The sequence below is a fragment of the Carcharodon carcharias genome, chromosome 4 (assembly GCF_017639515.1).
Source record: "Carcharodon carcharias isolate sCarCar2 chromosome 4, sCarCar2.pri, whole genome shotgun sequence".
NCBI classification, from domain to species: domain Eukaryota; kingdom Metazoa; phylum Chordata; class Chondrichthyes; order Lamniformes; family Lamnidae; genus Carcharodon; species Carcharodon carcharias.
The window spans coordinates 11,368,783-11,657,140 of NC_054470.1; the positions used below are offsets into that span (position 1 = coordinate 11,368,783).

The following is a 288,358-nucleotide window of genomic DNA, read 5'->3' on the forward strand; positions in this document are numbered from 1 at the left end:
TGCCGTTGTCCTTCTAGATGGTAGAAGTCATGGGTTTGGAAGGCGCTGTCAAAGGAGTCTTGGTCAGTGCATTTTGTATTTAGTACATACTATACTGCTGCCACTGTGCGTTGGTTGTAGAATGAGTAAATGTTTAAGTTAGTGAATTGGATGCTGAGCAAGCTGTTTTGTCCAGCAAGGTGTCGAGCCTCTTAAGTATTGTTGGAGCTGGATTCATCCAGGCAAGTGGAGATTATTCCATCACACTCCTGACTTTTGCCTGGTAGGTGGTGGACAGGCTTTTGGGAAATAGGAGGTGAGTTACTCACTGCAGAATTCCTAGCCTCTGACTTGCTCTTTTAGCCACAGTATTTATATGGCTGGTCCATTTCAGCTTCTGATCAATAGTAGCCCCCAGGATGTTGATAATTAGGTATTCAGCAATCGTAATGTCATTGAATGTCAAAGGGGGATGGTTAGATTCTGTCTTGTTGGAGATTGTCGTTGCCTGACACTTGTGTGGTGTAAATGCCACGTTATTTATGACATCACTGCTCTGGGGAAAAAACACCAAATTCCTGAAACATACCAAGCCTAACATCTTCAGTTAATTCCATCATAAGCTGTAGTGAGGCTGGTGACTGTGCATTGATGTACTCGTACAATACTCAAATCATAGTGTACAGTCTCTGTGATTGTAAGCCTTGAATTGTCACTTTTAAATAATTGACACCAACAGAATTCAACTAAATAGTGACAATCACTGTGTTAATGTTTAGTGTAGGCAGGGCCTAACATTTGCTCAGTACATATGGATGTTTCAAATTTGCAGACGTTACAGAAACAAAGTTTCCACTTCGCAGAGAGAAGGACTTCTCACATTTCCTATTGTGCCGTTGTAGAGTGAGCAACGATTCAAAATTCTCAAACGGGCAATTTTTTTAAAATGTGCTTTTTGATCTCAGGAGAGCTTCCTGGCTTGTAAATTTCATACATGTATATTCAGTTACCTGGATTCTCCATTTAATCCAAATATTCACAATCCTATCACAAATATCGCAGCTTCCCAGAAGTCACTGGTTGCAGAAAAATATAAATAGCTTTCCAGCGCTGTAGTATTTCATTCCATTGAACTTCACCCAGGAATTGCACAAAACCACTGAAAATATTAGTTTCCGTTACTTCCCTATGCACATGCAGAACCTTTGGCATAGTTAACAGAGACTCATGCATCAGAGCCTGAAGATTGTGGGCTTTGCCTGCTTTCTTAGGTAAAGGCAAAATATACCATGGCACTATTCAAGGAAGAGCAGAGGAGCTCTGCCTATGTCCGGCCAGGGCCAGCATTTACCCCTCAACCGACATTTAAAAAAAATATTTACATTCACGGGATGTGGGTGTCGCTGGCTAGGCCAGCATTTATTGCCCATCCCTAATTGCCCTTGAGAAAGTGGCCGTGAGTCACCTTCTTGAACTGATGCAGTCCATATGGTGTAAGTACACCCATACTCCCAATCCTATGATCTTTAGGAAGGGTGTTCCAGGATCTTGACCCAGCAACAGGGAAGGGACAGCAATATATTTCCCAGACAGTATGATGTTTGGCTTGGATGGGAACTTGCAGGTGTTCCCATGTATCTGCTGTCCTTATCTTTCTAGGTGGTAGAGGCCATGGAGAGTGCTGTTGGAGTTGCTACAGTACATCTTATAGATGGTACACACTACTGTCTCTGTCCACCAATTGAAAGTGTTAGTTGGGGTGTCAGTCAAGCAGGCTACTTTGTCCTGGATCCTGTTGAGCTTTTTGAGTTTTGTTGGAGCTGCACTCATCCAGGCTGCCAAGAAGATATAATATTTCTCATAATGTTATTGGAATTTATTAAAAAACAGCATAATAGTGGGATGTGTCTATGTGTCTATATGTGTCTGTGTGTGTGAGAGACATTTAATTGAATTAGAGGCAGCTAATCTGGGTGCTTTGATCTGAGAGGATAGGTTTGAAATGTTAATTAGATAAACATGGGGAAGTTTAGAAACATAGGTTTCAAGGGAACATTTGCATTTTGAAATAAACCAGACTAGATTGTTTTCAAAGGAGGGAGGAAATGTGTCACCTGGTGAAGTTTAGAAATGGTGCATTTATTTTTCCCAAAGATTACTGGTAAAGATTAGTGCTATGAGAGTGTTTTATTATCAGGGAGATAAAGTCCAAAGACATAGTGAAACAATGGGTACTTGCATTCAAAGAGAAAGATATGTATAAAGAAAGAGCAAAGGCTGTGTGAAAGGGAAGGCATTTTTAAGATCTTACGAACGTGTGAAAAAGCTTTCAGAATCTGTACCTCAAGCTGCTGTCTTCAAAGGACTGAAGTTAAGAAAACTTGCTTGGAAGTCGACTTGTTCAGGGTATCATGTTTCTTTGCCAAGGTCTTTTAAAATCTATGTGTCTTACTGTTGCCTTAATGAAAGTGTAACTGAGAGTTAGATTGATTAGGGGATTTAGAAATTATCATGGTAGTAATTTGTAGATCTATCTATGTATTTAAAGGCATTTCTTCTATTAATAAATGTTTAATCTAGTTTTGTAAAAGCCTATAAGACTAGGTGGTCTTATTACTACTGAATTCAGGACACACATCTTTCGCACAAATTGCAAAACAAGTTATGGCAGTTGTTCCAAGTTTCCCTCTGGGATTTGAACAACTCAGCATTTACCATCAGCTGTGCAATAACACAGACAAGTGGAAAGTATTCCATCATAGTCCTGACTTATGCCTTGTAGATAATGAATAGGCTTTGGGAAGTCAGAAGATGAGTTATACACTGCAGAATTCCAAGCCCCTGAACTGCTCTTGTAGCCACAGTATTGATATGGCTTGTCCAGTTCAGCTTCTCGTCAATGGCAATTTCCAGGATGTTGATAGTGATGGATTCAGTGATGGTAATGCCATTGAATGTCAAGGGGAGATGGCTAGATTATCTCTTGTTGGAGATGGCCATTGCCTGGAACATTTGTGGCATAAATGTAACTTCCCATTTGTCAACCAAAGATTGAATGTTGTCCAGGTCTTGCTGCATAGGGCCATAGACTGCTTCAGTGTCTGAGAAGTCACAAATGGTGCTGAACATAGTGCAATCATCAGCGAACTTCCACACAACCTGACCTTCTGATGGAGGGAAGGTCATTGATGAAGCAGTAGAAGATAGTTTGGACTAGGACACTACCCTGAGGAACTCCTACAGCGATGCCCTGGGACTAAGATGATTGACCCCACAACGACTATGACCATCTTCCTTTGTGCAAGATATGATTTCAACCAGTGGAGAAGTTCCCCTCTGATTCCCACTAAAATAGATTGGGGGCTTATTTTTATAGTTCCCAAATCTGGCAGTGCAATGGTTTGAGTAACCCACACCTTTTTAGATGTTCAGTTAAAAGTAGTTCTACATGTTCTAAGATGAATAATCCTATAGTCTTTTCTGCAGTACTCTCCTCCCCACCCTTGCTCCACCCCTACCTCAAAGGCAGCATGTTTGATCCATTCCTCATTGTTTTACTGACCTCCTTACATATTTGTCCTCAATAATAATAATAAATGCAACAGTAAAATTTACAGTACAGAAAGAAGCCACTCATCACATTGGGCTGTTCCTGCTGTATCAGAGATCTATACATTTCATCTCACTCCCCGGTCCTTTTCCCAGCCCCTTTTTAAATGGTATTTTCCCCCAGTATGTATCCGCCTCTCATTTCAGATCTATTCTCAATGTAACTTCTGTTTGTATTTCTGGCATGAATTTCAATGCCCTAGCAACCTTTTACATAAATAAAAATCCTAACATTGCCCTTCATTCATTTCACAATTATCTTAAATTTATATCTCCAGTTATTGACTCACCAACTAGAAAATATAATACTTTTCCGATTTATTTTAATGTAAACTCCCAAAATTTTTAAAATTCTCAAATCTTCTCATAAAAGAAGGCCCAATTTCTCTTTAGTCCACACTTATCCCAGTGAATCCCTGATGAAAGTTGGCTGGTACTCCATCTCTAAAGATTCTCTTTTGATAGCCAAGTGGAGCCTTGTCTCTTGAAATATATGGAAGGAGGTTAAAAAATTAGAGGCGGGTGACAGTTATATGCAGGTGCATTCTGGTTGTGACAGCATGCTATGTATAATTGAAACCCCTTGCTTTTAATGGCCACCCATTAGCGTTACCTGCTTTGGCTTCTTCCTTGGTCTGAAGAACCTTTTCCTCATGTAGCCCCCATAGGTGATGCAAGGAGAAGAAAGCATTTGTATTATTTGCAATGCTGCTGACAAGCTTGTTGGACACTAGTCTTACTTGGAGGAGTTTAATTTGTTCTAAAAATAACCGCTTTTCTCAGAGACACTTCTTCCAATTCCGGGAGCTCAAAGAAACATAGAAACATAGAAGTTAGGAGCAGGAGTAAGCCATTCAACCCTTTGAGCCTGCTCCACCATTCATTATGATTATGGCTGATCATCCAACTCAATAGCCTGCTCCCGCTTTCTCCCCATATCCTTTGATCCCTTTTGCCCCAAGAGCTATATCTAACTCCTTCTTGAAAACATACAATGTTTTGGTCTCAACTACTTTCTGTGGTAACAAATTCCACAGGCTCACCACTCTCTGGGTGAAGAAATTTCTCCTCATCTCAGTCCTAAATGGTCTACCCCGTATCCTCAGACTGTGACCCCTGGTTCTGGGCTCCCCCACCATCAGGAACATCCTTCCTGCATCTACCCTATTTTGTCCTGTTAGAATTGTAGGGGTTTCTATGAGATCTCCCCTCATTCTTCTGAGCTCTAGCGAATATAATCTTAATCGACTCAATCTCTCCTCATATATCAGTCCCGCCATCCCAGGAATCAGTTCGGTAAACCTTCGCTGCACTCCCTCTATAGCAAGAACATCCTTCCTCAGATAAGGAGACCAAAACTGCACACAATATTCCAGGTGTGGTCTCACCAAGGCCCTGTACAATTGCAGCAAGACATCCCTGTTCCTGTACTCGAATCCTCTGACTATGAAGGCCAACATCCCATTTGCCTTTACTGCCTGCTGCACCTGCATGCTTACCTTCAGTGACTGGTGTACAAGGACACCCAGGTCTCATTGCACATTCCCCTCTCTCAATTTATAGCTATTCAGATAATAATCTGCCTTCCTGTTTTTGCTACCAAAATGGAAAACCTCACATTTATCCACATTATACTGCATCTGCCATGCATTTGCCCACTCACTCAGCTTGTCCAAATCAAACTGAAGCATCCCTGCATCCTCCTCCCAGCTTTGTATCATCTGCAATTTTGGAGATATTACATTTAATTCCCTCATCTAAGTCATTAATATACATTGTGAATAACTGGGGTCCCAGCACCGATACCTGTGATACCCCACTAGTCATTGCCTGCCATTTGGAAAAAGACCCGTTTATTCCTACTCTTTGTTTCCTGTCTGCCAACCAGTTTTCTATCCATCTCAATACACTACCCCCAATCCCATACGCTTTAATTTTACACGCCAATCTCTTATGTGGGACTTTGTCGAAAGCCTTCTGAAAGTCCAAATAAAGCACATCCACTGGTTCCCTCTCATCAACTCTACTGGTTACATCCTCGAAAAATTCCAGTAAATTTGTCAAGCATGATTTCCCTTTCATAAATCCATGCTGACTCTGTCCGATTCTGCTACTGTTTTCCACGTACTCAGCTATTAAATCTTTTATAATGGACTCTAGAATTTTCCCCACTATCAACGTCAGGCTGACTGGTCTATAATTCCCTGTTTTCTCTCTGCCTCCCTTTTTAAATAATGGGGTTACATTAGCTACCCGCCAATCTCTTGGAACTGTTTCAGAATCTATAGAATCTTGGAAGATGACCACCAGTGCATCCACTATTTCTAGTGCCACTTCCTTACGTGATCTGTGATGTAGATTATCAGGCCCTGGGGATTTATTGACCTTCAGGCCCATCAATTTCCCCAACACCATTTTCCTACTAATACTGATTTCTTTCAGTTCCTCCCTCTCACTAACCCCTGTGTTCCCCAAATTTTATGGTATATTATTAGCGTCCTCCTTTGTGAAGATAGAACCAATGTATGTATTTAGTTGGTCAGCCACTTCTTTGTTTCCCATTATAAATTCCCCTGTTTCTGACTGTAAGGGACCTACATTTGTCTTCAACAATATTTTTCTCTTCACATACCTATAGAAACTTTTACAGTCAGTTTTTATATTCCCCATAAGTTCATTCTCGTACTCTATTTTCCCTTTCTTAATCAATCCCTTGGTCGTCCTTTGCTGAATTCTAAAGTGCTCCCAATCCTCAGGTCTGTTGCTTTTTCTGGCCAATTTGTATGCCTCTTCCTTGGATCTAATACTATCTCTAATTTCCCTTGTAAGCCATGGTTTGGCCACCCTTCCTGTTTTACTTTTGCGCCAGACAGCAATAAACAATTGTTGCTGTTTACCCATGCGCTCTTTAAATGTTTGCCATTGCCTATCCACCACCATCCCTTTAAGTAACGTTTCCCAATCCATCATAGCTAACTTGCGCCTCATACCATTGTAGTTTCCTTTATTAAGATTCAGGACCCAAGTCTCAGAATCAACTACGTCACTCTCCATCTTGATGAAAAATTCTATCATGTTATGGTCGCTCATCCCCAAGGGGCCTCACACAACTAGATTGCCAATTATTCCTTTCTCATTACACAATACCCAGTCTAGGATGGCCTGTTCTCTAGTTGGTTCCTCAATGTATTGGTCCAGAAAAACATCCTGTATTCACTCCAGGAATTCCTCCTTTATGGTATTGTTACTTATTTGATTTGCCCGATCTATATGCAGATTAAAGTCACCCATAATTACAGATGTTCCTTTATTACATGGGTCTCTAATTTCCTGTTTAATGCCATTCCCAACATCACCACTACAGGTTGGGAGTCTATATACAATCCCCACTAACGTTTTTTGCCCCTTAGTGTTTCTCAGCTCTACCCATACAGATTCCACATGGTCGGAGCTAATATCTTTCCTCACTATTGCGTTAATTTACTCTTTAACCAGCAATACAGTTCCACCGCATTTTCCTTTTTGTCTGTCCTCTATAAATACTGAATACCCCTGGATGTTCAGTTCCCATCCCTGGTCACCCTGCAGCCATGTCTCCGTAATCCCGACTATATCATACCTGTTTACATCTATTTGCGCGGTTAATTAATCCATTTTATTGTGAATGCTCCTTGCGTTAAGGCACAAAGCCTTAAGGCTTGTCTTTTTAACATTACTTGTCCCATTCCCACTATTTTTCACTGAGGCCCCGTTTGATTCTTGCCCCTGATTTCTCTGGCTATCACTTTTCTTATTCCGCTTTCTGTCTTTTGTTCTTGTCCTTGATTCCCCCTCCTCTGGCTCATTGCATAGGTTCCCATCCCCCTGCCATTTTAGTTTAAACCCTCCCCAACCACTCTCGCAAATGTTCCCCCTAGGACATCAGTCCCAGTCCTGCCCAGGTGTAACCCGTCCAGTTTGTACAGGCCCCCCTCCCCCAGATCCGGTCCCAATGCCCCAGGAATCTGAAACCCTCCCCTTCACGCCATCATACATTACTATTATCAGAAATTGCTGCTTCCCTTTAAGAGAGAAACTGTTTTTTAAGAGGCATTGTAGTTCCTATTCCATGTCCTCCTCTCCCTTGCAATTCTATGTTCCCTGCAGATGGGAAAGCTGCATGTAGAGATTTGTAAATTATGCAAATTACTTCACCATTTGAAATCTAGTGGGATCAGGTTGTCATTCGACTAAAGAGGGTACGCGTGCCCTGATACTGTTTCAGATTAAATTTTTCTTTAATAGTTGGGATCATCCAAAGGATTATGAAGCTTTTTGGTGCATATTAAAGGTTTTGTTTTGCTTAAGAACTTATAGCTTTAAAAGCAAAATGAGGCATATCAAGTATTTTATTTGTCTGACTGAAATAATGGTATTTGGAGTCTGCCATTATACGAGAGGATTCACTGTCACTCATATGTCTACCTTTCAGTTTACATACTGATTCACATCTGCATAATAAAAATGTAGCAAGATGAATTGAAATGTTAAATAATAGTGTAAAATCCCCAAAGATGGGTGATTAACGTTTATACCTTTAGAATGCATTCATGATTCTGATGGCGTGTGAGTGCACCTCGGTCCAGATCTTCCAAATTAATCTTATGGAAGTTTAAAATGAGCAGAATTAAAAATTAAAGCTGTCATGTTCAAATACAGGTTACATTCTGTTCAATAATGGTCATGTGCAATAGGAGCAATAAGCCCGACTCTATCTAACATTAATTAGTAGCAATATGAATGTCAGCAATAATTTCCAATTTCCATTAGTGGTGCAGATTCATTTGTACCCTCAATGGAAAGAGCACCAGAGAATTGTACCAAAGTTCACAGAAAATATGATACCACATTGGGATATAATTTGGTGCACTTGGCACATTTTCCCCTGATTCATGAAAGCCTTATGCTGCTATTGATGTATAGAAAAACATTTGGAAATACCATGGCAGTCGTATAAAAATATGAGTGCTGCAAATGAAATTGGATGGGTGACCATTTAGAAATTCCAACTCTAAGGTATGGAACATTAACACAAAACAAGTGATAAATCTATTACCACTCAAGAGGAAAGCAGCAATACAAGTAGTTGGTGCAGGTTAAAGAAAAATAAGCTTAACTGTAAGGTAATATTGTAACCTAAAATGGACAACTAATAGGAATTTAATCCTGGTGTCAGAATTCAGCAAGAGAAAATCTACAGATGCACTGGATTTTGTTGTGGTACTTTAGCTTCTAAATACCTCATGTCTCTTCTGGACTGGAGTTCAGCTTAACCACTGGTTTTATCAACGTATTTCCGATTACTGTGAGTTGTATAATGGGAATCTTGTTCCTTTAAATCATATACATTGTATAGGTCTTACAGCATGGAAACAGGCCTTTCAGCACAGAAGGTGCTACTGTTTATACTGCACGCAAGCCTCCTCCCCACATTACCTGATGTTGTCCTATCCAAAAATCCTTTATTCTTTGTTTATCTTGCGTACTTTTTCATATATCATTTTAGACAGCATCAAAATATTGGAGATTTAAAACGGACTTCAGTTGGTTCCCTTTGTCTTTGTAGGGAAAAGATAATAGCTGGAACTTTCCGCCTCTGTTGGGTGTCATAGCAGGTTTTGGGGGATGGGGTGGAGGTGGGGGGGGAGCGGGGGTGGTGTGTGGGTGCGGTGGGGGTTGCGGGGGAGGGCAGAAATCAGTTTCACGCCATTGTGAAGCCAGTTAGCTATTGTCTGCTCCACCCATCAGTGGCAGACCACCTTCCCCGCCATTCAACATCGGGAATCTAATTTCAAAGCATTTGCATCTCATCATCATGCCGGCTCGTCTGAATCATTCCCCCCACGTCAAATTTACCGCCTGTGTTGGTGGGAAAACACGCTGGCACAGAACACATCTGGACAAGTGTTTTGTGCAGAAGTCAGGACTTACCGTTAGGCCTTGCTCAATCGTGAACGTTCCGAGGAGCAGAAGATGCTGAGCCCTACAGCTACCAGACCCTGGAGGAACACATGCATCACATGCTCGGTGGACTCTGATGGACATGGCTGTGCCCCGAAGCAGCTCACAGAAGGTGGGAGGTCTCCATTGATGACTGGGCTCTGCTTAAGGACATCACAGTCTTGGCCGTGAGCTGCTTCAGATGATCAGTGAGGCGGGGGAAGAGGAAGGTCCAGCTATGAATGGGAGAGGAAAGTGTATCGGGAATTAGTGGGGCAGTGGTGGGCCGGAAAGGAAGGTCTAGGTTTGACTGGGAGAGGAAGATACACCGGAGGAGTGGGGGGATCAAAGGTGACTGCGGGGTGGGGTTGGGAGGGGGTGGAATGAAGGTGTCATCAGGGTGAGGTTGGGTGGAGGGAGTATGGGGGAAGGAGATTGTAACAGGACATAACGTCACAACTGGGAGGTAGGTGTAAGAGAGGAGGAAGGCGTGGGGAAGGAGTCCAGGGGGAGGAAGAAGTCTGAGAGGAGGAAAGAGTTCAGACAGGGGAAGGACTTTGAGGGAGGAAAGAGTTTGAGGGGGAGAAGGAGTCCAGGGGGAGGAAGTAGTCTGGAGGAGGGGGAAGGACTCTAGAGGTAGGAAGGAGTGGTGGAGGAGGGATTAAAGGTAGAGAAGGGAGTAAGGGTGGAGAAGGGAGCAAGGGTAGAGGGGGAATTTCCAGGTGAATGTGCAAGGGAGGAGCCTGTGGACTCAGTGACTGCCTCCTGGGGAACAAACTAAGGGTGGGCATGGTAGAAGAGAATGGTGATGATGAGAGGGGGCAGAGTGAGCCGGAAGGGTGGAAGGCTGAGGGTGCAACTGTAGCGGTAGAAGGGATAGCGCGAGTGGTTGCTAGGGGCTTGGTGGCAGACACGGACTTTGGAAGTGGGAAGGAGGTGGTTGGGGAGGTCAATTTGGATGGGGGTGGGATTCTCAGAAAGGTAAGAGAATATGCACGTTCACCTGAACATCCTGGAAAGAAAAGGGTTCTGGTTGGTAAGTGAGGGTGGGGAGGCAGAAGGGTTGATGCCAGGGGGTCACCAGTGATGGTGGAAAGAACATGGGTGACTGCGGGAGGGAAAAGGATGGAGGAGCCGGAAAGAAACTTAACGACTACCATGACTGTCGAAATCGAAAGTGAGGGGAGCCTCGCATTGGATGGGTACAGGTGCTGCATGGGAGTGTGATCAGTGGGTGGGCGGAGATGCAGGTCAGCTCAGATGGACAAATGAAAGAGAACCCCAGCAGGCAGCATTGAAAATGCTTGGGACAGTGAGATGAGTGTGATGAAGGAAGGCTCAGCGTGTGTGGAAGACTGCTTGCACGAGGCTCAGAAAGTCCCTGCCACACACACACTTCTCCCTCCAGATTCATTCGTAAACCAGTTGCATTCAGCTGAAGCGCTAGTTGGGCTGTGGGGGTGGATGCAGGAGGAGGACTCATGAAGCCTGTAAATGAAGCTGAAAGACACCATTACACATGTTCAGTGAAAGTGAATGTATTTTTAGATTATGAATTGACAAAATATGTTCACCCATGCAACCACTTATGGTTGCATTCTTAACTTTTCTAGGCCTAACATTTCTTCTAGGTGCTGCCCTGACAACCACAGGAGGGGTGGAGACAGCTTCTGCAGTGGTTGACCCTGTTGCCTCTGATGACTTAGGCATGTGTCCTCTGGAGAGCTGAGGCCTTGAGGGACCCGTCCTGCTTTGGCTGTCCTCCTGTGGGCCAGCTGCTCCCTCTGCGGTGACAGAGGATGAGGTTGAGGGGGGTCACAGGCAAAGTGGACTCGGAGGCAGAGGACAGCCCCTGAGATTCCTGAGTGGATGACCCAGAGGTGTCCAGCTGCAGATCCTCCTCCCTTCAGGGCCCCGGCCTGACTGCTTGACATCCAGGTGCCCTGTTTCCCTCTCGTGTTGCCGTTGTTGGAACATCACCCGTGGCTACCGTGATGGACTGCAGATCTGCACACATCTCTGTGTTCTGCTGGACCGGGGGCTCCAAGGTGTCTGCCATCCTTCCCATGGAGACTTCCACACGCATACATGTGGGCACTGCTTCATCAGAGAGCAGGCGGCACACTCCTCCAATTCATGTACCACTCTGTTGAGGGCTTCCAACAGCTCTGCGTGATGTTCACGTGCCTTCTTTTGACCCTCCACGATGAGTTGGAAGACCAAATCCAGAGGCTCGTCATCTGACTTGGACCTCACAGATACCTCTTCCCCAGCATTCCCCCAAGTGCTGGGGAGCTCGGCTGAACCTGCCTACTCCTGCTGCAGACACGTGTCCTTGCGGTGATCACCAGATTGTGAACCAACCCTGCTCTAAATCTAGGCCCCACCGAGGTGTGCGTCTCTGAGCTGGTGCAGGGTGTGGGTAAGCGCTGTGATGGGTCTTCCAGGCTGCTTATTTCCAGCTCTTCAATGGAGGAGGTGTCCTCTTGCTTGGAAATGAGGACCTGGATGGAGCTGAGGGACTGGCTGGCTGAGGGTGTCAGTCTCTTGGCCGAGCTCCCTGTGAACCAAAGTAGAGATAATTAGTGCATGGCAGCAGAGTCAAAAGCAGGAGAGAGATCACTCACAGTTTCATTGAGAGAGGGATGATATGTGCAGAATCCTCACTTGGGTGCTCTCCGCCAACCTCACCATCACTGCAGGCAAGGTCCACTTCCTCAACAGTCAGCGCGATGGCACGCTCCTCAAATTGACTGAAGGGTCTAATGTGGGCCATTCCACCCTGGGTCTGGGACCTCTTCCTGCTGTTTTGAACCAGCTTCTCCTGCATAAAACCAGATGGAGAGATTATGAGCAGGAGCATGAGAGAGTTTGCCACTGCATGGAATGTTTGGTTGGTGAGCAGAGCCTAGATGAGGATGCGAGCTCCAGAGGATATGAGTCTGATGGAGATGTGAGGGTGTATGTGAGAGTTAGTGGTGTTGTCCCTTGAGGTGTGAGATCCCTGTGGATGTGTGATGGGGTTATGAGTGTGTGTGAGAGGGATGAAGTGGTTGACTTACCCTGGTGGAACGGATGAGAGCATTCACTCTCTTCCTGCACTGGCTGGCTGCCCTCATCTGTGCTCCATTGGTGTTGACTATCACTGCCACCACCTCCCAGGCCAGAATGCTGACTCTGCAGCCTGAGTGGGAGTAGTGGACATTGTGGCAACCTTCCACTGCCTCGAGCAGGCACCCCAGAGAGGTGACATTAAATCCGGGAGTGAATGTCTTCTTTGCTTTTGGGACCATCTGTCACCTGGAGCAGTCCTGGTCTGAAGACATGAAGTAGGCATGCACTCTGGTCTGCTTTTTTTTGATAGTGCTCGGAGCAAGGAAGCGATGAGGTCACGGCGTGATGGGCAAATCTACGCCCGCCCGCCAGCGAGCCAGCATGTTCCTCGTGAATGCACAATTAATGAGGCGGGACGCGCCGGGAATGGGATGATATGGCACGAAAAGCCGCCATTGCGGCCGGCAGGTAAAACATCCTTTCTCCTGCCCACTATTGTACTTAGTGCAAATCTTGGATGATTCCCCGCAACATATCAATATTGTCCCAGAATTTCTATATTTGTTTATAAGGCGTTCTTGATCTATCCAGTTTCTGCAAAGTAAAATTATTCCATCAACTTCAAAACAAAGCTTATTTACTATTCGCTTGTGTCTCTGAAATTTTAAAGACGCAAAATAAGCAGAATTTTTTTAGATAGCCAAGTAAGAAATTTGGCCTTTTTTCTGATGGTGGATGGTGCATACCCTGACCAGGAGGCCTAATTATAATGATCTGGGTATAACATATGGCACTTGTTGTCCATCCAAAGGCAGCTGGCCTGCTTTTCACATCCGTTCATCCTCATTCCACAGGAGGATTGTTTTCAAATTTAAAAAATTAAAAATTTTTGGTGTGGCTTCCTGGACTACAGACACAGCAAAAGGAACCTGAGTGCAGCAAGTTCAAATCCTATTCTGCTCATCACTGACCGATTTAGAACAGAGGCCCTGAAACAGGTGCGCAGGTCAGAGGCCTAACGCCTCTTTCAGACAGGCCCTAAGTGGTCAGCCACACGTGCCAATGTTGGTAGCTGTATCCCTAATGCTGATAGGGTGCAAGGTGTCATTATCCAAAATTTGTCCCTGCTGTGCCTGTTTGAAGTACAAAAAGTAAACGCAACAATTTCGAGCTCGTACTCCTCAGGCTTTTCTCAGAACCAAGTTATCTGATATGTAATCCAGCTGTTAAAACAAAAGGCACCCTCCAAGAATGGCCATAAATATTCCATTCGCACTCGTACTTCAAAAAATACAATTAACAAATCTGGGTAGCTCAGTTACATTGTTCAGTTTTTCTTCACATGTTTGTATCTGTATTTTATAACCAAGATGGATTCTATTCATACCCATATTTTGTGTAATGATTAAGTTAAAGGTTGATGAAAAGGACAGAATTTTAACTGGACTGGCCACATAAATTCTATAGCTTCAAGAGCAGATTAGAGGCTACGAATTATGTGGCAAGCAACTTACCTCCTGACTCCCCAAAGCCTATCCATCATCCAGAAGGCACAAGTGGTCAATATTCTGTATCTCTCTATCTAGCAGCACTGTGAGAATGCCTACAGCACACAGACTGCAGCAGTTCAAGAAGGCAGATCACCACCACTTTCTCAGGAGCAATTGGCATGGGCAATACCCACAGGCCTTGCCAGCGATATGCACATTCCATGAATGAACAAAGAGTGTCAGAATTTATTATTGTTGCTGCACTGTTAAATATTGTAAGTACAGCATTGCATTGAAGATTAAGCTTTTGCTTTTGTGTCATTATAAAACTTGTAAATAAATTTAACCTCCAATTTCAGCCTGAATACATGGTCAGATAGTATAGCTATTTCCATCTGTCAGTGTAGAGAAGAGTGTATGGGACAGGCCATGCACCCTCCTGATGAGAGACCACAGCCTGAATTTCATGCTTCCCGCTGGTGGGTTTTTAGGCAGGGAGGGAACATGAAATTGAAGGAACAAGACTTCCTCTGTGTTCCTGCCCACTCTGGCCTCACAGTGATTTTATGCTGGGGTGGTCAAGGCCCTCGGGCAGGCTGCCCAACCTCGCCCCATCTGAGGCCCTTAAGTGGTCATTATTGACCACTTAAGGACCGTTTCCACCCAGGCTCAATTTTTAGGCTGGCAGGAGGATTTGCCTGGCATGGGAGAAGATCAGAAAATGAATGGGCTTAGGCCTCAGCCAGGTAGGGGGGGCCGCTCCTCCATCAAAAGTCCTTTCTGTCTTTGGGCACCACCCCAGCCTCCAGCTTAAGGACCGGTGGCTGCAGGACCTCCGTCCCCCACCTGGCCCTTCACCCGACACCCCAATCGCCCACTTTCCACCCCCAGGCCATTCCTACCCTCCTACCCTGGGACCCCGCAAATCTACCTTGCCATCCCGTCCTGGGACTTAGGCTCGGGCATCTTCCTAAAGTTCCTCTTCTGTCCACTCTTATCACTGCAGGGACTGGAGAGCTGCCAGGCAATCAGATTGGCTGGCAACTCTTTAAGGTGGGATTTCCTCCCAATTGAGGGGGTGGAAGACCCGCCTGCAACCATTTAGCACTCATTCGAGTGTGGAATGGCTGCAGGGCAGTCAGAACTTGAGGAGATGTGTTCTCCACTGACTCTTCAGATGGCAGGAAGGGATACCCCGCGCTCTGAAATATTCAGGCCGATAGTAAGAAAAGTTATTTGTTAATTCTGTTGTCTGCTATTTGCTACTTATCAGACGTAGAATTGCAATTTCCCAATTACAGGAGAAACAACCTACTTATGAAAACATCCTTTTAGTTGTGAGCGTGAATCAAGAGTTGGGATGGGGGACAAATTGTGGCAATGATTTTAAGCAGTCCAACAAATTGCTCAATATAATTAGCCTTGTTCACTTGACACTGCATGGTCTTAATAGGTTGAGTGTGAACAGGAGACCCATTGCAGACAGTCTGAATAAAGTCTGAAAAAGCACCAAATCCCCGCGAAGATGACATGAGAAATTAGCTCACACGAGTACCAAAAATTCTATTCCAGATCCGCTGTTAATTCTTGAATGTACTTCCAAGCTTTCATGTTTTTAAACAGCGGAGGTTTTATGTACCTAAATGCCAGACTATTGTCTTCAATTCTAATTGTGACATTGATAACCTGTTAACTTGTATGGAAAATGGTATGAGGTTTAAGTTATCTTAATATCTTGCGCTATCTCTTTCTCTCCCTCATGAGTTTTTTTTTTCGATCAAAGGAGTTAGTAATTGTTGTGATTTTTGATTTGCAGACCTGATATGTGGGAGATTGATTTTATCACTGCTTCATATCTCCTGGTACTAGTACTTGTTTCTGATTCTGATTCCCCAAGTTTTTATCCAATGTATTTACAAGTTATCCCAGTTTACCCCATGTATTCACATCATTACTAGTAGCCCATCTCCCCCCATCAAGTCTCTGAGTTCATAGGTTCAGGCAGTCTGGAGATCGTATAGCCTTCCATATCTTGTTCTCACTACTGTCAGAGGGGTAGGAGGCTCTAACACTGCAGGTAAACTTTATTGAATTGGAGGTTGTTCTGGCATCTGGGTGTCTTTTTTCATCCTACTTTTCTGTTCTTTGACATTGAATCACTCTTTGTCAATTCACTAATTGTAGTGATAGATGGTGCTTGGTTTATCCTGCTCTTTATGGGGCAGACAAACTCTGGGCTTGTCTCTATAGTGTTTTTTTTTTTCTCTTCTTCCTTCATGTGGCTTTCCGTGACACACACTGGGATGGAAGATGGCACTTCCTGTTGCCAGGGTGGGACTTGGCAGTAGGCTTACCTTTGTTTTTGGCTGTGTGGTGTGCTGTTGTTAATGGATGGCTGCTATTTGGTTCCAGCATCATCTGTGGCACTGTTACAGCTGTGGATTGCAGCATCTGCTCTATGGTCTCAGGGTTTATCTCCCCAACTGGTGTCAGAGCCAAAAGTTAAGGCTCTTCTCATTGCTGATTCTTCTTTGTTACTGTTGTCTACTCGAAGTGTTGTGGTAACCATCTGTGTGGTTGGTTGTTCTGATCAATGAGGGACTTCTGGCACCTGTAATGAAAGTACACAAACTTGCTCTGCAAAGAGAGAAGGCATTTCGGAACTGCAGTACCAGTCAAGAGAACTTTTCCTATTGGAGCTCTTGGGAACTTGCAGTTCTGTATAATTTACGACAGTGGTTGTCTTGACATCTTCTGCCATTTTGAGGATATTCAGTGCCATACAGGCATCTTTACTCAAGTGAGAAAAGGCTGGTTAAGAATGCCGTACGTCAGCTCGAAGGCTTGTTTGATGCCATACCTTAATGGTTCCAGATCATGCCTATGACCAGAAGTCAGATTACTCCAGACCCATAAAGTGGTATGTCCGTTGTTAGTAGCCAGAGGTCTCCCAGCCACAGTTCTTTGTCCAACCGGACCGTAATGCTAGTTCATGTGTCCAATTTAGAGTTTGTGAGATGGCTGCAGTCCAGATGCCTGTATTCTAGAATGAAAATCTAGGATCTTTGACCTCGACTGAGAAGTATGGTTGTGTTCCCTCTTGGTGTTTTGTCTCGACCTCATGAATTCTTTTAGGATCTTTGGGGTCTTCTATGTGTTTTGGCTTTGCACAGCTCCCTGAAGTGTCCAATTCAGTAACATTGAAAGCATTGGGCTGAAATTGCCAGACATTGATCATGTCTGTGGGGATGCTTTGTTCCACAGCGCTGGCATGGTCACTTTACTGCTTGGTTAGGGTATTGCTTCTCTTGACCTGTAGTGTCTCTGTTTTTGTGCTCTCTCACTAACTAGACAATAGGGTTCTCTTCGTACCATGGTTTGCTTTTTCCCCTTAATATGGATCTGTGCTGCAAACAGATTTCAGATTGCCTCACAATCTGGATGGCTTTCTTAAGGGATAGATCTCCCTTCACTTGAAGCATGTCTGAGAATGCATCATCTGCCACTCCTACAACTATTCTATCCCGGATTAGCTCAGATTTCTGGTCACCGTAATTATTCTATACAGGTCATTAATGAAGGAATCAACAGGTTCTCTTGGCTATGTTCATTAAATTTCATTCTTTCAAGGATTATGTTACTTCTGAGGTTAAAACAAGTAACAAATGATTTAAAAACTTAATCGGGTTTTGCAGATGATTATTCGATTCCTTGTTTAGGGATTAGTCGGCCATTGTGCCTACTGAATATAGCAGTGTGTTAACTTGTTCAGCTTCTATCTTTTTATCCAGTTCTGAAGCAATCATGGGTAGAATCTTCAGGTCAGTGAGCGGGGTGGGGCCTGCTCACTGAGGTGTAAAATGATGTGCAGTGATATCGGGCATGTGTCCCGACGTCACCGCGCGTCATTTAGGTTTCCAGTTCAGCGGGCGCTCAGCCGAGTTGGCTGCGCACCTGCCGAACTGTCAAAGGCCTATTAAGGCCATTTAAAAAGCCAATAAAACAATTAGCTGAGCTGCCCGTCCAACCTTAAGGTTGGCGGGCAGGTGAAGAGAGCAGGCGGCCTGCGCATTTTTCATGGAATCTCACCCACAGGCGGGATGAGGTTTCATGAACATTTTTAAAATGTTTGAAATGTTTTTAATAAAATTAATGGGCATGTCCCAGCTCATGTGACAGTTTCATGAGGGAACATGTCCTTAAATTTTTTTTTTTGCCTTTATTCAATGTTTTGTAATTGAAAGTGAAAGTAATCTCCCTGAGGCACCTCTGCACCTCAGGGAGAATGCTGTGCTCTTTCACACACTCTCTAACCCAGGCAACCACCCCCTCCCCTGCTCCGCCCGCACAGGGAGCACTCAGTCGGCGTGTGTCATGCTGGACGGGCCTTAATTAGCCCGCCAATTAAAGGCTGCCCACGTAAAATGGCGTCACCCAGCCGATCGGGGGGCGCCAATTGGCTGTATGCCCACCCGAGCCAGCCCCAGCACAACGCCCTGACGGGTAGAAATGTATCTAAGGAATCTCTCGATCCAGAGTCCCCAATTTTGTGATTGAGCTGTGCCTTGGGTAAGTCCAAATTGATCTAGAAGAGTGGACTTCTGATCCAAGGTTAACATTTTCAAATTGCAGGCTCCACTTTAAGAGGTTTATGAAAATCCAAGATGGCACCGCCATATATACTTCTGCACAAAGGGTTTTCACACACTTGCTGGTTTTGGTGGGCTCCTGCAATAATGTCGAACACGATCTCAGCATTTAAATTTTTTTCAACAATGGTTGCCATGTGTCAACTGGTTAAAGTCTTTGCCTGCTTTAGTGGTTTGTTCTCAGGTCATGGAAATATTAAATCCTGGTTTTTGCCTGGGTTTTAAAGCTGCCTACTCAGTTCATTTTCAATTATTTCTTTTTCTTTGTTTGGAGTGAGCTCGATCACCACGTGTTCAGGAATGAGGTTCCTCAAAATGCGATTTAAATGGCCATTTCTGGCCACTACAGTTTTCAACTCTTTTTCAGAACTTGTGTTGTCCAGGAATTTTACATTTTTAGCTCACCCCTGCTAGGTCTGCCGACTCTACACCAACTGGTTTTTGAAGCGGGACTTCCATGGGATTCAGTGGAGTCTCCTGCTGCAGTGAAGAATTTAATTTCTGCCTACAGCTTCCAAGCCTTTCTTTGAAGCTTTGCTAGCACATTTCCTTCTGTGCCTTCATTTCTTGAGCTTTTCTTCAGAACGCTTCTTTGATTTTCCCTTCAATTTTCCAGGATTTTAATTTTCTTCTAAAGTCTGTGCAAGGTTTTGAGTTGTTCCATTTTCTGCCACCATGTTGTAAAGTGTTGGGTGTAGTTCGGTAGGGCCTATTAAGGTATTCATAGTCTTAGATAGTTCAACAGTAAGTATTTCTTAACCACTAGAAACTTTACACATGGCTACATTAAAGGTCCAAGTTAGGAGCTGTCTCCATGCTTCCTTCTACACACAGCTCCATCCAATACTCTACTGACCCCTAGGTGGGAGTTATTTGATCTCTTACATCACTGTGTGGGTGATACTGTACTCAGTCCCACATTACTCCATTATGTGCCAGACTTGTACTACAAAGCTTTGCCCTTTCTCCCACCTCCTCAGGCCTCTCATGCCTCCTGTGCCAAGCTCTGCCCTTCCACCCACCCTTTCATGCCCCCTAAGACAAACCCTGGCATTTCCATGCCCATTGATTCCCTGTGCACGTTTTAGAACCAATGACCACCACAATGTCTAGTGGGACATGCAAAAAAAGAGCTTTGAAAAGCTTTGAAAATGTAATCCATTGATAACTTTCCCCTATGAAGAAAGGGCTGGGGGTAATAAAAGTGGCAATCATCCAGGCCCTGTGAAGCTTCAAAAGCTACAAAACCTTGAAACCACTTAACTTGTGTCAACACACATTGTGAAATTGACTGCAGAGATCACCAAGGCTAAACTGTCAATCAAACAACGTTTCATCTGGGGAGCCAGTGATCTCATATTGTAATAGCTGTCTGGGCTCTCATTCAAACCTCATTATGTATGCTTGTCTGAGCACCCAGAAAGCTATTAACGTATGAGAAAATACAAGGGCGAAGCAGCTGAGGCGGGCTAGTGTGGCCATTGGCATAGCTGTGGTGTGAGCTGCTGTATGTTGAACTGTTAGAGTGCAGGGTCTTGCAGGGGAGAGGAGCAAACGGCTGCTGTCAGAGAGTGCTCGACAGCAGGTATTCAGCGGCAGCATACGAGTATAACTGTGGATCCTGCAATGGGTTGCGAGTTTACTAAGTGAGTGTTCTTAAATGGCCAACTTTCCCAGGGCAACAATGTTTCAGCCATCAATTACATGAACGCTGATAGCTCTTACCGGTTGAAGTTTAGGCTCCTGGAAGGATCGCATTTCAAGGTCGTCACCACACAGGCAGATGTTGGGCTTTCCTTGTGCTCAGAATGGAAAGCATCTGCATCAACGTCCCATGTCTTCTGGACCCACACACACATCCGCTCTCGGGATACATCAGTCCAGGCCATCCCAACTCTTAGAAACCAAAATTACGTGTCAATGGGCTGACTCTTAGCGGTCGGGAGTGTGACATCGGGAAATGGCCTGAATCACACTTCCTGACACGTAGGCTTGAATTTTTCCCGTACTGGGCGGACTCAGTGGGAGCGGGCGGGAACGATCACGGAGCTCACCGCTGACCGCTGCCCGTGATGGGCTCTGCACTGCCACCCAGTGTACTATGCAAGCGGTAGTGCTCAGCGCTACCTGTGCGGGTGGGAGGAGGAGGGCCAATCGGGGCCAGCGCTCTTGCGCGCACGTGTGTGAAAGAGCACTTCAATCTCCCTGAGGAACGGAGCTGCCACAGGGAGATTGAAGCGATTGTTAAAAAAAAAACCAATGAAAGCTTGAAGAAACATGTCTCCTCATGTGACTGTGTCAGGCTGGAAAAAATGATGAAAAAAGAGGGGAAGAAATACTTCAATCACCACCATCTCAATGAGTTGAATTACCACCTAACTGATTGCTAGCAAATTCACAAAGAGGAACATAGAAACTGGAGTAGGAAATTCAACCCCTCCAGCTATTCAGTGGGCTTATGGTTGGTTTATCTCTTAACTCCATTTAACTGCTTTGGTTCTATAACTGTTAATACCCTTGGCTAGCAAAAATTAATTCATCACAGATTTAAAGTTGTTAACTGAGTTAGCGCCTACTGTTTTTTTGTGAAAGAGAATGCTGTACTTCTGCCACCCTTTGCATGAAGAGGTATTTCCTAACTTCTCTCCTGAATGACCTGTCTCTCATTTAAAGGTCATGTCCCCTTGCGCTAGACTCAGAACCATGTGTGGAAAAGTTTCTATTTACTTTACCAATTCCTTTCAAAATCATAAAAACCTCAATTGAATTACCCATTAATCTTTTATATTCCATTGGCTTTTTGATTATTTTTGTACCTAACCACTCCATTGTAGTGGTTTGTGTACATGAATCACTAAATCACTTTGAACTTCCATTGTACCTATGTTATCACCATTAAAAACAATTCCTAGGATTTTTTTTTTGGCCCCAATGGATGACCTCACACTTACCTGTATTGAAATCCTTTTACCATAGGTTTTACCCACTCACTAATGATAACATTATTATGAGGTGCAAAATGCAAGTAAAGTTTTGGATTAAACTATTGGGTAGTTGACGGTTTCACAGCTTTCAAAGATAGAATCTTGGTTTTGTGCTAATGAGATAAATACGGTACAGTACACAACAATTGAATATATTGGAGGTCATTTTCTGACTTATGCCAGTAGGGAGCCTTACCTATGAAAAGTATATATCAGAACATCTGGCATGTGTAGTGCTTGATATTATGACCAATTGGTTAGAAAATCATACAGATTATATACTCAATATTTTCATGTGCACTCTTGCTAGGCATGGCTTTACATTGGTAGCACAAAAAAAAAGATTCCATTCTGTAAGGCAGGGAGCTATCCAATTAACCATCTTATCACTTCCATAATTTTTTTATGTTGGATGGGCAATAAATAAAATTGGACAATAGCCCACATCCCATGAGTGAGTTAAAAAAAATTCTCCTCTTGGTGAGCAATAATGAGCTTTCTGTGAGTTGTATCAAAGGTAAAGAGTAGCTATAGCTTATGACTAATTTTTAACTCTCTGATAACAATAATGACAATTTGCATTTATATAATGCTTCTAATGCGGCGATATGTCACAAGTGCTTCACTGAAGTGTTATCAAGCAAAATTTGGCTGGATTTCACAGCCCCCCTGCCAGCATTGAAGGTGGGGGGTGAGGGGGTGGATACTCATAAAATAAAACCTCTGGCCTTCCCACCACCTTTCCACACACCCCTGACCTATCTCCCATATTACTGTGAGTAGGCGGGGAAGAAGGCTTCAGGCAACCTGCCCGCCCTTAGGCCTATTGAAGCCCTCAAGTTGCCAAAAATGGGCCTTGTTCCCCCTTTTCCGCTAACTTATGTACAGAGGGGAGGTGGAGATGAGGCGGATAGCCCAGCACCTTTCACTGTGTGGGTTGTTGTTGGGCAGGAAGGGGTGGTTTCCTCCTTTGGGGGTTCCCTGTGCCTTTTGGAAATAACCAAGTTCAGACCACCCCCTCCACCTTAAACCCTCTCCCCTGGCCTCTGAAACCCAGACTCTCCCACCCCCTCAAACGCCTGTCTCGCTACGGTCTGCCAGCCACGCCGGTCCGAAATCCGGGCTTCATGACCCTCCTTCAGTCTGCTTGACCCTTGCTCTGCTGGAACTACAGAGCTGCTGATCAATCTGATTGGGCGAGACCAATCTAGTATGAGGTTTCCTTCCAAACAGGAGCAGAAGCATCACTCTGAATCAATTAAAGTTGCTTCCATTGTGATATCACAGTTGGGAAGCTGGGTTTTGGGTGGGTGTGCTCGGAGCACCATAAAAATCCAGCCCCAGTTCACAGAAGAAGATATTAGGACCGGTGACTAAAAGCTTGGTCAAAGAAATAGGTTTTGAGGAGTATATTAAAGGAGGAAAGAGAGGAAAGGTTTAGCACAGACATTATGCTTTCTATCCAGTGTGGTCATATCCGAAATGTTAATCCACTCCATCGTTCTTCAGATTCAAAAGGATCTGTTGTGTATTTCCAGCCTTTCTGTTTTTAGATGGTCCCATTACTATAAATATGCTCTATACCAGCATTCATACAAAACCAAAGGTTGGACTAAGGATCATTTTATGAAGCTGGAACTGTATTAGTGTGCATTTCTCCAAAGACTTGACAGCAAGTGCATTGAGAGGCCACTTGTGCAAACACAGAATATAATTTAAGTTCAGATTTTCATTCCGTTATTGTTGCTCCAGGTCAGAAGTTTTTCATTACCTAGAAACTGGGACACCATATCTACTGCATTATAAATAAACCCAGAGCACTCAGGCTAGAACAGTTCTTTTTAAAAAGAAAGGCTTGGAAAACAAAGTAGATTTTTTTTAAAAAAAAGGTTAATAGTAACTCTCAACACTTGTTGCAATTTTTCTGAAATAATATAGGGCAGAATCTTCCATTTGGTGTGAGGGGGCGGGCTCCACATGCTGAAATGTAAGATGATGCGTGGTGACGGTCATGTGTCCCAACATCACCGCGCCCCATTCCGATCTTCAGTTCGGGGGCGCACACCGGAGTCAGCTGCACGCCCGCCGAACTGTCAAAGGTCTGTTAAGGCCATTAATACTCTAATTAAGTCATTGTCAGGGTTGCCTGCCCAACCTTAAGGTTGGCGGACAGGCCAAGAGCCCAGGCGGCCTTCGCATTTCTCATGACACCTCATCCACGGACGGGATGAGATTTCATGAAGGGTTCATAAATTAAATAAAAACCTTTATTAACATTCATAAACATGCCCCAGCTCATGTGACACTGTTACGTGAGGGGACATGTCTGCATGATTTTATCATTTTTATTTTAAACATGTTTTGAACTGAACTTATCTCCCTGAGGGAGCTCCGTGCCTCAAGGAGATTTCCACACTCTCTCACATGCAATGCCCCAACTATCCCTCCTCCCCCCACCCACACAGGTAGTGCTGAGCACTTCTGGGTGTGCCAATTAAGGCCCGCCCACGTTAAATGGCGGCACGCAGCCAATCATGGGCGGCGATCGGCTCCGTGCCTGCTCCCGACTGGCCCGCTCGGCAGGGAGAAAATTCTCCCCATAGAAAAGATCATTTAAAATATTATCCATTTTTTTGTACTGTTGAGTTTAGTCTGACTTTTAAAACTAAGTAACAACCAGTGAGACACCAAATGAGACTGCACACAAAATTTAAAATAATATTGACAGGTACTGGGGACATGTGCAATGTCAACATATCTATAACTGTATCAACATTTTTTCTTGCTTCACCAATGCTTGAAACTAAAGAATGGAGACAACACAAAATGTGAATAGGTTACAGAAAATTAAAGTTTGAAAGGCCGGGCTATAGGATAATACTTTAGTTCAATTGCTAACAGTCACTTTTAAATGTTGCATTTACAGGTTTAATCTGCAACTGTCAGTTGATTTTTCAGTCAAACACTAGAAACATACCATCACATGTCATAAGTATCCTTATGTGAATCTGCCCATTCCGTATTATTCGGTTCATTTTCCCACCTTTACTACAACTGGGTAGAATATGCTATTTAGAATTTCTCAATGCCTTTCTACTCAATACCACCTCATTGAGAATTTTCTTGTCGGCTAGGTAGGTTTTTGTTTTCCTCTATTATACTTGATCGGGATATTGTGGTTTAGTAGTGGAGTTTCACTAATGTTGATATTATTGTTCCATTTTTCTACCTCCTGGTATTTTGCTATATCCGTGCCACAAAAAGGTAAATGTGGTCTTAGGTCTGGTCCAACTATTGCAACCAACTCACGCCCAAAGTAAGAGGCCTCAGGCCTGATGGAAATTGGTCTTTGGGCCTCATCAGTATACACGGCATGAGCTGCCAGTGTTGGCTATGCTTGCACTGAGTGAAGACATCAATGTTGGGCCCACTTGCATTGTCAGTAGCTGCTCTTATGCAATTCTGGGAAGGAATTTGGAGTTAGCTGTACAGTATTGCCAAGTTCTCATCTCATAAATCAGGAGACAAACCCTTAGGAATCAAGAGGTTTGGTAAAAAAATCTTAAGTTGCTGTTTTTTTCAAACATTAAACCAATATAGATTGACAGTTCATTTATAAACCTCAGTAGTGGGTATTCTATCACTTAGCAGATCATATGAAGTTGCACTTAGTTTACATATGGTTATCAAAGGAGACCTGAGTCAGGATTTTCCACTCCAAATTGCGGCAGGCATCATAGTGGGCGGGAGTAGAAAATATTGCGAGATTATAAACATCAGCTTCATGTCATCTGCTCCACCCATCAATGGTGGGCCACATTTCCCTCCACTGCCCATCAGGAAGCTCATTACAATACATTAGAGTCTCAATAAGAGACTGTTCAGTGGAATCACGCTGGATCATGAATTTATCAACTGATGGTGCTTAAGTGACATGCACCTGGCAATCTGCACTTCACTTGGGACTTCGAGATCTGTTTGCCTACCTTGCTTCAGGCAGCGTTCGCAGTCATCAGCACCAGGCTTTGCAGGCAGCATCACATCACTTTTAGGGGAGCTCATGGTTAGGTCTCTACCTACCAGGCCAGCCTTAAGATGGGGGTGGCTTGTCAATGGCTGCAGGGCTAGGGCTTGCTTGGGGAAGGGGAAGAAGTGGTCTCAGGCAAAGGAAGAAGCTGCAGGGAGAAAGCTGTATTGGGGAAGGAGGTTATCTCAGGGTGTGTGGGGGGGCATATGTTCATCTGTGCAAGTGGCCTCAAGATGGTGAGGGCTGAGGAGGCAGTCTTCATAGGGCTAGATGGAGATATGAACGTGCGTGTGAGAGAGTGAGTGGTGATGTTCCTTGAGCTGGCAGTGAGTGAGATGCCAGTAATTGTGTGATGGGCTTGCGTGTGTGAGTTTAGAGTGATGAGATGGTTGCCTTACCCTGGCGGCACTGATGAGATCATGCATTCTGCACTGAATGGCCAACCCCTTCTGTGCAGTGTTGGCACTGACCACCTCTGCCACTGCCTCCCAAGCCAGAGTGGTAGGATTGCTGGACCTCCTGCGGCTAGAGCAACTGTATGGGACATCACAGTGGGTCTCCAAAGGGCATTCTAGTGACAGCCACTGAACTTTTCTTCGCTTTCAGGACCTTGTCTTCACTGGAAAAGTCCTGAGCTACAAGCATTGAGAAACATGTGTGCAGCTGCAGTTTAGACATGAGACCCAGAGTGAGGAAACGGTGAGGTGATGGCATGATGGGTGGTTCAGAGGCTGTCTGCCAGCGATATAGCATGTTTCCTGTGGCTGCATAATTAATGGGGTGAGAAGAGGACCATAAGGCCCAAAGACCTGGCCCTTGCGGCTGGCAGGAAAAATGTCTTTCTTCATTCCCGCCGCTGCACTTAGTGCAATTCAGGGAAAATTCTGGCCCCAGATTTCGATGGCCAAATGTTATTGATCTCCATGCACCCCTTTCTCAGTTTAATTTTCTTCCAGCTTCCTTTCCAAGTTAAAGTTGATTAATATTCTCAGAAGGAAGAAAATGGGTGATGTGTAATAAATATAAAAGGAGAATGTTCCTTTCCGTAATTTAAAGTTTAAGTTGGCCACAAAAAGAAAATATTGTTTGGTCAACGATGCTTCTGGTGATTTGTTACAGTAAAAATTTTAAAACATGAAATCTTGTGTCATCCTTATCAACTATTAACTGGAAGTTCGAATTTCTTTTTTAAGAATTATCGATATCTACAGGAGATGACAGAGTAGGGAGCGGTTTTGTGTGGATCATGATATAAAAAAGACAACAAGATTTTGAGAGAGGCTTAATTCTATTAACAAATCATGCCACTTATAATTAAATTGCAAGACTGGTTACAGTTGCCGAGATGGCAGAGCAATGGTGTGGGGACTGGGCATGACTGTTGCGCATTCCTGCTCCTCCTGGCTCAGGGTGGATTTTCTTTATAAGAAATGAAAAAAAAATAAATGTACCGAAGGGTAGTGAGAATATCGGCTATTGAAAAGCCTGAGCCAAGCAGGCTGCACGGATTCAATGCAAATCAGTTTCTACCAAAAATATTTTTCACTTGGCACCCAATAGTTTCTGGTTTATGGTAAATAGACTTCAGATTCTCAGCAGAAGTGACGCAATTCTTAACTTTTACATATTCTAAAAGTTAGAAGAATTAACTAGATATGGGAAGAAGAGTTATGATACAGAACTGATTAACAATTGGGAGGGGGGGTAAATTGCCCTGTTGATAATTTTCATAAACAGGTCTACCCAAGTACAAAAAGTGATTTTTCATTTTGTCTTCACTCTAGCTTTCCTACAATTAAATCATCAATTACAGAGTTTTGAGCGCCACCCACATTGAATGCATTGCACACCTTATTGGCACTTTGTTACTGGCACTATTTTTGAAAGACTGTCTGTAAAACAGAGGGATAATTTGGGATACCAATGCAAGTGAAGCTGTTGCTTTTAAGTACAATTGTTGCAACCTGAAGTCAGTAATTGCAAGGTCAGAAGTGTTGCCTTGATACAAGATGTATTTTGGCTCTATTTTATTACATTATGTGTTTCCATAGCAGCATTTTCAACTTGCAACTCCCCAGTATTTGCAGCCAGTCACCCAAAAACTTTGAGTTGATCTCAGTTTATGTTTTATAAAAATTAAAATGCAAGGACCCAGATTGCCTGTATTCTTTTCTTGTTCTTTTCTCTAACTACTCATTGCTTTAGAAACACATTATTGTGTTTGGCAACAAAGGAAAAAGGTTACAAATGATCAGAAGACGAACAATGCTTCATGGAGAGTTATGTTTCTATTCAAGAGGACAGGGGAAACAGAAAAGCAAATTAATTTGGAAGCAACTTTGAGCTACTCAATGAAATAGATTGGATTAAGAGTGTCCCGGACAGGATGTATTTGTTCTCTTGTTGTCTGCAACCATTGGCCCAGAATCTTCCGTCCTCCAGGGCGTTATATCCAGGAGGTACCCAAATATGCGCTGAGGACTCTGCCGGCAATCCCCACACAAGAACTGCACAGCAATTTCCCAGCATGTTCCAACTTCCGATGGTCAATTACCCTGCAGTGCGAGCCATCCAATACTCTGAAACTTTGCACGGCTCTGACTCTGTTAGGAGAAGTTAGAAGAATTAAAACCACTTCTAACTCCTGGATGACTATAGTACTGACAACCTGCCCCCACTCCATTCTAACCTCAACACCAATCCTACCCCACTTCCTTCTCCATTCCCCTCCCTGATCCTACCCACTTACCTTCCACACTTATCTTCTCCCTGGCTTCTCAAAGTGTCTGGGAGCTTTAAACTTACCTGCTTAGTGGCTGCTAGTACTGTAAAAAGGGGCGTGACTTCACTTCCCCCTGATGTTGCTGGCATGCACTGAAGGCCTCAGGAACCCACTGCACTGCACAATATTCAGTAGGCTCTAGTCAGACGGTGAGGCAAGAAATGTGTAGCTCATCAGTAAGGTAAGTAAAAATGAGTGGAGTGGCAATCCAACTGTGATTACCACTCCTCGGAAGTTCTGGCCCAATATGTTTTGTATGGAAAGAGATGTATCTTTTCTTACCTTTGGAGTGTATATTCCAGTTAAATTAAGCAGCAAGCTTTCATGAGTTTAAAATAAAGAACGTTATTTATATTCACACACCTGAATTAACCCAACATCACATACTCGGCCTCACTTGCAAACATGCACACACGTACAAACACACAAAGATTGGATACAGTTAAAGATAGTGCGCATTTACAGATTACAGTTAATTCAATCTCTATGTTTTCCGGTCTCATGTAGCAGGCCTATAGCTTCCTGAGGGTTTCAATGATTTAACGTTGAAGTGAGAGTTTTTTTTTAAGGTGAAATGTTTCCAGCCAGTTGCAACATTTCTTGTAGTCAGATAGCTAGGAAGTTGGTTCTCAGATGAAGTTTGAAACTGGAACAGGTTAAGTACTTTCCTAGCTGGATTACTTGTAGCTCATTTCAGAATCTGGTTCTCAAACTGGCGGATGACTGAGGGTCCTTAAAAGACAAAGATGACACAGCCTTTCTCTCTGCAGTCCTCCCAGGTCTCGTCTGGGTCTTTGAATAATAAAGGATCTAAGAATCAGAAGTCAGTTTCGGTCACATGATTAAATGGCCATTGTCCACCCACAATGGCTTAAATCCAAAAGGCCATTGATGTACAAAAGGAGATAGATAGTGATCTTTCACACACTTAACTGGTGGATAATTGGTCTTGTTAGCTTTCATTTGTGCAAACTGCAAATGTGGAGACAGATTCTAAGAGCCTATTGACTCTGTGTTTTGAGTAAGCTTCGAACAATGGCAGGTGTGAATTCCACAGATAAAATTTGTCTTTGTATGTCCACTCCAAGGGGAGGCCCCCACTCATGGTGATTCAATTCAGAACTTCCCAGAAGCTTGATAATCTGGGTTGAAAAAACAAGCATCGCCTGACTCCTTAGCAGCCATCTTAAGAGTTTATTAGTGTCTATTTTAAACAAATACAAGACAGATCCTGAAGCTTCCATACAACCCCAATCATCTATAAAGTTATGAATATGACAACCTTTACCTGGTATAACAAGAGAGAGAGAGAAAACTGACAGAAAATAAAAAAAGAAAAATAGCATTTAAAATTTGACCTTCGCTATCTGAAGGAATGAAACTCCACAATTTTAATTATTCACTTGCTGGGTTAGAAAGGTTGATTGACAGCTGTTAACAATAATAATGCCGTTAAAAGGATACTTACACTATTAATTACCCAGACTTAACTTGCTGTTGGCTAGTTCAATAAGCAGTTCAAGTGAAAATGCAACAAATTTGTGAAACTTGTAGTGGGGTGGTTAAGTGTGAAATGCCATTTTAACAAAGCTAATAGCAGAGTGGTGAAACTCATTCAGGAACTTATTGTGATTCACAATTCACAAGGTACTTCTTCCTTGCTGCTTGCTGCTGGCCAATTTGCACATTATCTACAGATCGCTATCTTTTCAGCAAATTCTGACCGATTGTGATTATTCTGCAGTGGATATTTGATTGGAACTTGTCAAAAACACAGCAACCTGAAATTAATCAACACGTGTCCTGAGAGGATTGAATGAGAATCATAACAGGTACATAAAAAAGCAAGTTGATTGATGTTGTTTTCTGACTTTGTGCTCCTGGCAGGGAACGTCACTCACATGATGCATGGATTTGAAATTCAGGTGCACGTTGCATATGATTTCTGACCATTTAAATTAATGGTTGGAAAATCATGTGCCTCGCACATTTAAATTGCTGACTGTGTTACTGTGAACATGCAAGGGTCCTCAAGATTAAAAGTCAGAAAAATATCTCTGTGTAATTTTAAAATTACCTCTCACAAGTCCACCAGTCCCTCTGTGAAATCGAGCTTGTTAATCCAGTTTAGGTGAGCCATAAATTCCAAGCATTGGGAAGATCAAAACCATTGGGCAGAATTTTAACCATGGTGCGCTGTTCCCAGTGATGGAACAGGAAGTGGATGCCATTTCCACTCTCTTGCTTTTTGCTGGTTCTCAAGTGATTACAATTAAAATTTAAAGTGCCAGTGACATGCGTGGGGGACATATGTGATCACGTGCAGCGAGAGATGCTTTTCAGTCTGCTGTCAGCTAAAAATGCTTCAGCCACAGGCGGGCTATACAAACGCTTCTTGGACAAACCAAGAGGCTCTTCATCAAGGACACAATTTTCCTGCCCAACTTCATTGCCATTAATATAAGACTTATTGAGGGCACAAAGGTGGCATGGATGTTTTTCAAATTTTCACTTGTAAGTATTTCATATTACATTGATTTAACTTTATTTATGTGTGCACCAACATGATTTGTTGAGGGTAGCTTAGACAAAGAGCTAAATGAACTGGCAGGACTCTGGTTGACACACATTGATGGTTACAGGGTAGTTAAGGACATTTTATTGTGCAAGAAACAATGTTGTGTTTTCTGTTCGCTGTTTATTGAATGTTTATGTTAGTGTTCAGTGTTGTATTTACCAATCTGTGGGCCATGGTTGAACTTGCAGGCTCAGTTGGCCCTCCCTTCTGTAAAGGACATTGACTGAGATCACTTTCAGAGGGGGTAATTGAAATATTTGGGTTGACTCAAAGACCTACAAGGACTCTGCCAGTAAACAGCCTGAGATGGACCCACATTTGGACAGTACTGACACTGCCCTTTAGGTCCCTCATTTTCTTACCTCGACAGACTGTTCCCACCAACTGCACCCCCCACACCACTGCACCCAGGACACCAGGCCCTTCTCGTTTCAGTCCTTCATGCCCCCAGCCACACATCACATTTCCCGCTCTCGCAGATTCCATACAATCCCCCGCTATTGTCTTATTCCCCTGTTCCCCATTCTTGGCACAAACCTCTAACCCTCTCTGTATCTCAGGCTGAATCAGACCATTTGCAATCTGTGTGCCTCTTTTAGCCAGCCTTCACTCTTCCAACCTACATACACTTCAACTCATCCAAAGCTCTGCTGCCCATATCATATCCTTAAGTCCAATGTGCCCAGCAGTAGCAGCCTCAGATTTGGAGTTTAAATTAATTATACCTTTCTTATCTCTCAAATTTGTTCAAGGGTTGCATCTCCATTCTTCCTCCCCCAACAAAACTCTCTGTTTTTCTGAGTCTAGCCACTTGTACACCTCACCAAATTATACACACCTACCTCATCTGAGTGTGGTGTGTATACAGCACTGCTGTTCGTTTCTTTTCACTGCTAGTGAGCTCTACGTATAGCAGGAGGCCCCAGCAGCATAGTTTGATCATTTGAAACAGGCAGCCTACTTTTCTTAAGAACAGGCTAAAAGAGGGAATCCATACAAAAATATTACTGTAATGTAAATTCTTGCAAACTGAACACCAGGACAAACAAAAGGATTCAAAGTGATTACTGTGGCACTGGAGGCATTAATGCTGTAAGTGGGCAGGGATACAACGGTTGCACTGGTGGCCAGGAGATTCTCAAGTACCATTCTCAGTAGGAAGTTGAGAGCAGGTGACTAAGAAGGTCACCTCCCTGTGCCTGGATCTAGCAGTAGCGCCACAAGAAATCAAATTACCTCATGCAGGTGGTCGATGTCATTGAATATATCTTCACATGATATGTCCAACCCACCACAACCCAGCTTCTTATGTTGTTCAATTGATCAAACCCCCAACACTCACCCATTAGAACTTCTAGGCACTCAAGACTCACACCTAACACCCATATCCTTCATTTCATCCTTATGCACCCACCAATGCTGCTAGCTTCAATCACAGCTCTTACGCCTTCCACATAACTCCAACTATTCAGCTATGGCAGCCACACCACTCAACCACAGTGCAACATATTCACTGAAATTATGCTCTCACATTTGCAGGACAAGGTGGCACAAAATAGGAGGGAGCAGAGCAGAACTAGTAGGGGACAATGGCACTTCCATCTCCTGAGCCTTATGGAGGGGATGGTTCTCCACATCCTGATGCCATCTGCAACAGGGCTCATGTCATCTAATGTCACTTGGAACACTGGGCAAGATGCTATGTCCCTGCCTTATTCCTGTCTCAATTGCCAGCACTTGTTCATCTTGCTATATGGTATGATGAGCAATGCTGTTGGTGTGACAATGGGCCTCTTGCTTCCTGCCCATGAACTTTCCTTGAATCAATCTGCCTCTTCTGATTTATGCTCTCAGACACCAAAAAGCTGCTGCCTGCCCTTCCTCTGGAGCCCCAACAGTGGGGAAGAGAACAACAGCACAAGAGTGATGTGGAAACCTCATTGCTTTTTCTGACACTCACTGCCCTCGGCTTAGATGCTGGTTCTGTATTTAGCTTAAAAGCTGGTATAGAGATGGGATCAGCGTATACATTGGCTGCAACCAGGACAGGTTCACTTGCCTGCCCACTGGGGTTTAAGGTGGTAGCTGACCACTGCTGTAGAGAACTCAGATGAGGACCTTGATGAGATGGCATAAAGAAGAGTGCTGATGGACATGCACACTGAGATGCTAGATATATTGGGTGGTTTGCCAGACTGTCTCCTGTCACTGTCAAGAGTTGAAGAGTTTGACTTTAACTTGTCAGAGGGTGTGACTTTCACTCTCCAAAGTCTGTTCCATCTCTCTATTGTCCAGAAGATCCATAGGCATCACCACAGCTACTTTCAGACCTGTTGCAGCCTTTGCACGAACAGATCACCTGTTCTTCTGCACCCCCCAGCCCCTTACCACTGCGCCCCCACCTGTGAGGATGTAATATCATTCTGTGACAAATGCAGGAACTCACTGAAACACCTCCCCAAACACTCCAGAGTCCTTTCAGACACTTCTCAATAGAAAAGGTTCCAAGAGTGTAACTTGCACGCAATCAGGGAGCTTGGTCCTTTAAATAATGCTACTGCAACGCCCATCTTGCAGCTTCTTCCATGAGCGGACATCATAGATGTTGCCTACATGTTACATGAAAGTGTTGGACTGTTTGATGTCAGGATAGTGCCAAATCAGTGTTTTCTGGTGCATGTACAGGATGTACCTGCGCTGATCTATATTCTTGGAGAATGCCATGCAGGTAACAACCAGCAACACAATCTGGCCTGGGAAGCCCAGATAGGTCCACAGCTCGAGTGGTGCTTTGCAAGTGAATTCCTGAATCCTATGTGTTTATATTGTCGCGTTATTGAAATAGTGGCAATAATATTGGATAATAATTTTTGTGGCAAGCATATACAAGCTTTACTGAGTGATCATAACTGCACTGGGCATCATTGCACATATGTACTATTGCATATAAGTATGCAGCACAATTGCATTTTCTGTATTGAAAAATATCATTTGCCAGGATTTTAAGGGGTTGGGGAGATGGGGGGTTGTTGTGGTTGGTGAGGGTAGTAGTGAATGTTGCTGTGGGGGCAGGCCCATCCATGGGCCACAGGGAGACCAATCAGGAGGTTCCCTTGCTCTGAGCCAACAGAGAGACTGCCAGGGTATACTGATAGAGTTCCCATCTTGCGGATGCCCTACGCACCATTGTTAAATTGCCAGTGACAGGAAGAGGCCCTTAATTTGTCACTTAAGGGCCTCAAATGCTATCGATCAGGAGGGCCATCAACCACCTTTCCTACTGATGTTAAAATGCCTTTGGTGCCAGGAAGATGACGGGCACACAAACTGCCACACCTACCACCCCACGTGATTTTTTCACACACCCTTCTGGCTCCCAGCATGGTCCTTAAAGTCTCATGCAACCCCAACCGTTGTGTCTAAAACCATTGTTAGATTATTGTCAGAATATTTTCCATGCCTGCTGGCGTTGGGTGTGTTTGGCGGCGTGAGTGGACAATATGGTGGGAAGCCCAGAAATCGGCTTCACAATGTCATGAAACCAGTTTGCTATCATCCGCTCTGCCCGTCAATGGGAGACCGCACTTCCCACCATTGGATGTTGGAAACCTTGTTGTAATAAATCTTCACGTCATTATAAATCCAGCTCCCCAGAATCATCCCACCATGCTGGATCATCCAAACACACTGGTGTGATTGCTTGGCAACATGTTTCACAACTGGTACATTAGCGACCATGCACCTGGTGAGCTGCACTTCGCTCAAGACTTTGAGGTTTATTTGCCTACCTTGCTTCAGGCAGCACTCACAGTCGTCAGCTCCAGGCTTTGCTGGCAGCTCTTTTAAGGAGGCTGATGGGTGGGTCTCTACCTACCAGTCCAGCCGTAAGGCAGGGATGGCTCTTCAATGGCTGCAGGGCCCTAAGGCTAGGGAAAGGGGGAGAAGAGACCTCAGGCTAGGGAAGAGGCTGCAGGGTGAGGGCTGTACTGGAGAAGGGGGTATCCCAAGGTGTGTGTGGGGGGCACAAGTTGATCAGTGCAAGTGGCTTCAAGATCTTGAGAGCTGAGGAGGCAGCCTCCAAAGGAGATGAAGCCAGATGGAGATGTGAAAGTGTGTGTGAGAGAGTGAGTGGTGATGTCCCTTGGGCTTTCAGTGAGTGAGATGCCAGTGAATGTGTGATGGGCTTGTGAGTGTGTGAGTTTAAAGTGATGAGATGGTTTCCTTACCCTGGCAGCACAGATGAGATCATTCATGCTCTTTCTGCACTGGATGGCCAACCTCTTCTGTGCAGCATTGGCATTGACCACCACTGCCATCACCTACCAAGCTGTAATAATCATGTTGTTGCCCCTTCTGTGGCCAGAGCGGGTGCAGAGGACATCACAGTGAGTCTCCACGACATTCAGAAGGTGCTCGAAGGATGCGTCACTAAACTGGGGGGGGGAGATGCTGCAGTCTTCTTGCCTTTAGGGGCCATGTCTTCTTTGCAGCAGTCCTGGGCTGGAAGCACTGAGAGGTGTGCACGCGGCTGCAGTTTAAATGTGGCGCTCGGCCTGATGAAACAGCAAAGTGATGGTGTGGTGAGCTAATGAGAACCCACCCACCATCGAAACAGGAATGCATAATTAATGAGGCGGGATTGGGACGCCATTGTGGGCAATGGGTAAAATGTCCTTTTCCCTGCCCACTACTGCATTTAGTGCAGATCTGGGACAATTCTGTCCTAAATGTGAGGTGACATAAATCTCCCTTTAAATTGACATATAAGCCCTGAGTCTTTCTGATTCTATCAGACCTCTTTGTAACATGAGAACTCAATCTGTGTCAGAAAACGTAATTCTGTCACAGCAATGTGACTTTGTTACTCGGTGCGTTACCATTGTACATTTTACAGCTTTATTTAAAAGCTTATATGGCTCTCTTGGAGAAGTTATCAAGGGTACTCCTTCATGTGCAATTGATCTTCAGATTATGAAGCTTTAAAGTTTGATGGCTGTAAGCGCTCCATAAATGGTCTTAGTTTCTCTGGGGAAAGAAAATTAACCCGGGTGCTGTTCTTGATTGCATGATTGCCATCTGGTGTTACCTGTGGATGTCTGATGAGAATATGATTGAGCTCTTCTCAAGTTATGTGAGGAATGACCATTTAAGAGAAACACAAGTTTGGATGTCGTGCGTTGTGTTGTATCTCAGCATAGCTTGCCGCCTTAGGAGGGGAGGAGGAGAATAACGGAGGGAAGATCTCTTATAAATAGCATAAACATTAAGGTGAAGTGCTTCCAAGCTCCATCATTATGCTAGTGTGGGTGTTTTTACTTTAAATTGAGATTATTAGAGTTACCGTAAGCGGACATGACAATGAACTACAATATGGAAAAGCAGCACGCAAATGCAATTAACATTTTTGGCATTAATAAAATCTGTAAATTTGATTGATGTAAGAAATCATAAAAATTCTTGTCCCATACACAGAATTCAGCCAATGGGTCCAAACACCTTCCATTTGGTCCAACAAAGTAAATAATGCATTTTAAACATGAAGAAAATCCTTCAGACAGATCCTGTATGCATTTTGGTTCAATTATTTTGTAACTCTGCTTTCTCCTGTACAAATTATATCTATTGAATTTGGCATCTTTATCAGACTGTATAGTCAATGCCAACTCTAGCTATGCTCATAACTTCTGCAGATCCATTCTAGGAAATGCTAGGCCAAGCTTTATTAAAAGAAACATCAACTGCTATCTTTCTGTTCTTCCAGCAACAGCTTCTTCTGGACCCTTGCCAAAAATGTCTCCCATAACTTGGATGAATCCTACCTCTCTTCTGTCCTTACACCACTTTTTTTTAAACCTGAAAGAGGAGCTGACCATTTTGCCTCACTTTTTTCTACCCATTCAAAGCTTGGTAAAGAATGTGTTTTATCTTGCTATAATATTATGATGGCCATCAAGTTTTATAACTGAACTCCAATGTAATCTGCTGTCAAGAAAACAAGAGATTATAATATTTTTATTCTGGTAATAATCCTGGCATATTTTCTTATGTACTAGAAGTCAGGCTGCAATTGGCTTAAGGGCTAGAGTGATGGCCAGAGTCTAAAGTCAACAGTAAGAAGTGGTTTTGATATGTTAATGAACCAAGAGGAACTTCAATCAGAGTTTACATAAATCAATAATAGGAATCATTTGAATTGAGCTGTTTTAGTTCAAAGGGTGATAGATGAAGGTTGTATAAAGGTACAAGGAAATGAGGCAAAAATAGGGTAAAAGCAAAAAACTGCGGATGCTGGAAATCCAAAACAAAAACAAAAATAAAAATACCTGAAAAAACTCAGCAGGTCTGACAACATCTGCGGAGAGGAACACAGTTAACGTTTCAAGTCCGTATGACTCTTTAACAGAACTAAGAAAAAATAGAAGAGAGGTGAAATATAAGCTGGTTTAAACGGGCGGGGGGGTGGGACAAGTAGAGCTGGATAGAGGGCCAGTGATAGGTGGAGATAGCCAAATGATGTCATAGACAAAAGGACAAAGAGGTGTTGACGGTGGTGATATTAGCTAAGAAATGTGCTAATAGGTGACATTAAGGGTAGAAAGCAGGACGAGCAAGGTACAGATAGCCCTAGTGGGGGTGGGGTGGGGGGAAGGGGTCGAAATAGGCTAAAATGTTGAGATAAAACAATGGATGGAAATACTTTTAAAAATAAATGCAAAGGCCACTTGGGCTCTTCGCCTGCCTGCCAACCTTAAGGTTGGATGGGCAGCTCTGTTAATTCCTTTAATTGATACTTAAATGCCTTATTAGGCCATTGACAGGTCAGTGAGAGCGCAGCTGACACCGGTGTGCACACGCCGAGCTGAGGCTGATAAATGGCAAGTAGCATTCATGCTACGCAAGTGCCAGGTACTGTCTCCAACAAAACTGTGCCTAACCCTCTTCCCTTGACATTCAATGATTTTATCATTATTAAATCCCTCAACATCAGCAAAGTCACCATTGACCAGAAACTGAGCTGGACCAGCCACATAAATACAGTGGCTACAAGAGCAGGTCAGAAACTGGGTATTCTGCAGTGAGTAACCCATCTCCTGATTTCCCAATACCTTCCTACCATCTACAAAGCACAATTCAAGAGAATGATGGAATACTTTCTGCTTGGCTGGATGAATGCAGCACTGCAACAATACTCAAGAATCTCAACTCCAGCCAGGACAAAGCAGCTCACTTCATTGGCATTTTATTCACCACCTTAAACATTCACTCCCTCAATTACTTTTATCCTGTGGCTGCAGTGTATCACCTACAAGTTGCATTGCAGCAATTTGCCAAGGCTTCTTCAACGGCATCTTCTAAACCTATGATCTCCACTGCCTAGGATAAAAGCAGCAGGTGTATGGGAACACCACCAGCTCCAAGTTCCCCTCCAAGTTACACACCATGGGCAGGATTTTTAGGCCGGTGGGCAGACGCAATCGGAAGAGTCTGGGATTTGCCGGGGAACGGACTGCCTACTGCAATTGGCCCCCCGACCGTGAATTCATGCTGGCTGGTCAACTAATGGCCAGCCAGTGTGAAGTGCACGCTGTAAGATGCTGGGGTGGGAGGCGGGTGGTGGGGGGGTGTGGGGCGAGAGCGCTGCACTCAGCAGAGAGCTGCCTGAGGGAGCTGAAGACCTGAACAACCTAAAATGAAGGTCACAGAAACCAGACAAAAGTGTGCAGGCTTCGAAATCTGAATTTTTACGCCCGACACAAAAGAAAGAAAAGTAGTGGGTGATGACATTGGGCGAGCGCCGCGAGGCCATCGTGCACTCGCGCGATATTTCAGTCACCGAGCTCCTGCGAGAGGCGGCAGCGTGCCCGCTGACAATTAAGAAGCCTATTAAGGCCCTTAGTCAATTAATTGAATTGAATGTTTCGCTGCCCGTCCAACGTTACAGTTGGAGGGCGGGCAAAAAGGCCAAGCGGCTTTCGGATTTTTGGCGAAACCTCATCCACGGGCGGGACGAGGTTTCAACCACTGATTAGAAAAACCATAAAAAATGTTTAAGACTCATTTTTAACATGTCCCTGCTCATGTGACAGAGTCACATGATGGGACATGTTTTCCTTAATTTTAAAATCTTTACTTGCAAAGTTAAAAATCTTCAGCTCCCAGGGGGAGGTCTGTGCCTTTGGGGAGCTTTCTGTGAGCGCACCCACTAACCCTCCCTCCCCGCTCCCTGGCCCACCCACTAAGCCCACCTGACGTGGGAAAAAACCTTCCCCCTGAAAATGTAGGTATTGAAAATGCTGTCCACAGAAACTTATTTCCATTTTCATTTATCACGGAACCCGCATCCCTCCCCTGGATGAGGTTCCCTGAAAGAGGCAAAGGCCACCTGGCACATTCGCCTGCCTGCCAACTGTAACACTGGACGGCCAATGGAAAATCCCTGTTGATTGCACCATTAATGGGCTTAATTGCCCTCTGAATTGACAGTGGGCGGGCTTCCAAGTTTAGTACGCGCCCACCGACTGAAATGGCACACGCGCATGATGACATCAGGACGCTCGCTCGACATCATCACGCGCCACTTGATGCTCGAGTGGGTCAGGCACACATCCACCCACTCAGCGGAAAATTCTACCCCATGTTGACTTGGAAATTTATAATTGTTCTCTCATTAGTAGTAGGTCACAATGCTGGAACCTGAACAGCACTGTGGGTATACCTTCACTGAACTGCACCAATTCATGAAGACGGCTCACCACCACCTTCTCATCCAGTTACTATAGGTGACAAATTCTGGCCTGGCCAGTGACACTCACATCCCATGAATCAATAAAAATGTAGCTCCCGTTGCTTAGTAGAAAAGAAGTTTTCTTTGAACACTTATCAATTCTTTCTCTAGCAATTCACAAACAATACAGGTGTATGAGTATGCGATTTGATTCAGATGAGTGGGACTAAAAGTAAATGCATTGAGGGAACAAAATATAAATTATTGTTAGAACTAAAATGCTTGTATGAAGTAATTGTGCACTCAGGTATTTTAAAAAAATACTTAAGTTATAACATATGTAGAGTTTAACAAGTATCCCATTTAAATATTTCTGTTTTTTTTCTAAATAGTAACACAGGTGGAGAAATTAGATTTGCAAAATTGCCAGTGCGACAGTTATTTTTGGCAGCCTGAGCTGTCTGGATGCCAGTGAATATGGCTCATTTAAGTAACTGCAGGGGGATTACGTGCACCAAACTGCAGTAGCCAGTTGAAAGAGAGTGGGAAATTGGTCAGCTCTTAGGCTGAACTGGCCAGTAGCTTAAGCCCGAAAAGATCCTGGGAACAGCCTCCTGCTGCTCCTGGGCCCACAATACTAAAACATGAACATGCTGAGTGATCTCCAGTGGCCTCTTTCAGGATTTCTGGTTAGGCTGGTCAGTATTTGGTACAATGAGGTGGATAATGCACAGAACAAGGTTTACCCATTCGGTATGAATTTTTCATTCAGGGCCCAATTCTAACATGGAGCCCTGATTTTAATATTTAATTATTGACCCCAGGTTGGTTCAGGCCTGGGCAATGAAAATCTGCCTGAGACAATATGATGTCTGACGCAGCTTCGGCACGACTTGGACATCACAATACAAAATTTGGTATTGAACACTGATTTTTTTTTTTATACCCTGAAACATATGGTTGTGAGTTGGCTCTCTCCCTCATGGGGCAGAATTTTCCCGTTGGCAATTTGGGGGTGGGACCCTCTCGCCGACAGGGGAATTGAGGGGGGATGACGATGTCATCTTGGTCCCTTTAAATATTGAGGAAGGTGGGCGGACAGCGAAATCAGCTGTCCGCTCGCCGACCTGTCAATGGCCAAATGAGGCCATTGACAGGATAATTAAGGTAGTTAAATGCTCTGCCCGTCCAACCTTAAGGCTGACAGGCAGGCCAGGAGCCCCAGCGGGCTTCTGATAATACATGAAATCTCATCCACTGGCGGGATGAGGTTTCATGTCCGTTTTTAAAAACTTCAATAAAGTTTGTGTGCTTCTTATTAACGTGTCCCATCTCGTGTGACAATGTCACATGAGGGGGACATTTTAATCATTTAAATATTTTTCTATTTTTAAAGATTTTTATACTGTCAGTGATCTCCCTGAGACAGCACTTAGTCTCAGGGAGACGTGCGCATTCGTGAAAGAGCGCACTTTGACAGATGGGGAATCCCTCCAACACCCGCACGTGATGGGCAGGCTGCTGGGCGCCACTCGAAATGGCGGCTGGCCCCGTTTCGGCGGCAGAGTTCGGCTGCCCGCCCACCACCGAGCTGGTGGGGCCCGCCCGCCCACCAAGGTAAAAATTCTGGCCGTAGTTGTGGACAGGTGATAACCCTCTGTCTAACTCACCCACCTATCCACACTAATGCCTTGGTATGTTTTTAATGACCTTAATTCCAATTTGTTCAACATTTCTAATTCCTTAACGAAACCCTTTAGGATTTCTTGTTCCACCACCCACACCAGTATTCTGTTCCACACACTCATGATGCCTTGAGAACAGAATTCCTCTTGCATTTTCTATTTTGTTGCTCTTAATTTGGCAATGTTTACCTACATCCGCCAGAAAAAAAATCTTATTGAATCCAACTTTTTAAACATTTTATAAAAGCTTCTATCATTTCCCGTTCAATCTTCAATTTTCAAAAGAAATAAGACCTGATGTCGGAAACCCAACACCTGAATGAATTCAGGACACTGATCCCATGCCCAAGCTATGTCACCACTGTGATGCAATTTTAAAATTTAAATACTCTAATTGGCCAGAAGGCACTTCATTAGGCACTTTAAACACCTCCAGGAGGCGAGAGTTTCCTGCCTGATGCCAATAGCAAAGGCCAATTGCAGCCATGTTAGGGGCTGCTGTTGCCTTGCCAATTAGAGCAGACCGCTGCTTGGAATTCCAAGAGGTCGATAGTGGCCAGGGACAACAAAGTTTGGTGCAGCGCTCAGGCCAACACAAGTTAGCCCTTCAGATTTGATCTCAAAACAACTGCAGAGAAAACTATTTGTGCCCTGTGGCAAACCCGACAGCTGTGCACTAACACTAACAAGGCTATCACTTGGTAGTACAGAACTTGAATATTGCTGAAAAGGGAGACATGTTGCCAAAGCTTTTTGTCTTGCGCTCATCAGGACAAACCTAAGAATGCCAAATTTCAAACGATCACAATGATTTATACTACAGAAGAAAAGGGTGCTGATTGCTTGTCAAGTTGACTCTGATTGGCTGAGCGAATGCCATGGAGAAAGTAACAGGGAAGTATAGGTTCCCCAAGCTCCCAGGTAACACAAAAAAAGGTGCAAGGTTTGAACATATTCCTTTTGTTTGCAGAGAACGGGTCCCTGCTTATCAATGTAAGTCACTTGCAGCAAGTGTAAATGAGCCACATTACAAGCTCGACTGATTACCTTAAATTGGTTATTACTATGGCTGTTAGCACACTCAGGATCATTCAGTAAGTGCTGCCCAATCACGGAATCAGAAGTAATAGTGGACGTTTTGTTTTGGCTTTTGCAAGTGTGGTTGTTTGGGTACAGTCTGTACTCTACCTATTTGATTTGCTTGATTCAATCAGCCATCATTGAGATGTAGCTTTGTAGCTGGCATTGCACCAGAAATTCATACACCATATTGCTCAATCGTATGTATGGAACATCTTTTTGGACTGATGGCAGCATTCTGTTAGTGGAAACATAAGTAGCCACTGCATAGTAGCAACATGAAAAAGCCTGCATAATCTGTTCAAATTTTTTGAGATACTTCGTCTTTCCAGGGTAATTTGAGGGAGACTAGGCACTTTTCAGGCCTAAAGGTTTTCTTCCATTGATGGTCATATATGATGTAGTTTACTCTGTTAATAGCTTTTGCATTAAGAATCATGTCTTGGTTTCCAGTGCTTGAAAATATTGAGCTCAAAGATTTAATGAGAAATATGAAGGTGCTTCAAGCACTTTGTTCTTGTTTAAGTGTTTTATAAACTTTGCTTCCATGCTCACAAGTTTCATACCTATTGAGCACAGCTCAATATCTTTTTTTTTTGTATCCCAGCTAACCACACACATATGATCAGAATGCTTTCCAGGCCCTTATGAATGCTCAGTGTTCAAGTAGTGTCTCTACGCGAGAGGTAATATTCTGATCTTAAACTCCTGGCTGGGAATTGCACTAATTGAGAGTACATAATTAATTTTTCTTTTTAATTCGTATATGGAGTGTGGGCGTCACTGGTTATGTCAGCATTTATTGCCCATCCCTAAGTTCCATTGAGTGGTGGTGAGCTGCCTACTTGAATGCATCTAAGTGGCTTGTTAGACCATTTCCGAGGGCAGTTGAGAGTCAACTGCGTGTTGTGGGTCTGCAGTCATGTATTGGCCAGACCAGGTAAGGACAGCAGCTTTCCTTTCTGAAAGGACATCAGATGAGTTTGTACAACAACCCAATAGTTGCATGATTAACATGACTGATACTTGCTTCCAGATTTTATGTAATTAATTGAATGTAACATTTTCAGTTGCTATGCGGGTGTTGAACTTTAGAAGGAGATGAACCACATACATGAGTATCTCCAAGAGGCATTCTAGGTGGATAAAGTTTCTTGCAGGAAACATATTTACCCTGTGAATAAATTCAGTAATGTGTCCTGTACCTCAGGCAGAGCAGACAAAGTTATGGACAAGTTCAGAAAGAATTATATATAGAAAAAACAAAGTGGGTCAGAAAAGTAAAGAACACGAATGAAAGGCAGGCACACCACAGCAACACTAAGACTAAATGCATAGTCAAGTATTCTTGACCTAGGCTGAGGTGCAGGGAGTCTTTCTCAGGAAATTGCAAGCCTGCTGTTGATGATTTTCCAACCGTTTGAATGAAGAATGGAGAAATCAGACATTCCACAAATATAAAATTAGTTTTTTAGGTTCAGTGAGGCTGGTCGGCAGTAATATTGAGCTTATTCTAAGTAAAAAACCTTAGACGGATTTAATGTGAGCTGGGGGGTGGGAGGGCTGTATGATCAGGTGGGAAGTTGGAGACCCATCGCCTTCCTGACTCCCCTTGATTAAGTCCAAGATGGAAAGAGCTAAGCATGGCTTTCCCCGCTGGAAGCTAACTGAGGCACTTAAATAAACACTTAAAGGTCTCTTCCCCCTGCTGGTATTCAACCTTTGGTGTTAGGAGAGGTGTCCTTCCGACTTGGGCAGCCCATGTCCGATGGAAATATCCACTTGTGGCGAGGGCAGCGTACCTGTGAACACCCGTGCCTACCCTTAATACGAGCCCCCCCCTCCTCTCTCTCGCCAGGGCTTCACCAACTGACCTAGTAAGGGAGCCTCACCTGACATCATTCCAGGCTCCAGCGAAAATCCTGCAGCCTGGGCCTTCTGCAGCACTGGCAGTGGCCACTGCTCCAATTGGTGCTGCCAATACTGGACTGCCACTGGCCTCTGGTTGGCCTGTAGCTTTTTAAAAATTTGTTCACGGGGTGTGGGCATCACTGACTAGGCCACTTACTGCCCATCCATAGTTGCACTTGAGAAGGTGGTGGTGAGTTGCCTTCTTTAACCAGTGCAGTCCGTGTGGTGTAGGTACACCACAGTGCTGTTAGGGAGGGAGTTCCAGGATTTTGACACAGCGACAGTGAATTAATGACGATATACTTCCAAATCAGGATGTTAAGTGGCTTGGAGGGGAAATTTCACATGTTGGTGTTCCCATGTGTCTGCTGACTTTGTTCTTCCTGATATTAATGGTTGTGGGTTTGGAAGGCGCTGTCTAAAGAGGCTTGCTGAGTTCCTGCAGTGCATCTTGTAGATGGTACATACTTCTGCCACTGTGCATTGGTGGTGGAGGGAGTGAATGTTTATGGATGGGGTGATAATCAAGCAGGCTGCTTTGTCCTGGATGGTGTCTCATCCAGATAAGTGGAGAGTATTCCATCACCATCCTGACTTGTGCCATGTAGATGGTGGACAGGCTTTGGGGAGTCAAGAGGTGAGTTACTCACTGTAGGATTCCTAGCCTCAGACCTGCTCCTGTAGTCACAGTATTTATATGGCTAGCTCAGTTTCTGGTCTATAGTAACCCCCAAGATGTTGAAAGTGGGAGATTCAGCGATGGTAAAGCCATTGGATGTCAAGGGGAGATGTTTGGACTCTCTCTTGTTGGAGATGGTCATTGCCTGACACTTGTATGGCATGAATATTACTTGTCACTTGTCAGCCCAAGCCTGGATATTGGCCAGGTCTTATTTCATTTGGACATGGACAGCTTCAGTACCTGAGGAGTCGCGAATGGTGCTGAACATTGTGCAATCATCAGCGAACATCCCCACTTCTGACCTTATGATGGAATGAAGGTCATTGATGAAGCAGACTAGGACACTACCCTGTGGAACTTCTGCAGTGATGTCCTGGAGCTGTGATGATTGACCAACCACAACCACAACCATCTTCCTTTGTGCTAGGTATGACTCCAACCAGTGGATAGTTTTCCCCCTGATTTCCATTGACCCCACTTTTGCTAGGGCTCCTCAATGCCATATTCAGCCAGATGCTGCCTTGATGTCAAGGGCAGTCACTCTCACCTCACCTCTGGAATTTAGTTCATTTGTCCATGTTTGAACCAAGGCCACAATGAGGTCAGGAGTCTGGCCCTGGGAGAACCCAAACTAAGGGTCATTGAGCAGGTGATTGCTAAGCAAGTGCTGCTTAATAGCACTGTTAATGACCTCTTCCATTACTGATGATCAAGGTTAGACGGAATTGGCAGGGTGGGGGGAGGAGCGGGGGAATGGTGGTAATTGGCTGGGTTGGATTTGTCCTGCTTTTTGTGTACAGGACAATTTTCCACATGGCCGGGTAGATGCCAGTGTTGTAGCTGTACTGGAACAGTTTGGCTAGGGGGTGAGGCAAGTTCTGGAGCACAAGTATATACTATTGCCAGAATATTGTCAGGGCCCATAGCCTTTGCAGTCTCAAGTGATAGGCCATGAGGTTACAAATTTGGTTGAGTATAATTCTGCTGCTGCTGCTGGCCCACAGTGCCTCACGTTGCCCAGTCTTATGGGTGAAATTTTACGGCATTGGGATTTTACGTTCTTGCCAAAGTCAATGAGTTTTAGAATGTCTTGCTGCTTTTTACAGCCCCATCCCCACCAAAACAGGGCCATAAAAGTCTGCCCTAAGTTGCTAGATCTGTTTGAAATCTATTCCATTTAACACGGTAGTAGTACCACACATGATGGAGGGTATCCTTATTGTGAAGACAGGACCTTCTCTCCATAAGAACCGTGTGGTGGTCACTTCCACCGATACATCTGTGGACAGATGCATCTGTGGCAGGCAGGTTAGTGAGGTTGAAGTCAAGTATGCTTTTCCCTCTTGTTGGTTCCCTCACCACCTGCCGTATACACAGCCTAGCAGCTATGTCCTTTGGAACATCGCCAGCTCGATCAGTAGTTATGCTGCCGGGCCATTGACATTAAGTCCCCTACCCAGAGTACATTCTGCACCCGTGCCACCCTCAGTGGTGTTCTACATGGAGGGGTGGGGAGTGGTATATGATAATCTGCAGGAGGTTTTCTTGCCCATGTTTGATCTGATGCCATGAGACTTCATGGGGACCAGCATCGATGCTGAGTACTCCCAGAACAACACCCTCCTGACTGTATACCACTGTGCTGCCACCTCTGCTGGTTCTGTTGTGCCGGTGATACAGGACATATCCAGGAATGGTGATTGTGGTGTCTGGGACATTGTCCATAAGATATGATTCTGTCAGGCTATTGCTTGACTAGTCTGTGAGACAGCTCTCCCAACTTTGGCACTAGCCCCCAGATGTTGGTAAGGAGGACTTTGCAGGGTCGACAGGGCTGAGTTTGTCATTGTCATTTCTGGTGCCTCGGTTGATTCCAGTTCCATTCCTTTTAGGCTTTTGTTATGATATGGCAGGTGGTATTTGCCACACTGACCAAATCCCAAAGGGAAACTTGGCCACGCTATCACAATGATTTTTTAATTTGTATTTATTACTAGAAGGTTTGTGCACTGAAGTCAGAAGTAATGAGTGCACTACCACCTTACGAGATTTTAAAGATTAAATTAGAACATTTGTTAACAAAAGAAAATAAAACTTAAACACACAAAACTACAGTTGCGCAGTTACATTTAGTTTTCCAACAGTTCTCACAAGATTTCTCCTTAACTAGACCCCCCTTTACACCCCCCTTTCAGGCAACTGTCCAAATAGATTCTTATCTATAAAACATCCAGCAATATTGCCACAAGCACCCACTGTTACTATAAGGGAGGTGTTTCACAGCTTCTCTCTCCCTCTTACTTGACAATGGAACTCCAAAGGCTTCTAACATAACCTTTGTTACTGGAACAGCAAACTTCTGTGGTGTGGCTCGAGGCTTTTTCTATAAGACTGTTTCACACAGTGCACCTTTCAAGATTTCACATGGCCATGCCTCATACAGCTTTCCATCTTTCTTTAAATACATTTTCTCCCTTTTGATGTGTAAATCCCACTGTTTCACCCTTACTTTGGAAGTTACTTCTCCCAGAATATTAAAATCTTTCATGTTGGTATTATGGCCAGCACTTTCGGGAAAAATAAACTTAATAACCTGGCCTTCTTCACCTTGCCAATTGTAAACAACTTATCATGTCCCTTTGCCAATCAAACACCCTCTCAACTTATCTAAAAATGCAAATTCCATTCACACAGTATCTGCTGGGACTTAACCCGAGTTTACCCATCTCCATTTCAAATGCCTGTGTTACACCTAATGGTCTCTTGATGATTCAAAACTTGCAGCCTGACTGTCTGCTGTTTAATTAAACTAGACACACGCACAAACATATATACACATAGTCCCAATAAACCTACTTTAGTGTCCCACAGTAATATTAGGGAAAAAAAAATATTTCCTTTACACTTTTTAGACAACTAAGTGGCTGGCTAGGCCTTTTCAGAGTCAACCACATTGCTGTGGATCTAGGTAAGGACAGCAGATTTCCTTCCCTAAAGGGCACTAGTGAACCAGATGGGTTTTTAATGACAATTGATTCATGGTCATCGTTGGACTTTTAATTCCAGATATTTACTGAATTAAAATTTCACCACCTGCCATGGTGGAATTCAAACCCAGGTCCCCAGAGCATTATCCTGGGTCTTTGGGGTATTAGTCTAGTGACAACACCACTACACTCCTCCTCCCCCTAATTGAACTGCATTCTCCACGGCAACACCTCCAACAATCAGAATCCACTTGCCAACCAATCAGCACTCTCCTTTCATGCAGAATAAATTGTTGTTCTCCTGTTACTGTTGGTAATTTTTTTGCGAGCTATCCTGATGAGCGCAAGGCAAAAATGTTCAATAGCATGTCTCTTTTTTCAGCAATACTCATACCTGATCAGTGTTAAATCAGGTTGAGGGGACTTGCAATGGCCACAGTCGGGTTTCCACTGGCTCTCAAGCTGGTCTATGGACCCACCATGATGAGCATTAAATTCCACCCCCGCTACGTCTCATTACAATGTTTAGCTTTGTCAAAGGTTTTTATAGGGACACAGGTATACTAAAACTGCAAGTTTTCATCAGTCCAGTGATTTCTACTTGACTATAGTCTCGAGGAAATTCCAACAGCACACGCTATGGGGAAGGGCAGAATCACTGACAACAGTTTCTGTGCATATGATGAATCTAGAAGTTGCTTTCAATTTTAGAGGGGTAACGATGACAAACACTAACAGTTTTGCTGTCATTACACCACAAAATCTGAGCCAATGTGTTGTACATTCAGGCTGAGAAATGAACAGGCCATTCAATATGCTATTATTGACTCCAAGAAATAATTGTATTTCACGGAAAGTTACAGCACAGGCAGTTGTGGGATTGGAAAGTCATGAGAAAGGTTGTTTTAACCACCACCATTTCATGAAATTTATCTTCTTTTAATTATTACAATTGTTTGCACAGTTATTTGAGGAAACAGATGCAGGATTGTGTGCATTTATTATAGCTTTATGAATGATGGTACAATTACTTCACTCCTGGATTGACAAGCTATCGTGCTTATTGGATCCTCACTGTTTTTTCCCATCCTGTGCAGGTAGTTGACCAAATAGACCATCTTACCTGTGACCTACAGCTGGAGGAAGAAATGACTGACAGCTCCAAGACTGACACTATAAATAGCACCTCAAGTAGTACAACAGCCTCGAGCCTGGATAAGATCAAAGTGCACTCAGTTAGATCAATTTGCAAGACAACAGTGACTTCATCAGCTATCCTAACCGTGCTAAAGAAAGCCAATCCCCCACCTCCACCTCCACGATTAACCCCCCTGCGATGTGAGGAGCCCCGCAGACTATCTTACTGTGTTAACCCTCTGACGACCAATGGGGCCTTGCTCCGCAATGGTGCATTCTTGTGTAAGACAGATAAAATGCCAAACGGAGATGTGTGTTGTCTCCCTGGTAGCAATCCAGAAAAAATGCGCAAACAGCCACTGGTGCCCAGAGTTGCTAAAGATAAATGTCCAGAGGTTACACGGGAAAGAGTTCGATTTAATGAGGAAGTTCAGTACCATGGCTACTGTCCGGATTGTGATGTTCAATATGACATGAGAAACAGGAGCGTGCATTTACATGGTGAACTGAGCAATGCAAAAGGAAAGCCACCGCACCAGTGCCCTCCCCTTGAAAATGGAGGATCAGGCAGTAACTTTAGTAATAATTTCCCAACCATAAAGGCTAAAATCGCACCTCCACAGACTGCTCCAAAACCTCAAAAAACTATTCTGAGGAAGACAACAACCACAACAGTTTGATGCAAGGATCATGTAAACTATTTTGTATCCTAACGAATTGAGCACTTTCTACTCAAGCAATAAAGAGCCAAAACACATTATACCCAGAGTTCTCCAGTGAAGTGACACAGAAGAAATCATGGTAAGTGCATCCATTTCTACTTTCAAATGTTTCCATTGTTTGTGCCAGTAGCTTTGCAGTTGAATCATGTACTCTACATAGTGCACTATACTGGTTGTTTGATAACTATAAACATCAACGTATTGAAAAGCAGCATAACGTCGCTCTCTGTTGGCTCTTACAGATCATTAAAAAAAATCATGTAACAATACTCATCTGAAACATAATCATCTCCTTTGCGATAGCTGTATTTATTCTCATTGCAGTACTTAGTTAACATTATTTACCAACAACGTCAATTTACCTGTATTAATAATTAAGTCAAGCTAACTTTGCTTCAATAATAATAGTGTAATCATTACAGAGCAAGGTGCTACAAAAAACAATCAAGATGCCACTTTGGTATATAAGTCACTTCCTATTTTTATAGCTGTTCGGTTAAAAACCCTAAGCTACACTTTTTTTAAGTTACACCCATATAATTTAAAGATATAAAAACATAATTATATTCCACCATGCTCTGTCAGAATAAAATGCATTTACTAAAAATACAATGCTGCAGTACTGAGATGATGGAGCCTATGAGATTTAATGAACCTAATGGAAGGACTTGTATTAAATTCTTACAGTGTAATACTTCCGTAAAAATTTTCATTTGCCACTGTACATAACTCACACAGTGCTAATAATGGAAGCAGGATGTAAATCGTGTTTTGAAACCATTTTCCATGAGGCAGATATAGAAAGAGAATAAGTAGCCTTATTAAATTTCTGCAATGAGCACAAAATACTCAGTGTTCCATCTTTTACCAATTATACTGTTCTGGTTGTCCGGCAGATTTTCACTGAAAGCATATTGTTGTTTGTTGGTTAATAACTTATATAACTGCTCTTTGTGCTTGTTTTTTATATTTGGCATATATAAATATATATATTTTAGTTTTGAAACAAATGTACAGAAAATTAGAATCAACCCATCCCATGCACTTTAGGGAACAGTTCATCATAAAGCCATCATGATTAAAAAGCCTTACACAAAACCTCATCCCGTAAGTTAAATATTTGCACACATCATTATGTTAAACATATGGAATCAGTGTAACTCTTTAACAAGTGCAAGGCCAGATTAAGTGTTGAACAAGTTGTTCTGCAAATAGCAGTAACTTCCATTTTTGTTTACACTGCTGGTACTTTTTTTTGTTGTTGCTTTTAACTTCACAAATGTGCACTTTTCTTTACAAATAATGGAATTTTGGTTGGGCCATTTATTGCTGGGACTGGCTGAACCACGAAAAGCATTATAAATTCCTGCTCTGCTCTGCTAAAATTGTTCGCTATTGCAGGAATGCAAAGATAATCCCCAGGCTTCTCTTCTCCACTACAAACCATCTTGTGAAAACCTTCTTCTCTACCTCCTTCAACCTCACCCCAACAATAAGTGCAAGGAGCTCAGACGCTTCTTTGTCAATAATCTTGTAACCATCTCATCAGCTACATGTGTTCCTTCTCTTCTTCTAATTCAACAAGTCAACCTTCCTCTAAGTTTTCCCCTGCCCCTCGCTCTAGTCCTGAACTTGCATCTTTCTATGGTTTCTCCCCCATCTTCCCTCATGCTCACTGCAAGCTCATCTTGTCCACAAGACCCATCCCCTGCTGCTTTGAAACTATTCCTGCCAAATTGCTGACCACCTAACTTCTCTGCCTAGTCCTCATGAAAGCTGATAATGTTAATGTTTTCCTTTCAGGGACTGTCTCCCTCCCTTACAAATTTGTCATTATTACCACATCCTCAAAAAACCTATCCTTGGCACCTCTGCCTTTGCAAGCTAGCACCCCATGTCCAATCCCCCTTTCCTCTCCAATGGCCTTCAATATGTTGTCATCTCCCAAATCTGTGCCCAAGTTTCCCCTAACTCCTATGTTTGAACCTGATGCCACAGTACTGAAATGGCCTTTACTAAAGCCACAAATGACATCCTATATAAATGTGACCATGGTAAACTATCTAACCCTCCTCATTCTTCTTGACCTGTCTGCAGCCTTTGGCGTGGTTGACCATACCATCCTCCACCAATTGTCTCTCCATCTTCATCCAGTTTGCCTCATCTGGTTCCATTCTTATCTATCCAACCATAAGCTTAGAATTACCTGTAATTGGTTCTTTTCCTCTTCCCTTACTATAATCTGTGGTGTCCCCCAAGGATTTATCCTTATACTCTTTCTATTTATCATTGACATGCTGCCTCTAGGCAACATCGTCTGAATACTCAATGTCAAGTTCTACATGTCAAGCTGTTCACTACAGCAGGTGGTCAGGGAACCAACAAGAGGGAAAAACATACTTGACCTTGTCTTCACCAACCTGCCTGCCACAGATGCATCTGTCCATGACAGTATCAGTAGAAGTGACCACCACACAATCATTGTGGAGACGAAGTCCTGCCATCACTTTGAGGATACCCTCCATCGTGTTGTGTGGCCACCGTGCTAAATGGGATAGGTTTCGAACAGATCTAGCAGCTCCAGACTGGGCATCCATGAGGTGCTGTGGGCCATCAGCAGCAGCAGAATTGTACTCGAACACAATCTGTAACCTCATGGCCGGGCATATCCCCCACTCTACCATTACCATCAGGCCAGGGGATCAACCCTGGTTCAATGAAGAGTGCAGAAGGACATGTCAGGAGCAGCACCTAGCATTCCTAATAATGAGGTGTCAACCTGGTGAAGCCATAAAACAGCACTACTTGAGTGCCAAACAGCATAAGCAACAAGCAATAGACAGAGCTAAGTGATCCCACAACCAACAGATCAGATCTAAGCTCTGAGAGTCCTGCCACATTCAGTCATGAATGGTGATGGACCATTAAACAACTCACTGGAGGAGGTGGCTCCACAAATATCCACATCCTCAAAGATGGAGGAGCCCAGCACAGCAGTGCAAAAGATAAGGCTGAAGCATTTGCTACAATCTTCAGCCAGAAGTGGCGAGTGGATGATCCATCTTGGCCTCCTCAGGAGGTCCCAGCATCATAGGTGCCAGTCTTCAGCCAATTCAATTCACTCCACATGATATTAAGAAATGGCTGAAGACACTGGATAATGCAAAAACTATGGGTCCTGACAATATTCTGGCAATAGTACTGAAGACTTGTGCTTCAGAACTTGTTGTGCCCCTAGCCAAGCTGTTCCAGTACAGCTGTAACACTGGCATCTACCCAGCTATGTGGAAAATTGTCCAGTTATGTCCTGTACACGAAAAACAGGACATATCCAGCCCGGCCAATTACTGCCCCATCAGTCTACGCTCCATCATCAATAAAGTAATAGAAGTGGTCATCAACAGTGCTCTCGAGTGGCACTTGCTTAGCAACAGCCTTCTCACTGATGCCCAGTTTGGGTTCCACCAGGGCCACTCAGCTCCTGATCTCGTTACAGCTTTGAGTCAAACATGGACAAAAGAACTGAACTCCCGAGGTGAGGTGAGAGTGACTGCCCTTGACAGCAAGGCAACATTTGACCAAGTGTGGCATCAAGGAGCCCTAGCAAAACTGGAGTCAATGGGAATCAGGGGGAAAACTCTCCGCTGGTTGGAGTCATACCTAGCACAAAGGAAGATGGTTGTGGTTGTTGGAGGTCAGTCATCTCAGCTCCAGGATATCACTGCAGTAGTTCCTCAGTGTAGTGTCCTAGGCCCAAACATCTTCAGCTGCTTCATCAATGATCTTCCTTCCATCATAAAGTTAGAAATGGGGATGTTCACTGATGAATGCACAATGTTCAGTACCATTCGCGACTCCTCAGATACTGAAGCAGTCCATGTCCAAATGCAGCAAGACCTGGACAACATCTAGGCTTGGGCTGACAAGTGGCAAATAATAGGTCAGGTGTCAGGCAATGGCCATCTCCAATAAGACAGAATCCGCCCATCACCCTTTGTTGTTCAATGGAATTAGCGCCATTGAATCCGCAATTATCAAAATCCCAGGGATTACCATTGATCAGAAACTGAACTGGACCAGCCATATAAATACTATGGCTACAAGAGCAGGTCAGAGGCTAGGAATTGTGCAGTGAGTAACTCGCCTCCTGACTCTCCGAAGTCTGTCCACCATCTGTACGGCACAAGTCAGGAGTGTGTTGGAATACTCCCCACTTGCGTAGATGAGTGCAGCTTCTGCAACACTGAAGAAGCTGGACACTGTCCAGGACAAAGCAGTCCGGTTGATTGGCACCATATCCACAAACATTCACTCCCTCCACCACTGACTCACAGTAGCAGCAGTGTGTACCATCTACAAGATGCACTGCAGGAATTCACCAAGGCTCCTTAGACAGCATCTTCCAAACCTGTGACTACTACCATCTAGAAGGACAAGGGCAGCAGATAGATGGGAACACCACCACCTGGAAGTTCCCTTCCAAGTCACTCACCATCCTGACTTGGAAATATATCTCTGTTCCTTCACTGTTGCTGGGTCAAAATCCTCGCTTCCTAACAGCACTGTGGGTATACCTACACCACATGGACTACAGCGGTTCAAGAAGGCAGCTCACCACCACCTACTCAGGGCAACTAGGGATGGGCAATAAATGTTAGCCCAGCCAGCGAAGCCCACATCCCCGAATGATTTTTAAAAAATGTACAGACATCACCCAGCTCTATCTTAACACCATCTACCACCATCCAGTGCCTCTGATTTATTGCACTGCTTGCCCATCACCTAGTCATGGATGGGAAAAATTGTCTCCTACTAAATATTGGAAAAAATAAATCCATTGCCTGGTGCCTCTACAAACTTTATTCCCAGCTATCGAGTCCATCCCTCTCCCTGGTCACTGTCTGAAGCTGAATCAGACTGCTTGTATCCTTGGTATGCTATTTGATCCTAAGATGAGCTTTTGACTACTTAACTGCTCCATCATTTCTAGCTCTGTAATCTTTCCCATGTCCACCTCTGTTTCACTTTGTTGCTGAAACCCTCACCCAGGCCATTTTTACCTCTTAACTTGCCTATTCCAATATTCCGCTGGCCAGCCTTCAATTTTCTGCCCTTAAAAAACTTGAACCCATCCAAAACCCGTTGCTGGTATCCAACCCACACCAAGCCCCTTTTACCCATCGCTCCTCTTCTTGCTGACCAACATTGACTCCTGGTCCAGTAAAGCCTCAATTTAAAATTCTCATCCTTGTTTTCAAATGCCTTCACAACCTCATCCCTCCCTATCTCTCTAACCTCCTCCAGCTCTACGACCCTTTGAGATTTCTACGCTCCTCTAATTCTTATCTCTTGCTCCTCCCCGATTTTATTTGCTCTATCATTGGTGGTTTTTCCTTCAGCTGCAGGAACCTAAACTCTGGAATTTCCTCCCCAATCTCCTCTGCTTCTCCGCCTGCCTCTTCTCCTTTGACATATATCCAGAAACCTATTTCTTTAACCCTAATTGTCTTGGATAAATACAGCATTCAGAACTGCTCCTTCTGTGGCTTGCATTTTGTTTGACAACACCCCTATGAAGCAATTTGGAAAGCTTTACTATGTTAAAGATTCTATATAAATGCAAGTTCTTTTTATTTCTACTTCTAATGCTTAGCATGCTTCTCTAGGTTGATACCTCCCTTAAGCTATGCCTGATTCATCTTCTTGGCATGTCCTTTTATATTTAAAATTTAACCAGTTTTGGTCTCCCTGCCTGAAGGTGATTCAGGAATACGGATGTGCTGGGCCATAAACTTACAGATTGTGATCCTAAACAGTCCTGCTGCTGCTCATGGCTCATATTGCCTCTTGGATGCCCAGGTTTTGGGTGCTGTATTTATCCTTAGCTTATCCCAAACATCACAGCTAAAGTGCAACACTACACAATAGAGGATGTCCTCATTGTTAGGATAAGACTTTAGCTTCATAGATTGCCAACCCAATCAGAGCCATCATGGATCTGTGCTGGGCAGGTTGGTGAGTATGAGGTTGAGTAGGTTGTCTCCTCGTGTCGAATCCCTCAACACATTACGCAGTCCAATATGACAGCTTCTTCCAGAGCAGAGCCAGCTTGGTCAGTGGATGTACAAGCTAGCCACTATTGGTGGTAGAAACTAATGTTCTTCACCCATGGCACTTTGTGGAAGTTGTTTGCATCTGATGGGAATGATAGACCACTTTAAATGATCACATAAAATGGCATTGAAATCATACATAGGTCAGACTGGATAAAGATTACAAACTCCCTGAAAAATATTGGTGAATCCAGTTTCATGTGACTATTGTAACCTCCTTGGTTATTGTTCTGGAAGTGAATCATAAATTACCAGATCAAGTAAATACAGTTCCACAACATGTCATTCATGAATTACAGCCTTGGTTTAAACATGGACAAAAGAGCTGAACTCCAGAGGTGAGGTGAGAGTGACGGCCCTTGACATCGAGGCAGCTTTTGACTGAGTGTGGCATCAAGGAGCCCTAGCAAAACTGGAGTCAATGGGAACCGGGGTTGGGGGGGGTAGGGGGGGGTGGGGAACACTCTGCTGGTTGGAGTCATACCTAACAAAAAGGAAGATGGTTGTGGGTATAGGAGGTCGATCATCTCAGTTCCAGTTCATCACAGATACAAGAGCAGGAGTTCCTCAGGGTAGTGTCCTAGGCCCAACAACCTTCAGCTGCTTCATCAATTACCTTCCTTCCATCATAAGGTCAAATTGGGGATGCTCGCTGATGATTGCACAATGTTCTGCACCATTCGCAATGACCATTTCCAACAAGAGAGAATCTAATAATTGCCCCTTGATATTCAATAGCATTACCATCACTGAATCGCCCATTATAAACATCCTGGGGGTTTAATTGACCAGAAATTGAACTGGACTAGCCATATAAATACAATCACTACAAGAGCAGGTCAGAGGCTAGGAATCCTGCGGTGAGTAACTCACCTTCTGACCCTCAAAGCCTGTCCACCATCTGCAAGGCACAAATCGGGAGTGTGATGGAATACTCTCCACTTGCCTGGATGAGTGCAGCTCCAACAACACTCAAGAAGCTCAACACCAACCAGGACAAAGCACCCACTTGATTGGCACCCCACCCGCAAACATTCACTCCCTCCACCACCAACACACATTGGCAGTGGTGTGTACCATCTACAAGATGCACTGGAAGAACTCACCAAGCCTCCTTAGACAGCACCTTTCAAACCCACACCCACTATCATCTAGAAGGACAAGGGCAGCAGATAGATGGGAAGACCACCACCTGGAAGTTCCCCTCCAAGCCACTCATCATCCTGACTTGGATATTTATCGCTGTTCCTTCACTATCGCTGGGTCAATATCCTGGAACTCCTTCCTAACAGCAATGTGGGTGTACCTATACCACATGGACTGCAGCAGTTTAAGAGGGCATCTCACCATCATCTTCTAGGGATGGGCAATTAAGGCTAGCCTAGCCAGTGACGCCTACATCCCATGAATGAATAAAAGAACTCATGATCTCTGGATTTTAAGCCCATTGGCATGCCAGCCATACTATGGTAAATGTAGTTTATTTGTCACTTCCAGAATGGATTTGAGTGCTTGTGATACTCTACTCATAATACTCACAAATGAGAAAATAGGGGACACAGGTCAAAACCCAGTGAATTGCCACCCATCACTATTTCCCAGGAAGGGCATTTCTTGTTTATCAGCTTCTGGCTTTTGTAGAAATTTTGAGTCCATCTGGGCAGTCTGTAATGCATTTCCTGAGTGTTAATGTACATCAACAGCATCACCTGAAGAATGTAATTCAATAAAAATTGAAAATTGATCTAACCTCTTGATTGCACTGGATTGCATTGACCATCAGCAGTGAATCTCACCCATCTCTTAAATAGTCCTCATCCATTAATCCAGAAACCTCTTCAAAGAATTTCAATAGGGTTGTTGTACATATAGAGTTGTTATGCAGAAGTGTAGCTAAACAACGTGCTGCCTTTGAAGATATAGTTCAGCAGTAGTCCAGGCGCATGATGGGTAGAGGCAGCACAACAAAATCCAGAGCTCCTTGGATGATGAAAGAGAGAGACAGCAAGATGAAGCAAAAAAAATGGACATGTGGTAGATGTCAGATGGATAATGCAATTCTGACTCAGGTGCGATGTAGAAGGTCCAGAGAGGAATTGTGAAAGCAAATAAGAGAAGTAAAGAGACAATATGAGAAGAGGCTGGCAGCTAACATAAAGGGAATCCAAAAATCTTCTACAGGCATATTAACAGTAAAAAAGGAGGAGTTGGGCTGATAATAGATCTAAAAGGGAGGTTGAGGGCCTGGCTGAAGTGCTAAATGCGTACTTTGTATCTGCCTTTACCAAAGAAAAAGATGCTATCCACATCATGGTGGAAGAGGAGGTATTTGAGACACTTGATGGGTTTAAAATTGATAAGGAAGAGGTATTAGGTAGACTGGCTGTACTTAAATTTGATGCAAGGAGAGACACATGTATGAAAATTGTGGAGACACTGGCCAAAATTTTCCAATCCTCCTTAGATACAGGGGTGGTGACAGAACACTGAGGAATTGCAAATGTTACACGCTTATTCAAAAAAGAGTGTAAAGATAAGCCCAGCAACCACAGGCCAATCAGTTTAACCTTTATGGTGAGGAAGCTTTCAGAAAGACTGATTCAGAAAAAAAATGAATAGTCACTTGGGCAAATGGGGGCTAACTAATGAAAGCCAGCATGGATTTGTCAAGGGAAAATTGTGTTTAACTAACTTCCTTGAGCTTTCTGATGAGACAACAGAGGGTAGACGAGTGTAGTGTGGTTGATTTCACATATATGGGCATCGAAAAGACATTTGAGAAAGTGAGACACAGCAGACTTGTGAGCAAAGTTAAAGCTCTTGGAACAAAAGGGGCAGTAGCAACATGGATACAAAATTAACTGAGTGACAGGAAACAGAGAGTGATTGTGAATGGTTCTTTTTTGGACTGCAGGAAGGTTTATAGTGGGGTATCCATCGGGTCTGTGTTAGGATCCCTGCTCTCTTGATATATATTAATGACCCAGGCCATGGCATGCAGGGCAAAATTTAAAAATTTGCGGATGACGCAAAATTTGGAAGTATTATGAACTGTGAGGAGGATAGTTTTAAAATTCAAAACAACATAGACAGGCTGGTGGAATGGGTGGACAAGTGACAGATGAAATTTAATGCAAAGAGGGTGAAGTGATTCATTTTGGTAGGGATAGGTAACATAAGATAAAGATTACAATGCTAAAGTGGGCACAGGAGCAGAGGAACCTGGAGTATATGCACACAAAATGTTGAGACAGTGGTTAAAAAAGCATAGGAGATTGTTGGCTTTATAAATGAGAGCATAGAGTACAAAAGCAAAGGAAGTCATGATTGCCCTGTATGAAAGACTGATTCAGCTTCAACTAGAGCTCTTGGTGCCACACTTTAGAAAGGATATGAAGGTGCAGAAAAGATTCATGAGAATGACTCCAGGGATGAGGAACTTTAATTACATAAATAGACTGGAGAGGTTGGGGCTGTTCTCATTGGAGAAGAGAAGGCTGAGAGAAGAGCAATACTTCTTCAAGGTAGGCATTCCTTGAAGAGAAGTGGCAGTCAATTAAACACTAAGATAAAAGCAAAGAACTGCGGATGCTGGAAATCCAAAACAAAACCAAAAATACCTAGAAAAACTCAGCAGGTCTGGCAGCATCTGCGGAGAGGAACAAAGTTAACATTTCGAGTCCGAATGACTCTTCAACAGAACTAAGTAAAACTAGAAGAGAGGTGAAATATAAGCTGGTGTAAGGGGAGGCGTGGTGGGACAAGTAGAGCTGGTTAGAGGGCCAGTGCCCTTTAAACCAGCTTATATTTCACCTCTCTTCTATTTTTACTTAGTTCTGTTGAAGGGTCATTCTGACTCGAAACGTTAACTGTGTTCCTCTCCGCAGATGCTACCAGATCTGCTGAGTATTTCCTGGTATTTTTGTTTTTGTTTTGGATTTCCAGCATCCAGTTTTTTGCTTTTATCTTTTTTGCTTTTATATAGGTAGAGGGAAGCCATGAGCGGTCTGGACAAAGTAGATAGGGAGAAACAGTTCCCATGGGTGGAAGGATCGAGAACCAGAGAACCAATTTAAGGTGACCGGCAAGAGAAGCAACTGCAAAATGAGAAAATCTTTTTCACCCAGACAGCGGTTAGGATCTGGAATGTACTGCCTCACAGTGTAATGGAGGCAGATTTAATCATTGCTTTCAAAAGAGAATTGGGTGATTAACTGGAGTGGAAAAATTTGCAGGGCTGCGGAGAAAAGACAGGGGAGTGGCACGAGACAAATTGTTCTTGCAGAGAGCGGCACAGACACGACAGTGCTATAACAATTCTGTGAGGTTGTAAAATCATGTTGGCTGCTCTTTCATATCTGTGCATTCAGATGATCATTGTTAGAACCTTGCATAATACCTTTGAATCATTTTCACCCAATAAAGCTATCTATTGCATTGAATGATAGCATCGGAACAGGTTCGGCCAAAATAGTCTGTGTTGCTGTTTATGTTCCACACAATTCTCCTCCCGTTCAATTAGCCTCATCTCAGACTTTCAGTAAACATCCCTTTCTACTCTAATCTCTCATGTACTCATGTAGTTTTCCTTTTGGAAGCATCTAAGCTATTTGCCTCAGCCACTTCCTATGGCAGTGCATTCCACATTCTAACAATTCTCTGAGTAAAGCCAATTCTTCTTATTTCCCTGTTGGATTGATTAGTAAATATCTCATGTTTATAGTCCCTGATTTTGGATTCTCACACAATTGGGAACATTCTTTCCACAATCAACCCTGCCCAACCAATTCATAATTTTACAGACCTCCATTAGGTCACCTCTATTTCGCTTCTTTGCTAAAGAACAAAGCCCCAATATGTTCGTCGTTAGCATTTTTAATTGCTTTGCTGACCTGTGATGTTGCTTTTAATGATTTGTCCGCCTGTATCCCCAGATCCTTTTACTCTTCTACCTCACTCGGTTTCTTGTTTTCTAACCTGTACTTGATATTTCCTTTTCCCTGACAAAAGTGCATCACCTCATATTTATCAATGTTCAAGTTCATTTGCCACTTAACTGCCCAGTTTTTGAATGTTTTCTTGTATTTTGTTGCATATTTATCAGTGTTATTATACCCCGCAGTTTGGCAGCATCTGCAAATTTTGATGTTGATTTCCTTGCTCCTAAGTGCAAGCCATTAATGTAAATTATAAACAGTAGTGGTGGCAGCATATATTCTTGTGGAACACTGCTTTCTACCCTCCCCCAATTGGAATAACTGCACTTTAGACAATTTACTACTCATTCAGCTATTTGTCCACTGAGTGCACATGCCTTAACCATTGCCATAAGCCTACATGTGGTACCTAATTTTCAAAAGACATCTAAATCTATGAGACACACTTGTCTACTACTTCCTTATACATCTTCAAAGAATTCTATTGGGTTAATTCAGCATGCCTTAGTCTTTCAAAATTTATGATGAAAATGATTACATCGCTGTAGAGCCACTGGAGGCCAGGACTGTAATTTTTTTGTCCCTGTTGTCGTCGGGCACCATGGTAGGTGTGATCAGACAATATGGCGAGAAAGCCAAAAATCAGTTTGTGATCGTCCGCTCCACCCATCAATGGTCAAACCTTTCCCGCCATCCAACGTCAGGAATATAATTTCAAAGTTTTACATCTCATCATCTTGCCTACTTGCCACAATCATCCCCCTACGTCAAATTTACCGCCCACGTCAATGGGAAAACAGGCCAGCTCAGAGCACGTCCAGGCACGTGTGACATGCAGAATCATTAGGGTCTTGCTCACATCGGGGACATCCCAGGAGCAGAAGGTCACAGAATCACACAGTGAAGAAGTGGCCCTTCGGCCCATCAAGTCTACACCGACACGTGAGAAACACCTGACCTACCTACCTAATCCCATTTACCAGCACTTGCCCTTAGCCTTGAATATTCTGACGTGCCAAGTGCTCATCCAGGTACTTTTTAAAGGATGTGAGGCAACCCGCCTCCACCACCCTCCCAGGCAGCACATTCCAGACCGTCACCACCCTCTGGGAAAGGTTTTTCCTCACGTCCCCCCTAAACCTCCTGCCCCTCATCTTGAACTTATGCTCCCTCATGACTGACCCTTCAACTAAGAGGAACAGCTGCTCCCTATCCACCCTGTCCGTGCCCCTCATAATCTTGTACACCTCGATCAGGTCACCCCTCAGTCTTCTCTGCTCCAATGAAAACAACCCAAGTCTATCCAACCTCTCTTCATAACTTAAATGTTTCATCACAGACAACATCCTGGTGAATCTCCTCTGCACTCCCTCCAGTGCAATCACATCCTTCCTATATTGCAGCCACCAGAACTGTACACAGTACTCCAGCTGTGGCCTCACCAAGATTATATACAACTCCAACATGACCCCCCTACTTTTGTAATCTATGCCTCAATTGATAAAGGCGAGGGTCTCATATGCCTTTTTCACCACCCCACTAATATGCCCCTCTGCCTGGGGCCCTATAACTACCGGGCCCTGGAGGAACAGGTGCATTGCATGCTGGGTGTATTCTTATTGATATGACACTACTGGCCATGGGCTGTTACAAGTGATCGTCAAGGGGGTGAGAGGAAAGTCCAGCTGTGAGTGGGAGAGGAAGGTGTACTGGAGCAGGAAGTGGTGATGGGAGACGAAGGTCTAGGTTTGACTGGGAGAGGAAGGTGTAGCTGGTGGGGCAGGGGGGTTTGGTAGAGTGAGGTTGGGAAGGGGGGAATGAAGGTATCAGGAGGGTGATGTTGGGGGGGATGGAGTACAGAGGAGGAGGGAGTAAAGAGGGAATGTGGCAACTGGGGAGCTAAGTATAAGGGGGAGGAAGGTGTAAGGGAAGGAGTTCGAAGGTGGAAAGAATTTGTGGAGGGGGGATGTTCAGAGGGGTTAGGGATTTCGGAGATGGGAAGGAGTCCAAGAACAGGAGGGAGTATGGATGGAGGAGGGAGTAAGGGCAAGGGATGTCCAGGTGAACGTGCAAGGGAGGGGTCTGTGGAGTCAGTGAATGAACTGAGGATTGGCCTGCTAGGAGGGAATGGTGAGTTTGAGAGGGGGCAGAGTGATCTGAAAGCATGGGAGGCTGAGGGTGCGATGGTAATGGTAGAAGGAACGGCAAGGATGGTTGGTGGGGACTCGGAAACAGACATAGACCCTTGGGGTGGGAAGGAGGAGGTTGGGAGGTCAATGTGGATGGGTGTTGGATTTTAGGGAAGGTAGGGAATGTACACATTCACCTGGACATTCTGGAAAGAAAAGGGTTCTGGTTGGTAGGTGATGGTTGGAGGTGGAGAGTGATGCTGAGGGGTCAACAGTGATAGAGGAAAGGACATGGGTGACTGGTGGAGAGGAAAGGATGGGGGAGTTGAGAAGAAACCTTACTAAGACCATGTTTTTGAAATTGAAAGTGAGTGGAGCCTTTTTGGTGGGCACAGATACTGCATGGGAGTGTGATCAGTGGGTGGGCAGAGATACAGATCAGCTCAGATGGACAACTGAAAGAGAACCCCAGCAGGCAGCACTGGAAATGCCCGGGACATTGAGATGTGTGTGATGGGGAAGAGTCCTGTGTGCATGGAAGAATGCTTGCACTAGGCTCCGAAAGAGCCTGCAACCCACACATACTTCTCCTTCCAGAATCACTCGTGGTCCAGCTGCGTGCAGCTAGTGGTGGTGGGGGACACAGGGGGAGATGCAGGGGAGGACCCACGAGGCCTGGAAAGACACCATCACACATTACTCAGTAAAAGTGAATATATTTTCAGATTATAAAGTGACAAAATGTATTAACTCGTACAGCCACTTGTAAGCGGAAATTCTTAACTTTTCTAGGCCTACCACTTCTTCTAGGTGCTGCCTTGACATCCGCAGCAGGGGTGGAGACAACCTGTGCAATGGTTGGCCCTGTTGCCTCTGGTGACATTGGTTTGGGTGCAGCTTCCAGCAGCCTCCTGGAGAGTGCTAGCTCTGTGCAAGGGCAGCCTTTAAATACGGTGCCTGGATTACTGAAGGCCTAAATTGGCAGCAGGGTGGCTGAATCTGAGGCCACTCCACCAGCGACCCAGCGTGTTTCCTGGGAATGCATAATTAATGAGGCAGGACGTGCCGGGAATGGGACGATACAGCACGAAGAGCTCCAAGCGTAGCCGATGGTTAAAAAGTCCTTTTTCCTGCCCGCTACTGCACTCCATGCAAAGCTGGGACAATTCCACCCATGTTCCTGAAATTTATGCTCATGTGTATTTTTCAGAAATATTTTTGAGCTCTATTTGCCTTAAGGCAAATTTTATTCTAAAGCATTTCAATTCCAGTAATCTTATGTTTGAGGTGGTCCCAAAACCTATCTGCAAATCATGATACATCACTTGCCAATGGCCCAGGACCATTTATGCTTGCTCCAGGAACAGAGGGCAGAGCCATCAGCTTGCACAGGCTATCTCCACCCCTCCTGCGGATGTCAGGCAGAGCCATCTATAATCAGGATCAAGGATACCTGCAGCTAATTTACAACATAGGGATGGCATTGCCAGTGGTTGGGCATAGTCACCAGTGCTCTTAATATTCCCAGCTAATGCTATATCATCCAGCGTTACACTGCCCACACATAGGTTAGCGGGTGATTAATGAGTTGGTAACCATTGCCAACACTTTCAGCTCCTTTCCCACTGAACGCATGAAACTACTGTCCAATGTTGTCACACTGGTGCATTTCACAGGAACAGAAGTCATGAATGGTTAACATGTGCCCAACCTTAAGGCCATTGTTTTGGCAGAATAAATCAAATTCTGCTCTTACATAACTTTCTGGGATTTTCATTCATATCTTGGACATAGTGAGACAAAAGTGTTTAGCCCTTAAGCAACCACAGTGATTGCAATGTGAGATTACGCCTCACCCATATCTTCAGTTACAGTAAACACTGGGTTTTCCAATATGGCAGCGGTGGCCAACTATATGGACCACTTGATGATACTGCAACGATGATGCAGTGCCTGATGGCAGATGTTGCCACACAAGCAGAAGCAGAAGTCACACAATGTCTGAATTCTGCTGTGAGCTCAGAATGAAGTCACGCAATCTCAGTTTATTGTCATGCAGGTTCAGACTGCTGTCATCATGGTTGCAGATAATAGTGTTCAAAGGGGCTTGGAGGACCTCGCAGCAGCCCAGGAATCCCAATAATCTGTCCAGCAACAGGTTACATGATTACTGAGATGCCACCTGCTGCCCTCTCTCAGGATGACAACATTTGTCCTCCAAAGATTGCCACTCAGCTAGCGACCTTGCTGAATGGTCTGTTAGCCAATTAGGCCATGCTGCTGCTGCGCAGGCTGAGTTGGTGCAGTCTGAAACTGGTTCTTCAGGGACATCATCCAAGATCATCTGCAGACTCCCCACTGAAAGTCAGCAGCCTTCCACCAACCATGCGCCAGACGTTGGGGTACCACTCACTGCACAGGAACGCTCGGAAAGGAAAACAGGCACTAAGAGAATGCACAAGCTGGATAGTTGAACTTTGTACAGTATATTGGATAGTCTGGTTTATGAATTTGGATTGACACGTTTGTTTTGTTGTGGCTTTTATTTTAGCATTGTGGCCAAAAGGATGTGGTGATGGTCAGTGACAGAGTGAATAGAAGGGGAGGTATTTAATGGAGGCAACAGGAGTCCCATCTGCTGGCTGGGAAGCTGGTGAATGCCCCCATGTTGCCTCTTTTTGGGAAGGCAGTCGAATTAAGTGTGAATTAGGGCAGGTCTTCCCAGGGTTCAAGGACCCCAGGAGTGAAAGCTCCACCCGCCAAGAGCTATTGGCCAATCAGAGAGGCTGGCAGCTCTTCATTGCCTTGCAGTGCCACCAGGGATTCAATGGCTGCTGCCTGCATTACACCCATCTGAGGCTTAAGATCGCTGAAGGACCCAGGCCCCAGATGAGTGATGGCAGAGGGGAGTTGCAGGTGGGGGAGAGGACTCGGAAAGGGTGTCAGCAGCAAGGGCTGGAGGCCAGCTCTCTGCAGTCCCTCCTGCCCAATGTTGACTTCTTCGATCAGACACTGAGTGCCTTTGAATGAGGGACCACCCTTGAGAGCTCACAACCAAAGTGTTTGCTTTTCAGGCTTCCCACATGGTGAGTGGCTAAAAATCAGCAGTGGTGGGATGAGGCCCTTAGGTGGACTTTCCCACTATGGGCTTAATGGGGTCAGTGGTGGGAAGATGTCAGAGTTCCCACTCGCTACCCTCTCATCTAATTAAATGTCCTCTGCCACCAAACTCATCGCTTGGTAGGGCATTAAATTCCCCCCAAAGTGTGAGGATCTTGGTGAACGGGGAGTTGAAGCTGTGTTCATTAGTACCATGATCAGTGAGTCAACTGCAGACAGTCTGGCCAGAAAGGAGCTGTGTTGGTCACCTCCTCCATTGCTCCTCCTCCTCCTCCTCCTCACTGTATACTTGGGGAGCAAGAATTGTGCACTCATGACAGTGAGGTAATGCAGGATCCAGTAGACCAGGACGTACCGAGTATTGTTTGCCGAGGTTCCTGCAACCACCCCCCAACAATAAAGTCAATGGTGAACTCACTCCCACCCTGTTGAGTTGTCCCACAGTTAATTAACACTTGGAGCAGCAAGACTTCCACCCCTACCTTGGGAGAAAGCCCTGCCTCCAAGAGCTGCTGGCCAATTAAATGGTTGCCAGTTCTCTGGCCCCAGCAGCGCCACTGAGAGTGGTGGCCATGGCTGGTAATACATCCAGTCCTCAGCAAAGATCATCACTGGAGCTGGATGGAAAGGCGATTTGGGTTTTTTTGGTGGTGCCAGGATAGGGTCACTTGAAATATCACTTGCTCAATCCAACTCGAAAAGACCCTGATGCATAGAAATTCATGGCCATTGTCACCTTCACAGCCGCTGGCAGTGCTGCCCTTGCCCTACTCTGAGGCTGCAGTTCTGATTTCAGTGAACGCCTCCTAAGTGAAGCAGAGATGTCTCACACTCATTGTTCCTCGCTGAATCTGAAATGGGAACATTCCTTCCTGAAGACCCTGGGTGGAAGTGGCCTCCTTCTTCTGAGAGCCCTTCTCCCTACTGTTCCCCTTCTCCCTCTTTGAGCAGCTTGCCCTCCTCTGTGTTGTCTCTGCTTATTCTCCCTGCCATATTGAAGACCAAGGGGATAAAAGCTAGTGCACTCTGGTCCAGGAGCAGGTGGTCTGAGCATAGCCCACGAAGTCAGAACCTTCACCACGTGCCACGCCAATCCTGTCAACTTCAGCAATTTCAAATAGCAATACAAACACCAAAAGCTCCTACCAACTCAGCAACAACTGTTAGAAATCAATCAGAAACAAACCTGAAATTAGTTAATGATCCATTTATTAGAGCTCGTGATGTGTCTTTCCTGCTGCTGAGTGCATGTTCGCTGTTTGAGATTAAGTGGAGGGTTTAGTTGGAGTGCTTAGGTTGAAAATGGTGCTTCTGACATCGTTCCCCTTTTATAGTTATCACACATTGCACTCTCCATTGAATTACAGTCCTTACAGCAAGCAGTCCATAGTTGCTTCCACCTTCCAATGGACTCCTGGATCCCTATTTCACCGAGTAGTAATTTCGAGCGGCCATTTCCAGGCATTTCCCTCAGCTTTTGGAGGGTTTTTTAAAGCCACCGCTATCAGTAAAGCTGTTCCTAAGTTTTGACTCACACCAGCCATGCCAGAACAAATCTTTTAGAACCCGTAGAAGGCCACAGGATGTGTTTTTCAGCTTTTGTACCTGGCTGTGGTATCTCACAAAGTCTCTCAACTGACCACACAGAACCCTTGTTGTCTGCCTATGATATTCGTTGATTTATAGGAGAGCCTGTAACCTGATTTCAAAAAGGTTTCCTCTGCCCTCTTCCCCATTGCACCTTGAAACTCTTTAACCTTGAATCCAGGTAGAAATGTTAATTAGCGTATCCTTGATTCCAACTCCCTCTCATCTTAAAAGTAGATGGACCATTTGCAACACAGCTGTTTACAACCCGGTACTTTCAACACCTTTGTAGGACTTTGGGAGGCTTAGGCCTGAACTTTTGCCATGGCTGATGGGTAATGGGTTGACATGAGTTAGCACTAAGTTGGCAAAGGGGCTGTAAAGGACCATGGAGTGGGTAGAGGGGTATAGGATGGCACAGACAGTATGTGGTGCCATGGGCAGTGGGCAGAGGGGTATAAGGGTTAAAAGGGGGCCTGAGGGGTTGGGTAAATGGGCATAGGATGGCATGGAGGGTATGAGGGTCATTTGGGGTGGGTGAGTGGCATGAGTTGGGGTAGGTTTGCATGGAAGGGGCATGGGGAGTCTGTGAGGAGGGGCGTGGTGAGAGCTGGAGCTTCTATGTTTTAATCATTTTTGAAAATATATCTTCAACAAAGTGCCAGGGCAGGCCACCGTAGCAGGCCCTCTGCCCAGCACACCTCTGCACACGGCGGCCTCCACACTCATTCCTGGAGCTGTGGGCCCGACCTCTAATACATGCCACCCCTGCCCTCTCCTGGCCCAACCCACCCCCCACCCCTGCCAACCCCCATCCCACCCCAGAATGAAAATCCCAACTTCCGGGCCTCTTCATCCCAGGTTGGGTTATGGAGCTGGGAAATGTCCATTTCTGCCCTCCTGATTGGAGAGCGAAAATCCGGGCCTTAGGGCTCATGGTGAACTAAGAGAGTGCTTCCATTGCCTCTGAGCATAAATACCTTGTACCTGCTTTGCAGTAAAACAATCTAAGATTTACTTTGATCTCTAGCAATGAAACCACCCATGCTTATTGTCAGAAAGACTGCAGAACAGGTCACATGTTTAAATTTAAAGCAACAGTCCCAAAGTACAACTATGAGGTTTGTAAGATTATTACAACACCTAGAGAATGGTCCAAGTATGAACTTTACCATATCTTTTGTGTGGCCGCTGGGTGATCGTATTCAGCTCTTTAGCATGAGTTTTTGAGGGACGAGTAGAAAAGTGGGTTCTGGTGGAGAGCTTGACTCTACATGATGGTGTAAGGCAGGTGGTGGGGAGTCGGCAGTCTTTTTTACATCTCTCGTAAAGTCAATGGAAATAAATATTGTGAGAAATGTCTATTGCTGACTTGCTATTGCTGGTTTTGTGCATTCATACAAGATTTTACCACAGTGGACATATCCCAACATAAGTCGTATTGCTGTTCTGGTTGTTCCTTCTTTGCATAAATGTCCATTTGGTTTTGTGGTCACTTAGATGCATAATATAGACTCTTGGGGTCAGATATGAAGTTTAAATCAGTGGTCCTATTATTTGCATAGGTATCATATTGCAGAGACACATCAGTCTTGCTGTTCTGATTCAAGCAGCGAGGTAAAAGCACTGAGACCAGCCCTTTAAAATATCCACATCCATAAATTCTAAGACCTCAAAATGCTGCTTTAATAAGGTTGAAAATACAAATCTATTTTTATGCTGAAATTTTATTTTTGTCTGTCCGGGTTATTCGAAAAATCACCCAGCATGTCAACTGATGTTTACTGGGTGATGTGCCATCGAGTATGCAATGAATTGGCTTGACTCCGATCTGTGGTGTAAACCAATTTAATGTTCACCCAACAGCAAAGTAGATGCATGGGATAAAATAAGTCTTTGCTTTGTTAAGCTTATCCATCAACGCTACGGCAGGAATCTTCTGGCCCTGTTGGTGTCGGGTGTCATGGCGAGAGGAGGGGGACAAAATGGGGAGAAGGCCAAAAATTGGTTTCACGCTGTCCAATTTGTGATCGTCCGATTCACCCGTCAGTGGCGGGCTGCCTTTCCGACCACCGCACGTCAGGAACCTAATTTCAGTACTTTAGCATCCCATTATAAGCCCTGCTTGTCGGAATTGTCCCCCCACACTGGATAACCCAGGCACCACGCCGATGTGTTTCACACAACTGGACGTAAGCAACGTGCACTTGGCAACCTTCGCTCAGGGCACCAAGGTTTGTTCGCCTACCTTGCTTCGGGCAGCACTCACAATCATCAGCGCCAGGCCTTGTAGGCTTCACAGGCAGCACTGCATCATTGTTAGTGGGGCTCACGGGGAGGCCTCTACCTGCCAGACCAGCTGTAAGGCTCGGGCTTGCTTGAGGAAGGGAGAAAAGCGGCCTCAGGAAAGAGAAGAGGCTGTGAGGGCTGTACTGGGTGGGGGGGGGGGGGCCTTTATCCCAGGGTGTGTGCGGGGGCACAAGTTGATCAATGTAAGTGGCCTCAAGGTAGTGAGAGCTGAGGAGGCAGCCTCCAGAGCAGATGAGGCCAGATGGAGATGTGAGGTGGTGGGTGAGATAGTGAGTGGTGATGTCCCTTCAGCTGACAGTGAGTGAAATGCCAGTGAATGTGTGATGGGCTTGTGAGTGTGTGAGTTCAGAGTGATGAGATTGTTGCCTTACCCTTGTGGCACAGAATGAGATCATTCATCCGTTTTCTGCACCGGATGGCCGACCTCTTGTGTGCAGCATTGGCACTGACCCCCTCTGCCACTGCCTCCAAAGCCGGAGTGGTGAGACTGATGGGCCTCCTGTGGCCAGAGTGGGGGGTAGGGGACATCGAGGTGGGCCTCCACAGCATCCAGAACATGCCTCAGGGATGCATCACTGAATTGGGGGTTGTACCCTTCTTGCCTTTCAGGGCCACGTCTCCTGTGCAGCAGCGCTGGGCTGGAAGCACTGAGAGATATGCATGCAGCTGCACTTAAAATATGGCGCCCGACGTGGGAAAGTGGCGATGTGATGGCGTGGTGGGCAAATGAGAGCCCACCATCCACCATCGAAACAGTGTGCTTCCCGGGAATGCATGGTTAATGAGGTGGGTTCAGGATGACATGGCGTGAAAAGCCGCCATTGCAGCCGGTGGGTAAAATGTTCTTATCCCCTCCTACTACTGCACCTAGTGCAAATCTGGAATGATTCCGCCCCGTGTCTTCGTCCGAGCCGTCCTGGGCTGCAAGCAATGAGAAGAGTGCGTGTGGCTGTAGTTGAAACATGGTGCCCTGCATGAGGGAGCGGTGAGGTCACTGCGTGGTGGGCAAATCGGAGGCCAGCCACCGGCGAGACAGCACGTTTGCTGTGGCTGCACCGTTAATGAGGTGGGAATGGGGTGATATGGCGCGAAAGCCCGCCATTCCAGCCAACGGGTAAGACAACATTTTTCTCGCCCACTACCGCACTTTGTGCAAAGCTGGGATGACCCCGCCCCACATTTCCACTTCAGAAGACATTAGGCGCAATAATTGTGTCTGCGAAGCCACCTATTCTATGAATGGAACTGAGTTCATTAACGTTAATTTACTCTTATCAGTAGCATTACCTATGCTTTCTGTCTGTGTTTAATTACTTTCAATCTTTCTGTAATCAGGCTTTTAAACAAATTCCTTCCAGTCAGAGCTTTTATTTAGTAGGTTATTTCGGCCACCACAGTTATCACTATAAAGCATTCCAACTTTGCAGATTCTGAGCAATAGGTATTGCAGTTTACAAAATGGATGAGGTGAGAACACCCCTCCTTCCAATAGCCTGCGTTGTTAAATTGTTCTCAGTTGTGAGCAGGGCTGTTGTATTGGTTGTCAGAATATCTCCGAATTGCTAATATGTATCTGCAATGGCCGTTATTCTCTAGCAGTCACTTCATTTCGTCTCTTTGTAAACATGGCCAATTTGCAATTGTCTCAATTATCACATTCCTACGGGTCATGAATAGAAAACTCTATTTGCTTTTTTGTAAAAGCACTATCAGCATGGTAGAAGTGGTTGTAAATTCTTAACATGTACGGTTTAAAATGTGTGGGGTGTATAAGGGGAGAAATTGAACTAAAAGCTTACAGAAATTCTGAAAGAAAAAAAATATTTTGGCAAGAGAACAAGTACCAGCCATGAGCAACAACACAATCTGAAAGACACTCTTAGTAACAGATAAAACTACAACACAGGATACATCTTACGCTGGTGAAAGTGAAAAAGGCATAAAGGCCTTTATTAAGAGATATTATCAAGGAAAGACATTTTCACTAGAACTGAACGTCAACGAAAATGACGAAAGAAACTGGGGAGCCAGAGAAAGGAAAACAAGTATTTGAAGAAGAAATTCTACCGCAAAAAAATTATAAAGTGGAAAATAAAAGCAGAAGGAAAATCTTCTAAATGATGGGAGCTTAAAGTTAAGCAAAATATAATAGGAGCAGAACATTCCTCACGATACAAGAAGTGCAGTTTTTCAGAGGCTAGAGAAACATTGCTGTAGCCGCTCGGATACAAAGGAAGCAAATCAAAATTAAGAGAGAGAAATTTCAGAAAATGCCAAAGCAAAAAGTATTTTTACTGAGAAATGAAAAAACAAAATACAGAGCAGAAACGATTTACGTCAACGTGAGGCAGAATTCCACAAACTGAACTTGGGGCAGAATTTTGCCCTTGTCGGGTGGGCTCGGCGGGAGCAGGTGGGGCCGCTTGGGAAGCTGACCGCCGCCCGCGATCGGGGCCGGACAGTGATTTCATGCTGGCGGGACAATCAAGGCCCGCCCAGCGTGAAATGCAAGTGGCAGTGCTCAATGCTGCCTGCCTGGGGCGGTGGGGGGTGGGGGGTGGGGGGAGGGAGGAGGGCAAGCGGGATGAGCACGGACTTTGTGCGAATGAGTTGCCTCAGGGAGATGAAGGGTTTTCTGGGAAAAATAATGAAGATTTTAAAAGATGTTATAAGGCATGTCCTGTCATGTGACTCCGTCACATGAGTAGGGACATGTTATAAATGACATTTTAAAAAGTTTTATTTCATTTTTATTCGATGTTACAAACCTCATCCCGCCCGTGGATGAGGCTTCAAAAGAAAGCAAAGGCCACTGCCTGCCAACCGTAAGGTGGGACGGGCAGTGAATAATTTGTTTCGATTATCTTGTTAATGGCCTTAACTGGCCTTTTAATTGTCAGTTGGCGTGCTGCCGATTCCTGCGCTCACGCACGCCGACTGAAGTATCACACGACTGCGCGTTGAAGTCGGGAGGTTCGCCCGATCTCAACGTGTGTCACCTTATGCTTGAGTGGGTCGGGTGCGCACCCACCCACCCGCCAAGGCAAAAATTCTGTCCTTATTTGTATGCATAATTGGCATTTGTCAAAAAAAAAATCAGGACATGCAAATCTCCTCAATTATTTGCATTGCATCCAATTTGTGATGGCTGAAATGCCACTTGTCTGATTACTATACCTCCACCCCCCCACCCCCCCTCCCCTCCCCCACCCCCCCCCACCCCCCCCCCCCCCCCCCCCCCCCCCCCCCCCGCCCCCCACCCCCGACCATGCATGAGGCAAGGCAAAGCAACTTTCCTGCATTTATGTTAATTTAGACTGAAAATGCCTGGTGTGGCAGTAACTGACATCAGTGCTGGTGTTTTGTTGCAATTTGTTAAAAAAAAACTTCTCCTTATTGAGAGCTGCTCCTTCATGGCTTCATGGATTTTAAACTAAAGAGAGACATAAAGAAGAAAGAAATCCTCTAACACAACTTTTCCCCCTTTTTGTTCGCTGTTTTATCCAGGTTGCACATTCTCTACAAAGGTTCTTAGGAATTTTTAGTGCCTTGTTCATCCACAGTCATCGCCACAAATATCTACAAGGTGGGCAATAGATTAGGATGCATTTTCTAAGTATCTTATTGCCATTGTTATGTGGAAATTCGATTCTGGAATAGCCCATCAGCTTCCTTCTCCACTTAACAGAAGCCAGCTACCGGACAGATTTCCCTGTTTGAAATGTTTAGCTGCAAATCTAATGTGTAGTTTCAGCTGAAGTTGATGTTTGCCCAGGATACATCATGACTTCCAGAATACATGGAATAAACTACGAGATCACAAACCATCTGGCTATGATTTCCTTTCATTCGTCCAAACAGCTGAAATTTCAATATTTTGCGATGATTGAGCAAGGATGTTAATAGAATCCAGCTCTCCAATCAAACCTTTAGTTAAATGTTTATGCTTGCACAATTTTGTAGAAATGAATGGATTGACAGTTTTAGAAGTTTAATTCACATTATGGTGGATGGATTAATGGGAACGTTCAGATTCAGTTTTGGAGGATCCGAGCAGTGATGACCCAGTCGAATTGGAAATCTGAATATTCAGATCAGATAAACACTCTTTGGTTTTCCGTTAGGAATTCAGAGAAATACTCAGTACAAATTGTGATGGTGCTTAAAGATGTTTTGCAGACATTATATAGTACAGTTTCACCTGCACTAAGGAGCATGGGTAAGAATATCTGCTGTTATGATTTTAGGATTTTTTTGTTCCTTATGTCTGGTGAAATTATTGTAATAGAGTTCCTACATATTGCTAGTGCTTGGCTAATGAGTCTGTATGAATTGGCAGTGTTATGATCCCAGCTGAGGTTACAACTGAACAAGCCTGATTCCAGGGTGGAATCAAGCTTGATAGATCCTAACTTTTATTTGTTTGTTTACATACATGGAGAGGGGCTACTGAACAGAGCCACTGGAGTCAGCTAATGAACTTTTAACAAAAGCACAAAACATTTATTAAATAAGGAAATATGAATGATATTACAATACCCCTTCACCCACAACTATACCTTTACAGTTATATACAGACTTATAAGGATAATGCAAGTTACAAAAGCTATCTTATACTCTAATGTCCACAGTAAGTACACAGTCCATGTACCAATAGGCACCCTGTGGTCAGACAAACCACACTCTGAAACCAAGTGACAATGCCACCCCAGACAGAAGCTATGCATTTCTCCTCAACTCCCCCCAGATGTTTGTTACACTGTGAGCCAACCAGCCTCACTGAATTTCATCTTCCACACCAGGGTTTCCAATCTCCACTTTCCAAGAACTCACCTTGGAATCTTCTCTCAAACTGACGCTTTCTCTCAGACGCCTTCTGCAAGGGTTCACCTCCAGGGTCTCAAACTCTCCTTCTAATGTTCCTCTCCCCTGCATCACCACATGCATTCAAGATTTCTTCCATGCACACTCTCTCACTGACTCAACTGTCAGCAGTATACTATTACTTCACATGTCCATAACAAAGAGTTACAGCCCCTCAGTTGCCTCTTTGGACCTTCTGACTTCTCACAAACCTTTACATTGCTTTGACGCTGCTTCCCATAGCTTGGAGCTTTAAGCTTGAAGCTTGGAGCCTTTCTTTCTGCCCCTCACTCTTAACCTCACTTAACAGGACCTTTTCCAGGTTCCTGTCCTCCCTTTGACTAGAAGGTCTGCTTGGCACTTTCTCCTGTTTCACTCCTCTGGATTTGGGGTCTTTCTTCTTTAGCTTGAGACTTTCTATCTATCCCTTTTGCTCCAGTCTCTCTCTCTGGCAGCTACTTTCAACCAACTTTAGCTTGGGGCTGGCTATCTGCCGATTCTATGTTGCTTCTGCTTGGCAGCTGAATTCAAAACTGATCTCAAAAACTGCTGTTTCTAGTTTTTTCTGTGTCTATGTGGGAGGGACCTGCCTCTATGGACACCTGTTGCATGGTAACAGCCCAGTTTTCCTACTCTTGTGTTTGCTTAATTTCTCTTAGAGTAGTAAAGTGTCATTAGAATGCAGGCACCTTTTAAAATGAAACAAAAACTCAACTTTACCTTTTCTTAATGCACCGATACAGAAATATGAATCAAACCTAAACATTAAAGCTAAAACTCATTCCTAACACTTGTTAGAAATGCTAATCAGAATAAGGTCATACCCAGCTTGCAAGCTTCCAGTGATGCATTTTAATGGTCAGGATCCTGGGCATAATTTGCCCAAAATTCTGATTTGTTCTATTGGATATTTGGCAGTGGGCAGCACATTGGTTCCATCTTTCCAATGGCATTCACAGGTTTCTTGGCCACAGGTGAAATGTCAATGCAAATTGGTTGCTTATCAGGCGTAAACTCCACTCAAATTATACTAATTTAGCAGTGGAGTAGCCTGCATCCAATTTGTAAAGGTTCACTGCCTAATTGATGGGGCCTATTTTTTTCAAGTCACTTGTCTAAAACAGGCATTAGGTTCCTTGATTATGTAAATTCATAGACCCAGTAGAGGGAATTTTCACCTGCATTGCGCCGGGAGCAGGTGGTCAGAGAGGGAATCTGGATTTTCCCACATACTGTGGAGTTTTTACTCCAAGGCATGTGATTTTTGGCTCTGACAGGTTCCCTGCATGGATGACCGATAGGCTTCGCTTCCAGGGAAAGCTCCAGAGGAGGCCACAGGGATGATTCAAGCCCCGACCCCCAACGCTGTGGAGGAGCAAGCCCCGATCCTGGGGGGGCTCTGATTATTGGGAAGGGTTCCAAACCCAAAGAGGATCAAATTCCTGGCAACCTGGGTAAGGGGTCAGATCCCCAATTCTTGTGGGGTGGGGCAGGGGTGGGATTATTGGTGGCCGGTGTGATTGGGGATGGGTGATGGATCGTGGCACTGGGAGGAAGCACTCCTGCTCCTCCTGGCCTAGGAGGAGTGCTGTGGAAGCACTTACATTCTCCCTGAAACTGTTGTTGCCTTGATGCAGCTATCAGGTTTCCCAGGGTTCGGAAAAAGCAGTTGGTTATGGTTAAGTCTGCAAAGCAGGTCAATATGAATCATCTAGCCTCATTAACATATTTAAAATGCAAGCCCACCTCCTTGGAGCAGGTTGGCTGCCCACCCCTTCTCCTGCCTCAGTAAAAGTCAGAGGTTGGCATGTTGGATACAGAACTTCCTAACACATTTGACATTTTTGCCATTTTAAACCTCCACCTGCATCCGTTCCACCCGCTTACCCACGTTATACTTCCCACTTCATCAAATCCGATAGCACAGGAGGAGCTGATACTGCCTTTTGTGTCTGGACTAGCTATTTAGAGAGCTATTCAATTACTCCCACTTCCCTGCTCATTCACCTTAACCCTATATCTTTTTCCTTATCAAGTCATTATATAATTCCTTTTTTGAAAGTTACTTTTGAATCTGCTTCCACCACCCTTTTAGGCAGTATATTCCAGATGGTTCTCCTCATTTTCTCTCTGTTTCTTTCGTCAATTATCTTAAATGTCCTCTGATAGTGACCACCTTCCAGTGTAAACAGTTTCTCCTTAAGAACACTATCAAGATCATTCATTATTATGAACACCCCTATGAAATTGTTGCTTGGTAGTACAGAGCTTGAGCTTTGCTGAAAAAAAGAGACATGCTGTCAAAGCTTTTTGCCTTGCACTCATCAGGACAAAACTGCAAGAATACCAATTGTAAAGGAAAAATGTATATGGGTAGCTTACCTGTTTTAACTTACTTGTGAGTCAAGCTAAACATAGGGCAGAATTTTACATTCACGTAAAATGACGCGTGATGACATTGGGCATGCGTCCCGATGTCATCGCGAACTCATGTGCTATTTCGTTCGGCAGGCACACGCTGGGGTCGGCTGCTTGCCAGTGATAATTAAAAGGCCTATTAAGGCCATTAACAAGGTAAGTAACCTGAAATTTACATGGCCCGTCCAACTTATAGTTAGCGGGCAGGTGAAAAGGCCAAGCGGACTTCACGTTTTTTAGGAAACCTCATCCATGAGCGGGATGAGGTTTCCTAAAGCTATTACAAATTAAATAACAAATTTCCTTCCAAATTAGAAACATGTCCCATCTCATGTGACACAGTCACCTGAGGGGACATGTTTCATTTAATTTTTATCGTATTTAATAATTTTTTCCAAAAGCGCTTCAATCTCCCTGAGGCAACTCCGTGCCTCAGGGAGATTGAAGTGCTCTTTCATGCGCATACGTGAACTGCATGGCAGGCCCACTCTCCCTCCTACCCCCGCCTGCACAGGTAGCACTCGCTACTGCTTGCGATCCACACAGGGCAGGCCTTAATTAGCCCGCCATCGGGAAATTGTGGAATGGAGCTGATCGTGGCAGAAATTGGCTCCGCAACCACCCCCACCTAGCCCACCTGACAACTGGAAAATCCTGGCCATAGTTTGACTCACAGGTAAGTTAAGAAGAGGTAAGCCATCTCTATAAATTGTTCCCTTTACAACTGGTGTTCTTGTGAATCTGTCCTGATGAGTGCAAGACAAAAAGCTTCGACAACATTTCTCTATTTTTCAGACATACCTCTATTAAATCTATCCATGACCTTTTCTGTTCTTAGAACAATCCCAATTTCTCAAGTCTCTCCACATAAGCAAAGTCCCACATCCCTGGTATTATTCTAGTAAATTTCCTCTGCCGCCAGCCCAAAGACTTGGACATCCTTCCTAAAGTGTGTTGCCATAATACACAGCAGGAGCTGAACTGTGATACATAAAGATTTAGCATAACTTCCTTCCTTTTTGTATTATATGTCTCTAATTATAAAGCCAAGGATCCTGCATGTTTTTAACAGCCTTGTGCTGCCACCTTCAAAGACTTGTGTATGTATACATGCCAAACTTGCTGTTCCTGTACCCCCATTAAATTTGTGCCATATCTTCCTTCCAAAATACATCTTCTTCACTTACCTCTACGTTAAATTTCATTTGCTATGTGTCCGCCCATTTCAGCAATTTATATCTTCAGCTACTATCTTCCTCACTGCTTACTACATTTCCAAGATTTTTTTGATCATCTGCAAACGTTGAAATTATTTCCTGCATATCTAAGTCCAGGGTTTATCAAAAGGAGCAATATTCCTAATACCAACTACTCCATACATCCATCCAGACCAAAAAGCAACCATTCATTTCTAATGCCAGTTTTGTGTCCCTTAGTCTATCTTGTATCCACACTATCACTGCCCCTTAACATTGCAGGCTTCAATTTTGCTCATTAGCCTATTATGTGGTACCTTATCTATTGAAGGTCCATATGCCCGATATCATTCACGCCACCTTAACCAACCATTTACTTTACTTCATCAAATAGCACAATTAAGTTAGTCAAACATGATTTATATTTAACTATCTGTACAGGCTTTCATTTGTTAAGCCATGTTTTTCCAAGGGCGAGATTTTACCCCTCACGGGCAGGTGCACACCCGACCAGATCGGGTGTAAAATAACACGAGAAGATCTTGGGCATGTGTCCCGACATCATCCTTCAGGCACGCAATCTTCAGGTCAGCAGACGCGCATGGGAGTCGGAGCCGCTCCTGCCATCAATTAAGAGGCCACTTATGGCCCTTAAAAATCCAATTGAAGCCAATTTTACATTGCGTTCATCATACGGGCAAAACGGGCAGGTGGGCAGCCCACATTTTGCAAAACCTCATCCAAGGACAGGATAAAAATGTTCAGCTGCATTGCCAGTGTGACTAGTGAAGTGTTTAGGAGATAGTTTTCTGCTGGCTGCTTATTTGTACTTGACAGCATCATCTCCTTTCTGACCTTCAGTCTTAGCATTTCTAGGCTCATTTCAGGACTTATTGGTGTCTCCAAGGCCGCCGGAGGATTTTGACAGTGTGGACTCTTCCAGGTATCACACAGCCTTCTGTGACCCTGGTAATGCGTGTTGTGGTCTCCGCTGGAGGCATCTACTCTGAAGGGGAAGAGAGGGGCAGAAGGGAGAGGAGACCAGGTGTCCCAATGCAGCTTCCTGGGGAGGGACCTGTGGGAGGAGAGGCGCAGGCACAAGGGGTGTAGGGGCCTGCAGTTAGTCCAAGGCGGAAGGGGTTGCAGTCGACACCACTATCCTGCTGACAGGGTTCACAGGTGGTGATACAGCTACCTCAATATGTCCGAGGTGCAATGCCGAAGGAGGGTCCGTCTCTCCAGGGAGACTGTGACTTCCATCTGTCAGATAATTGGGCCTGAGATCACCTCCAACCGTATTGGTGGAAACCCCATGCCAGTGACACTGAAGGTCACGGTGACCCTCAACTTCTATGCCTCTGGCAATTTCCAGGGGTCAGTGGGGGATCTTTGTGGAGTCTCCCAATCAGCTGTCCACAGTGCTGTCAAACTGGTGACAGCTGCTCTATGCAGGTGGGTATTGACTTTCATTCACTTCCGCGTGGACAATGCCAGTCAGGCTGAGCGAGCCAGAGGGATTGTAGCTATTACTGGGTTCCCCTGCATCTAGGCTGCAATTGACCACACACACATGGCAATCAAGGCACCAGCGGGTCAACCGGGTGCCTTTGTCAACAGGAAGGGATTCCACTACACGAACATGCAGATAGTGTGTGACCATAGGATGCAAATTCTGTAAGTCTGTGCACAGTACCCTGGTAGCTCCTATGATGCTTATATCCTGAGACACTCCCAGGTGCTGAGACTCTTCAGTGCTCCAACCCAACTGGATGGATGCTGTTGGGTGACGAGGGCTATCAGCTTATGACGCCTCTCTGCCATCCAAGAACAGAGCAGAGCAGCATTGTAATAGGAGCCATGCGTCTACAAGGGTGGTGATAGAGAGGACCATGGGTCTTTTGAAGATGTGCTTCCAATGCCGGGACCGTTCAGGGGGAGCACTACAATACCCTCCAGAGCGGGTGTCACTGATAGTGGTTGCATGCTGCACTCTCCACAATCTGGCACTGGCAAAGGGGGGACCCAGTAGAGGAAGAGGAAGTTGAAGCAGCTGCACAGGCCACAGATGATGAATCCAGTAGTGACTCCGAAGAGGAGCACAGCGAGGAGAATGCTGAGGGCATAGAGCAAGACCTCCTTCAGGGAGGTAGGGATATCAGAGACGCCTTGATCCAACTCTCCTTCAGCTGGGCTACCAAAGATCTGCTACCATCTCATTCCAAGGCTGCTGCCTCCATCCCAGATGTCTGAAATGACCCTTTCATTTGAACTCAAAGAGCACTCAGTGCCTGTGCAATAAGGTTTAGAGTGACTCACATCCAGCGATACATACTGGATACCCTGCACCAAAAAAATAAAAAGGTGAAGCTCAGGCCATTAGGAGAAAAACAAAATTTATCTCACTTTGACAATGCAAAAAAATTAATATCACATTCTCTGGTCTTCATTCCCAGGCAGGAAAACATAAACAAAACATTACACAGCAGAAGATCACCCGTGAACTGTCCCTCTTATGCTCACGGTGCCTTAAACTTACGTTTGCAAATGCTACGACTTGGTGTCCTGCCCCCACCCCCACCCCCGCCCCCCTCGCTGGCAGTGACATTGGAGACAGCCTGCTGACTCTGCTGTCTTGTTGGCCTTGATGACCTTGGTGGTCGTCCACTGGCTTGTGGAGCCTTTGCTGGCCCCACCTGGGAGGGAGTGGCCAGTACCACAGCTGGCATCTCCCCAGTCATTGCAGCCTCATCAGATGCCATGGTCACTGGCAGAGGGGCGGAGGAGCTGCTGCTGCCATTGGGAGCGCCCTAAGAGGAGCCCGCAGAGATGGCCGGCAACTTGTGCACGAATGTGAGGCCTCATTGGACCTCCCTGCTCACCACTGATGGACAGGAACCTAGCTGGGATACTGGGTGTCTCATCCATCTCACACACTGGCACTGACCACCCAAGGTCATTGCCTGTATGAGGGCCTGCAGGTCTGAGCACAACCCCGAGAACCCCTCATTCTGTCCCTGCAGCTGCCTCTCTATGAGAGTTGCCACTCTCTCAATGCGCTCGGCCATGATAGTCAACGCAATGCTCATGCTCCACATGGACTCCTCCACAACAGAAAGCATGGCACGCATACCCTCATGGATCTCTGCCGGATCCTTCCAAACACCTCACTGTACATCCAGCACCTGCCGCCTAATGGATGACTCCAGAGAGTCATTATTTGTCTTCGACTGAGCATCGTCCTGGTCTCCAGCAGTCCTCCGACTGCAGGCGCACTGGGCACTCTCTGCCTCTGCCTGTTCCTCAAGTGAGTGTGAAATGCCCTCACTGCAGATTTTTTTCCGACATTCTAGCCGAGGATCTAACATCCACCAAGGTGCTGGTATCTGTGCTCGTACCTGGTTCAGAGTGCAGGTGTAACACAGGTGCATGTGAAGACTGGCGGCCCTCTGGCGTCTGGGCTGGCTCTTCGGGGTCCTGCAATTGAGGTCATGTTGGTGAACCTAAGGGAGAACAAGGACATGTCATTAGTTTAAGTCGTCACGCTATCACTGTGCATGCCAGGCACCCTGGTGAGATGATGGAGATCTGCATCATGGTGTCATCATCTTTCAATGATCCATGAGGAATCCAATTTTGAGGCTCCCATCAATGATGAGACTACACTAGAATGTTTGTACCATCCGAGACTCTCACCTCTTGTGCACTGCACTCTTACCTTTGTCTGACACCCCAGCCTCTCCGCGGTCGGTTGACCGAGGTACGTGGTGCCTCTCCTGCTCCAAGGGGTCCTGCTCGAATCTGGATAGGGTTAGGAGGTTTGGGGGGCCTCAACCTGTCCGTCACCTTCCAGTGTTGTTATGAAAGGACAGAGGAGCATTGATTAGTCCTCTCTCTACCTGCTGCGCCTTTGCAGCCTGGCCAACCCCAGCTGAGGAACACCTTGCAGGGCACATCTGAGTCGTGGCCCTCGAGCTGCAAGGCCCTCAGTCCAAGCAGCCAGGGCTCCTCCCCTTGGCCAGCTCCAGCATCACTGACAGTTGGCGCTCAGACACCAACAACCCTGAGCTCCACGGGGGGACAGCCAGTCCTTAACACTTCAGCGCACTGATCCATGCCAACACAGTGCTCATCCTTCCTGAGTGCAGCAGGTCAGTAAACCTTTTGCAGCACTGCACCCATGTGCGCCGCGCAATATCGTGGCCGCTGACCAGCGCTGCCACCTCCTCCCAAGCCAAGCTCTTGCTGTTAAGTGTGGTGGCCTCCTCCTTCCACCCTCCGGGGACAAGGGTGTCCATCCTGGCAGCCACCTCCTCCAGGAGGACCACGAGGCACTCATCCCAGAAACCTGGGAGTGCCCACCCGACCTGCCCTCCCACCGCCTTTGATGCCATAACGTCAGTGTGCACAACGCGGAGGATACGTTCTTCCCTGGCAGCCCTCAAGGAGCTGCCTGAGCCGTTTCTAAACCGGCGCCGAGCCGTCATTAGACCCGGCGGCCGTCAGGCTCCCCCCCCCCGCCCCCACCCCCACCCCCACCCCCACCCCCATCTTCCCGACCATCGCGAAGACACGTTTCATGCCGGGCGGGCCTTAATTGGCCAGCCAGCGTGAAATCGGGGCCGGGGACCAATCACGAGGGGCGGCCCGTTTCCCGACAGGTCACAGGCCAGTGGATTGCGCCCGCCGCCAAGAGAAAAATTCAGGCCCAAATGTCTGTTAATTTTGTCTCCGTTTATAGCCTCCCAAATTTTCTCTTAGGCTGATCGGCCAGCAGTTAGTGGGTAAATCCCTCTCCCTTTTATTGTACAGGGTTAACATTTGCATTGCACTAGTTCTCTGGTGCTGCTCACATATCTAGGGAGGATGGACAAATAAAAGATGGTGTTTTGCAAAAGTAGTAATGCATTTTGCTCCTCCAGCATATGTTTGTAATATTTTTAAAGCAGCCAACACCCAAATGATGTGTCTATTTGGTTATCCGTGAAAATTAAATGGCCTAATGGAGAGATTTTGAGCTTCAGAAACCACCCAAAGAATATGTACTTTTCTCAAGAAGATTAATCAAGCCTAATGTATTTTCGTTTGTAATGCAGTTATAATCCACAATTGCTTACTGTTTTGCTTTTACTCAGAATTGTGTTTAGGTGATAAACTATTTTTGGTTCACAGCTTTTCACTGAAGCAGATGCAATTACCATAATTATAATGTGCATAATTGTAGGTTATCTTGTTTGTGCATAGAATTAACTCTTTGAGGAGACTGCACAATGTCGCTTCACTGGATTTTCTCAGTAAACACTGAGGAATGGGGAGCGGGAGTGTGAAAATGGAAAGCCAACACATTGGGCTGTAACTTCCGAACTACCCAGTGTCGGACTTGGTGGGTGGGCATCCCAAATACATGCTGGGGAATCCCCTTCGGAAGTTCACAGGTAAGGATTTGCATGGCAATTGTCCAGAGGTGCAAACTTCCTCTGGGAAATTACCCTGCACTGGGAACCATCCAAAAAAGTGATTTAAATTTAAAATTTCGATGATTCTGGCTGTGTTACACAAAACGTTAGAAGAATTAAAACCTCTTCTAACTTTTGGGTAACTATTGTAAAGACTGAAACTAAGCAAGGCTACTCCCCCCATTCCATCCCACAGGACTCCACCCCCACATCCCCTCCCCCTCCCCCACATCCCCTTCCCCTCCCCCATGGGGACCCCCCCCCACACTCGACTACCCCCAAACCCACAGGAAATGCCCCCACCCACCACGAATCACCCCCGCCAGTATTTCCCATCACACCCTCCCCCAACTCCTCGTGGGATTCCACCTGACCCAACTGGAAACCTCTGTCCCAATCAGACAACACCCCCCCACCCCCACCCCATCCCTCAGAAGGCCAGACGCCACTCCTCCAGACACAACTAGACCCTTTGGCAGACCTGACCTGACCTCCCTCAACCACCTAACCTCCAATCCCAACCCATTCCTCTAACGCCCCACACCCCAGCCCCCACCACCACCCCCACCCCAGGCCCGACCTCCCACCTTCCCCAGCCAGACCCCCCCGAACCCCTACCCCCCGGAATTCTGACCTCCCTCACCCCACCTAAGCTCTGACCCCCCTCAACCCCGAGTCCCGACCACTCCCTCAACCCCAACCTCTGATCCCTCAACCCTGACTACTGACCCCCAACCCCGACCTCTGATCCTCCAATCCTGACCTCCAAATCCCCAAACCTCGACCTCCGACCTCCGCCAACCCCGACCTCTGACCCCCCCACCCTCCCTGATGTCCGATCCCCCCATCCCCATGAACTCCAACATCCCCCCCTCACCCCCTGTGCTCCAACCCATCACCCTCTCTCATCCACCCTAGCACCCCACCTCCTACACGACCAGCCTCCGACTCCCCCATGCCCGACCTCCAAACCCCCACACTCTTACCCCCTCGAACTCCAACCTCATGAGCTGTGACCCCGCCCACCTCGCCGATCCCCTCCCACGCCCCAAACCCTATCCACTTACCTTAGAGACTTACCCTCTCGCTGGCCTGTCAATTTCAATGGGACCTTTAAACTTATGGTTATGGTTTACGGCAGCTAGTGCCATAATAAAAGGTGGCGTGTCCTTCTTCAATCAAATGGAGCTGGACTGCGAAGCTGGGCTTCGGGGACAGCTGTGCTGCCTGGATTTCGCCCAGCTTGAGTCAGAAGGTCAAGTGAGACAGGCCCGGAAGAAAATCCACACCGGTAATTGGGCACGGAATGGCAATCCAACACTGATTGCCATTTTGAGGAAGTTATGACCGACCCCCTATCTTCAGTGATCTTTTTGTAAGATGACACCTATATAATAAGCATTCTTGCAATGTGTTCAATGAAGTTTTGAAATCTTGAAGCATCCTGTCTTCTAGCGTAAGCAGAGTGGTTTCTACACTGGTACTTTGGTATCTCTCCAAAATTTACTGCTTTTTCTTAAATAGTAGAATACTCAGCTCAGCATATCCGAGCTCTATTGTCAAAGATTTGGCTTTGGTTAAGAAGAGTTTAGCTGACTTATTTGTTCCTCTTCCACTAAACTACTGACTGCTTCTAAAGCTTTTCTTATTGGCAACAGATGACTCATCTACGTACATAAGAACTTAAGAAGTAGGAACAGGAGTTGGCCGTTTGGTCCCTCAAGCCTGCTCTGACATTCAATAAGGTTATGGGCTGATCTGATTGTGGTCTGAACTCCACATTCCTGTCTGCCTCGCAGAACCCTTGTCTCCTTTGTAGATCTAAAATCTGTCTAACTCAGCCTTGAATATATTCAGCCTCCACTGCCTTCTGCAACAGAGTATTCAAAAGATTAGCAACCCATGAGAGAAGGAGTTCCTCCTTATCTTATTCCATTTGCCTTCCGAATTACTTGCTGTACCTGCATGCTAACTTTTGTGATTCATGTACAAGTACACCTGGATACCTCTGTACCTCAGCATTCTGCAGTATGTCTCTCCATTTAATTAATATTCTGCTTTTTTATTTTTCCTAGCCAAGTACACAATCCCACATTATACTCCATCTGCCCAACTTTTGCCAACTTACTTAATCTAACTATACCCCTTCGCAGACTTTGTGCGTCCTCCTCACAACTTGCTTTCCTACTCACCTTTGCATAAAATTTGGCTACAAAGTACTCGTTTCATTCCAGTCATTAATACAGATCAAAAATAGTTGAGCACCTTGCATTGATACCTGTGGCACTCCACAAGTTACAGTTCGCCAATCTGAAAATAACCCATTTATCCTGACTCCCTGCTTCCTGTTAGTTAGCCAATTCTCTATCCACTTAATATATCAATCCAAACACCTCTTATTCTGTGCAGTAACCTGTTTATGTGGCACCTTTTCAAATGGTTTTTGAAAATCCAAATATACTGTATCTACTGGTTCCCTTGTATCCAGCCTGCGTGGAAGATAGGGACAGCACCCCCATACATTCCTGCTATTGGAGGTCTTCCCAATGGGCAGGCAGGGACCCGAGGTGGGTAGCCAATTAAGGTGATTACAGATGCAACTAGATCCCATTTTTCATGAGCATGGGGATTGTGCCTCCAGTGGAAAGGCCTCCCACTACACGTGGACGCTGCCATTTCATTGGAGGTGGCCTCCTTGTGGTAAGATGGGGGCCAACGGGGCCAGAGTCTTCATGATTCAAAGAAGTGGCTGCTGGCAGGAAAGGCCACACCCACTGCCCAAATGATGCACCCAGTAGATTTTGCCCTCCACTTCGAGGGGCCTAACTGTTTGCCCACTAACAATTCTAACAAAAGAAACATCTCTCCAAGGACACTTCCGTGTTGTGATGCCCTCGCAGTCTGCAACCTACCTCAGCCCATCACTCCGTGTGGAAGGCTTCAGAGTTGCCGGCCCTCCGGGTCGTTAGCATCAAGAGCCTTTCCTCTATCCTTAATAGGATGGCGGATGCCTGGGTGTCTAATTAGGAAACCACCTCCTGGAAGATTGCTCTGTCAGGTGTGTTGCCGCTAAGTGTAAGTGCAGGAACCCCATTTGTCCCAAAATTGGAGTCCCAAATCCTATGGGAAAATCCAGCCCCCTGCCTTCCAAATTGGATCAGGAGTCTATAACCTTCTCATGAGAGCTGGGTCTGAGTAACAAGTGAGCCTGAATTCTTCACCTTCCAGATCAAATCCTAAACATCACAACCCCTGTTTCTCTTGGCCCTACAAACATACTATCAAAGAATTTGGTATTTTCCTGGGAGGCCTCCAGTGGTTCTTTTAAGCACTGTAGTTTACGCTGTTTAGCAGCTGGTACAAATGTGTGGATTACCCATGTGCAGTACTCCGATTTGCATAATGGAGCAGCTTGCCAACGGGAACAGGTGGAGGTGCTGCTTGACCATTTAGAGGCCTTTGACATCAATAGGGTGGCACAGGTGCTGACAACCTACTCTTCAATTTTCAGCTATCAAACGAGATAAAGGTATGTGGCAGTTGCTAATCTCCCCATCCCATCTAAGTTTACAAATTCCTACATTGTCCCTCACCACCATCTGAAACCCCCCACCAGCTCCCGTCTTCGATGCTGCTAAGTAATTTCCCTTTCTTCATAACTTATATTATGATTTTTTTTCTAAATTTAAAACAGTATAGGCTAGAAAGTTGTGACTGCAATAGGACTAAAGATCAGGCGCTATGTATAACAGGTGGCTGATCTGATATTGCCCGGCTTACTCCACCACACAGGATAAATTTTTTAGCCCTGTATAACTGTAGGTATTTGTGAAATATATTACTAAAACTCAAATGGAAAAAACGCCTTACATAATTGCAGGAGCACACTGGTGTCATCAAAAATCTATTTATTCAAATTGCCTTTCTCAGGAGACTAGTGATTATGAGGCAAGGTACTTAAACAATGATTATTTTCATTGGATCTATTCATTCTGATCATTAACTATGAGGTTTTACTACGGCCCTAGTCTGAAAATTGTGCTTTTACTTTTGTTTGAAAGTGTTCAGATTTTGGAACTGGATAAATCTTTGGCTGGCAATGTGTTTGGAGATTACAAGGAGTCTTTTTATGATTCCATGCCCTCATTATCGAGCTTCACCCACAGGGGATGCATATAAGCCGCTCCCAAATTCATTACATGCACCTCAGGTAGCAGTCGAGGCTTCGTGGCAGAAGTGCAATATAAAATTAACCCTACGGACGGAGATGGTCAAATATTCAACACAATATGATGGCCTGAGCATTACCAGAATCAGTGACAAATTTTTTATCTATGGAGAATAGGGAGAGAAACAGTGACGGTATGAGCCTGCATTAATATCTTCTTAGAAAGCCCTTGGAGAATGGAATATTTCTACAGAGATTTTCCTCAAGGCATTAAACTGATATGTAGAAGGAGAAACTCAGATAAACCAAATGGTTGTTACTTGCTCCTTCTTTTGTTCTTCTAATTATTCATTCATTGATAATGAATAAAATAAATTGCATTTCAGAAATAGCCAAATTGGATCATTTTAAATGATCATAACTGATAATAGCAACTTTGTTAGAATAAAGTGCAAAATATTTCTGTTCAATATCTTCCTGCTTCAACTTCCAAAATGTTAAATTCAATCATCTGATTATCATCTAGCGGAACAATGCCTTACTGTGCTCCTCTATAAGGAAACTACTGCCAGCTGTTTCTGGTAATTTCTGGAGAGTTTGGAAAATTTCAGCAAAATTGCAAAGCACTCCGTAAAACAACAATTAAGTTTTATAAGACTTGTTTGGAGAAAACCCAATTGAAATAAAAATCACATTTCGCAGTGACAAAGTGACATTGCCAAGCAGCAATTGATTTTCTTTGGACTCTGAATACCAGAAAAATATGCGCCCAAATTTGAATGATTTTATACAAAATTATGTTTTCTGTGTTATAAAATATCCTATGGCAACAATACGTGACCATCCAAGATCCTATTTGTTATGTTCTTATCAGAATAAGGGGTCGATCATTTAGGACTGAGATGAGGAAACTTCACTAAGATTTGAACAGTCGTTTTATATTCTCTACCCCATAGAGCTGTAGAGGCTCAGTTGTTGAGTATATTCAAGAAATAGGTTCATAGATTTTTGGTACTAAGGATAATGGGGATACTGTGCGAAGGTGGAGTTGAGGGAGAAGATCAGCCATGATCTTACTGAATTGCAGAGCATGCTCGAAAGGCCAAGTGGTCTACTCCTGGTCTTATTTCTTACATTCTTATGGTAGGGTAGATTCGCATCTTCATTGCTTGGGCAATAATCTAGAGGAGGGATCACCTACTTTTTTTTATCAAACTTGGCCAATTTTCATTCCATTGGCTCCTGTCATCCATACATATCCAACTATTGCTCATGGTGTGTTCTCTCTGAATCATCCTTAGCCTTTCTCAGTATGAAACAATGGGCATAAGAAAGTGCCTAAGCAGTTTCCACCCAGAAATAGGTAGGCTATCCATTTCCCTGTTTACAGGCTCACAGAAAATTACATCAAATGGGTTTTGAGCATCAGTAGGGTTGGGGTCTTAGGTACCTCCTAAGTTTCCACTGCCAGCGTTCACTTTTTCAAATGAAAGACAGGCAGGTGCCAGTTGAAAATCACACACCTCTTTCCAAGTGTATCTTTTTGTACTCCACATCTAGCTAAAACAATAATGAGACCTAGAGATTACAATGGAGAACCTTTACCTACTACACCAGCTACTGGAAAGTATCATGTGCTGCTACGGGATTCTCCTCTCTTCAAAAAGCAAATTGAACGTTCAATCTATCATCTTGAGAATCCGATTCTAGGCTGACAGATGGTTGTATTTAAGTAAAACAGATAAATGAACAGCTTTCAGTACAAAACAATGAATCATGTATCTTATTAATCTCCTCAATGCATGAAGTAATTAAGACACTACATTCTTCCTCTCTACATGCAAAATTTAAAATAAAAAATCACATTTTACACAATTTAACGTGCAAACTCATGAACATTCCTTTGAGAAATACCCTATTTGGGATTTAAAACCCTCACGTGCCGCTTTCTAGCCATAAAGAATTCCAATTAAGAACTTACGATAGACAAAATATATGTAACAGTGGGCCAAATCTTCCAGTCTCTGGATCATTGGAGACTGGATGTAAGACCAAAGATGGGCTGTCGGGATTCTGTCGACTTCCTGACACATGGACCTTCGTGGGAATCACCTGGAAATGTTAAACTTCTGTTGGGTAATTACCCTGCTGCCTGGGATGCTGAACAAACAAATGTCTCTGACTCTGAGTTAGAGGTGGAGACTTTGGACTGTTCCGCAGTACTTATCTAGGTTGTTACCCAGGAAATGTTAGACAGATTAAAACATCTAGGTAACCACATGGGCAGAATTTTGCTGTCAGCAAGCAGGGGGCGGGGCCTGCTCGCCGACGCGTAAAATGATGCGGGATGATGTTGGGGGGGGGAACCCCCGACGTGACCCCTCCCCACTTAAATTTTCAGGAAGGCGGGGGCTCAGCAAAATCAGCTGTGGGCCCGCCGACCTGTCAATGGCCAATTGAGGACATTGACAGGATCATTAAAACAATTAAAGGACTTGCCCGTCCAACCTTAAGGTTGGAGGGTCGACCAGGAGCCCCGGCGGCTAATAGAGAAAACATGAAACCCCATCCAGCAGCGGGATGAGGTTTCAGGGAGGGTTTTAAAAATTGTAATAAAGTTGTTTTGTAAATTATGAACATGAGGGGATATGTAAGGAATTCTTCTTTTCGCTATTTTTAACAGTTTGAAAAGTCAAAGCAATCTCCACGAGGCTGCACTTAGCCTCAGGGAGATGAGTACGCTCTTTCGTGCGCATGCGTGAAAGAGCGCACTCTCGATTTTAGGGAATCCCCCCGCCTCCCCCCCCCCCTCCGCACTAGGAGCGCATATCGCTTCCCGGTGGACATCACGCTGGGCGGGCCTTAATTGGGCCATCCACGTAAAATGGCGGTGTGGCCCGCTTCGCTGGCGGCAAATGGCTCCACGCCCGCCGATGATTGGGTCGAGCCGACAGGCAGAAAATTCTGTCCCGTAAATGATGCCCACATCAGCCCCTGACCCCCTGACTAACCCCCCCATTCACGCAACTACCTTACCAGCCCAACCCAACTATCACCCGGCTACCCAGCTAACCCCCAAACCCAACTAACCCCTGACCCGACTGCCCCCTGGCCACTGAACTACCCAACTAACCCCTGATCCAACTGCCCCCTGAAAGCCAACTACACCCCCAACTCAAGCCGACTACCCAGCCCGACCTGACTCGATCTGACTACCCCTCCTGACCCAGCCCGACTACCCTCCCAACCAAACCCAACTTTCGCTGACCATCCGACTAGCACCCTGAACCTCCCCCCGATCTGACTCCCCCCAAACTGCCTGACCTGACTAACTCCCCGTCCACCCGACAACCCTCCTGACCTGACTAACCAACTAACCCACCCCCGCTCCCCCCACATCCTGGACTTGTGCCAACTAACCCTGGAAGTGACTCGACTAGCCCTGACCCGACTATCCAACTCATCCACCTACCACCTCACCCACCTATTCACCTACCCCTATCTATCTCACCTACCTACCCACTTACCCTCCCTCCCACTTACCCATCTACTCATCATCTCATCAACCCTACCCATATAGCCAACTACCCACTTCCCCACCTAGCCCATTCGCTCACTCAATCACCCACTCATCTATTATTTCATTCATTCACTAACATTAAGGCCGAACCTTTAAAATTATTTTACAATAGCTCATGCCATAAAAAGGTGGGGGTTGCGATGTCCTGTCTTCTCGCGACTCAACTCTGCCCCGACAGAGTTCCCTGAGGGACGCTGCATCACACAGTTCTTTAAAATGGGGTTGAAAGACCCTGGAGGAAATGCACAACACTGTCAAGTCAAGGAGTTTTCGAGTACATTGGCAATCAACTCATTACCACTGCTCGGAAGATCTGGGCCATAGAATTACAGAGAAATTACAAGATGAAAACAAGCCTTTCAGTCTGTGTTGCTAATTATTCTTCATAAAACAAAAGCTCTAATCCTAAAGCAAAATACTGCTGATGCCAGGAATCTGAAATGTAAACAGGAAATGCTGGAAACTCTCAGCAGTTCAGGCAGCATCTGTGGAGAGAGAAATAGAGCCAACATTGCTATTTAATGACCTCTCATCAGGTTTTTTAACAGGTTTTAAGCAAGTTCAGAGACACAGAAAGAGAGACAGGTGGAAAGAACAAAGGGGAGCATCTATGAAAGATGTAAGGCAGGAGTGAGTAAATAACAGAAGGGATGATGAATCAGGGCAAGAGTGAGTAGCAGTGGAACAAGGATAAAAAAAGAGTCCTAATCCTACATGCTCACCCAGTTTCCAAACCTGATTAACTTTGTTTTTAACAACCTAACAATTCTTAAAAGTTTGAATGGCATCTGCTTTCATCTGGTTATTTTTGGCACATCCGATCCTTCACCCAATTTGGACAACAGCTCCCAAACCTGTGATTTGTACCAAAACTAGAAGGACAAGAGCAGTGGGTGCCTGGGAACACCACCACCTCTCAGCCACACACCATTCTGATTTTATTGTTTGTTGGATCCCACAATCTGCTGCTCACAAGTGCATCACACAGGCGATGAATGCCATGTTTATTGTGGCTGGCACTGAATCACATTTTGCTGATGAGGCCAGTCTGAGGGCCCTCAGATTTGCTGCTCCGGCTGGATTCCCAGAGGTTCAGGGTGTCAGAGACCACACACGTGGCAACTAAAGCACCTTCAGATCACCCAGCTGTAATCATCAATAGAATGGCTTCCACTCCATCAATGTTCAGTTTGGTCGGCAAACTCCAAAAGATGATCATGTACGTTTGTGCAAGAAAGCTAAGGAGCTCCATTATTGCCTTCATCCTGCATCAGTCTAGTCTCCCACAGCTATCCACACCTTGAAGAGTAAATAAATAACTCATTGGAGACAGGGGCTGCCCTCTACAGATGTGGTTGATGATACTTATGAGGAGCTGAAACACTGATGTCCAATAAAGGTACAACAGAAGCCATAAGAATTGTAATTGAGCAACCCATCAGGATGCTGAAGATGCAATTCAGCTGTCTGGGTAGATCTGTATGATTCAGGTGTCTGGGTAGATCTGTATGATTCAGGCGTCTGGGTATCTCTGTACAATTCAGCTGTCTGGATAGATCTGTATGATTCAGGCGTCTGGGTATCTCTGTACAATTCAGCTGTCTGGGTAAATCTGTATGATTCAGCTGTCTGGATAGATCTGTACAATTCAGCTGTCTGGGTATCTCTGTACAATTCAGCTGTCTGGGTAGATCTGTATGATTCTGTATCTGGATAGGTCTGGGCAGTGTGCTTCAGTACACACCAGCAAGGGTTTCCAGAATGGTAGTCACCTGCCACACCTTGCACAGAACAGTGCAGCAGCTCCAGATGGAACGAGGTGATAAGCACTCAGTATCTTTGGAGGAAGAGGAGGAGAAGAAGGAGGAGCTTGTTGTGGTGGGGCTCTCAACTATCTGCCAGGATGGACTGATTCTTGCACACTTCAGTTAACTTGAAGTGGAGCAGCCATCAGGCACACCAATTCTAGAATCCACTCCTAACCAACACAGCACCCCACCTCACCCATCTCAACACCAAAAGAAAACACAAAGCAGCCTACAAGCATTAATTCATCCTTCTCACTGGCATCACGTGCATTGCATACCTGCACACCTTTAACCCGCATCTTAAAAGCTGTGATCTCAAGGCATGCCTCGGTTATTTGAGACTTTGGCCCAATTTTATAAAAGGCCCTCTAGCTCTCAACTCTCACCTTCTATCAACCCCCTGTACCAATGCCACCTCATACCTCCATGCCACCTCCATACCATCTCATACTCCCATGCCACCTCCATCACCCAGCATCCACTATGGCCAGACCACAGGAGCCATGTGGAGATGAGAAAAATAAACTGTTAACAATCTAAGAGAGCTCTCATTAATACAAAGCTGATACAGAAAAAAACTCATTCATGAAACCCATTCAAATATTTTAAATCCACTCAATTAGTCAATCTTATAAAAATAAACTTCAATTCATTAACCAAATCAAAGACAGCAAACACTTTTATAGCCTCTTAAAACTATCAAAGTGTAAACTCCATCTCTCTCCTAAGGTAAGTGGTTTTTTAAGCTTTTGAAACTCAACCAAGCATTCATAATGGGCTCAGCTCTAATAATAGCCTTTGGGAAATGCCACCAATGGAGTATATTGAAACTACAGGAACAGATGGTATTTTTTTCCCCTAAGCTATGGCAGATTGGCTGTCAGTCAATGCGCTCAACAGAGGATTCTTTTCACTCCAACAGCTGCAGTCTGTTTTTATTTTCATCTTTAAATAGCTGGGTACTTAAATAAGTTTAAACTGTGGCACTTAAACAAGCTTTATTCACCCTTGAAGATCATTTACGCTTCAAGCATAAATTTGTGACTCCCACACAGCAAATTAATGCAAATTAAGGCACTTTACAGCCTTCCGGACTGAATATTGAGTTCAACAACTTTAGATCTTGAACTCCCTCCTCCATTTTCTTTCTCCAAACATTTATACAGATTTTTCTTTTCCCACCTATTTCCATTATTTTTAAATGTATTCCATTCATCGCTTATTTCACCCCACCCCCACTAGAGCTACCTTGCTTGTCCGGCTCTCCACTCTTAATTAGCATGTTCGTTTAGATAATATCACCACATTCAACACCTCTTTGTTCTTTTGTCTGTGACATATTTTGGTTATCTCCTCCTATCACTGCTTGCTTGTCCCACAACCCCACCGCACCCCCCCCCCCCAAACCAGCTTATATTTCACCCCTCACCCCTTTCCTATTTCTACTTAGTTCTGTTGAAGGGTCATGAGGACACAAAACGTCAACTTTACTCTTCTCCGCCGATGCTGCCAGACCTGCTGAGTTTTTCCAGGTATTTATTTTTTTGTTTTGGATTTCCAGCATCTGCAGTTTTTTTTGTTTTTAATCTCTGTGTTTAATTGACTGCCACTTCTCTTCAAGAAATGCCTACCTTGAAGAAGTTCAGTGCTACTCTCCGTCAGGATTTTCGAATCTCTCTTTTGCCTTGTTCACCTTCATTGCTTTCCATTTCTCTCCTGGTGTTAGACAAGGTGTTTACTAAAACCCGCTTTCACAGCCATATCTCCTTTCTCAGTGACTGTCTCCATCTCCAACTTACTCCACGTGGATTTCAACTGAAATTCCATCCGTCATTTCGAACCCACCTAAGATTATAGGTATCTCCCGGACATAAAACGTTTCTCAGACTGCTGTTCCCGTCATATTCTGAGATCCACAATCAGTGCCATGCGACGCCATATGAACACACTTGACCTCTCCCTCCGGCAGCACCGCCATACCCTTTTTCAAAGCTGCGCGTGCCCCCAGTTTCATTTTATTCTTTGTCTCATCCTACGCCTCAACAAGAAACTTTTTCTCTTTCTCTCAAGTGCTAAGGAACGCAAGCTCCAACAACTCATCGACACCAACACCCATCTAGGACCCTCCACCCCTGCCTATCCCTCTGTCCTCACCCCATCTTCCAATCCCAACCCCAGCCGTGTATTCACTATACCCCCTGACCTTCCCCTCTCCGACGCTGAACATTCAGTGCTCAGCAAAGGACTTAGTTTCATACCCTTACGCCCTCATCTCAATGAATTTCGGGCTCAGCACGTTGCTGAACTCTTCTTCCGCCGCCTTCATCTCCGTGCTCACTTCTTTGGGCAGGAGCTCTCTCCCCGTTCAACGGATCCTTTTACCCACCTCCAATATTCTCCCTCCACCTGGACCCCTCCCTCTGGATTCTTACCTTCTCTTGATCTTTTCATTGAGAACTGTCAGCATGACATTAGTCGTCTCAATTTCTCTGCTCCTCTCACCCATTCTAACCTGTCTCTCTCTGAACTTACTGCATTCTGTTCTCTCAGGTCCAACCCTGTTATTGTCATCAAACCTGCTGACAAGGGTGGTACTGTTGTTGTCTGGCGCACTGACCTCTACCTTGCGGAGGCTGAGCGTCAACTCGCAGACACTTCCTCCTACCTCTCCCTGGACCATGACCCCACCACTGAACATCAAACCATTGTTTCCGGGACTGTCACTGACCTCATCTCCTCTGGAGATCTTCCTTCCACAGCTTCCAACCTGACAGTCGCCCAACTTCGGACGGCCCACTTCTACCTCCTACCCAAAATCCACAAACAGGACTGTCCCGGCAGACCGATCATGTCAGCCTGTTCCTGCCCCACGGAACTCATTTCTCGCTATCTTGACTCTCTTCTCTCTCCCCTTGTCCAGTCCCTTTCCACCTACATCCGTGATTCCTCTGACACCTTACGTCACATCAACAATTTCCAGTTCCCTGGCCCCAACCGCCCCCTCTTCACCAAGGATGTCCAATCCCGCTACACCTCCATCCCCCACCAGGATGGTCTGAGGGCCCTTAGCTTCTTCCTCGAACAGAGTCCCGAACAATTCCCATCCACCACTGCTCTCCTCCGTCTGGCTGAACTTGTTTTCATACTGAACAATTTCTCCTTTAACTCCTCTCACTTCCTCCAAATAAAAGGTGTGGCTATGGGTACTCACATGGGCCCCAGCTATGCGTGTCTCTTTATGGGGTATGTGGAACATTCCTTGTTCCAGTCCTACTCCGGCCGCCTTCCACAACTCTTTCTCCGGTACATCGATGATTACTTTGGTGTTGCTTCATGCTCTCGTCGGGACCTGGAAAAATTTATTAATTTTGCTTCCAATCTCCACCCCTCCATCATTTTCACATGGTCCATCTCTGACACTTCCCATTCCTTCCTTGACCTCTCTGTCTCAATCTCTAGTGATAGACTGTCCACCAATATTCATTACAAGCCTACTGACTCCCACAGCTACCTCGACTACAGCTCCTCACAACCCGCTTCCTGTAAGGACTCCATCCCATTCTCTCGGTTCCTTCACCTCCGTTGCATCTGTTCCGATGATGCTACCTTCAAAAATAGTTCCTCTGAAGGGTCCTCCTTCTTCCTTAACTGAGGTTTTCCACCCATGATAATTGACAGGGCCCTCAACTGTGTCCAGCCCATCTCCCGCGCATCCTCCCTCATGCCTTCTCCTCCCTCCCAGAAACATGATAGGGTCCCCCTTGTCCTCACTTATCACCCCACCAGCCTCTGCATTCAAAGGATCATCCTCTGCCATTTCCGCCAATTCCAGCATGATGCCACCACCAAACACATCTTCCCTTCATGCCCCCGGCGGCATTCCGTAGGTATTGTTCCCTCCGTGACACCCTGGTGCACTCCTCCATCACCCCCTGCTCCTCAGCCCCCTCCTATGGCACCACCCCATGCCCACGCAAAAGATGTAACACCTGCCCCTTCACTTCCTCTTTCCTCACCATCCAAGGGCCCAAACACTCCTTTCAAGTGAAGCAGCATTTCACTTGCATTTCTCCCAACTTAGTCTACTGCATTCGTTGCTCCCAATACGGTTTCCTCTACATTGGAGAGACCAAACGCAGACTGGGTGACCGCTTTGCAGAACACCTTCAGTCTGTCCGCAAGCATTACCCAGGCCTCCCTGTCGCTTGGCTTTTTAACACTCCACCCTGCTCTCTTGCCCACATATCTGTCCTTGGCTTGCTGCGTTGTTCCAGTGAAGCTCAACGCAAACTGGAGGAACAGCACTTCATCTTCCAACTAGGCACTTTACAGCCTTCCGGACTGAATATTGAGTTCAACAACTTTAGATCTTGAACTCCTTCCTCCATCCCTACCCCCTTCCCATTTGTTCCCCCTTCCTTTTGTTTATTCCTATAATTTATATAGATTTTTCTTTTCGCACCTATTTCCATTATTTTTAAATGTATTCCACTCATCGCTTATTTCACCCCACCCCCACTAGAGCTACCTTGCATGTCCTGCTCGCCACTCTTAATTAGCACATTCTTTTAGATAATATTACCAACTTCAACACCTCTTTGTTCTTTTGTCTGTGACCTATTTTGGTTATCTCCTCCTATCATTGCTTGCTTGTCCCAACAATCCTCCCCCACCCACAAACCAGCTTATGTTTCACCCCTTTCCTATTTCTACTTAGTTCTGTTGAATGGTCATGAGGACTCAAAACCTCAACTTTGCTCTTATCCGCTGATGCTGCCAGACCTGCTGAGTTTTTCCAGGTATTTACGTTTTTGTTCTGCAAATTAATGCCTTTGGAACAGCGAAAATGAAGTTTGTTTGAACTCAGCACTAATTTCAAATGGTCCTGCTGAGCCGGTTTCCCATCTTCCTGTTATTCACGGCACACTCTCTTCCCCTGTTGGCAAAAATGGAAGGAATCTGCCCGAAATTAGGGTGAAAGTTCTGCATTTGTTTCCCTCCTACCATTTTTAAAGACCTCCAGAGTTGGGCAGGCTCCATGAAAATCCGGTCCTATATTTTAAAAGCCAATGAGCTGATTTTGCCCAAACTTGGTACATGGTGTATTGTGCAAGGAAGACCTTAATAGCTTTTGACAAAGGTATGGATCCAAATCCTGGAATGATTTAAAGGATCCATTAACACTGGGGAATAGGGCAAATTGACTTTAAAAAATGTTGTGAGTTGTTTTAGAATGTTGTAGGTGGAATTTTTCCCAGCTTTCAAAATGTCAACAGAGTTTTCAAAGCAGGTTGTTGGATGTGAATTGGCCTGAAGCTTCCTCAGTGAAATGGAAGTTCTTAATAAAATATTTATTCTTTAAGCTTTGTAGTTACAGAGTATCAACCAGGCAGGGGAAAAGCCGCAAGGAAGAGTTGCATAATTGTTATGGTGTTGAGTTTACACACTATGGTGGAGCTATGTGCTCTCTTGAGTGCCCTCTTCACTTGTTTAAGTATGTAATTGTCTTTGTGAAGTGTTTGGATTGCTTGCATAATGCTCCAGCTGCTTAATATTTATTTGAAATTGGTACTGTTTGGAGAGTATCTTCTGTATGGGACTTTAAGGAATAAAAACCCCAAGAGAAAAATAGATTAATCATGACTAAGAGGAGATGTTAAAGATAATATTAGGTCAAAGGAAGAGGCTTATAATGTTGTCACAAAGAGTTGTAAGCTTGAGAATTGTGAGGATTTTACAATTCAGAAAAGGAGGGCCAATAAATTGATAAAGAAAGAGAAAATGGAATGAGAGTAAGTTAGCAAGAGACAGAAAAACAAATATGTAAAAAGGAAGATATTGGTGAAAGTAAACATGGGTCCCTTTAGAGGCAGAGACAGGAGAGATTATAATGACAAATAGTAAATGGAAGAGCCTTTAAACAAATACTTTGGTACATTGTCTTTATTAGAAGATACAGAAACATTGTAGAAGGAATGAAAAAACAGGGGTTAATGGAAATGAGGGAGTTAATCGTAGTAAAGGAAAAGTATTGGAGAAATTAATGGGATTAAAAGTCAACAAATCCCAAGGACCAGACTTTTAAAAGGAGTGGGTACAGAAATAGTGGGCGCATTGTTTTTGTTCTTCCACAACTTCCTAGATTCGAGAATGATCTCTATAGAAATCAGAGATAACAAATGTAACCCCACTGTTCAAGAAAGGCAGGAGAGAGAAAATAGGGAACTAACATAGGCCAGTTAGCCTGAAATCAGTAGTAGGGAAAATGCTAGCAGCTATTATTAGGGGCAGGATAACAGGATGCTTAAAAAATCATAATATGATTGGGCAGATCTGTTAGAGTTCTTTGAGAATGTAACAAGCAGGGAGGATAAGGGGGAAGTAGTGGATGCAGTATATTTGGATTTTGAGAAAGTATTCTATAAGGTGCCAAAGAAGAAATTTACATATAATTAGGTCTCATCAGACTGGAGGTAATATGTTAACATGTGTTAAGGATTGATTGATTGACAGAAACTGAAGTAGGAATTAACAGGTCCTTTTTGGGTTGGCAGGCTGTAACTAGTGGTGTAGGATCAATGGTTAGGCCGGAGCTATTTACACTTATATCAATGACTTTGACGAGGGGACAAAGTGTAATGTATCCAATTTTGCTGAAAGTACAAAGTTAGGTGGGAAAGTAAGCAGTGAGTACAATGCAAATATGCTGCAAAAGGATTTAGACAGGTTCAGTGAATGAATAATTACATGACCAATGAAATATAACATGATAAATACGAAGTTATCCTATTTGATAGAAAAATAGAAAAACAGAATATTTTCCAAATTTTCCATATGGTGAGCCTTTGAAACATTGGTACTCAAAAAACCTTGGGAGTAATAGTACATAAATTACAGAAAGTTAACATGCAGGAATGACAAATTAGGAAACCAAATGTTACATTAGCCTTTATTACGAAAGGGTTTAGAATATAAGAGTAAAGAGGCCTTACTATGATTTTATAGGGCCTTGGTAGATCCAAAGTAGAGTAGAAATAAACATTAGTATGAGATGGATAAAATCTGTGGAACTGTCAAATTGCAAAGTTATTTAAATCCCTGCCATTTATATTTTGAAAACAAAAAAGTCTCCCTGTATCTTTGAGCTGAATAAAATGGTGCTTTCAGTTTCAATAGCTGTTTGTTGACATCACCCCCAAGGGCTATCATTATAGCATTATGATTGCTTCCACAACCTTTCCTTGTCACAGTGGTGGGAAGATGTAAGTTCATAGTTTGATTGACAGCTGTAAGAGGTTATTAAGTGATTGGCTGTTTTTGGTGTGGGTTAATGAATACAAATGTTTGTTTTTATAAGGGATTAATACTTGAGGGGATTCAAATGGAGATTGTGTAGTTTTAATCTTCTTACCTAAGGAACAATATAATAAAAGAGCTGGAGCATAATGTAGGTTTGCTAGACATATTCCTTGAATGAGGGAACTTTCCTATGAGGAGAATTTTTTAATATATATATTTATTTATGGGTTGTGGGCAGCACTGGCTAGGTGCCCATCCCTGATTGTCCTTGAGGAAGTGGTGGTGTGCTTGAGTGGACATCCTATATAGAAGTATGAAAGGTGATCTCATTAAAATATATAAAATTCTTAAGGGCCATTACAAGTTAAACTCTGGGAGCATGTTCCCTTTGGCTCAGGATCCAAGAACTTAGAGATCTCAGCCTCAGTATAATGGGTAGACAATATGAGGGAAATGTCTTCATTCAAAGGATTGCAAATTTTTGGAATGCTCTGCTCAGAAAGCTGTGGATACTCAATCGTTAAGTATATTCAAGTCAGTAATTGATAGATTTTTGGATGCTAAGGCCCAGATTTTTACTCCCGAGGCAGATTTGGGAAGTTTACAGCTCGCTGCGCTGTCTCAGGAAAAAGTGCCCGAATTGTGGATTCTTCACTCTGGGGAGAGTTGTGTGCAGGCTAGAATCGGGTCCACCACCTCCGGACACAGTTTGGAGGCACATAGTGGGGGCTGCCAAGTGCCAACTTCATCCCAGTTGTTTTATTCAGCACTAGGCCCTCTAGGACTCACTCACATCTCCACACCACTCCACGTGCCCAATCAATGCCAATTCATGCTAATCCATTCCTCACCCTCCCTAATGGCCACTCATATCCTCCATGTCAACTCATACCCCTCCAACCATACCCAACGACCCCTTACACCCTCCATTCCAATCCTTGCCTATCCACCTGCTCTCAATGTCCTCTCATCCCCTCCGTGCCAACCCATGCTCATACATTCATCCCCATGGCTGCTTGTAGCCTTTATGCCAACATAGTGCCAACTAATGTTCTCAAGCTCTCCCACCCACTAACCTTTTCCTTGCCACCCTCCTTGCCAACTCAACAATTATCCACATGGGCAGATGTCAGGAGCCATGCTGAGATGAAACAATGTTCTACTTGTGTAGTACAGACTCCACTGCATAAAAGACTCTCTCATTGATAAAAGCCCATTCAATACATTTAAATTCCCTCAAGTAATACTTATAAATACAAGCATTTGTATTCATTACCCAACACCAATGACAGCCAATCACCTAATAACCTCTTACAGCTGTCAATCAAACTATGAACTTACATCGCCCCACCACTGTGACAAGGAGAGGTTGTGGAAGCAGTCATAATGCTCTAATGAGAGCCCTTGGGGTGGTGTCAACAAACAGCTATTGAAACTGAAAGCGCTATTTTTTTCAACTCAAAGATACAGGGAGGCTTTTTTGTTTTCAAAATATAAATGGCAAGGATTTAAATAACTTAGCAGTTTGACAGTTCCACAGATCTTATCCACCTTTTACAAACATTTATCTCTACTTTAAAAAATGCTGTTGCACACTCGTTTCAGCGAAAATGTGGTCTGTTTGAACTTAACACTGAGTTCAAATGGCCCTGCTAGGTTCTGATTTCCCCCATATGTGAGTCATGTCCCACCCCCGTTTCTCTACCAGCGAAAATAGGATGTGTCAGAAAGGGCGGGGGTGGGGTGGGGGGTGAGACTTCTGGATCCAGGGTCAAACCATCACTTTGGACAAAGCGCAAAATCTCCATGACTCAGTGAAAATCTAGGCCTAACTGAATCAAGGGATATTAGGATAATGCAAGAATGTATATTTGCAGTAGAAGATCAGGCATGATCTTATAAAATTTTGGAGCAGGCTCGAAAAGTCCTATGGCCGGGCTGCTGCGCATATTTCTTATGTCGTTATGTCACCAGCATCCTGGAGAAAGAAATGACGTACTTTGATTGATTGATTGAGAGAGCATAGGAGTACAGTTCAGTACAGTAATCAAAAATTATTCTTGCCTGCTGCATTTTCACAACTATTCCCTGAAAGAGGAACTTGTAAGCTGGAGAAACAGGAGGCAGCATTAGTAGCATGTAAAAAAATCAACTATGTGTCAGACGAGTTGTCAATACAAGGAACCAGTCATGCATTAAGACAAGTAAAGCAGGATCTGATAAAGGACACATTTAGTTAAGTGCCTGAAATGGTCTTTGTGCAAAGGTCATCTGCACACGCATCCAATATCCCAGCTGTACATTAAGGTCCAGCAATACCCTTCCTGCATGGAAATGTTTTGGTTATGGCTTAGTAAGCCAGAATTAATAAACCACAAAATAAGAATTCAACTCTCATCATTAAATTTGAGAATTTGAATTCAATTTTACAAAGCTGGGAATAAAAAGCTGGTATCAGTTAATGTGACAATTAAGTTTTTGGGTTGTCATAAAAATTATCCAGTTCACTGATGTCTTTTAAGGATTGGAACCTGTCATCCTTACTCAGTCTTGCCTCTGTGACTCCAGTCTGACACAAGTGTACCTCTGTTACTGGCTCCTGATTACCTTTTAACGTAACCTAGCATGCCACTCAGTTGTCCTGGGAATGAGCAATAAATTCTGGCCACGCCAACAATGGCGAGAATGAATAAAAGAAACTACCTGTGCTGGTACATCCCAACTAAAATCTCACAACACCCTGGAAAAACTGCTCAACCAATGTTCATTTAATGTAGCAGTATGTGGTGCAGCTGTGTTTACTATACTTATTTAGTTGTCCTTTAATTCTTGCGTCCGTCACCCCTATCCAATGTATATCCTGTCTGCTATCATGATAGTTAGGAATCCTTAGCTTCATTAAGCTGCCTAATGGCAACTCTACACGATAATTCAATGTGCACTTATCCAATAATCTGAATTAAGAAATGTTAATAAATTAAGGCAAAGTGGAAATCTTATAAACAAAAATTCTCTGATATTTTGAAAGGGTACTTTGTGCTCACACATTGATTTCATTTTTATGGCTATAGAAAACTGCATTGGTTCATCGGTAATAACAAAATCTTAACAAGCATAAATGTGTATTTGAAAGCAACATTTTACTTATATTTGGGGAGGATTAATCAGAGATACTAAATGCTGAAGGGTGATCTGTTAGAATATTCTGTCTCCTGTCCACTTTTGTACTCATGTTTACTTTTTCAATCTAATTGGGCAGGAATTTGACACAAAAGAGAATAGTTATCTGCTATAAAAATGTGTAAAACTGAATTGTAGCAGACATAATTCAAAACAGTAGATTATGATTAAATACACGCATTTATTATACATGGGCTTTGTCTGGTGAATTAGAAATAATACATTAAATATGAAACAAATGGATTTAAATGTTGAGTAGACTTCAACCAAGGCATTCAAAATATAAAAAATAAATGATATTTTATTGAGGCAAGATAAGTTTCAACAGTATTTATAAACCGATTTAAGTAGCAGAAGACAGCATACATTTTGCTCTACTGGCTGGCTTATAACTTTTACTATGGTGTGAGCTTTCTCAAGGTGTTTTTCACTATTACTTGTGCAGCTTTTAATTGTAAACATTCTGGTATTAATGTGGGGATATTGAGGCTGCTTTCTCAGTTCAGAACGATTTGTGATTTTCTGTCTGGAAGGCAATGTCAAACACTACATTAAAGAAAACTGTACTCAATTGATGAAAGTCAGATCTAGCCCAGATTGTCTTCTGTTCCATTGATAAATATTGACAATTTGCCTCTGCAGAAATGCAGGATTGTTGCACATTGTACATTTGCAATATAACATTTACAAACCTGCAGAGTTTTAATATAGAGTATATTTATGATCAATTAATCAAGCCTCCTTAATTAGAATCATATTAATTTTCAAAGAAAATTGATTCAATTTTTTTGAAAATGCATGTTTCCAAATGGATTCTGCAAGCTGCATGTCATAAATTGATTATTACATGGTTGGGAGTGGGTTAAAAGAAAAGTCGGAAATCTGGAACAAAAACAGAAAATACAGGAATAAATGCTAAATCTTACAGCATTTGAGAATAAAACAAACATTAAGTATTATTTTAAGTTATCAAACTTATTATTTTACTGTTTAGAAACCTAAATAACAATATAGTTTTTGATGTAATTTTAACCTGAGTTTATGCAGGAAATGACAGAGAAATTACAAAGAGAAACACTGTTTAATTAAAAGAAATATCTAGACCTAGTGTGCATGCACTTCTCCTTCTTTAACCTAGTTCCTTTTAAGCTCCAAGTAATGCTTTTTAACTATTATTTCCTAGGGCTTTTTGAGATGTTTCAGGTCACTTGACCCTTTGATTTGTAATGAACATCTGTCCTAAAATATGATTTGAGGGACAGTAGAACAAAATCAGAATCACAGTTGGAAGGAAGGAAATGTAATTCAATGTAAAATGTTCATATACATGGAACAAGAAGGCTGAGATGTGGTTATCTCATTGTCATAGTTATTTCCAACTTGCTTTCTGTACCACATATGTGGACTGACAAAGGGTTGGCAGAGGAACTACAATTGGCTTATAACATGGACCTGCTAATCATCTCCTGACTTCACCCGAAAGTAATCAAGATAATTTTGTAAGGTAAAGCTATACACACAAAAAAAATCCAAAATTAGTTCTGAATCACTGGGAGGAAAATATAGTTCCAGTTAAAGTAACAAAACTAACATTTTTTGTGGGTGTTTGTAATGAGTCACTTAGGGGAATAAACACAAACTACTGCCTGTTGATGATCTCACGCAGCCATATTGAGTGAATTATTCCATCAGTGGAGCAGACTTCTTCAAGTGATTTTTCCAAACAAGATCTACAAACAATGGCTCACAACTTCCGATCTCCAGATGGTTGTACCCCAGAGGTAGCCCCAAGGTGCACTGGGATCCCCTTCGGAGGTCCCGACACACTGACTTCACGGGAATTACCAAAGAAGCTTGGGGTTCCAAAGGGTAATTCTCCTGCATCTGGAATCTTCCCAAACTCTGGGTTAGAGTCTGAGGCTTTGGCTGGTTCCAACTCATTTAGCAGAATAGTTAACCGGGAATAATGAGAAAGATTAAAACTAGCTCTAGCTGCTGGGTGACTATTGTACTGAGCTCCCGACTCCCCACTGAACCCCACCCCCCTCCCTTCCCCCCGGCTACTTCCCCCAACCCAACTACCCATTCAACTGCCCGTCTATCCTCCCAGCCATCGGACAACCACCCCCGACCATCTGACAACCCCCTCAATCACCTGACCTCCGTCTACCGCGGCTCCCAATCCACCCTTCCCCCTTACCCAACCACCTGGCAACCTATCACCTCACACACTTACCTGCCAACTTACCCCCTCACCTACCCACAGACCATACTACCCCGTCACTCACCCACCTGCTACTCTATGCCCTCATCCATTTACCTTACACACTTAACCTTATCTCCATAGCTTTCCAAAGTTTCTTTGGGGCCTTTAATCTCTCTACTTACCGGAATGAGACTGCTAGTGCTGTAAAAAGGGGGGTTGGCTTGGCTTCCTCTGACAATCCTACACTACGAAAGAGAACTCCCGGAACAGGTACGCTCCACATTTCTGAAGCGGCACAGGTCGGAAGTCCAGGCCAGAAACGTAGAGCTCCTTCTTAGGGTTAAAAAAAATAGGAGCAGAGTGGCAGTCTAAGAGTGATTGTCATTCCTCATAAGATTCGGTCCAATGTAATTTTAAATGCATAGATGATTTTCCACCACTCTGTCTGTGACCTCATTTTGCGGAAATCGATTGACATTCTGGACCTGATTGAAACCTGGTTCACTGTTGGTCATTGCTTGATTTGTCATGTTATTATAATGATATAATACCTTGGGCAAATAAGCCCAAGGTATTATATCATTATAATAACATGACTGTACAAGAAACAAGGCACCAATTGTTCAAAAGAGATTGGGTAAATACATTGTGGGTTCATATATCTCTGGATTCGGCCTTCCAACTCATTGTGGAGAGTCAGCAGAAGATGGGGAACATCAAGCAGAACTTTTGGAAAATAACGAATGTAACTCTTTTATAGAAAAAGGGAGGGAGACAGAAAGCTGGAAACTACAGGCCAGTTAGCCGAACATCTGTCAGAGGGAAATTGTTTGAAGCTATTATTAAAGATGTATAGTAGGACACTTAGAGAAATTCAAGGCAAACAGGCAGAATCAACATGGTTTTGTTAAAGGGAAATTATGTTTAACCAAGTTATTGGAGTTCTTTGAAGGAGTCACATGTGCTGTGGATAAAAAGGGGATTGGTGGGTGTGCTGTACTTAGATTTCCAGAAGGCATTTGATAAGGTGCCACATCAAAGGTTATTGCGGAAAATAAATGCTCATGGTATAGGGGTACCATGTTAGCATGGATAGCAGATTGGCTGGCAAACAGGAAACAAAGAATTGGCATAAATGGGTCTTTTTCTGGTTGGCAGGATGTGACAAGTAGTGTGCCACAGACTTCAATACTGGGGTCTCAACTTTTTACAATTTGTATCAATGACTTGGATGAAGGGACAAAAGAAATGATTGCTAAATTTGCTGACCATACAGAATCGCAGAATCACACAGTGCAGAAGAGGACCTTCAGCCCATCGAGTCTGCACCGACATGTGAGAAACACCTGACCTGCCTACCTAATCCCATTTACCAACAATTGGCCCATAGCCTTGAATGTTATGATGTGCTAAGTGCTCATCCAGGTACTTTTTAAAGGATATGAGGCTACCCGCCTCCACCACCCTCCCAGACAGTGCATTCCAGACTGTCACCACCCTCTGGGTAAAAAAGTTTTTACTCACATCCCCCACTAAACCTCTTGCCCCTCACCGTGGACTTGTGTCCCTTCGTGACTGACACTTCAACTAAGGGGAACAGCTGCTCCCTATCCACCCTGTCCATGTCCCTCATAATCTTGTACATCTCAATCAGGTTGCCCCTCAATCTTATCTGCTCCAACAAAACCAACCCAAGTCTATCCAACCTCTCTCCATAACTTAACTGTTTCATCCCAGGCAACATCCTGGTGAATCTCCTCTGCACCCCCTCCAGTGCAATCACACCCTTCCTATAATGTGGCGACCAGAACTGCACACAGTACTCCAGCTGTGGCCTCACCAAGGTTTTATACAACTCCAACATGACTTCCCTACTTTTGTAGTCTATGCCTTGATTGGCAAGTGTCCCTTATGCCTTTTTCACCACCCCACTAACATGCCCCTCCGCCTTCAGAGATCTATGGACACACATGCCAAGGTCCCTTTGTTCCTCAGAACTTCCTAGTGTCATGTCGTTCATTGAATACTTCCTTGTCAAATTACTCCTTCCAAAGTATATCAACCTCACTGTTAACCACCCGGCTAATCTTTGTGTCATCCACAAACTTACTAACCCTACTCCCCACATAGTCATCTATGTCATTTATATAAATGATAAATAATAGGGGACCCAGCACCGATCCCTGTGGTATGCCATTGGACACTGGCTTCCAGTCACTAAAGCATCTTTCTGTCATCACCCTCTGTCGCCTACAACTAAGCCAATTTTGAACGCACCTTATCAAATTACCCTGTATCCCATGTGCATTTGCCTTCTTTATAAGTTTCCCATGTGGGACCTTGTCAAAGGCTTTGCTGAAATCCATATAAACTACATCAACTGCACTACCCTCATCTACACACCTGGTCACCTCCTCAAAACATTCAATCAAATTTGTTAGGCATGACCTCCCTCTGACAAAGCCATGTTGACAATCCCTGATCATACCTTCCCTCTCAAAGCGGAGATAGATTCTCTCCTTTAGAATTTTCTCCAATAGTTTCCCTACCACTGATGTGAAACTCACTGGTCTGTTGTTCCCTGGCTTATCTCTACAGCCTAGCGGAACCACGTTAGCTGTTATCCATGTCTCTGGCACCTCCCCTATGGCCAGAGAGGAATTAAAAATTTGGGTCAGAGCCCCTGTGATCTCCTCCCTTGCCTCCCTCAGCAGTCTGGGACACAAATCATCCAGACCTAGAGATTTGTCCACTTTTAAGCCTGCCAACACCTTCAATACCTTGTCACTCCCTTTATCAATTTGCTCAAGAACCTCACAGTCTCTCTCCCTGAGGTCAATGCCTTCATCCTCAATCTCTTGGATGAAGATGGATGTGAAGTATTTGTTCAACACTCTACCGATGTTCTCCGGCTGCACCCATAGATTGCCCCTTTGGTCCCAAATGGGTCCTACACTTTCCCTGGTTAACCTCTTCCCATTCATATGCTTATAGAATATCTTGGGACTTTCCCTACTCTAACCAGCCAGAGCTTTCTCATATCCCCTCTTTGCTCTCTTAATTGCTTTCTTAAGCTCCACCCTGCACTTTCTCTACTCCACTAATGCCTCCGCTGATTTGCTCCCCTTGTATCCGCCAAAGGCCTCTCTTTTCCTTCTCATCATATCCTGAATATCTCTGGGCATCCATGGTTCTCTGGGCTTGTTACTCCTTCCTATCACCCAAGAGGGAATATGTTGAGCCTGTACCTTCCCCATTTCCTTTTTGAACATCCCCCACTGCTCTTCTGTAGATTTCCCCACAAGTAGCTGTTCCCAGTCTACCTTGGCCAGATCCTGCCTTATTTTACTAAAATCCACTCTCCCCCAATCCCAAAACACTTTTTTGCAACTTGTTTATTTCTTTGTCCATAACAAGCTTAAATTGTACCATGTTGTGGTCACTATCACTAAAATGCTCCCCCACCACCACCTCAGCCACCTGTCTGGCTTCATTCCCCAGAATTAGATCCAGCAATGCACCGTCCCTTGTTGGACCCGCTACATATTGACCTAAAAAGTTCTTCTGCACACATTTCAAGAAATCAACTCCATCCAAGCCCTTAACACTATGTCTATCCCAATTAATGTTGGGAAAGTTGAAATCACTGAATATAATTAAAAAAACAAAAATACCTGGAAAAACTCAGCAGGTCTGACAGCATCTGCGGAGAGGAACACAGTTAATGTTTCGAGTGCGAATGACTCTTCACCAGAACTAAGGATAAATAGAAAAGAGGTGAAATATAAGCTGGTCTAAGGGGGGGTGGGACAGGTAGAGCTGGATAGAGGGCCAGTGATGGGTGGAGATTGCCAAAAGATGTCATAGACAAAGGGACAAAGAGGTGTTGACAGTGGTGATATTAGCTAAGGAATGTGCTAATGGTGACATTAAGGGTAGAAAGCAGGACAAGCAAGGTACAGAGAGCCCTAGTAGGGCTGGGTTGGGGGGAAGGGATCGAAATAGGCTAAACGGTAGAGATAAAACAATGGATGGAAATTCATTTAAAAATAATAGAAATAGGTGGGAAAAGAAAAATATATATAAATTATTGGAAAAAGGGGGATCGGAGAGGGGTTGGGGATGGAGAAGAGAGTTTATGATCTAAAGTTGTTGAATTCAATTTTCAGTCCGGAAGGCTGTAAAGTGCCTAGTTGGAAGATGAGGTGCTGTTCCTCTAGTTTGTGTTGAGCTTCACTGGAACAATGCAGCAGGCCAAGGATGGACATGTGGGCATGAGAGCAGGGTGGAGTGTTGAAATGGCAAGCGACAGGGAGGTCTGAGTCATGCTTGCGGACAGACCGAAGATGTTCCACAAAGCAGTCACCCAGCCTGCGTTTATAGAGGAAACCGCACTGGGAGCAGCGAATGCAGTAGACTAAATTGAGGGAAGTGCAAGTGAAATCCTGCTTCACTTGAAAGGAGTATTTGGGCCCTTGGACGGTGAGGAGAGGGGAAGTAAAAGGGCAGGTTTTGCACCTTCTGCGGTTGCATGGGAAGGTGCCGTGGGAGGGGGTTGAGATGTAGGGATGATGGAGGAACGGAGCAGGGTGTTCTGGAGGGAACGATCCCTGCGGTATGCCACTGGGGGGATGAAGGGAAGATGTGTTTGGTGGTGGTGGCATTATGCTGGAGTTGGCAGAAATGGCGGTTGATCGTTTGAATGCGGAGGCTGGTGGGGTGATAAGTGAGGACAAGGGTGACTGCTTTGTGGAACACCTTTGGTCTGTCCGCAAGCATGACTCAGACCTCCCTGTCGCTTGCCATTTCAACACTCCACCCTGCTCTCATGCCCACATGTCCATCCTTGGCTTGCTGCAATGTTCCAGTGAAGCTCAACACAAACTGGAGGAACAGCACCTCATCTTCCAACTAGGCACTTTACAGCCTTCCGGACTGAATATTGTTTTCAACAAAACAATAGATCTTCAACAAAACTTTAGATCATGAACTCTCTCCTCCATCCCCACCCATTTCCGCTCCTCCTTTTCCAATAATTTATGTAGATTTTTCTTTTCCCACCTATTTCCATTATTTTTAAATGTATTTCCATCCATTGTTTTATCTCTACCTTTTAGCCTATTTCGATCCCTTACCACCACCCCACCCCAACACAGGCTATCTGTACCTTGCTCGTCCTGCCTTCTACCCTTAATGTCACCTATTAAGCACATTTCTTAGCTAATATCACCACCGTCAACACCTTTTTATCCTTTTGTTTATGACATTTTCTGGCAATCTCCACCTATCACTGGCCCTCTATCCAGCTCTACCTGCCTCCCCTTCCCCCTTAAACCATCTTATATTTCTCCTCTTTTCTATTTATCCTTAGTTCTGTTGAAGAGTCATATGGACTCGAAACGTTAACTGTGTTCCTCTCCGCAGATGCTGTCACACCTGCTGAGTTTTTCCAGGTATTTTTGTTTTTGTTTTGGATTCCAGCATCCGCAGTTTTTTGCTTTTAACCTAATATGATTACCCTATTGTTCTTGTTTTTACACACCTCCACGAATTGTGCACATATTTGCTCCTCAATTTCCCGCTGAATATTTGGGGGTCTATAATAAATACCTAACAATGTGGCTGCCCCTTTTTTATTCCTAAACTCTACCCACAAAGCTTCATTCGATGCCCCCTCCAAGATATCATCTCTCCTCACTGCAGTAACTGACTCCTTAACTAATAATGTAATTCCACCCCCTATTTTACCCCCTCCCCTGTTCGCCTGAAGATTCTATATCCCTGAATGTTGAGCTGCCAATTCTGCCCCTCCCTCAATCATGTTTCTGTGATGGATACTATATCACAATTCCACATGTCAATCGTCACCCTTAACTCAGCCATTTTACCTGCAATACTCCTGGCATTAACGTAGAAGCCATCCAGCCTTGCCTCACTCCCTTGAAACCTAATGCAGCTGTTTTCCCTCTGACTTGATTGTTTTACTGTATTATGATTGTCCCTATTCTGCTAACATTCTGTGTCCCCTCCCCCTGCCGAATTAATTTAAACTCCTCCCGACAGCACTAGCAAACTCGCCCGCAAGGATGTTAGTCCCGCTCTGGTTCAGATGTAGACCGCCCCTCTTGTACAGGTCCCACCTTCCCCAGAAATGGTCCCAGTTATCCAAGAATCTAAAACCCTCCCTCCTGCACCAACTCTTAAGCCACGTATTCATCTGGGCTGTTCTCCTATTTCTGTGCTCACTAGCACTGGGAGTCATATTGAAGAATATGAGATATAATTTTGTAGACGTAGTGTACAACCGTGTTACAGCTAGATGCTGAAGAGGGGCACACTGGTGGGTTCAGTGAGTTATGTAAACTGCAGAGTCTCCACAATTACAGCAGTCAATCTGTGGTACATGCTCAATGTAAGGGTAACCTCTGTAACTATGTCAAATATGGCCCCTGAGCTCTATAGAACTTCATACCCATGGCAATAATTTACGCAATCAAAAGGGAAGATTGTTTACATTCAAAATAGATAGAAAACTGAAGTTATTTCAAGTGGTTTGCAAAATCCAAGTAGTTCAGAGATTACAACTCAAGAGGTCCTGCTTTTCAGACTACTGCCTAACTCCCTGAATTCTTGATGCAAGAGTCATCCCTCTTTCTACCTTTGTCATTGGTACCAATATGTACCATGACCTCTTCCTTATCACCCTCCCCCTTCAGGATGCCCTACAGCCGTTCAATGACAACCCAGACCCTGGCACCAGGGAGGCAACACACCATCCTAGAGGCACATTGACGGCCACAGTAGCTCCTATCTGTTCCCCTGACTATAGAATCCCCTATTACTATTGCTCTTACTCTCTTCTCCCCTCCTGTACAGACAGGCTGCTTGTGGTGACAGATGCTTGGCTCTGTTTGCACTCCCTGGAAGAACCAGTGCCCTTAGCAAACTCTAAAATGGAAAACTGATTTGCAAGTTGGACCCCAGGGGATTCCTGAACTACTTGCCTGTTTCTCTTGGACTGTCCGGTGGTTCCATTCCCTTCCTTCCTCAAGTCCCTTTGCGGTGTGACCATGTCTTTCCACGATGCTCTCAGACTCATGGATGTTCCACAGTGTCCCCAGCCACCATTCCAGCTCTGAAATCTGAGCTTCCAGGAGTTGCAGCTGGACACACTTCCTGCGCACATGCTGGTCCCAGGCACTAGAAATGTTGTCGGCTTCCCACATGGAGCACGAGGAGCACACCATGGCTTTGAGCTCTCCTCCCATGACTTATCCTTTTAAATTAAACCTTTTAAATCAATTACTCTAGGGCCCTTCTTTCCTGATCCTCGTTTCTACAGAATATACAAACTATAAACCACAAAAAAGGCCTTAAACTATAAGTGATAAAAGTAGTAAATGCGTACCTGACCTTACCCACTACTTACCAGTCATTTCTCTCCCTTGTAGCCACTACAACCGCAGCAGGGCAAGACCACTCTCTGAAGATTTAGGAAGTTGGATAGCAAAGAAAAAATGCAAAGAGCCCCTCTTCACCTATGCACCGAATTCCCACTGTGCACCAAATTGCCAATACCTACACTCACTCTGGCTGTGTCTCACTCAGGATGAGGTCTCTCCCCTGCTCATTGTACAAGCTCACTGATCAAGATGTACAAAGATAGGCAGGAAAGTATATTGTGAAGAAGACATAAGGAGGCTACAAAGGGACATAGATAGGTTAAGTGAGTGGGAAAAGATCTGGCAAATGGAGTATAATGTGGGAAAATGGTGAGAAATTTTATTTATATTCATTCATGGGATGTGGGCGTCACTGGCTGAGCCAGTATTTATTGCACATCCCTAATTGCCCTTCAGAGAGCATTTAAGAGTTAAATGCATTGCTGTGGGTCTGGAGTCACATGTAGGCCAGACCAGGTATGGACAGCAGATTTCCTTCTCTAAAGGACACTAGTGAACCAGATGGGCTTTTACAACAATCGACAATGGGATCATGGCATCATCATCTGCCCTTGGATGAGGTTTCCTCAAAAAGGCAAAGGCTTCCTGGCCGATTCGCCCACTCACCAACCATAACGTTAGATGGGCAATGAAAAATCACCATTGGTTACTATATTAATGGCCTTAATAGGCCTCTTAATTGTTAATTGACTCTCGCGTGCACCTGCCAACTGAAATATCGCGTGAGTGCGCGATCACATCAGGATGCTCACCCAATGTTATCACGCGCTATTTCATACTTGAGCAGGTTGGGCATGTGCCCGACAATGCCGAGCGAGAAAACCTGCCCTTTGTTTCAATTGTACAGGGCACTGGTGAGGCCACATCTGGAGTGTTGTGTACAGAACTAGACTCCTTATTTAAGGACAGATGTAAGTGTTTTAGAAGCATTACGAGAGAAGTTTACTAGACTAACATCAGGAATGGCCGGGTTGTTTTTAAGGAGAGGCTGGACAGGTTAGGTTTCATCCACTGGAGTTTAGAAGAGTAAGAGGTGACTTGCTTGAAACCTTTAAGACCCTGAAGGATCTTGACAGGGAGGGTGTGGAGAGGATGTTTCCTCCTGTGGGAGAATCTAGAACCAGGGGGTCACTGTTTAAAAATGAGGGGTTGCTCATTTAAAACAGAGATGAGGAAACAATTTTTCTATCAGAGGGTTGTGAGTCTTTGGAACTCCCATCCTCAAAAGATGGTGGAAGCGGAGTCTTTGAGTATTTTTAAGGCAGAGCTAGATAGATTCTTGATTGACAAGGGGGTGAAAGGTTATCAGGGGTGGGCAGGGATGTGGGATTGAGTTTACAATCAGATCAGCCATGATCTTATTGAATGACAGATCAGGGTCAAGGGGCCGAGTGGCCTATTCCTGCTCCTAACTCGTATGTTCGTATGTAACAGAGTAGCACACGAGTTGGAGGAGTGTGTCTGCCTGCTCTCTGATGGAGTGGCGCCCACATATGCATGATCGAGGTCTCCATGAAAACGATGGTGGATGCCATGGAGACCCTGGCCCAGCGGAACGCAGAGATGCATGCAGGCCTGAACTCCATCACCATAGCCATGGGAGAGTTCCTGCGAGAGTGAAACAGGGCACCTAAACATTCCTCCAGGTGCTCCTTACCCTCAACGAGTCAGGCCGGGGCCCTCTGGCACCTTAAGGGAGGAAGGGCGGCAGCTGGACACCCCTGGGTCATCCACTCAAGGATCTCTGAGGCTGTCCACTCCCCTTGAATCCCTTTTGCCTGTGACCCCCTCAACTTCATCCTCTGTCACTGCAGAGGGAACAGTTGGCCTACTGGAGGACAGCCAAAGCAAGCTGGGGCCCTCAAAGCCTCGGCTCTTCAGAGGACCCACACCGAAGTGATTAGAGGCAACAGGGCCAAGCATCGTACAGGCTGTCTTCACCCCTGCTGCGGATGTCAGGGCAGCACCTAAAAGAAGTGGTAGGCCTAGAAAAGTTACGAAATTCTGGTCACAAGTGATTGCATGAGTGAACACATTGTGCCACTTTATAACTTGAAAATATATCCACTTTCACTGAATAAGCTGTCATGTTTCCCTATAGCTTCACTGACAAGGTTCGCGAGTCCCCACACTGCATCCTCGCACCACCCTAACCTCGCCACTAGCAGTTCAGCTGCAATGTAGCCAGACCACGAGTGATTACGGAGGGAGGAGTGTGTGTGTGGCAAGGCCTCTTGGAGCCTTGTGCAACCCTCCCCCATGCACGAGGAGCCTTCATCCATCATACTCATCTCACTGTCCTGAGCATTTTCAGTGCTGCCTGTTGGGGTTCGCTTTCACTTGTCCATTTGAGCTGACCTGCATCTCCGTCCACCCACTGACCACAATCTCATGCAGTACCTGTGCCCGTCCAACACCTGGCTCCGCTCGCTTTTGATTTCGACAACCGTGGTTGTAGTGACGTTTTGGATCAGCTCGGCCATCCTTTCCCCTCCCCCAGTCATCCATGTCCTTTCCCCCATTACTGTTGACCTTTGGCATCATCTTCTACCTCCCTACCGTTACCTACCAACGAAATCCTTGTCGTTTCAGGATATCCAGGTAGACGTGCACATTCCCTACCTTCCTGAGACTCCCTCCCCCACCTCCTTCTTTCCACCCCCATGTCCCATGCCTACCTCCAGGTCCCTCCTAACCACCATCTACCTTCTACCACTCCCAATGCACTCTCGTCCTCCCACCCTACTGTTTCCCTCTGCCCCTCTCTCGCATTCACCATTCTCTCCTACCATGCCTACACTCAGTTTGCTCTCCAGGAGGTAGTCATTGCTCCTTTTCACTTTACCTGGACCTCCAACCCCCCTACTTAATCCTTCATCCACACTTAGTTGCTCATCCACACTAACTCCCACCTTCCCTCTCTGAACTCCCTCCTCCCCCCAAGCACCTTCCACTCCCTGAACTCCCTCCTCCCCCCAGATGCCTTCCCCTCTCTGAACTCCCTCCTTTCCATCTTTGGCCCCCCCTTACACCTACCTCCCCAGTTGCTGCATTTTCCCCCGTTACACTGTCTTTCCCCCGAACTCCCTACCCTACGCTGCAACCTCGCCACCCCAGACCCCTTTATTCCACCCCCCCCCCCCCACCCCCCAACCTCACTCCCCCTGACACCTTCGTCCCCACCCTCCCAACCTCACTCCCACCCCTGGTACACCTTCCTCTCCCACCCATGGCTGGACCTACCTCCTACCCTCCCCACCTTGCCGATCATCTGTAGGAATCCACGGTCAAGACCACAATGTTCCGAAGCTGACCCGAGACATCAACGGAGATCTCCCACCTTCTGAAAGCTGCTTCGCCGTGGAGGCATGTCCATAAAAATCCACCCAGCGCGCAATTCATGTGTTACAGTCGATGTAGGGCTCCAGCATTTTGTTCTCCTCAGATGTCCGCAATCTGAGCAAGGCCCTAAAGCTGACTCCTGACTTCTGTGCGTCTCACTTGTCAGATGTGTCCTGGACAGGCATGTTTTCCCACCAGCGGAATGGTCAATCGGGCATGTGGGCACAATTCCAGTTGGGCCTTACTTTGCATCCCATTAGTGGAATGCAAATTGGGTTCACACTGACCTCCAGCAGGACTCATGTTCAGCCACTATCAGGTGATCCCAATGTGCTTTCATGTCAGTTCAAAACCAATTTCTGCCCTTTGTGCTCCAGTTTCTCCCCACCGCCCCCCCCCCCCCGCCCCCGTCTGCCATGACACCCTCCACCAATGGGACCAGGTGATTCTGCCCTAAGACTGGGTCACATGACATGCTGACATCACTGAATAGCATTTTACAACAGCACTTCTCCAGGTTGCCCTTCCCAGTTGCATGTCCCACTATATACTCACCAAAAATATCATGTAAAGGTAGCCAGGCCCTCATCTCCAGATCCCACTTGGGGCAGTAGGTAATGCAATGGGTTAAACACTTGGGTTTAAATCCATCCCAGATGATTGGGGTTGAAAATTTCCCCTGTTATGGTCCAATGTAAATAGGATGTGAGCAGCAATTAGCATAACGCTGTATCCATTTTAACACTAGTTGTCCCTAAACTAGCAATATAACTCAAGTTGATGTGGGTGGAATTGAATTAGTACAGTTCTGGCTGAGGAGGGGGCAGGTTGCCCAAGTAGAATAAGGGAGCATAGGAACATAAATCACGTAGTCTCTTAAAGTTATCCAGCTATTCGAATGGGCCTTGGTTGATCTGTAGCTCAATTCTCTTTATCCGTGATCAATTCACATGGCATCCAAAGTAGTGGAGGGAGAAAGTCACATTTCCACTCCCCTTTTTCTGAAGAGTTGTTTTGGTCTCCCTTCTGAATGACCTGGCTGTAATTTTAAGATTGTCCCTTTTTGTCCTGGATTCCCCTCATGGCAGAAATACCTTCTCTTTATCTAATCTATTGAATCCGTTTATCATTTTTAAAAAAAAGCTCAATTAGATCACCTCTCAACCTCCAAAACTCCAGGGAATCTGAGTCAAATTTATGCAACTTGTCTTCGTAATTTAACCTTTTGAGCCCTAGTACGAATAATACATTTTTCTTGAGCTTTGCTGCCCAAAACTGAACCCAGTATTCTCAATGAGGTCTGACCAATGCTCTGCACTATTGAAGCAGCACCTCCTCACTTTTGAATTCCACCTCCCTTTTAATAAATCCATTAGCTTCTTCTATTTTTTTATACCTGTACACAAGCTCTTAATAATTTGTGGAAAACCCTTTCCTCCTCCACAGTTCCTAATCTTTCGCCATTAAGAAAATATTCTAAGGTGTCATTCTTGGATCCAAAGTGGATTTCCTCACATTTCCCCTCATAATCTTGTCAACTCGCTTATACTGTATGTAACTTTCTCCTTCCATCAACACAACTTATGGTGTCTCTTAAATTAAAGTCATTTGTAAACTTGAATACACAACTTTCTACCCTTCTATCTTGTATATGTTGAAAAACTGAGGCCCCAGTAGAGACTCCAGTATAGAAGGCCTCATGTCACATCCCACCAAGAGTATATTTCCTTTAACCTTACTCATGTGGCGAAAAGATTGGATTCATAGTTGTCATTTTTTGGAAGCTATGATTGCTCTTAGAGATCAACAATGGTACCTGTGGTCCACACACTGTTCTGGTGTGAGTCATGCCGGATGCCATACTTTGCTGGGCATTAGCATCCACGTCATCAGCAACTGCCAGAAGAATGCAGAATCGGCATATCATGACCTCAGTCAACATGTATTGGTAACCTGATACCTGTGCACTGTTTCGACTGATCCTCAGGTGAAATTCCCCAATTTGTTAACTTCTGGAACAGGACCCCGATTTTGTTATGCTCCTGGGTGAGGAGGAATGAGTTACCTTCCCTTCTTTATTCAACCCTCTTGGTTGGTTGCAACAAAATTAATTTAAAAGGGATTCCCCGGCCCCCCCTGGACACCCCCTGGGATACCCTTTCCCAGTCCAAATGTATTTATTTTTTAGAAAGAGCCAATTTAACCAGGCTTCCTTGAGTCAAAGAAAGAGTAAGTTTATTGGTTACTAAAACCCGAAAATAAAATAAAAACACAACAATCAAGGACAAAGATCAGAAATGAGAAGTTAAGAGTTCAAATAAAAGTTTGAAAAGAATACGAATCAGCCTTTGAGTTGTCCCTGAAACGTAGATGGCGGGTATGTTGCAGCCGTTAAGTTGGGTGATTCTGGAGGGGCTGACTTTGGCAGTTTCGCAGTTGCTTTGGAGTTTAGTTTGGTTCTGAAGAGTAGCTGAAGAGGCTGTCCTATTTCCTTTTTGATTGTGGCTTCAGGTAAGCCTTGCTTCCAGCAACAGAAAGAGAGAGAGAGACTTCACCTATAATTGCAGGGTGACTAGTTGGTCTTCTTGTGCTGTCACTCTCACAGCACACCAGCACACATTGCACTACCCTGCAGCTAGCTTTTTACCCCATTTCCCCTCTGTATTCCATGAGGAGAAATAGTCAACTTGCATCCATCTCAGAGCTATTTACACATTCTGAGACATAAATCAACAGGAGATGGATTTTTGGGTGACTGCTGAGACGTGCAAATCAGTTTTTTGCCTCCGCAACCACAGGAGATTAATGTTCTCATTTGTATCTTTCCTATCTCCCTTTCAAGTATCTCTGCTGGAAGAAAGCCACGAAACCTTTCCAGGTGCGTAACTCCATGTTCTCTCAGGACAGGTCTGTCAGTATAATCTACATAAGAATTTTCCAGAAAGTGGTGACTTTACATTATCAGCCATCTTTTGCTCAGTGTCCTTGATTGCATTTCTTTAAAACAACACAAGTCTTCCTCAAAATGCACTTGTAAATAATTTGTGGCAATAATCAGGCTTTCATGCCAGCTGGTATTTTGGAACTTAAAACTCCACGTAACGCCTTCTGTAATCATCATTTACCCGCAGGCTAGTTGCTGATTGATTTCTACTGCCTGTTACTATGATTTCACAAATGATTTGTGCTTTCTTCAGATTTTTATTGATGTTAAAGGCTACAGGGATAGGCCTGGCAGGTGCTGAAGGACTTTACCTGACTTCCAGGCTTCTGCATACATCAGTTGCTCCCAGACCTAAATGCACTAGGAAGCATTCCTCTTGGAATACAGAGTGACCTGAAGAATTAACAGAGGCACGCAGACCTGGACAACTGCTATAAGAGGGAAGGGGGGAACTGGGCTCTCTGTGCAGACCTGCACAGGGTGTTCAGGAAGCAATTCTTCTATCTGATCCTCAGTGAGGAACAGTATGTGAGATATTTGTACTTCGGTATAGACATCCTCACTGAAATCTGCTACCAACTGCAGTTTAAACACCAAGCTTACAACAGACCAAGGACTGCATTGTCAGTAGCTGTGAAAGCATGACCGTGAACTTATATGGAGGCTGGAGCTAGAGATTCTTGCAACATTTCACAATTTGCTATTAACCATTGTGTAAGCCAGGTCTCTAAGGCTTTCTATTCAAAGAGAGCTAACTACATTTCATTCTCTCTTGCCGGAGAGCAACAAGAGGAACGAGCACGCGGCTTTGCTAGGATTGCAGGGCTTCTCCATCGTGCAGGGTGCCACTGACTGCGGGCACCGCATGTCATCTCGGAGATGTAACCCAACCAAAAGGGATTTCGCTCACCTAAAGTCTAGCTGGCTTGTGACCACACAGTGTATCATGCATATCAATGCCCAGCATCCTGTCAGCGGTTAGGACGCCTTTATTCTGCCTCAGCTACTGTGCCATCTCCATTTGAGCTACCGTGGCAAAGCAAAGAATGGTTACTGGGTGATGAGGTTTATTTGATCTTTGGCTGGGAGCATCACCAGGCCGCATGTGTTGCCCATCCCAAATTGCCCGCGGGTAGCTGGGAGTAAGCTGCCTTTTTGAACAGCTGCAGTCCATCTGGTGCCGGTACTGCCCTGCACTGTGCTGTTAGGGAGACTATCCACTGATGGCATGGCTAATGACTCTGATCTGCAAGATACACTTGGGTAGTCATCCATAAAAATAAAAGCATTGCTGCCACAGTACTTGGCAGGGTGGGTGTTAAGATTCCTGATGGTCTGTTGTATGCTGCAAAACCTCACCATCATGAGGACACAGCCCTTGCCACTAGCTATACAGTGAGCAGCTGATGAGCAGAGGAAGAGGCAAACAGGCCACCTAGACAACCCTTCCTTCTTTGCTGGGCTGTTCAATGAACAATTCATCCAACTGGGTTACCAGTAAATGCAACTCCAATTCCTCATTCACCAACAGTACTGCACCCCAACTTCCCTCTGTCACTGATGATCACAGCATCTGCTTGACCACAATGCAAAAATACAAGCCAACACAGAATAAACATTCCAAATCAAATTTATAAATCAAACCGGGCTATATTGTATGCAAACATAAACTAATTACCCTTGTGTAACCTCTTAGTGCGTATTTTCTGTGCACTTTCACCTGTCCTAGTGCTCTTATGCAGTGCTACCCCAGTGATTGAAGTATGGCTGGTGGAAGGTGGCTGAATTTCAGTGGAGCAAACTTCTCAATACTTAACCCCTGCCTGGCTGCAGGCTGTCCATGCCCAGTCTCTCATTACGTGCAGAATCACCCTCTATCTATCCTTTGAATTATGCACAGTTTGGTATCTGAGCTGGTGGCTGCAAGTGTGAAATTGAGTGTGAATATTTCTTCATTAGTGTCTTGTTGCTCTTCCACCACTACCTGGCCAGGTAACACTCTTGGATATCTGAAAGGAGAAAGGCACAAGGATAAAGTGAAGTAAAAGCAAAGAGGTACACGCTTACACCATCTGCAGCTTGTAAATTGGTAGAGATTATGGAATCACAGCAAGTAGGATGTGAGAACGAGGGTTAGATATGAGAATACTATCAATCGCGATGGTTTCAACCACATAGCTGGCCATGTTCTCAGCAATGACCACTCTAATAATGGTAAGCATCATCTCCTCCATGGCTACATGGATATCCAGGCAGGTGCCCCCCAAATATTCCTCATCTCCATCTTAAATGGGAGACCCCTTACTTTGGAGGGTTCACACTAATTCTAGATTCCCCCAAGAGAGGCAGCACCTTCTTGGCACCTACTCTGTCAAACCCCCTCAGAATATTATATGCTTCAAAAGGATCATGGGGAGAATTTTTCCTACGGTGGACGAGCTGCCCGGGAGTGGCAGGGGGGGACGGGGAGCCGATCGCCACCCACAATTGGCTGCATGCCGCCATTTTACACAGGCAGGCCAATTAAGGCACGCCCAGCGTAACGCACAGCCAGTATCGCTCAGCGCTACTTGTAGTGGCAGGGGGAGGAGGGAGAATCAGGGCCTGCGCTCTTTCAAGCGCACAGAAATCTCCCTGTGACATGGAGCTGCCTGAGGGAGGTTGAATAGATTATAATTTTTTTTAATAAATAAAGTAAAAATTTATTTAAACATGTCCCCCCATGTGACAGTGTCACATGAGCTGAGACGTGTTTGCAAAGTTTGGAAAATGTATTTATTTATTTTATAAAAGCTTCAGGAAACCCCATCCCGCCCATGGATGAGGTTTCCTGAAAACACGAAGGCCCCTTGGGCTCTTTGCCTGCCCACCAACCTTAAAGTTGGATGGGCAGTGTTCTTAACTAGTTTAATTACTTTATTAATGGCCTTAGTAGGTCATTGACATTTCGGCGGGCACACCCCCGCATGCCAACCGGACGATTCAGCCCCATGTTTCATTTTTCTAAATTCCAACGGGTATAGGTCCAACCTGCTTAAACTTTCCTAATAAGAGGATATCCTTATCCCAGGATATCCCAGTTCTCTGAACTGCTTTGAATGCAAGTATGTCCCTCCTTAAGAAGGTGACCAAAACTATACACAATACTCTACCTGTGGTCACAGCAATGCCCTGTACAGTCGTAGCAAGACTTCCCTATTTATAAATTCCATCCCCCTGTAATAAAAGCCAACATTCCATTTGCCTTCTCAATTACATGCTGTGCCTGCATGCTGGCTCTTGTGATTCATGTACAAAGACCCCCAGCTGCCTCTGCACTGCAGCATTTTGTAGCTTCTCTTCATTTAAATAATATTCTGCTTTGCTATTCTTCCTCCCAAAGTGAACAACCTCATAATTTCCCACATCATGCTCCATCTGTCAATTTTTTTTCCTACTCTCTTAACTTTCCCATATCTCTTTGCAGGCTCTTTGTATCCTCCTCGCAACTTTCTTTCCTACCTATCTTTATATTATTAGCTGTTGACTACAATGCACTCGGTCCCTTCATCCAAGTCATCCAAGATCGAAAATGGTTCGGGCTCCAGCACAGTTCCCTGTGGCACTCCACTGGTTACATCCTGAAAATGAAACGTTTATCCAACTGTTTCCTATTGATTAGCCAGCCCTTTATCCATGCTAATATATCATTCCAAACGTCATGCACTCTTTTAAAAAATTATGCATTCATGGGATGTGGGTGTCACCGGCTAGGCCAGCATTTATTTCCCATCCCTGATTGCCCTTAAGAAGGTGATTGTGAGCTGCCTTCTTGAACTGCTGCAGTCTTCTCTTGTGCAGTAACATTTTATGTAGAAAATATCAGATGTCTTTTGGAAATCCAAAAACGCTACATATACTGGTTCTGTTTAATCCATCCTGCTTGGTACATCCTCAAAGAACTCTAATTAGTTTGTCATAGTTTCCCTTTTATGAAACCATTTTTACTCTGCATGATAGTATTATGAGTTTCTAAATGTCCAGCTCCTACCTCTTTAGTGATGGATTTTCCCAACGGCAGATGTTAGGCTAACTGGTCTATAGTTTCCTCCTTTCTGTCTCCCTTCTTTTGGGAAAAGAGGCATTACATTTGTGGTTTCCCAATCCGCTGGGATCTTTTCAGAAACCAGGGGAAATTTGAATGTATCCTCTATCTCTACAGCCACTTCTTCTAAAATCCTAAGATGTAGGCCATCCGGTCCAGGGGACTTGTCAGCCTTAAGTGCCAATAGTTTTCCAATTATTTTCTCTTTAGTGATGGTGATTGTTTTAAATCCCTTCCTTCATTTTGCCTCTTCATTTTCAACTATTCTTGGGGTGTTTTATGTGTCTTCTACTGTGGAAAAGGATAAAATACTTGTTCAAAACCCCTGTAATTTCCTCATTTCCCATTATTAGTTCCCCAGTCTCACCCTCTAATGGACTACTGCTCACTTTAGCTACCCTTTTCCTTTTTATATACTGGTTGAAGCTTTCACTGTTTGTTTTTATAACTGTTGCTCATTTTCTCTTTTACTCCAATTTCTCCCTCTTTATTAATTTGTTTAGTTCTCCTTTCCCAAACTTCTGGCCTACCACTAATCTGCATAGCATTATACAACTTGTCTTTCAATTAAATACCACCCTTAACTTCTTTAGTTCACCATGGATGGTGTATCCTCCTGGTAGAGTCTTTCTTCATCAATGGAATATACCCTTCTTGAGAGTTATGATATATCTCCTTCAATGTGTGCCACTAGCCATGACTTATCTATCATCTTACCTTTTAACCTATATCCCCAGTCCACTTTAGCCAACTCTGTCTCCATATCCTTGTAATTATCTTCATTTAATTTAAGACACTAGTTGTGGACCAACATTTCTCACTTTCAAACTGAGTGTGTAATTCAAAATGTCATGATCACTCTTGCCTAGAGGATTCTTTACTCTGAGGCCATTAATTAATCCTGTCTCATTATACATTACCAGGTTCAAAATATCCCACTCCCTGGTAAGTGCCAGAACAACTTGTCCTGAAAAACTATCCCAAATAAATTACTTACCTCATCCTCCAGGTTACCTTTGCCAATTTGATTTGTCCAGTCGATCTGAAGATTAAAGTCACCCTGATTATTGTAGTCCCTTTCTTGAAAGACCCCATTATTCCTTGATGTACACTCTGTCCTACTGTGTAGTTACTGTTAGGGGGCCTATAAACTATTTCCACCGGTGACTTATTTCCTTTGCTATCTCTTATTGCTACCCAAACTGATTCTACATCTTGATCTTCTGGACCAAGCTCATTTCTCACTATTATACTGATCTCATCCTTGATTAACAGAATTATCCTGCCTGTTTTTCCTTTCCTTTTCCCCTTTAGAAATGTCAAATATCCTTGAATATTCAGATCCCAGCCTTGGTCACCTTGCAACCACATCTCTGTAATAGCTATTGTATCATACTCATTTATTTCTATTTGTGCCATCAATTCATCTAACTTGTTATGAATGCTGCGAGCATTCAGGTAAAGAGCCTTTATTTCCGTCTTTTTACAATTTTTCCTACTCTGACCTTATTTGCTGTGGGACTCTTGTTTTTGTATGCTCTGTGCCTTCCTGTCACATTCTGATTATATTACTCATATCATTACCTTGCACTATTGTCTTGTCCTTTCTCTTAAACTTTCCAAATCTCCCCTCACGTGCACTCTCTCCTGCCCTCTCACTATTTAGTTTAAAGCCCTCTCTTCAGCCCTTGTACTCTGGTCCAAGTGCAGTCCAGGTGAAGTCTGTCCCAGCGGCACAGCACCCTTTTTCCCCAGGACTGGTTTCAATGCCCTATGAATCGAAACCCTCTCCTCCCACACCAAACTTTGCGCCATGCGTTCAATTATCTGATCGTATTTGCCCTATGGCAATTTGCTCATGGTTCAGGTAGTAATCCAGAGATTATTGTTTTAGTGGTTCTGCTTTTTAGTTTAGCCCCTAGCTGCTCATACTCTCTCAGCAGAATCTCTTTTTTAGCCTGACCAATGCCGCTGGTAGCCACATGAACCCCGGCAACTGGATCCTTCATCTCCCACTCCAGACTTCTCTCTAGCCCTGAGGAGATATCCTTAACCCTGGCACCGGGCAGGCAATTCAGCACCAGGACTCACACTCTTAGTTGTAGGGAACGATATATATCCCCCCCTAACTATACTGTCCCCTACTGCAACTACATTCATTTAAGCTCCCCCCAATTGAATGGCGCCCTGCACCACGATGCTGTGGTCAGTTTGCTCATTCTCCCTACAAACCCTGCTCTCACCCACACAGGTTGCAAGAATCTCAAACCCGCTAGACGATACCAAGGGCTGAAGCTCCTCCAGTGCCACCGTCTGGATCCCCATACCTGCCTCACTCCCATTCACACCCTCCTGTCTCCAACCACGGGCCAAATTCGAAGCACCTAGCCTCAGGAGTGCAAGTTCCTGGAACAAAGTGTCCACATAACGTTCCCTCTCCCTGATGCAGTGTCTGAGGCTCAGACTCCAGTTCAGCAACTCTCAGCTAAACTTCTTCAAGCTGCAGACACTCACTGCAGATGTGGCTGCTGTGGATCACAGAGGAGTCCGCCAGCTCCCACATGTTACACTGCTTCACATCATCTGTCCTGCCAGCTTTGCTGTGCTTTAGTTAACAAATTAGGTTTGGATATCACTCAATTATTATCTGTAGTTATATCAAATAGCTTGACTAATTAAGCTATAAATTTAATACCATACTTATCTCCCAGGTACCAGTTAAAATTACTGGCACTGTTTATAGAGAGAGAAAAACAAGTTAGCAAGCGTTCCAAAACGTTTAGCCAGATGAGTCAGATGTGATTCCCCCTCAAAAATCCATGTGGTCTCTCTTTGATCAGCTCACAGTTGTTCAAGTACTCATATTTATTCTTTTGTGGGATGTGGGTACGTGTTGCCCAACCCTAACTGCCCTTGAACTGAATGGCTTTCTAAACCATTTCAGAGGCCAGTGAAGAGTCAACCACATTGCTGTGGGTCTGGAGTCACGTGTTGGCCAGACCAGGTAAGGACAGCAGATTTCCTCCCCTAAGGGGCATTAATGAACCAAATGGGCTTTTTGGACATCATTACTGATATTAACTTTTAATTCCAGATTTAGTAATTGAATTTAAATTCCACCAGCTGCCTTGGTGGGACATGTCCCTAGAGCATTATCCTGGCCTCTTGGGAATATTAGTCCAGCAACATTACTATTATGCCACCATCTCTGCCTCATATACTCTATCCCTGTTGATACATACCAGTAACATTTCTACAATTGACATTCAATTGACAGGTCTATATTTTCCTGGTTTCTTCCATCTTCCTATCCTAAATAACCAAGGTCAGAATTGTCCCAGATTTGCACGAAGCACAGTTACAGGCAGGAAAAAGGATGTTTTACCCGCTGGCTGCAATGGTTGGTTTTCACACCGTAATCGTCTCATTGCCTCCTCGTTAATTATGCAGCCACAGAAAACACACCATTTTGCTGGCAGGCAGCCTCCAATTTGCCCACGGCGCAGTTACCTTTCACACAGGGTGCCATCTTTAAACTGCAGCTGTCTGCACACTTCTCAATGCCTGCAGCCATGAAGGTGCTGTTGAAGACACGGCCCCAAAAGCCAAGAGGAGTGCAGCCCCTGACTCAGTGATACATCCCTGGGATGCCTTCTGGACACCATTGAAGCCCTCTGTGGTGTCCTCTGCTTCCACTGGCCACAAGAGGCCCTATCAGCCTTACCACTCTGGCTTGGGAAGCAGTTCAGAAGTGATCAGTGCCAATGCTGCACACAAGAGATCGGCCATCTAATGCAGAAAATAGATGAATGTTTTCATCCATGCTGCCACTCTAAACTGATGCATTCACAAGGCCATCACACATTTGCTGGCATCTCACTCGCTGCTAGCTCAAGAGACATCACCACTCTCTCTATCACACTTGGCCTCACATCACCGTCTGGCCTCATCTCCTCTGGAGACTGCCTCCTCAGCCCTCACCATCTTGAGGTCACTTGCACTGATCAACATGTGCTCTTACATACACCCTGGGATACCCTTTCCCCTCTACAGCCCTCTCCCTGCAGCTTTTTCCCTTGCCTGAGGCTACTTCTACCCTTTCCCCAAGCAAGCCAGAGCCCTGCAGCCGTTGAAAAGCCACCACCGCCCTTTGCCTGGTCTGGTAGGTAGAGGGCTGCCTGCGAACCTCCATAAAACTGATGTGGTGCTGCCTGCGAAGCCTGGCACTAATAACTGCGGGTGCTGCCTGAAGATAGATGCGTTCCGAGTGAAGTACAGATCGCCAGGTGCACGTCACTTATGTACGGATGTGAAACATGCCAACATGCCTGGATGATCCCGGCGAGCAGGGCCTATAATTAGATGCAGATGTATTAAAGTTTTGTTCCCAACGTGCGGCGGTGGGAAATGTGGCCCATCATTAACGGGCGGAGCGGCCGATCGCAAACTGTTTTCACAATGGTGTGAACTGATTGTTGGCCTTCCCAACATATTGTCTGCTCACGCCTGCCAAGATGACCGATGCCAATGAGGGCAGGAAAATTCCGGACCAAGCTATATTTCTAAGTTTCTTATCTGACAGAACAATTCCTGATTCTACAGAGCTTTGGAAACTTGGAAAGTTTCCTTTGCATCTAACTATGCTTTGTCTCACTTTGATCTTGACACTAAATGCCGAAAATGGAATGTGTTCATTCATTACTTTGATGCACATGTAAAAAGACAATATGGGCTCCCAGTGGGGACCTATGCTTACAGGGAGCAGGGATCAGAGAATCAGAGCTACAATGTTGTAGCTGTATTTCCAAAGCAAGCTTTCATCCATGCTGTGATCACAGAATTGCACCCTAGTGTGATATAGTTATGAAACATATAAACTGAATCAAACACAGCTTTTTAAGAACTTCACTACTCTTGTGATATTCACTCCCTTTTCTCATTATTTAAATGTCATGTCACACCAATAACCAAAGAATATTGGCCTTGAAAATCTGTGGAAGGATGCACCTTGGCATAAGTGCCTAATGTATTTTCTCTCTTGGTCTCTGCTACTTACCCTGCTGAAGTTTGTGGAGTTGGGAACAAAGAGCCATGAGTAGCCAGCCTTTGGAGATTTGGATGCACATTTGGGTACCAAAGAAGTCAGGCTTTCTGAATGGGTAGAAGTCAGCTGCCCTCCAGAGTACCAGGTTACCTTATAGAAAGAAATCATTGGCAGCTTCAGCAAACCACAGTGTCAAGAACAAATAAAAAATAAAATTTAAAAATGGCCTCTCATCTTTAGGAATCCCTGGTCCTCATCCTTGTGTGGATCCCTATGTGGGTACCACATCTACCCCTGTTGTTAGGTACCAACTCTATCCCAAGTCCTGAGTGGCAGTTGAAGCATAACCCTCAACTAGACCATACAGTAAATAACAGTTTATTGCTGGATCCAGCACGTCCAGGACTTGACTTGAGTTTGCAGCTGCTCCGGCAAGCTCCTGCTGCTGTTGGAGTCAGTTGGAACAGCCATAGATTTATGACCCAATTCCCTGTATCGTATTTACATGTAATGTGAGGTAGACGATAATTAGGGGATTTTTAATGTGGTGATATTTTTATGTGCATTCCTGTCTGGAAAATAGATTTCAAGTATTAAAATATCTCCTGAAGCACTCAATAACTTTTATGGTGTCACAGCAAAGGGAGAATTCTCAGTGTTATATATGTGGATATAACATTGGTTAGCAGGGCTGTGAGAGAGGAAACAGCAGTCATATTCAGAACTTCAGAATCGTATTCTGGAGTGAGCCATTTCAACTATTTTTACTTCCTTTTGAAGACGGCGGGTGGGGGGGTGTTAGCTGTTGTACAAACATGGTTACATTTTGTTGAAAAGCCAGTGTTCTTACTCATACGTGTTATGTATTCAAAAGCTATTGTGTTGGATTTGACTTGGTCATCAAGAATTGTGAAAACTCTCTTCGGTACCTTGCTATTTAATAGTTACAAGTTAGCATGTACTCTAATATATGAAAATCAAGTACATCTCCGCATTTACTCATAATAAGTTTAAGTGAATGCCAGGCATGATAAAGTGAAAGTCTTGAGTTGAGGAAGCCTATTTCATTCTCAATGTGCTCAGGCATTGGTAATCACATCAGCATTAGCCAGTCAGGATTCATCAGTAATGCTGCATATGCCAATGAACTCCCACATCTGTTCAATTTCTGACAACTGAAAATTACAAAATCAATTAGGGCTGAAAGAAAGATAAGCTGAATTCATTTTTGTAGTCAAACCCCACCACATTAATAGGAAAAAAATTAAATGATGTAGAACAGTTTGTTGAAAGGTTCTTTGATAGTGCTCTGCCATTTCAGACCTCTTGTGAGCAGGAGGAGGAGCAATAGTAGTTCCTGCTGATCTGAAGTTTTGTGTTGGTCTGCTTCTTTCACATTCCTTGCTGTTGCTTTGACCGTTCTTCTTTATTTGAAAGTGTGATGCCCTGCAGCTTCTGGGGAAGCAGGAAATCTCTGCCCTTGTAATTATAGAGAAATGAATCACAGATGCTTTGCCTGCAGTTTGAAACACAGATTTCATTGAGCCTGGAAAAATAAAACTCTACAACAGTCCAAATTACACATTAGCAAACTTATGAATCATTTTATTTAGGTCTAAATATAGATTTGTGGTCTAGACAGTATAAGGAAAATGAGTGGGAATGAACATTCTATGAATGGTAGCCACAATGATAACTCTTCCATCTTGTGCCTTTTCTGTCTTGCCTCAAAATAGTAAATTGGAGTTTCAACAACAAATGCAATAACATGTATTAATGTGGTACCTTTCATGTAATCAAATGTCTCAATGTGCCAACTGCATAATGTGATAAGTCAATGTGAGAAACTGATGGGCAATATTGGGACAGAGTTTCCTTTTGTTGGGCTTGGGTGTGGAGGACCAGCTGTGCACAGCACATTGAGGAAATTCATCCAGAGAGGATCACATACCCATAATAAAGCCAGTTCATTTTTTCCATTCAGTTAAATTAATGGGTAGAAAATTAGGCAGACTGCCTTGCGGTCTACAATCTGTCTAGGCCTGAATTCCTTTCCTATTTACATCAAAAATATTTTATTTAAAATTTGGATAATTATTGCTTTCTATGTTGCCACTGCCCCATTTTACTCGGGGACTGTCTGCTACATCTGTGTGCCATATCATTTGAAAACATGTAAAATAATTGTGTGGGAGAGAACTGTTTACTTTGTTTACTTGCTCTGCGTTCTTACTACTGTGACAGCACAATCATAGGCAGAAAATCAGTCCACAATGTTCTCTGCAATACAAAGCCTGCTGCACGATTTGATGCAATGTGCCATGTGATCATTCAAGAGCAATATGATCCTTCTCACTTAGCAACTATTATGGTTTATCTGTCTCAATCTCATGGTGAGTGTAAAGAGACCATCTGTGATTGTACCTGGCACAGACAATAGATACTTACTAATATATTCCAGATCACTAACTGTGATCTACTTGAATCTCTCTAATGCTGCCATTCAGATGACACATCCACTCAGTGAGTGACTCACTTCAACCGAGATTGCATTTTTAAATCTAGTTATCAGTGTGGGATTAATTGCAGTTCATTAATATTGTGTTGGCTCTGATTGTGATTGATAGAACTAGTACAATGTTAAATTCAAGCACATATCACAACTTAAAGGCCTGACTGGAAACATAGATCTGGATATTACAGAACAACAGTAATAGTCATTTGGTATTACAGAACTTGAGCATTACTGAAAAAAGAAACTTCACACTGTTACTATGCAGTAGCATCACGAGTGGTACTCACCACTAGCAGGATGCTGCCATCAAGCCAAAAAGACCTTCTGCCTATCACACACATGAGTAATATGGTGTACGAATTTCAGTGCCAGAGTGATGCTGGGTATGTAGGCCATACATCCCAAAGACTGGCAGATCATATCAAACAGCATGTCCCTTCCGCTATTCGTAATGGGCAAGGTATGGGCTGTAACCAACCAGCCCGTGCTTGCAAAATTCAAAACCGTGTCCAACATTAGATGTGATTCCACAATTGAACAACATTTGCTAAATAATCCTCAGTGTGCTATGAATTAGGCTGATGATCAATTTAAGATTGTAAATTGGGCTTGCAGTGTGGCACATTTGCATGTTCTGGAAGCTACATACATTCATATATAGGGCCCTGTTCTTTGCAGACAGAAAGAGCATGTACACACATTGCAACTCTTTCAGCTAAACAAAATAAGTGACAGTCATTCATTTGTTCATTCCCTCGAGCAATGTCTTGACCAGAGTCAGCTTGCCTGGTTTAAATTTCAAATAATGCTTGGCAGCTACAATCAACAGGTTTATTCTCCATGGCTACACCTCTACCAGAGTCCACTTGCCAACCATTCAGTACTCTCTTCTCATACGGTATAAATATCCTGACATTGGTATTTCCTTGCGAATTGTCCTGAGGAGTGCAAGACAAAAAGCTTTGACAACAAATTGCCTTTTTGTTTAGCAATACTCAACCACATTTACACCAATATTGGCCTAAATACAGCAAAGAAATGATAACAGAACAAAACGAGAAAGCTCTTTAGAACTGTTGATATAAAGAATCCAAAATCCACAGCCTTTCCAGTACACTGTAAGTCTGGTGAGAGTGTAATTGAGGGGCCAAAATCCAAATACATTGGGTTCCATCCTTTCCCACCAGTTTCACAGGGCCTTATTTGAAAAGCCTCCATCTTATCCAAAAAAGTCACCCACTTCAGTGGAAGTGTGGCTGAGGGACTTCCAGAGGAGATTCCTTGTCTCTGATCTGCAGGAACAGCAACACCCAGAACGTCCAATGACATGAGCTGTACCAGCTGGTGTGTAGCTTTAGGTCCAAGCCAGGAACGTGATCTGGATCCTCAAAGAAGTTTTATTTTACTCAAATTATTTTCAACCCCGTGTAAAGGAGACTAGAGAGTCACACTGCAGCACATTTCGGATGGATGCCCTGGAATCCCATAAATAGGCATCTACCCACTGCCTCTTCCAACTGCCTCGGATTGGTCAGTATCCACTGAGGGGGCATCTTGGGTCATTTAAATGAGGGAAACTCCCTGTGACCCTAAAAATCTAGTGATGCTAGCAGCAGAAGTTACAGGCAGGACAATCCATACATTTACAACAGGACAAAATGCCTACAGATTATTGACCCAGAATGACAATGATATGAAGGAAAGAAGGATTTGTATTTATATAGTGCCTATCATGACCAATGGAGATCTCAAAGCTCTTTACAACCAATGAAGTACTTTTTTATATGTGGCCATTGTTGTAATGTGGGAAATGTAGGAGCCAATTTGTGCACAGATTACTTCCACAAACAGCAATGGAATAATGTGATGTTTATTGAGGGATAAATATTAGCCAGGGCACTAGGGAAAACTCCCCTTCTCTTCTTTGAAATAGTGCCATGGGACTTAATTTACACCCACCTGAGAAGGCAGATGGTTTACCATCTCAACTGATAGACAGCACTTCCAAAAGTGCAGCATTCCCTCAGTGCTGCATTGGAGTGTCAGCCTTGATTTTTGAGCACCTGAAGTGGGATTTGCACTCACCACTTTCAGACGCAAAGGCTCATGCTACCAACTCAGCTATAGCTAGAACAAAAACAGAATTACCTGGAAAAACTCAGCAGGTCTGGCAGCATCGGCGGAGAAGAAAAGAGTTGATGTTTCGAGTCCTCATGACCCTTCGACAGAACTTCGACACCCTGGTCCACTCCTCCATCACCCCCTACTCCTCAACCCCCTCCTGTGGCACCACCCCATGCCCACGCAAAAGATGCAACACCTGCCCCTTCACTTCCTCTCTCCTCACCGTCCAAGGGCCCAAACACTCCTTTCAAGTAAAGCAGCATTTCACCTGCATTTCCCCCAACTTAGTCTACTACATTCGTTGCTCCCAATGTGATCTCCTCTACATTGGAGAGACCCAATGTAAACTGGGCGACCGCTTTGCAGAACACCTGCGGTCTGTCCGCAAGAATGACCCAAACCTCCCTGTCGCTTGCCATTTTAACACTCCACCCTGCTCTCTTGCCCACATGTCTGTCCTTGGCTTGCTGCATTGTTCCAGTGAAGCCCAACGCAAACTGGAGGAACAACACCTCATCTTCCGACTAGGCACTTTACAACCTTCCGGACTGAATATTGAATTCAACAACTTTAGGTCTTGATCTCCCTCCTCCATCCCCACCCCCTTTCTGTTTCCCCCTTCCTTTTTTTTTTCCAATAAATTATATAGATTTTTCTTTTCCCACCTATTTCCATTATTTTTAAATATTTTAAAATCTTTTATGCTCCCTCCACCCCCACTAGAGCTATACATTGAGTGCCCTACCATCCATTCTTAATTAGCACATTTGTTTAGATAATATCACCAACTTTAACACCTATGTGTTCTTTTGTTCTATTGTTGTTGACATCTTTTGATGATCTGCTTCTATCACTGCTTGTTTGTCCCTACAACCACACCACCCCCTCCACTTCTCTATCTCTCACTCTCTCTCCCCACCCCACACACCTTAAACCAGCTTATATTTCAACTCTTTCTTTAACTCGAACTCAAGTTCTGTCGAAGGGTCATGAGGACTCGAAACGTCAACTCTTTTCTTCTCCGCCGATGCTGCCAGACCTGCTGAGTTTTTCCAGGTAATTCTGTTTTTGTTTTGGATTTCCAGCATCCGCAGTTTTTTTGTTTTTATCAGCTATAGCTAGCACGCACAGACATATGTCATGCCAGGCAAATCCAAAAGAAAGTTTAAGCAAAATTCCTTGTCCAATTATTGCTTGTTTGCTATTCAAGGGTTAACTGCGGGTGATTCTAGTCCTCTGGAGCATAACAGCTTGCTGTTTTTTCTACTCTGTGTACTGCTACTTCACGTGGTGACTAACTAAAGAGCACTAATGGTCATCTTCTCCTGTCACCTGCAATAAAGAGATCGTTGAGCGGCTCAAAAAGCTCTGGGAAAGCAAAACAAGAAGTTTTATCCACAAACCTGCTTTATCATTGGAGGTCCCAGAGTGATCAAAACTGCCCAAAACATGAGCAGCATGGCTTCAAGATACCAGTGGTGCTTTCGATAACGATTCCGGTTGAAACTCCCAAACCCAACCCACCGCGAATCTTTCCACATCTGGTTTTAATGGGGACACATGACCAACCAGCTCCCGGAAGTGGGTTGCTCATTTAAATATTAAATTAAGCCCGATTGCTTTATATTTTATCCCTGCTGGCTGGATTTGCCAGGCCTCAGGAAACCTGGCAGTTAAAGGTGCAAGGACTGCTGCATGGAATAAGGAAATGCTTTTCCAGCGCTGCTTGTCGTCGGGAGAAACAGGAGAACCCCCTCCCAGCACCCCCCAAGCAAACTTGTTTCCCACTTCATGCAATTGGACCACTCCCTTTGATAGAATCCCATTCACCCACCCTCCCCCCACCGATAACTAAACCCCAAAGATCACTGGCCCCCTACCAAAATCACCGACAACACCTGGCTCTTCCCCTGATCTCTTTTCAACTGACTGCATTCACCTCCTGACCTTCCAAACATGCTATATGCACCCCCACACCTTCCCCCTCCCCCACCCCCCCACCCCACAATCGAAGCCCATTCAGACCCCTACCTGCTCCAGGGCTGTGGATTCATCTGGAGTATTACCTGTCCAACAGGGAGCCAAGCCTGTCGATGCTACACTCAGTCAAATGTGGTCTTGATATCAAGGGCAATCACTCTCACCTCACCTCTGGAATTCAGCTCTTTTTCCATGTTGGACCAAGGATGTAATGAAGCCTGGAGCTGAACGGCTCTGGCAAAACCTAAATCGAGCATCAGTGAGCAAGTTGTTACTGAGTAAGTGCCACTTGATAGCACTGTCGATGACACCTTCCATCAATTTGCTGATCATTTCAGTGTAAGGGCGGTAATTGGTTGGACTGGATTTATCCTAATTTTTGTGGACAGCACATATCTGGGCAATGTTTTCATTTTGTGGGGTAGATACCTCTGTTGTACTGTATTGAAAGTGAGAGAGAGAAAGAGAGAAATAAAGAAAGACTTGCATTTATATACGCTTTTCACAACCACCCGGCCATCTCAGGGCACTGTACAGCCAAAGATGTACTTCTAAAATGTAGTCACTGTCATGTTGTAGGCAACACGGCAAACAATTTGTGCTCAACAAACTCCCACAAACACTGTTACGATCCCCCATGGGGGAACTGTAAACTAAAATATCTGAAGTTACCATATGAGCACCATAAGATTTCACATTGTGTAACTTCAACTTCACCACAAATCAGAACCACCGTAAATTAAACATTAATTAAAGGCAAATGATACATCAGATAAAAAGGTAAATTTAATTTTAAGTAGTTGATACAACAAAGGTACACCTTACACAACCACAAACAATTGCATCGTCCCACAGACAAGCAATTCCAAAGTTCTCTAACTTGGCTTCCAGTATGTAGGATCTCTCACTTTCCCACTCAATCGATTGAGCCCTCATGTTGCATTCACCAGCAGCTGTATTCCATCCCAGGTCCCCATAGACAGTTATCATCCGGACAGCAGTCATGCAGAATCTCCTTAGTTAGGTACATGACAGTCTCGATGGCACAGATTCCCTTATCAGATCATTTGAACAAACCCTGTTAAATGGTCTGGCCAGCCGTGCCAAAATTGAAACAGAAGTAATAAAATTGTCCAATTCACAATCTCTACTCTAAACCTGTCTCCAGCTTTCTATCCTGTTTAACTGTATTGTACACACAGAGCTCCATGCAAACACGCCTTCTCTGTTCTCCCCTCCACTGCAGCTCTTCTTGTCTGCAGCTCTTCTTTGTGCCTGGCCAACCCGTAAGGCTGGACGAGCAGCGAAAAATACTTTAATGGCCTTAATGGGCCTTTGATTCCCACACCCGCCTGTCAGCTGAACAATTGTGTGACTGCATGTTGATGTTGGGATGCTCACCCGACATTGTTGTGTACCATTTCACGTTCAAGTGACTTGGACACGTGCTCACCTGCTGAGGTAAAAGTTCTGCCCTTAAAAGTCTATTTTCAAACATTTTTAAACAATTGCAGGTTCCAGACATTTTAAAGAAATTACAAAATTTTCCTTACTGTACTGCTTCCAGGCCAAAGGGCAACACACAGAAGGGATGTTGTTAGGACCCATTGGCTTCGCTATATCCAGTGTCTTCAGCTGTTTATTGATAGCAAGTGGAGTGAATCAAACTGTCTGAAGACTGGCATCGATGATGGGAAGGGGACCTCAGGAAGGAGGCTGAGAAGGATCATCCACTCAGCACCTCTGACTAAAGATGGTTGCAAATGCTTCAGTCCAGCCTTTTGCACTGATGTGCTGGGCTCCACCATCATTGAGAATGGGGATGTTGGTGGAGTCACCTCCTCCTGTTAGTTGTTTATGTGTCCACCACTATTGGATGTGGCAGGACTGCAGATGGGCCCATATCTCATTTGTCATTTTCTTACTCTTTATAGAAACATTTACTAGTAGCCTTTTCATCACATGCAAATTTGTACTCCATGTTGCAACCTTCAATATTGTTTTTGTGTTTCTTTGTTTCTTTCTATATGTGTTCCAGTCCACTGCATTACCAGTTTACTTAGCATTTGTGTAAGTTATTTCCAATAGTTTTATGCTCCATTTTACCTCACGTGTCACTCAATGAACAAGAACAACAAAACCTATGGTGAGAAACTGGGACAGCATCAGAAACCAATACGAGATAGACATCATACCTGGCAAGCATGAATGAAGACATCAGCTCAAGTCTCACAGGAAATTGGATCCTCAAGTCTCATCTCTATAAAAGTGGGAAGCCGTGATTCAGAGGCAGCTCAGCAGTTGGGGCAACATGAAGATCCTGGATTTACCATTGGTATTAAAGGTGTGACAATTGTCTTCAGTGCTCTTAGATTAGAGGGAAAGTAACCCATTGTACCTGTTTTTTGCCCTACTTTGGCAAATAGATTTCTACCTCTTTATATTCAACCAATTAAAGGTGTTTATCAATTAAAATAGGCAACAAATCTTAAAGGGACATCACCAATAAACTATAATAAAAATTAAAGATTTAATGGCAACTTATCAAATAAAAAGTAAAATAACATTATTGGGGGTTATATGCACTCAAGTCCCTCTGGTGTCCATCAGTCATAGAAGGCCGCAAGCATACCGGCAGACAGTGCGTGCTTCCTCTCCAGGACAGTTGAGTGCTGATGTAACCATGGATGTGTAGCAGGCAGTCACGCCAAATGACCCCCTCAATCACCTGCTGCCTAGGACCTGTTGACGTGGTTCCTGGTCTTAACCAACATTCTGCAAACCTTGTTTGAAGTCTGCAGGTGTGGAATGAAAACAAGACCAGATGTGGCTGTTATATGGTACACCAGTTAATTTCTGATGGAGAGGGTCTGATACCCATGGAACTATACCCCAGCAAAGAATCAACAACTTCAGAGAGGAAAGGGAAGAAGATTGGCAGAAGCAAAACATCCATTTAACTTTGCAGTGATTTCCAATTTATTGCACTCAACAGGAGGAAAGTAGCGACTCCATGGTCTTACACTCCCAGTGGGGAGGCTATGCTTGAAGAAAGCATGGGTTGTAAATAGGGCCTGCAACATTGGGCCATAACCGCTGGGCTACCCAGCGTCGGATTTGGGGGGTACCCCAAAGATGCGCTGGGAAATCCCTCTGGGAAGTTCCCAGGTAAGGGTTTGCGTGGCAGTTTCCTAGAAATGCAAACTTCCTCTGGACAATTGTGCTGCGCTGGGATCCACCTGAGACTGAGGCTTAAATTGCAAACTTAGGATAGTTCCGCCAGGGTTATTCCAGTAGTTACACCAGTAGTTACTCAGAAAAAGTTGAAAGAATTAAAATCTCTTCTAAATTCGGGGTAACTATTGCAAAGACCCAGACTGATCCCCCCCACGGGACTCCCCCCAACAGCCCTGACCCCCCATGGACTCTCCCACCCTTGACTAACCAACCCCCCACCCGGTATTCTCCACCCGCTGACCCCCCATGGGATACCCCCACCCACACAGGAGGTTACAGCCCACAATTGTTGTCCAGATTGTTCAACCTGTATACCACCAAGTATAACTCCATGCAATTCAGAATGACTAACATTTCAAATAGAGATAAAGAGCAATAGGTGTCAGTAAAAAAGAGAGATAGTGAATTTAAGAAGGAGAAAATATACCCTGAGGAAGAAGGATGTGGAGCGATGGGTTTGCACTATGAACAAGAATTATACATAATCAATACAATAGCACAGACCTTCCCATTAGGTGTACTGGAAACACTGACAGCCTTGCATTCCGACATAAAATAGGCATTGAAGGGAAGGCATATTCTGCCCTTTGAAAGTTGAATTCTTGAAGGCATCCGATACTATTTTCTAGTCCTTTTGGATCCCTTTTGTTGCACTTTCATTGTTCCCATCACTTGTAGCCTTTGTTTTTATTGTTGCATGCTTTCATTTTAGCCCATTGGATATTCCACCACAAAATTGCTTTCAGCTGCAAGTTCAGTTCCAGCAAGTGGGTGCTGGATTTTGTGCTCCTCTTTCAGGGGTATTTGAAGGTGGAGGGGCATGTAAAATCCACTGGGCAGTCATCCTGTTGCCTACCTGCCTGTCCATGACCTTCCTGAAATTTTATGAGGGGCTGGGGGTGGCATCAGGCAGCCCACCCACCCTTCAGCCATTGAGGCCCTTAAGTGGCCAATTAATGGTCACTTCAGGGCCTCATCCCCACCACTGGTGTTCTAGCCATGGCAGAGGGAGGCCTACGCCAGGCAGGAAGACTGGCAGCTTTAGCTGAGCGGGCTGGTGTTGGGCAAGGGTTAGGGGGTGGAGGCCAGTTGGAGGCAAACCCCCCCTCCCCTCCCCAAAAGGTCATTTCCACTTTAATCCAGCACTCTGGCCTCACGAACCTGCGCCACCCCCAAACCCCCCCCATCCCTTCAAACCCCCTCGCTGAGGTTGGCCGGCAGCTATCTAAAGCAGGACTTCCTCCCAAGAAAGGGACAGAAGTAATTCAAGTAACTAATGCTGCTTGCAGCATTAAATTGCTGTGGAGCAGCTGTTGAGATTGTGGGCAAGTTTTTAGCTGAGGGCTGGCAACCAAGCCATCCCTTAAAGTCCAGCCTGGGAATGCCCATTCCTCTCAGATATGCTCTTATTTGTAGGAGAAATGGAAATTTCTGTGAACACTTCAGTGGCAGATGCAATTACACCTGAGGTTTCTCCCCAGTATCTGAAACCATAGATTCGCAGGTTTGGGCAGGGAGACCTGGCTACTCTTCAAAGAGAAGGTAGTGACTTGAGTCTAACAAAATCTACCACTGAGCTGGTTCTGCCAATGCCTCTGGAGGTGACCTCAGCTTAGGATTTCTATACCACTGAATCACTTCAAACCACCATATCTGTCAAGTAACTCAGTCCACTACGCATTAAAAGGTTGGCTTCATGGGAACTCAAGTGGAGGACATCGTAATGTTCTGCCAACAACTCCACAGTGTCCATAGAACGGGACTTAATTCAGAGGAAAGGGTGCTGTAACCTCTGTGAATTCAATTAATATATGAATGGTTTGTAATTATTGTCAGCAGATACTGCAAGTCAACCACTCTTGTAGCAGCCATAGGCTTTAAAATTCTTCAGACTTCAAATCTGATGGTTTCAGCTATACAGCACAGGCAAGGTCTCTAATCTTATTGGGATGTGTTGCTCTTGTGATGAGCATGGTCTGATTCCTCTTTTTTATTACGTAAAAAGTTTTTCAGGTGCTCAGGTCTGATAGTGTGCCACCTGGTCCCCCTGTATACTTTTCTTTCTTCAGTCATTTGAGCTGAACTGAATGAAAGGCTCATCAATTACCCTGAGAGGCAGCAGTCTCATTTATGACTACTACAGCCATGCTCCTGCTTCTGGGCACTTCATCACGTCCACGGGCCTGCAATCTCCAGAGGACAGAGATGCCAAATATTCTTTTTCACTCTACTCTTAAGACCACTGCCCCTAGAAGATGAACATCAGCTGGTGTTCCTGTTTTCACAACAAAATGGGGGAGTGTGGAACTTGCATGAGGGTAGAACCAGACTCAGCTTGATGATCAATATGGACAAATAGCCTCCCTAACAATGACTCTTAAAGCTCATACAAAGAATGACCATAAGCCACTAGCCCAAGTGTGACTAATGGATGTGCAACTGCAATTCAGCAAGGAGCCAGTTCCTTCAGAAAGGAAGAGAAAAATGGACAAATTAGATAAAATTCAGGCCATCAAGCTACTGTGCAGCATAAGATGACTGTAGGTTCCCTATTCCCTCTTACAATCAATAGCTTGTAGTTCTACTCCATTAGAAAAAATTGAGCACATCATAGCTCCCACGTAAAGAAATTCTGAACTTTGCTGAAAAATTGATAACTGAAAAGATAAAGGTAAAGAAAAATGAAAAGTGAAAAGTGAGCGAGTAAGAATGAGTGTCATATTTGTGTCCTTAATGCAATAAAAAGCCCGAAACCCTTCTCAGAGGTGACAAGTAGGAGAAAACAATTAGATCAAATAGGTGAAATTTGAACATTTTTTTTGAAGTAGGAGAGTGATGAATGAGAAAAGTGGAGGGCATTAGAAAGACTATTAGAGTGTGGGGTTGAGACTGCTGAAGGCGCTTACACCAAGGCTAAAGTAGCAATAGATGGATATCAAATGTGACAGGATCATTAGAGAGCATGTGCTAGCATCCAGGGCTGGAGGAAGATGAGATCATAGAAAATTGGACATTGGCCTTGGCTCAGTGATAGCCCTCTTTTCTGAGTCAGAAAGTTGTGGTTTCAAACTCTAGATACTTGAACACAATCTTGGATAACATACAAATGCTGCATGGATGACTATTATTTAAGCTTAAAGCTGTGGTGACTTCAGATAAATCCTTGGAATGAATAAGAAACTGGTAGAAGTATAGAAAACAAACAATTGTTAGAGAGGTTAGGATAAGGTAGGTAGCAGTACTGAGTAATGCAATTTAGTCTTTGGATCACTATCATGTGGGCATCTCCCTGACAAAGTGGAAAGTTACCCAGGTGAATCTTGGCCACAAAAAGTAGGAAAATTCAATCAGGCCAAATACTGTCCCAATAGTCCACTCTCAATCATCAGCAAAATGATAAAAAAATGTCACTGACAGTATTATCAAACATCAACAACCTGCTCATTGATCTCAGTTTGGGTTCTGCTGGGCCCACTTCACTCCAAACCTCATTCCAGGTCCAAACCTGGACTGAAGAGCTGAATTTCAGAGGTGAGGTAAGACTGACTGCCTTTGACAACAAGACAGCATTTGCCTGACTGTGGCATCAAGAAGCCCTAGTAAATTTGAGAATAATATAGAGAGCTCTCCTCTGGTTGGAGGCAGAGCTAGCACGATAGAATATGGTTGTGGTTGTTGGAAGTTAATCATGTTAGCCCCAGGATATCACTGCAGGACTTCCTCAGGTTAATGTCTTGGGTGGAACCATCTTCAGCTGCTTCATCATAAGGTCAGATGTGGAGATGCTCGCTGATGATTAGACCATTTGCAACTCCTTAGATAGTGAAGCAGTCCCTGCCCACGCACTGCAAGACCCAGACAACATTCAGACTTTGACTGATAAATGGCAAGCAACATTTGAGCCACACAAGTGTCAGGCAATGACTATCTCCAAGGGAGAATCTAACAACCTTGCCTTGACAGTCAATGACATTAACGTTTTTGAATTCTGCACCATCAACATTCTGAAAGTCACTATTGACCAGAAATTTAACTGGACATAATTATTGTGCCAAAAACAGCAGGCCAAAAGAGTGTAACAGAATTTTCTCCACTTTTTTGGATAAGTGCAGCCTCAACAACAGCTCAACTCCACCCAGAACAAAGCAGACTGCTTGATCTGCACCTCATTCACCAGCTTAAACATTACTCCCTCCACCAGCAGCGCACAGTGGCTGTACTGTGTACCATATATACAAGATGCACTGCAGAAACACACCAAGAATCCTTCAACAGCACCCTCCAATGCACCTCTACCACTTGGAAGAACAAGGACAGCAGATGCTTGGGAACACCACCACCTATAAGTTCCCCTCCAAGTCATATCCTGACTGGAAATTATATCACCATTCCTTCACAGTCACTGGGTCAAAATATTCTTAACACCCCAACTTGCTAACAGCACTGTGGGTGACATGGTATGTCGCTGTCTGCTGCCACTGTATTTGTGGAGGATCTCAATGTAGACCTCAAGGGACCTCTCTCTATGTTATTTATACTAAGTAAGATATTGAGACTGTTGGGGTTTCTGGTCAAACGCAAGTATCTGAAGTTTATTTCTAACAGTAACTATATACAGCTCTGCACAGGCCTTGACCTGACCTGGGTCTAACAGTTATTTGGGGGAACAATTAAGGCCCGCCCAACGTGACGCGTGCCCGGTAGTGCTAAGTGCCGGTGTGGGTAGGGGAAGGAGGGAGAGCCGGGGTCTGTGCTCTTTTGCGCATGGGTGTGAAAAAGCGCAGAAATCCCCCTAAGGCAGCTCCATGCCTCAGGAAGATTAAGTTGAATTTGAAACTTAACAATAAAAAAAAGTTAAAAATCATTTACACGTGTACCCTCAGGTGACAGCGTCACATGAGCTGGGACATGTTTATCAAATGTTTACTAAATATTTATTAATTTAACAAACCCTCCATGAAACCTCATCCCGCCAGTGGATGAGGTATCATGAAAAATGTGAAGGCCGCCTGGGGTCTTCGCCTGCCCACCAACCGTAAGCCTGGAATGGGCAGCCCTGTCAAATTGCTTAATTAGTTTATTAATGGCCTTAACAGGCCTTTGACAGTTAGGCAGGCGCGCAGCCGATTCCAGTGCGCGCCCGCCGGATGAAAGATCAAAATGACGCGCAGTGATGTCGGGAAGTCACTGCATGTCATTTCTAGCCATAGGCTGATCACTTGATCAAATGCCTGACTCATAAGCTGTACATAAAGTCTTGCTGATACAGGGTCACAGGCAATAATGAGCATCTAACATGGAGGCTGTACTTTTATACTCCAGCCTCACACACGGTGATGTCACAGTGATGTCACTGTGTAGCTTCTTAAAGTTACATGTCATTGTCTGCGTTGACTTGCTTACAATATTTCAACATCAGGTGTACCTACACCAGAGAGACTCCAGTGGTTCAAGAAGGTAGCTCACCGCCACCTACTCATGGGTGTTGGCTGACTTCTAGTGTGAGGGATCAGCATTATGAGGAAAGTATGGAAAAATATGGGTTTTCAGACATGAAAGTAGGTGCCAGAGAGATGATCTTATAGAACTAAAAAATTAAAAAATGTAAACCTGGAATATTAAATTTTGGGAGTAGAACTGGCTGACACAGGTTCAAACTATGAAAAGGTAATTTTAAGGCAGAAATTAGGAAATTCTTTTTTGCAAAGAGCGATCAACATGTGGAACAGATTTCCATTGAGAGTAGCAGCAGTAAAAACTGTGGAATTGTTTAAGAATCAATTGCATCCAGCAATGGGAATACTTAGGATATCTTTGAATAGGTAATTTAAGGATGGCTTCATTCATCTGCAATTAGTTTGCAAACTTGTCAAGACAAGGCTTTTGAATTTGATGTGTTGGTGAATGATAAGCTTATGGGGTTTGGCAAAGATAGGATGATAGAGGAATGGAACTTGGTGAACAATAGGATGTCGACAGTAGAGCTGCGGAAGAGTTCCGATTATGAAGGATGGAATAATTAGACTATGAGGTGGAGATGGTATTGATAAGGGGTTCAGTGGCAGTGGAGGGTAAGATAGAGATGCAGACAGGTGATATTAGGGAGGTAAAATAGCTGGACATCATCGGCACCAGATCTGCATATCTAAAGTAGGACCCCTTCCTTCCTGCGGGACCCTGTTCATTGAGGCATGATGGGAAAGCAGCAAGATCGGAGGTGGTAAGTTGCCGCCCTCAATTTACTTGCCCCTCACACAGTTTCCATTTAGGCAAGATGAGTTAAAATCAGGGCTTAAATATCTGTTTCCAAACTGTTTGAAACCACAAGCTTTAAAACACAGGAAACAGTAATGAGGGTTGATTGATGGACACCAATAAGGAGACAGAAATCTTCCTTTATATTGTTGATGGAAATCTGATGTATTAATTTTCTTTTTAAATAAATTAAAACTGACCTTCAACAGGGTAATATCAAATACAAGTTTCGTGTTCAACTTAGTGGTCTCAGTGGACCTACTGTAAAGGAAGGTCAAGGTTTATTTGTATAGAATGTTAGCCATAGTGATTCAGACAGCTGGCGGTCTGATGTCAGAGCTGTGGTTATGGTTGAGTTAAATTGTGTATCAGATGAATAATTTAGGGTGTGGTTCAGTTCAGAAATATTTTCAGGCAAATAGTGAGTCACATATTCAGGAAATTGAGGGAATGGAAGAGGAGCCACATTGAACATACACAGAAAGGCAAAAAGTTTGATGCTTGTAACAGGGTATTTGTCATTTAATGTGTGAGGCTTTGCTAGACACAGAGGATAGAAAAGCTTCTTAACAATTAATTTATCCTCCCTATTTTTCTGTTTCCTTTTTCTATTGGCCAACCAGTTATTGCCATGGATCCATAAAGTGTAATGGCTGGATCTTTCATTTTTCACTGCTCTCACTGCTATTGTGATCTCCAGGCTGGGGTACAGTGTATTAAACATCATATGACAGTTACTTTATGATTAAATTTGTTTTTTAGAGGCTATAATTATGGGCTTCAAAATTTTATCCCCGTCTGTCAGCTTTTCATTTCCTTGTTTGTTGCCTATGACTATCAGCCCTCACGCTGTTACTTATTTGTTCAACTGTCTTCTGCTAACTAGCTCCTATGAGGAGCTATTATGCTATTTTTTTGTAAGAGTTCATTCACTTCCTGTATTGCCCTACCTGCTTTTACATAAGTAAGTTAAATCACAGAGGTGCTTATGTTTCAATTCTGGTCTCATTTCATGCTGCCTGCAATACTCACTGCAGCCTGGAGCTTCCTAAAACAAAATTAACACATTTCATTGATAGCCTATTAAGCAATAAGGCCAAGCATTGCATCTGGATTACATACAAGTATAAAATGGCTTCCAAATGAATGAGACAAACATCAATTTTTCCAGTACTCAGTCTGCCCCGACGTCCGTACACATGAATTTAACTTTCCTGGGGCCCCTGGGCAATTTAGTAGTCCATTACATCATGCAAATTACATTTAATGACCACTCAGAATTCAACATGACTTATGATAACCAAAGCTATGCTTATTTTTGCAAGCCTTGAAAAGGACTCACTGCTGAGCTTTCAAGTGGGTTGTTTGCATGTTGTTTTTACCGTCCTAATGTAAGATCATTTCTTTATTAAGTAAATAATTGACTCGAAGGCTTAAAGTTTATGAAAAGTAGGATTACAAGGGCATTAGGAGCACTGTTAGAAAGGTTGCTGCAAAATGCATTTCTGCCGGGCCTTTATGGTTCGTTCACATGAACAAAGCCAGGGCATGGAGTAAAACTAAACTGCAGAAACACTCCAGCTTTTGGCTCCACTGAATTCTAACTTCTAAAAACTTTGACCATTTTTTGAGTGGTTTCAGCAGCCCCTTTTAAGACCCTTGATAACACCACTGAAGACCCGGTAAAACCATTTGTGCCTGAGTTTTGCATCAGCATCCTACAAGAAGTGTTAACAACCCAATTTGCCTGTCTAAAACACCTACCTGTTTCAGACAGTGCCCTGGATAACTATATGGTTACTGTTTCCAACAAAGGAAACAGTGCAGTTGCAGGGTAGATCAGGATGTGGAAAATTGTGACCTAGAATCCATTTGAGATTGTTCATTTCGCACCCAAAAAAAAAAGGTGAAGTGAAATTGATCTCCCGCAGAATACACAAACTTTGATAGCCAGTTCTTTTTAAAATTTCTGATTTTTTGTATTACGAGTAGATTTTTTCAGTAACTGAAATTCATGCTAGTTGCATAACCTCGCAGAAATGAAAAGCTGACATGCCCCAGCTCATTCCACTTCAACTAATCATTGAGGACAATGGTAACCCTTTGGCACTGATTGTGACAACCTTGCAAAGGGTTGAGGTACATTCAAATAGCTAGCGAATGATTGGAGAAAATGCAGAGAGGAGAACCAGAGTTCCAGAGATGTCGAACAAAGTTAGAGTTGATTTATGAAATATCTTTCATTAATTAAAAGAAAAGCAATTCCAAACTAGCTTTTTGATTATGCATAGTGGACAATCTCTGCAGACAGATGGAAAGCTACAACATTGCAGAAAGGAGGTGTCTTCAGAGGGTGCAAATCCTTCTTCCTAATCTATTTAAAATTCACTCTGGGATGACTGACACTTTTGTTCCAGTCATTAGCCCTCCAAGCTCTCATATCAACTGACATTTTTTATTATTTCACAGAACATGGGCATCACTGGCTCGGCCAGAATTTATCGCCCATCCCTAATTGACCTTGAGAAGGTGGTGGTGAGCTGCCTTCTTGAACCGCTGCAGTCCATGTGGTGTAGGTACACCCACAGTGCTGTTAGGGATGGAGTTCCAGGATTCTGACCCAGGGACAGTGAAAGAACGGCAATATATTTCCAAGTTAGGATTGTGTGTGACTTGGAGGCGAACTTGCAGGTAGTGGTGTTCCCCTGCTGCCCTTGCCCTTCTAGGCGGCAGAGGTCGCAGGGTTTGAAGGTGCTGCCGAAGCAGCCTCGGTGAGTTGCTGCAGTGCATGTTGCAAATGGTAGGCACTGCTGCCACTCTGCATCGGTGGTATAGGGAGTGGATGTTGAAGGTGGTGGATGGGACGCCAATCAATCAGATTGCTTTGACCTGGATGGTGTCCAGCTTCCTGAATGTTGTTGGAGCTGCATTCATGCAAGCAAGTGGGGAGTATTCCATCACACTCCTGCCTTGTGCCTTGGAGATGGTGGACAGGCTTTGGGGAGTCAGGAGGTGAGTTACTCACCGCAGGATTCCTAGCCTCTGACCTGCTCTTGTAGCCGCAGTATTTATATGGCTGGCCCAGTTCAGTTGCTGGTCAATGGTAACCCCCAGGATGTTGATGGTGGGGGATTCAGCGATGGTAATGCCATTGAATGTCAAGGGAAGATGGTTGGATTCTCTCATATTGGAGATGGTCATTACCTGGCACTTGTGTGGCATGAATGTTATTGCCACTTATTAGCCCAAACCTGAATGTTGTCCAGGTTTTGCTGCATATGGACACGGACTGCTTCAGTATCTGAAGAGTCATGAGCGGTGCTGAACATTGTGCAATCATCAGTAAACATACCCACTTCTGACCTTGTGAAGGAGGGAAGGCCATTGATGAAGCAGCTGAAGATAGTTGGGCCTAGGACACTACCCTGAGGAACTCCTGCAGCAATGTCCTGTAACTGAGGTGATTCATCTCCAACAACTGCAACCATCATCTTTTACGCTAGGTATGACTCCAATCAGTGGAGGGTTTTCCCCTTGAATCCTCTTGACTCCAGTTTTACTAGGGCTCCTTGATGCCACACTCTGTCAAATGCAGCCTTGATGTCAAGGTCAGTCACTCTCACCTCACCTCTTGAGTTCAGCTCTTTTGTCCATGTTTGAACCAAGGCTGTAATGAGGTCAGGAGCTAACTGGCCTTGGTGGAACCCAAACTGAGTGTCAGTGAGCAGGTTATGGATAAGCAAGTGCCACTTGATAGCACTGTTGTTGGCACTTTCCATCACTTTGCTGATGATAGAGAGTAGACTGATGGAGTAGTACCTGGCCAGGTTAGATTTGTCCTTGTTTCTGTTTACAGGACATACCAGGGCAGTTTTCCACATTGCCAGGTAATCAGTATTGTAGCGATACTGCAACAGCTTAGCTCAGGTCCCAGCTAGTTCGAGAGCACAAGTCTTCAGTACAATTGCTGGAATGTTGTCAGGGCCCATAGCCTTTGCATATCCAGTGCCTTTAGCCATTTCTAGATATCACATGGAGTGAATCGAACTGGTTGAAGACTAGCATCTGTGATGCTGGGGCCTCAGCAGGAGGCTGAGATGGATCATCCACTCGACATTTCTAGCTGAAGATTGTTGCAAATGTTTCCCATCCTCCCATCATCGAGAATGGGGATAGTTGTGGAGCCTCCCCCTCCTCCTGTTAGATGTTTAATTGCTTACCACCATTCACAACTGGACATGGCAGGACTGCAGAGCTTAGGTCTGATCCGTTGATTGTGGGATCACTTAGTTCTGACTGTCACATGCTGCTTTTGCTATTTGGCATACAAGTAGCCCTGTGTTATAGCTTCACCAGGTTGACACCTCATTTTTAAGTACATCTGGTGCTGCTCTTGGCATGTCCTCCTGCACTCTTCATTGAACTAGGTTTTATCCCCCACTTTGATGGTTTTGGTAGAGTGGGGATATGCTGGTCCATGAGTTACAGCTTGTGGTTGTATAGAAGTCTGCTGCTGATGATGACCCAGAGCACCTCATGCATACCCAGTTTTGAGTTGCTAGATCACTTTGACATCTATCCCATTTAGTACAGTGGTAGTCCACACAACACAATGGAGGGTACCCTTAATGTGAAGATGGGACTTTGTCTCCACAAGGACTGTGGGTGGTCACCTCTACTGATAGTGTCATAGACAGATGCATTTGCGACAAGTAGATTGGTATGGATGAGGTTAAGTAGTTATTTCCCTCTTGTTGGTTCCCACACTACCTGCCACAGATGCAGACCAACAGCCATTAGCACTTGGCCAGCTCGGTTAGTAGTGGCGCTACCAAGCCACTCTTGGTGACGGACTTTGAAGGCCCCGACCCAGAGTACATTCTGTGCCCTTGCTACCCTCAGTGCTTCCTCCAAGTGGTGTTCAATATGGAGGAGCACTGATTCATCAGCTGAGGCGGGGTGGGGGTGCAGTTGGTGATAATCAGCAGGAGGTTACCTTGCCCTTCTTTGACCTGATGCCATGAGACATCATGGGGTCTAGAGCTGATGTTGATAACTCCCAGGGCAACTCCCTTCTGACTGTATACCACTGAGCTGCCACCTCTGGTGGGTCTGCCCCATTGGTGGGGCAGGACATACCCAGGGATGGTGATGGTAGTGTCTGCAACAATATAAGGTGTGATTCTATGAGTATGACTCTGTCAAGCTGTTGCTTTACAGGTCTGTGGAACCACTCTCCCAATGTTGGGACACACCTCCAGATGTCAACAAGGAGGACTTTGCAGGGTTGACAGGGCTGGGTTTGCCATTGTCATTTCTGGTGCCTAGGTTGACGCAGCTGCCCCATCCAGTGTCTTTCCTTTCTGTAGACTATGTAGCAGTTTTGATACAACTTGAGTGTCTTGCTAGACAATTTCAGAGGGATTTTAAGAGTCAACTACATTGCTCTGAGTCTGGAGTCACATGTAGGTCAGACATAGGAACATAGGAACAGGAGTAGGCCATTCGACATGGTGAGCCTGCTCCACCGTTTGATTTGATCATGGCTGATCATTTATCTCAATGCCACCTTCCTGTACTACCCCCATATCACTTGATGTGATTGGTCTTTAGAAATCTATTGATTTCTATCTTGAACATGCTCAACAATTGAGCTTCCACAGCTCTCTGGGGTAGAGAATTCCAAAGATTCATCATTCTCTCAGTGAAGAAATTCCTCCTCATCTCAGTCTTAAATGGCCTACCTCTTATCCTGAGACTGTGTCTACTGGTTCTCGACTCACCAGCCAGAGGTACATTTACCCTAGTCATGCCTTGTAAGAATTTTGTAAGTTTCAATGAGGTCACCCCTTATTCTTTGAAACTCTAGGGAATACAGACCCAGTTTCCTCAACCTCCCTTCATAAGACAACTCCGGCATCCCAGGGATTAATCCGGTGAAACTCCATTGCACTCCTTCTATGGAAAACATGTCCTTCCTTAGATAGGGTGACGAAAATTGCACAATACTCCAGGCGTGGTCTCACCAAGACTCAATATAACTGCAGTAAGACATCCTCACTTCTGTACTCAATCCTTTTGCAATGAAGGCCAACATATCATTTGCCTTCCTAATTGTTCGCTGCACCTGCATGCTAGCTTTTAGTGACTCATGAGCAGGGACACCCAGGTCCCTTTGGACACGCACGCTTCCCAACCCCCCACCATTTAGGAAATACTGTGCCTCCTTGTTTTTACTACAGATGTGAATAACCTCACGATTATTCACCTTATATTCCATTTGCCATGTTCACTTAGCCTGCCCAAGTCTTCTTGAAGCCTCCTTGCATCCTCCTCACAACTTATGTTCTCAGCCAGTTTGGTGTCATCAGCAAATTTGGAAATATTACAAGTGGTCCCCACATCCAGATCATTTACATAGATTGTGAACAGCTGTGGACCTAGCACAGATCCTTGCAGTCCTCCTCGCTTAACAGCCTGCCTTCCCGAGAATGACCGGTTTATTCCTAGGCCAGGATTTTCAGGTCCTTGGGTGGTCTCAGCGGGGGCGAGCGGGAGTGGCTGCGTAACAGACAGCGGCCTGCGATCAGGCCCGAACTGCGATTTCATGCTGGCTAGCCAATTAACCTTCTCAAAATCCAAACACACCACATCCACTGGTTCTCCTTTATCTATGCGACAAGTAACATCCTCAAAAAACTCCAAGTTTGTCAAACATGATTTCCCTTTCATACATTCATGTTGATTCTGCCCAATTTTACCATTATTTTCTAAATGCCCAGTTATTACATCCTTTATAATAAACTCTAAAAAATTTTCAAGTACTGCCTCTTTACTAATACTAATTCATTTTAATTCCTCAATTTCATAAGTCCCTTGGTTGCCCAGTATTTCTGGGAGATTTTCTGTATCTTCTTCCGTGAAGGCACGCACAAAGTAACTATTTAGTTTCCCACAATTTCCCTGTTCTCCACTATAAATTCTCCAGTCCCTAACTGTAATGGGCCCACATTTGTCCTTGATAATCTTTTCCTTTTCACATACCTAAAGAAGCTTTTACAATCTGCCTTTATGTTCCTTGCTAGCTTGCATTCATATTCTCTTTTCCCCTTTCTTAACCAGTTTCTTGGCCCTTCTGGGTTCTAAATTGATCCCAATCCCCAGGCTTACCACTTTTTCTGGCATCCTTATAAACCACTTCGTTTGATCTAATGCAATCTTTAACTTCTTTCAATAACCACAGTTGATTTACCTTTCCCTTGCCGTGTTCGTGCCTTAGAGGAGTGCATATCTGTTGAAGACTGTGTAGTATTTCTTTAAATACTAGCCAATGCCTGTCTACTGTCAAACCTTTTAGTGTATTATACCAATCCACCCTAGCCAACTTGCCCCTCATACTCTCATATTTTCCTTTCTTCAGATTTAAGACCCCAGATTCAGAATGAACTATATCACATTCAAACCTAATGCAAAATTCTATCATATTATGGTCACTATTTCCCAAGAAGTCCTTCACAGCAAGGTTAATAATCAGCCATTTCTCCTTGCACAAAACTAAATCCAAAATGGCCGGATCCCTAGTTGGGTCCTCAACATACTGCTCCAGAAAGCCATCTCATACACACTGCAGGAATTCATCCACCACAGCATTAGCGCTGATTTGGTTAACCCAATCTATGTGTAAATTGAAGTTGCCCATTATTACTGTATTACCCATGTTACATGTATCTCTAATTATCATAAAAACCCATCCTGGTTCACTGATGCCCTTTAGGGAAGGAAAGCATTCAGAAGGGGAAGCAATGCAAACCCACTCAAGCACAAGTTGCAATCATGCAGATGAGGCTAATGCGCTTCCCACCTCAAGTGGAACTGAGGTGGACAGGTCATGAATGGCGATCCCTGTGCTCAAAAATCAAGGTAAAGACAACAGATTCCATCCCCTAAAGGGCATTAGTGAACCAGATGGATTTTTATGATAATTGACAATGGTTTCATGGTCACTATTACTGAGAGTAACTTCTTAATTCCACATTTATTGACTGAATTTAAATTCCACCAGCTGCTACTGTGGGATTCAAACCCATGTTCCCAAGGGATTAGCCTTGGCTCTGGATTACTTGTCTGGCGACATTACCAGTACGACTCCACCTCCCACCACGACCCTCCCGACATAAACAAGGTTAAGAGAACACATGCCCATGTTTTACTCCCTGATACAAAAACAGAATTACCTGGAAAAACTCAGCAGGTCTGGCAGCATCGGCGGAGAAGAAAAGAGTTGACGTTTTGAGTCCTCATGACCCTTCGACAGAACTTGAGTTCGAGTCCAGGAAAGAGCTGAAATATAAGCTGGTTTAAGGTGTGTGTGTGGGGGGCGGAGAGATAGAGAGACAGAGAGGTGGAGGGGGTTGATGTGGTTGTAGGGACAAACAAGCAGTGATAGAAGCAGATCATCAAAAGATGTCAACGACAATAGTACAATAGAACACATAGGTGTTAAAGTTAAAGTTGGTGATATTATCTAAACGAATGTGCTAATTAAGAATGGATGGTAGGGCACTCAAGGTATAGCTCTAGTGGGTTTTTTTTTTAATAATGGAAATAGGTGGGAAAAGGAAAATCTTTATAATTTATTGGAAAAAAAAAAGAAGGGGGAAACAGAAAGGGGGTGGGGATGGGGGAGGGAGCTCACGACCTAAAGTTGTTGAATTCAATATTCAGTCCGGAAGGCTGTAAAGTGCCTAGTCGGAAGATGAGGTGTTGTTCCTCCAGTTTGCGTTGGGCTTCACTGGAACAATGCAGCAAGCCAAGGACAGACATGTGGGCAAGAGAGCAGGGTGGAGTGTTAAAATGGCAAGTGACAGGGAGGTTTGGGTCATTCTTGCGGACAGACCGCAGGTGTTCTGCAAAGCGGTCGCCCAGCTTACGTTTGGTCTCTCCAATGTAGAGGAGACCACATTGGGAGCAACGAATGCAGTAGACTAAGTTGGGGGAAATGCAAGTGAAATGCTGCTTCACTTGAAAGGAGCGTTTGGGTCCTTGGACGGTGAGGAGAGAGGAAGTGAAGGGGCAGGTGTTGCATCTTTTGCGTGGGCATGGGGTTGTGCCATAGGAGGGGGTTGAGGAGTAGGGGGTGATGGAGGAGTGGACCAGGGTGTCCCGGAGGGAGCGATCCCTACGGAATGCCGATAAGGGGGGTGAAGGGAAGATGTGTTTGGTGGTGGCATCATGTTGGAGTTGGCGGAAATGGCGGAGGATGATCCTTTGAATGCGGAGGCTGGTGGGGTGATAAGTGAGGACAAGGGGGACCCTATCATGTTTCTGGGAGGGAGGAGAAGGAGTGAGGGCGGATGCGCGGGAGATGGGCCGGACACGGTTGAGGGCCCTGTCAACGACCGTGGGTGGAAAACCTCGGTTAAGGAAGAAGGAGGACATGTCAGAGGAACTGTTTTTGAATGTAGCATCATCGGAACAGATGCGACGGAGGCGAAGGAACTGAGAGAATGGGATGGAGTCCTTACAGGAAGTGGGGTGTGAGGAGCTGTAGTCGAGATAGCTGTGGGAGTCGGTGGGTTTGTAATGGATATTGGTGGACAGTCTATCACCAGAGATTGAGACAGAGAGGTCAAGGAAGGGAAGGGAAGTGTCAGAGATGGACCACGTGAAAATGATGGAGGGGTGGAGATTGGAAGCAAAATTAATAAATTTTTCCAAGTCCTGACGAGAGCATGAAGCGGCACCGAAATAATCATCGATGTACCGGAGAAAGAGTTGTGGAAGGGGGCCGGAGTAGGACTGCAACAAGGAATGTTCCACATACCCCATAAAGAGACAGGCATAACTGGGGCCCATGCGGGTACCCATAGCCACACCTTTTATTTGGAGGAAGTGAGAGGAGTTGAAGGAGAAATTGTTCGGCGTGAGAACAAGTTCAGCCAGACGGAGGAGAGTAGTGGTGGATGGGGATTGTTCGGGCCTCTGTTCGAGGAAGAAGCTAAGGGCCCTCAGACCATCCTGGTGGGGGATGGAGGTGTAGAGGGATTGGACGTCCATGGTGAAGAGGAAGCGGTAGGGGCCAGGGAACTGGAAATTGTTGATGTGACGTAAGGTGTCAGAGGAATCACGGATGTAGGTGGGAAGGGACTGGACAAGGGGAGAGAGAAGGGAGTCAAGATAACGAGAAATGAGTTCTGTGGGGCAGTAGCAAGCTGAGACGATCGGTCTACCGGGGCAGTTCTGTTTGTGGATTTTGGGTAGGAGATAGAAGCGGGCCGTCCGAGGTTGGGCGACTATCAAGTTGGAAGCTGTGGGAGGGAGATCCCCAGAGGAGATGAGGTCAGTGACAGTCCTGGAAACAGTGGCTTGATGTTCAGTGGTGGGGTCATGGTCCAGGGAGAGGTAGGAGGAAGTGTCTGCGAGTTGACGCTCAGCCTCCGCGAGGTAGAGGTCACTAGGACTGTCACTGACCTCATCTCCTCTGGGGATCTCCCTCCCACAGCTTCTAACTTGATAGTCGCCCAACCTCGGACGGCCCGCTTCTATCTCCTACCCAAAATCCACAAACAGAACTGCCCCGGTAGACCGATCGTCTCAGCTTGCTCCTGCCCCACAGAACTCATTTCTCGTTATCTTGACTCCCTTCTCTCTCCCCTTGTCCAGTCCCTTCCCACCTACATCCGTGATTCCTCTGACACCTTACGTCACATCAACAATTTCCAGTTCCCTGGCCCCTAACGCTTCCTCTTCACCATGGACGTCCAATCCCTCTACACCGCCATCCCCCACCAGGATGGTCTGAGGGCCCTTAGCTTCTTCCTCGAACAGAGGCCCGAACAATTCCCATCCACCACTACTCTCCTCCGTCTGGCTGAACTTGTTCTCACGCTGAACAATTTCTCCTTCAACTCCTCTCACTTCCTCCAAATAAAAGGTGTGGCTATGGGTACCCGCATGGGCCCCAGTTATGGGGTATGTGGAACATTCCTTGTTGCAGTCCTACTCCGGCCCCCTTCCACAACTCTTTCTCCGGTACATCGATGATTATTTCGGTGCCGCTTCATGCTCTCTTCAGGACTTGGAAAAATTTATTAATTTTGCTTCCAATCTCCACCCCTCCATCATTTTCACATGGTCCATCTCTGACACTTCCCTTCCCTTCCTTGACCTCTCTGTCTCAATCTCTGGTGATAGACTGTCCACCAATATCCATTACAAACCCACCGACTCCCACAGCTATCTCGACTACAGCTCCTCACACCCCACTTCCTGTAAGGACTCCATCCCATTCTCTCAGTTCCTTCGCCTCCGTCGCATCTGTTCCGATGATGCTACATTCAAAAACAGTTCCTCTGACATGTCCTCCTTCTTCCTTAACCGAGGTTTTCCACCCACGGTCGTTGACAGGGCCCTCAACCGTGTCCGGCCCATCTCCCGCGCATCCGCCCTCACTCCTTCTCCTCCCTCCCAGAAACATGATAGGGTCCCCCTTGTCCTCACTTATCACCCCACCAGCCTCCGCATTCAAAGGATCATCCTCCGCCATTTCCGCCAACTCCAGCTTGATGCCACCACCAAACACATCTTCCCTTCACCCCCCTTATCGGCATTCCGTAGGGATCGCTCCCTCCGGGACACCCTGGTCCACTCCTCCATCACCCCCTACTCCTCAACCCCCTCCTATGGCACAACCCCATGCCCACGCAAAAGATGCAACACCTGCCCCTTCACTTCCTCTCTCCTCACCGTCCAAGGACCCAAACACTCCTTTCAAGTGAAGCAGCATTTCACTTGCATTTCCCCCAACTTAGTCTACTGCATTCGTTGCTCCCAATGTGGTCTCCTCTACATTGGAGAGACCAAACGTAAGCTGGGCAACCGCTTTGCAGAACACCTGCGGTCTGTCCGCAAGAATGACCCAAACCTCCCTGTCACTTGCCATTTTAACACTCCACCCTGCTCTCTTGCCCACATGTCTGTCCTTGGCTTGCTGCATTGTTCCAGTGAAGCCCAACGCAAACTGGAGGAACAACACCTCATCTTCCGACTAGGCACTTTACAGCCTTCTGGACTGAATATTGAATTCAACAACTTTAGGTCGTGAGCTCCCTCCCCCATCCCCACCCCCTTTCTGTTTCCCCCTTCTTTTTTTTTTCCAATAAATTATAAAGATTTTCCTTTTCCCACCTATTTCCATTATTAAAAAAAAACCCACTAGAGCTATACCTTGAGTGCCCTACCATCCATTCTTAATTAGCACATTCGTTTAGATAATATCACCAACTTTAACTTTAACACCTATGTGTTCTATTGTACTATTGTCGTTGACATCTTTTGATGATCTGCTTCTATCACTGCTTGTTTGTCCCTACAACCACATCAACCCCCTCCACCTCTCTGTCTCTCTATCTCTCTGCCCCCCACACACACACCTTAAACCAGCTTATATTTCAGCTCTTTCCTGGACTCGAACTCAAGTTCTGTCGAAGGGTCATGAGGACTCGAAACGTCAACTCTTTTCTTCTCCGCCGATGCTGCCAGACCTGCTGAGTTTTTCCAGGTAATTCTGTTTTTGTTTTGGATTTCCAGCATCCGCAGTTTTTTTGTGTTTATATTTTTTTACTCCCTGATATTCGCTGTAGCTTTTATAAGTAAATTCTTAAAGATCTCCATTATATTCTATTTATGTTGAAGCACGAGTGCACCTTTCAAATCGATTATTAAAAGGCCACAGTATTTTGATACCACAGTATCTGAATATGTACATATGTCCATAATATATTTTTTTTAAATTTGCATCCGCTTCCAGCCTCCAAAATCTTAATTTCTGATGTCATATTTTTGACACACTTTTTCTACTCTGGCTTTCAAGGCCACCACTTATAATGGAAACAGCCTAAGTAAATGTGTTGCATTGTAGTGGTATGTTTCTGAAAGTGATGGTGCTAGTTCACCTTAGTTTTACACATCTAGGTTCCTTAACTATGTTTCTAAGCTCCAACTAAAACTGCTTGTCGGCTTCACAAAGAGCTGTAAATTTTTCTATACTAGTATTATAAATTCAAAGAGCTAGAAATGCATGTGCCTTGTTTTTTGGTCATCATTCTCGACCTGCTGGACCCAATTCCACTTGAAGTGGGAAGCACATTTACCTCGTCTGCATGATTGTAGGTTTATGCCCGAGAGGGTTCGCACTGCTTCCTTCTCTGCACGTCTTCAGCTGCCTCTCCACTCTGCAAGGGGAGCAGCATTGTGCAGAGAATATGTGGTGCAGCTAGCCTATTCAAACGTGCTGAGAGAAGAGTAAAAATTTGCAGCTGCACAAGGGTGTGCATATTGATGTGTTACACAATTTTACATTGCTAAGTTGCTGTTTAATTTTTGAGCCACATCCCCTCCTTCTTAGGCAGTCACTCGGGATCATTGCTGACTTGCTTCCATTCTAGGCTGAAGAATTCTGAAATGGCTGATAAGTCCAATGCATGATCTGCAGGTGCCAGATGCGGGACAGGGGTGCTTGAAGGGTTGGGTAGATGTTTTGCTTGGGGGTTTGTGTACTCCATCCAATGCTGTGTCTTACCTTTGCACATTCCTCAAAGGTCTCTCAATGTGTTCGGTGCCTTAATGAATGACCCTTCTCCATTTTGGTCCATCACAAGCCAAGGTCTCCCATGAGTCGACGAGTATGTTTGACCTCTTCAGGGATGCTTTGAGGACACCCCTAAAGTGTTTCTACTGTCCTCCTGGGAGTCTCCTGCCATTACCAAGTTCCGAGTAGAGCAGTTGCTTCAAAAGTGCGGTACATGCCCTGTCTTCTGGAGCTGGTTTTGAATGATTAGCACCTCAATATCGGGCAAGCTGGCTTGTGGGAAGACGCCTTTATTATAGGATTGGGAGGTTCTTTCAATGGCACTACTAGTGGTACTTGTCCAGTGCTCCAAGGCACCTGTTGTAGAGTGTCCAAGCATGAAGCATATAGGAACACGGAGATCACTTCTGCCCAGTAAACCAGGACCTAGTCTTGGGTTTGAGACCTTGGTCCTCAAATATTTTTTTCTCAGTGGGCTAAAGGATGAGCTGGCACATTGGAGGTGATGATGAATTTTCTTGTCTTTGTCTGCCTTCAGGCGGTGACTCCCAAGGTGCAGAAAATGACCCACATTTTCCAGGACCTCACCAGAGGAGAGGGTTTTACTGGTGGGAGCTGGTTGGAAAAGAATCTTGGTTTTCCAGGTATTTAGCAAAAGGCCCATTTTCTCATATGCCTCAGAGAAGGAGCCAGCAATGACTTGGAGCTCTGTTTCTGAAGGAGCGCCACACACACAAGCCTTATCCGCATATTGAAGCTCTATGACTGAGGTTGGAGTGGTTTTGGTTTTGGATTGCAGGTGGTGTAGGTTGAACAGTTTCCCGTTTCTTCTGTAGGTTATCTCCATGTCCGTGGGTAAATTGCTGGAGGTGAGGTGCAGTATTACAGTGAGAAAAATGGTGAAGAGACCTGGTGCAATGACATAGCCTTGTTTGACCCCAGTTTTCACTGAGATAGGGTTTGTGGTGAATCCGGTAGTGGGAATCACGGCTTTCACTTCAGTGTGGAGGAGGTGGAGCCGCATAATTATTATTTGATTCCACTTTCCTGTGTTGTCCATTTTTGTTTGCTGCTTGGCAAGTCGCCTTTTCCCTTGTGATAAATAGCAGGACAAGAATTGACATAAAGCAATGGGGATGCTGTGAAAGAGATGCTTGGTTGTTTACATGACTGCTCTGTATGGGGGGAAGGGGTGCGGTGGAGGGGGGAAAGTGGCTTTTGCACGTGGTTGCAAGATGGACTGATGGGACCCAAGTGAGACTGATGGGACCCAAGTGAAGCTTACAATAATGAGACATCCCGGCAGCAATGTGCACCCTAACTGGCTCTTTGGCCTTACCAATTTCCACCTCCTCCTTCTCAGGATCACCCCAGAGGATCTGTGCTCCATGCCTTCTTCCTCCTGCTTGTCCAAACCTTGCTGCTGCACAATCCTGTGCAGAACATAGCACACCAAGAACATTCTACAGACCCTGCTTGGTGTATTCTGAAGGAAGCCTCCAGATCTGTCCAGGTACCTAATGCACATCTTCAGCACATGCCAGCGCCTTGCTCAAGGAAATGTCTGGATGCCAAATGGCTTTCATTGTTTCACTTCTGGGCCTCGTCAATTAGTTTCCTCACTGGTCTCATCAGTCACATTTTAAGTGGGCATTCCTTTTCTCCAAGCAACCACCCGTAAGTCAGTTTTGAGTTATGAAAAGATTAAGGAGGACTGCCACAGGGTGATCTGGGGATGCCATAATGACCAGCTGATTCAGTTGATAATACCTTACACTGTGGGAAGTCAGCTGGAGCTAGAAAAAGCTGTGCGCCTGCTCACATGGACTGGCATCATCAGTGGCAAAATTGACATAATTGCCTGCTCTGACAAACAAGCCATCAGTCACCTTGTCTTATGCATGTGTCACTGACTGCAGGATCCTGCAATTGCCTCTGGAAGATCCCTGGAAGGAGCCAGAGATAAAGAAGTTGAGGCCCGTGGTAACTCTGACAATTGCAAAGTAGAGTCACCAGATCCACTTGGCAGCAGGTCTCTTGTTCCAGCAGCCTGACAATGTCTATCAGCAACTGATATGAGACCCTGGGCCTCTGAAGACATTGGTGTCCCAGCATAGCCATGAAGCTTATCACCCCCCTGTAAACCCTGTCTTGTGAGTGTAGCCTCCTGCGAGCTGCACCTCTGTGCATCTCCTCTCTCTTATCATGTGGTACGTCTGTAAAGAGAAGGTTGTTGTTGCTCCTGTTGGTGCTGCAGCGGTTGCTGGTGCTGTCACTGCTAATTTCCTCTTTACTTCCCTTTCTACTCCACAACTTACACATTCCTGCACGTTAAAAATTTAATTCTAAGAGCTTGTGACTGGTTCTTGTCCTCTATTTGATTCAGAGAATCAGTTGTCTGCTGCTTTGCTGTGCAAGTATTTGTATTATTAAGAAATGGCTCACTGTGATCCTTTATTGGCATCAAACAGTGGTTACATCGATATACGCAGATAATCATGAACACAAAGTGCGGACAGTGGCAAATTCGAAACAATTCTCAATTCTCTATATACAATCATTATTTTGCAGCATCAGATTGTTTTGGAAAAATGTTAGCGCAATAAAACTGGGACTGTGCTTTTAAAATTCATGGAGAGAATTCCAGTCATAATGGATGTGAAGGACAAGCAGGAAGCAGGAAATGACTGCTATATTAGGGATTAAGCTAGCTTTAGCTGAAGTACAGCTGTACTACACCAAGAGGCAAGATCAGAAAGTGAATAATCCGCTTCTCCCACTGAGGGTGGAAAATTGAATTGCCACTAAGAAATACCATCCTGCTTGTTATCAGCAAAGAATCGAGCGTGATATTTGTGAAGATAATAATTGAAAGAGAGAGCCTTTTAATTTAAAATGAGATGCATTCAGCAAGCCTAAATAAAGCTACAGATCTTATTTTATGAAAGGTATCTTCACAAACTTTTAACTACAGGTTCACATAAATCATATTTGAACAGCTGTGGCTCGATGGTAGCACATACATCTTTGAGACAGAGGGCAGGATCTTCCAGTTGGTGAGCGAGGGCGGGGCCCGCTTGCTGACGCGTAAAATGACACAGGATGACTTCGGGCAGAACTCCCGACATCACCCCACGTCATTTCCATTTTCAGGTCGGCGGGGCAGGGGGGCATAGCCAAGTCAGCTGCACTCCCGCCGACCTGTCAACTGCCTATTGAGGCCATGGAAAATCTAATTAAAGTCATGAATGGACCTGCCCGTCCAACCTTAAGGTTGGCGGGCAGGCCAGGAGCCTTGGTGGGCTTTAGAGAAAGCGTGAAACCTCATCCACGGGCGGGATGAGGTTTCATGAGGGTATTTAAATATTTAATAAAGGTTTCAATAAAAGTTATTGAACTTGTGCGAGTGTCCGAACTCATGTGACAGTGTCACATGAGGGGAAGTCAGGGAATTATTTCTGTCATTTGTATTACAAATTTTAATTCCGAGCCGATCTCCCTGAGGCAGCACTTAGCCTCAGGGAGATCTGTGCGCTCTTTCATGCACACTCCCAGCTGAGGGAATACCACTCGCCCGCACAGAGAGTGCTTAATGCTTCCAAGCGGACGCCACATTGGACAGGCCTTAATCGGCATGAATCCTCAATTTTCTGGGAAAAATCCACCCCCATCCCACCTTCCCAGTGGGGGAAGAAATTTTCCCAGAAAGCTGAGGGTTCATGCCCCAATCCAGAGACTTAAGCACGGATATGGGCTAACATTCCAGTGCGGTACTGAGGTAGTGCTACACTGTTAAAGATATTGTCCTTCAGAAGAGGCATTAAATTAATGGTCTTTCTGCCCTTTCTGATGGGTATGAATGATCCCGAGGTATTGTATCGAAGTGCAGCTCGGGAGTTTTTTTATGGTATCTTCTAATATTTATCCCTCAAACAACATCATTAAAAGCAAATTATCAAGCCCTTATCGCATTGCTGTTTATGGGAACTTCCTACAGTACAACAGTGACTAAAATTCAAAACTGTTCTATTGGCTCTAATGGGCTGGGATGTCCTGAGATCATAAAAAGCACTATATAAATGCAAGTATTTCTTTCTATTCCTCAGATTGGATTCACCATATTTTGAACCAGTTCTCTGAATACATTTAAATAACATAAAATATAATGATGCTATGTCCTGGATGGAAAACTGATGTATCACTCTCCCTCATACTGATTTTAGATTCACTGCTGTGATGGGAATGGAAAGCAGATTAGTTGCATCAAGCTAACTCTAACAAGTAGTGTTGGCAGAGGCTTGGAAGAAGGCCATCCAACTGCTGTCTTCTTGCACAGCATAAATAGTTCTGTAAGGCTGGAAAGAAGGGAAAATGAGAAGTGTATTATCTACATTTCAAAGTACGGTATAGTAGTGTCCTCTCTTAGTACCACACTCAAAACCTCAGCTGAGAGGACGGGCTGAATCTTAACCCCCCACCCCCACCCCCCCCCCACCACCCCCCCCCTCCCAAAACAGGCAGGTTTGTGGGATCAAATGTGTTTTGATTTCCTGTGATTTTATCACGTTCATTTAGCTTTGATGTTTTAATTACTTTTGCGAGTTTATTTTATTTCAAATTCAGTATTGGTGGGCCCCTTTTCCCTGAGGTTTCAGAGATGCGTTCCCAAGGAAGGCCCTGATGAAACTCTAAGGGAATGAACTATGCAAAGATAGAGTGATCTTTCACTTTTGTATACATTATATAGCCTTACATTTGTGAATGTCAAAATCCTGGACCTATCCACAAATGGAATGGCAAATGGATTTAAATGAGTCAAAATGAAAGAACTCTGGAGGATGTGTTTAACTCTCTGTTTCTCCTCCCGATGCACTTTAAAGGAGATGGCTTTTGGGAGAAGAATTTGTTTTGCAGAGATTATCTTGATATTTTGTTTGGCGCCTTGTATGCCACTATAAAAAGCATACTTAGACTGGCTATAGTTTGTGAACGGGGGCCAGTTATTTCTGCTGGCTAGGCAGCTGGGGTGTGGATGAGATTACTGCCAACAATGCAGGCTTCAACCCCCATTCCAACCGAGGTACATTCAGGACCTGCCTCCACACCTTACCCATGGTAAAAATCACAACACTTTGCTGCGGTTCAGTGAATAATCACCAAAGACCTGCCTTTGGGCACAGAGCTCAAGAAGAGGATAGCTTGTGAAGCTCTCTCCAACTTTCTTTAAGACTCTTTCCCCTCCCACCTCTCCCCCAAAGCAGCTTCTAAGAATGTGGCACAGACAAATAAAAGCTTAAGATATGGTTAAAAGTCGAAGTGCATGCACAGTTTGTGTAACATGGAACATTACTGCCAATACCGTGCGTGAAGCAGAAATATTTATTTGATTCGAGTTGGTGTAGGCAATTATTTACAGACTGAAGCTTGAAACAAGTCTAATTATGGGTGTTAACCAGATTGCTTCCAGCCTAGCATGTGGCACAAGTAATAGTAAATAATTTGCTTTCTTGTGCCTCAGTAAATCATTTTTTATCCAGCTGTATGCATCTCTGTTCAATCTGAAATAAAACAGAACGTGCTAGAAATAATCAGCAGGTCAGACAATATTTGTGGAAGTTAGTGGTGCCTCTGGCAGTAGAAAATGAAGCGGGCGGGGAGGACATAATTAGATGGGAGCTGAAATTTTGGTTTCCCAATGCTCGGTTGAGCTCTTGAAATAAAGCTGGTGTTGTGTCAGCGGTGGAGCGGGCATCGTATTGCCTGGTGGTGGGAACCTATTTGCCATGCATTTGCATAGCATGAACACTCATTAAATGGGAACCTTACCAAATTAAGTCATGGTTTCAAGATTAAGTCAGCGGTGCACGCACGGGAATCTCCTGTTTCCTGTTTTCCAACAGCTTAAAGGGGTATGCACCAGGCCAGCTTGTTCATTCTCTGGATCTGAGGTGACTTTTTTCTTTGTGTAGTTCAGGAGCACAGTGGAGGGGAGCAGGAGAAGCTGGGACGGTCTGGTAGTGGCAAGGAAGAGGGAGGTGGGGGAAGCGGGTGGTGGTAATCAGAGCTTCAAACAGTGCAACAGTTGGACTAGAAAGAGGATGGTAGTGATCAGGGCATCAAACAGCAGTGCAGGAAGGCCCTGGCCTGTTTGGGGTCAGAGGAGGGTGTAGGTGTCCAAATGGAGTGAGGGTCAGACCTACAGGATGTGGACCGTCATTTACAAATTCTGGTCCTCTGTGCCCAAGGGAGGCAGCTGAACCACACCTGGCAGGTGGGAGATCTAGAGAAATCAGGTGAATGATCATGGTTGCGACTAGGGCAGGTCAAGGATGATGGTGGGAGGGTCCTAGATGATAGCAGCCAGCTCAAGGGCAAGAGGTGAAGGTTCAAGGGTCAGAAATGTAAGGTCAGAAGTCTCTGACACTGGGCCAAGGTTGATGGCTGGAGACTCAAAATTGATTAAGGGAAGGTACAGGGTGATGTCGAGAAAGTCAAGGGCAATCGGAGGAAGCTCGAGGGTCACAGAGGGAGGGTGGAAGTGGATGTGTTGCAACTGCAGGGCCACAATGTGTGTGTCTATCGACGTGATTGCTAACAGGTTCTTGTGGGAGGAGGTCATTGTGGGAAGAGAGGAGCCCTTGGTGTGGCCCATGGGAATATCATTATCATAGGTACACAGAGGTTCTCATATTTTTCCCGCCTTCTTCACACAGTTCACTTTTTGGATTTGCTGTGGTTGTCATGACCCAAACTTTTTGAAACCTCAGGTGGTGGGGGAGAAGGTGCACCAGAGCAGGGCTATGGCTGAACAGCAACATAGGCCACAAGACCATCAGCTAGCATCAGCAGAGTGGGAGGGAGGTCAGTGGAATTCAATCGGGGACTGTCATCAGCGCCGAAGAGCACTGGCGCATCAACATGCATTCAGAACTTTCACCAATGACCTCCACATGTCTGAGAGGCAATGCCGGAAACAACTAAGGTTTTCCCGTGAGGCGGTCACTGACCTGCGTGCACTCCTTCAGCAAGGTAAGCAGCCCTGTGGATTTGGAGGGAACCCAATGCCAATCGCCCTCAACGTGACTGCAGCACTGAATCTCTACGCCAGCAGATTATTCCAGGGGTTCATTGGGGACCATGTGTGGCATATCCCAGGCTGCAGTACATAGATGCATATGGAGCGTGTCCAATATCCTGTTCAGAAGGGCCAACAAATTCATCCAGTTCACAACAGATGCTGATAGCCAGGCTGCAAGAGCAATGGGCTTCGGAGTCATTGCGTGGTTCCCACAAGTGCAAGAGGTAATTGACTGCATTAATGTGGCCATTAGCGCTCCCTGGGAACAGCCAGCTCCATTTGTGAATCACTCCATTAACGTTCAGCTGGGAACACCTCTCCAAGCTACACACCATACTTACTTGGAACTGTGTTGCCATTTCTTCACTGTCACTGGATCAAAATCCTGGAGCTCCCTTCCTAATAGTACCACAGGTGTATCTGCACCAAATGGATCGCAGCAGTTCAAGAAGGAGGCTCACCCCCCCACCACCCCCCCACCCCCCAACCAACTTCGGAAGGGAAATTCGGGATGAGCACCAAATTCTGATCTTGTCAGCGATGCCCACATCCCAGGAAGGAATAAAAAAGATAGTCTGTGACCACAGAAAACAAATTATGCAGCTCTGTGCTCATTTTCCAGGGAGCTCTCAAGGCTCCTACAATTTACGAAACTCCCATCTCCCAGATCTATTTGAGGCCTATGCCCAAGCTCAGGGTTGGATCCTGGGTGACAAGGGCTATCCCCTGAAGGTATGGCTTATGATACAATGTGTCATCCCACAGCCCCTTGTACATGAATCACAAAAAGTTAGTATGCAGGTACAGCGAGTAATTAGGGAGGCAAATAGAGTGGAGGCCTTTATTGCAAGGGGATGGAGTATAGGAATAGGGAAGTCTTGCTACAACTGTACAGGGTATTGGTGAGACCACATCTGGAATACTGTGTACAGTTTTGGTCACCTTCATTAAGGAAAGATATGCTTGCATTAGAAACATTTCAGAATAGTTTCACTAGGTTGATTCCTGGGATGAATGGGTTATCTTATGAGTAAAGGTTTAGCAAGTTGGGCCTATACTCATTGGAGCTGATATGAGAGGTGGTCTTCTTGAAATATAGGGCGGAATCATCCCAGATTTGCACTAAGTGCAGTAGCGGGTGGGTAAAATGATGTTTTACCCGCAGGTCATGATAGTAGGTATTCACTCTGCACCATCCCAAACCCACCGCATTACTTATGCATTCCTGGGAAACAAGCTTTCATGAGCCCACTATGCCATCACCTCACCACTGCATCACGTTGGGCGCCATATTTAAAGTCCAGCCGCACGGACACATCTCAGCGCTTCCAGCCCACGAATACTGCAGGGAAGATGTCCCCTAGAAGCAAAGAGACTGCAGTCCCCAGGTTTAATAATGTGTTGCTGGAATGCCATTTGGATGCTTTGGAGGTCCGCTATGATATCCTCTACCCCCTGCTCTGTCCGCAGGATGGGCAACAGCATCACCAATCCAGCATGGCTGGTGGAGGCAGCGGGTGGTCAGTGCCAGTGCCGCACAGAAGAGGTTGGCCATCCAATGCAGATAGAGGATGAATGATCTCATCTGTGCAGCCAGGGTATGGCAACCATCTCATCACACTAAACTCACACACTCAAAGCCATCACACTTTCACTGGTATCTCACTCACTGCCAGCTCAAGGAACATCACCACTCACTCTCTCACACACACCCTCACATGTTCACCAGCCTCATCTCCTCTGGAGTTGCCTGTTCAGCTGTTACCATCTTGAGGCCACTTGCACAGATCAACATGTGCCCTCACAGACACACTGGGATAACCCCCCTTCCCCAGTACAGTCCTTGTCCTGAAGCCTCGCCCCTTGCCTTAGGCCACTTCTCCCCCTTCGCCAAGCAAGACCTTGCCTTGCAGCCAATGAAAGGCTACTGACATATGGCTGATCTGGTAGGTAGAGACCTACCCGTGATTCCCCCCTAAAAGTGATGTGGTGCTGTCTGTGAATCCTGGCGCTGATGACAGCGAGTGCTGCCCAAAGTAAGGTAGGCAAACAAACCTTTAAGTCCCAAGTGAAGTACCTGGATAGAGTGGACATGGGAAAGATGTTTCCATTAGCAGGAGAGACTAGGACCCGAGGGCACAGCCCCAGAGTAAAGGGAAGACCTTTTAGAACAGAGATGAGGAGAAACTTCTTTAGCCAGAGAGTGGTGAATCTATGGAATTCATTGCCACACAAGGCTGCGGAGGCCAGGTTATTGAGTGTATTTAAGACCGAGATAGATAGGTTCTTGATTGGTAAGGGGATCAAAGGTTATGGGGAGAAGGCAGGAGAATGGGTTGAGAAACTTATCAGCCATGATTGAATGGCAGTGCAGCCTCAATGGGCCGAATGGCCTATTTCTGCTCCTATGTCTTATGGTCTTATGGTCTTATGAAGTGTAGCCCTTCTATGTGCTGTTGTGAAACATGCTGATGTGTTTTCCCGATGATCCAGCGGGGGGATGAGGCTGGTGAGCTGGCCTTACCATGATATGCTGATGTATTACAATGAGGTTCCTGCTGTCCAATGGCCGCAAAGCAGCCCACCATCAGTATACTGAGTGGAAGATCACAAACTGGTTTCACGCTGTTGGGGAACTGATCGCACTGTATTGTTCCACAGAGAGCAGTGGAGGCTGGGTCATTGAATCTATTCAAGGCTGAGTTAGACAAATTTTTGATCTACAAGGGAGTTTGGGGCTAGGCAGGAAATTGAAACTAAGGCCACGATCAGATCAGCCATGATCTTATTGAACCACGGAACAAGTGCAATATGATGAATGCTCCACTCCTGCTCCTATCTCTTATTATAGAATGACCTTAAGAGTGTTACAGTGCAGCACCCAGATTGACAAGGGCAATCATAGAGCAGACCGTGGGCTTGATTTCACTGCCTTGAACATTGCAGTAGAGCACTGCAATACACACCACAGACAGAATTCAGGTTGGTAGTCTGCTGTGCATTACACGACATGACATTGCAAAGGAGAGAGCAATTGCTGCATAAGGACATAGAAGAGGTACCCTCCTGAGATGACAATGACGGGAGGAATAAGGGGACGAGGACAGAGATGTCGTGGCACCTCTCCAGGGCCATTGAGAGCTCTGCCAGGAATGACAGAGACAACCTTATCTTCAATCGGTTTGCACAGGAATGAAGCACTCCATGACCAGCAGTACATTCCCTGCAAATCTTTGCCTGCTCTGAATGTGCGCCCATCTCTGCCAGCCTCCTCCCAGAGCTACCTTCACTACTCATGACTTGTGCCCATTAGAAGGCCATATGGGTGTGGACCTTTATCACAAAAATCAAAAGATATGGCTGCCTTCAAGGATACAGGCTTTGCACTTGCACATAGGACAGTTCATTCATTTGGACTTCACTTTCTGTTCCTTGCCCATAGTGACAGGCCCATGAGCACACAAACAGCACATCACTTTTCACGCCAGTATGTAACCTCAGGCAGTCTTCTTGGCACATCATTTATAATATTGTCACTAGAGGCTGCATGTTCAGCCATATGTCTTGCCTTGAGAATACAAAACAGGCCACAAACATTATCATGCAACAAAGCCTAAACTTAAACACATTGCAATATTGTCGCTCTCACAAGTGACAGGCCCCTCAGTCACCTTTATTCATCAATAATTGCCAAACATGAAGCAAAGCAGTACAATAAGCCCTTTGAATGAGGACCTCCCAAAAATGCATATATTTTACACAACTATCAAGTGAAACAAATACAATGCGAGATATATACACGTGCATAAACTTACAGCGTCTCAACACATTGCACCCTCAAAATGTCTTAAGTTTTCTCTTATGCTCACTATGCCTTGGTGTGACCCCAACACCTGTAGCTCAAGAGGAGGCAGGCAGTTGAGAGTGATATCCCATTTCATTCAATTACCTTGGCAACGGTCCTCTGGTGGTCCACGGCTCTGAGGGCTTCAGCCTACTTGGGGTCTCCTGCACGGGTGCAGGAGTACCTTCCTCCGCCCCAACTACTGGAGGCTCTGGGGTCACCGGCAGAGGGGATGAGGAGTCACAGTTCACCCAGGGAGTGCCCTAAGAGGACACCCTGTGCCAGGTGGCTGGCATTCCTCCTTCTTCTCAGTCTGCAGTGGCACTTCCCTGTATCCCTGAGAAGAAGGGGAACCTGAAGGAAGATCCAGGTGCCTCAAACCCCACTGGCCTAGCTACTGCTGTAATGAGCCCTTGGCAAATTGACAGAATGCAGGTTCTCACGAATGTGGGGCATATGAAAGATTTGGCTCTCCATGACAGTCATCAACCTCTCCATGGAGGAAGCCAAGTGCTCACATGCCAGAGAACTCAAGACTTGGATGGACTCCTCCACTGTCTACAAAAGATTCCGCATTGCCTCTGGCACCTTAACCAGATTTTCGCCTACCTGTCCCTGTATCTCCAGCAGGCTTATTGTGGTCAGGACCAGAGGCTTTTCATCAGCCTGGGCCTCAGCAAAGGCCTGATCCTCCCAAAGCCAGGGATCTTGGCTGTCACAGCCTCCTTCAGCACTGGTAGGTGTCCATGGTGTGTTCACCAGCATGTGCCAATGATTTCATACGCAAACCTTCTGAGACCCATGTGAGCATAACTGCGCTGATGGAGGATGAGGGAAAGGCATATGACAGTATATGCTCTGGGTGTTGTAGGTCTCATCCTCAGATGTGGAGTCAGTGTTTTCTTCCATGGATACAAGCAAAATACTGTGGATACTGGAAATCTGGTTTAAAGATAGAAAATGCTGGAAAAACTCAGCAGGTCTGGCAGCATCTGTGGAGAGAGAAACAGAGTTAAGGTTTCGAGTCCGTATAAGCTCTGAAGAAGAGTCACACGGACTTAAAACTTCTCTTTCTCTCTCCCCAGATGCTGCCAGACCTGCTGAGTTTTTCCAGCATTTTCTGTTTTTATTTTCTTCTATGGACATGAGTCTTCTCACCGTATGATGACAACCTGTGGTGGAGTATAAAAAGAAAGACATTAAGGAGAAGCTCAATCTATCAGAAAACTACAGTTTCCTGTGCCTCTAGTGTACCCAAGTTTCAACACCAATTTGGAGGCATTCTCACTCTGCTGACTGGCTAGTCCAGCCTCACCATCTGCAATGGAACAGTTCCTCTGCTCTCCTGCAATCTTCTTGGCTTTCTCCTCGCATGGCTTTCAACTCGAGAATGCTTCCTCCCATCTTGGCCCAATTCTTGGTGTTGACATCTCCTTATCCTTCATGTCAAATTGGAGACTTAGTGGCACATCAAGAGACACCTAACTCCCTTGTCCCTAAAGATCCCCATGCCACAGAATGGCCTCACATTCTAACTGGTACCCAATCACCTTATCATGCACAACTGTCCTTATTGCTGTGCATTACTGATAATGACATGCGTTTCCCAGCCTGGCCTATCTCCCCACTTGCAAAGTTCCATTGCTTGTTATCCTCATGAGAAGCCTTTTGATACAACACCACATTGACACTTACCCCAGAGCAGCACTGCACCCAGTTCATGGCTGGACCCATGGCTGCTTGTCTGCTCTGTGAGCCTTGTTCAGCCCACCTCTGTCAAGTGGGAGGGTCTCCTGTTACCATCCCTGGGAAACAGCACCTCACACATGTACTTAAACAGCCTGGAGGGAAACCTGCTGGAAGGTATCACTGAACCTTGGGGCCACACTTTGTCTATATGCAGGCATGTTACTAATGGAGAGGGAATGATGGGGTCCAGGAAGATAATTGCTGTAGAGGAGAGGGGATAGTGTCATGAAAGTATAATGATTTTCATAATATTTTTCTGGTTTATTGTAAAGTAGGTTTATGGGGATAAGTATAGTTAAGTCTGTCTATGTGTGATTTAATTACATTTGGAGTCAAGTAGATTCCAGGCTTTGACTCATCAAAATAAGCTAAGTGCTTGATATACCAATGAGTAGACATGGATGTTGGCTTAACATGTAAGGTGTGAAGAGAATCTGCATTTTTAGATAGATGAAGGAAGATTTGGATTACAAAGGGATTTTAGTTTGTTTATACATAGCCAGATAGCAAGGCTAAGGAGTGTGTTTATTTTCCCGAAGGGTTATTGACAATAAATAGTAGCAACATGAAAGTTTTTATATTGCGAGAAAGATACAGTTTCAAAGACAGATGGAACAATAGAATTTACATATTAAAAAAGAGAGAAACATATGTAAAGGAGAATGAGGATATGTGTCAGGAAAAGGCATTGTGAGATCTAATAGAAGTGTGTGAAGTAGCCTTAATGAAACCTCCAGCATAAGCTCGCTGTCTACTGAAACTGAAGCTGTAGAAAAGCCATTTGGGAACTCAATCTTCCAGGGTATTGCGTTAATTTTCTGGATCTGTTTAAAATCTAAAATCTATTTTTGGACCGTTACCTTTTTAAAGAGGGTGTAACTGGGATTAAGGTTAATTAGGATTTTAGGAGTTATTATAGTAGTAATTTGTAGTTACATGTATGTGCTTGAAATCTTTCTGTTTGTTAATAAATACTTTATTTTTTTTCAAATCTCTAAAAGATTACTTAATTTATCTGAACTCAGTGCACGAATCTGAAAATAAAAACTAATTGCAAAAACCATTGTGATAGCGCGACCAAGTTTCCTTTGTGGATTTGGTCTGCCTGGTACATATCATCTGCCATGTCATAATAAATTGGGGGCTCTTTGCGGGATATTTGAAATTTCTTGATTGGTTTGGAGTTGGTAAATCTTAAGGTTGTGAGTATGAGAAGCGTTTTGAATTCAGGAGCTGGTGTGAGTGATTTTTAAAGTGGTGAGACTGCAACAATGACTGTATCCATGGCTAAAACATTTTTGGAAGTAGATGATATAACTCTGATTGGATTACAGAATGTACCTAAGGGTAAGTTAACAGAGTTGGTGAATAGGTTGCAGTTGAGGTTACCTTTAGGGGCAAAGAAAGCAAACATATTTGGAGTGATAGCATAGCATTTGGAGTTGGAAGTGATACCTCACACTAGTGAGCCACAGCTGGAGGTAGTGAGACTTCAGTTACAAATGAAAAAGCTTGAATTTGAACTAGCAATGGAAATGAAAAAAAATCATGAACTAGAGGTAGCAGAGAAAGGAAAAGAAAAAGAGAGTATTTCAAAGAGAAATGGAAATGCAAAAACTTGATCCCCAGAGGGAAAAGTTAGCAATGGAGGAGAGGGAGAAGGAAAGAGACAGAGAGTGCCAACTTCAAAAGCTGGACTTTTAAAAAGAGACTTCAGATGCTGAGGAAGGTTCTGATGATGATAAAAACCTTCAACCTAAAACCCTGTGAGGAGGTGTTTAAATTTGTGCAAGCTCTTCCAAAGTTTGAAGAGAAGGATTTAGAGGAACCTTTATTTCATTTGAGAAGATAGCTAAACAGATGAAATGGCGACAAGAAACCTGGACATTACCTTTACAGTCTAGATAAGTGAGTAGACCTCATGAGGTTAATGCTTCTCTGTCAGAAGAAGTGTTGGTGGATTACAATGAGTCAAAATGGCTATTTTGAGTGCATGTGAGTTAGTTCCTGAGGCACACAGGCAGAAATTTAGAAATATAAGGAAACAGCCTGGTCAGACTTATATTGAGTTTGAGAGAGTAAAACAAAGTAATTTTGACCAGTGGATATGGGCATTAAAGGTAGAGGCAATGTATACCGCTCTTAGAGAAGTAATTATTTTTGAAGACTTTAAAGATTCAATTGCTTCGACAGTGAGAACTCATGTGGAGGCACAGAAGGTTAAAACGATAATAGAAGCAGCAGAGATAACAGATGATTATGAGCTAGTTCGTAGACCTAAACCTTTTCTTCATCACCCTTTTAAACCAGAGAGGACCAGGAAGTGGGAAGGTGAAAGGAAGGTGGATAGTTAGGGAAGAGAAGGAATAGGTGGAAATTCCCAAGAAGTTTTTTCTCAGGCTACAAAGAAAGGTGTGGAGAGTGGAAGTGACACTTAAAAATTGAGGTGTTTTCATTGTAATAAAGTTGGGCACACAAAGTCAATGTATTGGAAATTACAGGGAAAATCTATTGCAATTATTGGGATGCAGAAAACCTCTGGAAGCAAAAGTACGGTGGGTTCTTAAGTTCAGGCACAGGAAAAACATAGGTTTGTGTATAGGTAATGCAAGAAGAATCAGTGATAGGTAAAAAAAAGTGAGGATATGTTCACAGTTTGCCCGAGGGAGTTCTGAGGAGCAGGTTGCAGAAATATTTAAGGATTTCATATGTGAAGGGAAAGTCTTCCCATGTGTACAGAGTGGAACTGGTAAAGATCTTAAAATTTAAGAGACACAGGGGCTGGTCAATCCTTAATGTAATGGTGATATTTGTTGTTCAGAGGGAGTATTGTAGGAACAGGTGTTAAGTGGGATTCTTGGAGATGCCAAACCTATTCCTTGTGGAAGGTAAATTTAAAGACTTAGTGGAAAACCGGTGAGGTGATTGTTGGAGTAGTGGGAAAATTGCCAATTGCAGGGGTTCCATTTATTTTAAGTAATGATATAGCTGGATCATAGAAATGGGTGGTGCCTATAGTAGTTGAGCAGCCTGTAGAGGTGCTTTCAACAGAGGTGTTCCAGATTGTGTAATGATGAGATAAGATGCTCACAGGTTGAAACAGGAAGAAAAGGAAGTTCAAAGGCAGGGGAAAAATGTTGAAGTTCTATTCGCTGATACAATCTTTGGTAAGACTTTTATGGAAGAAAGAATGGAAGAGAATGCAGCTGAAGTGTTTAGCTCAAGACAGTTGGTAGAGTTACAGCAAAAGGATCCATGAATAAAGCAGTTTTATCAGATGGTTTGCTGAAAAACAGAGGCAAAATGTATTCCTGAATGTCATTATCTTAAGGGTAATGTGTTACTGAGAAAGTGGTGACCGTATCAATTTTCATGAGGTGAAAAATGGATGGAAGTGCATCAGATTGTTAAACCATGTGGACATAGGAATAAGATACTGAGAATAGCTCATGAAATTCCAACAGGGGGACATTTAAGAATTAGAAATAAACAGGCAACAATACAAAAGCATTTTATTGGCCTGTATTGCATAGAGATGTGGCCAAATTCTGTAGAACATGTCACACGTGTCAGGTGATAGGGAAAACACAAGCAGTGGTTAAGACTGCACCTTTAATTCCAATTCAAGCATTCGAGCAACCATTTACTAGGGTCATGATTAATTGTGCAGGACATCTCCATAAGATTAAAAATGGAAATCAGTACTTGCTGATAATAATGGATGTCTCTACAAGGTTTCCTGAAGCGATAGCTTTGGGAAATACAAAGAGAATTGTGGAAGAGTTGACTCAACTTTTTACAAGATATGGTTTACCAAAAGAAATACAATCAGATCAGTTTCAAATTTCATGTCACAGCTGTTTAAGGAAGTAATGAACAGTTTGGGGATAATCAGTTTAAGTCAGCAGCAGCTTACCACCTTGAGTCACCCTGAGGGGCTTTGGAAAGATGGTATCAAACTTTAAAAACTATGATCAGGGCATATAGTCAGACTATTCACAGGATTGGGAAAGGGGGAATTCCATTCTTCTTATTTGCTATTAGGAGTGCTATTAACGCATCAACTGGATTTAGTCCCTTTGAATTAGTTATGGTCATGAGGTAAGGGGACCACTAAAATTGATTCATGAGAACTTGGTGGGTCAAAGTTCGGATTATGTATCAAACTTCTGAGAAATATTGAACAGAGCATGTGAGTTAGCTAGGGAACATTTAAAGCACGTGATGAAAGTGAAGGCAGACAGGAAAACAACAGCTCATTGTTTTGCTGGGGAAAAATGTTAGTTTTATTACCAGCATTGGGTGACTTGTTAAAGGTAAGGTTTAGTGGGCCTTACAGGACTGAAAAGGACCCGAGTGAAATAAATTATTTAATAAATATTCCAGATAGAAGAAAGAAGCAAAGGATGTGTAATGTAAATATGCTTAAAAAGTACTTTGACAGGGAAGAGGACCAAAAAAGGGTATTAGTGGTGGTAGATAAGGAAAAAGAGGTAGAAATAAAGCATTATGAAATTGATTTTCCTCTAATCAAATTTGATAATGAGGGGGCAGTTAAAATTGTAAATGAAATATTGAGCTACCTTCCAAACAAGTAACAAAGTGATTTGGAGAAGCTATTGCCATCACACAAAGCTATTTGTTGGAATAAGTTGGGGAGGACAAATTTAGCTACTCACGATGTGAGTGTGGTAGATTCATCTTCAATAAGGCAACATCCTTATAGATTAAGTCCAGCAAAGTTATCACAAGTACAGAAAGAAATTGAATTCATGCTTCAAAATGACATTATTCAGTCTAGTTGCAGCAATTTAAGTTGGCCATTGATGTGAGTGATTTAGGCATTGGGGCTATAGTGTTGCAAAGAGATGAAATTGGAATTGAGACACCGATAGGGTATTTTTTCATGAATGTAGAACAGAGAAAATAATAAATATTCAAAAAGGAGACTCTGGGTTCGCTTTGTAGTATTTTGAGGTTTATGTTGCAAACAATTTGTCAGACACAATTGTTTATACAGACCACAATTTAAAAATTTCTGGACAGACTTTGACACTGAAACACAAGGCTGTTGAGATGGGGCTTATTACTGCAATCATTTCATCTACAGATTATATATGTGGCTGGATGAGAAAATCTAATTGTAGATGCGTTGTCAAGAGTTTAAAGTTCAAAGGGAAATTGGACATTTAAAACCTGGACAGTGGACTGAAATGACCTCTGTTGATACCAAGGATTTGTATATCTACTGTTATGTTAATGTATGCATCTGGTAATGTAGTAGTGTGGGTATATAGATAAGTATAGTAGGTAGTGTAAAATGGGTTAAGAAAATAAAGCTATCTTTTTAAATTATGACAGTTCATTTTCTCATAAGGAGAGAAATGTCATGAAAGTGTAACAATTTTCATAATATTTTTCTAGTTTATTGTAATGTAGGTTTATGGGGGTAAGTATAGTTAGGTCTGTCTGTGTGTGATTTGATTACATTTGGAGTTAACTAGACTGCAGGCTTTGACTCATCAAAAAAAGCTAGGTGGTTGATATGCTAATGAGTAGTTATGGATGTTATCTTAGCATGTATAGTGTGAAGGGTACTTGCATTTTAAATAGATGAAGGGAGATTTGGATTTCAAAGGGATTTCAGTTTGTTTATAAACAGCCAGATAAGCAAGGCTAAGGAATGTGTTCATTTTTTCCAAGGGTTATTGACAGCAAATAGCATAGTTTTTATATTGTGAGGAAGATACAATTTCAAATACATTGAAATAATATAATTTATATATTAAAAAGAGAGAAACGTATATAAAGGAGAATGAGGCTGTGTGTCAGGAGAAGGCATTGTGGGATCTAACAGTGTGTGAAGAGGCCTTAATGGTGAACATATTACTTTTGAATTCAGTGCACGCATCTTGCAATAAATACAAATTGCAGAACAGTTGTGATACAGCCAAGTTTCCCTCATGGATTTGGTCTGCCTGGCACATATCATCTGCCAGATCACAACAATATTGAGGGGGGAGTAATTCACGAAATCTGTCAAGGGGAAAGAAGGATGTGGTTTGAATAAAAATGTTCACTGGCCTGAGATCTTACTACCGATTCTCCCTGCCTTCAGAGACTGGATGCTTGCAGAAGCGGGCCTTTTATAGCACACCCCACAATTAAATTGAGTCAGGTTATGTCATTGGCAGACACTTCTTGCCTGCACCGCCGCCCCCCCCCCCCACCCCCTCACATGATTACATGTGGTTCACATGCCAACGACATGCACTTGCACTTTATATTGTCATTGTGTGCATTGCACCTCCTATTGTGCAGCCCATTTCCAAACCTGACATCGGGAGCCATGCATTTCCAATTAAATTCTGCCCCATCTGTGGAAAGAGAAACAAAGTTAACATTTCAGGTCGATGACCTGTCATCCTAAATAGTTCTCACAAAAAGGTCATCAGCCTAAAATGTTAACGCTGTTTCACTCTCCGAAAATACTGCCCGACCTGCTGAGTGTTTCAGTACATTCTGTTTTTACTTCAGATGTTCACCATCCACAATGCTTTGCTTTCATATTCCATCCAAACTTGCTTAAACATTAATTAAGTGAGGATCTGCACTGATAAAGTCAGGCTCTAAGCTCTCATTAAGCCACCAGTAATACACAGTCAAGGCCACCCGCATGTGACTACAGGCATAGTTAATTAAATATGTGGGTATGTCTGTGAGTGGAGCTGGCAACTAATGAAAATAAAACTGCATCGCTGATATTAGCAAAAGGGCATGCAAATGCTGCATGAAGATTACAGCATTGTATCACAACACAAACCAGGTATGAAGACAAGTCCAATTATAAATGCCAGTTAGAGACTGGGGATTACAAACAGATTTATACTCTGATCATAGTGAGAACTGGAGGTCAAAATAATCCTAAAATATAATCTCTACATCTTGAATCAACCCAACCTCATCTCACCCAGTACCAGAATCAAAATGATAGATCAGCCATAACTCTCAGACTGGTTATTGTTCCACAAAAATACAGAGGACAGGTCCATCTGACCATTTCCAAAGTCAAAAGATACCTTAATAAAATTTCTTGTACTTTTTACCAAAAAGCAATCAAGCTCCCACTTGAAATTGCCAACACTACCCACTTCTGCAATCTGTTTCATACCCACATGACTCCTGGCTTTGGGCAAGAGAGTTGCCTATATATACACTTCTCTTGAATTTCATTTCCATTCAAGTCCATGCCTCCTGTTTTACAGTTTCGCCTAAAGTTAAAATCAATAGAATTATCTCAGGCTGATCTTTAGCATAAAGGATTTCCTGTTTGAATGCACATTTCTTAACATTATGGCATTTAGGCTGCTCAGTTTAGTTCAAAATTGTACTTGAGATATTAATATAATAATATGGCAAATCCAAATTGCATTAATAATATAACCATTTCACATTTAGGATTTAGCATTTAGCTGATTGAAGTCTATGATAATAAAGATCGGGAGAGATGCAATACAGGCTAGCAACTCAATATCACCTGTTTTGCACCATTGCACAAAGTCAAAATGACCCCCGTTTGTGTTTAAATGGTTTAGTGGCTTTCAGCTATATATCATTATAGTGCTGCTGTAATTAACATGCTCATGACACTGCTGGACCACTCATAAACAGCATAGCATCATTTTCATTGCTAAAATGTTTTGTGCAATACCTTGAAACCTCTCAACTCTATTGTAAAATGATGTGAACAAATTCACTTCTTGTTGAGTGTTAGGGCTCAACTGCTGAAGAAATTAATTATGGACCATAACAGCCTAATTTATATAATTCAGTCAGGCATTTTAATACCAGAGAAAAATTTCCTGTTTGAAAGAAAATTATAAAAGTGCTTTTTCTACATATATTCATGATGTTGCTGCTTATAGCAAAAGAGGCAATCTTTTGCCCTCAAGTCTGTGCAGGGCAGGAATATGCTAATCATATTTTTACCAATTTTTAAACTGCCTGGAAAAGCTAACTCAGTGAAGAACATTTATATGGTTATTTTATGAATGAAAGTTGATGGCCTACAAATGGGTTAAACCTTTTATCTGGGCACAGAATGGTTAGCAAGTTTCATCAGCATTGGTCAACTAAGAAGGGGAATGAGATCTAGCTGAGAGCCCACAATAACGCTGTTGAGCTGGGAGGAACATTCTTGCCTCTTCATGGCTGCACCGAAATGATCAGTGTAAAAACAAAAACCTTTTTTTGCAACACCCTTCATTTGACGTGGCTACAAAAGACCCCAGAAATTCATCAGAATCTCTTCTGAAATTCTGATGAATTTCAGAAGAAATACTTTCAGAGGCCGAGGCAAGCGCACAGATGTGTTTTATACAACAGACCAGTACACCCGAATAACATCCGAAGCTGGACATATATTTGGATGTCTCTGAAGCACTGGAAGCAAGACCGGGAAATTGGTGCAATTTTCCCCCAACGCCGTCCTCTCCCCCCTCCCCCAACCGAGAAGCAGTGTAGCAGGTTCAAATTCTAGCCCATTGTTTGCTTGATATTTCTAGGAATAATATATTGATTGAATGTTTTAGTTTTACTGTACTTGAGAGCCAATAAAGCTCTAAGGATTTACTGTATTATTACAAAATTTAGTCAGAAATCAGTGAAATGGTAGTCATCACAACTAGCATGGAGAAGTTAACTTTATTCCCACCTTTAAAAGTCCTGTAATTTTGCAATATAATTTCTGATGGATAGATGTTTTATAACCTGACAAATGTGATTTTGCCGAAACCTATTTCAAATTAAAAAGCAAATGACCAAAAGAACTTTCATTTATAGTTTTATTTATTTATTTGTATTTTTTCATGGGACGTGGGCATCGCTGGCAAGGCTAGCATTTATTGCCCATCCCTAATTATACTTGAGAAGGCATTGGTAAGCTGCCTTCATGAAGCCCTGCATTCTATGTGGTCCATGTAGTAGGAGTGTGGCCACCCCAGCCATTTCATGCACAGTTGGGCACACCTGTGTGGGTTATGAGTTCAAATCTTCAGAGACATGGAGCACATAATCCTAGACTGACTCTTCAGCACAATGGTGAGGAAGAATTGCACTGTCAGAAGTACCATCCGTCAGCTGAGACTTTAAACCAAGGTCCCATTTGCCCTCTTGAGTGGATGTAAAATTCCCATGGCATAATTTGAAGAAGTGCTATTACCAGTGACCAAGCTAATGTTTATTACTCAAACAGCATCACTGGAACAGTTTGTCTGTACATTATCTCACTGCTGTTTGTGGGATCTTGCTGTGCACAAATTGCTGCCACTGCCCTTCTGCAGTTTGTGTTCCCACAGATCAGTAAAATTGATGATATGCAGCTTCATACAAGTGGGAGTGGCACAAGTGAAAAGTTTCATGTTGCCTTTTTTCAGGATGACAGCATGCCCTGCTTGTCCACCAATACCTTAGCTGATGCCCATCTTTGTGTCTGAAAGCCAGCTGGTAGGATAGGTTGGCCTCCTTCTTTCCTCTGTTCCTTGCTGCTCTTCATGCTCCTCCATCTCCATCTCTCTATCTCCAGGCGGCTCAAAGGCACCAATGTGTGAGTTCCTGCCGGGTGTTGTAAGCCACATCCGCAGAGGACACCCCTTGTCTCCAAACAGCCAACCACTGATCCAGCCATATGAACTCAAACATTAATACTGTTTCTCTCTCCACAGCAGGTGCCAGGCTTGCTGAGTTTTTCCAGCATTTTCTGTTTTTATTTCAGATTTCCAGCATCCGCAGTATTTTCGTTTGACATTACTGACTCACTGGTCTGGGTGGAGAAGAGGGGGAATTAAGGACTCATACAGGATAAAGACATCACTGGGAAATCTGGCACATGATATTACATCTCATCCCATCACACACCAACAGCACATTCCATGAATGGAAACCCTTACTGTTCATGTATACTCCAGGGTTACATTATTCAACACTATTTCAGTGCAATCAATGATGCCCTGCACCTGGAGGCAAACTGTAATTTTGGTAAAGCCCAGAAGACCATCTTTCTGCAATGCAGGCCAGGGTTTTCCCGTCCCTCGGCCCAAAGTCAACGGGCCTCTGACTGGTCCATCAAATTTTCCAACCATAGGCAGGACCGGAAAATCCTGCCAGTAATCTCTACAGAGAAAGCGATAAAGATGTCGCCAGTATGATGCAGGCATGGACAGCTGATTGACCAATGTGCTCATGTCATTTGTTCAAACCTGGACTGAACATGAGGAATAAAAATTCAGGGCCACAGTTACTTTTAGAAACACAGGCGAGGATGAAGATTACGTGTTACCGGGCTGCAGTTGGTGCTTCAGCTAGTGTATAGCTCTGTAAAAGCCTTTCTGGTAAACTAGAGTCTCCTCAAGCTGTTCTTCACTGAACTGCAGACATGAGCTTCTCGGCCTGTACAGGACTCTTATGAGTTTCCCTCCTACTGTTTCTTGACTCTACAATTGCAAGTCTCTGGGCTCTTGCTTGCTGCTGCTACTCCTCCTTCTGCTACAAGCACAGAGGCATCCCAATCATCAAACCCATAAAACCAGCCTAAGGTTTACCAGAAGTTCCATCTCAAAATTCCGCTGTAGACTTAGCTAAATAACTTGTTGAAAAGTTTAATGTCTCCAACAGCCAACCAATTAAACAGCAAAAGCAACAGCAATCAAGGTGAACAAACCAGTAATTTACCTGCGAGCAGCAAATTATCCATTTAAATAAGGTAGAAAATAATTCCCCTTGATTGTTCCTCCCCTTTATTTGCGAATCTATTGCACAACAGATAAATAGCACAATAGAGTTGGCCAAATGGCAATTGAATCCTCATTTACATATATTGAATAGCTGCCTGTCAATTTCAGTGTCAAGAAGATATAATAATTATCATGACATTATTGGAATTTATTGTAAAATAGTGGGATCTGTCTGTATGGGCCGATTTTTTAAGTTGGAGTGCGGGTGTGCGTCCGACTGGGAAATAAAGTGTATTCACATCAGCTGGGCATCCCGACGCCAATGCTCACCCTCGGGGTACTTCGCAAGGCAGGTGCACGTTGAAGATGGAGGCGTGCCCACCATTAATTAACTGGCTAGCTAAGGCCCTTGAGACACCAATTGTCCTGGAGTTTACGTGGCCTATGTGATTTTCAGGCCATTGCACAGGCTAAACAGGCAGGCCACAATTTCAAAAAACTCATCCACAGGCGGGACAAGAGGGGTGAGTGCGCTTGTTAATGTGAGTAGTTTCTACTTTACCTGATAACTTGCCGCTGCTTGCTTATGTGAACAGGACATCTTCATGTCACTTCAGAACTGCGTTGACAGAAATATGAGGCTTCAGTTCAGGATTCAGTTTTGTTTTCCAGGCTCCCAGAGGATTCATACTACTTGAAGCCTTCCAGGTATCAGACAGCCTTCCCTAACCTTGGGAAAGGGGATTGTGGTCTCTGCTGGAGGCACCTCCTCTGAGGAGGAAGAGAGGGCTAGAAGGGGGAGGAGATCAGGTGTGCCTATTCAGCCTCCAGGGGAGCGACCTGTGGGAGGAGAGGCACAAGCACAAGGGGTGCAGGACCAACAGGAAGTCCAAGACGGAGGGGGCCGCAGAAGACACCACTATCCTGCTGCCAGGGTTTGCAGATTGCAATGCAGCTACCTCAATAAGTCTGAGGTGCAATGCCGAAGGAGGTTCAGTTTCTCAAGGGAGACAGTGACCTCCACCTATCAGAGGATCGGCCCTGAGATCACCTCTGTCTGTGTGGGTGGGCACCTCATGCCAGTGATGCTGAAGGTCACAGTGACCCTCAACGTCTATGTTTCCTGCTCTTTCCAGGGCTCAGTGGGGGACCTGTGTGGAGTCTCCCAATCAGTTGTCCACAGTTCTGACAAGCTGGTGACAAATGCTCTGGTCAGGTGTGCATTGACTTTCATTCAGTACCGAATGGAGGAGGCCTGCCAGGCAGAGCGAGCCTGAGGTTTTGCAGCGATTGCTGGCTTCCCCCATGTCCAGGGTGCTATAGACTGTACACATGTGGCCATCAAGGCACCAGCAGGTGAGCCCGGTGTCTTCATCCACAGGAAGGGCTTCCACTCCATGAACGTGCAGATAGTGTGTGATCACAGGATGCTGATTCTACAAGTCTGTGCAAGGCACCCAGGCAGCTCCCAAGACACCTACATCCTCTGACACTCCCAGGTGCCGAGGCTCTTCAGTGCTTCAGCCTGGCTGGATGGATGGCTGCTGGGTGACAAGGTCTATCCCCTCAAAAGGTGGCTCATGACGCCTCTCCACCAAACAAGAACAGAGGCCGAGCAGCGGTATAACGGGAGCCACGGGTCCACAAGGGCTGTGGTAGAGAGAAAGCCATAGATCTTCTCGAGATGCACCTGCTATGCCTGGACCGTTCATGAGGCGCACTCCAATACCCCCCAAATCGTGTGTCAGTGATAGTGGTTGCATGCTGCGCTCTCCACAATCTGGCACTGGAAAGGGGGAACGCAGTGGAGGAAGAAGATCTTGACACAGCTGCTCAGGCAACAGACAATGAGTCCAGTAGCGAGTCGGAGGACGAGCACGGTCAGGAGAATGCTGAGGGGATAGACGCTGACCTGGGCAACCTCCAGGGAGGCAGGGACATCCGGGATGCTTTGATCCAACAACTAACCTACCAAATAAGGACCACAACCACATGCCAGGGCTGCAGGCTCCATACTCGATCCCTGACAGGAACATTTGCTTGGTCAACAACACGCACTATGTGCCATTTCAATAAAGTTTAATGAGAAACAAGTCACTCATAACATCATGGCTTACCCAGCACCTGCAGAACAAATGAAGCACCCAGAGGCGTGTTGTACAAAAACAGACTTAATGATATGATGCCTGCCATAAAGGTAACAAATGAAATTCAGAGGTGTTCTCCATCACACTAATTAAGAATTAAATTGAAAGCGGGGAAAACAAATATCACTCGTGCTCAGGCCATGGTGTGATTACAGTGCTTTAAGTTTGAGCTTGAGGGTGCTGTGTCTGGGTCCTTCCCCCTCGTTGCCACCAGCACTAGAGACAGCCTGCTCACTCAGCTGTCCTGTTGGCCTTGATGACTTTGGTGGGTGTCCTCTGGCCCTTGGAGCCTGTGCTGGCCCCACCAGGGAGGGAGTGGCCAGTGCCACAGCTGGCTTCTCCCCAGTCACCGCAGCTGGCAGAGGGGCAGATGAGCTGCTGCTCTCACCTGCAGCGCCCTGATAGGAGCCCGCAGAGATGACAGGCAGCTATTGCATCAACATGAGGTCACTCTGGACCTCCCTGTTCACCATTGACGGACGGGCACCTAGCTGGAATACTGGGTGCCCGATCCATCTCCCACACAGACAGTGACCACCTGAGGTCATTACCAGTGTGAGGGCTTGTAGGTCCGAGCGCATCCCCAAGATCTCCTGATTCAGATCCTGGAGGAGCTTCTCCATGAAATTCGCCAGTCTCTCCATGGAGGAGACATTGCGCTCGACCATGAGGATCATTGCATTGCTCATGCTCCGCAAGGACTCCTCCACAATGGAGACCATGGCACGCATTCCCTCATGTATCTCCGCCAGATCCTTTCACACACCCTGCTGGACATGCAGCATCTGCTGCCTCAGGGATGACTCCAGAGGTTCATCAGCCACCGACTCAGCATTGTCCTGGTCTACAGCCGTCAGGGTATCATGTTTCTTTGCCCGGGTCTTTTAAAATTTATGGGCTGAACCTTACTTATGTCGGGTGGGCTGAGTGGGAATGGGTGGGGGTGGGCGTGGAGCCGATCATCGCCCGCGATTGGCTGCGCGCCGCCATTTTACATGGTTGGGCCAATTAAGGCCGGCCCAGTGTAATACATGGCCTGTAGCGCTCAGTGCTACCTGTGCGGGCGGGGGGGGGGGAAGAGGGAGACTCGGGGCCTGAGCTGTTTCACGCATGCGCGTAAAAGAGCGCAGAAATCTCCCTGAGGCACGGAGCTGCACGGAATTTAAGTTGATAATGAAACTTGTCAATAAATGAACTGAAAAAATTGAAATATGCCCCCTCGTGTGACAGTGTCACATGAGCTGGGACATGTTATGTGTGCAAAAATTTATTTAATTATTTTATTAAACCACAAGGAAACCTCACCCCACCCGTGGATGAGGTTTCCTGAGAAACCCAAAGACTGCTTGGGCTCTCCACCTGCATGCCGAACGCAACATGATGTGACACGCGATGATGTCAGGCACATGCCCAGCGTCATCTCGCGTCATTAAAGGCTGACGTAAAATAATTATTCAAAATCCCTGTTTTCATTTGCATTATGAGATTCATCTCGTTTTAATGGGCTCATATTACCTTTGATGACTTTTCCCCTTATGTAAAAGATGTTATGTTAATCATGATACCCCTTTAATCTAACCAAGCATAATGACAAGGAATAGGGGGAGAGGGAAAGAGCAAAAGGGAAGGTCTGTGATAGAATGGACCCCAGGAGAGATTAAGTAACAAAAGGGGTGTGGGGCAAAGCAACAATTGGGACCAATAATGGGATAAGGGAGCGGCCCTGTTGAATCTGAAACATTGTAAGATGCTTAATTGAAAGATAAGATGCCAGCCCTCGAGTGTCTGGCAAGTTTTAAGTCCTCTCCCATCCCACAATTCACCTCTGATTGAATTCCCTTACCTATTTCCTCTGTCACTAATGTTGTAATTGTGTCTTTCATCACCACCTCCTCCCCTTCCAGCTTCTCTATCCTTAATAAAGACGATGTAGCCAGGACCATTTCAAGTCCATTCATGACTGGCTTACAGGCCAGATTTCAGCATTGGTCACCATTTCACACTTCCTTTGCCCCTCTAATTTGCTCAATTTCTTTCCTATGTGCTCCATACATTGTGTAAAACCTTCACTTGGGCGAGCGACTCTAACCTGTCCTTTTCTCCAGATGCTGCCTGTCACACGCCGTTTAACTTAAAGGGCAGACTGACGCCGTCGGTGTCCGGGGTGGGCCCCACACGTAAAATGAATGCGAGATGAATGCGGGCGTGCGTCCTGACATCACCGCGTGTCATTTCGCTATTGTGTTTGGCAGGCAATTAAGGCCATTAAGAAAGCAACTTACCCTATTAACAACGCTGCCCATCCAACCTTAAGGTCCCAAGTGGCCTTCACATTTTCCAGGAAACCTCATCTGCCGGCAGGATGAGGTTTCCTGAAGCTGTTATGAAATTAATAAATAAATTTTATCACCTTCACAAACATGTCCCAGCTCATGTGACACTGTCACATGAGGGGACATGATTAAATAATTTTTTACTTTATTTTTAAAAAAACTTATTACCCACTTAATCTCCACGAGGCAGCTCCATGCCTCAGGGAGATTTCTGCGCTCTTTGGCCCGCCCGCGTAAAATGGCAACATGCAACCAATCGCAGGAGGCGATCGGCTCCCCGCCCACTCCCGCCCAACCCACCTGCCACAGCTAAGATTCTACTTAAAATATATATTTTTTTTGTTGCTCCTGTTGTAACTATACTTTTGCTATTTTAGTTAGAAAAACAGGAAATGCTGAAATAATCAGCAAGTAAGGCAACATTTCTGGTCAATTAGCTTTTGTCATTGACTTGGAAAGTTAACTCTGTTACCCTCTCTACAGATGTTGACTGGCTTGTCAAGTATTTCCAACATTTTCTGGTTTTATTTCAATTTTCCTGGCCAAACCTTTCCCATATTGGCGTGCGGAGAGTGGACCCCACACGCCTGCGTGTAAAGTGACGCACGGTGATTCGGGCGAGCGTCCTGAAGTCACCCTGCGCCATCCTGATATTTCATTGGGTGGGCGCGCGATGATATTCGATGCACACCTGCCATTAATTAAGGGGCCACTTAAGGCCCTTGAGGCACCAATCAACGGCGATTTTTTGGCACCCGTGTGATCTTCAGTTCAGCGCACGGCCTCAACAGGCAAGCGGGTAGGACACATTTGTATAAACCTCATCCACAGGCAGGACAAGAGGGCTCAGTGGGGTTGCGAGTGTTCTCTGTCAAATATTGATTTTTCAAAGTAACTGATGCTTGCCTGTGTGATCTGCAATACTTCACAATGCATACCAGCTGCTTGGTCAGGACTCACAACCTTCAGCTCAGCACTCTGCAGTGAGGAAACTTTTCTGGGCCTGCAGGTTTCAGGAAGCCTTCCCTTAGCCTGGGAATGGGAGCTGAACTCTCCACTGGAGGCAGCTCCTCTGAGGAGGAAGGGAAGGCCAGAAGTGGGAGGAGGCCAGGAGTGCACATTCAGCCTCCAGGGGAGCCACCTTTGGGAGGAGAGGTGCAGGCACAAGAGGTAGTCGAAGGTAGAAGGGGCCGCAGAACATGCGACTATCCTGCTGCCAGGGTAAACAGGTGGCAAAGCAGCTACCTCAATATGTCTGAGCTGCTGTGCCGAAGGAGGCTCCATCTTTCAAGGGAGACAGTCAACTATATCTGTCAGATGATTGGCCCTGAGATCTCCGTGAACTGTGTGTGTGGACACCCCATCCCAGTGGCTCTAAAGGTCACAGCTGCCCTCAACTTCTATGCCTCCGGCTCCTTCCAGGGGTCGGTGGATGAACTTTGCGGTGTCTCCAAATCAGCTGTCTGCACTTGTGCCAAGCAGGTTACAGACGCTCTGTTTATGCGGGCATTGACCTTCATCCACTACCTTTGGAACCAGACAAGCCAGACACAGCGAGCCAGAGGCTTTGCAGCCATTGCTGGCTTCCCCCATGTCCAGAGTGCCATCGACTGCACACATGTGGCCATCATGGCGCCAGCAGGTGAGCCCAGTCAATAGAAAGGCCTTCCATTTCATGAACGTGCAGATAGTGTGTGATCACAGGATGCTGATTCTACAAGTCTGTGCAAGGTACCCAGGCAGCTCCCACGACGCCTACATCCTCAGACACTTCCAGGTGCCGGGGCTCTTCAGTGCTCCAGCCCGGCTGGATGGATGGCTGCTGGGTGACAAGGGCTATCCCCTCAGAAGGTGGCTAATGAAGCCTCTCCACCATCCAAGAACAGGAGCTGAGCAGCGGTACAATAGGAGCCAGGGCACCACCAGGGCTGTGGTGGAGAGAGCCATCGGTCTTCTCAAGATGCACTTCTGGTGCCTGGACCTGTCAGCGGACGCACTCCAGTACCCCTAGATCATGTGTCATTGATAGTGGTTGCATGCTGCGTTCTCCACAATCTGGCACTGGAAAGGGGGTATGCTGTGGACAATACAGATGTTGATGCAGTGACTGCGGCTGCACACGATAAGTCCAGCAGTGAGTCCGAGGATGAGCACGCACAGGGAAATGCTGAGGGGGTAGGCGCTGACCCGGGCATACTCCAGGGAGGCAGGGACACCCGGGAGGCTTTAACCCAATGAACCTTCAGCTAGCACACCACAGATGGACCTCCAGGACAAGCCTGGCCTCAATGTTCCATATTTGAGACCTAAGTGCAAAATCTGCCTGGTTAAGAACATTAACTAAGGTCCTTGTTAATAAAGCTGAATATCCCACAAATCACTCATAACATTATTGGAAACCATCCACCTGCAGAACAAAAGAGGCACCTTCAGCCATGGTGATGTGTCTGAATTTAATATTACAACCAAAGGAACTTAAGAAAACAAAATGACAAAGGTGTTTAAAATCACACCAACTTATAAAGACCTCACTGCGGGCCAACACAAAGGCACCAGTGATAAACCCGTGGTGTGCCTAAGTTGCCTTATGTTTATGTTTTTGGGTGCTTTGTCGGGTGCCCAGCATGACCTGCATTCGGAAGCGGTGAGCACTCCCTGTGCGGGTGGGGGAAGGAGGGAGAGTTGGGGCCTGCCTCAGGGAGATTACTTTGATTATTATTATTTGAAATAAAGAAAAAACAATATTCAGACATGCCCCCCTCATGTGACAGCATCACATAAGCTGGGACATGTCAATGAATTTTAATTTAAAAATTTATTTGATTTATAAACCCTTCACGAAACCTCATCCCACCCATGGATGAGATTTCATGATAAATGCGAAGGCCGCCTGGGCTCTTTGCCTGCCCGCCAACCTTAAGGTTGGACGGGCAGCCCTGTTAATCCCTTTAATTGGTATTTAAATGGCCTTAACCGGCCTTTGACAGGTTGTTGGGTGCGCAGCTGATTCTGAAGCCGATCTGAAGATCTGAATGATGTGCAGTGACATCGGGACGCACGCCCTTAACTTTCTTAGCCATGAATTGTGCATCCTTCTGATACAGTCTTTCTTCCTCAATATCTTTGCTGTGAACTATGGGATGTCTCCTAAAAAGTCTGCCACTGTCTCTCTACTGTTTTATCTTTTAACCTATTTACGCAGTCCACTTTAGCCAACTCTGTCTCATACCCTTAAAATAGCCTTTATTTATTTTAAGACACCAGTTATGGACTAACATTTTTCATTCTCAAACTGAAAGTGAAATTCCATCATTTTATGATCATTCTTATCTAAAGGATCCTTTACAACAAAGTCTTTGGTTAATTCTGTCTCATTACACATGACCAGGTTCAAAATATCCTGTTTCCTGGTAGGTGCCAGACTATTGTTCTAAGAAACTATCCCAAATACACCCAATGAAATCATCCTCCAGACTATCTTTGCCAATTTGATTTGTCCAATCAATGTGAAGATCAAAGACACCTATGATTATTGCAGACCATTTCTTGCAAACCCCCATCATTTCTTAATGTATTCTCTGTCCTACTCTGTAATTACTGTTGGCGGAGGGGGCTATAAACTGCTCCCACGAGTTAATTTTCTTTACTATTTCTTACTTCCACCCAAACAGATTATACATCTTGATCTTCTTAAAAAGGATCATTTCTCACTACTGTACTGATCTCATCCTTGATTAACAGAGGTACCCTCCCTCCTTTCCCTTCCCTTCCGTCCTTCTGAAATGTCAAATTCCCTTGAATATTTAGATCCTAGCTTTGGTCACCTTGCAACCATGTCTTTGAAGTGGCTATCATATCATCCACATTTATTTCCATTTGTACATCCATGTTGTTGTGAATGCTATGTGCATTCAATTATAGGGCCTTTAATTCTGTCTTTTTACCATTTTTCTTTACTTTGACCTGATTTGCTGGTACACTTTTATGTTTGTATGCTCTGTCCCTTCCTGTCACACTCTGATTATCATTACCTGGATCATTACCCTGCGCTATTGCCTTGTCCTTTCTCTTCAACTTTCCAAATCTCCCCGCTTGTGAATCACCCCCCTACCTTACCCCCCACTATTTGGTTTACAGTCCTCTCTAGTGCCCTAGTTATATGATTCGACAGTACACTGGTCCCAGCATGGTTCAGGTGAAGGCTGCCCCAATTTTGCAGCTCCCTTTTTCCTTAGTATTACCGTCAGTATCCCATGAATCAAAAACCATTTGTCCCACACCAATCTTTGAGCCATGCATTCAACTCTCTGATTTTATTTACCCTACGCCAATTTTCTAGTGGTTTACGTAGTAATTCAGAGATTATGGTCTACAAGGTTCTGCTTTTTAATTTAGCTGCCGGTTGCTCATATTCCCTTACCAGAACCTCTTTCTTAGTCTTACCTATGCCGTTGGTACCCAAGTGGACAATGACAACTGGATCTTTCCCTTCCCACTCTAGATTTTTTCCAGCCCAGAGCAGATGTCTTAACCCTGGCACTGGGCAGGCAACGCAGCTTTTGGGACTCCCAATCTCAGCTGCAGAGACCAGTATCTTTCTCCCTAACTATATTCTCTGCACTACAACTACATCCCTTGTAACTCCTCCTACATGCATGGCCCCCTTAAGCATAGTGCTCTGGTCAGTTAGCCGAGCCTCCCTGCGGATCTGCTCTTGTCCCCACAAACTGCAAGAACCTTAAACCTCTTGGAATTGCTTTTTTATTATTTATTCTTTCATGGAATGTGGATGTCGCTGGCAAGGCCAGCATTTATAGCCCATTCTTAATTGCCCTTGAACTGAGTGAATGAGTTGTAAGGCATTTCAAAGGGCAGTTAAGAGTCAACCACATTGCTGTGGGTCTGGAGTTACATGTAGGCCGGACCAGGTAAGGACAACAGATTTCCTTCCCTAAAGGTCATTCATGAACCAAATGCATTTTTAGGATAATCGATGATAGTTTCATGGACACCATTACTGAGACTAGCTTTGCAATCCCAGACTTATTAACTTAATTCAAATTCCACCAGCTGTCATGGTGTGATTTGAACCCCTGCCCCCCTGAGGATTAGCCTGGGCACCTGGATGACTAAATCCAGTGACATTACCACAATGCCATCATCTCCTTCCAATTGCCAGGGTTGAGGCTCCTCCAGTGCCACTTTCTGGATGCCCACACCTGCCTTGCTCATTGTCACACCCTCCCATTCCTGACCATAGACCAAACTCAAAATAACAGCCACAGTATCAGATCTTTGATTTTAATTAGTTTATGTTATGCAATCCAGCCTGAATACTCAGTCAAATCATTCAATATAATTCCATATAATTAATGATTATTTATGTCTGAGTTCATGGTTCGTTATCAAAATTCAGGTACCATGTTTTACAACTCCAGTCTGATTACAGAAAATAGTGGTTTGTTCAAAACATGTATACCAATTCAATTGAGGGTAAGGGGCTGGATAGGTGGGGGATGAAGGTGGGGGGATGAAGGTTGGGGCTGGATAGAGGATGGGCTGTGAGGTGTGTGGGTATTAATTGCTCAGCACGTTTACTTTTGAATATACTTTGAGACCTTCTCGATTCAACTTCTGATGTTCATCACTTTCAACCCAGATCCTACACCTGTGATTAACAGCATGAGTATCCTGGAATAAGTTTCTGGGCAAGTCCAGGGCATTTAGCCCAAGTCTCCAAAGGCAGGGTCAGTACTGGAAAGATCCATGATGCCTTCCATGTGACATATCTCTGCCCATTAAAAGTTTAAAATCCCTGGGTTAAGCACTGTGCATGTGCCCAACTGGGTCCCAACAATCCATAGCGGTGAGTACCTGAACATTAGTCACTAACTCCATCTGCACCCAATTAGTTATTCCGGAGCATAAACTGGTCAAGAGCTCTTCACTATAACGTTGTTTCTCAGAGAGACAAAAGGATACCTAAGATAGGAAGTGGAATTGCTACACTCAAGCAGTATGACCTGCTCTTCCAACGTGGGAAGCAAGCTAAACAATAGAGTTTATCCTTGCTGCTAACTTTTATCTTGATGGAGGAGTATTTGATATTTACTTCTTTTGTGGTGAGTTGAAAAAGGTGTCAGTCCCAGAGCTGTCACTCATCTTGATGAGTGTAAATAGGACTCTTTCTGAATGTAAAACGAAAACAAAAACAGAATTACCTGAAAAAACTCAGCAGGTCTGGCAGCATCGGCGGAGAAGAAAATAGTTGACGTTTCGAGTCCTCATGACCCTTCGACAGAATTTGAGTTCGAGTCCAAGAAAGAGTTGAAATATAAGCTGGTTTAAGGTGTGTGTGTGGGGGGGGGCGGAGAGAAATGGAAAGCAAGGAAGGTGAGCAAGGCAAAAGAGAGGAACGGAAATCTTGTCGCAGAAAAGAACAGAACTTCTTCAAGGAGGTAGGATTTCTTGAAGAGCAGTGGCAGTCAATTAAACACAGAGATAAAAACAAAAAAACTGCGGATGCTGGAAATCCAAAACAAAAACAAAAACAGAATTACCTGTTTTTATCTCTGTGTTTAATTGACTGCCACTGCTCTTCAAGAAATGCCTACCTCCTTGAAGAAGTTCTGTTCTTTTCTGCGACAAGATTTCCGTTCCTCCCTTTTGCCCTGCTCACCTTCCTTGCTTTCCATTTCCCTCCGCCCCCCCACACACACACCTTAAACCAGCTTATATTTCAACTCTTTCTTGGACTCGAACTCAAGTTCTGTCGAAGGGTCATGAGGACTCGAAACGTCAACTCTTTTCTTCTCCGCCGATGCTGCCAGACCTGCTGAGTTTTTCCAGGTAATTCTGTTTTTGTTTTTGTCTTGGATTTCCAGCATCCGCAATTTTTTTGTTTTTATCTTTCTGAATGTTATAGGTTGCAAAATTTTACATAAAAGTGAGAAGTGAATCCATAAGTATTTTTGTTCAATTAAAATAAATCTCATCACTATTGCAGTAACTAATTCACTTTCTCTAGTATAATTTCAACTTATTTCTTTTCTCCCCTGCAGCTCCTTAAGACTGGAAGGAAAAAATAACATTTTGAAGATACGTCAGTTATTTCTGGCTTGGTCACTGCTGCATTGTGACTTCAGCAAATCAGACTCCTGACCTACAACAAGCAAAGCAAAGCAAAGCAGCTGACCCTATGGAACCACAGCATCATTAATGCCAGTGTGATCTGGATCAGATCATTTCCAGCAGCTCTCTATACAGCCAGAAGCTTAACCTGAGCAACTTCTCCAGTCCACAATTCAATTTGCTTCTAAATCACAATGAAAGCCTGAAGTAAATCTCTGATTTTTTTTTTTCTCCCTGTCTTTTTTTATTCCTGAAATATTTATGTGAAGCAATGCTTAAGAAGATCAGTGTTCATGTAATCAGTTGCGGAAGCTCTAATCTTTGCAACTTGTCATAAAACTAATCCAGCCTTCTCATTCCCTACATAAATAAAGGAATAGAATAAATCACTAACACTATAGAGAAATTAAACAAAATCCTACAAGAGGCAGACGATAAATTTCTTGTGCCACACGGAACCAAGGATATGTTTACATAACAGTGATATGAATTCTACATGTTGAGAACCTTTGAGGAGTGACAGAAGCTGTTTACTGTTCACGGGAAAGGATAATATCGCCTGTCCTCTGCTCATTTCTTTAAGCCATACCAAACAAAAGTACCAATGCTGATGGTGATTGTGGCATTCCCTTCGTTGTCATCATATCAGGTGAAAATTCCAGGACGCAAAGCTATTGCCGATGCTCAGAAACTGCATCTCAATGCTCTTCTAATATTTGCACTGTCACTTTCATTCAGGGTAATGATGTGTGGAGTTACTTGCACAGATGGTCTCTTGAGATCTGCAGCGAACATGCGGAATCTTGTTGGGCTTTACCAACTAAAGAATATGATTTGCACTTGTCTTCAATTCGAGTGGGTGGAATCCATATAAAAAAATTAAATTGTCCTCCATCCCTTCTCCGCTCTTAAAATGAAAAGAAGCCTCAAAGCTGCACAGTGGACAACAGAACAAATGTTCTTATTTCTCCTCGCATTATAAATCAGATTTTATATTGTACTTAAACATTGGATGATAAGGGAGAACAATCCATGCAGTATTTGACAGTCATTGACTATACTGTGGTTTTAAAAACAATGCATTAATTTGTCACAGCAGTATGGAATGCATTTGTTATTTTAAATGGGGTCTGCAGGGTTTATAAAACCAGTGGAACTTGGATTCAGAAAGGATGCACAGCTATTGACAAGTAAAGCACTTTAGTTACATTTTTAAGTTTTGTATTTTTATAAGCCACCATTATCAACCCTTGTTTGACTGTCATTTGAAGACTTCAATGTTACTTATCATGCTAGTGTTTGTATATTATTATTTGCAAGCAGATAACAGTTTTGTTTTACTTTTAAACAAACAAAACCTAAGAAAGTTATGTATAGATTTTAAATAGAAGGCTGCAAGATATATTTCTTCTACTCATAAAAAATGCAAACAATGTATTTTGTAATTTTAGAGTTTTAAAATTGAAAAAGGTTATTTTATTATTAAAGGCCTGGTATATGATATTAGTTAGACAGCAAGTAACAGAAAGGAAACTTTTCATACTCTTTCCTAAATCAAAACTGCTTGTCATAAAAAAGCAACAAGAAAAAATAAAGATATATATATATATACTTTCTCTTCATATAAATGTTCAGAATTACAATTCTCTTCATATAAATGTTCAGAATTACAGTTCTCTCTACGTTGCTGCATACACATTTATCCATGTTAATCAAACCAGTAATCCAACATTAAATAGTTTGCAATAAACAGACCTAAAGTGAATGTTTGTGAATTTAATCCTTTCAAAGGTTTAAAATACTTCACAGTTTTAACGAGTTTAATTGGCACTTCGATTCAAGACCTGACATATTTCAGTATTTATCTTGCAATCACTGTGACAGAATATCAGTGTCAGGCTTAAAAATTGAAGGATAAGTTGGACCTCATTGTTTTATGAGCAAAAAAGGGGGAAAGGAGATACAATTTCACCCTTTTATCTTGTGTTGGGCCATTTTTCAGGTGTCTTAGTCAGCTGCCTAAAGATTGGAGGAAGGGGTGTGGCAATGGGAGGATGGTGGGTGTGGGTGGAATGATCTGCTCACAAGTAGAATCATAGGGAGCACTTCTGCTCATTTGATGGTTGGTTGTTCATTTGGCTGCAATGACCATATTAATAATTCGGAAAGGAGCGGATTTGATTCCTGCTCCACTCTGCAATGTCAAATTTCAAAGAGTGGATCTAAAACAGATGTTAGGTTATGTTTTCCTATGTAAAGGGCCTAATACTTATTTTAGGCAGCTGACAAAGACACCTGAAAAATGGCCCAACACAAGATAAAGGGGGTGAAATTGTATCTCATTACCCCATCTTATGCTTGGAAGTTATGGGCCAGATGGGAGTAAGTAAAAGGTACATATTCGACTTTTTCAACATTAGAATCAGCAATAGACCTTGTGAATATCCACATTTTGAGGACATCAAAGCAGTTGATTTGAAAAAGTTAAATATTCATTCCCAACAATTAGTTGGAAAAAAAGCTTCAGATACATACAAGAAGATGTATCCACATAGACAGAAACTTCCAACTTCTATATTCACTTCCAGCATCTCTCCCTGCTACAATTCAAGGAACTAAACTCTCTTAAAGTCAATGCCTTCTGAATTGCAGTTTTTGTTACTGTGACAAAACGCTAAAACTGAGTAATAGTGAATGCAGACTCGGTTAAAATTCAAGCTTGCTGTAAATAAGTATCTCCCGTATGTCAGGAATTTTCTGACAAAGGTTGCTAATTGTTAAATACAAGAACTTAAAATGATTCAATTTTTTTAAAAAAGTTACTCACTTCTGAGAAATTGTTACTCAGTACAGACTAGTAATACTGGGGTAGAATATTCCCCAAGTCGGGCACGCCGAGCGAGAGTAGGCCCAGGCAGCAATCAGGTCTGGGCCGCCATTTTATAAGGGCGGGCCAGTTAAGGCCCGTCCAGTGTATTTCTTGACTCCCGCAGACGGCAGCAGTGGGTGGGCAGCGGTGGGGGTGCACAGACCGCTGGGTCCACTGGCGACCAGGCGGCTTGTTTTAATGAAGGCCTGGCAGCCTTTGCAAGGCTACTCACAGTGGCCGGCAGAAGGGCTCAGGAGAGGGCTACTGTGCAGCACACAAGTCCGGAGGGTAGGCCAGCGGGACAGGCCAGGCCGGAGGGTAGGCCAGCGGGGCAGTCCAGGCCGGAGGGTAAGCCAGCGGGGCATTCCAGGCCGGAGGGTAGGCCAGCGGGGCAGACCAGGCCGGAGGGTAGGCCAGCGGGGCAGACCAGGCTGGAGGGTAGGCCAGCGGGGCAGACCAGGCTGGAGGGTAGGCCAGCGGGGCAGACCAGGCCAGAGGGTAGGCCAGCGGGGCAGTCCAGGCCGGAGGGTAGGCCAGCGGGGCAGACTAGGCCGGAGGGTAGGCCAGCGGGGCAGACCAGGCCGGAAGGTAGGCCAGCGGGGAAGGCCAGGCCGAAGGGTAGGCCAGTGGGTTAGGCCAGGCTGGAGGGTAGGCCAGCGGGGCAGACTAGGCCGGAGGGTAGGCCAGCGGGGCAGACTAGGCCGGAGGGTAGGCCAGCGGGATAGGCCAGGCCGGAGGGTAGGCCAGCGGGGCAGACTAGGCCGGAGGGTAGGCCAGCGGGGCAGACCAGGCCGGAAGGTAGGCCAGCGGGGAAGGCCAGGCCGAAGGGTAGGCCAGTGGGTTAGGCCAGGCTGGAGGGTAGGCCAGTGGGATAGGCCAGGCCGGAGGGTAGGCCAGCGGGGCAGTCCAGGCTGGAGGGTAGGCCAGCGGGGCAGACTAGGCCGGAAGGTAGGCCAGCGGGGAAGGCCAGGCCGAAGGGTAGGCCAGTGGGTTAGGCCAGGCTGGAGGGTAGGCCAGCGGGGCAGACTAGGCCGGAGGGTAGGCCAGCGGGGCAGACTAGGCCGGAGGGTAGGCCAGCGGGATAGGCCAGGCTGGAGGGTAGGCCAGCGGGGCAGTGCGCCCCTTGGTTCTCGAATGGGTGATTAGCTGCCCTCTTGGAGGAGGTGGCAGCACAGCGGGAGGACATGATTTTCAGGGACGGGAGGTGGAGGCCCCCCCCACCGGACCAAACATGCGTGGGAGGAGGTGGCCGAGAGTGTGAGATCCCAGGATGTGATGCGGCGCACATGGGCTCCAGTGCCGCAAAATGTTCAATGATCTCCTGCGCTCAGGAAGGGTCAGTACCTTGTTGGCTGAGGTCACTTAATGCAGCCATCACCCTTTCCCCTAAACCCCCGCCCCGCAACTCTGAGCACAGTAACGACATTGAATCCTTCACAATGTGTATCCCTCGCTGGGCCAGCAGATATTGCCCATGTCTAGTTCACCCTGAGAGGGTTGAACTAGGATGGGTTCTGCACCTGCAGCATGGGTGACACTGACACGCAGAGTATAGAATGGGGGTGAACCTCAAGGATCTGCACCTAGGCAGAGTATGTCAAAGTCAGGGTGCTAACATGCTGGGAGGGGAGATTCTGGGTGGCAGGGCACCAATCCATCTGGTGGTCTTTGTGTTCCATATGCTTGTGCCTCCTTGATAGCAAGGTTACACCTTGTGGTGCCACATGTGAAAGACACAACATTTGGGCAAGGGGCGGGGGTCCAGCTCTGGCTTCTTTGTGTGAGTGTGCGGCAGCTGCAGGGTAATGAAGAACTGGAGTCCTGCAATGTCCCACTCTGGCTGGGTTGGCAGGGATGTGATGGGAATCCAGGTACAGGCTGGACCAAATCAATGGTCTTCTCCCCTTTTCAGGAGAAGACTGGGCACAATTCCACTGAGCGGATGTGGACTGGCAGAGGCCAGGCCTAATTGGCCATCCTGACACCTTTTGAGGATCAGGCCATGGATCTGGAGAGGTGCCATGCCCCCAGGTCCACCAGTGGCGGTGAGGCTGGGGTGCCACGGGGAGGTAGGTTTGCCCAGCACTCAGGTCACCACGTGTGTCCCAGCAGCCATGGCACTGCTGAATGCTCAGTGAGGGAAGTTTGCAACATGGGTTGGCCATTAATAATGCATGGATGAGCGCATAATAATCCAGGGGACCGGTATTCAAATTGACATTATCTGCACTGTAACTAATCAAACGTCCTTGTTCTTCCTTTTTAGCATCACCGGAGCAGGGCCAGGAGGAGGAGGAGGAGGCAGAGGGGCCACCTCTCACACCTGGGGGCACAGGGCAAATCGAGTCACCAGCGTAACACCATCTCTGCCAGCAGGCACCTACGCAGATACTAGCACTTTGGTGGGAAATAGATCTTCAGTTAGTGTCCCAGGGAACGGCAGTGAGGGCACTTCACACTGGCTTGAGGTGTGGGCAGAGATAGAGAGTGCCCAGGGCGCCAGCAATCGGAGGACCAGGCACATGCTCAGCCGGTGGCTGATGATGTGCCTCTGGAGTCGTCCCTGAGGCGGTAGACGCTGGAAGTCCAGTAGGGTATGTGGGAGAATCTGGTGGAGATACACAAGGCAATGCATGGCATGGTGCCTGTGCTGGAGAAGTCCATGCGGAGCATCACCGATGCAATGAGTCAATGGCCAAGCACCATGCTTCCCCCATGGAGAGAGTGGTGACTCTCGTGGTGAGGCTCCTCTAGGAGGCCAATCACGGCCACCTGGGGTAGCGCTCAGACCTGCAAACCCTTACAGTGGCATTGACCTCAGCTGGTCAGTGCCCATGTGGGAGATGGTTCGGGTACCAAATATCCCAGCTCGGTGCCCATCCATCTACGGTGAGCAGGGAGGTCCGAAACTATCTCATGTCAGTACAGTGGTTGCCTGTCGTCTCTGCGGGCTCCTCTCAGGGCGTTCCGGATGAGGGCAGCAGGTCCTCCGCCCCTCTGCCAATGACCGGTGGCATCCGATGAGGCTGCGACAACTGGACAGATGCCAGCTGTGGAACTGGCAGCTCCCTCACAGGCAGGCCCAGCACAGGCTCCATGGGCCAGAGGACGTCAGCCAAGGTCATCGAGGCAGCTAGGAGAGCACAGTGAGCAGGTTGTCTCGGATGCCAGAGCCAGCGAGGGGACAGCACTGAGATGGCCTTAGTTAATGTTACTATCCAGGCAGATTTAGCACTCATGTCTCAAGTATGGAGCCTGCAGCCCTAGTGTGTGTTGAAGGTCCGTCTGCGCTGGGCTAGCTGAAGGGTCTTTGGAATAAAGCCTCCCAGGTGTCCCTTCCTCCTCTAGTATGCCCGGTCAGCGACTACCCCCTCAGCATTCTCCTCTGCGTGATCATCCTTGAACTCACTGCTGGACTCATCAAGTACAGCCGGAGCAACTGCGTCTACATCTTCTTCATCGACTGGGTCCCCACTTTCCAGTGCCAGATTGTGGAGAGCGCAGCATGCAACCACTATCAGTGACACACGATCTGGGGGGTACTGGAGTGCACCCCTTGAACGGTCCAGGCATTGGAAGCACATCTTGAGATGACCGATAGATCACTCCATTCCAGGCCTTGTAGAGGCCTGTCTCCTATTGTACCACTGCTCAGCTTCTGTTCTTAGATGGTGGAGAGGCGACATGAGCCACCTTCTGAGGGGATAGCCCTTGTCACCCAGCAGCCATCCATCCAGCCGGGCTGGAGCACTGAAGAGCCTCGGCACCTGGGAGTGTCTGAGGATGTAGGCATCGTGGGAGCTGCCTGGGTACCTTGCACAGACTTGTAGAATCAGCATCCTGTGATCACACACTATCTGCACGTTCATGGAGTGGAAGCCCTTCCTGTTGATGAAGGCACCGGGCTCACCTGCTGGCGCTTTGATGGCCACATGTGTACAGTCTATAGCACCCTGGACGCGGGGGAAGCCAGCAATGGCCACGAAGCCTCTGGCTTGCTTTGTCTGGTTTGTCTGGTCCCAACGGCAGTGGATGAACATCAATGCACACCTGAGCACCTGTTGCCTGCCTGACACAATTGTGGACAGCTGACTGGGAGACTCCGCAAAGATCACCTACCGATGCCTGGAAAGAGCTGGAGGCACAGAAGTTGAGGGCAGCCATGACCTTTAGTGCCACTGGCATGGGGTGCCCACCCACACAGTTGGCCCAGATCTCAGGGCCTACCATGTGACAGATGGAGGTGACTGTTTCCCTTGAGAGATGGAGCCTCCTTCAGGACTGCACCTCAGACATATTGAGGTAGTTGCTTCACCGCCTGTATACCCTGGCAGCAGGATAGTGGCGTTCTCTGCGGCCCCTTCCACCTTGGACTTCCTGTTAGCCCTGTGCCCCTTGTGCCTGTACCTCTGCTCCCAAAGGTGCATCACCTGAAGGCTGAATGTGGGATCCTGGCTTCTTTCCCCCTTCTGGCCCTCTGTCCTCAGAGGAGGTGCCTCCAGTGGAGAGCACAACTCCCATTCCCAGGCTAAGGGAAGGCTTCCTGAAACCTGTAGGCTCCAAACATGATCTTTACTGTAGAGTCCTGACCTGAAGGCTGTTGGTATGAGTTTTGAAGTATTCCTGCTCACACAGTAACTTTCACAATTGAATATCTAACAGAAAACATTCATGACCCCACTCACCTCTCTTATCCCATGGATGAGGTTTATACAAACGTCTCCTACCCACCTGCCTGTTGCATCCATGCAATGTCCTGAAGATCGCATGGGCTCTGAAAAATTGCAGTCAATTGCTGCCTCAAGAGCCTTAACTACACCTGAGTATCACAATGGCGCACAGTAATGTCGAGACGCTCGCCCACGTCCCCGTGTTTCATGTTACAAGTCAGCATGCGGACCCCCTCATGCAAACAGGAAAATTCTGGCCAGGATCTTGCATGTGCCGTTCGAGTAACACATAGTAATTGACAAAATAGGGGGAAGTGAAAGAGGAAATCAACAGGAAGAGAACATGAGAAGAGACTGGTAACTAATATAAAATGGATTCTAAAAAATATTCTATAAATTTATAAATAGCAAAAGGACAGTCAGAGAAGAGGTGGAGCTGATCAAGAACCAGAAAAGGGATCTATGCATGGAGACAGAGGGCATGGCTGATGTGCCAAAAGAGTACTTTGCAACAATCTTTACCAAAGAAGAAGATGCTTCCAAAATCAAAGCAAAAGATAAGGTAATTAAGGTACTGGATGGGCTAAAATTTGATAAAGAAGAGGTTTTGAAAGACTGGATCTACCAAAGTTGATAAGTGGCCAGGACCAGATGGGATGCATCCAGGGATACTGAGGGACATAAGGTGGAACTCGCATAGGTACTAGCCATAATCATCCAATCCTCCTCAAGTACTGGGATGGTGCCTGACGATTGGAAAATTGCAATGTTGTTTTATTTGTTCACAGGATGTGGGCATCACAGACTAAGCCAGCATTTATTGCCCTCGTTCAGAGGGCATTTTTTAACAGCCAACAACATTGTTGTAGGCCTGGTGTCACACGTAGGCCAGACCAGGTAAGAACAGTTGATTTCCTTCCCTAAAGGACAGCAGTGAACCAGATGGATTTTTTTTTTTAACAACAATGAACATTGGTTTCATGGTCATTAGACTTTTAATTCCAGATTTTTATTGAATTCAAATTCTACCATCTGCGATGATGGGATTCAAACCCATGTCCCCAGAGCATTACCCTGAGTCTCTGGAATACTGGTCAGTGACAATACCACATTGCCACCCCTTCTCCTTTACACCTTTATTTAAAAGGAAATTTAAGGATAAATCCAGCAAGCACAGGCCTGTCAGTTTAATTTTTGTGCCGGGAAAGCTTTTAGAAATGATAACCTGGGACAAAATTAACAGTCACTTGGACAAGTGTGGATTAATTAGATAAAGCCAGCATAGATTTCTTATATACAAATCATGTTAAATCAACTTGGTTGAGTTTGTTGATGAGATAGCAGATTTGACTGATGAGTGTAATGCAGTTGATGTGATGTATATGGACGTCTAAAAGACATCTGTTATGGATTTGGTTCAAGAGAACTGCCTATCCCCTTCTCTATTGTCCATAATCAATGAATGTTTGAAAGGAAAATGTGTGTGTGGTTATTTTAACTCCCAAGGATGTAGATTAGTTGAACAACCTGCACGCTTTTACTAGGTTTAAACAAAGAAAGATAATTGTTTATTGAAGCATTCACCCCCAAACTGAATGCACCCATCACACAATCACATACAAAATACATTTGAAGAGCATTGCACACTTTTGCAAGTTATAGAAAAAAAGCTTACTTCATAATTCATGTGGTTGACTTGTTTTGAAAGGAGTACACTGCAGGACTGATCGAAGGTCTTCTTCACACATGAAGTGCAGTTTAAGTGACTTCAACAGCCAAAGTCATTTACTGAAGTTGGTTGCAGGATTTTCTCAAAGTGATCGACTTTCTGTAGGTCATGAAGTCAGTTTCTTGTGGTTTTGTTCCCAGAAGGTCAGTTTGCTATTTTGGTGGACCCAAAGTGAAACAGGCTTGGAGATCTTTCGATGTTACAGCCTTCAGGTCTTTCTCCAGAACAGATGTTACTGCCTTTTCTGTGTCTCTTTTTTTCTGCAGATAACATTTCTTATTTACGGATTCAAAATGCCAAACATGAATCAGCATGATTCCTCACAATTGTGGTTTCTTTACTAAATATGGTGGTGCTCTTAGACTGATAAACCATATCCTGCTTTATTGTTTTTGGATTACTGCCCCTTGATTTAAGGCATCTACATTGGTGGGTTAAAACAACTACTATCTTTCTTTTCAAAATTCAATTCTCAATTCAGGAATGACTTCTGGTGGCCTTTGAAGACATGTACAATTAATACTTTTTGGTCTGGAATGCACATTTTGTCTTTAGGACATATCTAGAATGTGATTCAGTTCCTTGGATTCACAAACCAGGCCATCTGACCTCCTATGGACATCTTGGAGCACATTGTCCATTTTAAGTCAATCCAATGGTTTCACATTGAATAAAGTTTATGTTTTAACCATTCTGAATATGACATGCCTTTAATGGGCATGACACATCTCAAAAAGTGCCGAACAAAGAATTCCAAGCAAAGTTAAAGCTCATGGAAGAAAAGGGACAATGGTAGTATGGATACAAAGTCGGTTCAGTGACAGGAAACAAAGTAGTAGTGAATAATTGTTTGTCGGAATGAAGGAAGATATGCAGTTGTCTTCCCCAAGGTTTGGTACTAAGACTACTGCTATCCTTGATATGTATTAATGAGCAAGGCTTGGGTGTGCATGGCACAATTTCAAAATTTGCAGATGACACAAATGCATAAGTATTGTGAATTTGAGTAAGACGGTGATAGACAATAGAGGGGATAGACAGGTTGGTGGAATGGGCAGACTCATGGCAGATGAAATGTAGTACAGAGGAGACTGAAGTGTTACATTTTGGTAGGAAGAGCAAGGAGAGGCAATATAAAACAAACGGCACAATTCTAAATTGGGTACAGAAACAGAGTCCTGGGGTATGGATTACACCACAGAGCTCTGAAGGAGATAGCTGAAGAGATAATGGAGGCATTAGTGGTGATCGTTCAGGAATCACCGGTGTCAGGGAGGGTCCCAGAGGACTGGAAAATCGTTAATGTAACCCCCCTGTTTAAGAAGCGAGTGAGGCAAAAGACGGGAAATTACAGGCCAATTAGCCTGACCTCGGTCGTTGGTAAGATTTTAGAGTCCATTATTAAGGATGAGATTTCAGAATTCTTGGAAGTGCATGGTAAAATCGGGCAAAGTCAGCATGGTTTCATCAAGGGGAGGTCATGCCTGACAAGTCTGTTAGAATTCTTTGAGGAGGTAACGAGTAGGTTAGACAAAGGAGAGCCAATGGATGTTATCTACTTGGACTTCCTGAAGGCCTTTGACAAGGTGCCGCACAGGAGGCTGCTCAGTAAGATAAGAGCCCATGGTGTTAGAGGCAAGGTACTAGCATGGATAGAAGATTGACTGTCTGGCAGGAGGCAGAGAGTGGGGATAAGGGGGTCTTTCTCAGGATGACGGCCAGTGACTAGTGGAGTTCCGCAGGGGTCAGTGTTGGGACCACAACTTTTCACTTTATACATTAATGATCTAGATGAAGGAACTGAGGATATCCTGGCTAAGTTTGCAAATGGTACAAAGATAGGTGGAGGGACAGGTAGTATTGAGGACGTGGGGAGGCTGCAGAAGGATTTGGACAGGTTAGGAGAATGGGCAAAGAACTGGCAGATGGAATATAATGTGGGGAAGTGTGAGGTCATGCACTTTGGTAGGAAGAATAGAGGGATAGACTATTTTCTAAATGGGGAGATAATTCAGAAATCTGGAGTGCAAAGGGACTTGGGAGTCCTAGTCCAGTATTCTCTTAAGGTTAACTTGCAGGTTGAGTTGGTAGTTAGGAAGGCAAATGCAATGTTGGCATTTATTTCGAGAGGACTAGAATATAAAAGCAGGGATGTGCTGCTGAGGCTTTATAAGGCTCTGGTCAGACCACATTTAGAATATTGTGAGCAATTTTGGGCCCCATACTCAGTAAGGATGTTCTGGCCCTGGAGAGGGTCCAGAGGAGGTTCACGAGAATGATCCCAGGATTGAAAGGCTTAACATGTGAGGAACATTTGAAGGCTCGGGGTCTATACTCGATGGAGTTTAGAAGGATGAGGGGGGATCTGATTGAAACTTACAGAATACTGAAAGGCCTGGATAGAGTGGACGTGGGGAAGATGTTTCCATTAGTAGGGGAGACTAGGACCCGAGGGCACAGCCTCAGAGTAAAGGGAAGACCTTTTAGAACAGAGATGAGGAAAAACTTCTTTAGCCAGAGAGTGGTGAATCTATGGAATTCATTGCCACAGAAGGCTGTGGAGGCCAGGTCATTGAGTGTATTTAAGACCGAGATAGATAGGTTGTTGATTGGTAAGGGGATCAAAGGTTACGGGGAGAAGGCGGGAGAATGGGGTTGAGAAACTTATCAACCATGATTGAATGGTGGAGCAGACTCGATGGGCTGAATGGCCTAATTTCTGCTCCTATGTCTTATGGTCTTATGGTAGTAGGGCAGATTGAGGAAGTCCAGGTTGAATAAAGCTATGTGGATCCTGGGCTTCATAAATAGAAGCGTGGTGCTAAATAATATGAGGGTGCGGATGGCATGGTGCCTACCCCTACCCTGCCACCCCCTCCAGAAACAGCCAGAAAGTACTGTGGGGCAGAGTACTGTGCTGAGACTAATGAGGGATGGAAGTCACACGCCCTGGAGCTTCTGGTTAATCCGATAGGCCAGCAGCTTCATCAGACCCAGCAGCACCAGGAAGGCATCAGTGGCTGCTGCTGGGACTGCAGAAGGAAGAGAATACCAAGGCTCATGGATCCTTGGAACAGGTAAATCTATGGTCTTGGGTCGAAGGTTTGGATAGGTTAGGGAGAAGGACAGGAAGGGGTTGGGAGTGGGTTTGAGGGAGGGAACAGGTAGGAAGGATGGGGCAGTTCAATCTAAGGGGTGGTGGGGGTGCCCCGCGATTGGCCAAAGCCCCCTTTCCTTCCTGCCCTTCAAACATTTAAGTTAAAAAACCGACCTCCCGCTCCTGTCCTGCTGCCCACACCAAACGTTTTATGGCGTGGGCACTGTATCATCAGGGTCAGGTGGCTTGATAACAAAGCTAACTGTCTCTTAGTTATTAATTTAAATGTGGCACCCATTCTGCCGATTTGGGCACCTGCCCTATCCCCATATCATGGGGGGTGAGCTCAGGGGTGAGTGGGAAGGCGGTGGGCACCCACCTATTTTATTGCATCCCCCTCTCCCCCATCTCCTGGTGGAAACACGCCCAACAGCAGTATGTAAAATTCAGCCCATAGAGTGCAAAAGCAAGGAAATTAGGATGAACTTTTATAAAACACTGATTCAAGGTCAACTGGAGCTTTGTGGTCCATTCTGGACACCACTTTATGAAGAATATGAAGGCTTTACAGAGGGTGCAGAAAAGATTTACAAGGATGGCTGTAGGATGAAGGATTTCTGTTATTTTGTTTTTATTCCTTCCTGGGATGTGGGCTTCACTGGTTGGGCTAACATTTATTGCCCTTGGGAAGGTGGTGGTGAGCTGCCTTCTTGAGCTGCTGCAGTCAATGTGGTGTAGGTACACCCACAGTGCTGTTAGGAAGGAAGTTCCAGTATTTTGACCCAGTGGTAGTGAAGGAATAGAGATATATTTCCAAGTCAGGATGGTGAGTGACTTGGAGGGGAACTTCCAGGTGGTGGTGTTCCCATCTACCTGCTGCCCTTGTCCTTCTAGGTGGTAGTGGTCATGGGTTTGGAAGGTGCTGTCTAAGGATAAATTGGAGTATCGGTATTGTTCTTAGAGAAAACAAGGTTGAGAGGTGATTAATATAAATATTCAAAATCATGAATGTTCTTGGCAGAGTAGATAAAAATTGTTCCCATTGTTTGAAGGGTCAAGAACTAGAGGTCACCGATTTAAGGTGATTGACAAAAGAAGCACCAACAACATGAGAAAAGATCTTTTTTATGCAGCGAGTGGTTATGGTCTGGAATGTACTGCCTGAGAGTGTGGTGAATGCAGATTCAATCAGTGCTTTCAAAGAAAAATGGGGAAATTCCTGAAGAGAAAACATTTGCAAGACTATAGAGAAAGGGTGGGGGAGCGAGACTAGCTGAGTTTTAGAAAGCCAGCACAACACAATGGGCCAAATCAATTCCTTCTGTGCTGTAACCATTCTTTGATTCTATACAAATCTAACTTCACAAGCTTTTATTCCTTACCAGGTTCATTACTACTCCTGAACTATAGCAGCATTACAATTTTCTACACAATGCAAAAATATCACTAAAGCAGTTACAGAAATAAGTAACTAATGATTAGTACAAGTTTCTTAATATACGCTTTGTTCATTGAAATATTAATTAAAACAATGGGAGCAAAGAAACACTCAAGCACCTGAATTGGTCTTTATTAAATTAAAATATTAACTGAATTTTTTCCATTTTTTTTAGAAGTATTGAAAATGGCTCCCAAAGGGCAATTTTTCAAGCTTCCAATTTGAGCCTTGTCTACCAGCAGTGCCTATCATATACCCTAATTTTCCAATTCATGGGTAAGCAGTTACAGGATTCATGCCCATAAATTCACAACATAGCGAGCTGGCAGGTAGTGAAGTGTGAAAAATGGCCTCTCACGTCTCTAACTCTCTTTTTGCAAGCTGTCCAAAATAATTCCCACAACTCTACTTGCTTCCCATAGTCCTGTCTATCCCTCTGTTTCAAATATTTGGCCAATCTTAAGAAATGCAATGGTCTCCTGGCCAAGCATTACATATTTCAAAAACCTTCTGCACAAAGACATTTTTCCTAACCTTTGTCCTCACTTTTCAAAATAGTACATCCACCTGAAAAAGCATACAGTGCCTTAGTTTAACATCTCATCCAAAATACAATACTTATGACAGTGCAGCACTCCTTAAGTTCTGCACAGGAGTATCAGCCTTGATTTTTTTTTGCTGGAGTCCTGAGTGGCACTAGAACGCTGAGCTTTCTGAAGCAGAGACAAGTGCTACTAAACATTATTGGTCAGGTTTCCAGGGCATCGTGACACTTGGCAGTTGCAACAAGATGAGAAAAGCCTCGGGCAGCACTCCTTGTGAGCGCGGAAGAGCAGGAGTGCTTCCTTCCAACCCCCAGATCCCTATCCCTACCATCTGCGCACACCGCCATACAAACTGGGATCAAAAGATCAACCCACCCACGCGGGACACCCATGATGGGGTGAGCGACTGGCCAAACCCATGAGATAAGACAGCCCTTGCTCCACGGACAGGGTGTAGAGAAGCCCCTTCAAGGTCAGATTCCTTCTCCACCCTGAGGTCAGAGAACAGCTCTCTGGCTCAGAACCCCCACTTGGGTCAGGGATCAGCCCCAATCCCCGTGGCATCTGATCCTCCAGTGTCAGGGATTGGACTTTGTTAGTGTTGCCTACTCAAACACCAGGATCAGAGCCGCCCATCCCAAACCTAGGGATCAGAACTCACCCCAGCCCCAGCCCCGGGATCGGACCTGCACCTGATGGGAACTTGAACCTTCCTGACCTTTCTTCAGTGCTATCTGCCCAACTGTGAATTGAGCTGACCTTTGGATAGGAAAGCTGTGTGTGATGTCACATGCAAGGTATGATGTTTAAACCCTACAGCATGTAGAAAAACCCCTCATGCTACTGGGTGTCTATTCCCTTTGGGTCCCAATGTTGAAATTCTCCACACCATTCCCCCAGTCCCCGCCTGCTTGTTTTTGGAAGAGAGGGATGCCCAGCAGCTTGATTTATAGACTGAGTTTCACCTACCCCCAGCCGTCAGAGGAGCAGCGTTTGCACAGGAGGAAGGGAAGTGTGAATGAATTGCGTCATATATTGAAATGTCACCTGAGGCCAATCTCCTCCATAGGTGTAATACAGCTGATAACTGTGAACATCAAACTAGTCCTTAAAGCCAATGGCTCTGGATCAGTCCAAGATGCCACTTGTGATATCATCCACATTAGTGAATTGTATAGTCTTGTAAAGAAAATGATGGATATCTTATTTCTTTGGGCAATTTATTTCATCTTCTTCCCCAAGGACAATTGACAGTAGCATCAGGAGGTTGTGGCATTTTCCTAAACTGCAGGATACCCGATGATCTGGAGGTTATAAATCGCACCCATACGGCCCTACACGCTGCATTCCCCAGGACCACTACTAGTTGGAAAGGAATTCCACTCTATCTTTAGCTCATTTTGTAACACACAGTATTGGAATATGCAAGTTTATATTTCACTTCACGATAGAGCTGAATATAGAACTGTTTCACCAGCTACACATATTGGGAAATCCCTGCTGTCTAACAATAATGTCCACAGATGGCCAGTGGGCAGTGGTTCCTGCTGGCACCATGTACTTGGAAATCAGTGCCAATGTTTTCACGTTATGGAATTCCTAGTTCCACCAAAATTTGAACCACAAATGCAAGTACCAAGCTGTTGCACAATTAATTTTATCTTGTATAGTCAGACCTCTTGGCCTTTCTGCATTATCCCAGAACAGCGTTGAAGACTGACTTAATGTGTTACTGCATAGGCATCCACAGAGCAATGATAAAACACACCACTGACATATTGAAACTTCACTTGGAGAACGCAGATGGATTACAATTCAGCCTAGCTAAGGTTTTGAGGGTTGCACTAATGTGTTGCATGTTGCATTATTTCACCCACAACTGGCATTGTCAGAGGTGGCAAGTGCAGTATGGGGACCAACAGGAGGAAATCAAGGGGCTAGAAGGTGAGTATTGTTGAAAAAAGACACATGCAGAAGCTTTTCGTCTTGCACTTTATTGGCAAGAATACCAATAAAAGGGGAAAACAACAACTTATGCTGTAAGTAGAGTGCTGATTGGTTAGGAAGTGGCATTTGCCAACCAATCAGCACTCTCTTCACATATATTATAAATTGTTGTTTTCCCCTTATATTGGTATTTTTGCTAAGTGTCCAGAAGAGTGCAAGATGAAAAGCTTCTTAGTGTCTCTGTTATCAGTAATACTCAAGTTCTGTACTACCAAATGACAATTTGAACCAGAAGGTATCGTAGAAGAGAATTTCATGCTGACTGCAAGAGCCATGTTGCAAAGTCATATAATAGAGACCTCATCTTAACTTTGAAATATAATTACTGTATTAGCAGTCATTTTTACATCTTCTTTGTGCCTTCTACAAATATGCCTTCACCTACAGTACCTTAAATCTCATAGACAATTCAAAAATATTCCATTCTTGCCACCTGATGAAAAGAATTATTGCAAAAAGGCATTCTGCACAGAGCTTCAGTATCAACCCACAAAGCATCCAATATGTTTAGTTCAGTGGTATCATTCACTGCCGATGGTGTATAATGTATGCACTCTTGAAACTAGGCTTACACTTTATCTAAATGCTACCTGAGTGGCAATTGTCTGAGAGGTGGCTGATTACTGTGTGGGATTGAAGTACAGGCATACTTCCTGGCTGCAAGTCCTGAAGTAGGCAAACCGCAGGCTCCAACGCTTGCACATCGAGGCGGTTAACCTGTTTCCGCATATTTTTTTCATTAAATAATGGATAAGATTTTTAGTTTGCTGGACGCACGCAATCGGTGGGCCTGGGAGCGACCAGGGAATGGACCCACTGACCGCGATCAGCCCCTGACCACGATTTCACGCTGGCTGGCCGATTAAAGGCCGGCCAACGTGAAAGGTGCACTGAAATGCCCAGCGCTGCTGGGGCGGAGGTGGGAGGAGAGCGGGCGGTGATGTAAGTGCAGGCACAGGGGAGCATGGAATGAAAACTCACTGAAGGCAGGAAGCTGCCTCAAGGAGCTAAAGAATTTAAAGGCCATGCAGAGAGACTTAAAATCCCAGAAAAAACAATGTCCACCCATCAGAATCAGCCGCCTGAAAAAATGGATGGCGAAAATTCTGTCCAAACATTTTAATTAATTTTTAGTCAGTAATGGAAATCTTATCCCGCCCTTGGATGAGGTTTCATCAAAAACGCAAAGTCCGATGGCAGATTTGCCTGTCTGCCGACTGTAAGGTTGGACGGACCGTGAAAAATCGGAGTCAATCGGAACTTTACTGGGCTTAGTTGCCCTCTTTAATTGTAAGCGGGCATGCTTCCGACTTAGGTGTGCACCCGCTGACCGAAATATCGTGCGAGGGCGGAGTGACACCAGGACACATGCCTGACATCATCACCCGTTATTTTACACTCAAGCAGGTCGGGCGCATGCCCGCATGCCGAGCTAAACGTTCTGCCCTGTAAGAAATAGGAGTAGGGGGAGGGGGGGTGGTGGGGATAGAGTGACTGATGATGTGAACCATGGGGAGAATTTTCCCCATGTCAGGCCGGCCGTGCGGGTACCGGCGGGCGTAGACCCGGCTGTCACCCCTGATCGGGTCCGCGCTGCCAGTTCACAATTCCCCATGGATAGCGGGAGTGGGCGGGTGGCAGCGGGCGGGCTCAGACCACTGGGCACAATGGCTACCCGGCTGCCTTGTATAAACGAAGTCCTGGCAGCCTTGGAAAGGCTGCTCACAGTGGCCGGGAGAAGAGGACATCGGAGGGGCAATGTGCTTGACGCAAGTCCGGAGGGTAGGTCATTGGGGTCAGGCCAGGCCAGAGGGTAGGCCATTGGGGCAGGCCAGGCCGGAGGGTAGGTCAGAGGGGCAGGTCAGGCCGGAGGGTAGGCCATTGGGGCAGGTCAGGCCGGAGGGTAGGCCATTGGGGCAGGTCAGGCCGGAGGGTAGGCCATTGGGGCAGGTCAGGCCGGAGGGTAGGCCATTGGGGCAGGTCAGGCTGGAGGGTAGGCCATTGGGGCAGGTCAGGCCGGAGGGTAGGACATTGGGGCAGGTCAGGCCGGAGGGTAGGCCATTGGGGCAGGTCAGGCCGGAGGGTAGGTCAGAGGGGCAGGTCAGGCCGGAGGGTAGGACATTGGGGCAGGTCAGGCGAGAGGGAAGGCCTTCAGGGCAATGTGCCCTTCGTTTTTCCTACGAGTGCCTAGCTGCCCTCCTGGAGGAGGTGGCACTGCGGCGGGAGGTCCTTCTTCCCAGGAACAGGAGGCGGAGGCCCTCCCCCCACCTGACCAATCGTGCATGGGAGGAGGTGGCCGAGAGTGTGAGCTCCCATGATGTGGTATGGTGCACATGGCTCCAGTGCTGCAAAAGGTTCAACGATTCTGTGCGCAGGAAGGGTGAGTACCATGTTGCCTCAAGTAACTTAATGCAGTCGCCCCCCCCCACCCACCCCCCCACCACCACCCTTTCCCCCTATGCCGTCCCCACCCCCCGGCAACCCTGAGTACAGTAACGGGCATGGATCCCTCGCTGGGTGGGCCAGCAGAGATTGCCCATGTTCAGTTCACCCTGAGAGGTTTGAGGTAAGACATGTTCTGCACCCGCAGCATGTGTGACACTGACACCCGGAGTATAGAATGGGGGTGAAACTCAAGGATCTGCACCTAGGCAGAGTGCTGGAACTGGGAAGCATGTCAAAGTCAGGGTGCTAACATGCTGGAAGGGGAGATTCCAGCTGGCAGGGCACCGATTCATCTGCTGGTCTTTGCGCTCTACCTGCTTGTGTCCCCTTGCTTAGCAAAGTGACACCTTGTGGTGCCACATGTGAAGGAGGCAGCATTTGGGCAAGGGTGGGGGGAGAATCAGCCCTGGCTTGTTTGGGTGAGTGTGGAGCAGCTGTGGGGCGAAGAGGAACTGGAGTCCTACAATGTTCCACTCTGGCTGGGGTGGCAGGGATGTGATGGGAATTCAGGTACAGGCTGGACTAATCAATGCTCCTCTCTCCTTTTCAGGAAAAGACTACATACAAAATGTCAGGACGAATGCAGACTGGCGGAGGGCAAGCCCAGTTGGCCATCCTAATGGCCCTCGAGCAGCAGGCCATGGATTTGGAGAGGCGCCATGCTCCCGGGCCCACCAGTAGTGGTGAGGCTGGGGTGCCACGTAGAGTTATGTTTGCCAAGCACTCAGGCCACCATGTGTGTCCCAGCAGCCATGGCACTGCTGAATGCTCAGTGGCTGAAGCTAGCAACATGGGTTGACCATTGATTGCGGAAGGATGAGCGCATAATGATCTGGGGGAGTACCATGCAAATTGACATGGTCTGCACTGTAACAAATCACATGTCCTTGTTCTTCCTTTCTGCATCACCGGAGCAGGGCCAGGAGGAGGAGGTAGAGGGCCCACCTCTCACCCCTGTAGCCCCAGAGCAAATCCACTCACCAGCGTCACACCATCTCTGCCAGGCAGATACTAGCACCTCGGTGGGAATTGGATCTTCGGCTAGTGTCCCGGGGCACAGCGGTGAGGGCACTTCACACTGGCTTGAGGTGTGGGCAGAGACAGAGAGTGCCCATGGCGCTAGCAGCCGGACACTGCTGGGGACCAGTTTACTTGCTCGGTTGGTGGCTGATGATGTGCCTGTGGAGTCATCCGTGAGGCAGCTAACGCTGGAAGTGCAGCAGGTTATGCAGGAGGATCTGGTGGAGATATATGAGGCTACGCGTGGCATGGTGCCTGTGCTGGAAGAGTCCACATGGAGCATCACCGATGCAGTGAGCTTCATGGCCGAGCTCCAGGCTTCCTCCATGGAGAGAGTGGCAACTCTCATGGAGAGGCTCCTCCAGGAGAGCAACCAGGCACTCCTGGGGTTGCGCTCAGACCTGCAAGCCCTCACTGCGGCATTGACCTCAGCTGGTCAGTGCCCATGTGGGAGGTGGTTTGAGCACCAAGTATCCCAGCTTGGTGCCCATCCAGGGAGGTCTGAAGTGACTTCATGTCAGTGCAGCAGCTGCCTGTTGTCTCTGCGGGCTCCTCTCAGGGCACTCCGGATGAGGGCAGCAGCTCCTCCGCCCCTCTGCCGGTGACCGTGGGATCCGATGAGGCTTTGGCGACTGGGGAGAAGCCAGCTGTGAAAGTGGCCACTCCCTCCCAGGCGGGGCCATCGAAGGCTCCACGGGCCAGAGGACGTCCGCCAAGGTCATCAAGGCCAACAGGACAGCAGAGTGAGCAGGCTGGCTCAGATGCCAGTACCAGCGAGGGGACAGCACCTAGATGTAGCACCTGTAAGTGTAAATTTAAGGCACCTTAGGCACACCACGGGTTTCTCACTGATGCTTTTATGTAGGTCCATAGGAGTTTGTGGAAGACTTGGTGTGATGTCCAACACCTTTTTTTTCCCTTTATGAAGCTACATTTGTTCATTCAATAAATTTAGACATGTTGCCATGCCTCCAGGTGATTCCTTACTTCTGCAAGTGGATGGGAACTCATGATGTTATGAGTGAGTTGTTTGACATTGAGCTTTATTGACAAGAACCTTAGTTAATGTTAGTATCCAGGCAGATTTTGCACTCAGGTATTGAGAATGGAGCCTGCAGCTCTGGCGTGTGTTGAAGGTCCATCTGTGGTGGACCAACTGAAGGTTCTTTGGATTAAAGCCTCCTGGCTGTCCCTGCATCCCTGGAGTATGCCCGGGTCAGTGTCTACCCCCTCAGTGTTCTCCTGTGTGTGCTCATCCTCGGACTCACTGCTGGACTCATCGTGTGCATCCAGAGCAACTGTGTCTACATCTTCCTATCCACAGCGTCACCCCTTTCCAACACCAGATTGTGGAGAGTGCAGCATGCAACCACTATCAGTGACACACAATCTGCGGGGTATTGGAGTGCAGCCCCTGAATGGTGCAGGCATCAGAAGCGCATCTTGAGAAGACCGATGGTTGTCTCCACCACAGCCCTTGTGGAGCCGTGTCTCCTATTGTACCGATGCTCAATCTCTGTTCTTGGATGGTGGAGGGGAGTCATGAGCCACCTTCTGAGGGGATAGCCCTTGTCACCCAGCAGCCATCCATCCAGCCGGGCTGGAGCACTGAAGAGCCCCGGCACCTGGGAGTGTCTGAGGATGTAGGCATCGTGGGAGCTGCCTGGGTACCTTGCACAGCCTTGTAGAATCTGCATCCTGTGATCACACACTATCTGCATGTTCATGGAGTGGAAGCCCTTCCTGTTGATGAAGGCACCGGGCTCACCTGCTGGCGCCTTGATGGCCACATGTGTACAGTCTATAGCACCCTGGACACGGGGGAAGCCAGCATTGTCCACGAAGCCTCTGGCTCGCTCTATCTGACTGGCATTGTCACAGTGGTGGTGGATGAAAGTCAATGCACGCCTGAATAAAGCGCCTGTCATCTGCTTGACACAAATATGGACAGTTGATTGGGAGACTGTGCAGAGATCACCCACTGACCTCTGGAAAGAGCTGGAGGCACAGAAGTCGAGGGCAGCTGTGACCTTTAGCGCCACTGGCATGGGGTGCCCACCCACACAGTTTGCAGAGATCTCAGGACCTATCACCTGACAGATGGAGGTGACTGTCTCCCTTGAGAGACGGAGCCTCCTTTGGCACTGCACCTCAGACATATTGAGGTAGCTGCTTCACCGCCTGTATACCCTGGCAGCAGGTTACTGTTGTCTTCTGTGGCCCCTTCTGCCTTGAACTTCCTGTTGGCTGTGCCCCCACCTTGTGTCTGTGCCTCTCCTCCTAAAGGTGGCTCCCCTACCCACTGCCCGTTGCACCTGTGCGACATCCTGAAGTTTGCACGGGCTGTGAAAAATCAAATCCAATCGCTGCCTCAAGGGCCTTAACTGACCCGTTAATTGATGGCGGGCACGCATCCGCACTTTTTGCATGCCTACCTTCCCAAGTATCGTGATGGTGTGCGACGACATCAGGACACTCGCCCGACATCGCCACGCCTCATTTTACACCTAGGCATGCAGGGCCAGCCCCAACATGCCAACAGGAAGGTTCTGTCCCATTAGTGTGTGCAAAACCAGTGCTGCTGGTGCTCGATGAGGTTTCCTGTAGCATAACTAGAGAAAGAGAACAGGAAGAGATGGTTACCTAATGAGAATCCTCCACATGTAACTTCCAGCTGATGTAATGACACAGTAAAGTGCTTCAGTATATGGTTTGCTGCCAGTGATCAAATGACAGATTCAGATGAGAAGAACGAACGGAGGAAAATGGTTAGTGAAACATAGCTGGAGCCAGTACTTCCACTTTCCCCATCTCTGCTGCTCAATATGGCCTCTCTTCCAGGATTTGCAAAGGCTTCTACTTTATATAAGGTTTATATTGCAAAGGTAAGGGAATTTCCCTGCTGTGTGCTCTTCCATTATATGCTGCCATCTCTGTAAACAAAGTAGAAGTGAAAGGTTACAATTGTCTTGTTGATATGGAGTCATACTGGAGTATCAGCATGTGATGACATGTCCATACATCATCAGCAACACAAGGGATGATTATTTTGCTTTGAACGTGGATACCTATGTGAGTGAAGGAACAAGGGTGGTAGTGCTTCATCCATTTCCACTTATTAAACATTCATGACAAGTATAGAAGATAATTTAAGGAAGTATAATGGGAAGTTAATTGCATTGTAGTTGTTTAGTACAGTGAATTAATGGGATGTAACAGTGCAGTCTCCTCCTGTGGCTGATCTGGTAAGGTCATTAAACTTCCTTATATAATGCCTCCAAGTTTGTGATATGTTGCATATGATATTCATGCTGGTTTACAAGCCCACAACCATCTAAAGGGGGAAATAGTAGCGTAGTGGTAATGTCACTAGATTAGTAATACAGATGCTCAGGCTAATTTATCTAGGAGTTATAGGTTCAAATCTCACCATTGCAGCTGGTGGAAATTATACTCAATTAACAAAATATCTGGAATTGAAAACTAGTCTCAGTAGTGTTGATCATAAAATTATCATCAATTGTCATGAAAACTCATCTGGTTCAATAATGCCCATTAGGGAAGGAAATCTACCATCCTTACCTTGTCTGGCCAACATATGACTCAAACCTCACAGCAATGTTGTTGACTCTTAACTGCCCTCTCAAATGGCCCTAGCAAACCATTCAGTTCAAGGGCATTTAGGGATGAGCAACAAATGCCCACATCCCATGAAAGAAACATTTTTAAAATAAGGGCAGTAGCACCTTTTGATTCATAAACATGGATTCTTGTTGGTACCTTATATCTGTATTTTCCTTCAAGCATGGAGTCCTTCCCAATGAAGCCTCTCCTCTGCCTCACTTGTTCCATCAAAATTCCAATATCCCATTGGAGAAATAGCTTCTCCTGTGCACTGATGAACAGCTTATAGCCATTTTTTTTTGGAAGAATGCTATTGTATAAAGCATGACATCCTCTGTATCCCCACAAATATAACATAAGGCAAATTTTGGGTATCAGTTGCTTCGTGAGCTGCTGGAGAAAACCAATGGAAGGAAGTCATACATCACGACCTATTATCCAACAGGGAATGGAAATGTGGAATGAATTAATCAGATACTTAGCGGTTTCATCAAAGCACTGCCTCCTCATTGTAATGGTAAGTAGGCTCAAATGTTAAGTGCACTTGCCTTTGCTTTTTACCATACCAAACATAACTTAATTGGAATTTATCATTTGGCTGGGCAATTCTTTGCAAACGCATGCAAACAAATTATGCAAGTTAATGCTGATTTTGTAGGGAATTTTCATAACACACACAATTTGATGTAATCATGTGTTCCCCACCTGTTTGAGGATACAGATACAATGGAAGGTAGGCTCCTGGGAGAAATGTCCAAGGTAGACATTTTATTGTTTTCTCATGCAGTTCATGTCTTCAGGCCATCATCAGTGCACTCGGCTTGTTGCAGTGTCCTTCTCTGCTGACAAAAACTCAAATTTAGACACTCCAGCCCGAAATTGGCCTACCATATGTGATTTACTTGCCTATTTAAATGGTTATTGAGTGATTTAGTAGCATTCCTCCAGATGAACACTAGTTTGCTGCTCAATTGTATGCTACTTGCACGACAACCAGCTTGATAAATGCACTGCAAGGTAATCCACTGCCTCAATATCTTACATGTATTTCTTCAAGCAAACTATTGAAATATGTTCCCTGGAGATGCTGCAGAAATTCCTCTGTCAGTTATTTTAGTGGATATGGTACACTCTTCAAATAAACTTTGTAAAAGCAAAATAGCTCAGAAGCTGGATACCTGAAATAAACACAGGAAATACTCAATAGGTCAAACAGCACCTGTGGAGAGAGACAAACAGTTAATGAGCTGGATTTGGCAGCGTCAGCGGAGAAGAAAAGAGTTGACGTTTCGAGTCCTCATGACCCTTCCACAGAACTGTCAACCCTTTTCTTCTCCGCCGATGCTGCCAGACCTGCTGAGTTGTTCCAGGTAATTCTGTTTTTGTTTTGGATTTCCAGCATCCGCAGTTTTTCGTTTATATATATATATATATATATATATGAGCTGGATTTGCCTGGCCCCATTGAGACAGAGTGGGGGTAGGTGTGTGGCTGCATTGGGACAGCTTCGCACTGTATTTCCACCTCTGGGGGCCTTTTCCAGCAGCCTGCTCAACAGAGGTGGGCAGCTATTTAGTCCAAATAAGACTCCAAGTAGGGGCTATTTTGTGATGGTGCAAGTATTTCACTGCTTTTGGAACTGTTCCCTGCCAGGTGCACAGAGGCCACAAGCTGAATTGAGGCAGCATCCTGGCAGCAGGCCAGGGGGCCGGAGATGCAATATGCCCCAGTGACAGGGGTGAAAGGCTGCAGCCCGTCCATAATTAGTCCTGGAGAGGAGTTTCCCTTCTACCCTGATGTCCCAACTGGGCTTCAGGTCTCTTTATTTCATGAATCCTATGCAGGCACCAAGGGCACCTCCATGTTGTGGCACCCTCATGTTCACCTGCCTACCTCAGCAGCACCCACCTCTCACCCATCCTGACTTCTCTGCGGGCCCTTTGATTGGGTCTGCAGCCTCAGGAGCTTATCGCTCATCAGTCAACAATAGGATGGTGAGTGCAGAGGTGGCCAATTGGGAGGTCACCTCTCAGAATATTGTGCTGGAGGGCATGCTGACATGTGTGGGCTTGAGATCACCATATGAGCCCAAGGGTTAGGGTTAGGGTTAGGGTTAGGGTTAGGTTTAGGGTTAGGGTTAGTAAGGGTTAGGGTTAGGGTTAGTAAGGGTTAGGGTTATGGTTAGGGTTGGGGTCTTGATGTGCATTGGAAAATCCATCCCAAAGTTGTAGGCCAGTAAGTTTTCAACAAATAAACTTTAATTTTTCTTGAGAGATTTAGGCCACGATCTTGTCAGAAGCTTTGTCCATTACCAGATCCTATAGAATTTGTCTAGAATGTTCAGGCCCTGATCTAATTTCCATCCTTTTTGGTAATTGGAAAGACTGTGATCTTTTGACCTGAATGTGCTTTCACTGCTGTTTTCTCCCTCCTGCTACTATAAACAGGATGGTTGTACCTATATAGTGGAAGACTATGAATTAAGAACTATTTTTCAATTATAAAATCAAAAGGGGAAATTAATCCAGAAATTAGTATTCCTGTTGTACTCATTAAACCCAATTTATCTGTAAACACTGACGTTCCAGAAAATCTCATTATACGAATTTAAAACTTCTACTATTGACACACAAAGACAACTGCATGAGACGATTATGTTCTTCATGAGAGATGTTCATTCGTTTTTAAGATCAAATCAAAAAAAGAGATATTAGCATGACATTACCAACCCCGATGCTAAACCATGGTATGGCTGAATGCCAGTTTCACTGACTTTCCTATTGTCTGCATATTTAATATAGTCTAATTTATATCAGAAATCCTGATGTTGAGAGCTTTGCTGAGGGAAAGCAGCAACATTTTCCTGGGGCTGAATTTTTATGGGGGTGGAGGCATAATGCTCGCCCCTCTCACCCCCACAAAAGGAAAGCTGGAGCTGCATCAACCGACACTCAACAAGGCTGCCTCGCAGCAATAAAACTGTGGGTGAGAGGGCTGGACCTCCATCACCAACCTGATTGGTCGGCAGCTCTAGCAGTCCCAGCAGCTCCAGAACTTGGTGTTGGATGCTGATGGGTCTGTAAGGGGGCCCAAGAAGAAGAGTACAAAGGACCTGGATTAGGATAAGTCCCAGGCTTTAAGGCATGAAAGGGATTGGGGAGCCTAAGGAGGGTGGGAGAGAGGGGCGGTGGTAGGTTTTGAAGGCCATGTGGGGAAGAAAAATGGCAGGGTAATATCTTGTGGTGTGCAGATGTCAGTGCCCACCTGTCTATTATGGGGACTGAGTCAGAGGTGGGCTGGAAGGCAGTAGGCGAAGCCACCCGTCATATTTTATGTGCCCCCTGCCACCCCACCCCCCCATCCCTGTGCCAAAAACAGGGCAAGCAGGGGCCATAGAATCCAGCCCTTGGAGATTTTGAGGACTCCAGCTTGGTGGAAGGCAAGATGTAGATCCCCCACAATGGTAGGGAATAACATTTCACCCATTCCCACTGACAATGTGGACGTTCATCATTTTTTAATCATACATGAGATATGAGCGCTGCTGGCAAGGCTAGAATTACCCATCCCTCATTGCTCTTGACAAGCCTTCTTGTACTGCTGTTTTAGTGTACAATGCCGATAGGGAGGCAGTTCCTGGATTTTAACCCAGTGATGATGAAGGTATAATGAGATATTTCCAAGTCAGGAATATGTGTGACTTGGAGGGAAACTTGCAGTTGGCAGTGTTTCCATACGCCTGCTTCCCTTGTTCTGGGTTGAAAGCTGCTGTCGACGGAGCCTTGATGGGTTGCTGCAGTGCATCTTGTAGATGATATATGCAACTCGAGTGCCTGACACTGATTTGCTGGCCTCAGTCAGGAAGGAGGTCTTTTAATATGCAAACTGGAATGGTATCTTGTACAAAGGAGCCCAGTGATCATTTTAGGCTGAAACTGTTGAGGAGTGTGCAGTGTGCAGTTTCAGCTGGTGATCAACTAAAGTTAAGTCCAGTTCTTTTTTCATGGGGGCTCTGGGATGCGCAGGAATGCTTCTCTGGTCTCTATAAAATTAAAGCAGCCTCGGCTATTGCCATTCCAGATCTGCCCTTCCAGAGAATGAATCGCCATCCTGTTACCACCCAACCCTCTGCTTCAATCACTCTCTCCTAACCATCAATGCAGCCCCCACTTACATGTGACTATATCTGCTCCTTGCTGCATTTAAATGGTTGGGACCTCGCTGGCTTCAGGCAGGTGGTGCAGTGTTTCAGGCAATGCTGAAAATTTCCCCCATTGTGCTGAAATGAAGAAAGATTACTAAGTTGCTCATTAAATTCATGGTTGACACCCAGTGTCAGTTAGCACCAGAAATTACCACTCTTTGTTTTCCTATTGTCTATTTGTCTTCTACGTGTATTCTATAACACTGCTTGAGCACTTCAAACTTGTGCTTGAAGCTATTTCAGATCTGCAGACTTTTCAGCAAATGTATAGAACAAATAATTAAAACGTAGTTTCACAGATATTTTTATTAATTCACAGGATATGGGCTTCGCTGGCTGGGCCAACATTTATTGCCCATCCCTAATTTCTCTTGAGAAGGTGGTGGTGAGCTGCCTTCTTGAACTGCTGCAGTCCATGTGGTGCAGCCACACCCACTGTGCTGCTGGGAAGGGAGTTCCAGGAATTTAACCCAGCGACAGTGAAGGAATGGCGATATATTTCGAAGTCAGGGTGGTGAGTTACTTGGAGGGGAACTTTCAGGTGGTGATGTTCCCATCTATCTGCAGCCCTTGTCCTTCTAGATGGTAGTGGTCATGGGTTCTGTTGAGAGGTCATTCGGACTCGAAACGTTAACTGTGTTCCTATCCACAAATGCTGCCAGACCTGCTGAGTTTTTCCAGGTATTTTTATTTTTGTTTTTGTTTTGGATTTCCAGCATCCGTAGTTTTTTGCTTTTATCTGTGTGTTTGGAAGATGCTGTCTAAGGAGCCTTGCTGAATTCCTGCAGTGCATCTTGTAGATGGTACACACTGCTGCTACTGTGTGTTGGTGGTGGAGGGAGTGAATATTTGTGGATGTAGTGCCAATCAAGCGGGCTGCTTTGTCCTGGACAGTGTCAAGTTTCTTGAGTGTTGTGGAAGCTGCACTCATCCAGACAAGTGGGGAGTATTCCATCACACTCCTGACTTGTGCCTTCTAGGCAGTGGATAAGCTTTGGGGAGTCAGGAGGTGGAATACTCGTCACACGATTCCTAGCCTCTGACCTGCTGTTTTAGCCACAGTATTTATATGGCTAGTCCAGTTCAGTTTCTGGTCAATGGTAACCCCCAGGATGTTGATAGTGGGGGATTCAGTGATGGTAATGCCATTGAACATCAAGGGGCAATGGTTGGGTTCTCTCTTGTTGGAGATGGTCATTGGCTGACACTTGTGTCGCGTGAATGTTACTTGCTACTTATCAGCCCAAACCTGGATATTGTCCAGGTCTTGCTGCATTTGGACATGGAAATGCTTCAGTATCTGAGGAGTCGTAAATGATGCTGAACATTGTGCAAACATCCCCACTTCTGAACTTATGATGGAAGGAGGGTAATTGGTGAAGCAGCTGAAAATGTTGGGCCCAGAACCCTTCCCTGAGGAACTCCTGCGGTGATGTCCTAGAGCTGAGATGACTGACCTCCAACAACTACATCCATCTTCCTTTGTGCTAAGTATAACTCCAACTAACAGAGAGTTTCCCCCCTGATTCCCATTGACTCCAGTTTTTCTAGGACCCCTAGATGCCACACTCTGTCAAATGCAGCCTTAATGTTAAGGGCAGTCACTCTCACCTCTCCTCGGGAGTTCATCTCTTTTGTCCATGTTTGAATCAAGGCTGTAAAGAAGTCAGGAGCTGAGAGGTCCTGGAGGAACCCAAACTGAGCGTCAGTGACCTGGTTATTGCTAAGCAAGTGCTGCTTGATAGCACTGTTGATGACCCCTTCCATTACTTTACTGATGACCAAGAGTAGGCTGATGGGGCGGTAATTGGCCGGGTCGGATTTGTCCTGCTTTTTGTTTACAGGACATACCTGGGCAATTTTCCAACATAGCCGGGTAGATGATAGTGTTGTAGCTATACTGGAACAGCTTGGCTAGGGGCACGGCATGTTCTGGAGCATAAGTCTTCAGTACAATTGCCTTTGCACTATCCAGTGCCTTTAGCCATTTCTTGATATCAAGGAGAGTGAGTCAAATTGGCTGAAGACTGGCATCTGTGATGCTGGAGACTTCCGGAGGAGGCTGAGATAGACCATCCACTCAGAACTTCTGATTGGAGCAAGTGCTTCAGCCTTATCTTTTGCACTGATGTGCTGGGCTCCTCCATCATTGAGGATGGGGATATTTGTGGAGCCTCCTCCTCCAGTCAGTTGTTTAATTGTCACCACCATTCATGACTGGATGTGGCAGGACTGCAGAGCTTAGGTCTGATCTGTTGATTGTGGATCGCTTAACCCTGTCTGTCACTTGCTGCTTATACTGTTTGGCCTGCAAGTAGTCCTGCATTATAGCTTCACCAGGCTGACACTTCATTTTTAGGTCTGCCTGGTGCTGCTCCTGCCCATCTGCACTCTTCATTGAACCAGGGTTGATTCCCTGGCTTGATGGTAATTGTAGAGTGCGGGATATGCCAGGCCATGAGGTTACAGATTGTGTTCGAGTACAATTCTGCTGCTGCTCTCACAGACCACAGTGCCTCATAGGTGTTCAGTCTTGAGTTGCTAGATCTGTTCGAAAACTATCCAATTTAGCATGGTGATAGTGCCACAAATATGATGGCGGGTATCCTCAATGTGAAGGCGGTACTTCGTCTCCACGATTACGCTGGTCACACCTACTGGTACTGTCATAGACAGATGCATCAGTGGCAGGCAGGTTGGTGAGGATGAGGTCAAGTATGTTTTTCCCTTTTGTTGGCTCTCTCACCATCTGCCACAGACCCAGTCTAGCAGCTATATCATTTAGGACTTGGCCAACTCGGTCAGTGGTGTTGCTACCAAGCCACTCTTGGCGATGGACATTGAAGTGCCCCACCCAGAGTACATTCTGCGCCCTTTGCCACCCTCAGTGCTTCCTCCAAGCTGTGTTCAACATGGAGGAGCACTGATTCATCAGCTGAGGGAGGGTGGGACATGGTGATCAGCAGGAAGTTTCCTTGCCCATGTTTAACTTGATGCCATGAGACTTCATAGGGTCTATAGTCGACGTTGAGCACTCCCAGGACAACTCTCCCCCAACTATATAGCACGGTGCTGCCACCTCTGCTGGGTCTGTCCTGCCGGTGGGACAGGACATACCCAGGGATGGTGATGGTGGTGTCTGGGACATTATCTGTAAGGTATGATTCCATGAGGATGAATCTTGCTTGACTGGTGCTTGACTAGTGTGTGGGACAGCTCTCCCAATTTTGGCACTAGCCCCCAGATGTTAGTAAGGAGGACTTTGCAGGGTCGACAGGGCTGAGATTGCCTTTGTCGTTTCCAGTACCTAGGTCGATGCCAGGTGGTCCGTCCGGTTTCATCCCTTTTTTGTGACTTTTGTTACTACTGAGTGGCTTGCTAGGCCATTTTTTTAAAAAAGAGTTAGCCACATTGCTGTGAGGTCTGGAGTCATCTGTAGGCCAGACCAGGTGAGGACGACAGATTTCCCTTCCCTAAAGGGCATTCATGAACCAGATGGGTTATCATCAGATTTTTAATTCAACATTTTTATTGAACTCTGATGTGGTGGGATTTGAACCCAGGTCCCCAGAGCATAAGCCTGGGTAGTTGGATTATTAGTCCAGTAACAATACCACTAGACTATCACCTCCCCTCATCCAGCAAGACCAACCAGATTTGTGTAAGGAATTTAATGCCAGTGAATTTCAGACCTATAAGTGGTCAGATTTACAGAATATGATGATTTGAAGATTACATTATGGCTGGCATTATAAATAAGAGTTGCATAAAGTTTTCTAGTTTAAAAAACAGTGAAGTAATAACTCTCATTTATCAAATGATGCTCCACAATTGCAGTTTACCAATATTTTAGCATGGTATATATTGAACTTCTAAAACCTATTTCAAAGGGATTAACTTGGGTGGATCATGGATTATAAATCATATTCCAATATGCTTTATTACCTTTTAGAAAGCAGATTTCAAATTGGATCCATTTCATTAGACTAAGAATTTTAATAGTGTAGAACAACATATTTAAAAATCATAATCACCAGATCATATTACCAGTTTATGGGCAACCGAAATTGAATAATGAATTAGTTTGCTGATGCATTGCTTCAAGGATGGATATCACACGACTTTTTCCCACAGGAAGACTAGAAGAGAACACTAGATTGCTGTTCTGTTTTGGGTTGTGAAGCCTGGCGACAGGGTCCCTGAACAGTGCTGCTAAAGTGACCTTTTGGTATCCAAACCACCATCTATACTTTGCCTTCAAAAATATCTGTTCAAAACCAATATTAACCCTGTGGGCTGAATTTTATACTCAGTGGTGATCTTACCTCTGCTTGGCAGGCTTGTTCTGTAGCTATTTCTGTCAGACTTTTATGTGGCTCTAGGTAGGACTTCCACCCAATTCCAAGAGGAAGTCCCGCTTCAGAGAACTGCTGGCCAGTCACAAGGCTGGTGGATTTCTTGTCCCAGCAGCACCAGCGGAAGCAGTGGCTGAGGTTGGGAGGACTTCAGGCAGTCCTAAAGAAGAGAAATTGCTGGAGCCTGGACTTAAAAGTGGCATGACCACAAATCTTGTGAATGTGAACTGAGTTGAAAAGAAAACAGATCTGGGTGAAAGACATGCTTGAATTTCCCTTCCAGGAATACACAAGGAAAGGGCTGTTAAAAAAGACAACTGCAACCCTGGTTCTGGTGCTAGTCTGGTGTTCTGTTCTGGTGTGTGTGTGCTGCGAAGGTCACAGGTGAAGAACGCCAACTGAGCATCCTTGCATATGCCGGAAAAAAACTCTTTCTCTCTGATTGCTGGATGTAAGTCACAAGTCAGCAAAGGCACAGTTGAAAAGGAAACAGGACAACTTCTTTCAACTAACCTGCAGAACCAAGAATCTCCAACCCAACTGCTCAACTCCCAAAGTTAGCACTACTGGAATCACCGCAACTTAATGGCTACAAGTTTCACCATCTACTCCTCACGCACAAGCCAAAAAATTATTTCTCATATATTTTTTAACATTTACTTTGGGACTCAATTTCTCATTTCAGAATGGGACAGAATGTACAAATATAAAGAAACAGCAGCAAATAGGGTAAAAGGGGGGGTCGGTGCAAATGGTAAAAGGCAAAAATTATGGCTATTTATTTAAATACACGTAGTATTCAGAACAAAATAAATGAATGAACATTAACAAAGTTTTAAAAACCAACAAAAGATGATCAAAAAAATAGTCAAGAGGGAGAAAATAAACTTTGGGGGTAAACTAGTAAGTAATATAAAAAATGGACACTAAGAGCTTCTTTAAATACATAAAAAGGAAGAAAGAGGCCAATCTGAACATAGGCCCCTTAGAGAATGAGGTTGGGGAAATAATAATGGGGAACCAAGAAAGGGCACAGGAGTTGGTTAAAAACTTTGCATCAGTCTTCACGGTTGAAGACACTAACAACATTCCAAAAATACTAAATAATCAAGGGACAAAAGTGTGGGAGGAAATAGCTATCACTAAACAAAAAGTACTATGGAAACTAATGGGCTAAAGGCCAATAACTCCACTGGACCTTACCTAGGATATTAGGGGAAGTAACTGCAGAGATAGTGGATGGACTGGCAGTAATCTTCCAAGGATTGTGAGATTCTGGAAAGTCCGAGCAGATTGGAAAACTGCCAATGTAATGCCCTGATTCAAAAAGAGAGGGAGGCAAAAACAGATAACTATAGGCCAGTTAGCTTAATATCTGTCATTGGGAAAATTATTATAAAGGGTGTAATAGAAGAGCATTTAGAAATGCACAGTATAATCAAGCAGAGTCAGCATGGCTTCATGAAGGGAAAATCATGTCTGACAAATTTATTAGAATTTTTTGAGGATGTAGTATATTTGAATTTCCAAAAGGCATTCGATAATGTGCCCCACATAAGGCTACTTAATAATGTAAGAGCCCAGGGTGTTGCAGGTAGTATATTAGTATGGATAGAGGATTGGATAACTAACAGAAGACGGAGAGTTGGGATAAGGCGAGCATTTTTGGGATGGCAACCTGTAACTAGCAGAGTGCCACAGGGATCAGTGCTGGGGCCACAATTATTTACAATATATATTAATGACTTGGATGAGAGAAATGAAAGTGCTATCGCCAAGTTTGCAGATGGCGCAACAATAGATGGGAAGGCAAGCGGTGAGGATGACACAAAGAGTCTACAGAGATATGTAGACAGGTTGAGTGGGCAAAAACTTGACAGATGGAATATAATGTGGGAAACTGTGAGGTTATGCACTTTGGCAGGAAGAATAGAGGGGCTGAATATTATTTAAATGCCAAAAAACTGCAGAAAGCTGCAGCACAGAGAGATTTGGGGGTCTTCGTGCATGAATCACAAAAAGCTAACATACAAGTTCAGCAGGTAATAGGGAAGGCAAATGGAATGTTGGCCTTTATTTCAAAGGGAATGGAGTATAAAAATAGGGAAGTCTTGCTAAAACTATACAAGGCACTAATTAGACCACACCTAGAATACAGTGAACAGTTTTGGTCCCCTTATCTAAGGAAAGATATACTGGCCTTGGAGGCAGTCCAGAGAAGGTTCACTAAGTCCATCCTGGGTATGGAGGGATTTTCTCATGAGGAGAGGTGAGTAGGTTGGGCCTATACTCATTGGAGTTTAGAAGATTGAGAGGTGACCTTATTGAAACATATAAGATTCCTAGGGGGCTTGACAGGGTGGATGCTGAGGGGTTGTTTCCCCCTGTGGGAGATTCTAGGGACAGGGGGCATAATCTCAGAGTAAGGGGGTCACCCATTTAAGACAGAGGTGGAATTTTTTCTCTTAGAGGGTAGTGAATCTATGGAATTCTTTACCGCGGAGGGCTGTAGAGATTGGTCATTAAATATATGGTCTTACGGTCATCTTAACAGAGGCCAGACAGACAGCCACACTGGCAGATGATTATGAGCTGATCCACAAATGCTTGTTTAGGAAGAGACCCTCCCCTAATCACCCTCAACCGACTGGAAAGGATAGAGCTGGAGAAAGTAATAGGAAACTGAGCACCCATGGGAGAGAAGGAAATGCTGCGGGCTCTCCTCAGGATAGAAGGGTGGTGCTGAGATGAAAAGTAAGGCCAAGAAGCCTGTGTGTTTTAACTGCTGCAAGGTAGGCCAGCTCCAAGCAAAGTGCTGGAGGTTGCGGGTAAAACTAATCGGATTTATCAGGGCACATACACCCTGTGCAGTGAATGGGAGTCAATCAGAAAGCAGAGCAGACTGGGCTATGGTCTGTTGAAGGGTCATGAGGACTCGAAACGTCAACTCTTTTCTTCTCCGCCGATGCTGCCAGACCTGCTGAGTTTTTCCAGGTAATTCTGTTTTTGTTTTGGGCTTTGGCTTTGACTGCAGCTGTGAATCCCTGTCAAGGCACTCCTGAGAGTGCAGATGAGGTTAAGCAAATCCCTGAGAGTTACAAGGATTTTGTATCTGCAGGAAGGGTGGCCACATTTCCCCAGATTGAGGCGAGTAAGCCTCTTTCAATACTGAGGGATACAGGGGCCAGCCAAACTCTACTGCTTGGAAAAGGCGTGACCTTCCCACCAGAGAGTGCAGTAAGTGCCAAGGTGTTGGCAAAGGGGACTGAAGGAGGGTACATGCCCGTCCCCTTATACCAGGTGCATCGGGAGTGCGTCCTTGTGTCAGGACCAGTGACTGTGGGAGTCGTCCCCAGGTTGCCTGTAGATGTGATTGACCTGCTCCTGGGCAATCACCTGGTGGGATCAAAGGTAATAACATCCCCAGTGATATCAGAGAAGCCCACTGAGGTCAGGGAGACAGAACTATTGCAGGAGAAAGGGCCTGGTATTTTCCCTGACTGTGTGGTAACGTGGTCAATGGCCAGAAAAGCTCCATCTGTGGAGGCTGAGATGCCACTGCAGTTAGAAGACCCTCTGGTCTGTTTATCTGAAACCTTTCTCGCGAGTCCAGAAGACCCTAAGGAGATAATAAATAAATCTTCCTCGATAACAGCCCAGCAAGCTGACCCACTGTTAAAAGCAATAGCTCAGGCTGTGCACACTGAAGCTGAGGCAGAAGCCGTCCCTAAATGCCACTACGTTAAAAACGAGGTGCCGATGAGGAAGTGGAGACCTTTTTGCAGACACACAAATGAGGAGTGGACAGTGATCCACCATTTAATTGTCGGAGGGCGAGGTAACGCAGGGAAGCATTGAGGCTAGCTCACAAAACTCCCACGACTGGGCATGTCGGTATACCCAAAACCCAAGCCTGCATCAGCCAGCATTTCTACTGGCCACAACTCCACAGGGACGTATTAAGGTTTTGCACAACCTGCCACACCTGTCAAGTTGTGGGAAAACCCCAACCTGAAATGCGACCTGCACCTATGATTCCCATGCCGGCTTTTGGGGACCCGTTCAGCAGGGTGTTAGTGGACTGGGTGGGGGGGCCCCTGCCCAAAACAAAAGGGGGCCACCAGTATATCCTTACCGTCATGGATGTGGCTGCCTATTTCCCAGAGGCTGTTCCTCTGCGAACCATATCTACCAAAACAGTGGTGAGGGAATTGATCCAATTCTTTACCAGGTATGTTCTGCCCACTGAGATCTAGTAGAATCAGGGCTAAAATTTCATGTCCAAAATATTCCAGGATTTATGGGTAATCTGGGCATGACCCAGCTGAAGTCTTCAGCGTATCACCTGCAATCACAGGGGGCGCTAGAACGCTACCACCAGACCCTAAGAACAATGATGAGGGCATACTGCCAAGAGTACCCCCATGACTGGGATAAAGGACTAGGTTTTCTTCTGTTCACTAGCAGCGACTCACCCAACAAGTCCACCGTTTTTGTTCCATTTGAATTAGTTTACGGGCAGCAAGTGCGAGGGTCTCCGAAACTAATCGGGGAGAGGTTTTTAGAAAAGGAGGAGGAAGTCCCCATGTTAGACCACATAACAGTGTTCAGGGAGCGGCTCATGCGAGTCTGTGATGTGGCCCGAGAACCCTTGAGAATCTCTCAGACAGCTATGGAAAAATAGATAAATAAACATGCCAGGGCCTGGACCTTTCAGCCGGGAGATGGTGGGGAGAGTTTTTAGCACAGGAGGGGGCGCGCGCCCAACCTGACAGGGCGTACAATGATGCGCAATGACGTTGGGCAAGTCGCGACATCATGGCGCACTTGCACGATATTTCGGTCGGTGGGCGCGTGCTGAAATCGGCAGCATGCCCGCTGACAATTAAAAGGCCCATTAAAGCCTTTAAAACGTTAACTGAGAGAAATTTTCCGCTGCCCGTCATACCTGATGGTTGGCGGGGAGCGCGAGAAGGCCAAGCGGCCTTTGCATTTTTTTAGGAAACCTCATCCACCAGCCGGGGATGAGGTTTCCAACAGCAAATGGAAATAGAATAAGAATTTTAAAATATAATTAATAACATGCCCCTGCTCTTGTGACAGAGTCATGTGAGGGGGGGACATGTTTCATAACATTTTTAAAATCTTTATTTTATATTTTGTAAAATGTTCATCCCCCTGAGGTAGCTCTGTGCCTCTGGGATATTTTCATGCGTGTTTACGCTCGATCTCCTCCCCCCTCCCTACACAGGCAGTGCGGAGCGCTGCAGCTGGTGTTTCACGCTGGGCAGGCCTTAATTGGCCTGCCAGCCTGAAATCATGGTCTGTCCGCTTTCGCAGGCAGCGTTCGGCTTCCCGATCAGCCCCCCCACCTACACCCGCCAAGCCTGCCCGACAAGGGAAAAACCCTCCCCTATGTGTTAGTGCTCCTACCAATACCAGGTGAACCCTTAATAGCCTGGTTCAGAGGCCCGTACAGAGCAGCAACGAAACCTAGGGAAGTAAACTACCTAATTGAGATCGCAGATCGTGGGAAGTAGCAGAATCTGTGTCATGTCAACATGATAAAGCAATATCAGAGCTGGGAGGGTGTCTGTCCCATTGCCACTGACCTAGAGGATGAGGGTAGCAGTGGGGATGAATTGGAGGGAGATGTGAGTGAGGTCCACATTGAACCCCCTACTACCCAGCTAACCGACACAGAGACACTACAGCACTTAGACCCCCCCCCAGATTCACCCACCTAAGTGCAAAACAGTGAGCAGACTTGATGAGGCTGCTCACTGCATTTAAAGACTTGTGCAGAGGCAAGCCAGGCTGCATGATGAGGATGTGGGTGAGGCCTCTCCCACAAGACAACATCCCTATTATCCAGGTCCAGAAAAGCTGGCCCATCTTCAGGAGGAGGTTAACTACATGCTGGAGCACCAACTAACAGAGCCTAGCAGCAGTAACTGGAGCTCTCCAGTTGTGCTCGTGCCCAAGCCAAATGGACCAACAAAGTTCAGCACTGACTACCGAAAAGTTAATGCAATGGCCAGAGCCGATTCCTACCTGATACCCTGACTGGAAGACTGCATGGATATGGTAGGTAAAGAAGCATACATTACAAAGATAGATTTACTCAAGGGATACTAGCAGGTTCCCTTGACTGCCAGTGCAAAGGAAATCTCCATCTTCATGACTCCGGCTGGGTTATACCAGTGTTGAGTCATGCCACCTGGACTCTGAAATGCACCAGACACCTTTCAAAGGCTGATGAACCAGGTAGAAGTGGGCTTATCCAATTGCGCAGTGTACCTAGGTGACCTCCTAGTGTACAGCAACACCTGGGCCACTCACTTAGAGCAATTGGAAGTCCTCCTCCAGAAATGCAGTCAGCTGACCTACTGGCCAATCTCGCAAGGAGTGAGGTTACTCAGGCTCATGTGACCTATCTAGAACATGTAGTGGGTCAAGGACAAGTACTGCCCAGGCCTCCAAACGTACAAGCAGGAGCACAGTTCCACATTCCCACAATGAAATGGGGAATTGTGAGGTTCTTAGGTGTGTGTGGATTCTACCGCATGTTTGTCCCAAAAGTAGCTGCCCTCTGACAGACCCACTACAGAAAAAAACAAACGTGGTATGGATTGAGAAATGCCATGTGGCTTTCAAAAGACTGAAGGCCATTTTAATAGGCGAGCCTGTGCTTGCAGCTCTGAACTTTAACCAAGCATTTAAAGTAGCCATCGATGTGAGTGACAAGAGGGCAGGGGCTATCCTCCTTCAGGAAGATGAATCAGGGATTGGGTACTTCTTGAAAAAAATTAAACAAGTATCAGAAATGGGACTCTACAGTAGAGAAGGAAACCCTCAATTTGTTACTGGCTCTCAAACACTTTGAGATACATGTCCAAAATGGATACAGAGAGTCCACAGTCTATACTTGCCATAACCCGTTAACGTTTCTGGAAACGTTTATGGCACAGAATTCCAGGTTGTTCTGTTGGAGTTTGTTTCTCCAGCCTAAAAATCACCAACACTGCCAGGATATGAAATGTGATTGCAGATGCCCTGTCCAGAACTTAAAGAAACCCAGTTAGAACTAAAAAGATAACATTGACCAAGGCTAGAAGAATGAATGTGTTTGTGAGTGTGTTTGTTGTTTTATATTTAATTTTTTTCTCCTTATGTAGTGAACTGAGAATGAATTTGTTATGTGGGGCAGTGTCATGACCACGCATCCCTCTATCCCTCTATCCTGAATTACTTATGGACATTTTGAACTTTTAAGTAAGACGTGTTATTCTTAAAAAAAAGGACATACAAGCAAAACCTGGCTGAGTCTATAAGGTAACCACTTGCTGGAAAATTCCTGTGTGGATTACCTGACCAAGTAGTTGAAGGAGAATGGAATGTTGCACCTAAAAGGTGTGACACGGCTTACTTCAGGCCTATCTCGATCCTAATCTCAAAGAAAAATAATAAAAGTGCAACACACATACATATGGATTAGAAATGAGGAATTGAGTCCAAAAATAAAAGTTAACAAATATATATGAATCAGTCAGTATATGGCTTGTTCTTGAGGAGTAGATGGCGAAATGCTGTGGCTGTTAAATTGGGGTGATTCTGGTAGCACTAACTTTGGCAGTTGAGCAACTGCTAAAGGAAAAGATACATTGCAAACTGAACTGTAATCTCATGTGGTTGCAGAGATAACAGAAAATGATTACCACCTCAGCTGAAACCACCTCCTAATGAGTTTTATTCCAGACTGTCAACATGAACCAAGTTGAAAAGAAAACACATCTGGGTGAAATACATGTTTGTTTTTCCCTTCCAGGAATACACAAGGAAAGAGGTTTAAAAAACCTTAGTTCTGTTGCTAGTCTGGTGTCCTGTTCTGGTGTGTGTGTGGTGTGAAGGTCACAGCTGAAGAACACTAACTGGGCATCCCTGCGCATGCAGGTTTAAAAAGAACTCTCTATTTCTGATTGCTGAAAGCAAGTCACAAGTCAGCAAAGCCACAGTTGAGAAGGAAACAGGAAAACTCTTTTCAGCTAACCTACAGAACTAAGAATCTCCAACACAACTGCTCAAACGCCAAAGTTAGTGCTACCAGAATCGACCCAATTTAACAGCCACAGCGTTTCGCCATCTACTCCTCATGAACAAGCCATATACTGATTCGTATAGCTTTTTTAACTTTTATTTTTGGACTCAATTCTTCATTTCTAACCCGCATGTATGTGTGCTGAGTTTTTATTATTTTTCCTCGAGATTAGTAATTAATAAAGCCATTCTTTCTTTGACTCAAGGAAGCCTGGTTAAATTGGCTCCTTTTGAAACATAAATACATTCGGATTGGGAAAAGGTATCCACCAGGCAAAGGGTCCCTTTTAAACTACCTTGTTACAACCCTAGCAGAGGGGGTTGGACAACAAAAGGGAGCCAGTTCATCCTTCCTCACCCGGGAACATAACAGTGCGTGATACCTCATCTGGGGTCATAACAAATTGGGAGAACCTCGCCTGGGGACCGACCATAACAAATGTAGGACAGAGGTCTTGGCAGGGGCAACTGACAGCTTTAGGGCTGTGGAATTTGGTGAGAAGGAGGGGGAAAATACCTTGGATCGTGACTCCGTGGGGCACAGGGTTCCTGAAAAGGAGGAACCCCACCTTGCCGTGATGCCAGTCCACCTGGCAGTTTGGGCACTTGATGCCGGCCCATTCCTTGGCCACTAAAAGGCCTCAATTGGTCCACAAGTAACCAATGCGCCAACACCTCCCACCTTACTGGTAAAAATTGCTGCAGGTGGGGGCAGGTAGGCGATGACCACAACGCCATTGCCATAGCAACCTAATTTTCACCTTCCATCTGTCATCCCGCCGCTGGGTGGGGTGGTGGGGGGGGGGAGGCATAAGATTAAAATTGCACTGAGACTTGCATTCCGTCAACGCCAGTATGTGTATTCTGGTCAACAATAAAGCATTTAATGTGTGGTCAAGCACAGATCACAGTATTTCATTTGGTCATGGCAATTTTCTACTGTGCACAAGTACCTCCTTTAAATGATTCTCTCTGATGAATTTACCCTCATTTTCAGAAAAACAAGTATAAGGAGTTTATGGATGAGGCCATTTCTGCAGCTGTCCCTGTAACTTGCTTCCCTTCATCTTTCCCCAACCTTATTCTCACTACAAAACAATCCCCAACCCATTCTTACTCTGAAACTTTGAAGATCCTCAGGTTCCTCCTGCCCTGTCGGGGGTCATCTAATCTGTGAGACGATACACATGAGACGATATTTCCTTATTCTTCTCACCATGTTTATTGAAATCTGTAGGATATTGCAAGAGCTGAGCATTTTATTATACTACCCTTTCTGTTGGGGAGGTGTAAATAAAGTGTCTTCGACATGACTGCTTCCAGTGAGACCACATGGTGAGTCTTCTCTCAGTGTTGTACATGACAGAAAGATAGCGATGAGGCTAGAATGGATTTTGTTTTACTTATCATTTGAGAAATTAAGGACCGAAGAACATTGTTCCAACCATGGAAGTTCGGAAGTTGATTCTGAGGAAGCTTGAGCGGTTTGATTGCCCGGGGTACACATGCTGTGTTCATGAACAGCTCAGCGAGTCAGCAGGGTATGAAATTGAATAGAATAAAATGGCACAGGAGACATATCTGAGGACAACAGGGGAATTCAGCCCTAACAAAGACGACACTTAACAAACAAAGGTTTCACATTTGGCTGAAAAAGAATAAAATAGATGAGGGTAAAGTAAATATTTTCCTAACCATGATGGGCTCAGATGTTTTTGATGTAGTATCTAACCACAGTTGCTCCCAAAACCCTAGCACTATGGACTATGTTGAAATTAATGAAATTCTGGACTCCTGTTACTGCACGACTAAGATTAAAATTGCACTGAGACTTGCATTCCGTCAACGCCAGTAGACTGTGTTTAACTTTAAGTTGATGGATAAACTGAATCACAATATCCCCAGTGATAAATTAAAACATATATAACTTCCTCAGAGTGGCAAACAGAGTCGGATTGCCACTTCACTCCTACTTTCTTACCCCACTCAGGCTGGGCGAGATCCGGGCAGTGCAGCGCCTCCCCCGGCCCTTGTGTCGAGCGCAGCCCAGTCAGCTGCAAGGTGCCCTCTTTTTGGGGGCACTAGCTGCCATAAACCAGATGAGTGAAAGATCCAGCTAAGTTTAAAGGTCCTTGACAGGCCAGGGAGAAGGTAAGCATAGAAGTTAAATGGGAAGGATTTGGGAGTGGATCGGATCTTCAGATGGGGTGGTGTTGGGTCGGGTTGGGCCCTGGGTGGGTTGGTTCGGGCTGGGCCTTTGGCTGAAAGGGGCATTTCAGGTCGGGTCAGGCCTTGGAGGGTGTGGTGGAGTCGGGCCTTGGTGGGGAGGTGTCAGTTTGGGCCTTTGATGAGGAATGGGGGCGAGAGTCAGGCCTGGTGAGTGGTGGGGAAGAGTCCCTGTGGGGGTGGAGAGAATCCCATGGGTTAGGGCATTCTTGTTGGGGGGTTTTTCAGTCCCTTGAGGGCGGGAGGAATATTGTGGGACGGGTAGCCAGCGTGTCTGGGAGAGATCCCTGGCGTTTCAGGGGTGTTGGGGGGAGTCCCGTGGGGGGTCAGTGTGGGTCTGTGCAATAGTTACTCAGAAGTTAGAAGAGAACATAAGAACAGAAAAAATAGGAACAGGAGAAGACCATTCGACCCCTTAAGCCTGTCAGCCATTCAATAAGATCATGACTGATCTTCTTGTGTTTTGATTTCCACATTCCCATCTAACCCTGATAACCTTTGATACCCTTGCCCAGCAAGAATCTATCTACAACAAAAACAGAGTTACCTGGAAAAACTCAGCAGGTCTGGCAGCATCCAAGTAATTCTGTTTTTGTTTTGGATTTCCAGCATCTGCAGTTTTTTTGTTTTTATAAGAATCTATCTACCTCTGCCTTAAAAATATTCAATGACCCTCGCCTCCAACACCTTCTGAGGCAGAAAGTTCCAAACTTGCACATTTCTTTGAGAGAAAAAAATTCTCCTCATCTCTGTCCTAAAAGGGTGACCCCTAATTTTAAAACCAAGCCTCCTAATTCTGGACTCACCCACAAGAGGAAACATCCTTTCGATATCCAGCTTGTCAAGGCCATTCAGGATCTTGTATACTTCAATCAAATCACCTCTCACTCTTCTAAATTCCAATGGAAACAAGCCCAGTCTGTTCAACCTTTCCTCATGAGACAACCCACTCATTCCAGTCAACAATCTAGTAAATGTCCTTTGAACCACCTCAAATGCATTTATATCCTTACTTCAATAAGGAAACCAAAACTGCACACAGTATACGAGGTGCGGTCTCACCAATGCAAACTGAAGCATAACATCCTTACTTTACAGAGATAAAAACAAAACAACTGCGGATGCTGGAAATCCTTACGTTACGTTCAATCCCTCTCATAATAAAGGATAACATTCCATTAGACTTCTTAATTACTTACTGTACCTGCATACTAACTTTTTGTGACTCGTACTAGAACATTTGGATCTCTCTGCACTTCAGAATTATTTAGCTGGTCTCCATTTAAGTAATACTCTGCTTTTATGTTCTTCCTGCCAAAGTGAACAACTTCACATTTTCCCACATTAAACTCCATTTGCCAGATCTTTGCTCACTCACTCAACCTATTTATGTCCATCTGCAACCTCCTCACGTCCTCTTCACAGCAAACTTTCTTATCTATCTTATTGTCATCTGCAAATTTAGTTACGATGTCTTCACTCCCCTCATCCAAGTCATTGATGTAAATCGTAAAAAGTTGAGGTCCCAGTACAGACCCCTGTGGGACGCCACTCGTCACATCCTGCCAACCTGCAAAAGACCCATTTATGCATGCTGTCTGCTTTCTGCCAGCCAGCCTATCTTCTATCCATGCTAATATGATACCCTCTACACCATGCACTTTGATTTGATGTGGCACCTTATCAAATGCCTTCTGGAAATCCAAGTACAGAATATCTGCAGGCTCCCCTTTATCCACCGTACATGTTACTCCTTCAAAAAACTCCAATAAATTGGTTAAACATGATTCTGCTTTCACAAAACTCCAATCAATTAATTAAAACATGATTCTGCTTTCACTAAACCGTGCTGAATCTTTCCGATTGCCTTGAGCTCTTCTAAGTGCCTAGCTATAACTTCTTTAACGATCAATTCTAATAACCTCCCCACAAAAATGTCAAGCTAACTGGCCTATAGTTTCCTGTTTTCTGCCTCCTTCCATTCTTGAATAGAGGGGTTATATTTGCTACTTCCCAATCTGATGGAACCTTTCCATAATCTAGCGAAGTTTGGAAAATTAACACCAGCACATCGACCACCTCATTAACCACCTCTTTTAAGACCCCAGGATATAGTCCATCGGGACCCGGAGATTTGCCAGCCGGCAGCTCCATCAATTTGCTCAGTACCGTTTCCCGAGTGATTTCAATTTCACCAAGTTCCTTCCTCCCGTTCACCACCTGATTTGCAGCTATTACTGGAATTTTTTTGTATCCTCTATAGTGAACACGGAAGAAAAATATTTGTTCATTTCTTCTGCTATTTCCATATTATCTGCTGTTAACTCCCCACTGTCACTCTCTAGAGGACCAACACTGACTTTACTTACTCTTTTCCTTTTTAAATCCTTGTGGAAATTCTTGCTAACCATTTTTACATTTCTAGCTAACTTCCTCTCATACTCTAATTGCTTTCGCCTGATTAGCTTTTTTAGTAATTCCTTGTCATTTTTATATTCTGTCCAATCATCTGACTTGCTTCTCATCTTTGTGGAGTTCTATGCTTTTTCCTTACATTTGATGCTTTCTTTTACTTCTTTAGTTAAACGTGGACAGTGGGTCCTCCCTTTAGAATTTTTCTTTATGGTAGGAATGTACTTATTCTGAATACTCTGAAATATCCCCTTAAATGTCTACCACTGCTTTTCTATTGATCTATCTTCTAGCCTAGTTTCCCAGTTCACTTCAGCTGGCTCAGCCTTCATCCCCACATAGTTGTCTTTATTTAAGTTTAAGATACTAGTCTTAGACCCACTCTTCTCCCTTTCAAATTGGATGTAAAATTCAATCATATTGTGGTCTCTGTTACTTACGTGTCCATTTACACTAAGGTCATTAATTCATCCTGTCATTTTGCACAATACCAAGTCTAATATAACCTGGTTGGTTCCAGAACATGCTGCTCTAAGAAGCTATCTCAAAAGCATTCAAAGAACTCCTCATCCTGGCTGCTACTGCCAATCTGATTTTTCCAGTTTATGTGTAGATTAAAATCACCCATGATTATTTCTGTCACTTTATCACAAGCACACAATTTTTTCTCTTGAATACTTTGTCCTGCACTGTGGCTACTCTTAGGGGCCTGTAGAACACTCCCACTGATGACATTTTCCCCCTACTATTCCTCAACTCCACCCAAACCAATTCTACACCCTGATCTCCTGAACCCAGGTCATCTCTAATTATTTGCACCAATGCCCTCTTTGATTAACAGTGCGACCCCTCCACCTTTACCTAGCTTCCTATTCTTCTTGAATGTTATGTACCCTTCAATATTAAGGACCAAATCTTTGTCGTCCTGCAGCCATATCTCCGTAATTACTATCAGATCATATTTATTTACATCAATGTGGGCCATCAATTCATTTATTTTGTTATGAATGGCACATGTATTCAGATAGAGAGCCTTCAGTTTTGTCTTTTTGTTACCTTTGCAACATCTAGTGTTGACTGTTGATGTATTCTTAGGTTTTTTCTCTCTGTCCCTTCCTGCCATTCTCTGACCCACATTTCTCATATTACTATTTTGCTCTCCTGTCTTGATTCTACACCATGAATTGCTACCTCTACCTAAGATTGATCCCTCATTCCTCTTGTTTAGTTTAAAGCCCTCTCTATTCCCCATGTTATGCGATTTGTGAGGACACCCGTTCCAGCGCAGTTCAGGTGTAAACTGTCCCAAAGTACAACCCCCACTTTCCCCGTACTGATGCCAATGCCCTACAATCAGGAACCCACTTCTCCCACACCAGTCTTTGAATTATGCATTCACCTCGCTAATCTTATTTGCCCTATGCCAATTTGCACGTGGCTCAGGTAATAATCTAGAGATTATTACCTTCGAGGTTCTGCTTCTTAATTTGGTACCATCTACTCATACTGACTTTGTAGAATCTCTTTCATAGTTCTATGTCATTGGTGCCTATATGGATCATGATAACTGGATCCTTCCCCTCCCACTGCAAGTTCCTCTCGAGCCCTGAGCAGGTGTCCCGAACCCTGGCACCAGGCAGACAATTTAGACGTCTGGACTCTCACTCTCTGCTACAGACAACAGTGTCAATCCCCCTCACTATAGTATTCCCTACTACCACTACATTCCTTTTTGCTCCTCCTGCTTGAACAGCTTCCTGTGCCACAGTACCATAGCCAGTAAGCTCATCCACCTTGCAGATCTCACTTTTATCCTCATAGGGTGTGAGCACCTCAAGCCTGTTTGACAATTGCAAAGTCTGAGGCTCCTCCCCTACTGCCTGCTCGGTCCCATTACCTGCCTCACTGACAGTCACATCCTCCTGTCCCTCACTGCTCACCAAAACAGATGACCCTATTCTAAGAAGTGTGACTGTCTTCTGGAACAAAGTATCCAGGTATTTGTCCCCCTCCCTTATGTTGCGCAGTGTCTGCATTTTGGCTTCCAGATCAATAATCCTGATCCGGAATTCCTCAAGCTGCTTACATTTCCTGCAGACGTGTTTGTCATGGATCACCTTAGCATCCAGAAGCTCCCACATCCCACAGCTGCAACATAACACCTGTCTCTCCATTCTAACTTATGTTATTTAATTTACTTTAATTACTTTCTTCCTACGTATGCTGCAATTTACTGTTTATTCAAAGCCAGTACCACCGACAACTAAAGGTTATATGTTTCTTAACTACAAAGCTATGTGTTTTAGGTGTTTGTTTAAATTACTTTATTTTTATTGCTTTTTTAATCTTTATTGTTTTATTTTAATTTTAAAGTTTTCAAATTTTGGTTTATTATTTTAAAGCTTTAGTTCTTTTTATTTATAGACCTACCTTAACTTGCCTGCCCTAAGCTGGTTTCTCACACACACTGTCCCTTTGACTGAGCTCTTACCGTCCAATCAACTGACTAGCTTCCTGTGACACCACAGTTGCTTTTTTTTTCTCTTTCTTCTGCACAACAGCCTCACAGCAGCTGAAACAGCGAAACAGTGAAGTCCTCAGCTCCCAACTGTCTCCCGCTGCTCCGCTTCGCTCCAACTTCCGGCAAGGTAGGCCACTCTGCAATCCCCGGTCTGTATTTATCGGCACTCCTCAGCTCCCGACTGTCTCCCACAGGTCCGCTCCGACTCCCAGCAAGGTTTCAATTCTGCTAACCTTTTCTGGATTACTATTGATGTAACACTGTCGGAACCATCCGAAGCTTGTGATTCAAATCGCGTTTTCAGATGCTTCCCAGTGCAGGACAGTTGCCCAGGGGAGGTGTGCACTTCCGGACAATTGCCGTGCAAACCTTACCTGTGAACTTCCAGGGTGGTGGGTGGGGTGTGTTCCCCAATGCCTCCTTGGGGTAACCTCCTCCCCATAATATGACGCCCTGGAGCTCTGAAGTTACTCAGAAGCCCTGGAGTTTTAATGCAACCAGAACATCTAAATAGACGCATATCCAATACAGGATGGTCACCCCGGGGACTGAACCAGAACTCAGCCACCAGAGGACAATAAACAAGTAATGGTGTGATCTATTCATTAATACCTTCCTCTATTCATCTGTTGTGATTGAAGGTATAGCTTTTCCTACTACCTATCAGGGTCACGTGATTGTTCTTGTAGACTCTGATGAATGAGCCCTAAGCGCAGGTAACATGGGGAGGGGGGTGTGGCTTTTCTATTTGAGGACGTGGTTCAAGCACGTAGCTTCTGAAAGAGCTCTCTGTCATTAAGTTATCTGTTTCAAGTGGGTCTGTCAAATTATTGCATTTGGCGACAAGGGTAACATAACCCCAACGCTGCACCTGGCCTTGTGAATGTGAGTATGTCAGTCCTTAAGATAAAAAAGATAAGTATACTCACCAGTCATGCCAGTCTTTGGCAGAATTGACCCTTATGATGCTACTGCGGAAGACTGGAGCTGGCATGTGGATTGCCTTGGTTTCTATTTTGTGGTAAACTAAATTACAGCGGAGGAGAAGCAGAAAGCAATCCTTTTGAGTGTCTGTGGTAGCAAGTCATACAATCTCATCTGCAGCCTGACAGCACCCCCCAACACGCCCAATTCAAAATCTTTTAACAAATTAATAGACCAGGTGAAGATGCATTTTCAGCCCAAATCATTCGTAATAATGCAGAGGTTTAAGTTTAACTCCAGGGTAAGGGCCCCAGGAGAATCCATCACAACCTATTTGGCAAAGTTGAAGCAGTTGACTGAGCACTGGGACTTCGGCGACACGCTCAAAGATATGCCACAGGACTGATTAGTTTATGGAGTTCACGACGACACCATTCAGCGTCATTTACTCACAAAAGTTGACATCGATTTGAAGCACGCCATGGAATTAGCGCTAGCCACGGAAAGGGCTGCGACAGACTTGCAGGCTTTACAGAAGGTGCAACATGCAGCCGATCTTCAGTTGGGGCGGGAACCAACCACCAGATGTGGCACAGAAGCCAGAGACACAGCAATGAAGTGAGGGATAATCTCTGCTGCTAAAAAAAAATCAATAGGCCTGGTGGAAGCATTTCAACAGTGACTCCGAAGTTAATCTGTTATCGACGTGGGGGTAACCACATACTGGACACCTGCAGGTTCAAGGAGGCAGGTTGCAATTACTGCCATAAGAAAGGTCACGCAATACAGCAACACAGGGCAAAATCGAGACAGCCCTTAAATCAGCAGACCAAGGTGATTGAAATGAATAATATAACAGAAACTGAAGCCGCCGATTCTGATTTCTATTCCTTGTACAGCGTCAAAGCAGTAAAACTGAACCTACAACCATCACAATTCAAGCAAATGAGAAGCCACTCATAATGGAGGTAGATACAGTAGCCTCAGCCACAGTGGTGGGAGAGCGTGCACTTAAATACATAAATGCGGGTACCCAGCCACTGAATCTGGAGTGAACAATGGCTCAACTGAAGACATACACTGGAGAATCCTTACAAATAAAGGGCATTGCCACAGTCCCTGTGTCTTATAGGTAACAGGCAGCCCAACTTCCGGTGATCATAGTGACAGGTGAAAGACCTAGTCTTCTGGGCCGAGACTGGCTCCAAAAAAACCAAGCTTGACTGGACTGAAAGCTTTCACCTGAGAACAGGAAGGTTCCTGAACTGCTAAGGAAATATGACAGTGTATTTCAGGATGAGTTGGGAGAATTGAAGGGCCTTCACATGATGCAAAGATCCCTTAGGACAGAGTTGGTTCCTCGCAAAAATCATAAAGAGAAACAAAATGAATTTAGTGCCACTTTGAGCAAACTGAAAAGACAGTTGGCAGAGAAGACTCAACAATGTTCAATATTCCAGGAGGAAGCTGAAAGATACAAGAAAGTGACTGAGGCGCTGAAGAATCAGTTGAATTAAACAAAAGAGGCATCAGAAGGAAAAGTTGTGGAACTTTCCAAGATGTGAGTGGGTAATGAAGCCATGGGTAGCTCAACTACTGAACTGAACCAAGTTAAGATTCAGAGAGAAACTTGGCCTACTGTGAACTCAAAATGAAGGATGAGGCAAAACTCTATGGCAAATAGCAAAAGAAAAGAGAGAAATCAGTTCAGAAAAGCCAATCGGCTTTGTCTCCAGGACCCTGTCTGCAGCTGAGAAGGGTTATACCTAACTTGAAAAGGAAGTTTTGCTACTTATATATTTGGAGTGAAGAAATTCCATCAGTAACTGCATGGAGTACATTTCACCATGTGTCAGACCATTAACCATTAATAGGTTTATCCAGTGAGGATAAGGCCATTCCGCCAATATCCTGAGTAAGAATTGAACGTTGGGCTTTGATATTATCTGCGGATTACATATTGCAAATGTGGCCGCACTCAGTCATCTCCCATTACCAGGTAGCATTGTACATGCTCCAGTGCCACAGGAAGTTGTGCTCATACTGAATTTCTTGGATTCTTCGCCTGTGTGTGTGAAGTAAATTAAGAATTGGACGAACAGAGATCCATTTTTGTCAAAAGTCCAAGACTTTGTATTGCAAGGGTGGTCGAATTCAGCAGTGTCTGAAGAGATGAGACCATGTCATGCCTGAAAAGCAGAGTTAAGCTGTCAAGATGGAATCTTATTGTGGGGATCAAGAGTTGTCATCCCTTCGCAAGGAAGAGAGCCGTTCTTAACAGAGCTTCACAGTGCAAGTCCAGGCATATCGATGCAAAGCTATGTCTGGTGGCCGGGCATTGACAATGACATTAAAATGGTCAAGCACTGTCTCCATTGTCAGCAACAACAGAAGTTGCCTGTTTCAGCTCCACTACATCCGTGAGAGTGGCCTGGTCGACCCTGGGTCAGACTACATATTGCTTATGTAGGTCCATTTTTAGGTACCACGTTTTTACTGATTGTAGATACGCACTCTAAGTGGATGGATGTCTATGAAGTCAGATCATCAACGTCGAGTTAAACTATTGAAAAGCCGCGTCAGTGTTTTCGTATACATGGCCTACCAGAAGTCATAGTTTCAGATAATGGTACAATCTTTATCAGTACAGAGTTTCAGAGATTCATGTGTTTAAATGGAATCAAACATATTAATACAGCCCTGTCCCTCATCAAATAGTTTAGCGGAAAGAACTGTACAAATTTTCAAATCTGGAATGAAGAGTTTATCAGAAGGTTCTCCAGAAATTCAAAGATCTACTGGAGGAGATACAGTTTTTGTGTGGAATTTTGGAATTGGATCTTGTCGGGTTCCTACTATAATTGTCTCAGCAATTGGTCCCTTGTCCTTCCAGGTGGAGATGGAAGACTGTATTGTTCAAAAACATATGGGGAAAAGTTTTCCCCCCATTGGGTGGGTGGGGTGGGGGGGGAGCGTTGGAGCGGGTGCACCCCCAATCGGGGGAGTTCCACCCGACATCATCCCGCGTCATTTTAAGCATCGGTGAGCAGGACCCGCCCCCGCTTGCCAACTGGAAGATCCTGCCCATGGATCATCTCAGGTGTAGAGAGACATTCTAACAACAGCTGTTCACCCTGTGATTAACGTTGAACCATTAATCCCTGAAGTGACAGATGGACCTAGAATAGACATACTCAGTATCTCTGTACTGAACTGCCACTTTCTAATGATGCACCTTATGTTGCAGTTCCTGATGTTGTCAATCCAGTGGGAGAACCTCAAGAGGTAGAGCGACGCCACTCTAACCAAATACGGAAACCACCTTAGAGACTTAATCGTTAATCGACTGACCTGTATAAATGTGTATGTTGTGGGTTAAGATGTCCTTTGTAAATAGGAAATATGAAAAAACTCAAGGGGGAGGAAAGTGATTGAAGGTATAGCCTTTTCCTACTGTTTATCAGGGGTCATGTGGTTGGTTTTGTAGACTTCACCGAATGAGACCTAAGTGTGGATAATCCAGGGGGAGGGTGTGAGGATGCGGTTCAAAGCATGCAGCTTCTAAGAAGCTCTCTGCAATAAACTTACCTGTTTCAAGTAGAAACCTGTCTGGTACGTCAAGTCATTACAACAGCAAATTTATTCTTGCATAGGGGAGGTCACGCGGCAGGATTGGAGTAAGACGTGGCTGAAGACAGCTCCCACAGCTTCTGCAATTTATCCCTGGAAAAATTATTGATATTGGTTTAACAGGTTCACCTTTTTCACTATCAGTGTTTTGGGGTTTATTCTGATGCTCAACATACATTCAAAATGTCTAAACCCCGAGGTAAATGCAATCAGAATGAAACCGGGCTCGGTTCTTTATCCACTGCGGTGTCCAATGCTACAGCTGGTAACAACATGGTGGTTTCCTGCGCTGAGTTTAATTCTGTCAGCACGCTTGCTGACTTACAGAGCACCATTCTCGCTGAATTTGCTGGGCTCCATTCGCAATTGCATTCCTCTGTTGCTGCTCTGCAAATCTCTGTCGTCTCCTTCAATCAAAGGCTGCAGGACGTTGAACAATCAGCTACTGACTTGAGTGACAGAATTGCAGCTCTGGGGAACTGCTGCACCCAGCTGGAAGCCTAAAATACTAAATTACTGACGAAGATGGATGATCTGGAGAATCTCAGCAAGAGACAAAATTTAAGTATTTTCTCAGTGTCCGAGAGGGCAGAACAGGGAAACCCTACAACTTTACTGAGGCGCTTCTTTTGAAGGTTTTCAGAAAGGAGAGTTTTGATTCGCCGCCAGTAGTGGATTGAGCCGATCGCTCCTCGGCATCACGGCCGCAGCATGGTGAACCTCGAACGCCGATAATACTAAAACTGCATCACTACAGAGTGAAGGAGCAAATTATGCATCCGCCTAGAGTAAAGGGTCAACTACACTTACGTGGAAGCAAGATATGTATCTACCCTGACCTCAGCGTGGATCTAGCCCAGGGTCATGAATACAAATCTGTTAAAGCCCAACTTAGTGAAGCCGGCCTTAGATATGGCCTTTTCCACCCTGCTCGCCCGTGTGTAACTCTCAACAGAGTGAATAAGGTTATCAATATGACACAAGTAGCTTCAGCCTTTTTCAAGAACACAGTTGTACCTTCTCTTAATGAATCATATTGTGACTACGCCCAGGGCAAAATAGTACTCAATGTGCAATTAGGTAACTATGTTCTGTTACATGGTAAGTTTTGTTGGTTACACCAGTCACTTCGTATTTAATGTCCAAACTGCATTAATCGTCGAAAGTTTTACATAAACCCTTTGGATGTTTATTTTTTACCTTTACCACATGTGCAATTGAATTCTTTGAGAGCTAAATCCCTCTTGTTGAGCACTGTACGACAAAACTGTTGCTCCTGGACAGATTCTGCACCTTGTTTAGCATACGCTGAGCTTTACAATACTTTTGCTTGGGATATTTGATGGTATATTCCTTTAATGTGGGCTGTATTTTGAAGACACACTGGTAAGGCAGATATGAAGAGTACACCAACTGTGAGGGGTAGCACTCACCTTGTTTGGGGAGGTGATGTAAACTTTTCTTTCCTTCTTCCCCTTCTTTTATTTTTCCTCTTTTCTCACTTCTTTTTTCTCTTTCTCTTGTTCTTTTCCAAATATACATATATACTGTCATTTTGGTCAGTGTTTAACATTCTTCATGTGGATGAGGCTCTAGTCCAAAAATATTTAATCCTTTATTTGCAATGGTGAACTTATGGGCACCATATGTTTTGATATGCTTTTATTATCATAATGTCCCACTAATATTAAGGCCTCACGTGGTGCTTGTCCAATCCATTTTATCACCTGGAATGTGAAAGGTCTAAATCGGCCAGTTAAAAGAAATAAAGTTCTCTCTCATTTACATCATTTGAAAGTGGGCAATGCTTCCAGCATGAAACTCACTTACATACATCAGGCCACTTCCGAATGTGGAAGGGTTGAGTTGGCCAGACGTTTCATTCTAATTTTCATAGTAAATCGAGAGGTGCGGCAATTTTAATCTATAAAGAAATCCCCTTTGTTCACTCTCGGGTTATAGCTGACCCTATGTTATAGTACAAGGTAAACTTTTTAACATTCCATTGACCCTAGCTAATGTATAAACACCCAACTGGAATGATCACCATTTCATTTCAAATTTCTTATTTTCCATACCTGATTTAGAATCATATCACTGACTTCTGGAGATTTTAACTGTGTTCTTAACCCAAATTTAAATCACTCAACCACAAAATCTGTTCCAATATCAAGATCAGCCTCAGCCATCAGGTCTTTTTTGGAAACACACGGATTGTTAGACTCATGAGCCGGAATCGTCCCAGATTTGCACTAAGTGCAGTAGCAGGCGGGTAAAGTCATGTTTTACCCGCTGGCCGCGATGGCGGGTTTTCACGCCATATTGCCCCAAACCCACCACGTTACTTATGCATTCCCAGGAAACACACCATTTCCATGGTGGGTGGGCTCTCATTCGCCCTCCATGCCATCACTTTGCCGCTTCATCACACTGGGCACCATATTTAAATTCCAGGCGCGCACATAAATCTCAGTGCTTCCAGCCCACGACTACTGCAGGGAAGATGTCTACGAAAGGCAAAAGGACTGCAGCCTCCAGGTTTAATGGCACATGACTGGAATGCCATTTAGGCGCAGTGAAGGCCCGCTGTGATTTCCTCTACCCCCACTCTGACAGCAGGACAGGCAGCGGCATCACCAATCCAGCATGGCAGGTGCTGGCAGCGATGGTTAGTGCCAAGGTTGGCCGTCCAGTGCAGATAGATGGTGAATGATCTCATTCGTGCAGCCAGGTTATGGCAACCATCTCATCACTCTAAACTCACACTCTCAAACCCATCACACGTTCACTGGCATCTCACTCACTGCCTGCTCAAGGGACATCACCGCCCATTCTTGCACACACACCCTCACATGTCCACCTGGCCTCATCTCCCGTGGAAACTGCCTCCTCAGCCCTCACCATCTTGAGGCCACTTACACAGATTAACATGTGCCCCCACACATACCTTGGGATACCCCCCTTCCCCAGTACGGCTCTCGTCCTGCAGCCTGTTCCCTTTTCTGAGGCCACTTCTCCCCCTTCCCCAAGCAAGACCTCGCCCCACAGCCATTGAAAAGCCCCCCACATATGGCTGATCTGGTAGGTAGAGACCTACCCGTGAGCCCCACTAAAAGTGATTGGTGCTGCTGTGAAGCCTGGTGCTGATGACTGTGAGTGCTGACTGAAGTAAGGTAGGCAACAAACTTTGAAGTCTTGAGCCCGCCTGGTGCATGTCACTTATGTGCTGTTGTGAAACATGTCGGCATGTTTTCCCGCCGTCGTGGGGGGTGGGGGGTGGGGTGGGGGGCATGAGTCCGGTGATCTGGCCTTATAATGATATGCTGATATATTACAATGAGTTTCCCAATGTCGGATGATGGGAAACGTGGCCATCGGTGGGTGGAGTGGATGATCGCAAATTGATTTCACGCCGTCACGAAACCAATTGTGCCACATTGACCGCTCACAACACCAAACACGCCCGTGCCAATACTCCTTTCTCTTTCCTGTTCACCACACCTACTCACGTATTGACCATTTTTTCCTTGACAAGAGACTGCCCACATTAATTCAATCTTGTGCACACAATAGTTATGCGATCTCTAATTGTGCCCCCTTAGTTTTAGCAATACAATTCCATGACCAATCTGTTTCTCGTCCAACATGGCGTCTTGATTCTTTTCTCCTGGCGGACCTGGATTTTACTAAATTAATTTCCTCACAAATAGATACTTGTAAAGAACTTAATACTACTCTGGATATTTCCTCTGCTACTGTCTGGGAAAGTATGAAGGCTTCCCTATGTGGACAAATAATTTCATATACTGCTCAACTTAACAAATGTATTGCCTCAAATTTGTCCCAATTGATTAATCAAATTCCAGCAGTATGCTATCGCACCAATCCCAGTATTATAGAAACAGAGAGAAAAACAGAAAAGGCTGGAAAAACTCAGTAGGTCTGACAGCATCCGTGGAGAGAATAACAGAGTTGATGTTTCGAGTCTGTATGACTCTTTATTATGCAAACGGTGTCTGGCTCGACAGACTGAATTTGATCTTTTTTACAAAACAAACAAAAAAGCTTATACTTAGGTCACGTGGTTCATTCTATGACGGTGGTGAAAGAACCAGTAGAGTCCTAGTTCACTGGCATCACCAATCTGCTTCCTCCCAACTTATTACTGAAATCACCTCTCCAACAGGGCTAACCACCACCAATCATCAGGAGATCAATGATCAATTCAAACTTTTTTACTCCACTCTATACCTCAGACTCCTTTTCAGATCCTGGTTTATTTCACAACTTTTTGATAATGTTGACATTCCATCTCTAACGTTTGATTCTATGAATGCATTAGAAGTACCTCTTTCCCAAGATGAAATCCTAAAGGCAATTAAATCCATGCAAAGTAATAAGGCACTCTTACTGCTGTCAGACCCACTGAGTTTTTCCAGCCTTTTCTGTTTTTCTCTCTGTTTGTATAATACTGGGGCAGGTACAATAGCATACTGCTGGAATTTACAACGGTTGCAATTGGAGGCAGCCTCCTGTCAATCCACACCTCTGTCTGCTCTATTGCGCTCCTTCATTCCTTTGTTAACCAGTCACTTTTCTTCAAACCCTATTGTTGGACAGTCACTTAAGATTTGGACCCAGTTCAGAACACAATTTGGGCTAAAACAAAAACAGAATTACCTGGAAAAACTCAGCAGGTCTGGCAGCATTGGCGGAGAAGAAAAGAGTTGACGTTTCGAGTCCTCATGACCCTTCAATAGAACAGAGTCATGAGGACTTGGAATGTCAACTCTTTTCTTCTCCGCCAATGCTGCCAGACCTGCTGAGTTTTTCCAGGTAATTCTGTTTTTGTTTTGGATTTCGAGCATCTGCAGTTTTTTGTTTTTAACAATTTGGGCTACCCCATCTCTCTCTTCATGCAGCCCTATTGATGAAAATCATTTATTTCCACTTTCATTAAAAGATCCTGCCTTTCAAGACTGGCACGTGAGAGGAGTCAAAACCCTTGCTAACTTAGACATTGATAATATTTTTGCTTCTTTTGACTCTCCCCCTCGGAAATATGATCTGTCCCGCACACATTTCTTTCACTACTTACAAATCAGAGATATTGTGCGCAAAAAAAAAATGCTCAGTTTCCTTTATTACTCCCTAAATCATTGATAGCCATTGTATTAGAACTAAATCATTTTGTTAGGGAGTTCATTTCCAAATTGTATTCTCAAACTTTTTCACTACTCTGCTCTTCGCTTTCTACCTTAAAAACTCTTTGGGAGCAAGAATTTGACTCAGACTTATCAGAAGATAACTGGAGGTCCATTCTCTCTGGTGTACATTCCTCACCTGTACGTGCAAGACAGGGGTTGCTACAATTTAAAATCTTACATCGTATCCATCTATGCAATGTGAAATTATTTAAGATTTATTCAAATTTTGATCCAACCTGTGATAAATGTCAGATTGCTTCAGCCTCTCTAATTCATATGTACTGGTGGTGCCCCAAATTGATTTTGCTTAAAACAAAAAATTTTCACATCACTCTCATATTTTTAGTCGCAGTATTGAACCTTCTATTACCACACTCTTTAGAGTGGAACCAAATGGCAAACCTCCTACAAAAATTCAGACTGATGCCCTCGCCTTTTCATCATTATTGGCTAGATACATTATTCCATTAAATTGGAAACAGTCAGCCCTGCCTTCTTTTACTAATTGTATATGTGGTCTTACGCAGCACCATAAACTTGAGAAAATCAAGTACACTATATGAGGCTCCACTTATGGATTTTGTGGAGCTTGACAACTTTCTTAGATTAGTTTGAGGAGCTACAGCTGTCTACTTTCATATAACTGACCCTAATTAGGTTGTAAGTATTATACCATGCGAAACTATATCTGACCTATGATTGTTGTTGATTTTCTTATTGTTTGTTTTTTGGGGTGGGGGGTGGGTGGAGGGGGGGGTGACTGGGGAGGGTTTTTTTTCCTTTTTCTTCTTCTTCCTCCTACTTCTCTTTTTCTTCTCTTTCACTTCCCAATGTAAGTGTGTTAAATTATTGCTGTACTGCAAGTTTTTTTGTGTACTGTTACTCATTATGCTTGTTAAAACATAATAAGCATAAATTAAAAAAAACTTACATTAATTACAATGCCAAGAAAAAGAAATTTTGAAAAAAAACTAACCAAGCAGAATATATGTAAACAGCGTCATCATGTCAAAATGAAATCTTAAGCGAATATAGGGGTTCAAAAATTACGACATCATAAGCATAAGAAATACAAATGTCTTTATGAAAGGCAATCTGAGAATATGCATAAGAATCACAACAAATGGTTTGGATAACTTTTGGGCATACAAACACGTTTCACATGGGAGGATAACAGAAATAAAAGAAGAAATATAAATTGCATGGAAAACACACTGGTGCAAACTTAAACTGCACAAAAGGGGACAAAGAGCTAAAATGTATTAACTGTATGTAGTGTAAACCTCAAGCAAATGGAAAACCAAAAATACATGATACACATAGTAGCAAACACTGGGTAAACCATTAACCGATGAACTACCGTCTAAGGGAATATAGTGAATGAAATACTCCCAATATACTAATTCCTGTTGGCCTTCAACTTAGTATAGAATAATCTTAAAACACTAAGGCCTGGACTTTCACTGAGTCAGGCTAACTTGGGATTCCTTTGAAAATGTTGGTAGGACCTGATTCCAGGATTCCCTCACATATTCCAACATTTGCCAATGAGGGATAAGGGTGCGGGTAGCTAGTCTGTACACAGCACGTACACTTTTCCAGCTCCATTGCAGGGGTTGGCAGTTCAAGCGCCCTACCCTCCCCACCACTAACCCTAACCCTAACCCTAACCCTTATCTATGGAGAGATATTTCACAACCTCTCTGAGGAAAAGTGAACTAAGGGGGAGCACCAGTCCCAGGTGGGGAACAGAAAAAAAAAGTCTCCTGCTCCTGGAATTTTCATCGACAGGCTTTGAAATACACAAAAAAAATATCCTTTCAGTTTAAATAGTTAGATGGTGTATTGTAAGATAGATGTATTTTTACTGCAGTGATTGATTGTAGGGCTCTGTTCTGCAAATGTAAGTTGACCATTTTATTGATCAGCATTGTGTAAGTGTTAAGATGTAGTAGAGTAATTTTCCCATTGAAAAAATGCCACTATACATTCAAAACTGAAGAAAACACTGCTTGGGATCTCTTAGTATAATATTCTGAAGTGATTTAGATCCAAGAGCTCTTTTAAACTGAAAGAAACAAAAACAGCAGCTTTCACTTGGCGCAAAAAAAATCAGAAACCTGCTCCATCCAGTCCATGCTTTGATTGACAGGTCATCTGGTTTTTCAGTTTCAATAGATTTATTTTTTTTTACATTTCCCAGGGTCTTTTTATTAAAGCTGAGCCCATTATACTTGCTTGGTTGAGTTTCAAAAGCTACTGAACTAGCCGGGGCTGGGGTGGGTGGTGGTGGTGGTGGTGGGGGGAGGTGGGGGGGTGGGGGGGGGGTGGGGGGGTCTGTGTTCAAATTTTGACTGACAGCTTTTGGAGGTTATTAAAGGATTATCTGCCTTTGATGTGGTAAGCGAAGCAGTATTTGGTTTTTTTAACAGCAGATTGACTACTTGAGCAGGTTTAAGATTATTTGAATGGCTTTTATGATTGAGACTTTTTTTTAGTCTGCTGTGTGTACGAATGAGAGCTCTATTAGATTGTTAGAAATTTATTTATTTAATGTCCATTTCAAAGACATCCTGAGATCTGACTAAAGTGAATACTGGGTGAGTGGCTTTGGAGAATGCTTGGGGAGGCATGGCAGATATGATATTGATTTAGTCGTATATTCTGGGAAACTACGTACATGTACCAGATTAAATTTTAAGGTGTAAGTTTTTTTTAAGTTGTGGGGGTGCAGAGTTAAATATTGCAAGATCTGAGCATTTTGTTATACTGCCCTCTCTGCTGCAGACATGTAAATAAAATGCCTTCAGCATGGCTGCTTGCAGTGAGTCCACATGGTGAGTCTTCTCTCAGTGCTGTAACTGACAAAATCATTCCCTTTTCTCAGGCACAATCTCTCTGCCTATCAAAACTACCATCTAAAAACACCCTTGACTCATAGAATCTCTTCAATCTCTCTTTCCTCTCTTAGGTCCGCATACTGTGATGTAGCCTCCCTGTTCTATGCCTATCTCTGCAGAAACTCATTCCTCAAACCCTGCCAGCCCTAACTTCCACCATCTCACAGCTCCAAGACCACCTAGACAAAATAACAAATGTTTCCTTTATAATTGTGACTGCAGGGGATATCCTTCCTCAACTTTCCAGACTTTCTGCAGCATTAAATACAGCTAGTCGTGCCATCCTTCTCTGACACTCTCCTTCATTACCTATTTTGTTGGACTGCCCTCATCCTGAATGTAGCCAGTGAATGACCAGCAATTGCTCTTCATTTCTCTCCCTTGCCATCACCTATGGTTTTCCAAACTTCCATCCTTGGCCTCCCCATTTTACTAATATATGTGCTGCCCCTTGACATCGTCATCTGTAAGCAGTGAATTGGCTTTCAGGCATGCATTGAAATGCCTAGCTCGACCTGTCCAATACTCCTCGTAACTCATCAGCTATCCCTGCACTGCCAGACTGCTTGTCAAATGGTGTGATGCTGCACTCTCTGAGGAGTTGCCTGTGCATGGGTGGCCCAGCTCTTCCCCAGTCTCTCCAGCTCTCTGATCCTCAGCCAGACATGACCTGCATCAGAGAACAGATAGAACGAAGGGTTATGGTCTTCCCAATGCATTATTGCAACTATCCCCACTGTGGAGCTCCAGGCAACCATGATGCCTCACGTGTGCCAGATGTACCCTTGTGCCCCTAGACTCATCCTCTCACTCTCCTCTTTAACATCTGCTCCTCTGACCCCTCTCCCAAAAGGCCCTACCAGCAGGGCAGCTGTGCCCAGAAGCTGTGCCGAGGTTCCACCAGCCAAACCGGCAAGCTGCAGTGAAGTGCTTATTTGGCACCGGCAGCTCACCAGCAAGCTTGAAAAGAGGCCTGAACTTAAAAATGGTGTGGTACGGATGTGATGTATAAATGGCCTCCTTCTGTGATTGTTCTACAATTTTAGGGATCATCGTCACTCGTACCTTATTTTTCATTTACAAAACGTTTCCCTTCTACAATTGTGGGTCTGTTTTCGAATGAACTGAGAGCAAATTGTTCCTGAGTTTTGCTTTGAGCTTGGATAGCTGATTTGCATTGACTGTTCCAAAACCCAACCTTACTTCCTGGGTTTCATTCATTCAGTTGCCTGCCGATATTATTGTCTGAAGATCTGCGTTGTGTGGTGTCACGGTGTTCGGAATAAACACATACTCAAAAGTTGGTGACATGTACAAGATATGGAGAACATTTCACACATTTAACTGGCAAACAATACATTGTCCAGGTGTGTGTGTGGGGGGCGGAGAGATAGAGAGACAGAGAGGTGGTGGGGGGGGGGGGGGGGGGCGGTGGTTGTAGGGACAAACAAGCAGTGATAGAAGCAAAACAAAAACAGAATTACCTGGAAAAACTCAGCAGGTCTGGCAGCATCGGCGGAGAAGGAAAGAGTTGACGTTTCGAGTCCTCATGAGCCTTCGACAGAACTTGCGTTCGAGTCCAAGAAAGAGTTGAAATATAAGCTGGTTTAAGGTGTGTGTGTGGGGGGCGGAGAGATAGAGAGACAAAGAGGTGGAGGGGGTGGTGGGGGGGTGTGGTTGTAGGGACAAACAAGCAGTGATAGAAGCAGATCATCAAAAGATGTCAACGACAATAGTACAATAGAACACATAGGTGTTAAAATTAAAGTTGGTGATATTATCTAAACGAATGTGCTAATTAAGAATGGATGGTAGGGCACTCAAGGTATAGCTCTAGTGGGATTTTTTAAATTTTTTTTTTATATAATGGAAATAGGTGGGAAAAGGAAAATCTTTATAATTTATTGGAAAAAAAAAGGGAAGGGGGAAACAGAAAGGGGGTGGGGATGGGGGAGGGAGCTTACGACCTAAAGTTGTTGAATTCAATATTCAGTCCAGAAGGCTGTAAAGTCCCTAGTCGGAAGATGAGGTGTTGTTCCTCCAGTTTGCGTTGGGCTTCACTGGAACAATGCAGCAAGCCAAGGACAGACATGTGGACAAGAGAGCAGGGTGGAGTGTTGAAATGGCAAGCGTAAGGGAGGTTTGGGTCATTCTTGCAGACAGACCGCAGGTGTTCTGCAAAGCGGTCGCCCAGTTTACGTTTGGTCTCTCCAATGTAGAGGAGACCACATTGGGAGCAACGGATGCAGTAGACTAAGTTGGGGGAAATGCAAGTGAAATGCTGCTTCACTTGAAAGGAGTGTTTGGGTCCTTGGACGGTGAGGAGAGAGGAAGTGAAGGGGCAGGTGTTGCATTTTTTGCGTGGGCATGGGGTGGTGCCATAGGAGGGGTTGAGGAGTAGGGGGTGATGGAGGAGTGGACCAGGGTGTCCCGGAGGGAGCGATCCCTACGAAATGCCGATAAGGGGGGTGAAGGGAAGATGTGTTTGGTGGTGGCATCATGCTGGAGTTGGCGGAAATGGCGGAGGATGATCCTTTGAATGTGGAGGCTGGTGGGGTGATAAGTGAGGACAAGGGGGACCCTATCATGTTTCTGGGAGGGAGGAGAAGGCGTGAGGGCGGATGCGTGGGAGATGGGCCGGACACCGTTGAGGGCCCTGTCAACGACCGTGGGTGGAAAACCTCGGTTAAGGAAGAAGGAGGACATGTCAGAGGAACTGTTTTTGAATGTAGCATCATCGGAACAGATGCGACGGAGGCGAAGGAACTGAGAGAATGGGATGGAGTCCTTACAGGAAGCAGGGTGTGAGGAGCTGTAGTCGAGATAGCTGTGGGAGTCGGTGGGTTTGTAATGGATATTGGTGGACAGTCTATCACCAGAGATTGAGACAGAGAAGTCAAGGAAGGGAAGGGAAGTGTCAGAGATGGACCACGTGAAAATGATGGAGGGGTGGAGATTGGAAGCAAAATTAATAAATTTTTCCAAGTCCTGACGAGAGCATGAAGCGGCACTGTAGTAATCATCGATGTACCGGAGAAAGAGTTGTGGACGGGGGCCGGAGTAGGACTGCAACAAGGAATGTTCCACATACCCCATAAAGAGACAGGCATAGCTGGGGCCCATGCGGGTACCCATAGCCACACCTTTTATTTGGAGGAAGTGAGAGGAGTTGAAGGAGAAATTGTTCAGTGTGAGAACAAGTTCAGCCAGACGGAGGAGAGTAGTGGTGGATGGGGATTGTTCGGGCCTCTGTTCGAGGAAGAAGCTAAGGGCCCTCAGACCATCCTGGTGGGGGATGGAGGTGTAGAGGGATTGGACGTCCATGGCGAAGAGGAAGCGGTTGGGGACAGGGAACTGGAAATTGTTGATGTGACGTAAGGTGTCAGAGGAATCACGGATGTAGGTGGGAAGGGACTGGACAAGGGGAGAGAGAAGGGAGTCAAGATAACGAGAAATGAGTTCTGTGGGGCAGGAGCAAGCTGAGACGATCGGTCTACCGGGGCAGTTCTGTTTGTGGATTTTGGGTAGGAGATAGAAGCGGGCCGTCCGAGGTTGGGCGACTATCAGGTTGGAAGCTGTGGGAGGGAGATCCCCAGAGGAGATGAGGTCACTGACAGTCCTGGAAACAATGGCTTGATGTTCAGTGGTGGGGTCATGGTCCAGGGAGAGGTAGGAGGAAGTGTCTGCGAGTTGACGCTCAGCCTCCGCGAGGTAGAGGTCAGTGCGCCAGACAACAACAGCACCACCCTTGTCAGCGGGTTTGATGACAATGTCAGGGTTGGACCTGAGAGAATGGACTGCAGTAAGTTCAGAGAGAGACAGGTTAGAATGGGTGAGAGGAGCAGAGAAATTGAGACGACTAATGTCGCGCCGACAGTTCTCAATGAAAAGATCGAGAGAAGGTAAGAATCCAGAGGGAGGGGTCCAGGTGGAGGGAGAATATTGGAGATGGGTAAAAGGATCCGTTGAACTGGGAGAGGACTCCTGCCCAAAGAAGTGAGCCCGGAGATGAAGACGGCGGAAGAAGAGTTCAGTATCATGCCGAGCCCGAAATTCATTGAGGTGAGGGCATAAGGGTATGAAACTAAGTCCTTTGCTGAGCACTGACCGTTCAGCATCGGAGAGGGGAAGGTCAGGGGGTATAGTGAATACACGGCTGGGGTTGGGATTGGAAGAAAGGGTGGGGACGGAGGAACAGGCAGGGGTGGGGGGTCCTAGATGGGTGTTGGTGTCGATGAGTTGTTGTAGCTTGCGTTCCTTAGCGCTTGAGAGAAAGAGAAAAAGTTTCTTGTTGAGGCGTCGGATGAGCCGAAGGATAAAATGAAACTGGGGGCATGCGCAGCTTTGAAAAAGGGTACGGCGGTGCTGCTGGAGGGAGAGGTCGAGTGTGTTCATATGGCGGCGCATGGCACTGAATGTGGATTTCAGAATGTGACGGGAACAGCAGGGACTAGGGACTTTACAGCCTTCTGGACTGAATATTGAATTCAACAACTTTAGGTCGTAAGCTCCCTCCCCCATCCCCACCCACTTTCTGTTTCCCCCTTCCCTTTTTTTTTCCAATAAATTATAAAGATTTTCCTTTTCCCACCTATTTCCATTATATAAAAAAAACCCACTAGAGCTATACCTTGAGTGCCCTACCATCCATTCTTAATTAGCACATTCGTTTAGATAATATCACCAACTTTAATTTTAACACCTATGTGTTCTATTGTACTATTGTCGTTGACTTCTTTTGATGATCTGCTTCTATCACTGCTTGTTTGTGCCTACAACCACCCCCCCCTCCACCTCTTTGTCTCTCTATCTCTCCGCCCCCCACACACACACCTTAAACCAGCTTATATTTCAACTCTTTCTTGGACTCGAACGCAAGTTCTGTCGAAGGGTCATGAGGACTCGAAACGTCAACTCTTTTCTTCTCCGCCGATGCTGCCAGACCTGCTGAGTTTTTCCAGGTAATTCTGTTTTTGTTTTGGATTTCCAGCATCCGCAGTTTTTTTGTTTTTATCTCAGTGATAGAAGCAGATCATCAAAAGATGTCAACGACAATAGTACAATAGAACACATAGGTGTTAAAGTTAAAGTTGGTGATATTATCTAAACGAATGTGCTAATTAAGAATGGATGGTAGGGCACTCAAGGTATAGCTCTAGTGGGTTTTTTTTTATAATGGAAATAGGTGGGAAAAGGAATAGGTGGGGGAGGGAGCTCACGACCTAAAGTTGTTGAATTCAATATTCAGTCCGGAAGGCTGTAAAGTCCCTAGTCGGAAGATGAGGTGTTGTTCCTCCAGTTTGCGTTGGGCTTCACTGGAACAATGCAGCAAGCCAAGGACAGACATATGGGCAAGAGAGCAGGGTGGAGTGTTAAAATGGCAAGCGACAGGGAGGTTTGGGTCATTCTTGCAGACAGACCGCAGGTGTTCTGCAAAGCGGTCGCCAAGTTTACGTTTGGTCTCTCCAATGTAGAGGAGACCACATTGGGAGCAACGAATGCAGTAGACTAAGTTGGGGGAAATGCAAGTGAAATGCTGCTTCACTTGAAAGGAGTGTTTGGGTCCTTGGACGGTGAGGAGAGAGGAAGCGAAGGGGCAGGTGTTGCATCTTTTGCGTGGATTGGAAGCTTCCAATCTCCACCCCTCCATCATTTTCACGTGGTCCAACTCTGACACTTCCCTTCCCTTCCTTGACTTCTCTGTCTCAATCTCTGGTGATAGACTGTCCACCAATATCCATTACAAACCCACCGACTCCCACAGCTATCTCGACTACAGCTCCTCACACCCCGCTTCCTGTAAGGACTCCATCCCATTCTCTCAGTTCCTTCGCCTCCGTCGCATCTGTTCCGATGATGCTACATTCAAAAACAGTTCCTCTGAAAAGTCCTCCTTCTTCCTTAACTGAGGTTTTCCACCCACGGTCGTTGACAGGGCCCTCAACGGTGTCCGGCCCATCTCCCACGCATCCGCCCTCATGCCTTCTCTTCCCTCCCAGAAACATGATAGGGTCCCCCTTGTCCTCACTTATCACCCCACCAGCCTCCGCATTCAAAGGATCATCCTCTGCCATTTCCGCCAACTCCAGCATGATGCCACCACCAAACACATTTTCCCTTCACCCCCCCCTTATCGGCATTCCGTAGGGATCGCTCCCTCCGGGACACCCTGGTCCACTCCTCCATCACCCCCTACTCCTCAACCCCCTCCTATGGCACAACCCCATGCCCACGCAAAAGATGCAACACCTGCCCCTTCACTTCCTCTCTCCTCACCGTCCAAGGACCCAAACACTCCTTTCAAGTGAAGCAGCATTTCACTTGCATTTCCCCCAACTTAGTCTACTGCATTCGTTGCTCCCAATGTGGTCTCCTCTACATTGGAGAGACCAAACGTAAACTGGGCGACCGCTTTGCAGAACACCTGCGGTCTGTCCGCAAGAATGACCCAAACATCCCTGTCGCTTGCCATTTTAACACTCCACCCTGCTCTCTTGCCCATATGTCTGTCCTTGGCTTGCTGCATTGTTCCAGTGAAGCCCAACGCAAACTGGAGGAACAACACCTCATCTTCCGACTGGGGACTTTACAGCCTTCCGGACTGAATACTGAATTCAACAACTTTAGGTCGTGAGCTCCCTCCCCCATCCCCACCCCCTTTCTGTTTCCCCCTTCCTTTTTTTTTCCAATAAATTATAAAGATTTTCCTTTTCCCACCTATTTCCATTATAAAAAAAACCCCACTAGAGCTATACCTTGAGTGCCCTACCATCCATTCTTAATTAGCACATTCGTTTAGATAATATCACCAACTTTAACTTTAACACCTATGTGTTCTATTGTACTATTGTCGTTGACATCTTTTGATGATCTGCTTCTATCACTGAGATAAAAACAAAAAAACTGCGGATGCTGGAAATCCAAAACAAAAACAGAATTACCTGGAAAAACTCAGCAGGTCTGGCAGCATCGGCGGAGAAGAAAAGAGTTGACGTTTTGAGTCCTCATGACCCTTCGACAGAACTTGAGTTCGAGTCCAAGAAAGAGTTGAAATATAAGCTGGTTTAAGGTGTGTGTGTGGGGGGCGGAGAGATAGAGAGACAAAGAGGTGGAGGGGGGGGTGGTTGTAGGCACAAACAAGCAGTGATAGAAGCAGATCATCAAAAGATGTCAACGACAATAGTACAATAGAACACATAGGTGTTAAAATTAAAGTTGGTGATATTATCTAAACGAATGTGCTAATTAAGAATGGATGGTAGGGCACTCAAGGTATAGCTCTATTGGTTTTTTTTTTATATAATGGAAATAGGTGGGAAAAGGAAAATCTTTATAATTTATTGGAAAAAAAAGGGAAGGGGGAAACAGAAAGTGGGTGGGGATGGGGGAGGGAGCTTACGACCTAAAGTTGTTGAATTCAATATTCAGTCCAGAAGGCTGTAAAGTCCCTAGTCCCTGCTGTTCCCGTCACATTCTGAAATCCACATTCAGTGCCAAGCGCCGCCATATGAACACACTCGACCTCTCCCTCCAGCAGCACCGCCGTACCCTTTTTCAAAGCTGCGCGTGCCCCCAGTTTCATTTTATCCTTCGGCTCATCCGACGCCTCAACAAGAAACTTTTTCTCTTTCTCTCAAGTGCTAAGGAACGCAAGCTACAACAACTCATCGACACCAACACCCATCTAGGACCCCCCACCCCTGCCTGTTCCTCCGTCCCCACCCTTTCTTCCAATCCCAACCCCAGCCGTGTATTCACTATACCCCCTGACCTTCCCCTCTCCGATGCTGAACGTTCACTGCTCAGCAAAGGACTTAGTTTCATACCCTTACGCCCTCACCTCAATGAATTTCGGGCTCGGCATGATACTGAACTCTTCTTCCGCCGTCTTCATCTCCGGGCTCACTTCTTTGGGCAGGAGTCCTCTCCCAGTTCAACGGATCCTTTTACCCATCTCCAATATTCTCCCTCCACCTGGACCCCTCCCTCTGGATTCTTACCTTCTCTCGATCTTTTCATTGAGAACTGTCGGCGCGACATTAGTCGTCTCAATTTCTCTGCTCCTCTCACCCATTCTAACCTGTCTCTCTCTGAACTTACTGCAGTCCATTCTCTCAGGTCCAACCCTGACATTGTCATCAAACCCGCTGACAAGGGTGGTGCTGTTGTTGTCTGGCGCACTGACCTCTACCTCGCGGAGGCTGAGCGTCAACTCGCAGACACTTCCTCCTACCTCTCCCTGGACCATGACCCCACCACTGAACATCAAGCCATTGTTTCCAGGACTGTCAGTGACCTCATCTCCTCTGGGGATCTCCCTCCCACAGCTTCCAACCTGATAGTCGCCCAACCTCGGACGGCCCGCTTCTATCTCCTACCCAAAATCCACAAACAGAACTGCCCCGGTAGACCGATCGTCTCAGCTTGCTCCTGCCCCACAGAACTCATTTCTCGTTATCTTGACTCCCTTCTCTCTCCCCTTGTCCAGTCCCTTCCCACCTACATCTGTGATTCCTCTGACACCTTACGTCACATCAACAATTTCCAGTTCCTTGGCCCCAACCGCTTACTCTTCACCATGGACGTCCAATCCCTCTACACCTCCATCCCCCACCAGGATGGTCTGAGGGCCCTTAGCTTCTTCCTCGAACAGAGGCCCGAACAATCCCCATCCACCACTACTCTCCTCCGTCTGGCTGAACTTGTTCTCACACTGAACAATTTCTCCTTCAACTCCTCTCACTTCCTCCAAATAAAAGGTGTGGCTATGGGTACCCGCATGGGCCCCAGCTATGCCTGTCTCTTTATGGGGTATGTGGAACACTCCTTGTTGCAGTCCTACTCCGGCCCCCTTCCACAACTCTTTCTCCGGTACATCGATGATTACTTCGGTGCCGCTTCATGCTTTCGTCAGGACTTGGAAAAATTTATTAATTTTGCTTCCAATCTCCACCCCTCCATCATTTTCACGTGGTCCATCTCTGACACTTCCCTTCCCTTCCTTGACCTCTCTGTCTCAATCTCTGGTGATAGACTGTCCACCAATATCCATTACAAACCCACCGACTCCCACAGCTATCTCGACTACAGCTCCTCACACCCTGCTTCCTGTAAGGACTCCATCCCATTCTCTCAGTTCCTTCGCCTCCGTCGCATCTGTTCCGATGATGCTACATTCAAAAACAGTTCCTCTGACATGTCCTCCTTCTTCCTTAACCGAGGTTTTCCACCCACGGTCGTTGACAGGGCCCTCAACGGTGTCCGGCCCATCTCCCATGCATCCGCCCTCACGCCTTCTCCTCCCTCCCAGAAACATGATAGGGTCCCCCTTGTCCTCACTTATCACCCCACCAGCCTCCGCATTCAAAGGATCATCCTCCGCCATTTCCGCCAACTCCAGCATGATGCCACCACCAAACACATCTTCCCTTCACCCCCCTTATCGGCATTCCGTAGGGATCGCTCCCTCCGGGACACCCTGGTCCTCTCCTCCATCACCCCCTACTCCTCAACCCCCTCCTATGGCACAACCCCATGCCCACGCAAAAGATGCAACACCTGCCCCTTCACTTCCTCTCTCCTCACCGTCCAAGGACCCAAACACTCCTTTCAAGTGAAGCAGCATTTCACTTGCATTTCCCCCAACTTAGTCTACTGCATTCGTTGCTCCCAATGTGGTCTCCTCTACATTGGAGAGACCAAACGTAAACTGGGCGACCGCTTTGCAGAACACCTGCGGTCTGTCCGCAAGAATGACCCAAACATCCCTGTCGCTTGCCATTTTAACACTCCACCCTGCTCTCTTGCCCATATGTCTGTCCTTGGCTTGCTGCATTGTTCCAATGAAGCCCAACGCAAACTGGAGGAACAACACCTCATCTTCCGACTAGGGACTTTACAGCCTTCCGGACTGAATATTGAATTCAACAACTTTAGGTCGTGAGCTCCCTCCCCTATCCCCACCCCCTTTCTCTTCCCCCTTCCTTTTTTTTTCCAATAAATTATAAAGATTTTCCTTTTCCCACCTATTTCCACTATAAAAAAACCCCACTGGAGCTATACCTTGAGTGCCCTACCATCCATTCTTAATTAGCACATTCGTTTAGATAATATCACCAACTTTAACTTTAACACCTATGTGTTCTATTGTACTATTGTCGTTGACATCTTTTGATGATCTGCTTCTATCACTGCTCGTTTGTCCCTACAACCACACCACCCCCCCCAACCTCTCTGTCTCTCTATCTCTCCGCCCCCCCCACACACACCTTAAACCAGCTTATATTTCAGCTCTTTCCTGGACTCGAACTCAAGTTCTGTCGAATGCTCATGAGGATTCGAAACGTCAACTCTTTTCTTCTCCGCCGATGCTGCCAGACCTGCTGAGTTTCTCCAGGAAATTCTGTTTTTGTTTTGGATTTCCAGCATCCGCAGTTTTTTTGTTTTTATAATACATTGTCCAGTGTCTTTGTAAACATTGGGTAGAACCTTCTGTTCCGTGTGCAGGGGGGGGGTCCTGCATGCAGACACATACAATGATGCGCGCCGACGTAGGGTGTGCGCCCCAACATCATCCCGCGCCATTCCGATCTTCAGTTTGGCCGGCGTGCATTGGAGTCAGCAGCACGCCCACTGGACTTTCAAAGGCCCGTTAAAGCCATTAATGAGCTAATTAAACTACTTTTCAGGACTGCTCGTCCAAGCTTAAGCTTGGCGGGCGGGCGAAGAGCACCAGGCGGCCTTTGCATTTTTCGTGGAACCTCATCCATGGGCGGGATGAGGTTTCATGAAGGGGTTATTAATTAAATAAAATGTTTCATGAAAATCCATAAACAATGTCACGTGAGGGGCCATGTCTGAATATTTCTACTTTTTATTTGTCCCATCTTTATGACTGAACTTAATCTCCCCGAGGCAGCTCTGTGCCTCAGGGAGATTTCTTCACTCTTTCACGCGCATGTGTGAAAGAGCACAGGTCCCGACTCTCCCTCCTCCCCCCGCCCATGGAAGTAGTGCTGAAAGGCTTCCGGCTGCATGTCACGCAGGGTTGTCCTTAACTGGCCCACCCACGTAAAGTGGCGTCGCACAGCTGATCACAGGTGGCGATCGGCTCCGCACACTCCTGTGCCCGATCAGCTTGCCTGATGGGGAGAAAATTCTCCCCATAGAATCATACATTGGTTACAGCAGAGGAGGCCATTCAGCCAATCATATTTGTGCTGGCTATCTGTGAGAGAATTAATCTTGTCCTGCTCCCTAGCCTTTTTCCCATTGCCCTGCAACTAGTAATCATTCAATTCACTCTTGAAGGTGCTGATTCAATCTCTACCACGTTGTCAAGGCAGAAAATTCCAGATCCTAACCACTCACTGCACAAAAAAGTTTTTCCTCATGTTGCTGTTGCATATTTTGCCAATCACGTTAAATCAATATCCTTTGGATTCTTCATCTTTCCACCAATGGGAACAAATTTTCCCTACCTATCCATGATTTTGAACACCTCTATTATATCTTCCCTTAACCTTATCTGCTCCAAGGAGAACAGTCCCAAATTCTCCAACCTGTCCACATAAGTGAAGTCCCTCATTCCTGGAACCATTCTCATGAATCTTTTCTGCACCCTCTCCACTGCCTTCACATCGTCATAAAAGAGTGATTCCCAGAACTGGGCACAATACTACAGTTGAGGCTGAACCAGTGTTTTATACAGGTTTATCTCAATGCTTTGTTTTGTATGCCGTTATGCTTAATTAACCACTGTCTCAACCTGCCCTGCCACCTTCGATGATTTGTGCACACGTATCCCCAAGTCCCTCTGCTCCCGCACCCCCTTTAGGATTATACCCCTTAGCCATATTCTGATTGAAGGATACTTATTCAAATGACGGAAGGAGATCCACACTTGCGTAGAAGTGATCACCCATTGAAAGCCTTAGAGGTCTTATATATGTGATAAGTATACTCCATGGGCAGAATTTTGCTGTCGGCGAGCAGGGGACGGGGCCCGTTTGCCGACGCATAAAATGACGGGGGATGATGTCGGGCGGAACCCCCGACGTGACCCCGCCCCATTTAAATTTTCAGGAAGGCAGGGACGCAGCAAAATCAGCTGCGAGCCCACCAACCTGTCAATGGCCATTTGAGGCCATTGACAGGATCAATTAAACAGTTAAAGGACCTGCCCATCCAACCTTAATGTTAGCGGGTCAACCAGGAGCCCCAGCGGCTAATAGAGAAAACATGAAACCCCATCCACCGGCGGGATGAGGTTTCATGTAGGGCTATAAAAAGTTTAATAAAGTTGTTATGTAAATTATGAACATGCCCCATCTCGTGTTACATGAGGGGGACATGTTAGGGAATATGTTTTTTTCTATTTGTCATATTTTTCAAACTGTAAGCGATCTCCCTGAGGCAGCACTTAGCCTTACTTAGCCCGCCCACATAAAATGGTGGTGCGGCCCGCTTCTCCGGCGGGTATCGGCTCCCCACCCGCCGGAGATTGGCTCGGGCCCACCCACCCGACAGGCAGAAAATTCAGCCCCATGTTTTGGGTTATGAACTTGAAATTAATTTAGCGTCAAAAGAAGACAGGGAATGATTTTAATTACAGATACATGCTCCGTGCTTTTAAAATGCGAAGGTTTAGATGTACGATTCTTATATATTTTGACATAACTAATTATGTATTATGACTACATGACTCTATGTTACAACTCTGCACTAATTTATATTTTCTTTATATAGAATTCTTTGAATTCACTATCTGAATTGCTTATCCTTATTCTTCCTACCAAAGTGAATCACTTCACACTTCTATTATGTCAATAAGACTTGAAATCCAAAACCGTATGTATCAAAACTTTATTCTTTTTTGCTATTTTAAAAATGGAATTTGACGAATCACAAAATGGCTGTTACCGCTCACATGACTCTCACGAATGGCCATCTGTTCTGGAAGGTTCTAACAGAGACTACAAGAACAGAAGATTTCCGCTCCCATCCTTGTGGAATCTCACAAGTTTCATAATAATGAAAGTAGACGACTAACAGACAAACTGACTTCCCCAGCCCAGGCGATAAAAAAGACAGAGACATCGAAACTCATTATATCCGAAGAAGTGTTAACAGCCACCGTTTCACTCCTAAGTGGAACAATGGATTTTGACCAGGAGCACAGGAACTGCTTGTGAGGCTGCAATTAACCAATTCATGGGCCACATCACATGGTCCCATGATTCTAGACTTTTGGATCATTTTAATATTACATTTCTAGTCTCACAGTCCTCTGACTGCTGCTTTAACACCAACCGGAACAGTCTTCAGCAGCTCCCAGTTGAGCAAGCAGCTGGCCATCATTTCTCAACTCCCTAAAGCCTGTTTGATTTTAAAAGTCTTTGATCATCGTCTGCCAAGCGGTCTAAGCACAGAAAGCCCATCTGGACTGAACCCCGCCATAAAGGAAATACTATCTGGATTTTGACTTCATGAACTTTGAAAATTACATAGCGAATATTAATTTCTGTGGTTATTTTATTGTTATTGCCCATAGTTGTAAGTCTTCCTCTTTTCTAGTCCCCTTACTATATATGTGTGTGTTTGTGAGTGTGTGGTTGTGAACTCTTCCCCCCTCCACCTCCAGGTTTGAATGTGAATAAACTAACCTTCTGAGTTAATCATAATGCAAATTTGCTGCAACTTAATATTAAATTGGATCACACAAACTGAGGGTTTGGGGAAACACGCAACAGCCTATTTTAAAACTTATTCAAAAACAAAAATAAAAATACCTGGAAAAACTCAGCAGGTCTGGCAGCATCTGCGGAGAGGAACACAGTTAACGTTTTGAGTCCGGATGACTCTTCAACAGAACTAAGGAAAAATAGAAGAGGGATGAAATATAAGCTGGTTTAAAGATGTCATAGACAAAAGGACAAAGAGGACATCTTTTGGCTATCTCCACCTATCACTGGCCCTCTATCCAGCTCCACTTATCCCACCCCCACTTAAACCAGCTTATATTTCACTTCTCTTCTATTTTTCCTTAGTTCTGTTGAAGAGTCATACGGACTCGAAACGTTAACTGTGTTCCTCTCCGCAGATGCTGCCAGACCTGCTGAGTTTTTCCAGGCATTTTTAGTTTTGTTTTGGATTTCCTGCATCCACAGTTTTTTGCTTTTATCTTTATTCAACACACCTCTGCTTACAGACAGGGAGAGGATTAAGAAGTTAAGTTTCTCTCTCTCCAGCCCATAACACTTCTTTGCATTAAATTTCATCTGCCACTTGTCCACCCATTCCACTTGCTTGTCTAAATCCTCTTAAATTTATCACCATCCTTCACACAGTTCACAATACTTTCAGGTTCTGTGCCATCTGCAAATTTTGAAATTCTTCCTGTACATCAAAGTCTAGGTCATTAATATGGAGCAAGACAAAAATGGACTCTAACACTGGAAAACCCATTATATACCTTCTTCCAATACAGAAAATAATCATTCACAACTACTCATTGTTTCCTGTCACTGAACAAATTTTGTATCCATAAAAATAAAAACAAAAAAACTGCGGATGCTGGAAATCCAAAACAAAAACAGAATTACCTGGAAAAACTCAGCAGGTCTGGCAGCATCGGCGGAGAAGAAAAGAGGTGACGTTTCGAGTCCTCATGACCCTCCGACAGAACTCAGTTCTGTCGAAGGGTCATGAGGACTCGAAACGTCAACTCTTTTCTTCTCCGCCGATGCTGCCAGACCTGCTGAGTTTTTCCAGGTAATTCAAATTTTGTATCCATGCTGCTAATGTCCCTTTTAATACATGGACTCTCTTTTTGCTGATGAGCCTGTTATGTGGCTCTTTGTCAAATGCCTTTTCTGGAAAACCATGTACTCCACACATCAACCATGTTGCCCTCATCAGCCCTTTCTGTTACCTCATCAAAAAAGTCAAGAAAGTGAGTTAAACAGTATGTGCTCTTAATAAATCCATGCTGGCTTCTCTTAATTAATCCACATTTAGCCCAGAGACTGTTAATGTTGTCCCGAATTATTGTTTCTCAAAAGCTATCTACAATCAAGGTTATTTTGACCTACCCACAATTGCTGGGTTTATCCTTTAAAACTTTTTTGAATAAGGATGTAACATTTGCAATTCTCCAGTCCTCTGTCACCATCCCTGTATCTAAGAAGGATTGGAAGATTATGAGCAGTGACTCTGGAATTTCCACCTTTACTTCCCTCAGTATCTTTGGAAGCATCGTATCTGGTCTGGGTGACTTATCAACTTTAAGTACATCAAGCCTATCTCGTACCTCCTCTTTATCAATTTTTAACCCATTCAGTGTCTCAGCTACCTGCTCGTTCACTATGGCTTGGGCATCATATTCTTCCTTGGTAAAGACAAGTTCAAAGTTTTCATTTAGTACCTCAGCCATGCCTCTTGCCATGAGTAAATCCCCTTTTAGGTCCTAATTGGCCCCACTCATCCTTTTACTACCGCTTTACTATTTACATGCATATAGAAGACTTTTAGATCCCCTCTCATATCAGCTGCCAATCTCTTCTCATAGACCTCACTGCTTCTCTTTCATTTTTGCACTTTCCCTCTGAACCTTCTATATTCAGCCTGGTTCCTAACTGCATTGTCCACTACTCATCTCTTCTGTCATCCAGAGAGCTCTTGATTTGTTTGCTCTACCTTTCCTCCATTGGAATGTACCTTGACTGTGCTTGAACTATCTCCTCTTTAAAGACAGTCCATTATTCAGTTATAGTTTTGCCAGCTGTCAATCTTTATTTCCAGTTTGTCTGGGCAAGATCCATTCTCATTCCATTGAAGTTGGCCCTCTCCCAATTAATTATTCTTACTCTGAATTGCCTTTTGTCCTTTTCCATAACTAACCTGCTGGTTTGAGTCACATCTAGCACAAAGGGATATATTGTGGTTGTTGGAGGCCCACCATCTCAGTCCCAGGACATCATTGCAGGAATTACTCAAGATAGTATCCTAGGTTCAGCTATCTTCAGATGATTCATCAATGATCTTTCCTCCATAATAAGATCAGAAGTGTGGATGTTCGTTGATGATTTCACAATGTTCAGCACCATTTGCAACTCCTCAGATACTGAAGCAGTCTGTGTTCATATGCAACAAGATGGACAACATTCAAGTTTGGGCTGATAAGTGGCAAATAACATTCAAGCCATGCAAGTGACGGACAATAACCATATCCAATAAGAGAAAATCTAATCATCTTCCCTTGACTTTCAGTGATGTTACCATCACTACATCCCCGACTATCAACATCTTTGGGGTTATCATTGACCAGAAATTGAACTGGATCAGCCATGTAAGTACTTTGGCTACAAGGTCAGGTCAGAAGCTGGAAATTTTGTGGCAAGCAGCTCACCTCCTAACTCCCCTAAGCCTGTTCACCATGTAAAAGGCACAAGTCAGGAGTGTGATGAAATATTCTTGACTTTGCCTGGTTGACTGCAACTCCAACAACTCAAGAAGCTGGACACCTTCTAAAGCAGCCCACTTTACTGGCACCCATCCACAAACTTAAATATTCACTCACTCCACCACCAACGTACAGTAGCAGCAGTGTGTAGCATCTACAAAATGCACTGTAGCAACTCCATCAAGCCTCCATCAACAGCACCTTCCAAACCTGTGATCTTCACCATCTCAAAGGACAAGGGCAGCAAATGCATGGGAACATCACCACCTGCAAGTTCCCCTCCAAACTACACACCATCCTGACTTAGAATGATATCGTCGTTCCTTCCCTGTTGCTGGGTCAAAATTCTGGAACTCCCTTCCCAGCAACACTATAGATGAAACTAGACCAGATGGACTGCAGCAGCTTCTGAAGGGCAATTAGGAATAAGGAACAAATGCTGGCCTTGCAGGGATATGCACATCTCAAGGAAAAATAAAAAACCTAAACCTTACGATGCTATGGTCAGTGTCTCCTAAATGGTATTTACTGATACTTGACCTTTCAAAACTTATCTATCTTGCTGACTAATTTTCAGGGCAACTCTTGCTGCATTGATCATTTTGGAAAGCATACAACAGCGTACTGCATTTTCTCTGCTGCTGATGCCATTTCAGATACTCCAAAGCTCAGATGCTCTGAGATTGGAGGCACCCATCATTGTTTGCACAACCACTGTGGTATTGTTGTGCAGCAAAAATAAATGCACTGCAATACTGAAGCTGGTGTGTAGATGATCACAAGATAAAAAAAGGTATTTTGGTTGCAGCTGTACAGCCTAAGTATTAAAGGATATGTTCAGTGCTGTTGAGTTGCTGACCAATTGCTGTATCTGCACATTTCCACCTGTAGGGCCCATTTTTTTTTTGTTCATCCCAGCCTCCAATGCTGCCGTTAATTATCTAATTTGAATGAAAATGTGACTAATTATTTCTCTGTGTTTTAAGGCCTTCCATGTTGGTGCTGCCTTGGCAGGAGAAAGATCCTAATCTAGTTGTTCTAGACTTCAAATGAATTCTTGCTACCGCTCTTGAGCTCCTGACAAAGACAGCAATAATTGCCGCAGATGTTGTTGTGGCTGTTAATATGGAGTGAATAATATGGCACACTTTCAAATTGTTTGTTTGGAACCATATTCCATTAAAGGGTTGCATAATGGAGTCCTTTTTATGAGATAACCCTGGTTGGTTGCCAATAGCCACTGTTCCCTTTGGGACGCTGCATGACTAGGCAGTGCCAAATTATTTTTTTGTCAATATATTTAATTTGTTGTCCCTTTGTTGCAAGGAATTTGGGATCTTATTACTGAATTACGGTTATGCATTATATTTGGTAGGTGCATGAGCATTTTCAGATTAGTAAATTTTAAATTTTTATTGGCTGATTTAATTTTTGCTTTGATTATTGAAAAATGTAATTACATTGATATTTTAATTCTTAACAATCTGCATTAAAACAGTTCCTTACCTGCTTCAAAGACCATCCCATAGTTAACAGAGTTAGGAATAACTCTGCTATTTTTCAGAATATACAGTATGTGTGGATCTAACAAACTTCAATAGGTTCTCCACTTATTTTCTATTAGGGAGGAATTACTATAATACTATATATAAACATTTTTGGATTTTCTTTATGAATCTACTTGCATTTTTCTATCCTTAAGTGATCTTGATGATTTTATTTTGGAGACTATCAAGACATAAGTATTCTTAGGATGACTATTTTGTCATTAAAAACTAAGAGATCATCAATGATTGTGACGTGCTTTCTATGTTCAAAGCACTACCATAGTACAGGGTTGTTAAGAGTGTTGTTTGGCCATCCTTCCAGACAGAATTCCTTTATTTGGATACATTCATCACCTCGCTGTTGTGCTTACTTTATCTCCTGTTGTTTCTTTGCAGTACCCAATAGGGATCTAATAAAGGGTTCCACCTCCTCAATGAAATTCAAATCTTTCATTTTAGTTCTTTGAACTGGCCTTCCTGATAGTGCATTTGCTGTTGTTTGGTGCCTCCCTTGGTTACTGATCCATACCTCATTAGTCCCAGTTTAAAGTGTTAAATTCTAGACAGCATCTTCTCAATCTCCTTCATGTTCAGAAGAGTTACTAATGGCTTATGGTCATGGTCAATTTTAAACTGCAATGCCATCACATAGTCTGAGGACTTCTTGCACACCAATGTTGCTGCCAATGCTTCCTTCTCAATTGCAGCATATTTTTCTTCTGTCTCTTTGAGTGACCTTGAGGCATAATAAACAGGTCTACATTTACCTTCTCTTTGTACTTGGAATAAAACTGCCCCCAGAACTGTAGATGATGCATCTGCTGCTAACATAAGACCATAAGACTATAAGACATAGGAACAGAAATTAGGCCATTTGGCCCATCGAGTCTGCTCCACCATTCAATCATGGCTGATAAGTTTCTCAACCCCATTCTCCCGCTTTCTCTCCGTAACCTTTGATCCCCTTACCAATCAAGAACCTATCTGTCTCGGTCTTAAAAACACTCAGTGACCTGGCCTCCACAGCCTTCTGTGGCAATGAATTCCATAGATTCACCACTCTCTGGCTAAAGAAGTTTCTCCTCATCTCTGTTCTAAAAGGTCTTCCTTTTACTCTGAGGTTGTGGCCTTGGGTCCTGGTCTCTCCGACTAATGGAAACATCTTCCCCATGTCCACTCTATCCAGGCCTTTCAGTATTCTGTAAGTTTCAATCAGATCCCCCCTCATCCTTCTAAACTCCATTGAGTATAGACCCAGAGCCCTTAAACGTTCCTCATATGTTAAGCCTTTCATTCCTGGGATAATTCTCGTGAACCTCCTCTGGACCCTCTCCAGGGCCAGCACATCCTTCCTGAGAGACGAGGCCCATAATTGCTCACAATATTCTAAATGTGGTCTGACCAGAGCCTTATAAAGCCTCAGCAGCACATCCCTGCTTTTATATTCTAATCCTCTCGAAATAAATGCCAACATTGCATTTGCCTTCCTAACTACCGAATCAATCTGCAAATTAACCTTAAGAGAATCCTGGACCAGGACTCCCAAGTCCCTTTGCACTCCAGATTTCTGAATTCTCTCCCCATTTAGAAAATAGTCTATGTCTCTGTTCTTCCTATCAAAGTGCATGACCTCACACTTCCCCACATTGTATTCCATCTGCCTCTTCTTTACCCATTCTCCTAACCTGTCCAAATCCTTCTGCAGCCTCCCCGCCTCCTCAATACTACCTGTCCCTCCATCTATCTTTGTATCATCTGCAAACTTAGCCAGGATGCCCTCAGTTCCTTCATCTAGATCATTAATGTATAAAGTGAAAAGTTGTGGTCCCAACACTGACCCCTGTGGATCTCCACTAGTCACTGGCCACCATCCTGAGAAGGACCCCCTTATCCCCACTCTCTGCTTCCTGCCAGACAGCCAATCTTCTATCCATGCTAGTACCTTGCCTCTAACACCATGGGCTCTTATCTTACTGAGCAGCCTCCTGTGTGGCACCTCGTCAAAGGCCTTCTGGAAGTCCAAGTAGATAACATCCATTGGCTCTCCTTTGTCTAACCTACTCGTTACCTCCTCAAAGAATTCTAACAGATTTGTCAGGCACGACCTCCCCTTAATGAAACCATGCTGACTTTGTGCTATTTTACCATGCACTTCCAAGTATTCTGAAATCTCATCCTTAATAATGGACTCTAAAATCTTACCAACGACTGAGGTCAGGCTAATCGGCCTGTAATTTCCCGTCTTTTGCCTCACTCCCTTCTTAAACAGGGAGGTTACATTAGTGATTTTCCAGTCCTCTGGGACCCTCCCTGACTCCAGTGATTCCTGAAAGATCACCACTAACGCCTCCACTATCTCTTCAGCTATCTCCTTCAGAACTCTGGGTTGTAATCCATCTGGCCCAGGTGATTTATCCACCTTCAGACCTTCCAGTTTTCCTAGCACCTTTTCCTTGGTAATGACCACCATACTCACCTCTGCTCCCCGACTCTCTTGAACTTTGGGGATGTCAATCGTGTTTTCCACTGTGAAGACTGATGCAAAGCACCTATTCAGTTCCACCATTATTTCTTTGTTCCCCACTACTACTTCTCCAGCGTCATTTTCCAGCGGCCCAATGTCCACTTTTGCCTCTCTCTTACCCTTTATATATCTAAAAAAACTATTGCAATCTTCTTTTATATTACTGACTAGTTTATCCTCATATTTAATCTTCTCCCTCCTTATTTCTTTTTTAGTTGTCCTCTGTTGGTCTTGTTAGGCTTCCCAATCCCCTCGTTTCCCACTGCTCTTTGCCGCATATTATGCTTTCTCTTTAGCTTTTGTGCTGTCCCTGACTTCCCTTATCAGCCATGGTTGCCTTGTCCTCCCTTTAGTATGCTTCTTCTTCCTAGGTATGAATTTTTGCTGTGTTTCCCAAATTACTCCCAGAAACTCCTGCCATTGCTGTTCCACTGTCTTTCCTGCTAGGCTCATCTCCCAGTCAATTCTGGCCAGCTCCTCCTTCATGCCTCTGTAGATTATACTGTGCTAAAATTTCAGGAGAAATTAGAAGTTTTCTGATCTACTCAAAAACATTTTGCTGGTCCACATTCCAGAACCACTGTTGACATTGTCTCAACAGCTGTCTCAATGGCTCACTGGTTTCTGCCAAATTTGGTAGGAGCTTGCCTACTTGGTTGACCATCCCTAGGAATCACTGTAGCTCTGTGATGTTCCTGCATTGTGAAAATTCTCTAATCACATTTGTTTTCTGTGGGTCAGCTGTTATTCCTGAGACTTGCACAATGTGGCCTAAAAATTTAATCATCAACTTTGTAAGTTCACATTTCTCATTCAATGTCAAACCTACATCCTGTAGAACTTTCAGGACTGTTCTCACTCTATAGTTATGCTCGTTGCTCATGTAGCCATGTATGAGTTTGCCATCCATATGGCATATCACTCCTCCGAGGGTCCAAGACGTTATTCTCTGGAATATTTCAGGAGCAGACACAATTCCAAATGGTAATCTATTAAAGTAATAATGACCAAATGGTGCGATAAAAGTAATAAGCAGTATGGATTCTTTGTCCAGCGGCAACTGCCAAAATCCATTGTTTGCATCTAATTGGGTGAATAGGGTACTTTTAGCTAGTTTGGCAAGACTCTCATCCACTGATGCCATTGAGTGCATTTCACATTCCACTGATTTGTTTAGTTGAGTCGAGTCTACGCAGATTCGAATTGATTCCATTTGTCTTTGGGACCATGACCATTCCAGAATAATTCTTTGTCGTATGGTTACTGTAGAAATAACCTCCTGCTGTAGAATATGCTCAATTTCACCCTTGACTCTGTCCAATAGTGGGAGAGGGATATTCTTCGTCTTGAAGAGGCAAATAGGTTTAGCATAAGCTCTTAGGATAACATGGTATTCAGTCTTCAGTTTTCCCAAGCCTGTAAATAATCTTGGAAATTCAGTCCTGAATGTGTCACTGTATTTCTTGTCAGTAACCTCATCAATTTTATAGATTAGCTTGAATTCTAAGCATGCCCTTCTGCTTAATAACAATGATTCTTGGTTCTGTATGGCATACATAGGTTCAATTGTTTCTCTATCCTTGTATTTTAATTTTGCCAAGTGTTGTCCTATGACTTTCAATGTAGTCCCACCTGGACGTTGTAACTGGATGGATGATGGCTGTAGTGTAATGTGCCTAAGCAACTTCACTTTGTCAGATAAGACTGAAACACCTGCCCCTGTGTCTAATTTTAAACTTTGTGGGATATCCATCCACTTCAAGTTTAATGCTCCAGTGTTTTTTTCAGTTTCATGCACTTTTCTGAGGAAAGTTATTTCCTTTTCTTATGGTTCTTCCACTTCTTGTATGTGGTTTGGCCATAACATCATTTCTTGCTTTTTGCAGGCTGTGTTTTAGATCAGCAGACAATTTTAAAATGCCCCTACTCCCCACAGTTGCGGCACTCTGTTCCCACTGTTGGGTATTCTTCCCACTTGTGCAGGTTTTCCCCACCACACCAAGAGCATTTCAAGATGGTGGTTGGCATGCATTTCTCTTTTTTTTCCACCTTCTGTTTGGTACTCTTTCCCTTGTTTGGCCTACATATTGGACAGCCTCGTTCATTTGTTTCCATGGGACCTCACTTTCCCCATGAACAAACACTGTATTGGTTTTCTGAACTCAGTTTGCCTTGCAACTTATCCTGCCTTCATTAAAGTTAGATCTTCTCTCGTTTGCAAGAGATCTGATGGAGCTTCACCTAGGACCTCAGCTACTATGCCATCACAAATCAATTCATCCCTTAATATTCCATGGTCTCAATTTTCTGCCAGCCTGTATAGATTGTTGGTGAATGAATCTATGCTTTCACCTGGTCTTAGTTTTCATTTGTTAAATTTTACCTGTTCTATAACTATTTTTTGGGAATGCTGAAATATGAATCAAATGCCTGGAAGACCTCATCATAAGAGCATGAAGTCTCATTGACTCACTGTCTGACTGTTACATATTTGGCAACAGCTCCAACTACATAAAGTACTGACCTAATTCTTTTGTTTCCTTTTTTGCAAACCAGAAGTGGCTCTATATCTGGAAACCTCTTTCTTCAGTTATCCTAGTGTTGAGCTTGCTGAGAGACTTCAACACTTTGGAAAAGCTTTGGGAGTGGCAGTGTAGAATCCAAGCTTGTTCTGGACTTGGTGCTGCTTCACTGGTGTTGCTCGTTGATTCTGGTCTGTGCTCACTACCATCTGAACTCCAGGCCTGTGTTCCAGCTTGCATTTGGTGCACCTGCGATGCTCTGATTTTTTTTGGCAAATCTTCAATCTGTTTCTTTCCTTCTTTTTTTGCAGGAATCTGCAGGCTTATTAGGCCTGTAGTCTTTTCTTGGAGTTTGTTTCCTGGGTCTTTTACTCACTGTCCACTGCCACCATGTTTTGTCATGTGTTTGACATCCAGATTGGGTTCTTCAAGGTTTGCCTACTTTCTCTAAGTAAACTACTCAAGACTGGAGTTTGTCAAAATTATTATCGGCTATTTACAGCTCTATGTGCATCTTACTAACTCTGTACGATGTTAGACTTCCCCTCCCTCCAGATTTCTGTTACTTAATCATGTGTCATTACATCAGAGTTACATCATCATCAGGTGCTTCTGTTGTTAACCCTTTACTTTACCCACAGGGAGTAGGCAGATTGTGACATCTGTTAATGTGCAGTGCTGATCTGGCTGCATCAGTGTCAATTTTGTTCTGTACACTCCAGATAACTCTGCAGATATTAGAGGGAGATGGTGGCATAGTAATGTCACCCAGAGACCTGAGCTAATGATCTGGGGATGGATTAAGATCCCAACATGGCAACTGGTGGAGTTTAAATTCAATTCAATTAATCAAAACAAATCTAGTCTCAATAAAGATGACAATTGATTGTCACAAAAACCCACGTGGTTCACTAATGCCCTTTAGGGAAGGAGATCTACATTCCTCACCTGGATACATACATGTGACTTCAGACCCACAGCAGTGTGCTTGACTCTTAACTGCCCTCTGATATGGCCTTGAAAGCCATACAGTTCAAGGGTAATTAGGGAGGGGCAATAAATGCTGGCCTTGTCAGTGATGCCCACATCCCATGAAAAAAAGCACCCTCTCGTAATTTCCTATAATTGTATGATATGTATGTGTTTAGTAGCAGGAAGGACCCACCCTCTCCCCCACTCCAAACTAGGGCTATTCAATGGGAGAATCAACTAATTTCAGGTTAGTTGCTTATTGATTTATTTTGGCTGTTGCTAAGTTAGTAGAAGCATTTGGATGTTTGTACTGCTGTTCAGATTTTTAAACTTATTTATAGGCCAGCATTTATTGCCCATCCTTGGTTGCCCTTGAGAAGGTGGTGGTGAGCCACCTTCTTGAACCACGACAGTCCATGTGCTGTAGGTACACCCACAGTGCTGTTAGGGACGGAGTTCCGGAATTTTGACCCAGCAACAGTGAAGGAACGGCAATATATTTCCAAGTCAGGATGGTGAGTGATTTTTAGGGGAACTTCCAGGTGGTTGTGTTCCTATCTATCTGCTGTCCTTGTCCTTCTAGGTGGTGAAATCTACAGTGGCGTGCGTTGAAGACCTTAGTTTTTCACTTCAAGGGTTCTGCTCAGAAAACCTTCTCCCTGTCATGGGCTCTGTAGTTTCTATCTCTGAAGGCCTGCAGCCTGAAAGGATGAATAAACAGAGGTGAGACAGAAGAAGACAAACTGCTCATAGAGGGAGTAAAGAGGAACTCAAGTAGAGCCCTCAGCAGGAAGCTATATTCACGCAGGTTCTTCAGGCAGCAATTCTCCTATCTTAACCTCAGTCAGAAACAATCTGTGCAACAGCTTCATTTCACGGGCAGAATTTTGCCGTCAGCGAGCAGGGGGCGGGGCCCGTTCGCCGATGGGTAAAATGACATGTGATGATGTCGGGCGGAACCCCCGACGACATCCTGGCCCATTTAAATTTTCAGGAAGGCGGGTGTGCATCAAAATCAGCTGTGAGCCCGCCGACCTGTCAATGGCCAATTGAGGCCATTGACAGGATCATTTAAACAAGTAAAATACCTGCCCGTCCAACCTTAAGGTTGGCGAGTTGACCAGGAGCCCTGGCGGCTAATAGAGAAAACATGAAACCTCATCCAGCGGCGGGATGAGGTTTCATGCAGGGCTTTTAAAATTTTAATAAAGTTAAATAGTTAATAAAGTAAATTATGAACATGTCCCATCTCATGTGACATTGCTACATGAGGGGGACATGTTAGGGAATTTTTTTTTTCTAATTTTAATAGTTTTCAAATTGTAAGCGATCTCCCTGAGGCGGCACTTAGCCTCAGGGAGATATGCGCTCTTTCGTGTGCATGTGCGAAAGAGCGCACTCTCGCTTTTGGGGAATCCCACCCACACAGGAAGTGCATAGCACTTCCCACTGGACGTCACGCTGGGTGGGCCTTAATTGGCCCGCCCACGTAAAATGGCGGCGAGGCCCGCTTCTCTGGCGGGGATCAGCTCCCCGCCCACCTGACAGGCAGAAATGCCCCATGAAGGAGGTTCTTACTGATACCTATTCACGTGTCGCAGGTAGACCTGCAGCCTCAGAGCAGGGTGAGGATAACACTGTCAGAGGCTGTAAATATGACCATGGCCATGAAAGGCTTCACACTAGGCTCCTTCCAGGCTGGACCAGGTGATACCTCCAGCTCTTTGGAGTCCACTGTTGTTTAAGGAAGATCACTGGTGCAGAGAGAACAGAAAACATTGATCCTCTTTTTTCAGAAAAAAAAAGCAGCTAAAGTGAGCACACAGCCTCACCAGAATAGCAGGCTTCCCCGTGGTGCAAGGTGCCAGTGGCTGCACACACCTCACTTTCCAGATAATGTAGGTAAAATTAGAGATGCACCACAACTGCAAGGCATTCCACTGCATCTGTATCCAGCTGGTTTACGACCATATTCAGGACATCATACAGGTCAATGCTTGGTATTCTGGCAGCAGTCATGGGGCCATTATTCTGCATCAGTTTGCATTTGAGTCACCTTGAGGTATCAGATGGTGGCTATTGAGCTACAACGGCTATCCACTGACCGCCTGGCTCATGACCCCAATGTGCAATGCAACCACATGTGGGCAGTGTGGGGTGCTTCAGCAATGCTGCTGCTTCATGGACTGTTCTGGAGGATCCCTGCAGTACTCTGCAGAATGCTTTCCACAATTGACTGTGGCTGCTGCATCCGACACAGCCTCACTACTATGAAGACACAGACTTTGCAACCAGACATATGATGAACAGCTGAGAAGGAGGCAACCAATACATCCCCTTTCCAATTGAGCTGCTTGTGACTGGCTCTTTCAACTGCAGTGCCAGTGAATGCTATCTAAGTCCCAATTCAAGACAGTCATATGCCTTTACTTTCTTGGATACAACTGTGCAGCTTACTAGGCATTTCAGAGAGCAGTTAAAAATCACATTGCTCTGGGTCTGGAGTCACATATGCAACAAGTTAATTAAGAACAACAGATTCCTTCCCTACATGGTATCAGTGAACCTGAAGGATTTTTAAGACAAGACTGGTCTTAACTTTAATTCCAGACTTACTCAACGGAATTTAAATTTCCAGCAGCCATCATGGGATTTGAGTGGGATCACAGTGCTAAGAATTACGCACCCAATTTCAAGTTGTCAGCCGAGCTCGCAGTGTGGTGCATTTGCATGTACTGGAAGCTACGTTAATTAGTACAGGGGATCCTGTTCTTTGCAGACAGAAAGAAGCGCACAGCAAAAATCTTTGACAAGTCTCTTTTCTCAGCAATATATTGTGAATAATAAAAGAATACAAGTGATGGTTGGCAGCATTAATGGAAGAACACTTAACATGTTTGTATAACCTTCCTCTGCTATTTGGGCAAAAGGAATTATGCGATTTTTTAAAAATGAATCCACACCTCAACTGAAGTACCTAAAACTAACAGCCATACGAACAGGGTAAGCATTTGTCTCCTAACATTAGCTAGGATATACTGAAGATAAAACTGTTGGGAGCAAATAAAAATGTTTACAATGATAATTTTAACATGTCAACTTCAAAATCGAAGTTTTATCAGCAGCAGACCGGAATGAAATTCAAAGAAAACAAGATTAGAAAATGCATTGTTATACATAAAAAAACCTTAAATATCTAAAACATGACATAAGGCTTCCGTGCATAGCTGCTAAATTATATAATTAGGTCAGTATATACAGACAAGAAACTGCAATAAGCTCTGAGGTAGAGAAGACATCAACTAAGAACAGGACAAGCCAATAAATTAATGCAGTAAATGAATATAGTACTAAAGTACCAAGCTGCATGATTACCAAATAAAGTGCTTAAAGGATATCCTGTAAATGGCTTAAAACCAGACATGATTTGAATGATGACATTTATAAAGTAAAATTTCTCAAGAGGATGATATTTGCTGAGTAGAATGGAAGACAATCCAGAAATAAAAAACACCAGGAGGAAATTCAGATTGATTTACTGCAGGAAGATGACGAATGTGGATGGGTTAATAAGTTAAAGAAGTGAATCAATTGCTAATTTGTAATATGCTGATGACCTTTTCTTTTGTTCATTTGTTTAATTCAAAGAAAACACGTATTGTTGTAAAATGAACAGGTTTTGATCAAATAAGCTTCAGGTTTGGATAATATTCATTCAATAACACCTACTGTTGTGGAAAATGCCATTGTGGCACAAGAGCACATGTCAACAGCATGGCTGAAAAGACATTCAAAAGAGTCATATGGGAGTCCCTTTAAGTGATGGCAAAATGGTAGGTTTGTTGTTATCTTGATCAAGTGATCTCTCCTCCTTTATCTAACCTCAGGGAGCTTAAAGGTCCTGTGGCTGATTCAATGGAGCATCTTGAGGCTGGAAAACTTGTATTAGTTAATTAAAGTTGCCATTTTAACTACCTTAATTGATGTCCCACTGCACTGTTGTCAGTGGCCCAGCTTCCATGGTTCCCACCACTTGCAAAATCCAGAACTGATGTCATGCTGTTGGACCTCCAGATTGCATTTCATGTCCTACCCCCACCTCTACTAACTCAGGAACAACCAGCAGAAATCAATTAGCAACTAACCTGAAGGTGATGATCCCTTAAAATAACACTGATGGGGGAATCCTTCCAGCTACATGTTCAGCTGTGCAAAGTTAAGAGACAGTATTAGCTGGAGCATTCAGGTTGAAAATGCCACCGGTAGAGCCAAATCAATGCTACTCGCTGACTGGCATCACAATCTGTCTACCCTATACTTCCTGCGCAATCTTCTAAAATGCTACCTAAATGCTGTTTACACTGTTTTCCAGGGTTTCTGCAGATCTTCTGCTGAAGCTATGGTAAAGAATCAGGAGAACCCCTGTGGAAATACAATCTTGGTCTGTTCATGTCTACTCTGTCCTGTACCTTCATAATTAAGATGTGTTCCCTGAATGCCATCTGTCTGCTGTAATTTTTTTTTTCATTAAATTTATCTCTAGTGAATTCCAAAAACTGAAAGCAATGCTTGTGACTGCACTTGAAGAGTTGGCAGGTTAGTTAAAGCCTCCTTTGAGCGTGAATGTGAAGGGTTGACTTTTTTATCATGTAATTTACAGATGCACAATTGCTTTCTGTGTCTGTATATGTGATTCAGTTTGGGTGATTTTGAGATTTAAATGAGTTTGCTAAGTACTTTTGCCAGAATCGTAGCCATGAATGTGAATCGTGTCCAAACATTCTCAGCTATAAATGCGTACAGAGAAGTTGCAGCAATGGTGCATTCTAAATTGATGCCTGAAGGGTTTGATAGATAAGTGATTTTAAATGGGTTAGCTTCTTCATTAAGATACAGGTAAAAAAATTTAATACAAACGCTTATGGCAATAACAAAAAAAACTAAATTCAAGGCAAAGATAGAAACATTTGGGGTAAACATTTATCTTTCCTTAAAGTCAGTGAAGAAAATGCCAACACTTAATTATTACTTTAACTTGAATATGAGCACTTGATGCAGTTTGGCTTTCGGGTTAGATGCTTTCACAATCACTTACCTGCTCCTAGTACTAACTATCATTTACTGTTCTTAACTCTATATGTGCTATGTTGTAGTACTTGCCTGCATGCCATTGTAATGTAAAGGTGCTTAGCGGAGCAAGAGTTAACATGGGACTGGAGAATAGCACCGCGCACAGCATGATGAATAGGGTCACATGGTAGTAGACTCAGAACAGTCTCGAGAGAACAATCTGGAAGCAGCCTGCATGGAGAAGCAGCACTATACATGACAGTAACCTGGGATCTGTAAATAGTTAAAGATTAACAGTAAACAGCTCATGTTTAAATATACAAACGTCAACATCTCATCATTGAGACATCTAAACAACCCATAATACAACACTATATCTATTTACAGATATACCGTAATTATAAGCCAATGATTTACTTTAGGTTCCGGGGAATAAAGCAAAAAAACTGAAGTAATTTAGAATTAAATATAACAATATCAAATAATGCTACTCCAGAACTGGTTTTTAAAGTTGCAATCATAAAAAAGTTATGTATCAGTGGGCAAATATATAATTATTATAAGATTATTGAACTCTTGGTAGAGAATACTATGACTTTGCAGGCATTTTTATACCAAGACATACCAGCAATGCCTGATAGGCTGCATTCCCCCTCATCAAAAGTTGATTTCTAAACTGGTCCAGCTCTTTAGGAAGCGATGTCAATGGAAATAAGGCATGTCTCCAAAAGAGGTAAGTAGAAGCCTGGAGATCGAGTTATCTGTTCCATTTTATTGACTTCACAGGGACTGCGTATGGGGTATTGTTGGTGTAACTTTGGAAACCCAGGACAGGGGAAGTAAAACTTACCAAAAACTGAGGAGATCAAATGACAACGTGAGGTTACACTGATTATAATAAAAAGAAATGACTACTGTGGGTTTTATTCAAGTATTTACTAATGTTTTAAGGGTTAAAAATTGGATTAGGCCCGTTTTTGCTCAATAACCCTACCTCCGGTAGTGTTGAGGCAGGCGGCGCACAAGCTTCATGCTGCTTGTTCATCAACGTGATTGAAGTGTGCAGCTCACTGAAAAAGGTGCAGCTGACTGGCTGCATTATCAGCAGGGGACCCAGGACTGTGCCTGACCAGCAAACATACAACTAGCTTGCACTTCTTAAATGCACATCTTCCCCTCTAAAGTGCACTCAGGCTGCTGGTGGAACAGTCTCAGAAAGGCTTTTCTGGAAGGAAGCAGACTGCAAATGGAGCAACAGGCCAGAAATAGGACTCCCATGCTTTCTGGTGAGATGCTGTCAAGAGCTTGGTTATCACAGGGAACCAGGAGCTCCTGAAGGAGTACCCTCCAACGGGGAGTGGGAGCATGTGGCCACAGAGGGTGAGCTGGGTGCCTTCTTCAAAAAAGGGTTCCACTCCCCGAACGTCCTGATTGTTTGCGCCCACAAGACACGGATTTTGCTGCTCTGCACCAGGTACCCTGGCAGCTGCCATAATGCATATGTTCTGAAGCACTCCCAGGTGCCAAGGCTCTTCCTCGCTCCAGGGTTTCAACATGGCACAGGGTTTCATACAGAGCTTGCAGTTCCCCTTTCCAGTATGGAATTGGTGGCTTTCTTGATGATAGCATTTTCAGACCCAGCCGTGATGCAGCATCTGGTGCCTGATACCGCAGCTTCCATTGTGGCACATACTGAAAACATTCAACATCTCAAAGCTGCAGTGGAAGCCTTTTCTGAGGCCATGAGATCAATGCTTATTTCTTTACAAGTCCACCTTGGTGCCTTGCAGGCTTAGATTGCTATCCAGTCATCGGCTCCAGCAGATTAGTCGGATTGCTGAATCGGCACCCCAGGGAAGTGGCAGTGGTTCCATGGTGCAGCAATCTGCTGCCCTGTCTCAAGGTGGCAGCATTCATGCCAGGAAGGCTGCAGTCACTGGAGTGGGTGGCTCTGTGTAGGAGCACTAGGCAAAAGATAGGCACCAGCACACAGGCACAAAGGGAATGCTCAAGGTGAATAGTTTGGTTGGTGTTTATCAGTGAGGGGGAACTACTCAACACAGCGTAAAATTGAGCCCCATGTCTCTACTTAGAAAACCTAGGGCCAGAATGTTCCTGTTGGCGCGGGGGAAGTGGGCCCCGCACACTGACACGTAAAATGACACACGGCGATGTTGGACGAGCGTCCCAACGTCACAGTGTGTCATCACTGTATTTCGAGCCATCTCCATTGCGGGCCCGCCGTTAATTAACGGGCTACTTGAGGTCCCTGAGGCAGAGATTGATGCCAATTTTTCGGGGCCCGTGCGACCTTCAGGTCATCGGACGGGTGCAACGGGCAGGCAGGTAGGCCACATTTTTATAAACCTCATCCACAGGCGGGATGAGAGGGGTGAGTGGGGTCATGAGTGTTATTTGCCAGGTATTTAATGCTTAAAGATACTTGCCTGTGTGAGCAGGAATACTTCAAAACTCTTCACAGCTGCTTGGACAGGTTTAACAGGCTTTAGGTCAGGATTCTGGAGTAAACATAATTTCTGGGGCCTTGCTGGTTTCAGGAAGCCTTCCCTTAGCCTGGGAATGGGAGCTGAACTCTCCACGGGAGGTATCTCCTCTGAGGAGGAAGGGAGCGCCAGAACGGGGAGGAGGCCAGGACGTCCACATTCAGCCTCCAGGGGGGACAGGCGCAGGCACAAGGCGGGCAGGACCAAGAGGAAGTCCAAGGTGGAAGGGGCTGCAGAAGACACCACTATCCTGCTGCCAGGGTTTACAGGCGGTGAAGCAGCTACCTCAGCATGTCTGAGGTGCAATGCTGAAGGAGGCTTTATCTCTCAAGGGAGACAGTGACCTTCATTTGTCAGGTGATAGGCCCTGAAACCTGTGCTAACTGTGCGGGTGGACGACCCATGCCAGTGGCTTTGAAGGTCACGGCCGCCCTCAACTTCTATGCCTCTGGCTTTTTCCAGGGGTTGGTGGGTGACCTTTGTGGAGTCTCCCAGTCAGCCGTCCATAACGGCTGCTCTGCTCAGGCGTGCATTGACTTTCACTTACTACCACTGGGATGAGGCCAGCCAGACAGAGCGAGCCAGAGGCTTTGCAGTGGTTGCTGGTTTCCCCCGTGCCCAGGGTGCAATCGACTGCACACATGTGGGCATCAAGGCGCCAGTGGGTGAGCCCGGTGCCTTGGTCAACAGGAAGGGCTTCCGCTCCTTGAACATGCACTTAGTATGTGATCACAGGATGCTGATTCTACAAGTCTGTGCAAGGTACCCAGGCAGCTCCCACGACACCTACATCCTCAGACACTCCCAGGTACCGGGGCTCTTCAGTGCTCCAGCTCAGTTGGATGGAGGGCTGCTGGATGACAAGGGCTATCCCCTCAAAAGGTGGTTCACGACACCCCTCCGCCATCCAAGAACAGAGGCTGAACAGCGGTACAATAGGAGCCAGGGCTCCACAAAGGCTGTTGTAGAGAGAACCATCGGCCTTCTCAATGTACACTTCCAATGCCTGGACCATTAAGGGGGCGCACTACAATATCCCCCAGATCGTGTGTCACTGATAGTGGTTGCATGCTGCGCTCTCCACAATCTGGCGCTGGAAAGGGGTGAAGTGGTGGAGGAAGAAGATGCAAGCACAGTTGCTCCGGATGTACATGATGAGCCCAGAAGTGAGTCCGAGGATGAGCATGCGCAGGAGAATGCTGAGGGGGTAGACACTGACCCGGGCAACCTCCAGGGAGGCAGCAACACCCGGGAGGCTTTAATCCAAAGATCCTTCAGCTAGCACACCACAGATGGGCCTCCAACACAAGCCAGGACTGCAGGCTCCATACTCGATACCTGAGAGCAACATCTGCCTGATTAGGAACATTAAGTATGAGCCTTGTCAATAAAGCTCAATGACAAACAACTCACTCATAAGATTATGGGTTCCCATCCACCTGCAGAGATAAGGAATCACTCGGAGCCATGCTCACATATCAAAATTTAATGATTTAACAAATGAAGCAGAAAATAAAATGAATGCAAAGGTGTTAAGCATCACACCAACTTGTCATCAACTCATAGCGAGGCAACATAAAACCACTAGTGAGAAACCCGTGGTGTGCTTAAGGCGCCTTAAATTAACGTTTCTGAGTGCTACATCTAGGTGCTCCCCCCTCGCTGGCACTGGCATCCGAGACAGTCTGCTCACTGTGCTGTCCTGTTGGCCTTGATGACCTTGGTGATCGTCCTCTGGTCCTTGGAGCCTGTGATGACCCCACCTGGGAGAGAGTGACCAGCTCCACAGCTGGCATCTCCCCAATCATCACAGCCTTATCGGATACAATGGTCACCGGCAGAGGGGCAGAGGAGTTGCTGTCCTCATCTGGAACACCCTGAGAGGACCCCGTAGAGACGACTGGCAGCTCGTGCACCAACATGGGGTCACTGCAGACCTCCCTGCTCACCATTAATGGATAGGCACCGAGCTGGGATACTGGGTGCCCAATCCATCTCCCACACTGGCACTGACCAGCTGAGGCCAATGCCGCTGTGAGGGCTTGCAGGTCCAAGTGCAACCTCAGGAGACCCTGATTGTTCTCCTGGAGGAGCCTCTCCATGAGAGTTGCCACTATCTCCATGGGGGAAGCGTGGTGCTTGGCCATAAGGCTCATTGCATCGGTGATGCTCGGTGTGGACTCCTCCAGCATGGAGACCATGCCACGCATAGCCTCATGTGTCTCCGGCAGACTCTCCCAAGTCTGCACTTGCAGCGTTAGCTGCCTGACGGACGACTCCAGAGGCACATCATCAGCCACCGACCGAGCATGTGCCTGGTTCCCAGTCCTCCGAATGCCGGCGCCATGGGCACTCTCTGTCTCTGCCCGCACCTTAAGTGAGTGTGAAATGCCCTTACTGCTGTGCCCCGGGACACTAACCAATGATCTAATTGCCACCGAGGTGCTAGTATCTGTGCTGGTGCCTGCCTGGCAGAGATGGTGAGACACTGGTGACTCCATTTGTTCTGGGCCCTCAGGTGTGAGATGTGGCCCCTCTGCCTCCTCCTCCTGGCCCTGCTCTGGTGATGCTGAAAGGAAGAACAAGGACATTTGATGAGTTCAAGTAGTATCAATGTCAATGTGCATGCCTATCCCTCGGATCAGTATATGCTCATCCTTCCATAATCAATGGCCAACCCATGTTGCAAACTTCAATCACTGAGCATTCAGCAGTGCCATGGCTGTTGGGACACACATGGTGACATCAGTGCTCGGCAAACATACCTCCCTGTGGCACCCCAGTCTCACTGCCGCTGGTGGACTTGGGTGCGTGGCGCCTC

At 44.8% G+C, this 288,358-nt stretch overlaps 1 protein-coding gene across 1 annotated transcript; it reads left to right on the forward strand.

The window, feature by feature from the left end:
• Window positions 1-49,310: 49,310 nt before the first annotated feature.
• On the forward strand, window positions 49,311-194,177 carry LOC121277258 (protein Largen-like). Its single transcript, XM_041186503.1, has 2 exons — window positions 49,311-50,139; window positions 193,946-194,177. Exon 1 carries the CDS (start codon window positions 49,350-49,352, stop codon window positions 50,016-50,018), a length of 669 nt encoding a protein of 222 aa, XP_041042437.1. The 5' UTR covers window positions 49,311-49,349; the 3' UTR covers window positions 50,019-50,139; window positions 193,946-194,177.
• Window positions 194,178-288,358: the final 94,181 nt, after the last annotated feature.

What these genes read in the sequence shown, in the direction of transcription:
- LOC121277258 (XM_041186503.1), top strand. Translation starts at nt 49,350, where the DNA reads ATGACTGACAGCTCCAAGACTGACACTATAAATAGCACCTCAAGTAGT.